General features: G+C 42.6%; 1 protein-coding gene and 1 pseudogene across 5 annotated transcripts; both read left to right on the top strand.

Moving 5' to 3' along the window:
* The first annotated feature begins 142,153 nt into the window (after positions 1 to 142,153).
* NWD2 (NACHT and WD repeat domain containing 2) lies at positions 142,154 to 277,953 on the top strand. 5 transcript variants are annotated; one of them, XM_048848593.2, is made up of 7 exons: positions 142,155 to 143,951; positions 197,358 to 197,446; positions 217,191 to 217,307; positions 267,875 to 268,078; positions 270,307 to 270,451; positions 270,772 to 271,361; positions 272,266 to 277,953. In XM_048848593.2, the coding sequence occupies exons 1-7, from the start codon at positions 143,801 to 143,803 to the stop codon at positions 276,199 to 276,201; spliced, it is 5,232 nt and encodes a 1,743-aa protein (XP_048704550.1). In that variant the 5' UTR covers positions 142,155 to 143,800; the 3' UTR covers positions 276,202 to 277,953. The 5 variants fall into 5 exon arrangements, with proteins under 5 accessions (XP_074984080.1, XP_048704550.1, XP_048704553.1 ...); XM_075127979.1 differs by lacking the exon at positions 217,191 to 217,307 and having other exon boundaries at positions 142,154 to 143,951; XM_048848596.2 differs by lacking the exons at positions 197,358 to 197,446; positions 217,191 to 217,307 and having other exon boundaries at positions 143,898 to 143,951.
* LOC125636071 (nucleolar complex protein 4 homolog pseudogene) lies at positions 198,423 to 200,156 on the top strand (annotated as a pseudogene).
* Positions 277,954 to 288,358: the final 10,405 nt, after the last annotated feature.

Genomic DNA, 288,358 nt, shown 5'->3' with positions numbered 1-288,358 from the left:
TACCAGTGAATTATGCCTACAAAGCACCTTATTTTTAGCTTAAAAGTCCATTTTGCAAGCAGCAATTCTAAAACTATTTTTAGAAGTGCAATTTTTAATTCTTTCACCCATTTTCCATAGATCACTTAAATAGACTGTTCTCTATATATTTCCTAAATAGACAATATTTATGTTGAAAGCCGTGGGCACTATAATACAATTTAAACAAATTGGGACCAATGTCCAAAACATAAAAGCCTCCCAAGGTGAGATTCTTCCATCCCCTAATCAGCCATCTTTCCCAGAAAAGGCCTGGGTGAAAATTAAGCTACGCAATGTGACTTAAGAACCAGCAAATTCAAGTGTATGCAGAACAATGGGTAAGTGAATCCCAGAACATAAGGCTAGCCATACTGGGTCAGACAAATGGTCCACCTAGCACAGTATCCTCTTTTCCAACAGTGGCCTGTGACAGATACTTCATAGGGGATGAATAGAACAGGGCAATTTGTCAAGTGATCCATCCCCTATCATCCAGCCCCAGCTTCTGGCAGTCAGAGGTTTGGCGATATCCAGAGTATGAGGTTACATCCCTGACCATTTTGACTAATCCTCATTGATGGACCTTTCTTCCATGAACTTATCTAATTCTTTTATGAACTCCGTATACTTTTGGCCTTCACAACATCTCTGGCAACAAGTTCCACAGGGAGACTATTCATTGTATGAAGTACTTCCTTATATTAGGTTTAAGCCTACTGCCTATTAAATTGGGTGACCCTTGCTACTTGTGTTACATGAAGGAGTAAACACTTTCTCTACACTGTTCATCATGGGTATCAAAGACCAGGGCAAGTCTCCCCTGACCAAGGCCGTGGCCACACCCATGTTCTGGTGGAAGGCCCTGCTCTCCCTCCCCCTCTACCCTGAAGCTGCCAGAGGTTCAGGTTCCGCTCCAGCTGGCAACCCAAGGCAGTGCTGTGGGAGGGGCGGCGGCGAGAGTTTGGCCGGAGCTCCCACTGTCCATGCCATTCATGATTTTATAGACCTCTATTGTATCCCCCCCTTAATCATCTCTTTTCTAAACTGATGAGACAGTCTTTTTAAAAACTCTCCTCAGAAGAAAAATTGTTCCTTGTATCTAATAATTTTTCTTGCCATTCCCCTAGACCTTTTCCACTTCCAATATCTTTTTAGAGATGGACCAACCAGAATTCTACACAGTGTTCAAGGTGTGGGAGTACGATAGATTTATGTAGTGACCTTATGATATTTTTGGTCTTATTACCTATCCCTTTCCTAATGATTCCCAACAGTGTTAACTTTTCTTGATTACAGCTGCACATTGAGCAGATGTTTTCAGCGAACTATCCACAATGACTCAAAGATCTTTGAATCTTAACAGCTAATTTAGACACCATCTTTTTGTATATTTTCCAGTTAGCATTACTTTGCATTTAACATTGAATTTCATCTGCCATTTTGCAAAAAGAAAAGGAGTACTTGTGGCACCTTAGAAACTAACCAATTTATTTGAGCATAAGCTTTCGTGAGCTACAGCTCACTTCATCGGATGTGTGAGCTGTAGCTCACGAAAGCTTATGCTCAAATAAATTGGTTAGTCTCTAAGGTGCCACAAGTACTCCTTTTCTTTTTGCGAATACAGACTAACACGGCTGCTACTCTGAAATCTGCCATTTTGGTGCCCAGTTGGGAGATCCCTTTGTAACTCTTCACAGTCTGATTTGGACTTAATTATCTTGAGTAACTTTGCCACCTCACTGTTTATTGCTTTCTCTGCGTCTTTTATGACATGTTGTACAGCACTTGTCCCAGTGCACATTGTTGGGGGACCCCATTATTTACCTCTCTCCATAGTGAAAACTGGCCATTTATTCCTACTCTTTGTTCCCTATCTTTTAGCTGGTAACTGATCCATGAGAGGACCATCCCTCTTATCCCATGACTACTTACTTTGGTTAAGAGTCTTCTATGAGGGGCATTGTCAAAGGTGTTCTGAAAGTTGCAGGGGATATAGTATACTTGATCACCCTTGTCTATAGGTTTGTTGACCCCACCCCCAAAAGGATTCTAATAAATTGATGAGGCCTGCTTTCCCTTTACAAAAGCCATGATGACTATTTCCCCAACACATAAAGTTCATCTATTTGTCTGATAATTCTGTTTTTTGCTATAGTTTCAACCAATTTGCTTAGTTCTGAAGTTAGCTTTACCAGCCTGTAATTGCCAGGATCACCTTTAGGGCCTTTAAAATTAATATATAAGCATTATAATAGCTAGCTGCTAGTCAACTAGAACAGAGGTCGATTTAAGCAGTAAGTATTATACCACAATTAATAATTCTGCAATTTTATCTTTGAATTCCTTCAGATCACTTGGGTGAATCCTATCTGGTCCTGGTGACTTATTACTGTGTAATTTATGAATTTGTTCCAAAACCTCCTCTGACACCTCAATCTGGGAGAGTTGCTCAGATTTGTCACCTAAAAAGAATGGCTCAGGTATGAGGATCTCCTCCACAATGAAGACTGATGTAAAGAATTCATTTAGTTTCTCCACAATAGCCCTCTCTTCCTTGAGTACTCCTTTAGGATGTGGATCATCCAGTGGCCTCACTGACTGGTTGGCAGGCTTCCTGCTTCTGATGTATTAAATTTTTAAAAATTGCTGTTTGCATTTGTCTTTTCCTAGTTGCTCTTCAAATTCTTTTTTGGTCTGGCTAATTATGCTTTTACATTTCACTTACCAGAGTTTTGTACCTTTCTAGAAATTTTATCTCTGCATTCCATCTGGAGGTCAAATGTTTCCACTCATTATATGGATAGTAGAAATTCTCCACTGAGTTTTCTGTTTTGGAAGCCGCCCTAAGCATTTCACGATTGCTGTCACTATCCTGATCAAGAGGTTGGTAGCTTATTCCTACTGCTATACTCATTGTTCAAGCATGAGATTCTATGGTATTGTTTGATTCATTTAAGATTACTATATTTTACTCTAAGCTTTTTCCACATATAGTGCCATTCCCCTCTCCCGCCACCCCCCATGCAACCTACTCTGCCACTCCTATATAGTTTGTATCCTGGTATTACCATGTTGCATTGGTCGTCATCATTCTACCAAGTCTGCCTATTATAGCAATATCGTCATTTAATACCAGGCACTTAAGTTTACCCATCTTACTATTTAAACTTCTTGCAAATGTGTACAAGCACTTATAACATGTAGTTGTCGGCCTTCATATGATATAATTGAATGGGACTATTTTGTTTGACTGTTTCTTTTCCACATGTACCTGGACTTTATCAACTTCTATCCTCTTTTTACTAGGTTATACAATATCCCCTTTAATAAATCCTCCAAAGGATGTCTCTGTGCTGTGCTCCTGCACACCTGCCAGCTTTCCCACAGCCCTTAGTTTAAAAATTCCTCTATGACCTTTTTAAATTTTAAAAGCCAGCGGTATGGTTCCATTCTGGTTTAGGTGGAGTCCATCCTTCTTGTACTTCCTCCTTTCCCAAAAGGTTCCCCAACTCCTAATAAAGCTAAATCCCTCTGTTGAAGACCCTCATCTTATCTATGCATTGAGACCCTGCAGGTCTGCCTGTCTAACTGTCCCTGTTTGTGTAACTGGAAACATTTCAGAGAAATGCTACCATGGAGGTCCTGGGCTTTAATCTCTTACCTGGCAGCCTAAATTTGGCGTCTGGGACCTCTCTCCTACCTTTCCCTATGTCACTGGTACTTATATGTACCCCTCTTCTCCCTGAATTAGCCCTACCTTCTTATTAAGGGATCTTAAATGGATTAGGGATGAAAGGATGGCAGGGTAGAGTTTTGTTAGGAAGCTCTCAGTCTTGCCTAGTAGGTCACTATGCTCAGTGCACAACCCCCTGAAACAGCCTACACTATAAACTTAAGTTAAGCATGTATATGGCAAGCAAGCAAACAGGCAACAAACTGACCCCAAGGGTCATGTATTTGCTCCTCCTTCACATGGAGGACTCCCTCATGATCTGCTCCTGTTCACTAGCTGGCATCTCTGCTCAGCACAGCAGAGTGGAAGTGCAGGGGTGGGTGGGCTATTTGGGAGCTGATTATGGCTCTTGGATTCTGTGGGCTGGTGTGAATTAGAGCTGCCTAAAAGCTGCTCTAGTTTATACCTTAGATGAGCATCTGTAGAGGAGTGAATCTCCACCCATCCCCATCTCTGAAGGAAAGATGAAAGTGTCACACTTCCTATGACAAGGCGCTGGAACCAGTAGATGCAGAGCTGACTTTTCACCAGCTGAATACTCCCTCATATTTAGGAAGGGGCATAATTTCCCAATCTATGCAGGCATGCAGAAAACTCATTAATGTGCACCAGACATTTGGTATCTATCATATATGCAAGACTAGAATAGCTGTTACCTCTAATACATAGCACACGCTTTTCTTTAGCTAGGAAAAGAGGTATTACATTGAAAAAGTGAGCCACCTTTGAGGTGAGGGCAGGAAAACATTTAAGTTACAGGAAAGAAGTTTCCTTGTCATTCAACATTTTGGCAAACACCCAAAAGTGAGATGGGTTTCACAAGCTTCACCCATCTCTAGTTTGTAACTGGACTATTCCAAATGACAACTTAACAGCCAAAGGACTGATTGCTCTCTGCCGGCTGAAAAATATGGATTTGAACTGGCTTCATCCAGACATTCAAAGTTGATTAATACAAAAACTGAAGAAAAATGCCAGAAGGATCCTGCTCTTACTATCTCTGTGCTGGTAAATATTGTCTGTCTGAAGCTGAAAAATACTATGGGGCCAAAAGAACCAAAGACATTGATATTTAGTGCCAGGACTGCAGGCCTGCTATCCACCCTCAGCAGCCACAAGGTTGATCTTAAAACACCAAGCAGGAGCAACAGAGGGGCTATTGAAGACAGTAAAGGGGGTCTCCTGTGGGGAATGTTGTGGAAGAGGATTAAACTGAGTGGATTTGGAAGGCCACAAGGAATGAAGGGGCCACCAGAGTTTGGAGATGTATATTTCAATTAGTATTTATTGTTTAACAGTGTAATTAAAACTGCAATTATTTTTTTTCAAATTGTGATTAATTTTGAGTTAATCATGTGAGTTAACTGATTGACAGCCTTAGTCTATAGCATTACTTGGCTGAGCTGTCACTTCATTCCTAGGAATGGCCAGTTATTTCTTGTTTGTCTCCTCCCCCGCCCACACACACACACACCCATACCAGTCAACAAGACTTCCTCACATGGAAACAGCTACAGAATTGAACCCATAGTGGGTGTCTTTGGACACTTTACCACATTTTGGTGCATTAGTTTCCAGATTGTATAATCCCCATTTAGCCCTATTTACATACCCAGGGGACTAATTACCTAGTGTTTGTACAAGATTTTGAAGGCATATGGCCAGATTTTTCAAAAGAGCTCAATGCATGACAGTTTCCATTTAAGCACCTAAGTGGCCAAATTTTGGACTGAGATTGGTGCTGAACATTTCTGAAAATCTGGCCCTTAAAGTGCTATAGGCTTTTAATTTTAGTAATTGTATTTTTTTAAAAAAAATCATTTGAACTACTACAGTGTAAGTCTTTCCTGTACCCACAGTGTTTTATTTTCCAAAAAATCTTTTTAGTGTTCATAGTTTGAATCTTCATTAGATAATTGTACAACAGTCTGTAACAGCTCCAGTGGGGCAATTATGATCTTGCAGCTGAATAATAATTTTTTTTTCTGAAGCAGTTGCAAAAATCCTCCCTAATTCTGTATTTACCTAAGAAGTTAGACCATCTGAAAGAAGCAGTTCTAATCTCTTGGGTAAATTAGAAAGCCTTGCTTTTCTGACTATTGCCTAGTTACCCAAGCGACCAGAATGGAATTTTATAGCATTGTACAAAGGTTTGGGTTATTTTTAAACATGACAAAAACAAAGAAAATTCCATTTAAATTATGTGGGATTTTCATTTCTATCTATATACTTTGGCTCGTCAGCTTGTGTCACTTTCAAACTGGAGGAAAAACAAGGTTATTCATCCTGGGAGATTTATACTTGTTACTTTCCAAACACCCAGGCATTAGGGTGAAATTCTAGCCAATGTGTCTGCACCTGCTTAGCCAAGGTCTCTAAAGTGCTGCTGCAAGACAAATGCTAATACTACCCTATCAATGGGGTGAGGGAAATAGTGTAATAGTCTTTGGGAAGTATGGTCACCTCACTTTTACCTTAAATATCCTGGCTGTTCATCCTAACCAAATGATTTTCATCCAGATGTTTTTGCACTGATTTTGTTGCATTTAAAATGCATTTATTTGAAATGTATTTCAGGGAAGCAGGAGACCAGACAGCTCAGATGACTGATAATGGGATACAGAACGTTTCATATCCAGGTGATTTGTTCACATGTTTGAATTCAGAACTAGTCAAGAGTAACTGAAACAGTTATCTTTTGGCTGTTTAGTGATCTGAGTCCATTTTTTTTTAAGTAAAAAGAAAAGGAGTACTTGTGGCACCTAGTCTCTAAGGTGCCACAAGTACTCTCTTTTTGCAAATACAGACTAACACAGCTGCTACTCTGAAACCTGTCATTTTTTTAAGTGTACATCACAGAAACCACCACCTTAAATTTATGCTAACTGACAGTATGAGCAGAGAGCTGTGGATCTAGTGGGCCATGGAGATTTAATTGTCCTCCTGCCAGGACATCACTGGCAGGGCAGCCTTGGGAAGCCTCAGCAGTGCTGCCACCTGTGCTGTACTGGTTGTGTATGTGTAAATTGTGATTTGCCAAGGTTGTCAATCTGCTTTGTGTCATGGCAGCAGCACAGGGTAGCAGTGGAAAGTGTCATGTGTTTACAGATGTTTAAGCTTCAAATGCCATCATTTACTTGTTACCTGTCACGAGCACTGACTTCACACAAGTTGTGTTGCCAGATTCAATGTACAAAGCGATGAGCACCTTGGTTTTAGCAAACCATATTTAATTATCTAGGAATGTGGGAATGAGGGGAATTATGTACTGTGTATTGTGGACTCTGCGTAGGATAGCTGGAAAGAGAAATTAAATAAGCAAGAGAATGCCACCACCACTAGTTTCTCATAGCCTAACATTGGATAGCATCTGAAGAAAGAGCTTTTGTCCAATGTTCATCTGCTTGAACTTTTATAATAAGAAAACAGAAGTTTCTACAGAAGTTACACAAGGCAAAACTTCATTTATAGCAACATCTCTATCACAGACCACAGCTCTCCCATGGGCCAAGTTATGCTAATTGCTTGGAAGCTGAAATCAAAGCTGTGGAATATCAATTTAGAGTGCTTAATAGCAAAGAGTGCTTTTGCTAAGCTTCAACTTTGTCTTTTTCACAAAACTGGTGTAAATCCAAATTCACTGGTTCTGCTTATGTGAAATTCTCTTCCTGTCCTGGAGCTGTGCAAAGTCTGATACAGCTGAACTATCATTATGTTAGCCACAGCACTACACCCCAAAAAAAGCCAATGTGACAAAAGGTACCTTCTGATGGTCAAGAGCAGCTATTACTGCCTAGAAGAGTAGACATTACAGTCCAAATTGTGATCTCAGTTACACAAATGGAGAGCCAGAGTAATACCAAGTAGGTCAGTGGATTTACTCTGGATTTACACTGTTGTAATGACAGGTTTCAGAGTAGCAGCCGTGTTAGTCTGTATCTGTAAAAAGAAAAGGAGTACTTGTGGCACCTTAGAGACTAACCAATTTATTTGAGCATAAGCTTTCATGAGCTACAGCTCACTTCATCGATGCATGAAGTGGAAAGTACAGTGAGGAGATTTTATATGCACACAGACCATGAAAAAAATATGCATTGTAAGGAGAGTGATCACTTAAGATGAGCTATTACCAGCAGGAGAGTGGGGTGGGGGGAGAGAACCTTTTGAAGTGATAATCAAGGTGGGCCATTTCCAGCACATTTTGTGGCTGAGGCCCTGCTCTACTGTCATTACAGTACATCTGTAATAACAGACAGCAATCACCACTTCAAATAAACCACATTCCAGGGATGAAACTCTTGCCCCTTTGGTCACTGGCATTAGGATTTCACTCCAGGAGCTGACCAAAAATAATAAATAATAATCAGAAATTGATGGAGGTTTGAGCTGGTTTGTAAAAAGAGTGTTTGAGTGACCACATAAGTCTAGAAGACACTGGGACTTTCAGCATCACAGGTAGTGGAAGAGGGATCCACTGTGAATTGTCTCCTTTATGAAGGATCATCCCAACTATTTTAGCACAACTGTTAACATTCTGGGTGGAAAAATGATAAGTTCAATTATTAGTGAAGTATTCCTGTTACTAGCTTTCAGGGCTTCTCTATTCAGCAAATACTGATCAGGATAGTTGGTACACTTTAGAATATATTATTTTCTTCTTTGATAACATGGCAGGTTTTGTTATAATATAAACTTAACTTTAGGTAGTGCAATATTAAGGTTGAAAAAAATCTGAACAGCAACATAAGGAAATGAACACTAGAATATTAAACTACTTAGATGAAGGGTCTACAAAATGTCATGCAAATGACTGAGAGACCATAGGGACAGGCATTGCCTGTTTCATATATAGTATGGATTCGCAGATAGGGTGACCAGACAGCAAATGTGAAAAATCAGGACAGGAGGCAGGGGATAATAGGTCCCTATAGAAGAAAATGCCCCAAAGATCGGGACTCCCTATGGTCACCCTATTCTCAGACAGAACATCTTATAGTGGATACAATTAAATAGATATTTATTACCTGGAGTTGTTAAATTTACAGCTTTAGTTGCACTATTTCCTAATCTAAGATAATGGAAATACTGTGGGAAAGTTAAATACCATGCTACAATAGAGGTTGTGGATATTTTCTAATGGTGCCTAATGCACTTTTTTTCCATGTGAAGTAGACACATAAGATATAAGGGAGATTTCGATAGGAAATACCAGGGGTTCAGTATGAAATACCAGGTATGTCTTCATATAAAAGACAAAATCCAAGATGTGGTATTCTAAAATTCATAAAGTGGTCTGATAATATATGTGAAACTAAGTTTTAAAAGGTCTGACAACCAAGCTACCCAACCTAGCAGGTACACATGTATTTCAAGGCATCATCCAGATCAATGTATTCTATCTACAGCTGAGGTGACACTCTGAAAGAGTATCTAGTGAATTGGAGATTTTCTATTAAGTGTATTATATTTGTTTTAATTATTAACTAAATCCTGCAATAAACTGTAGAAGACAAAAAGCAACACTGACAAAATTTCCTGCCAGCCTTTAAAACGGATGTAATCTACTGCCAAGGAATTACAGGTTCTTATTTCTTGTAAGAGTAAAGAGGTTAAGATTTTGCACTTTTTAGGTGTATCCATAGATAGGATATTTGACAGGAGAGGACTAGAAGAAATAACCAAAGTATAAAGAAGCCATTGTATGATTCCATTCCCTCTGCTGGATTACAACCTGGAACTGTAAATAAGGGCCTTGCCCTAGAACACTGAAAATTCAGAGAAATGCTGGAGGCGATTCAAACTGATGGGCTAGAGCCTCAGCTGTATAAACAAGCATAATTCCATTGAAGTCAATATAGCTATACCAGTTTTCAGTAGTTGAGAATATGGCTGAAGAATTCATCTTAAGAAATGGTACTTTTATCACAGATGCTGAAATTTGGCACACCAGCTTACATCTGTATGAATACCTCATAATGGACAGACCAGATTCTCAGCTAGTGCAAATCAGCATAGCTCCTCAAGCCTCAATGGAGATATAAGTTAACACCAGCTGATCATGTGGCCTTGAGGCTTTTGCTCCTTCCATTAATAAAGTCAGCAAAATTCCAAGCCCACATATAAACAATGGTAAATATAAATTGCATTCAAATTAACATTTGCGCTTCTTTTCATCCAGTTCAGTTTACAATTATCACAAGGTCTTTCCTTCTTGCAGGTCACTATGTAGCAGTATTCAGAGTAGCAGCCATGTTAGTCTGCATCTACAAAAAGAACAGGAGTACTTGTGGCACCTTAAAGAGTAACAAATTTATTTGAGCATAAGCTTCCGTGAGCTACAGCTTACTTCATCCGATAAATTTGTTAGTCTCTAAGGTGCCACAAGTCCTCCTTTTCTTTATGTAGCAGTAGCATCAGTGCCCATCAGATGTCTCCAGCAGGGTCTCATACTAACTGCTTTCCAGTGACTGACATATCAGCTCATTGGATTTATAGATGCATAATTACCGTCTTTCCAAGGGTGGCACGACTACAAATTTGGATTCTTTTTATGTAAACTATGTACTTGGATTTTCTTTCAGGACCCTCATGACCCAACTTATTAGCTTTCTCATCTTTTGAAACCAAAGGAGGGCTCCCCCCACCTGATATTGGCAACCTCTAAATTGGGGAAATACTTTGGCCCTGCAAGTCCTTTTGCAGCACAGCTACTGCATTGCAGCACAGCTATGAATACAAGCAACCCATAAGCACAAATAAGGTTAAGTACACCTCTACCCCAATAGAACATGACTCAGTATAACATGAATTCGGATATAACGTGGTAAAGCAGTGCTCCGGGGGGCGGGGCTGCGGGCTCCAGCGGATCAGTGTGTCAGGCTCAGACACGCTGCTTTGAGTGGCGTGTTAAGGGTGCCGGGTCAGGGACGAGGGTCTCAGGGGGCGGTCAGGGGACAGGGAGGATTGGATGGTTCTGGGGGAGGGGCAGTCAGAGGACGGGAAAAAGGGGCATTGGATAGGATGTGGGAGTCCCGGGGGGCCTGTCAGGGGGTGGGGGTGTGGATAGGGGTCGGGGAGGTTGGGTAGGGGGTGGGGTCCTGGGGGTGATTAAGGACGGGGGTCCTCTGGAGGGGGCGGTCAGGGGACAAGGCATGGGGGGTTGGAAAGTGACTATTAATAAACGGAAATGCTCGAGGCCAAGCAAGTTCCATATAATGCGGTTTCACCTATAAGGCGGTAAGATTTTTTGGCCTCCGCGGATCACGTTATATCGGGATAGAGGTGTATAGCACATAGTCCTCCATAACAAGCAAAATGTAAGTTTAAGATCTTTTGCTCTATAGTGCAGAGTGAAAAAGGAGCAGGATGCATGTCTGAGGTGACACATAAGGATGATCACTGGCCTGCAAATGAGGAGTTTCGTTACTTGCTTCCCTCTTAGGCCTCAGCCTAAAATTTACCCAGAGCAAACTACTAGCCATGTAGCAGCAGTAATTAATTGCAGTTCAGATGTCTGAGCCCCATCTATTGCTTACAAGCAGAAGCTTCTACACCTGACCTATGCAGGATCATGCCTTATAAAGAACAAAAATGAAATATGCAGTACTATGACAGATGGGCAAACTATGGCCCATGGGACCATCCTGCCCCTGAGCTTCTGGCCCTGGAGACTAGCCCCCAGTCCCTCCCCTGCAGCCTCAGCTCACTGTGCCCCAGCGTAATGCTCTGGGCGGCGGGACTGTGAGCTCCTGGAGTAGCGCACCTGCGGAGCCCGGCCTAAACCAGTGCTCTGTGCTGTGCAGCTGCCTGTCCTGGTGCAGCCATGTGGCCAGCTACCAGTGCTCCATGCAGTGTGGTAAGGGGGCAGGGTTGGATAGAGGGCGGGGAACAAGGGAGTTGAATGGGAGCATGGGTCCAGGCCATGCCTGGCTGTTTGGGGAGGCACAGCCTCCCCTAACCGGCCCTCCATACAATTTCAGAAACCTAATGCGGCCCTCAGGCCAAAAAGTTTGCTCACACTGACCTATGATAATAAAAGGGGTTTATCACCTAGTCCTATCTATCCTGTAGTACCAAGGTATTGCTTTCACATCCAGTTTAAAAATTCCCTGAGAACAGATCTCAGACCTCCTCTGTCCCCTTTTGTAATAAAGTGAACAGCACGTTATTACAGCATGGGGAATGTACAACTGCCTCCCCCTTCCCTGGGCCAAGTTTTATGGGCAAGCAGCATATGTAACTACCTGAAACACCAACAATTTGGAGAGCACCATTGCAAAGAATATTGTCTTTTTCCCAGTCTGCAAAGCAGAAGACAGTTAATATATGTTAATAGCAAATAAAACAAGGCTAATAACCTATCGGATAATGTATCTCACTATTATTGTACTCAAAAGTGACACTAGACCCTGCTAGAACAGATGTAAAACCTGCAGACATATCTCCAGTAATCAACATCCCCCAACAACACACCTTTCGAGATCCATAGATCTTACGCAGGCTTATCACAACATGTGGTGTACCTCATCCAGTGCACTAAACTCCCCAACAACAATCACTACACTCTCAAATGAACTCACAGGAAAATGATAAAATACAAAAACTATTACCTGTGGGTGAACACATTTCACAAAGCGATTACTCTATATCTTGACCTGTCAGTCCTCATCCTCAAAGAAAACACTGAACACCACTAATTGGGTCAGCACCCCACCTCATGAGTGCCCCGTTTCTCTCACCAATATGCCTGCAATCACAGTCTTGGGGCAGCCCCCTTTGGTTGGTTGGTTGGTTGTGAACCTGCTTTTGGTTTTAGTTCTTATCTAGGGGTGGCACCCACCTCTTGCAAGCACCCCCCAGTTGATGGTTCTTTCAGCAGGTCTCCAGCAACTCAGCCCTCCAGCCAAGCCACATACACTGTCCCCCCCTCCTTCCAGGGTATACAGTCCCAAGTTCTTATCCCAGCCCTAGTATGGGGCCATAGTTCTTAGGCTTCTTCAGTCACCAAGTTGGGACCTATCTTGGTACCCTCAGCTAGTATCCTTTTCAGCAGCCCTCCCCATGGGCTCAGTCTACCACCAGACCAGCAAGGCCCATCTCAGTACCCTCGCCTAGTCTAGCCAGGTTCTGATCTCACTCCCACAGGCAGCCTGCCCCCACTAACCTTCTCATGGTCCTGCTGCTATTCTACCCAGCCTTCCCTAGGCTCAGTTCTGTCTGGTGAGCTCTCTGCAGTAAGCTGTCCACAGCCCCACTGCTCATCTAGCCAGCCAGGCATCCAATCCTCTCTTGCTGAGCTCCACACAGCAACTAGAGGTTCTACTCTGCTGCTTGCCTTTTATCTAGCCCTTCTGGCCCCTTATTGGTCATTCCCACAGCCCCTCTAATTGGCTGCTCCTCTACAGCCACTCTAGGCTGCCTGGAGGACTTCTCCCTGCTCTATTCTGGGGCAGGGTGATGCAGGGCCATGAGGCCTCCAGCAGGGACCCTCCGGACCTAATCCACCCTGACACAAACACTTTCAAAAGATAAATCTGGGTGCTCAGATTGCTAGACACTAAAAATCATGGTCTTAATAAAAACCCTGGGTTTATGGCTTATTACAACAACCTGTAACCCACCAACTCCCCTTTTTGTCCTATGACTACAGCGATGTTAACAGGCCACTCCACCTTGAATGGCCCCTTAGAATATGTGCTAACTACTGCTAAACTATCTGTTTGATCTTGTATTTAGAGGTGACACTCTGAGGACATGTGTACTCAGGACTCTGGGTAGCTCAAAAGCTTTTCTCTCTCGCCAACAGAAGTTGGTCCAATAACAGATATTACCTCACCCAGCTTGTCTCTCTAATATATCTCACTGGCATTTCACAACCCAACATGGAAATCGTTGCTATCTTCAGAAATTAAGTACAGAAAATGGTATCTGTGTAAAACAGGTGTGAAGTAGAAGTAAAAGTAAAAGTACCAAGAAACATGAACATTCAGTAGCTGTTTGCATCTGAAACATTTTAACAAATTAGCTTATTTTGATCACAATATAATAAACTTCAGGAGTTCAACTCCATATATTTCATATTGGTCACCTCAGAAAATAAAACCGGTTCTACTCCCTCTTTCTCCTTTGTCCCATTTTCAGTCTTCACAGAAATGCACATTGTACAATTATGAAGTGTGAATACTGGCTACTCAATTTACAAATGGTCACTGATTTTAAAGCCATTGCAACTTCCTAGTGCCCAGCATTTTTCACTACTCAGTGGTGCTGGAACTAGGGGTACTGGGGGTGCAGCAGCAACCCCTGGTTTGAAGTGTTTCCATCATATACAGGGTTTACACTTTTGTTCAATGGCTTTCAGCACCCCCACCACAAAAACTTTTCCAACACCACTGTTGCGGCTTATCTTTTGAGTGGCCTTTCTGAGACAGTGATCTCACTCGAGTTCCATGCTGACAGGTATCCACATCACAGGCACCTCCATCACAAATGCCAGTAGTAGAACCCTCTTGTTGAGAGTCTCAATAGAGAAGCCAAAGATGGCATTACTTCCTCCCCTATCTTTTCAGACTGTGGTGGGTGCGTATTAGGGGGCTACACTGGAGAGGTTTGCACTGCTGCTGCCCCCCATGTTACACTCTGTTTTATAAAAGAATACAAGACTTCAGGCACAGAGTCATCATAGCAGCAATGCAGAGATTGAAGAAGTCAGGGCCACAGGGGCTGGTTTGGCCATGGCTCAACCTAAAGCAGAAAGAAAAGGAGTACTTGTGGCACCTTAGAGACTAACCAATTTATTTGAGCATGAGCTTTCGAAAGCTTATGCTCAAATAAATTGGTTAGTCTCTAAGGTGCCACAAGTACTCCTTTTCTTTTTGCGAATACAGACTAACACGGCTGTTCCTCTGAAACCTAAAGCAGAGGGGCTCAAACTGTGGGGCATGTACCCCTAGAGGGGTACAGAGGAATGTTCAGGGGATTGTGGCTAGGGCCTGGGCCAGCCCCCATGGGAGGCAGGGAGCTCCACTCCTGGCCCCAGCCCCAGCTACTGGCCCAGCTTTTGGGGCTACACTGGCCCCACGCCTGGGGTCCCAGCCCCATGCCCAGGGCCCCAACTGCTGGGCCTGCGCCCAGGGTCCCGACTCCAGGCCCCACCCCTAGCCCCCTTACCCCTGTCTGCATCCCCCTCCTGGAGTCGCAACCCCACTCCCTGCCCCAGCTTTGGGGGGGGTGCATGAATAGGGGTAAGGGGGCCACAAGATAAAAAGTTTGAGGACCATTAATCTAAAGCATCTCTATCAGCCTTTAGAGCAGCAGACAATTAGCAATGTGCAGGTCCACCCAGCCATTCCTCCTCCTGCCCATGACAAGCCCGCTCTGCCCACAGCCTGACCGAGAATACCTCTGTCCCCTGTTCTTTTGCACTGGGAGTGCGGGAATGTCAGAGCCATCTCCTACTGTGCAAGAGTATATTCTGTGCCATGGTGAATTCCCTCCACACTCAGTTTCCAGGGTTGTCAATCTGCACATTTTCAGAAGCTCTACATTCATGTTTTTAAAAACTGAGCCCAAAAAAAATATGTATGAAATATTCTTAATAAAAGTTAATGGTTTCCTAACATTGTCTTTATTTTTAAATGTTTCCTAAATAGAATATCAAAGAGTATAATCTTGTAACATAGCCCTCAAAGGCTTACTAAAAGCTTTGGTTATGTGATTGTTGTGTGTCCCACAAGAGAAAGATAAATGCGTTTTCCAAGTTCATTTGACTGGCTCCATTCCCTTTCCAATTAGACCATCTTTAAATTTGCATGAGGTTTATTTTTGTTGAGAACCAGATAAACATACAGCTGTTCACACTGAAATTAAATCCCAGGAACGCTTCCCTTATAAACAGCCCACTGTTTGAACTGTTTTCTTGGTAGTGAAAAGAAAAAGAAAATAAGAGGATCTGAATTGTAAAATATGAATAATTAGCCTATTGTTAACAAAGGCAACAATAACAAAGAACTTGTGGTGTCTGCATCAGTTACAGTCTGTTCAGTCTGAAATGGCCCACTTGATTATCATGCACATTATAAGGAGAGTGGTCAGTTTGGATGAGCTATTGCCAGCAGGAGAGTGAGTTTGTGTGTGTGGTTTTTGGAGGGGGGTAGGGGGGTGAGAAAACCTGGATTTATGCTGGAAATGGCCCACCTTGATTATCATACACATTTTAAAGAGAGTGGTCACTTTCGATGGGTTATTACCAGCAGGAGAGTGAGTTGGGGGGGGGGGGCGCGCGGAGGGTGAGAAAACCTGGATTTGTGCTGGAAATGGCCCAACTTGATGATCACTTTAGATAAGCTATTACCAGCAGGAGAGTGGGGTGGGAGGAGGTATTGTTTCATGGTCTCTGTGTATATAATGTCTTCTGCAGTTTCCACAGTATGCATCCGACGAAGTGAGCTGTAGCTCACGAAAGCTCATGCTCAAATAAATTGGTTAGTCTCTAAGGTGCCACAAGTACTCCTTTTCTTTTTGCAAATACAGACTAACATGGCTGTTACTCTGAAACCAGTCTGTTCAGAGTCTCCCACCCTCAACTACAGCATGTATTCTTTCTTCAGGGAAAACTTTCACTTCTGATATTATTGCAGCTAGAGCATCTGTCCAAGTCAGATTCAGAGCTGCCTCAGGCAGCTACCACACAACCACATATCATAAAGGGCTTTGTGTTTAACTGTTTCTCTTGACATATGCACTACATGGAGTTCTAGCTGTACTGGGAGCAGGTTGAAATTTGCTATCCAGAGGCCAGATCTTCTGGCCAGTATTACCTATTCAGTGGGAACCCTCTGAATGGACTTTCTCCCTTCATAGGCAGAGGGGAGTAATATCTTTTATTGGACCAACTTCTGTTGGTGAGAGAGACAAATTTTCAAGCCACACAATATTCCTTAAAAGCTTGTCTCTCTCACCAACAGAAGTTGATCCAATAAAAGATATTACCTCACCACCTGGTCTCGCTAATTCCGAGGACAAACACAGCTACAACTACACTGCATAAAGATAAGAGATCATTCTGGTACATCTAGGAGTGTAAGGAAACACACTGAATCCTTCACCTAGGAGGCAAGCTAACAGTGTGGCTGTCTCATGAAAAGAGGGTCACAGCCAAACCTGCTGGAAAGAGCTTCAAGGATTTTGGGTGAGCAATATTTGGTTAGACAAGAGAGCATTTTGTTAATTAACTCTTGACTCTAAAACGTGAGTTATGATTTTATTTTATATGTAACCATTTGTTTCCAATACTTCTACCTGGTACTATTTGAATCTCTATTTTTTGATAAACTCATACTTGATTTCACTATAAACCTATGCATTGTGTTAAGTGGAACAGTGCTCTGAGGTGAAACAGGTAGAGCTGGGGTGTACTGTTTCTTCAGGTGTAGCAAATCTGTGAAGACTGAGAGTGTCCAATGAACTAGGGGCTGGACACTTCAGGAAGATGCTCAGAGGGCTCAAAGGCTGGAGTGTGCCAGTAGCCAACCTGTAAAGTAACAGTGGGGCCTGCAAGGCCTGTGGGGATGACTTGTGATGTCCATGGTCGGAGGAGTTGAGGAGCTGACCCATGGGAGACACAGACAAGGCTTCCTCAAGCTGAGGACAGGTGGTAGCAAGGTGCCTGACAACCCTGAGTATTCCTGGATGCATCACACCCTCACAGCACAGTTCCAGCGGAGCTGTGCTGTCAGGGTGTCAGAGCTGAGGCCAGGGCCCCTGTGCAGAGCATATGAGGGAAAACCCTCCTGATAGAAACAGCCTAGGAAAACCCTGCAGAGTTTTCTGCCCCAAGGTTCACTCCTGCAGTGATCTGGGCTCTGAATTTTTCAGCTTTGGGAGTGTTTGAAGTCCCCACGGGTTTCATGGTATGAAAGCGTGCACCTTACGGGTCTTCTTTATCATAGGAACATAGTTGGGAATGACTGAAATTAAACTGTGTACCAAGCAGGATACATGCCACTAACTGTCATGGCATAACATATAAAACTATGACATATCTAGCACAAGAGAGCCCAGACACAAGGGATTTGAGATACCATACAATCTAACCATTCTCTTCCTATTACATCTTAAAGCACATCTAATACAATGCATTTCAGTGCTTCAAGCAGCGTGCTACTTTTTTGTAGATTAGATTGATTCATATCACTCGGCTAGAGTGACTAAGTTGACCTAACTCACCCCAGAATTGTGTGTCCTTAGAGGAAAATGTTATTGTTTGTGATCCTCTCCTTTAACAATAACGTGGAAGGATTAAGAGCCAGACAATATATTTTTAATAGACACATTCTCAGTACAGCAACTGTACTCAGAGAGTGGAATCTCAGTCTTCGAGATCTAGTAAAACAGACATTTCTTCTCACACATTATTTTTGGCATTTGACTCCGTTCTTGAATGCAGGTGCTGCACTGATAATGCAACACCCACTGATAATGTAACTTGGGTGAACATAATCCAAAAGATGTGCATTCAGTGGGATGGTAAATTCTGGGAACAGGTAATATGAGGTGAAACAAACCAAGAATTGATGCTAGACAGAAAGTGAGACCTGAGTGGTATGGCAGAAAAAACGCTAGCACAAGTTGGGGATGTATACACTCACGAAGCAGTGCAGTAATGATGTCTTAGATGTCTTTTTAAAATATTAATGAAAGACACCAGAAAAAGGGCAGAAATGAGGGTGTTGGAGGTCAGGGTGACCTGAAGAGAATTATTAAAGAGGTGATGCAGGTCAGAAATGCTGGTGGGTACTGAAATACCCACTCATACAGTTTCAGCTATTACTTCTATGCTGAGCACGCACTGATCAACCTCTCCTGTTCTCCTTACTTGGTGTTTTCCCCCGCACACATCTCCCTAGGTTTGGAATGCCCTCTGGACTAGTTGAACTAGTCACCTCCTCTCCCCAGCCTGCCTTTCCTGTGTGCATCCTTTAGCATGTAAGGTATGGGGCCATCTTCATTTTGTGACTTGCAAAGCACTGAACATGTTGTGAGCAGGTAAATTATTAATGACCAATAATAATCCAGTATGTCAGGCTCTCTCCAACATATTGTCTTGAATGGATGACTGCCAGCCCAAATTCAACATGGCCATACAGAGTTTTTTTATTTTCCCTTCCACATCTTCTCCACTTCTGTCAGTGGACATTGCTGCTTACAACTGTTCCTTAGCCCTGCAGCCTGAGAATCAGCTTTGACTTCTCCCCATTAATCTAAATGGTTAACAAAATATTAAAAATCTGATCCTTACTTTTGTCCAATGGCTCATAAAACTCAACAGCACCATAGTCAACTCTTGCCAGACTTCCTCCTTTCTGGCATCCCTGAAATCCACATTGCTTCCCTCCAGTCTCTTCAAGATGTAAGCGTTAAAATAATCTGTTGCCATTTTGATCAGACTACATCAATCCCTTCTTCAAATCCCTCCACTGGCTTCTTCTGAAATATTTGTCAGGCTTAAACTTCTTGTCTTAAAGGCTCTCCACCTCAAACTATACCTTGGACCATGCTTCTTATCATATCTACCCTCAAGCCCTTCTTAGCCAATGATGGCACTCTAAATGCCTATTCGTTTGCTTCCCTCGCTACTTTCTCCAGTCCTTTCTCCATCCAGCCCACTTTGCATGGAAAAAACCTTCTCATTTCAGGCATCAGCCCCCCACTCTCTCCTCATGCAAATTCTTCCTGAGACCTACTTTTTGGTGGTTCCAAATATGATAGACTCCTTTTTCTACCCCAATATTTAAGATGAGAGGATCAAGGAAAGAGACATAACTCTGCCCCTTTATAGTTTTCCTTCTGTGTCAGCTACACATTGTCCCCCATCCCCTCCATTCTGCCAAAATTTCTTGTCATATCTGACTGTTTTTCAGCTTCTCATAAAATCACTTCCGTACCTTCTTGCCTTCTGTGCACAGTAGGACGTTCCTTAGCTCATCTGAAAAGTCAATACCCCATCAACATGTAAGTCCCTCTTACAGAGCTTCTTCTGCCATGCTGCTTATGCTGATTCAAGTTAAATATGTATCTGGGGAGACACAGTTAAGTATTTTGCTGACTTTGGCTCAAGAGTGCTCCAATAGGATTCAGAAGAGCAGATATACTTTGTCTGCAAAAACAGGTGGAGAGACCTTGTGGCACCTTAGAGACTAACAAATTTATTTGGGCATAAGCTTTCGTGGGTTAGAACCCACTTGATCAGATGCATGGAGTGAAACTACAGGAGCAGATATAAATACATGAAAGGATGGGGGTTGCTTTACCAAGTGTGCGGTCAGTCTAACGAGATAAATCAAGATGATCGTGGAAACTGACCAGCTAGTTAAACTTCAGTAGGGCACCAAGTAAAAAGTTACAACAAATGATGGGATGGTCTGTAATAACTATCTGAAGATAGATTATTAGATCACAACAGTTAGGGAATGACTATTAGACCATGCAGTCTTTCATTCTTCCCATGTGAGAACCATACCTATCGGTGTCAAGTATCAGGGGGTAGCCGTGTCAGTCTGTATCCACAAAAACAATAAGGAGTCTGGTGGCACCTTAAAGACTAACAGATTTATTTGGGCATAAGCTTTCATGGGCCATGCATCTGAAGAAGTGGTGTTTTACCCACAAAAGCTTATGCCCAAATAAATCTATACCTATCGGTGGATATCACTCCATACAAACTTATATCTTTGCTACTTGTTTGACTTGTAAACGCACAGCCCACTTCCACAGCCAATGCTGGAGCAAGCCTGGTATCTGCAATTCTGAACACATTCCTTTGCTGCAGTGAACTGAGAGTTTGTTGGCATTGCACCATTTAAGAGGAGCAAATCTAATTTGCTACTGAACTGACAGTTTCTGACCCCTCTTTTAAAATAAGGAGTGCTATTGTATTTCATAGCTACTGGACTTCAATTTTAATAACAATACAATCTTTCCTGGCAGACTTCATTGTCCACTCTCTGAGAATTGCATAATTAATACTAATTAGAAATTTCTATCCCAGCCAGAATAATTACAGTGTCAATTAACTCTGTCCTCCTACTGGCTTCCTGGAACTATATACAAGTGACTGCCCCAGAAGCACACTTGTACTCTTCCTTGGATAGACTGCACATTTATGAAGTCTAGTCCAGCAAGTGTGTTCAAAGGAAAGGTTTTTATGAAATTTTTATCATAGGCTGACTTCAGAAGATTTGCTTTGGCTAAATTCTTAGTTTAATCCTGACTGAATGTAAATGCTAATAGCTCAGCACCTCTAGCTTTTAGTACAAACTAGCAGCTGAGACCCATTTAATGTCTCAGCAGGAGATGTTCTCATGCATCACATAAAACTTGAGGGCTAAAAGAAAGAGTAATAAAACTGGATTGCAATTCAATAGCACTACATATCACCTTTCCTCACAGAAATAGCTTCTGGATATTTTAAAATCAGGGGAAAATCATTTGAACAGTGTGTCAGAATAAATACAAACAAGTTTTCCATCAGAAATCAGTATCATGTAGTAGATACTAATTTGGTATTATCTATATGCATGGGAGATTTTAGATGTGAAGAAATGCACTTCTGTTTCTCAGCCAATGATGCCACTCTAAATGCCTATTTGACACAACAAAAACACTAATCCAGGAACCTATCCTTGCAACAAAACTCGATGCCAACTCTGTGCACATATTTATTCAAGTGACACCATCATAGGACCTAATCACATTAGCCACACCATCAGGGGCTTGTTCACCTGCACATCTACCAATGTGATATATGCCATCATGTGCCAGCAATGCCCCTCTGCCATGTACATTGGCCAAACCGGGCCGTCTCTATGCAAAAGAATAAATGGACACAAATCTGACGTCAAGAATCATAACATTCAAAAACCGGTAGGAGAACACTTCAACCTCTCTGGCCACTCAGTAAAAGGTTTAAGAGTGGCAATTTTGCAACAGAAAAGCTTCAAAAACAGACTCCAGTGAGAAACTGCTGAGCTTGAATTAATGTGCAAACTAGATACCATTAACTTGGGTTTGACTAGAGACTGAGAGTGACAGGTCATTACACATATTGAATCTATTTCAATAAGTTAAGTATCCTCACACCTTCTTGTCAACTGTCTAAATGGGCCATCTTGATTATCACTACAAAAGTTTTTTTCTCCTCCAGCTGATAAAAGCTCATTTTAACTAATTAGCCTCTCACAGTTTGTATGGCAACTTCCACCTTCTCTATATGTGTATATATATATTCTTACTATAGGTTCAATTCTATGCATCCAATGAAGTGGGCTGAAGCCCATGAAAGCTTATGCTCTAATAAATTTGTTAGTCTCTAAGGTGGCACAAGTACTCCTGTTCTTTTTGCGGATACAGACTAACACGGCAGCTATTCTGAAACCTGTCTTTATGAGAAGCTGTTTCTTTTGGGCCATTTTAAAATTATTTTACATTTTTTTGGGGGGTGGCAATTATGGATTAAATCTGATCAATGTGATCTAATTTTCAGTGGTATAACTCAGAAATGACTCCACTTAAATCAACAGAGTTACACCTGTGTAAAGTTGATACAAGATCAGAATCAGGCTTTGTTTTCCATTCACATTCAGGTGCAGTATATTTAATTCTTTTTTATCTACTGTCCAGATACTGATTAGTCTCTTTGCATTACTGTCAGTGTAGTGTTTGGGATGGAGGTGTGCTGATGGGCCCTTCAGAGAAAGAAAGAAGAAAAAAAGTTAAAACTGGGATTTTCAAAGAAGCCAATGAGAGAGAAATGCTGAGATCCCATTGTACAATGAGGTCTCAAAGCTACAGGGGCCTCTAGGTTCTACTGTAATACAAACAATAATTTTAAAGAATTCCAACGACTTTTTGTGCCCACATATCTATTCAGGGGACACCATCACAGGGCCTAATAACATCAGCCACACTATCAGAAGCTCGTATACCTGCACATCCACCAATGTGATATATGCCATCATGTGCCAGCAATGCCCCTCTGCCACGTACATTGGTCAAACTGGACAGTCTCTACGTAAAAGAATAAATGGACACAAATCAGATGTCAAGAATTATAACATTCATAAACCAGTCGGAGAACACTTCAATCTCTCTGGTCACGCAATCACAGACATGAAGGTCGCTATCTTAAAACAAAAAAACTTCAAATCCAGACTCCAGCGAGAAACTGCTGAATTGGAATTCATTTGCAAATTGGATACTATTAATTTAGGCTTAAATAGAGACTGGGAGTGGCTAAGTCATTATGCAAGGTAGCCTATTTCCTCTTGTTTTTTCCTACCCCCTCCCCCCCCAGATGTTCTGGTTTAACTTGGATTTAAACTTGGAGAGTGGTCAGTTTGGATGAGCTATTACCAGCAGGAGAGTGAGTTTGTGTGTGTATGGGGGTGGGGGGGATGTGAGAAAACCTGGATTTGTGCTGGAAATGGCCCACCTTAATTATGCACATTGTAGGGAGAATGGTCACTTTGGATGAGCTATTACCAGCAGGATAGTGAGTTTGTGTGTGTGGTTTTTGGGAGGGGGGTGAGGGAACCTGGATTTGTGCAGGAAATGGCCCAACTTTATTATCATGCACATTGTGTAAAGAGTTGTCACTTTGGATGGGCTATCACCAGCAGGAGAGTGAATTTGTGTGGGGGGGTGGAGGGTGAGAAAACCTGGATTTGTGCTGGAAATGGCCCACCTGATGATCACTTTAGATAAGCTATTACCAGCAGGACAGTGGGGTGGGAGGAGGTATTTTTTCATATTCTCTGTGTATAAATAAAATCTGCTGCAGTTTCCACGGCATGCATCCGATGAAGTGAGCTGTAGCTCACGAAAGCTCATGCTCAAATAAATTGGTTAGTCTCTAAGGTGCCACAAGTACTCCTTTTCTTTTTTCATTAGGTTGTAAAGATAAACACTGATCACATGTCATCATTTAAGGATGATGAGTGTTGACAGGTGTTATCAGGCCACTTCATCATGCATGGTCCCTTAAAACTTGCTAACCACTTATGCTAAACTATCTGTTCCATCCTGTATTTAGCCATGAGACTCTGAGTACCTTTCCCAGACTTGCAGAGGAGCTCTGCGTAGCTTGATAGCTGCTCTCCCTCTCTCATCAACAGAAGTTGGTCCAATAAGAGATATTTCCATTCCCACTTTATCTCTCATCATTTAAAGAATCAGTCAATTACCGACATCAGTAAGATAGTATGAATTTATTCAGCTTGTAAAGAGCTTTGACTAAGGGGTCCACCTTTGCTATTTTTGAGCAGAACTAATTAAAAAAAACTTTAAATTTTTAGTCAGAATTTTCAAAGAAGTCTAAAGAAGTTAGCTGTCAAAACTTGCAGGAGGAAAAAATTGTTATCAAGTCTACTGTTACCAGAGACTTGAAAGTTTGCACTAAATAAATATTTCAGCAGCCTGTTGTACTGTGAAAACACAATGTTCAAATATTAATCAATTCCATTTTGCATGTGGTTTTGCAGTACATTACGTGTACAACAACATGGTTTACATAATTATCAGTGTCTTATGGTTTCTCTCTGAGTGCCTAGAGCAGAATTGAAGGCATGGTCAGAGTTCTTAAAAATACTTCCTACTGAACAAAACCACCATGTGGTCTAAAAAAAGAACTGAGTTACATGCAGAACCAATTAGATGAATTTTCTGCAATTTGTCTATGGTTATGTTGACGTATTCCATTCCTCCATTGTCTGATAGGATCTCAGTGATTTGGCTCTAACAATGCCCAGAAGCCACTGCTCATCAGGATTTTGCATGCATGCTCTCTTTCCTTCATATAGAGTCAGGTTTTTGTGTTCTTGCTGTAATATTTGAACCAGCAAACTTGTTCTTCAATTTTTGCATGCCTGTCAGCAAATCTCTGTCCCTGCACTCGCATGTGTTCCAATGGATGGTCTTTTCTGATCTCAAGCATTGTGGAATCACATTCCTTTTACCTTCATAAATCAGATCACCCATAACTTATTAGCTCCTTATTAAACATCCAGTCCTCTGTGACTTGTGGTAGATACCTTTTTCTTTATACAGCCAACAATGATTGTTTCCAAGCAATGTGGATAACTGAGGACCTTACTAAATTGCGATTCTTATTTCTGTCGGTATTTTGTTTGATGAAGTAAATTGGGCATAACTAAATGAACTTGTTCTTCAAATGACACCTGCATATTGTTGTTCCCTGCTGAAAATGATCTACATAAGGTACTTTTTTCTAATACGTGCTTAGCCACAATGTTATGTGCTTACGTTATTATTTATATTACAGTAGCACCTAGAGGCACCAACCAAGAGTGGTGTCCATTGTGCTAGGTGCTGTACAAACACATACTAAGAGATAAAGATAGCTTTTTGGGCAGGGTCTTACAATCACAATAGACAACTGAGGTAGTATTTCCATTTTACAGATTGGGAACTGAGGTTGTGTCTACACTAGCACTTTGGGCAGCAAAACTTTTGTCACTCAGGGGTGTGAAAAAAAAAACACACCTCTGACCAACATTAGTTTCACCAACAAAAGTGCTGGCGTGGACAGCATATAGTTGTTTAATTATGCCAGCTGGAGAGCTCTCTCCCACTGGCACAGAGCGACTACACAGGAGACCTTACAGGGGAGCAACTGCAGTGGTAGAGCTGCGTCATTCTAAGGTCCGTAGTGTAGACATAGCTGGAGGCACCGAAACATTAAAGATCTTGGCCAAACTCATACAGGCAATCTGTGCCAGCACTCACAAATAAACTCAGATTTCCTGAATCCTTGTTCATTGCCTTGACTGCAACCTTCCAACTGTAATTTTGCTGTCCTGCCACAAAGACTGTGATTGCAAAGTCATCATTGCCTTCAAAAGCTGTGGTGATTGACCAGCTTAACTTTTCCTCCTGTACACATGTTGAAGGGAGAACTCACAGCCAAAGTGTTGCAAACATCTCTTGGTCAATCTGTGCATAGTTTATTTCTGTGAGTTTCAGAAATTTAAATAACTTGGATATATTCCCCTCTGGAAGTAACACAGCCCCACCTTGACCTGAATTGCCACCTCTGTATTTATATCATATTATGCCAATGTGCCTCCAATGGCAATTAGTTGCTTCTTCTAGTGAGGGCAGAATCATGCTGGAAATCCCACTAAAAGAGTCTTTTTTCTGGAGATCTCTTCAGTGCCAACACTACTTTGAGGTGTCATACATTTAGGAGGGTGAATCATTGCACCGATATCCTCTCTGGCGCAGCACATTGCTCTGCTGACCTCATCTCTGTGCTACTTTTTGCAAAGTTGACTTTGTATATGAAAACTTTACTTTCTTTTTAGTTGAACTTTGGCTGCAAACCAGGATTTCAGATGAAGTGGTACATCTATCTGGATTCCATATGCCCTGCGATGATACGAATAGAAGTGCCAATGGGCTATATTTTCAAGGTGTTAATTCTTCAATCATTTTGACCATGAAAACTAGAAGCCCTCCAGATTTTAGGATTAACTCTTCCTCTGGAATTTCCATTGACCATAACTAAATTTACAGGGCCAGAATCTCAGCTGGTATAAATCAATGTGCGAGCATTGAGTTCAATGGAACTACATTAATTTATACCAGTTGAGAATCTGGACCATACACAATAGCTTTACCTAGAGCCCCTTTATAAAAGAATCAGCATATAACAGAGTATGCTGACAACTGGGGGGAAGCTAGAAAGACGATCCAAGTTCATAATGAAATCATGTATGTGATTATTGAAAGGTGTAAGATTTTCCCTAGGCGGTTTCTTCCATTTTCTCAGAAAAATTGCCTCATCCATGCAAATGGAGGAGTTTCCAGGCACGATAGTCATAAATGTGTTCTTAATTCAGTTCTGTAAGTATATTGTATTCATATTACTCTCTCTCTTAAGCCAAATCCTGCTTCACTTGACATCCGTGGGAAAATTCTTTCTTGGATTTAACACTATTGTCTTCAACATTCATACCATTGAATACTTTCACACACAGACACTTGAGCAAGAGCAGGGTCCACATCTTTACGGTAACAGTGCACTAAAGGACTATTGGTAAAATTACTGAGTGCTTAAGAGACTTAAGAACCTATTTAAGTCTCATTTTCAAAAGGGGGTAGGAGTCAAGTTTCATTGAAATTCAGTGGGACTTAGAAGACTAAGTCAGTTTTGAAAATGGGACTTAAGCACTTTGAGATTTTACCCAATCTGCTTGGTTGGTGATTTTTGTGAAGGTATAATACAGAGACTATTGAAGTGTGAAGAGAAAAATGCACTGAGTATCAATATTTGAGATATTTGTATATGATCAAGTTTAAAGGTACAAGAACAAGTTCAAGTATGGCCATTGAAAATACTATGTTATTGTTTTTCTAGTTCAAGAGAATTTCAACTGCTGTACAGGGATATGAAATAACGAGCTTGGTAGAATTAATTTTTTTAATATAATTTTATCAGAATATCAATGTTTATTTTTAAGATTTTTATATGTTTAAATTTTCCACAGTTGCTGGAAATTATTGGATGGGCCAGATAATTAAAGACATTAGACATTGAGATTCAAGAAGCTAAAACTTTATAACTTAAAACAAAAGTTATCAACATCACACATCAAAATATACTGTTAATATCCTTAAATCAAACTCTAACATGTTCTCAAGCAGCATTTTTCTTACTTTGCCTATCTATAAATTTTGAGTATAGATGGAATTTTTCATCATTTTTGTGTGTACAATGAAATTGACATTTACCAACACTTACCGATTAAAAAAACTAAGTCTAGAAATAACCGTCAACTAGATCATTGCCTCTTTATGCGCTGACAGCAATGCTCACCAGAATTAAATATGCATTAGTACTACAGAAGGGGGAAATCTCATAGGTGTGACCAGTGACAGAAAAATCAAGAAGAAAAGTGAAACACTTCAGGGGCAAGAAATAAGTATTACTAAATCTTTTAGAAGATTTTGCAGAACAAGAAAAGGAGATTTTACAGAAGAAAACTGGAAGCAGTCTTGAATGCAGATCTCACAGTTGTCACTACCTGCATAGATTAATGTAGCTGAGCTACCTTTAAAGGAGCCTCTGCTAGTACACAAGCAAGACACTGTAGGCCTATAGCAAATATGCCAATCTTCACACTGTCTCCCTGTTTGCTTCTATATACACAATTCCTAGGATTGGTAAAAAGGCACTGCAAGCTCCTGGGCTGTGCACCAGGATGCCACGCCAGAGTCTGACTCAGGCCACTACCTCCACACATAATTTATTGGTTAAACAGAAAGAGAGCATAATACCACATTATAGTAGTTCCTGTGTCCAACTTTGGCTACAGCTCCAAGAGGCTTTTTCCTCAGCCCTTCTTAGTCTTTGTTTCAACCCCAGGACTCCTGCAAGAGCCTACCTGCTCCCCAGGAGCCTACCTGCACATTTCCTAATCACTGGGTTCTTTCCCCTGCTCCAGAGACTACCACAGGAACCTACCTGTTTCTTGCAGCTCTCTAGCCCTTCTGAGAACTTGCTGGTCCATCATAAGGAGCAGGTGTGCTTCACCTGACTCCTAACCCCACAGCCTCAGGAGGCAGATGATTAGTCACAGGTGGGGCTGGGCCCATCTGTCTTTATAGAGGTCAGTCACCCTGTGACTGATACTATACAATCTTTGAAATAAATAAGAATTTCTGTGACTGGAGGGTTTTATTTAAAAAAAAACAACACTCCAATAAAGAGTATTCTCCTTAACAAGATCCAGTTCTAGGTATGTGACACCTTGTTCCACCAAGCACAGAAGTCGCCTTTCACATCAATCATTCCCTCTGTTTGGAAGCTGCCAGAAAGCTGCCTAACTTACCACCTGGCTTCCTCCTGCACTCCCTTGGCATGACCTATGGCATTTTCTCTCACTTTGGGAGAGGGGGACTGTGGTCTCCTTCACCATTCCTGCTGCACCTGGACGGCTTCCTTCTCAGGTCATTGAATGGTGCCAACAAATATTTTCAGGGAATGAGCCACCAGGCAGGAAACCTGTCCCTTACTGTCCTGACACTCCCATAGTTGAGTTGGAGAAGGAAACTGTCTCTCTCCAACTATAGTAAGCTCTGCAGTAACCTCTCTGATAGGTGGCAGCCCCTTAACCATGAGGGGTTGCAATGCATGAGCGTACTAGGCAGTGGAGCCTCTGATTCCAATTGCGCTATTCCTGGGGTTATGAGTGCTATAGTCACTCTAGGTCTCATGAAGTGTCATCTGCCCCTGGGATGAGTGCAGAACCTACAGCTGAAGGAGAGGACGAGTGACCCAAGGGGCAATGGTGCCAACTAGCAGAGAGCACAGGGGGTGCATAGGTTTTTCAGGGAGTCCTCAAGTCAGATATATGCATAATAGTTCACAAAGGTGTCATGTGAGGTTTCTACTGAGAGCCAGTAGCCCCTTGGTCACCATAATCATTGTGCAATGTATGTACAGATCATGTTTAAGAAGTTACGTATCTATAATAAAAACTATGCTCTCAAGGTCTTGGAATTAAGGCAGGTCACCTGGAGGTGACATACTTCAGAAATGTTCCTTTTAGGCAGGAGATAACAGGCACCTATCTCCCTGTATGGTTTTTTGTGTGTTGTATGTCTGTTTACATACTGAGCCACAGGCAAAAGACGAAATTGTGAAATCTACAGAAGAGGAAATCTACAGAAATAAGCAAACAGCATGGGGGTGTCCTGTTTATAAATAATCACAAAAGATTGTTCTGGGATATCTTGGAGTGCAAAGCAACACACTGAATCCTTCACCTGGGAGGCAGACTGACCGCATAGTAGCCTCATGAAAGGAGGATCACAGGCAACCTAACTGTAAAGCGCTGCAAGGATTTTAGGTGAGTAATATTCTACAAGGCATGAGTATTTTGTTAATTAAGTCTAGGGTGTAGAATGCATGTTATGATTTTATTTTGCATTCAACCGTTTGTTTCCAATACGTTCTTGAATCTCTATGCTCTGTTAAATAAACACATACTTGATTTCATTATAAAAATTTGTAAGTGCTCGGTGTTAAGCGGAGCGTTGATCTCAGGTGGACCTGGCAAGCTGGAGTGTACTGTTTCTTTGGAGTACTGTTATAACGACACAATAATAAATAAATAATAATAATGCCTGCATCTGTAATTTTCACTCCATGCATCTGAAGAAGTGGGTTTTTTACCCACGAAAGCTTATGTCCAAATAAATCTGTTGGTCTTTGAGGTGCCACCGGACTCCTTGTTGTTTTTGTGGATACAGACAAACATGGCTACCCCCTGATATTTGGAAGTACTGAATCGGTCAGTGTAGCAGGAGCTGGACATTCCAGGGAGATACTCAAGGGCTGGGGTCTGCTAATCGCTAGTCTGTAGAGTAACAGCAGAGCCTGCAAGGCCTAGAGGAGAGGGCTTGGGCTGCCCAGGGTGGGTGGAGTTGGGAAGCTGATCCACAGCAGGCACAGGCTAGACTTCCTTATCTTGGAGGCAAGTGGTAGCGAAGTGCCTCACAACCCTGGGAACCACCAGGAAGCTTCACAAAGGGTTTCATCCTCTCATTCCCTTAAAGAAGGAGACTTCTTGATCATACTAGAAGATCTTTGGGCTGGGGGATCTCTGGCTCTGCTAAGTAGCACCTGTCCCAAAGTTGCAGATGATCAGCAGCGCTTCCTGAAGACTATGGGAAAGGAGGGACACATATGGCCCCAGGAAGTAGAAACCCACATTCCCCCTCCCCCAGCCACCTGAAAAGAAGAATGATATGTTGGGTAGTCTCATGGCTTTGTGTGAAAGGAAGATAATGGTTGTTGGTAGGGAAGGAGGGTAGTCAGTTATCTGGGAATTGGAATTTTACAGATTTCCTTCCCTGAGCTTTACACAATGCAGTTGACCTCAAACGAAAGTCATTATGAACAGGTTGAATGTTTGCTGTGAACACTGAGCGCAGCTTTAGTAATTACTAACTGAGAATCAATTCCTCTGTGCCTTTCCTCACATCCGAACAACAAATCATTGGTGCATCTACCGTTCCTCCTTCGAGGCCACTAAAGTACACGGGGTCAGCCATCCATATTCTACTCTGTGGGGGCGGGTTCCCACCATGCTTGTTTGCTCTGCTTTCCCAAAAGTGCAGGGGAACCACGTGACATGAACGTGAGGCTTCCCTTTTTGTCAAACTAAGTTGTCATTCAGGCAGGTTGTTGCACTTTTCCAGTTTTCAGACAAACGGGTTGTTCAAGGTAAAATTGCATTTTGATGTTTTCAGATCTTGTTGGGATTTTCATAGCCAAAACGTTTGGGGCAGTATTTGTAACTGAAAAGCTTTCAGTGGTTGGCATGTTTCAAATTCTTTCATTTTGAGTTTATAGCACATGCTTTTTCAGCGTTGTGCATTTGTGTGATGTGGTTGTCAAAGAAAGAATTGCCTCATTCACTGAAGGCTATGGTTGTCAATTTTTCCACACTGTCATACTGTGCTTTGATACTTAATATTACTACAAGGCAACTGGAAACCATTACACATCATTATGTTGATAATGCAAGGGTCAATTATTAATGGGTTTTAATTGGCTAGTACTCCAGCAATTCAAACTGTGAAATTGTGTTCGCTGTCTGTGTAATTGTTATTGGATATGATGAGACAAGATTTGTGAATATGTTGTAAGACTATCTAAGCAATTGAAATGAACCTTAGAAGTTGGAAATAGAAAAAAGCTACTGGGTCATCATCCAGTTCATCTCCCTGCCAATACAAGATTATTCTTGCATTACAAATGGTGCTGAGATGCAAATAAGCAACACTATTGACCCAATGCCTTCAAAGGAAAAGCATTCATACTGGTATCCATTCAAAATGTCATGAGTATTAAAAACAGTTTATTTTGCTTTTCCATAGAAGCAGCAAAATGAGAACAAAGTGATGAGCCTGGATGGTTCTAGGTATAGGTCTTTCCCTATATAGGGCCACTTATTCAAAAAGAACCTATTTTTCTTTCATTCAAGTTATTGTGAGGGAAATATTCTACATTACCCTGTCAAATCCTGTATATTCAATAATAGCATTATTTTTTCTAGCAGATCATTAGTCATTATTGTGATCTTCAATGAATTCCTTTTTAAGCCAGTTAGGTCTCTCCTATCTGCATTATCACAACTGCAGCAAGGTGATTAGTGCAAAAATATTTTCTGTAGCTATTCAGTCAGGTTTTTTAAATGTAGACTGTGCTTATACCTGAGATAAGTATACTCAGGATACTGCCCAGATGCAGAGCTGATTCAAAACAGTTAGTGTGAACTCCAATGTATCAAAGGTGCCTGAGTGTCTCTTTGAGGCAGAGGAAACTATAGACAAGGAAAGAGCGGTCCTGCTGGGAGAAGCCCTGGAGACAGTAAGGATCAGGAAGCTTTGGTTTAGATTTGTGTCTTGTTATTTGATTTAACAATAAAGGAAACCCTGAGAATAGGGGGCAGTAAGGGGCGGGGAGTCCCGGACGGGAGCGGTCAGGGGACAAGGAGCAGCGGGGGTTGATGGGTCGGGGATTCTGAGGGGGGCAGTCGGGGCGGGAAGTGGGAGGGGGTGGATGGGGGCAGCGGCCAGGCTGTTTGGGGAGGCACAGGCTTCCCTACCCGGCCCTCCATACAGTTTCACAACCCCAATGTGGCCCTCGGGCCAAAAAGTGTGCCCACCCCTGTTCTAGCACATGTTTACTAACAACACTGTTCACAAAACCAGTGAATTTAAAGTGTGTATTAAAGAGCTACCATGAACAAATATCTCAGCACCTTCTTCCATGCCTCACCTGATTCTTGGAACCCTTTCCAAGACCTTGTCCAAAATCCATCCTCCAAACCACCACCCTCTTTCATACCAGTCCTATAGACCATTTTTCCAGCACTGCCTTCAAAAAAAATGTGTGGATCTTACGCAGACATACACATTTAAACTACCAAGGAATATGCATGTCTAAAATGAGTACGCTTCTCAGAGTAGAAACTTGTAGTATTTTGTATTTTCTGTGAGCCCATGTACTGGTGCTATAAAATTAAAGAATAATAAAATGTCTGTTTGCCTACAATCACAAATGTTTATACACACACATACACACAAAACCCTAATTCTAAGAGTTACAACCATCCATGTGGGGGGAAAAACATACCCATGCACACCATAGTATGTGTCCAGCCAAAACAGCCAGCATTTCAAGCCTCTAACATCAAATATTTACCAGGATGTACTTGTAAAAGACCAACAGATTAAAAATTATTCCAAAATTATTTGGCTACTAAAGTAAAATGAGTACATTCAATAAAATCATGATCTGCTCATGGACAAGTCACAAGGAGAAGAGAGGTGAAACTGAAGGTTGTGATTCAGCAAGGTAGTTAAGCACATGCCTAACTTTAAGTGTATAATTAGTCCCACAGATATCAAAGCTCAAATAAGTTTAATTATTCACCCAATTTTAATCAATAATGTCTTTTTTATCTTTTGCATCCTGTTGGGATTTCTTCTTTTACAAGGACTCCGCCCAAATAAGGAATCATAGACACTCAACTTGGAAAATGAATTACAACAACATATTGTGCATCAGTTTTCTTTACCCTTCAATATCCACCATTACTTAACACATAGTAATTATGGCCCATGTCATCTCTTTCTCCCCTTATATGGGTGTGTAGGAGAATAATATAGTGTAAACCCCATACTTGTACTCATAAAAGTAAGAAGCAGAGCGCAAATGACATGATCCTTTACCCCCATGCTTATGGATTTGTTAAACAGATGAAAATGTAGATCTTTTTGTACCTAGTGCATTGGTGCCACAATCCCTGATGGGGGCCTCTAAATATTGCCATCATGCAAATAAATAATAAACAGCAACAACAGGGGACATAATCTCAACTAAGCAGAATAATGGTTATTATATTGCCCTTTATAACTTAGTAACTATGTACCTAGCTGCAGTGATAGGTGCTCTAAATAAAATAAATCAATTAAATTTAATAAATGTTTTGTCATGGTCTAGCATACAATTGCACAGAAAGAAGAGACACAGTAGAGGTTAATTGCAGACATATTGCATGGTAGCACTCCGTAACAGCTTAAAACTATGAGAAGTGTCATGCTAACATTGTTGATGTTGCAGATTGCACAGTTAATACAAAGACAGACGTTGTGTAACAGTGCTCCTGGCAATAGAAGCAGTGAAATCTATATCACATCCCCACAGTCTACTGCCAGCATGAGAGAAAAATCAGCAGAAAATAAGAAATTGTCAGACAACTCCTGCCACAGTTCCCATCACACAAACATAAATGTTACTTGATGTCATGCTGAATCACTTGTGTAAGAAGGAGGAAGATTAGCACTACAATGTAAGATGAAACTGCTTTGATCAATACGTTACTCTTATCAGGCCTGATCCAAAGCTCACTGAAGTCTGTGACAGTCTTTCCTTTGACTTCAGTGAGCTTTGGATCAGGCCCATAATGTTTAAATATGGCTTATGGCCACTAGACATTAGAAACTGACACAAGAATTTCCATGTTTTCTGCTTGAAAAAGATTTCCTGCAAAGCATTAAGGATAATGTTTCAGTTACATCAAGCTTATGTTAGTTAAATGGGGACATGCAGAGCCAGATCCCCAGCTGGTGTAAGTCCAGGTAGCCCTGTTGTCTTCAGCGTGTGAGAGAAATTAGAAAAACAAAATCCACACAAGTTGAACTTTTGATTGACTTTACTGGGAAAAGAAGTAGGCCCTTTGTCTGTTATTATGTATTCGTGACTGGAATGTAACAATCTTCTGAGACAACAAGTCTCTTACAAATATTCTTTCTAATAAAACCATCATCAATGAATATTTGTTCTCCTCAGGCTTTATATTCACTGCTTGGTCTGTCTTTCTTTCCATGACATTCTCCGAGTTCAGTAATAACATCACATTCCTAAGGCCTTAACTCTTTTCTCATCTGTTTGTTTTCAGATCCAACATTCTCACATCTATTGACAGAATCTGGCAAAATCAATACAGAGTATATGCCAGAGTATATGTCCCCTCCAATTATTATTTGTTCATAGGCATGATAATTAGGCCATGGCAGTGAATTTTATTTCTCGTTGTCCCACTCATGTTGTCTTTCAACTTCTCCCTCACCTCATGGTAATTCAAACACCTCAAAAGTTTGTTTTCCTTGCAGGGTTTTTTTTTTCCTTTTCTCTTTTCCCCCCATAGCCTTGCCTATGAGGCGTACGTGTCTTGGTTCTCATGTTTTCTCATCAAAAATAGAAAGATTCTGGTTTGCATTTGGGAATTATACCCTTTCAAAACTATTAATATCTCTACGTTTTTAGGAATCTTTCCTACTCCATTCCACTCCCATAGTACTCATTAATGTCAATGTGAAGTTGCACATATGTCAGAAGAAGAGTATGGATCTTTAGTACTACATAATATTGCTCCACATAACGTGCAGTAAACTAACAGTGATGTGTGTTCTAAATTTAACATCACTAATGCTAATGGCAAGCTAGACTGAAATTACTTTGTTTAGAAAAGTTGACTAAAATGAGCTCATGTCTTGAAGAAAGGTATTTACTCGTTTTATATTTTATAAAGGAAAACAATGACAGAGTCAACATGATATCCAATGGGACCTCCTGTTTTCAAATAAGTTTTTTAATATTGTAGCATCTGTTATGCTGGTAGACCAAATGCCAGCTCTTGCCAAGGCTGTAGGGGTCAGCTGAGTACTGACAAATTCATAGCTAGAAAGCAGATCAGCTCACTTCTATGTTTGTTTCAGAGTAGCAGCCGTGTTAGTCTGCATCCGCAAAAAGAAAAGGAGTACTTATGGCACCTTAGAGACTAACAAATTTATTTGAGCATAAGCTTTCATGAGCTACAGCTCACTTCATCGGATGCATTCAGTGGAAAATACAGTGGGGAGATTTATATACACAGAGACCATGAAACAATGGGTGTTACCATACACACTGTAACGAGAGTGATCAGGTAAGGTGAGCTATTACCGGGGCAGGGGGGACTTTTTGTAGTGATAATCAAGGTGGGCCATTTCCAGCAGTTGACAAGAACGCCTGAGGAACAGCGTCGGGGGAGGGGAGGAATAAACATGAGGAAATAGTTTACTTTATGTAATGACCCATCCACTCCCAGTCTTTATTCAAGCCTAAGTTAATTGTATCCAGTTTGCAAATTAATTCCAATTCAGCAGTATCTCTTTGGAGTCTGTTTTTGAAGTTTTTTTGTTGAAGAATTGCCACTTTTAGGTCTGTAATCGAGTGTATTGTTCAAGATTGGTGTTAGACTTGTACTGATGTGTTTAGACTATAGAATGCTTATAAGTTGCTGCATGCATTAATCTCACTTGTAATGTCTGTATCCCATGCTGTAAGGAAATATGTAAGTTTTGCTTTGTAAGTGTAAAAATCTCTGCTCTGAATTTGTGCACCCAAGCAGGAGGAGTGGTTGTCTCGCCCATCAAGAAGAACTATGAAGACCAAATGGGCCATTTTGAAACATCACGATACAAAGACTGGGTTAATGGCCTTCTAATGCCCCTGAAGGTGCTATGTGAAAGAAAGCTTGTCCCCTCAGCTTGAATTCTGGATGAAGGATAACTAAAGATAGCTGAAATGAAAATTTTTAATCTTTTGGCTGTTTGGACTCTCACAGGGCAGGAGCTAGGAAACAAAAACAGAGATATCCAGGGTCAACCTGCATTAGCCCTAAAAGACATTCAGTGCTGACAGATTATGGTTCCAAAAGGTGTTAGATGTAGTAGACTAACTCATTTGTATGTTGCCTGCTTTAAACAGTAAATAACTCTTTCATTTCTTTTTCCTAGTTAATAAATCCTTAGTTAGTTTACCATAGGATTGGCAACAAGCATTCTCTTTGGGGTGAGATCTGAGGTAAGTGACTGGTCTCTTGGGACTGGGAGCAACCTGAATATTTTGTGATTTTTGGTGTAAGTTACCATTTATCACTAAGTCTGCCTTGCCTGGGTGGCAAGATAGACTGGAGTGCCCAAGGGGACTGTCTGTGACTCCTTGGTAAGTGTTAGGAGAATGCGAAATAAATAGGGTAGAGACTAAACAACAATAATCTTGCTTCTGGCCTTGCTTTTAGTTTAAACAGGCTTAATAAGCAAGCAAGAGAATGTAAGTGAAAGCACAGGGCTGCCCCCCTTCTCTTCCTTTCCCCCTGCAGCTGGTAGCCTGGAAGATAAGGGCTAATCAAGCAAGGGGTTGCTATGGTAACCAAGCAGCTGGAGGATAGGGGAGGGTGTAAGAAGAAGACAAGGTCTGCAAAAGGGTGACCATGCCCAAAAAGTGACCACACTCTTTACCCCTCCCATTAGGTAGAAAAGAGGTGGTCTTATTGACCCCAGACTCAAGACCCCCAGAACAGAACAGGGGCACTACAAGTATAATTAAGTTTACCAAGAAGAGGGGGTGTGGGGGGCGGAAGAGGGAGCTCCGGCGGTGTGCTAAGCGAGGGGTCAGGAGAACAAGGGGGTTCTATCGGCATATAGAGTAGTAGAAGAGGGAGGGGAAGAGGAAAATTCTATCGGCATATAGAAATAGCCCAACTGGTGTGAAGGGCTTCGGAATATGCTTGCTTGTTTAGCCCTAATAAACCCATCGAATTTCCAGCAGACTGGACTCTGGACTGTTATTTTCCGGCGAACTGTGTCTGGGAACTGAGAGGGAGGAGGGAGCTGGACCGCTGCCAACAGTAAGACTCTTACAGTGATTCAAGAGTTCACATTTGTTATTGGGTGGGTGAAATATTATTACAGAACATACCACGAGGTTGAGGTGTCTGCCCTGAAGTTGACATTCATGTTCATCAGCCACTCTAGACAGTTAGATAACATCAAACAACAACAATATAGATATCTCCTTGCCTAAAACCACATGAAAAAAATCTCTTTGCCACCTTCTTTCGTATGGGAATTTGAAACGCAACATTAAAGGTCAATGTCCAAGTTTGTTATGCATTCTGTGTCTTCCAGTGATGTGGACTGAATCAAGGCTGACCCTCCAAAGAAGGTACTTAGGAGGGCAGCAGTTCACTAGAAGTACAATGGTTTTGATGTCTTCTCCATATTCGCATGTCAGGGTGTCCTTCATTTTCCATTTATGTAACAGATAATTGCAACATCCACATGAGCTTCTGATGCAGTTTTCTGTGACCCATATAGTGGCAAATTATCCAATGGGCCCACAGGGCCCAGGCCCAGGGGCCCCAGCCAATTGGCGGACCCCAGAAAAATGGGAACCCCAGCAGAAATTCGCTGCAGGGTGGCAGAAGCCCAGAGCCCTGGCAGAAGTCACAGGTAGGGCAGGTGAAGCCCCAGTGCCTGGACCCCAGTCCCCAGCAGAAGCCACAGAGCAGGCAGGGGAAGTTCCAGCGACCAGACCCCAGCAGAAGCCACGGGTCAGGCAGGGGAAGCCTCTGTGCCCCAATCCCAGTCCCCGGAAGAAGCGCAGGGCAGGCAGGATGGATGGAGCAGGGGAATCTCCAGCGCCACGACCCCGGTCCCTGGCAGAAGCGCCAGACAGGCCAGGGGATGGGTGGGGGGAAACCCCAGCACCCCAACCCCGGCAGAAGCACTGGGGGGGAGGAAGAAGCCCCAGTGCCCAGACCCTGACTGTGGCCCCAGAACTGGAGAAGCCCTTGCTCCGTGCTGCAACCTCAGAGCTGGAGGATCTCTCGCTCCCTGCTATGACCCTGGGGCCGTGTCGGGCGACAGAGGTTCTCCAGTCTTGGGGCTGCAGTGGGGGGGTCATTAAGGAGTGAATGGGGAGTGGGGCTGCAGTGTGAGGGCAGAATAGGGCAGGTCCATGGGCAAAACAGGGGCAGGCTGCAAAGGAAATGGGAAGAACAGGGGCAGGCCAAGGGGAAGGGGCAGAATGGGGTGGGGCCCTGGGCAGAGACGCAGGCAGAAGGGATGGAACAGGGGTGGGACTACAGGTGGAAGGTGTGGGGCAGGATCACGATTCCAGTGCTGGGGCCCCCCGCACTTGTTCTGTTCCAGGGCCCCCGGTGACCTTAATTCGCCTCTGGACCATAACTTAAATGGCATGATGAAACCAGGTGGGCTGTAGGAGCCATGATCAGGTATTGATTCTTGCCTCCACTGCTTTCCCACAGCCTCTGCCACTTGTCTTTTGATGACACTCCAGAGTTTTGAGAACTATGGAGCGGTTAAAAGTCAGCAACTCGTCAGCAACTCAGTGGGAGTGGGGAGGAAGGTCTTCATAGGTAGGTAAGTCTGGGTTCATTATCACACAGTCGTAGTCTTATATTATCCCTGCTTCTCTTTGGCAGAATACTCATAAGATATGCACAAGGACAAGGGGGCAGATTGTTGGGGTTGACGTCAGCACTCCTGTGACAATTCTTGCAGCCTGGTTCAAATGCAAATTGATGAGTTCTGTATGTACGCTATCTGCCCATACTGGCATACAATATTCAGCTGCTGAGAAGATGAGGGCCAGCCTTCATGCACTCCTCCCTGTTAAGTGCTTCAACACAACCAATGCCATCAATGTGGTGACCAAATGCCGGCCAATGGCTTCGCAGCTTAAACAGCAACTCAAGCTATCCACTCTTTGCCTAAACTCACATTCAAAAGCCTACACAAAGCAAAATTTACTCTTGGAAGTTATGTCATCTCTTAAACTCTCCAATCTCAGTATGTATTGCATCGGGCAGAATGATTCTCATTAAGGCACTACTTCATAAGTCAGCTAGAGAGTCATCAAAGAATCAGATCAATTGTAAAATATTTTGTATTACAAAGAACATGTTGCATTGTACTGTATATGATGTTAAGGTATAAAATCAGGCCAAGGAGTGGAGAGGAGACTAAGTGAAAGGAATAAGCACACAAACACACACACAAAGAAGAATTTAGTTTGAGAGAAAGCAACAGCAAAATTATTCAAAGTTTATAATGGAAGCATGCTGCATGTTAGAACACTGAATCTGATTAATTTAAACTTCCTAGTATGAAGTGAGTGTGTGGGGAGTGATCTTGACGTGATACTCAAATTTAAGTAGAGAGAGAAACAAAAGAGGATTAGGGTTGATGAAGGCAAAAAAAGTCCCGAGGGCAGTAAGTTATGATAATATCAGACCTGACATAAAACATCTGCTCTTAGAATGAGATTATTCAAAGGGCAAAGCAGAACAGTAATGGAAAAGAGTTCATAACATTGAAACTCTGTGCATAAGCATTATATTTATGGTCTCAAAGTTCCTTCAAAACCCTAGTTCTTCTTCCCCCTGTGCTTCTTGTACACATAGCCACAGAAACAAAGGAACAAACAAAAAACTTAACCAAACCTAAGGCCATGTCTACATTTCACAATTAAGTTGACATCTTACATTGACCTAACTGTGGAGGTGTACACACTCCAATGCTCTTCCCACCAATTTAAAACTCCTACTAGGCCGACATAATACAGCCACCTCAATGAGAGGCATAGCGCTTAGGGAGATATAGAGTGACAAAGTGTGAGTGTAGACACTGCATTACTTATGTCACCATAAGTGGTCTCCAGGAGATGTCCCACGATGTCCATTGTGACCGCTCTGATCACCAGTTTCAACTCTGCTGCAGCCAGGCTTCTCCCCCTTTAAAGCTCCAGGAATTTTTGAAATTCTTCTTCCTGTTTGCTCAGCATGGAGAGCTCACATAGCATCTGCCCAGCTGATCGTGCCGGTTCCCTGCAGCAAACACACTCCTGCCTGGAATACACTGGAGTTGTTGGATCTGCTGGGTCTGTGGGGAGACTTTGCTGTGCTTATCAGCAATTTCTTCTGCAGGCAACAAAGCAACACATAGGTGAGCAGCATATGGATCCAGTCTGCAGCCGCACACAAGCAAGAGCTGTATCCTCAGTTACTCTCAGGAGCAAGATATCAGTTGCTATCACCCCCACCTCTGGAAAATGGATCCAGTATTCAAAATAGTGGCCCTAAGTGCTTGTACTGATACCCCCCTGAAACCCCTCTGCACCCATAGTCCCATATTTCCCCTTCCCCCAACTCCACCCCACCCCACCCTAGGCCAAACTTACCATGACTGGGACTCCCGCTGTGCTGGGTGCCTGCCAAGGGAAAGTGAGAAAGTGGTGTTTCTAACTTGTTTGAACCAAAGGCTGTGAGTTCACTCACAATAGTGCCTCTATCTATTGTTTCTTTAGTTTCTTCAGATGTGCCCTTGACCGTCTCCTCCTGCACACTGGCTGAGCAGCTCCATTTGATAAGGAGACAAAACAGGCAAAAGGAAGACATGTTCCAGGAGGTGCTGCAATCTTCTGATGCATCGGATTGTGAGCAAAGAGCTTGGAGAGAGGCTATCAGTGAGGAACTGTGTGTGGATAGTCAGGAGAGGAAAAGGGCAGGAGCATCAGTACAGCTGCTGCAGGACCAAACAGACGTGCTGAGGTCCCTGATTGAACTGCAGACAGAACACATCCGTGCTCACCTCCCCCTGCAGCCCATACAGAACTGCCTTCCATGCCCTCCTTACATTCCCCTCCCCCCACACACATTCCTTGCATGTTCCCGGGCCGTCTCAGTTCCCCATGCACTCCATTCTGAGGGACATGTATCACAATGACAGCTGGACATATATCCAACTGTTAGAGCCTCGTTTGAAAATGTGCTCTTCATTTTCATGTCCCTTGCAGAACACAGAAATGTTTGTATTGCTGTTGAATAAAAATGTACTTATAGAAAGATAAGGAATCTTTATTTGTCTCCTACAGATGGTAGTTGCTGCTGAAATTCATACACAGTGGCAATCAGTGCATTTACATTGTAAAACTAACGCGCACACAGCAACCATTACAAGATTCATACTATGGTGCAAGAAAACAATGGCTAAATGCACGACAGAGACACATTACTGGGGCTTATTTTCAAAATGCTCCTTCAAAGCCTCTGTGATTCAAATAGTCCTCCAGTTGAGCCCCTCCAGCAGCCCTGGTATCTGGCTGCTCATAAGCAATAGCCAGTCGATCCACTTCAGTGCTCCACCCCTGTGGAAACTTCTCCCCCTTAGCTTCACAAATATTATGCAGCACACAGCAGGCTACTGTGACCCCAGGAATATTTTCCTCATTGAGGTCAAACCTGCCAAAAAGGCAGCTCTGGCAACCCTTTAATAGGCCAAAGGCATAAGCAACAGTCATTCTGCACCTGCTAAGCCTGTTCTTAAAGCGCTCCTTGCCACGGGAGAAGGGATAGGATAGGTTTCCAAGGATCACTATTTGCATTTCCACATCCCAGACTGGAATCTTCTGATCTGGAATGAAAGTCCCTGCTTGCACCTTTCTGTACTGGCCAGAGTTCCTGAAGAAGCATGCATCATACACCTTCCCTTGACCACCCTACGTTAATGTCAGTGAAATGACCCCAGTGATCCAACAGAGCTTGCAGTACCATAGAAACGTAGCCATTTCTGTTGATGTACTCCATCGCAAGGTATTCCGGGGCCAAAATGGGGATGTGTGTACCATCTATTGCCCCTGTGTAAGCCATGTGTCTAATAGAGAGATATCTCTTTAAGAGACCCATTGGGGAAAGGTATGAGTCAGTTGTGTCTGGGTCATTGTTGCTAGGCAGATTAAGCACTCCACATCCAGAAGCTTCTGGAATTGGGTGTGGTACTTTTGGGTATGCTCCAATAGGCTACCTGTTGCTGGGGTCAGACTCCATGAGGGCAAGCAGTCAGGACAGCTGCTTTGCAGGGGGCCATGTGCCCTGTGTGAATTGGGAGAAGCTGAGCCCAGGAGCAGAAAGCAGGCTGTTGTCCCTAACCCTGAAGCATTTTGCAGCAGGTTAGTGATATTGTTAACCCTCTAAAAGAGAAGCATGGACAATGTTAATTATAGCCAGGGGAAATTGGGGGGGGGGAAATAACTTCTACTTTAATTGTATGCTTTGAATGTTGTTTTGATTTTAGCCAAACTGTTCTCGTTAAATTGTCTCAACTAGTCTGATTCACCAACTTTTCTTTAAACATAGTAATGGGGAAAGAGTCATTTATATTTTGCTATTCTCAGGTTTGTATTTTCTTGTAACAGGGTTTTCTTTAAATCTATACACTTGTGACTTAACTGAGTGATTGGTTAATCAGTTAGCTGACTGGCTAGTAGTGATTTCAGCAGAGGAAAAGTCTGCATGGATTCCAGCTGAAGATTCCTACAAGCAAGTGGACGGAAGATATTGTTTTAGACTCAGCAGACTGTATAGATTTGGTGATCGAAAATTCTAACTGAGACTTAAGTGTACTAAACCTAAGCTTTTGGGAACTTTCCGTTTCTTCTCATTGTATTTCTGTGGGGACTGAACTGTTCAAATTTTAATTTGTTTTCTTTATTTCTGGTTATGTATAACTGTGAAGATAATGTCTGTGGATTATACAATAACCATATTATGCTATAAAATTAGATTTCTTTCTTTATCATAAGATTTTATAAAGTTATTAAATTAAATTCATTTCTTTAGTTCCTTTTGGGACTTGAATGTGGGGAAGTTGACCCTGTGCAATCCTTGCTGAAAATCCTTAGAGACTGAACTCTGGGTCTCCAGCTACTTTTCTATGGGAGTTGGGGTTTTTTAGGCACTGGAGAAGGGCAATGAAGTGAACTCTAGCCCATGCAAAAGTTACACCACCATGGTTTGGGAATACCATTGGTGCTAAGCCATCCACTGTTTCCCACACATTCCCCAGAGTCACAGTCCTTTGTAGCTGGCCCTGCCCACTTGCATCACTACAACCTCAACTCCAAACTGATTCACAACTGACCAGTAGCAATCTGGAGGTCCCAGTTACCTCACAGTGATCACCATCCGCTTCTCCACCATTAGGGCAGCTCTCATTTTGGTGTCCTTGCACTGGAGGACAGGGGTAGTACTGCGTACAGTTCCAGGAAGGTGGCTTTGTGCATCCAAAAGTTCTGCAGCCACTGCTCATCATCCTGTACCTGCATAACAATGTTATCCCACCACTCAGTGTTTATTTCCCATGCCCAGTATTGGCGGTCCACTGTGTGCAGCTGCTCAGTGAATGCCAAAAGCAATCTTGAATTGTTTCTTTCCATGTCACACAGCAGGGCAGACACCGTGGAATCATTATCAGATGCACAGCTCATGAAATACTGCAGGATCAGCCATGTTGTGTTCATAACACTCATCAATATACTGGAGAGCAGTTTTGATCCATGTTTTGAGACAGAGATGGCAGGTGTGCAAATTATATGGGCTGTCGAAAAGTGGCATGAAATGTAGTTGGAAGCCCATGGAATGATGGGACAGATGAGCCCACCCCAGGAGGCACTGCAAACCCTTCCCAGAAAACCCAGCGACAAATGGTGGCGAGTTGAACAGTGGGATAGCTACCCACGGTGCACTTCTCTCTCTGTCGATGCAAGAGCACCAACTGTGGATGTGCTCCACCATCACAAGGAGCATTGTGTGGATGTGCAAAAGTGGTTTAGTTACAATGGTGGATGATCATCAACATAACTTAAGTTGACGTAACTTGGTAGTGTAGACATAGCCTAAGGAGCAATAGCTAGGATTTTCAAATGAACCTGAGGCAGTTAAGAGACAAAATGTCATGGAAACTGGGTGCCTCACTCTCTTAAGCTACTTCGAAAAATTCCAGCCAAAAATTTCCAAGGAGCAAGCAAACAGAACTGAACAGCCTAAATTCCTCCTTGGATTTCTGCTACAGTCCATGGCCCCTGCAGACCTTCAATGCAAGGCTGTGCCTAGAAGGCACAATCTAACCATTTGTTGGTGTGCTTACCTTTTTGTGTGTGAGTCTCCGTTCTGATTCCTGCTTTGGATTCACTTTACTGTTTGTTTTTTGCTGATGTTTCCTGGGTGGTGTAGGTGCTCAGTTCATTATGACAGGAACTTGTCCACAATTACAATGTCACAAAGACCATATTTTTAAAACATTGGGATATTTAGTCCTCATTTTCTGTTCTTACAAGTTGAAAAGTGTGTTGGGGTGGTGCCCCACCCTCAGGCAAGATTGAGCTGAACCAGGCCTGAGAGGCTGCACAGACCTGCAGCCAATCAGAGAAGGTCTGAGGAGAGCCAATCAGGGCCAGGATAGGCCCTATATAAAGGCTGCCCAGGAGCAAAGCAGTGAGTCTCTTCCAGAGGGAAAGGTCTGTCTCCTGAGTGAAGAAGACCAGCACCTTTGACAGCACAGGCTCAGGGGAGCAGAGGAGAGTGCCAGCCTGATACCTGTCAGACTGCGGGCCCTGACCAGAAGGGCCTAGAGGGTGCAAGGGGTCAGAGGGGAAGTGACCCAGGGAGGATGGATAGATGTGGAGACGCTGCCACTAGAGGGTCCCTGGGTTGGGACCCAGAGTAGCGGGTGGGCCTGGGTCCCCCCCTTGTACAGCACCTGGCTGTGGAAGAATGGCCATGATAGACTGCAGCTGGCCCTTGAGCAGAGCGGCTAGACCTTTGGGGGTTGTAGTTGGCCACTGAGGCAGGAGTGAACTGGGAAGACTGCTGTTAACCCCCCCTGACCCCACCAAGCAGGGGGTGAGGATGGACTAAAGGGGCACTGTTGGAGGACAGTGACCAGAAGCGGATGTTGCCAAGCAGGGAGCAACACGGGTCCGGATACCAAGCAGGGAGCAGATGATGAACGGGACACCACTGACAGAGGGTGCCCTGCAGAGGACCGAGCTAATTCCCAGATGTGCCAGTGGGAGGCACTGCGGTGGGGAGTCCCAACCCTGTCACAAAAAGATAAAGCTACTCTTCCTTGTTTTTCATTTAAATCCAATTTTTGTTTACATTTTGAATTAAAATTCAATTAATCGGAGCACAGCACAAAAGAAACTGTATTGGTTGCTATTAGTAACATTGCCCCTCAAAAGCTTTGTTTGATTAAATGTAACCTCCTCGGATCTTGAATGGAGAAATTGCTCTGTAAACATACAAGAATAGCTTTTCTCACAGTATTTCTACTTTTGTCTCAGCCTTGGACTGTATCAAGAAGAATTAACAAGCAAACAAAGAAAATGAAAACAAGAAAGTTAAAAGAACATTTTCTAACTACTAGGGAGGCTTTTTGTTTTAGTTATGGGCTCAGTTTTTGAGACAGGAAACTGGGAAGTGCAAAGGCTGGTACTGAGTTGTTCCCTGTCACAGTTACTGGACTAACTCCAAATCTGACCCCTCTTAGTCTCTTTGAATGCACCCCGCCTCACATCTCAGGCCTCAAGCCATCACCTCTTTCCTGGTCTAGAATTACATTATTCTCTTACTCTCCAACTGAGCCCTGGACTACAATCCCCTACAATTAACCATGATTATCTGACTTGCACGTCTGTCCATTCTAGGAACAATGACAATGGTATCCAGTAACCAAACAGCCTTCTTAAAATAATAATTATTTAGAATAAAGGTATTGTAGAGAAAGCAGATCTTAAAACAATAAACCCAGCTATTCATATGCTCACCTCTTTCTAAAACTTACCATTCCCTGGATCTAGGAAGGCCCAACTTTTTCAGACTCCTGACAGGGGGTGGGTGGGTGTGGGTGTGCCCGTCCCCCTAGACAGTCCCCAGTATGGATCCTCTCACCCATTCATCTCCTGAGAGGAATCTTTAACTTTACCTAGGAAGTAGTAACTCTGAAAAGGACTTGGAGAGCCTAGTGTATAACCAGCTGAACATGAGCTCCCAGTATGGCCAAAAGGACCTAGGATGTATAAATAAGGGGATCTTGAGAAGGAGCAGAGAGGTTATATTACCTCTGTATTTGGCACTGGTGTGACTACTACTGAAATACTGTATCCAGTTTTAGTACCCATACTTCAAGAAGGATGTTGATAAAGTAGAGACCGTTCTAAGAAGAGCCACAAGAGTGATTAAAGGATTGGAAAATCTGCCTTCTAGACAGATTGAAGGAGCTTGATCTGTTTAGCTTAACAAAGAGAAGGTGAAGGAGTGACGTGATCAGTCTAAGTACCTACATGGTGAACATACATTTGATAACAGAGGGCTCTTTAATCTAGCACACAAATAGCTACCAGGATCCAATGGCTGGAAGTTGAAGCTAAACAAATTGAGAGTAGAAATAAGGCAGAAGGTTTTAACAGTGAGGGTAATTAACTATTCAAACAATTTACCAAAGGGTTTTGGTGGATTCTCTATCACTGGAGATCTTTATAGCAAAATTGGAATATTTGTCTCCCAGCTATGTTCTACTTCAAACAGGATTTTTTTTAACTCAGCATTAATCTGATACAGAGGCTTATTTAAGCAATAGGTTAGATACCACTATTCTGCAATTTCATCTGCGTTCCTTCAGAGCTCTTGGTTGAACACCATCTGGTCCTGGTGCCTTATTACTGTTTAATTTATCAGTTAGTTCCAAAACCTCATCTATTGACTTCCCACTTCAATCTGGGATAGTTCCTCAGTTTTGTCACCTAAAAAGAGTGACTCAGATGTGTGAATCTCCCTCATGTTTTCAGATAAAGACTCAGGTTTTTTTAATCTCTCCTTAGGTGGAAGTTGTTCCATTTTTTTCAATAATTTTTAGTGCCCTTCTCTGAAGACCAATGCAAAGAATTCTATTAGCTTCTCCACAACAGCCTTGTCATCTTTGATCATCTTGGATCATCCAGTGGCCCCACTGACTCTTAGACAGGCTTCCTGCTTCTGTTGTAAATTACTGTTAGTGTTTGTCTTTTGCGAGATGCTCTTCAATTTTTTATTTTTTGGCCTGTCTAAATATACTTTTACATTTGACTTGCCACAATTTATGCTCCTTTCTCTGTTCCTTAGGAAGATCTGACTGCCAATATTTAAAGGATGTCTTTTTACCTCTAACCACCTGTTTTACTCTGTTTAGTCACAGTGGCATACTTTTGTTTCTCACTTTTTTTTTTTTTAAATTTGGGCTATGTGTAGGATTTGAGTCTCTATTTTGGTGTTCTTAAAAAGTTTTCCTGCTGCCTGCAGACATTTCACTCTTGTGACCGCTCCTTTTCATTTCTGTTTAACTAGCTTCCTCATTTTTGTGTAGTTCCTCTTTTTGAAGTTTAATGCTATTGTGATTTTCTTTGGTATTTTCCTCCCTACAAGGATGTTAAATTTAATTATATTATGGTTGCTATTACTGAGTGGTTCAGCTATATTCACCTCTTGGACCAGATCCTGCGTGTCACTTAGAACTAAAGAAAAAATTGCCTTTCCCTTTGTGGGTTGTAGGATTAGCTGCTCCAAGAAGCACTCATTTATGATGTCTAGAAATTTTATCTCTGCATTCCATCTGGAGGTCAAACATTTCCACTCATGGGGATAGTTGAAATTCTCCACTATTACTGGGTTTCTGTTTTGGAAGCTGTGACGCATGGCTATAAAGGGTTAAACAGCTTGCAGGCTGAATGACCCAAAGCCCACCTTTAAAGTCCTGTTAGAAAGGTATGTGAATGATAATTGGCGCCATTCATGCTAAATAGACTAGAACTTTGAAATGCAAACCTATATTGTTAGAAGTAATACTAATTGTGTGTATCTTAGATGTTACCCATAAACAGATAGTTCCTGTCTGTCACTATAACTATTGATTCAGAGATCAAAAGGGAATATTAACATTTAGCTGAATCTTGGGTAAAATGTCATTGTCTAGGTTTCTTTGAAGTTTGTAATAGGGCAATTTATCCATTAGACAATGTTAATTTGGGTAACTAATTACTGGCGCTGTTTAGAAAGCAAAAGGTTACAACAAAAGCCTATTGTTTAACCAGGACTGTGGTCAAGTGGATGCTAGAACACTGTATAAAAAGGCCCTTGGGTCCTGATCCTGTTCATTTCAGATCTGTTTAGGCTTCATTGGGGGAAGTTTGAGTCACAAGACTGAGGTCCCAGTTATTCTGGTATGTCCTGAATAGGAGATTTGGACATTGGACTGTAACTTATGAACTATTTCTAAAAGAACTCTTTGCAACTACAAAGCTTACCATCTCTGCTATGAATCTGCACTTAAACGAATTGAACTCATGTCTGTATGTGTATTGATCATTTAACCATACTCTCTCTTATTTTTTAATAAAGTTTAGTTTAGTTAATAAAAATTTGGCTGTAGCATGTATTTGGGTAAGATCTGGAGTATTCAATAACCTGGAGGTAATGTGTCTGATCCTTTGAGATTAGTAGAACCTTTTCTTTTATGTGACGAAATAAGATTTAGAGAAATTTTCATAATGTTTGACATGAGTACCTGGATGGAGGCCTGAAGCTGGATCACTTTAAGGGAACTGTGTTTGGACTTGTTGCAAGGTAATAAAGAAACTGTTTTATGCTGTTTTGGTAAATCTAAGTATTGGAATATCCACCAGTTTTATGGGGATTGTCTGCCCCGATCTTTGCAGTTCACCCTAATTGAGTGACCACAGCTGGCTCACATTGGAACACCAGTCACAGAAGCCTCCCTGAGCATTTCACAATCACTGTCACCCTTAGGGTTGCCAACCCTCCAGAATTGTCCAGGAGTCGCCAGGAATTAAAAATTAATTTTTAATTAGAAATTATGCCATGTGATGAAACCTCCAGGAGTATGTCCACCCAAAATTGGCAACCCTAGTCACCATACTGGTCAAGTGGTTGGTAGCATATTCCTACTGCTATTCTCTTATTGTTCAAGCATGGAAATTCTATTCAAAGAGATTCTACGATACTGTTTGATTCATTTCAGATTTTTACTATGTTTTACTCTATGCTTTGTTTCACATATAGTGCCATCCCAACAACAGAGCAATCTCTGTTTTTCTATATATTTTTGTACCTTGGTATTACATTGATTATCATAAGTCAACCAAATGTCTCTGATGCCTATTATATCAATAGTCTCACTTAATACCGGGCACTCACGTTCACCCAGCTTAGTGTTTAGACTTCTTGTGTTTGTATACAAGCACTTATAAAATTTGTCAGTATTTAGTTATCTGCATTCTTGTTATGTAACTGAACTGGACTCTTTTTTCAATTTGACTGTTTTTCTTTAGTTCTGACCTGTACTTTATCAACATCTATCCTCTCCTCTTTACGAGGTTATAGGGGAGGATTTATTAAAGGGGATACTCTAAAGCAGTGGTACTCAAAGCCGGTCCGCAGCTTGTTCAGGGAAAGACCCTGGCACGCCAGGCTGGTTTGTTTACCGGCCGTGGTTCGTTGCTCCAGGCTGCGGAAAGTGGCGTGGGCCAAGGGACATGCTGGCCACCCTTCCCGCAGCCCCCATTGGCCTGGAGCAGCGAACCATGGCCAGTGGGAGCCACAATCAGCCAAACCTGCGGACGCGGCAGGTAACCAAACCAGTCCGGTGCACCAGGGGCTTTCCCTGAACAAGTGGCAGACTGGCTTTGAGCACCACTGCTCTAAAGGATGTCTCTGACAAAACCATGTGCTTCTCTGCACCCGTCAGCTTTCCCCTAGCGGCTCCCAGAGCAAGCCCCAGGGCAGAGGTGCAGGGCCCCAATGGCAGCCCCCACTGTGGGGCTATGTGAGGAGCATAGCCCCGATTCCAGCCCCAGCCATGGCTTCAGCTGCTGACAGTTGAAGCTGAAGAAGTCACGGAAGTCCAGTAAAGGCACAGAATTGGTGACTGCCGTGACCTCATTGACTAAATCAGAGCCTTAACCACTATGAAACAGACAGATAATATCATAATGCCACTATATAAATCCATGGTACGCTCACACCATGAATGCTGTCCTGGTTGCCCAAGTTCAAAAATATATATTAAAAATGGAAAAGTCATAGAGAAGGGCAACCAAAATTATTAAAGATATGCAACAGCTTCCACCTGAGGAGAGTAAAAAGACTACCTCTGTTGAGCTGAGAAAAGATATGGGGTGATATGACAGGTCTATAAAATCATGAATGGTGTAAAGAAAGTGTTTACTCCTTCATGTAACACGAGAAGCAGGGGCTACCCAATGAAATTAATAAGCAGCAGGTTTAAAAACAAACATAAGGAAATACTACTTCACACAATACACAGCCAATCTGTGGAATTTGGTGCCAAGGCTGTTGTGAAGGCCAAAAGTATTACTGGGTTTAAAAAAAAAGAATTGGATAAGTTCATGGAGGATAGGTGGTCCATCAGTGGGTATTAGCCAAGATAGTCAGGGAAACAACCTGTGCTCTGGGTGTCCCTAAACCTCTGACTGCGAGAACCTGGGACTGGATTACAGGGAATGGATCATTTGATAAGTTTCCTTGTTTTGTTCATTCCCTCTGAAGCATCTGGCACCAGTCACTGTCAGAAGAGAGGATACTGGGCTATATGGACCATTGGTCTTACCCAGTATCGGCATTCTTATGTTTTTAGAATTAGGCTATTGGAAATAAAGCTCTGGATCCAACATTCAGAAATAGACACAGTTTTCATTAGTCACAAAAATGGTTACAGCAATGGCAATATTAATCTGACACTACAGAGAAATGGACACTTCTTGTTATTCATTAAAACATTTTTGACTGACAGTTTATCATAGTAATAACTGGATGCATATTTTCCCTGCATTTCCCTTTATTGTTATGGTGAACAGAAAACTGCATTCCTCAGACATGGGAGCATCAATCTTCTAATTTCTGGAGCATTAGCAAAGAGATTACATGGATTAAGTTTCAAATATTTAATGACTTTACTGTAGCTGACTCATCCACTTCAGAAGACTTAGGTAAAGCACTAATTCATTTCCAATTTTGAAGTGAAAACTTTTGCTTATGAACTAATCGCTCTGTAAGAAGAAATATAGTCTCAAACTGCAAAACTGATTGCATTTGTATTTGGAATATCACAGCATTTGGGGGTGTTCAGATGAAGAGCTTTTGTTTAGTCCATTATTCAACTGGAGGCTACCAACTAAATTCGTTTGTGGATCTGCGTTTAGATTTTGAAACGCAGTGGTGTGGTGCTCTTCCTCCAAACCAAAAACACTTTCAAGGCTGCTTGCATTTGATGGGGCTTGTCTCTACTTATGGTGGTTTTTTGTGGCTACATCATTTTAGCCAGCAATACAGACAACGTATTTTAAGTGCATTATTTCACAATAGCAAATACTATAGACAAGCACCAAGGGTTCATGCTATGTACTATTAACATAATAGACCAGATCCAAAGCTGGTCTAAATTAGTGTAGCAGCTCCACTGAAGTAAATGTAACTATGGCAGTTTGCAAAAGCTGAGGTCTGGCACAATGAATCCAGTCCCGCCTGATGCAACTTCCATTTATGATTCCAGTAGAAATCATACACATATATATATATATATATATATATGGAAGTAGACTTGAGAGTTGAACCTTTAATATAAATAAAACACACAACTCTCTCTCATATGTTTTCTGTGTGTCTGAGAGTGTATGCCTGTATATATAGATCTTCAGTGAAGTTGGAAGCTTGAGCACAGTGGTCTAATATAAGAACTACCATTAAAAATACCCTGTCCATTCTGCATACTTTGTTATAATACACAAACCCTCAATGGAATTTTGAGAAGCAATAATCTGATGGTGTCCAGCCATTAACTTATCTGGAAGGAGAAATCATTTACACCTGGGCTGTGAGAACCAAAAGCAATTAATTGATCTAATTAAAAATAATGACAAATTTTACACGGGTTTCTAGAGAAACTTCAGGATCTTGGAGAATATAGAAAAGGGTTTCTATTTTGCCTCTCTTGTTTAGTGCTCTTTGGAATACCAGATTACAGCTCTGTCCCTAACAATGGAAGTCCCTGGAACTGGGATGATGAGGGAGTGCCTTTTTCTTTCCATTTCCAATAATGTTTTAGTGCCACGTTCACTACCACTTGAGGTATCCAATGAGTATTTAATACAAAAATGGAAGAAACCAGCTGCTGGTGTGGATGGAGGTTGTGAGGCAGTTAATGTTTTCCCCCTTCTTTTTCTGTATCTGGCTCTAAAATCTTCCTCTCTCTCCCCCCACCTTTTGTGAATTTTTCATTTCTCCAGGACTTTCTTCCACCTGCCAGCTGCATGCACAACTTGAAGAATCACGATCACTGATGCACACCAGAGGGTACATCAGTGGTGCTGGTGCTGTATGAATCTAACTTGAAAGTGCTTCAGGTGACAAGTATAAAATATTATATTCTACTTAGGCTTGGTAAACTAGTCTATTGACCAGTCAAATAACGTCAGTTTTCATGACAGCTAAGTGCAAGTTCTGTCAACCTGAATATATGACACATGTAGGCAGAATGGAGGAACACTTGTTGAATTCCTGTGATTTGTCCAGCTACTGTTAAAGAGAGATTATTGCAGTCAAACAGCAAGAAAGGGGAAAAACTGGTCTGCATCAAAATTTGCTTTCTTCTGTTTATTCCCTTCTACTTTGTCTTTGGCAACAGCATTGTGAAGCCTGCAGCCTTTTGATGAAGATAGTGACATGAGTGACAATGAAAGTGAAGCTAATTCTATTTCTTCATCTTCTAATAAATATTTTGCTACTTCATTTGCTTCAGCAGTGAAAACTCCTGCTCTGGGAAAGTCTTCAGATGTTCATCAAATTGGTATTAAGATGTTTTTGGATGAGGTGTTCCATGACCAGAAAAATTACTGATGAGGAGATGATACAGTATTCATCAGATGGAGAGGAAGAAGGTGATACTAATGATTCTGAGACACCACACAGCCCAATATATTGCTGATCATTTAAAAAATATAAATCAATGAATTGGGTCCACGGAAACTTATTTCAGTTGTGATCAACAACATGTCTAATATGAAAGCTTAGGGATTCTCAAACTGGGAGTCGGGACCCCTCAGGGGTCACAAGGTTATTATATGGGGTGGTCGTGAGCTGTCAGTCTCCACCCCAAACCTTGCTTTGCATCCCAGTATTTATAATGGTGTTAAATATATTAAAAAGTGGGTTTTTTTAATTTATATGGGGGTGGGGTCGCACTCAGAGGCTTGCTATGTGAAAGGGGTCACCAATACATAGTCTGAGAACTGCTAGCTTAGTTGATAGATGAGTATCCAATCTTCTGTGTCATGGATATACTGCCAGTATGAGCAGTTTTTCACTGGTGATGTTGAAAATCTGACAACTTTCTCATCACATGTGAAGAGCATCTCATCAAAAGTGAAGAGCATTGTCACGTTTTTCAAAAACACCAAGTACCACCAGTCATTTAGTGCAGCAGTCAGCTTCATTCACACTGAGTAAGCCTTGTCATATCTCAAAGATTTTCAAATATGCAAGAAGATTCATCAACCAGCTGCTGTTGAAATGGCGGTGGCCAGGTGTTGCCCCAGCATATTCCTCACTGACATTCTCATCCAAAAGTCATTGTCATCAAGAAACTCAAAATTCATTTTACTGCTTGAACCTATAGGTAGCCCATTCAGAATATGGAAAATGATTGTTCTACACAGTCTGACGCCACGAATGAATTTCTGAGTGTTAAACATTTGTGAGAATACTGAACACAATCCATTTATAAAAGCTGAAGAGAAAAACATAATGGACAAAATAATTTCACAGAAAAATCAAGTGATAATGCTGCCTACCTTTTTTGATCCACACTTTCAGGACCAAAAGCTTTCTGATGATGATGTCAATTCAGCCTGTGACTTCATAATGACTGTTACAAAGTTTAAAGGATATACAGACAAACAAACAATTTCTGATGGATTTAGCAAATTATAAAGGAAGAAGCAGTCCATTCAGTCATAAAATAATATGGAGTGCAATCCCAGCAGTTGAATCAAAACAGATTATTCCTTCATTAAGGTGGAGGAGTGTTGTGTCCTCCGTACACTATAGCTACAATGGTAGATTCTTTACACTTGTGTGTGCTACTGCATGTGTGGTGGTACAAAATTGGTTGGTTTGGGGCATCATTCACTCAAGAACCAGAAACAGTGTCAAGACCTCCACTGCTGGGAAGCTGGTGACCACCTATCACACTTTATGATAAGAGAAGAAAGTGACAGATAAACAGTTGACTCAGTATTCATCAGGCAGAGAGGAAGAAGGTGATACCAATGAATCCAATGATGACAAAAATGTAGATGAAGCAACTGAAGCTGATAAAGAAAATGATGATGAAAAACAAGATGCTTTCTGAAGAGTTGGCCTGCTGCCTTCTTAGCACAACATCACACCTGGGATGTGAGCAATCTGACCTAGCGGTCAAAGCAGTAGTCAGGATGGGTCAGACATCAGAAGGTCAGAATTCCAAACTGGCTAGAAGGCAAGCCAGAAGTCAAGTGTGAGGCAGCATCAGGTTACCAGGAGACAAACTTGAGGGCAGAGTCATGTCAGGGGAACAGAAAACAGAAGGCACACAATCTGGAGCAAGGTGGATCCCAGTTGCATGGACAACTTCCTGGTGTTGTGTTGGACTTATATAGAAGCTGTGAACCAGTCAGGACCCCCACCATCTTACCAATCAGATTCCTGGACTGAAGTCCTCTATCAGAGTTCAGCTTGTATCCTAGTTACTGTTAGTAGGGCACTAGATGGCAGGTTGGAAACTACTAGCTTACAAGAGCCCTGTGGATCAGGGTTTAACACTTGCAGTCCCTGACACATAAATGCATTTAAAGATAACTTTTCTTTGATAGTTGCTAATGTTTTGTTTTTATTTGTTTCATTTTTCTTCTTTTGTAACTGTTCAGTCTTGAATAAAGCTCGCATTCAAATGGTAATCTATCATTTCTAAAAATATTATTTTCTTTTTTGTAGAACATAATTTCATAGTGTTGTATTTTTCTACATTTGAATAACTCAGTTAGTTATCCAAGACTAAGCCTATTGGAGATCATAAAATCTTAGGCTATGTCCACACTGGAGACCTTACAGCAGGACAGCCACGTAAGATCTCCATGTAGTACTCTATGCCAACGGGAGAAAGCTCTCCTGTTGACATAATTAAAGCACCCCCAACAAGCGGCAGTAGCTATGTCGGTGGGAGAAGCTCTGACATAGCACTGGGCACACTACCAGTTATGCCAGCAAAAGGTATGTTGCTCAGTGGAGTGTTTTTTCATACCCATGAGTGACATAAATTTTGCCAACGTAAGTGGTAGTGGAGACATAGCCTCACTTTTTTTTTGTTACGGTTGTTACTATCCTAATAAATTAGTGCTTTTAAATATTTGACTATTTCCTAGTCAAATGCCTACTCCTAATTCTACTTAACTGAGATTTGAACATTTGTGATGGCTGCTGTATTGGGACAAAGTTTCCTAGGAAACTGGTTTAGTCTAATGATAGTAGATGTTAATGACTCCTGCTTAACTGTCACAATATTAGAATAAATTTCACTTTGTTGCAGTGAATTTAGCTAGTACTAAATTAGTGGCTTAACTAGGTGTTAAATAGATGTTACATTCTAAAACTTAGTATTTTTAAGAGAATTGCCAAACAAAGATTATGGGACATATTCTCCTGAGTACTCAACAGCAATGGTGTCTGGGTTTAGGAAGCCTTCATCAATCCACAACCCATCAACAGAGAATATTACCATATAAAACCAAACATACGTGCACAGCTGTAGCTTGTTGTGTAGTGAAGATTCACAGAAAGATATGCTTTCTTCCAACACTGAACAAGGAACTTTTTTTGAAATAAGGAAAATAGTATCAATCCTAAAGCTACTCAACCTCTTTTTCAACTTCATTGTACAGCTTCTGGATTGAAGCTTCCCCAGCACCCCTCTTGCCTGGTTTCCTTCTTCAGTTTTAAAGTACACATATCCTCATAGCTGGGCTAAAAACACAGACCTCTCTATTAATGAGGTAAAAGGAGAACTCCTTTAGCTAAAAGTATATCAGGTCCCTTCTCTAAGGGCCAGATATTAGAGGACAAAATCACTTTCACTTGTGTTAGGATATAGATATTCAGGCCCGCCTGTAAAGGCCTAAACTTTAAGAATGTAGGTATATGTTTATCATTTAGCTAGTAATAGAGGTATACAAGAAAGAATCTGTGTAAGGGCCTTCTCTCACTGTGACAGTCTGGGGCCCTGTTCTTAGGCCAATGCCTTCAGCTAAGCAGCAGAGGCAGCCATAAGCTGGGAAGCGTACGGTCACATCCTCACATTCCAAACTAGTCAATATGGGGCTGTTAGGAAGGTGATCCGATCTATCACCTCCAGAGAAAGGGAAGAGCCTAGAAGATGTAAAAGGAAATTTAGGTTGATAGTTTTCTGTCTGGTAAGAACTCACTTATCAATAAACACAGCTGGGAAACCCTTATGTCTTTATAGATGTAGTTGTGAAATCCTCACTTCTGTATTGTTTTGTCATTATAGTTCCCTCTTTGCTATTGTTTATTTGCATGGTCTCCGTCTGGTTCTGTGATTGTTTCTGTCTGCTGTATAATTAATTTTGCTGGGTGTAAACTAATTAAGGTGGTGGGATATAATTGGTTAGCTAATCATGTTACAATACGTTAGGATTGGTTAGTTAAATTTCAGTAGAATGATTGGTTAAAGTATAGCTAAGAATATTACTATATAAATTAGGGACAAACAGGAAGTAAGTTGGGATTCGAAAATAAGGAAAAAGGAACTTGGATTTAAGCTTGCTGGAAGTTCACCCCAATAAACATTGAATAGTTTGCACCTTCGGACTTTGGGTATTGTTGCTCTCTGTTCATGCGAGAAGGACCAGGGAAGTGGGAGAGTGAAGGAATAAGCTCTCTAACAACTTGTACACACAAAGCCAATACATTACATTACCACTAGCCCATGTCTGACAAAAACTTGTACCAATGTCCTGAGGCAATTGGGGTTCAAATACAACAGTCAGCACCAGTCTGTGATGCTTTGTATGCAGATAAAGATCAGCAAAACTGAAGTGAGTGAGGTTCCTTGGCCTAATTCAATACATCGGTGGCAGGCAACACACACACCAGTCATCACAGGCCAATTATCTTGGCACCCCATACTCTAGCTCAATCTGGGAATCACTTCTGTTGGGCTGAGAGTTCTTGGCAAAGGCTTTTACTATTGTACGCTTCAACATCAGAAGACATTTCACCTTGGAAACAGATCATTTGCCTATTCTGGGTCTCTGTCATAAGACCATTGACATTCTGCATGTCAGGCTGCAGAAGAGGATTATTCAGTTGCAGCAGTATGACTTTGATCGGATTCATGTCAAAGAAAGATATAATTTACTTGCTGTTACTCTTTCAATAAATTTGGCTGGGTTGGCTCTGTTATTTAAGAAACCGCATACACCATGTTTTTTTAATACTGAAAGAGATGCCAATCAACTTTGGCATTAGCAGTCTGCCCTCTCATAATATAAGAGCATACGAATGGCTATACTGGGTCAGAACAATGGTCCACCTAGCCCAGTATCCTGTCTTCCCACAGAGGCTGTTAATAGATGCTTCAGCGGGAGTGAACAGAACAGGGCAATTTATAGAGTGATCCCTCTGCTGTCATCCCAGTCCCAGCTTCTGGCAATCAGAGGTTTAGGGACACCAAGACCATGGGGGAGCATCCCTGACCATCTTGGATAATAGCCATTGATGGACTTATCCTATATGAATATAGCTTATTCTTTTTTTAACCCAGTTATACTTTTGGGCTTCATAGAAATCCCTGGCAATGAGTTCAACAGATTGTGAAGAAGTATTTCCTTATGTTTATTTTAAGCCTGCTGCCTATTAATTTCATTGGGGTTGTGTGAAGGGGTAAACAACACTTCCTTATTCGCTTTCTCCACAGCATTCTTGATTTTTCTAGACCTGTGTCATATACCCCCTTAGTTGTCTATTTTCTAAACTGAACAGTTCGATTTGTTTTTTAAATCTCTCCTCAGATAGAAACTGTTCCACCCCGCCACCCAACCATTTTTGTTGCCCTTCTCTGTACTTTTTCCAATTCTAACATACCTTTTTTGAGCTGAAGCGACCAGGACTGCGCACAGTGTTCAAGGTACCATGGATTTGTATAGTGACATTATGACATTTTCTGTCTTCCTATCTATCATTTTCCAAATGATTCCTAATATTATGTTAGCTTTCTTGACTGCAGCTGTACACTGAGCAGATGTTTTCAGAGAACTATTCACAGTGACTCCAAGATCTTTCCTCTGTGAGCTAATTTAGACCCCATCATTTTGTATGTATAGTTGGGATTATGTTTTCCAATTAGCATTACTTTGCATTTATCAACATTGAATTTCATCTGCCATTTTGTTCCCCAGTTTTGTGAGATCCTTTTGTAACTCTTCACAGTCTGCTTTGGACTATCTTTGGTAATTTTGTATTGTGTGAAAACTTTGCCACCTCACTGTTTACCCATTTTTCCAGGTAATTTATTAATATGTTGAACAACACTGGTCCCCGTACAGATCCTTGTGGGACCCAGTTATTTACCTTTTTTCACTGTGAAAACTGATAATTTATTCCTACCTTTGGTTTCCTATCTTTTAGCCAATTACTCAACCATGAGAGGACCGTCCCTCTTATTCTATGACTCCTTACTTTGCTTAAGAGCCTTTGGTGAGGGACCCTGTCACAGGCTTTCTGAAAATCCACACACTATATCAACTGGATCATCCTTTTCCACGTTTTGTTGATCCCTCAAAGAATTCTAGTAGATTGGTGAGGCATGATTTCCCTTTACAAAAGCGATGCCGACACTTCCTCAACATATTCTGTTCATCTGCGTGTCTGATAATTGTGTTCTTTGACTAATGTTTCAACCAGTTTGCCAGGTACGGAAAGTAGGCTTACCAGACTATAATTGTCAGGATCACCTCTGGAACCTTTTTTTTTATTTTTTTTTAAATCAGTGTCACATTAGTTATCTGTCAGTTCATCTGGTACAAAAGCTGATTTAAGCAACTGGTTACTTATCAAAATTAGTAGTTCTGCAATTTCATCAGAGTTCCTTCAGAGCTCTTGGGTGAATACCATCTGATCATGGTGAGTTATTACTGTTAAATGTATCCATTTGTTTCTAAACCTCCTCTAGTCACACCTCAATATGAGACAGTTCCTTAGATCTGTCACCTAAAAAGAACGGCTCAGGTACGGGAATCTCCCTCACATCCTCTGCAGTGAAGACTGATGCAAATAATTCGTTTAGCTTCTCCTCAACAGCCGTGTCTTCACTGAGTGCTCCTTTAGCACCATGATCTTCTGGTAGTCACACACACTGTTTGCCAGAGTTCCTGCTTTAAAAAATTATGCTGTTAGTTTGTGGGTCTTTTGCTAGTTGCTCTTCAAATTCTTTTTTGGCCTGCCTAATTATACCTTTACACTTGACTAGCCAAAGTTTATTATCCTTTCTATTATCCTGATGAGGTTTTGACTTCCAATTTTTAAAGGATGCCTTTGTCTCTAACCACCTCATTTACTCTGCTGTTTAGCCATAGTGGCATTTTGTTGTTGCTGGTTCTCTTGCTGTTTTGTTTGTTTGTTTTTAAGTTAGGTGTATACATATATTTTGAGCCTCTATCATGGGCGGCAGGTAAACCCCCGTTCTGGCCAGGGCCGGATTAAGACCTTTAGAGGCCCTAAGCAGTGAAAAGATTATAGTGTCCCCCCATATGTAATTCAAAATAAAAACAATACTATCCTGTAAAATTTTTATTTTTTGAAATGACAAACTTACACGTACGCTGAAGTTAAAATAGCTTCTTTCTAGATTTTCTGATTGCAAAATTCTGGATAAGTTCATTGAAGCTGACTCGATGAAGCATGTCCGCTTCCATACACAATAGGGAAAGTGAATCAAGTCTGTCCTGACACATTGTTGTTCTCTGAGGGTTTTTTATTCTTTTCAGCTGAGAAAAAGAGCATTCTGCAAAGCAGTTAGTAATCATCAATGTTAGAAAAATACATAGTGTGATCTCTACATTTGGAAATACTCATTGTATTCCATCTTTCAGTCTTGTGTCATGAAGATCAATGTGACTGAATTTCATTTTTCCTGTTTCATTAAACTTTGCGCGCATATAACCGTGGAACTGCCGCACTTCTCCACAGAGATTTGTGTTCAAGTCAACAGGATATGAGTCAACTAGCTTTTGGGAACCTTGTGAATATTGTTCGTCAGATAATTCCATATAGTTTTAGAAAAGAATCTACTTGATACTACTTTGTATACTTCACTTCTCCTCTTCATATGAGCTTCAAGTGTATCAATTATAGCATAGTAAGTAGGTATGTGAAATTACACAACATACACACACACACAAAAATAGTTGTCATATATATAATGAAAGAAAACGAATCAAGTACATATAACTCAAAAGAATATATCAATAATAAAACAAATTTATTGCAGTACATGACAGGATCGGATTTCCTTGCATTATTTCGATCTATGTTAGTAGGATGCCCCCTGGTTTAGGTGGGGATAAGTAATAAAGAGAGAACAGAAAACGGGGGAAGAGTGGGTAGTGGAGTGTAAGGAAGTCTGCAAGTTCTGATTTTTTCCCCATGATGACTATTTCAATGCTTTTTTTTTTAAATATCAAATTTTAAAAAAAAAAAAGGGTTTTTTTGTGCCCCCCGTTTTGCTGATGCCCTAAGTACGTGCTTAGTCTGCCTATTGGGTAATCCAGCCCTGGGGGAGGCTAACCTGCTGGCCCTGCCCATTCCTCCAGAGGCCCCTCTCCCACATGCTAGAGACCCAAAACCACCACTCCTTACAGGAGGAGCAATAAGGGGCCCCCCTACAACCGGAGGAGCCCTGGCCCACCCACCTACCCCAGCCACATAGGGCTGCCAGACCGGCCCCAACGCTAAGCCGAGCCCCCTCCCCCTGAGCGCAGGCTGAGCCTCCCGCCCCCTATAACTCCCTACCCCAACCAAGCCACCGCCCCCCTCCCCAAGCACTGGGCTGATCCACGAGCCACCAGTCCCCATACCCCTGAAAGCCCTCCCCAGCCGAGCCAGGCCAGCTCCAGCCCTGGGCAGCCAGCTCCCCAAACACTAGGCTGGCCCCAACACTGGATCAAGGCCCCCCTCCCCAAGCATGGGCCAAGCCACTGCCCCCCCCCCGCCTCGGCCCCTAAAGGCCCCCCCAACTGAGCTGCCGCCACACCCTGGCCACCAGTCCCCCAAATGACCTGGGACAGCCCCAGTGCCTGGCTGAGCTGCTTCACTCCCTTACCAGACACCCCTGCCTGCCCACCAGCCGCTCACTGGCTTGCTGCGTCCCTCCTCACTCCCCGTCCCAAGAAAAGGAGGAGGGACACAGCGAGCTAGCAGCAGGGACTTTGGGGTGGGGGGAGGGCAGGGCCACTGCAGCCCTTCAAGTGTCCGGTGGCAAGTCAGGTGCAGCTGTGCCAGGGAAGGCTTAGCCTTACCTGGTCTAATATACCCATCGCCCAGGGCCTCTATTATGGTGTTTTTTAAAAGATTCAATTCTGCTTTCAGGCATTTCACTTTTTTGACTGTTCCCATTAATTTCTGTTTAACTAGCTTCCTCATTTTTGTGTCACTCCCCATTTTAAAGTTAAATGTAGTGGGTTTCTTTCTTTCTACAGGTATTTTTCCCCTGTAAGGATATTAAATTTAATTACATTATGGTCACTATTACCAAGCAGTTCAGCTACAGTCACCTCTTGGACCAGATCCTGTGTGCCACTTAGGACTAAATCAAAAATTGCTTCTCCCCTTATGAGTTCCAGGACTGGCGGCTCCAAGAAACAGTCATTAATCAAATATTAATTTTCAAGATGCTGAACTGCAAAAGGTGACATGTACTCTATAAGCGGGTTGGATGGACCCAGTCCTTAAGAGAACTGTGTCTACATGCTACAAAATTTGTTCTGAGCTCACAGTGAAGACATGTGCTACTCGACCTCTCTTATGCAGATGAGCCCACCCAGATGATCATTCCAACAGTGTTGTGATAAGCAGTCCTGGATGTTTTCTCATGAAAGACAATTGGGAGTTATGAAGATGAAGAAACTTCTGCACAGTTGTGTTTGGGGACCAGGGCTGCACTGAGACACTGAGCATCAAGTAAAGGTATGTCCAGTCCGCACACTACATACAACCACTGTTCCTCCAGCCCCTTTGTAACTGGTAGTCATAGACAGACCATGGCAGAGAATTGCAGTGGATGTCACTGGCTCCTTGATTACAGTGCATGGTTACACACTGCTGTCTCTTACAGACTATTATTTATTTTACCCCTTTACATTAATAATTTCACAAGGCACCTCAAAGGAGCTAATTTCTTGTCTAACCACTTCATTTACTCTGTTTGGCCTATCAGAGAGCCTTGTTTCAGACAATGGGGCACCTTTTGTATCAAGAGGGTTTGAAGGCTTTCTGACAAGTATTGGTACAGTACAAGGAAATGGGATAGTGGAGTCACTGCATGGGAATCTGAAGAAAGATAAGTTTGCAAACTGGATAAACACTGAGATACACCCTTCCCTATTGCATTAAGTCTTGCTTTATAGTCTATTCAAAGTATGCCTCATGAAAGTGTTGGAAAATAACCCATTCTTTCAGTTCGTCAGCTGACCTATGCACAAGTTTTATATGCTGATGGAAAAGGCTCAGCCCACCCCTTTGCTGTCCTCAAAGCCGACTGATCTGATTATGGAATATGAGATTTTCAACAAGCATATCCACGCAGGACTCCAGGTGTTTATCCTGGACAAGCAGTGTATGCTAGGCAAGGATGTGGAAACATTTTTGATAGCATGACACTGCAGGCTGCTGGGTATGGAGTGTGACTAGGGTGACCAGACAGCAAATGTGAAAAATCAGGATGGGGGTGGTGGGTAATAGGAGCCTATATAAGAAAAAGACCCCAAAATCGGAACTGTCCCTATAAAATCAGGACATCTGGTCACCCTAAGTGTGACAAGTGTTTACCACAAGGAGAATGCATTGTTAAACCAGTGAGATATACTGCCTACTGAAAGGGAAACAAATAGGGAAGAGGATGCTCTTCCTGTATATGATTAGGCAGTTGAGCCACAGTAACCACATCCACCTCTTGAGCTGAATCAGAGGTATAATCTAAGGCCCTTAGATCACCTGGTGCCTCCAGCCAGGTATAGAATCATAGAAGACCAGGGTCAGAAGAGACCTCAGGAGGCCATCCAGTCCAACCCCCTGCTCAAAGCAGCACCAACACCAACTAGATCATCCCAGCCAGGGCTTTGTCAAGCCAGGTCTTAAAAACCTCTAAGGATGGAGATTCCACCACTAGATAACCCATTCCAGTGCTTCACCACCCTCCTAGTGAAATACTTTTTCCTAATATCCAACCTAGACCTCCCCCACTGCAACTTGAGACCATTGCTTCTTGTTCAGTTATCTGCCACCACTGAGAACAACCTAGCACCATCCTCTTTGGAAACCCCCTTCAGGTAGTTGAAGGCTGCTATCAAATCTCCCCTCGCTCTTTTCTTCTGCAGACTAAATAAGCCCAGTTCCCTCAGCCTCGCCTCGTAAGTCATGTGCCCCAGTCCCCTAATCATTTTCGTTGCCCTCCACTGGACTCACATCCAGCTTCTCGTCCACTGTAATCCCCAGGTCCTTTTCTGCAGAACTGCCACTTAGTCAGTTGTTCCCCAGCCTGTAGCAATGCATGGGATTCTCCCGTCCTAAGTACAGGACTCTGCACTTGTCCTTGTTGAACCTCAGATTTCTTTTGGCCCAATCTTCCAATTTCTCTAGGTCACTCTGGACCCTATCTTTACTCTCTAGCATACCTACCTCTCTCCCCATCTTAGTATCATCTGCAAACTTTCTGAGGGTGCAACCCATCCCATCACCCAGATCATTAATGAAGATATTGAACAAAACTGGCCCCAGGACCAACCCCTGGGGCACTCCACTTGATATTGGCTGCCAACTAGATATTGAGCTGTTGAGCCCAACGACCTAGCCAGCTTTCTATCCACCTTATAGTCCATACATCTAATCCATACTTTTTTAACTTGCTGGCAAGAACACGGTGGGAGACAGTATCAAAAGCTTTGCTAAAGTCAAGATATATCATGTCCACCACCTTCCCCCATATCCACAGAGCCAGTTATCTCATCATAGAAGGCAATCAGGTTGGTCAGGCAGGACTTGCCCTTGGTGAATCCATGTTGACTGTTCCTGATCACCTTCCTCTCCACCAAGTGCTTCAAAATGGATTCCTTGAGGACATGCTCCATGATTTTTCCAGGGACTGAAGTGAGGTACTGATGAACTCTTGGAGGAGAAGGGAAGGAAATTGTGATGACTGGTGTGCGTGTGTGCGCACGTGCGTGAATAGTGTTGGCTGTGTGCAGCTACTCAGGACCCTCTGCTACACATGTGCTGTTCAAACTTAGGTCAGCAACAGCTTGAAGAAAACATAACTGGTTCATGATTTTATATGTTTTGATTGAGAACCTAGCTGCATGTCTTGCTTCACTTTTTTGTGTTTTTGGATTGCTATCCTGGGCTGCATCAGGCAAACAGGATACTTGACTAAGGCTTGGCCTACACTATAAACTTGTCAGTATAACTGTGTTGCCAAAGGCTGTTCAAAATCCACACCCTTGAGCAATGTTGTTATACCGACCTAACCCCCAATGTAGACAATGCGGTCAACGTGAGGGCTTCTCCCCTCGACATAGCTACCGCCTTTTTGGGAGGTGGAGTGTCTATGCCGATGGAAGAATCTCTTCTGTCAGTGTAGGTAGCTTCTTCACTGAAATGCTACAGCAGCTCAGCTACACCAGCTGCAGTGTTCTGAGTGTAGACCTGCCCTAAATGTATTTCCCAAAGTAGTCAAACAATCCAAAAGGTTTAAGAGAAAAAATAAGCCACAAACACTCCGAAAAGAGTTAATAAAGCAGCCCTTGGAGAGACGACCCTCACAGACTCCTAGTGTCTTTGCTCTCTGGCTAATTCTAAGTCTGAATAAACCAAAAGTATCCTAACCATATCTACTACACTCAGGTGAGGGAAGAGGTTTAAATACAATCTCGTCAAAGTGTCTCTGCTCTACCTCGTTTATTTCACCGGGTGGTTGAGTTTGATTTGATATGAAAAAAATCACTTCAGCTTTAAGTAACTGAAACAACATTGAACCCAAATTTCTTCAAATTTGACTTATTTTGTTGATCTGATTGAGATTTGGAAATCAAGTTAAGTTTGAAGAAGGCATGTACTTTTTTTGAGTGGTGATTTTAGAGTTTTGCATGGAATAACAGAACATTTCTATTAATACAGGTTGGTCATGTTACATTTATAAAGTCAGATCAGCAGTGTTCTATTTATAGCTATAAGTTTACCAAAAAATACAACTTCATCAAGAAGAAAGTCCTCTAAAAGGGAAGAGATTGTAATTATCTCAAAGCTTCCACATTTTAAATTTTAATTCTCACATTGTTGTAGACACTATTTCTAGATCACGCTTAATGAAAATAAGTAGAGATAGCTGTCATATATTAGGTGAGCTAAATTTACCTGGTGCAGAAGACCTTGTCAAATTTCCAGTTAGCAACAAAATATTTTAATATACTACAGTTGTATAGAAAAAGTCAGTCTTGCTATACTTTACTTAAAGGTTGAACTGTATGAAAAATGTTTCACCTCTAATATATTTGGTTGAGATTAATGGTTCAACCAGATTAGCATAAAGTGAAAATTTGGCCTTTTCATTCATATTTTTTCTATGGAAAACAACAAGGCTAAGTGAATATTTGCCAACAGTGAAAGTAGGAAGATTTTTTTGACACACAGAACACCCCCTTGGTTACAGAACAGTGAAACTAGCTAGGATCCAGCCTTTCATGTCTTTGTAGGCCCAAGCTTGGAGAAAGTACAAAACACTTTTGCAGATTTTATATTTGCAAAATAACACTTATAAATGGGAGGTTTTCTACAAACAGAGGGCTAGATTGTGTTTGGATACAGGAATTGCCATACGGGATCACACCCAAAGTCCATCTAGTTGAGTATTCTGTCTGACAGGGGCTAGCACCAAATGCTTTAGGAGAAAGTGCAAGAAACCCCACAATAGGCAGATATGGGATATACTGACTCTCTCACCTTAGGTTTCATCCTGATCTCTAATAGTTAGAGCTCAGCTTAAACCCTGAAGCATGAGGTTTAACATCCATTCCAAATTTTTTGTCAGCATCAACTATTTATCACTCTAGATATTGTTGTTATCCATATAAGTGTTGTATTCTTTTGATTTTTGCCCTTGACTTCCCCTGGCAATGAATACCGCAGTCTAATTTCTCATTGGAACTGGTTGCAAAGCTATAACAAGAGATGTTGCTTTGTCTGTGTGTAAGGTCTTCTTAAGCATTGTCTACATGAGAAAGCTGCACAGATTTAAAAACATTTGTTAAATTGGTGCAAGTCCCCGCATGGATATTCTGATTTCACTTTAAAAGTGGATTATTTTGGTTTAGCTTAAACCTGTTCCTAAAAAACTTAAACACTGGTTTAACAAAATCAGTTTAAAAATCACACCTTATTTATTATTTAATATTGGCAGTGGTAGTATAGGTATAGTATTGCAGGAGACCACGGGGACCCAAATCATAGATCTGGACCCATTTATGTCGGATACTGTACAAACAGAACGTAAGCTCCTCAGGGTAGGGACTCTTAAGTATAAGACAAGAGACACCATACAGGGGAAAGTACAAGGATACAATGAAATAATATCAATCAGCATGAAAAGCCATGGTCACAGCACATCAGCTGCTAGCCAGTGTTGAGTTTTAGGTGTTATAGCAAAAGAGGGCTTTGAAGGAGGACAATGAGGTTGTTTCCTGGATGTTTACTGAGACCTCCTCCCATGCATGAGCGTCAGCAAGGGAGAAAGCATGAAGATGCTTGTTTGAAAATGTAACAAGTGGGCGATGAAGGCTGGCATCACTGTCAGAGTGGAGGCAGGGACCAACATCTCAACACCGTACAAGAAATGACAGATAGGATGGAGACAGGCCATGAAGGGTCTCAAAAATAAAGTCATTGTGTTTTATGTGATGGAGAAGTGGAGGGATACAAAAACAAGGTGTGAGATGGTCAAAGCAAGGAACTCAGAAAATAATCTTTGCAGCAAATGGACCTAAGTGAGGTAAGATTGCATTTGTCAAGGGCAGAGGGGAGGATGTTGCAGTAGACAAGATGATGAGGGACTGGACAAGAAACTTAGCTGCATAGATAATACGGAAAGGCCAGAACTTAGAGATGTTATTCAGGAAGCACTGGCAAGATTTAGACACAGCCTGAATGTGAGGATCTGAAGAGTGGGTCAAGTCAAAGATAACACCCAGGTTACAGCCCTTTATGTGAGGAAGCATGTCCATACTAAACTGTTAGTTAAACCAGTACAGCTTTCTTTTGTAGACCAGGCCTTAGGCTGGGACCTTTTGCTTTTTATATGTTGGCAAAGTGCCTAGTGTGCTTTTGGATGCTATATTAACAATAATAACTAACATTATTAACTATTACATAATTAGGTGTGGGGGAAGGGAATTGAAAGATCTAAAAGTCGGTTGATTGATAGATGAATTCCTGATAACTAAAATAGTGGCTGAATTCCCTTAGCCCCAAGATACATTATGCTGTATCCTTCAAATGAAGAGTTGTGAAGTATGTTAAAATAAATTTTAGTATTCTAAAAGTAGATTCAGATCTGGCCTGTTTATGATACTGTCAACCAAGGGTGCATTTAAGATGTCACTGAGACTGACAGCTATGTTACAATGCATATTCTTATAACTTCTTTTGGTCAGGCATATATGACAGCTTACCTAGCAATTCTGTTGCTCTTTATAAGTTAGATATAACACATTCAGCTGTGTGTGATAGCCAGCCAACCATCCAAAAATCCAGTATTTTAACAAAGCTGACAGTTCTGAGCATCTTGGGGTAGGAGGAGAGTTCACATTTTGTACATTTTCATTTAAATGCAGGTGATGACAATCTTCTTGTGGGCTGTCTTGTTATCTGCTAAGGCAACAAATGTTATCAAATTGGATTTGCTCAGTGATTTTGGGATGCCCTGGATTGAACAGGTATGGAAAGAGTTGCCCTGCAAGAAAAATTATTCCTTCCAGAGCTTCTTTGACAGAACCACAGGTTTATATGATAACACACAACCTATCAGGGCTGCTGAATCTCACAGATCTGGGGTCTAATCTGAGCAGAACCTCACACAATGTTACCAAATGAACAAGTGGATTTCCAACCAGGCCAGAGCTGCACCAACCATTATTACAAGAAATGTGTAAATATCATTCAGAAAATGACAGGAATGACCTGGTGAGCTGATGCAAAAACTCTGGACATCTTCATTGGCTCTTGTCTACTCTACTGCAGAGTACTACTCATCTATCTGGACACACAGCTCCCACACATAGCTTGTCAACTCTCAACTTAACACTGGCACAGTAAAATCAATGCCACAACCCTGGCTTCCCACATTGGCACACATCTACCTCACCCCAAATTCATCGCAACCTGATAATCCTTCAGAATTCATTGTATCAGAAAGACAAGGCTGTTCCAATATATGAAGACCTAAACAACATATTGAGATTTCCACCAAAATCCAGAAACCTTTCTGGCTTGCAGTGCAAGAGCTCAAAGACTTGGGGTTGTCCCCCAAAGATCAATGTCAAGCAAGATGGTAGGATGCCAACATCCCAATCAAACATCTCATAAACGACCCAATCAAAGAATCCAGTGGTTTCATTCTCAGGGAAAATATGGTCCACTTTGAACTGCATCCACACATCATATGGAAGAGTTACCTACTTCCTCCCTAAATGGGGACTGAGACCCAATTTGTTACTGCAGAAACAGACTTCAAACTATGGAATGACTAATCAACTAATGTCCCAAACAAGTATAGCCGGAGCCTGAATCCCAACATAGTGCACCAGCGGAGAGCGGTTCACAGTCAACAGAAACAGCTCCATCCCCTATATCGCTTCCAGAGGGACCAAGCCTAGGTCCCCAATCCAATGAGGAACTGATGTCTCCAGCATCAAGGGAACAGTTCCAGACCGAACAGGAAGCAGATGAAAGCCTCCAGAGAGCTTGGACGGCGGCACGGAGCAACCCACCACCTCTCAGCTCTTCTAATTGATCTAGGTTTGTTGTAGAAAGAGGACTTTTATACAAGGAAACTCTTTCTGGTGGACACCAGGAAGACTGGCATCCTCAGAGACAGTTGGTAGTTCCAACTAAATACCGGGCCAAGCTCTTGAGCTTAGCCCATGATCACCCTAGTGGCCATGCTGGGGTGAACAGGACCAAAGACAGTTTGAGGGGGTCATTCCACTGGGAGGGAATGGGCAAGGATGTTTCTACCTATGTCCAGTCTTGTGAGGTGTGCCAAAGAGTGGGAAAACCCCAAGACCAGGTCAAAGCCCCTCTCCAGCCACTCCCCATCATTGAAGTTCCATTTCAGCGAGTAGCTGTGGATATTCTGGGTCCTTTTCCGAAAAAGACACCCAGAGGAAAGCAGTACATACTGACTTTCATGGATTTTGCCACCCGATGGCCGGAAGCAGTAGCTCTAAGCAACACCAGGGCTAAAAGTGTGTGCCAGGCACTAGCAGACATTTTTGCCAGGGTAGGTTGACCCTCCGACATCCTCACAGATGCAGGGACTAATTTCCTGGCAGGAACTATGGAAAACCTTTGGGAAGCTCATGGGGTAAATCACTTGGTTGCCACTCCTTACCACCACCAAACAAATGGCATGGTGGAGAAGTTTAATGGAACTTTGGGGGCCATGATACGTAAATTCGTAAATGAGCACTCCAATGATTGGGACCTAGTGTTGCAGCAGTTGCTCTTTGCCTACAGAGCTGTACCACACCCCAGTTTAGGGTTTTCCCCATTTGAACTTGTATATGGCCGTGAGGTTAAGGGGCCATTGCAGTTGGTGAAGCAGCAATGGGAGGGATTTACACCTTCTCCAGGAACTAACATTCTGGACTTTGTAACCAACCTACAAAACACCCTCCGAACCTCTTTAGCCCTTGCTAAAGAAAACTTACAGGATGCTCAAAAAGAGCAAAAAGCCTGGTATGATAAACATGCCAGAGAGCGTTCCTTCAAAAGTAGGGGACCAGGTCATGGTCTTAAAGGCGCTCCAGGCCCATAAAATGGAAGCATCGTGGGAAGGGCCATTCACGGTCCAGGAGCGCCTGGGAGCTGTTAATTATCTCATAGCATTCCCCACCTCCAACCGAAAGCCTAAGAGGTACCATATTAATTCTCTAAAGCCCTTTTATTCCAGAGAATTAAAGGTTTGTCATTTTACAGCCCAGGGAGGAGACAACACTGAGTGGCCTGAAGGTGTCTACTATGAAGGGAAATGTGCTGCTGGTGTGGAAGAGGTGAACCTCTCCATGACCCTTGGGCATATGCAGCGACAGCAGATCCAGGAGCTGTGCACTAGCTATGCGCCAACGTTCTCAGCCACCCCAGGACTGACTGAACGGGCATACCACTCCATTGACACAGGTAATGCTCACCCAATTAGGGTCCAACCTTATCGGGTGTCTCCTCAAGCTAAAACTGCTATAGAACGAGAGATCCAGGATATGTTACAGATGGGTGTAATCCGCCCCTCTGAAAGTGCATGGGCATCTCCAGTGGTTCTAGTTCCCAAACCAGATGGGGAAATACGTTTTTGCGTGGACTACCGTAAGCTAAATGCTGTAACTCGCCCAGACAACTATCCAATGCCACGCACAGATGAACTATTAGAGAAACTGGGACGGGCCCAGTTCATCTCTACCTTGGACTTAACCAAGGGGTACTGGCAGGTACCGCTAGATAAATCTGCCAAGGAAAGGTCAGCCTTCACCACACATCTCGGGCTGTATGAATTTAATGTACTCCCTTTCGGGCTGCGAAATGCACCCGCCACTTTCCAAAGACTTGTAGATGGTCTCCTAGTGGGATAAGGAGAATATGCAGTCGCCTACCTTGACGATGTGGCCATATTTTTGGATTCCTGGGCAGACCACCTGGAACATCTACAAAAAGTCCTTGAGCGCATAAGGGAGGCAGGACTAACTGTTTCCACGGTATGCATCTGATGAAGTGAGCTGTAGCTCACGAAAGCTCATGCTCAAATAAATTGGTTAGTCTCTAAGGTGCCACAAGTACTCCTTTTCTTTTTGCAAATACAGACTAACACGGCTGTTCCTCTGAAACCTGTTAAGGCTAAGAAGTGTCAAATAGGCCTAAACAGAGTGACTTACCTTGGACACCAGGTGGGTCAAGGAACTATCAGCCCCCTACAGGCCAAAGTGGATGCCATCCAAAAGTGGCCTGTCCCAAAGTCAAAGAAACAGGTTCAATCCTTCTTAGGCTTGGCCGGTTATTACAGACGATTTGTACCGCACTACAGCCAAATCGCCGCTCCACTGACAGACCTAACCAAAAAGAAACAGCCAAATGCTGTTCAGTGGACCGAAAAGTGTCAGAAGGTCTTTAACAAGCTTAAAGCGACACTCATGTCTGACCCTATACTAAGGGCCCCAGACTTTGACAAACCGTTCCTACTAACCACAGATGCGTCCGAGCGTGGTGTGGGAGCAGTTTTAATGCAGAAAGGACCTGATCAAGAATTCCACCCTGTAGTGTTTCTCAGCAAAAAACTGTCAGAGGGAAAGCAACTGGTCAGTCACTGAAAAAGAATGTTATGCCATTGTCTACGCTCTGGAAAAGCTACGCCCATATGTTTGGGGATGGCGTTTCCACCTGCCAACCGACCATGCTGCACTGAAGTGGCTTCACACCATCAAAGAAACTAACAAAAAACTTCTTCGGTGGAGTTTAGCTCTCCAAGATTTTGATTTCAACATCCGACACATCTCAGGAGCTTCTAACAAAGTGGCTGATGCACTCTCCCGTGAAAGTTTCCCAGAATTAACTGGTTAAAATCGTCCTTGAGATGTAGAAAATATTGTTAGTCTTTATGTACTTGGTATTATATTTAGAGATGCATGTGTCTTATTAACTCTGTTTTTCCTAGAGCTCCAGGAAGAAATCCCAGCCAGTGTTTCACCCTAGCTGAGATTTGGGGGGCGTGTCATAAAGGGAAGGGTAAACCCCTTTGAAATCCCTCCTGGCCAGGGGAAAGCTCCTCTCACCTGTAAAGGGTTAAGAAGCTAAAGGTAACCTCGCTGGCACCTGACCAAAATGACCAATGAGGAGACAAGATACTTTCAAAAGCTGGGAGGAGCGAGAGAAACAAAGGGTCTGTGTGTCTGTCTTATGCTGGTTTCTGCCGGGGATAGACAAGGAATGGAGTCTTAGAACTTTTAGTAAGTAATCTAGCTAGGTACGTGTTAGATTATGATTTCTTTAAATGGCTGAGAAAAGAACTGTGCTGAATAGAATAACTATTTCTGTCTGTGTATCTTTTTTGTAACTTAAGGTTTTGCCTAGAGGGGTTCTCTATGTTTTGAATCTAATTACCCTGTAACGTATCTACCATCCTGATTTTACAGGGGGGATTTCTTTATTTCTATTTACTTCTATTTTTATTAAAAAAGTCTTCTTGTAAGAAAACTGAATGCTTTTTCATTGTTCTCAGATCCAAGGGTTTGGGTCTGTAGTCACCTAGGCAAATTGGTGAGGCTTTTTACCAAACCTTGTCCAGGAAGTGGGGTGCAAGGTTTTGTGAAGTATTTTGGGGGGAAAGACGTTTCCAAACAGCTCTTCCCCAGTAACCAGTATTAGTTTGGTGGTGGTAGCAGCCAATCCAAGGACAAAGGGTGGAATATTTTGTACCTTGGGGAAGTTTTGACCTAAGCTGGTAAAGAGAAGCTTAGGAGGTTTTTCATGCAGGTCCCCACATCTGTACCCTAGAGTTCAGAGTGGGGGAGGAACCTTGACAAAGTGTTTGAAAGTGCACCACGAATAATGAATTTCTGTTATGGAAGTCAGACAAGAGGTTTGCCTGGAAGGAATCTCTATAGCTCCATGGTGAGGGCCTTCTCTCAAATGCCACTTTTAGGTAAGAGGGCTGAAAGTAGCTTTCCAACCTTTTAAGCACTCAACTTTGGACAGCCTTAACATATATAATTAGTAAGGCATACTATGGAACAGCATTTTAAATCCACAAATATAGTTTGAAAATTTAACGACACTACAAAAAAGTCAGGTTTCATCAACAGAACAGTGGAGGTGTACACACAACAATGCTCCTCCCACGGATTTAACTCTCCTGCTACGCCGACAAAATAAAACCACCTCAACGAGTGTCACAGAGCTTTTTGCATCAAAGTTGGAGTGATGCAGTGTCAGTGTAGACACTGTGCTTGCTTATGTCACCCTAAGTGGCCTCCAGGAGGTGTCCTACAATGCCCATCATGACCACTCTGGTAAGCAGTTTCTGTTCCGCTGCCATGCAGCCAGCTACACAGGCATGCACTCCTACCTTTTAAAGCCGTGGAAATTTTTGAAATTCCACATCTTGTTTGCTCAGCATGGACAGCTCACATTGCATCTTCCCAACTGACCATGCCAGATTTCCAAAGCAAACAGGCTCCCACATGGAGTACACAGGAGTTGCTGGATCTGTTGGGTCTTTGGGGAGAGGAGGGTGTCCAGTCACGCCTCCATTCCAACCATAGGAACTTTGACACCTACAAACAGATTGCTCATGGCATGGATGAGAAAGGGCATGAAAGGGACGTGCAGCAGTGCTGTGCTGTGCTAGGATCAAGGAGCTGAGGCAGGTGTACCAAAGGCAAGGGAGGCAAACATCACTCTGCACACCATCCTCAGCAGTGACCCCATCTCCACTGCCAAGAGCCCTATCAATACTTTGGCAGGACTGGAGGCAGCGTCCAGCAGAGTCAACCCTGAGGATGAAGTGGTGGATGAGGAGGTAGAGTTGGGGGAGGATGTGGGACAGGCATCAAGGACATCTGGTGGCATGGCAAGCCAGGACCTCTTTTTGACTCCAGAGGGATCTAGCCAGTCCCAGCACTCCAGTTCCGGTGTGCCTGAAGCAGGAGAGCGGAACTCCATTAAGTACTCATGTTTTCTTTGATAGTGCATGGTTACATGAAGTAGAGAGATCCTTTATTTTGTTACATGGTTCATGTGGGAGAAGGGATTGAAATTAACAACACTAGGTACTGTTTGCATCTGCTTCATGTTCCCCTCATGCAGCTACACAGTATGGGCCCTCCAGAAAAGTTTGGTAATACACACTGAAATCCTTCATAGAGATCTCCAGGAATCTTTCCTGCAGATACTCTGCAACTCTCTGCTGAAGGTTCCTTGGAAGAGCTGCTTTGGTTCTTCTCCCTTTGTAGGAAACTTTGCTGCACCAATTGGCAATTGCTTCTGCAGGAACCAAAGCAGCACAGGCAACCACCATACGGACTTGATCTGAAGCTGCACTCATACAGGAGATGTACCCTTGCATCTTCAGTTACCCTCAGTAGTGTGATTTCAGCTTTGATCCCCCCGCCTGTGGAAAACGGCGCCAGTATTCAGAATACTGTCCCTAGGCGCTTGTACTGATCCCGTTCTGAAACCATCCAGATGCTTTGTCCCATCTTGCTCCACCTCCCACATCCCCGTGGTACATGCCTGCCATGATTTTTTTATGATTCAAGACTGAGTGCACACACAATATACTGGCTCTGTGTATTGTTTCTTTTGCTTCTACGGATGTGCCCTTGAGGGCCAGCTCCTACACAGTAGCAGTGCACCTCTGTCAGATAAGGAGGCAAATGAGGAGGAGGAGTAAGGAGGACATGTTTCATGAAGTGCTGCTATCATCAGGCCGATAGCGAGCACAGAGCATGAAGGGAGACAGTAAATGAGAAACTAGAAGTGGATAACCAGGAGAGGAGACAGGGCCAGACATGGATAATACAGGGTCAGGAGTGAGTAATAAAGCTCATGGAGAACTAAACAGAGATGTTGAGGTCCCTGATTGTGCTGCAGGTGGAACACGTGCTTGACTTCCCCAGCAGCCCATACACAGCTGCCTTCCTTGCCCTCCTCAAACACCCCACACACATTCCTCTCAAATTCCTGGCCCATTGCAGAACCCCTTGCTCTCCACCACAGGAACATTTTCCATAATGACAATTGGATTTACACACAGCTGAGAGATCTTCACTTCAGAAAGTGCTGCTCACTGTCAAGTCCCTTGTAAGACATGTTAATCTCTGTTTTGCTGTTTAATAAAAAGTGAGGCTTCCAAAGACAGTGATTCTTTATTTGTGACCTACACAGGTGTGGTTGCAATAGAAATTCATACACAGTGGCAATTGCCATGTTTTCAGACTACAATTAAAGCTCAGGCAGGAATTATTACAAGGGTCATTCAATGTGGCAAGTAAACAAAATGCCTGGCTAAATTCATTACAGAAAGACACATTACTGGGGCTCATGGTCAAAATGCTGTTTCAAGGCCTCCCTAATTCAGATAGCCTTCTTCCCAGTCGCCCATTGATCCCCCCTAGTAGCACTAGTGTCTGGCTGCTCAAAATTAGCAGCCAGTCAATCCACCTTAGTGCTCCCCTGGGGGAACTTCCCCGCCTTGGCTTCACAAATGTTATGCAGGGCACAGCAGGCTGCTATGACCATGGGAATATTTTCCTCATTGCAGTCTAACCTGCCAAAAAAGGCAGCACCAGCGATCCTTTAATCTGTGAAACACACATTCTACGTCATTCTGTAGCTGCTGAGCATGTTGAAGTGCTCCTTGCTGCTGGCAAGGCTTCCGGTGTATGGCTTCATGATCCACGGGAGTAAGAGGTAGGCTGGGTCTCCCAGAATCACTATGGGCATTTCCACATCCCCTATTGGAATCTTCTGGTCTGGAAAGAAAGTCCCTGTATTCAGCTTTCTATACAGGCCAGTGATCCCAAAGATGCATGCATCATGAATGTTCCCTGACCACCCCACGTTAATGGCAGTGAAACAACTCCGGTGATCCACCAGCGCCTTCAATACCATAAAGAAGTAACCCTTTCTGTTGATGTACTCTGTCACAAGATGGTCTGGGACCAAAATAGAGATGTGCGTGCCATCTATCACCCCACCACAGTTAGGAAATCCCATTGCCGCAAAGCCAACCACTATTTCCTGCACACTTCTCAGAGTCACAGTCCTTCGTAGCAGGGGGTGATTAATGGCCCTGTATGCTTGCATCACCACAACCCCCACTGTCAACTTCCCAACTCCAAACTGATTCACGACTCACCGGTTGCCAGCATCCACACAGCAATTGCCACTCACTTTTCTCATTTTGTTGTCCTTGTGCTGCAGGGTAAGGGCAAGCTCTGCACACAGTTCAAGGAAGGTAACTTTGTGCATACAAAAGTTACGTAGCCACTGCTCATCATCCCAGACCTGCATCGCAATCCGATCCCACCACTAGGTGCTTGTTTCACAAGTCCAATAGCAACAGTCCACCCATGTGTGGCTGTTCCATGAATGCCAAGATCAATCTTGAATTGTTTCTTTCCATGGCACACAGCAGGGCGGGCAGCATGGATTCCTGTTAAGTTTCGCAGCTCATGAAATACTGCAGGATTAGCCGTGTTGTGTTCATAACACTTATCATGAGACTGTCAGGATCCATGCTTTCAGGCTGAGATGCCGGGTGCAAAGTTTACAGGGGCAGTTGAAAAATGGTACAAAATGCAGTCAGAAGCCCTTGGAATTATGGGACAGAGAAAACTGAATCATGGGGCAGTGATACCATACCCACGATGCACAGTTATCCATTCCCAGAACTCCTAGCAGGAGAAGGTAGCAATTTGCACAGTGGTGCAAGATGCACTGCTCTCTGTGTCAGAACTAGAGCACCAGCTGTGGATGCACTCTGCTGACACAAGGAGCACTGTGTGGACATGCAAAAGTAATTTAATTACAGCAGTTTATGATCATCGACGTAACTTAAGTCAGCTTAACTCTGTAGTGTACACATGGCTTGAACGTGCTGAAATCTTCAACCTGACATGAAAGATCCAATGAAGCAACCTGACGAAAAAGATCCAATGAACCAACAGCTGGTCTCCTGAATCACACTGGACTGCCTATGACTTCCCTTTACTTGGCCTGTAGTTGAGACCTGATCAAAAACCCACTGAAATCAACAGGAGTCTTTTTGTTAACTTCAGTGGTCTGTGGATTAGGCCTGTAGTTGATAAAGAGGTGTAAAGTGGCTAGCCGGGGCTCGACCCTCTCCAAGGTGGCGGGGAGCCACACAGGCTCACAACACACAGATAATGCTTGGGGAAGTTAATTAGTCCGGCCACGGGAGTCTCCCTCGGTGGCCTTTGTGGCAACTGAAACAAGCACCGTAAGGCCGGGCCCTAGGTCAGGGCGGGGCAACAACAAGTCAGGTGCTCAGGCCTTCTGGCAGGGGCTGAGTAGTAGCAAACAGTATATAGAAATAGGCCCAGGCCCTGGGTCAGGGCGGGGCAACCAAGGCAGTTGATGTCAGGCAGGGGCTGAGCAAACAAACAGGCCCAGGCCTCTAAAGGACCTGGGAGAGGGGGAGACTGCCACCCACGAGTTCAGTGGCAGTGGGGACGCAGGCCCTCCCACTCCACTGTGTCCCAGCCTGGGGCTTTAGCAGTGGCAGAAGATCCATGGCTGTGTCAGTGGGGCTCCTGGCCACAACACACTGTCATAGGCTCTGGCAGTGCCTCAGCCAGACTACAGTCGGCTGCCCCTGGGCTACTTCCTGATTCCCTCTCTTGGGGTACCTGGGTCCAGGCAGTGTCCTCTGGGGCATCCAGCACCATGGGTTCCTCAGGGTAGCGGCCGCAGGGCAGGTCCGGAACTCCTTACGGGTAGCAGCTGCAGGACAGGTCTGGCAAATCCTCCGGGTAGTGGCTGCAGGGCAGGTCCGGCAAATCCTGGTGTGCACTGCACCTTGGGCCATTGGGGCTTCCCAGTCGCAGGCCAGGCTGGAAGTGTCTGGCCTCCCCAGCGGCTGGGCCCCCAGTGAGCTCTGAGGGTGAGCTTTTACACTTCCAGGTTGCCACCCGACCCTCTGAGGGGTGGGCTCAGAGCTCCCTAGCTCTGCCCATTCCAGCACCCGGATGGACTCGTCCCTCTCTGGGGTGGCGGGGAGCCAACCGCCTCACTAGAAGAGGTCACACACAAAACAGAAGTCTGTTAAATTATCCTGAAAGAAATTACTTATAGGAGTATACCCAAACTTTGGTTTTTCCCCCTTGACTTGCATTGCTATGAAATAGCTGTGATATGGAAATCCATTCTGACTATTGTCACGTTCATGAGCACATTGTGTCTCAGTTTGCTTCTCAAATTCTCAGAGAGTTCTAGACAGAACAAACTCTAGAATTCATAAAGGGAAAGAGTGCCCTTTTAATTTGTTTGGCAATTTTAAAGCCTGGTGCTGAAAATGCTTATTTACACCAGAATTCTCTTGGAAGCCAATGGGGCTATCAGCATGAGTCAGTGTTTGCAGAGCCTAACATTTCATTGCTAGAATGTATGAATGGAGGTGGAGGGGAAAGAGTGAGACATAACGACAGACCTATGCAAATAGACCTGTTGTTGACTTTAGTGGGACTACTCTTATGAGTAAAACGTGGTAGGTTTGAGATCATTAACTAAGATAAGCCAATCACTGCCAGTAAGAGAGCTCCGAAATTCATTTATAAAATGTTTTAAAACATGACTTTCAGCTTTTAACAGTTTTAATGCCTCAAACGGTTGTGGTTCCACTACACAACCCTGACAAAGATTATGAATATTCTCTGATTGCCAACAGTTCTGTTATTTGGACTGAGATGGGAGTAAATTCCAAAATTCAGGGCTATTCAAAGGACATCGTGACTACAGCCCTGTCTCTTAAACTGAAGAACTCCTCTTCTGATGGCAACTGCACAAGTATCTAACAGGGGGACAAGCACCAGGCCAGGTACATACTTCTAGCTTAAAGCCAACAGCTAAAAATCCACCTAGCAATCGATAGGTAGACAGTGCAAGTCACAGAGCACTGGTATCACGTTCTCTCAGAGATAAACTCTGCTTAGAAAAAGACGCTGCTGCCTCCAAATGTGGTTTAAGGTGTGGCCTGAAGATCACATGGCAGCAGTATAACCTCATGGTAACAAAGGCGTGGACTACAGCTTGCATCCAACAGAAATGGTAGTTTCTTTCTGGCCAAATGTAGATGAAGGAGGGCTCTCCCAGTCAGTGCTGCTAACTGATCAAACAACTAACTGGGAATCCAACAGTATCCCAAACTCTGAACTCATGTAATGGATGGTGGGCACTTGCCCAGAATTAGGATGTGTGATATATTTGTATAACAATCCTTATTTTATTGTTGTTGTATCCAAATACTCAGAAATTTCTCTAGCCAGTGGTTACTAGTCAGACTGCTAAAGAATAAGTTAGGATAACGAATACAGGACACTTGCACACTGTTTTAAAATTACAGAGATGGGCAGGAAAGCAGCAAATGTCACCAGTAACCCTGGAGTGCTTTCATGCAACACTTTTTTTTTCCTTTCAGTAAATACTGGGTTGACTCTCCACACTATGTTAATACAGCATCATCAATTCTGCTGAGGATAAATGTGCCCTTGGACTGCTGTGGAGAAACTGTCAATTTTCATTCTTTATTTATTTGCTTTCAAAATAAAATTAATTTTGTCGAGACAGCCTAGCAGATGGCAGGGGAGGCAGATTTCATGAATGGCAGCTAACAAAGGAGATGTGCTGTGAAAGGCTGCTCTTGAAATCTATGTACATTGGGTTTTCTTTTGGAACACACTGAGTGGTTAATACTCTGATGTAAGAGAATAAATGAACCCAAAAAAGGATGTTGGTTTAAATGAAGAAGATGAAGCAGTGGGTTAGCGGATTTCTAGGGTTTAAATCTCAGTTCATTCAGACAGTACAGTGAGAGGCTGGCATTTCCACAAAGGCAAATATCAGAGTGTCTTGGTGTAAAATTGACTCACATCATCCACAAAAGTTACTCCATAGTGTCTGAGCATCTCTTTTATGCAAGATCATTAAAACTTTTCCCACAGCAATAAGTAGCCTTTCAAATAAATCCTTGCAACCTAGTTTACTTTCCAATGCTTTTTTTCCCAGCTGTCCTTAGTGAGCCTACAATATCTGTTTGTAATACTGGCCTGCTATAGTTATTCCTGCTTTTGTCCCCTCATATTTGGTCCACTACTATGCACTTGATAGGGGGTCACACTTCAAGATGCTTCAGAATAATTCATTGGATAAAATCCTGGCCTCATTGAAATTAATGGCAAAACTCCCATTGACTACAAGGAGGCCACATTTCACCTTTAGTATAGAAAGCATTGCATTGCAGAGGACTTTACATTGAGGCCCCATAGTCTGCTTGGTATCCAGTAAGTTTCTGGGTGGCATTCAGGATATTGGAATTCATTCATAAAGCCCTAAACAATTGAGTCCTGCCTTCCAGAAAGACCTTTCCCCTCGTGTGATACCACAGCAGCTTTAATCAGTAGAGGAATTAATCATGGTCCTTTAAAAGTAAGGGCACATATTCCATTAAGAGTCTTCATCTCTGGAACTCATTTCCACAACTGAGCCAACAGAGCCCAGAATGAAGACAGGAAGTATAAAATTTTCTCTTTCTTGATTCTCACCTTTACAATAATACCCTTTCACTTGACTAGGGGTTGAATCATATCAGCAATTCACATTCCTGACTCAGGCAAGACAGTGACATGTTTCCGACAGGAAAACAAAAGGCTAATGGGATGCAGCATCCCTCCTCCTTCTGGTAATTCAATTTTTATTCCCTCTAAGAATCTGCTAATCCATTTGCCTCTGACTTGACTTTCACACTGCTCAGGTTTGTCCCTTAGGGCAGGTCTACACTGTAATAAAATACCCACAGCTAGATAGTGTCATCTGACTCCAGCTACAGGGCTCAGGCTCTGGGCTATAGAAGTCCAACGTAGACATCTGGGCTCAGGCTGGATCCCAAACCTCTACACTGCAGTTTTACAGCCCTGCAGCCCAAGCCCAAGTCAGCTGACATGGGCCAGTTGCAGATATTTTACTGCAGTGTAGACATACTCTTAGTTTCCATCTGTGCTGAACACCGTGCGGTGACCTTGCTATGATGTTTATATGCAGATAATTAGGTTAAGGAACAGCCCCTGAAGCTGGGACATTGCCTTTAAAGTCCCAAGCAAATATCTAAATTCTGAAAGAGAGAAATCCTATTTTATTAACTTTGTGCCTATGAGAAATTCTCCTCATGGCATCACACTTTTATATTGACTTTTTTTTCCTGTGTATGACCTTCACCACATGACTCTTCCTATACCCAATTGCAGCACTGGGTCTGAAGACCTTCCAGAACTGATACTGATGCGTGCACTCTTTAAACTGACCACGGGGGTCACCCCTTCCAAAGCCTCAGAAACATTGGGAATAGGAAGACAACTGTCCTAATGTTTGCTCTCGCTCTTGTTTTCATTTATTTATTTTTGCTTTGTTGCTAATTCCCTTTTCACTCCCATTGTTTCTTTTGCCCAGTAAATGTATCGCCCTTGTCCTTTGTTCTAAGAATTCCACCCATACACACTTCAGCTGATTCACTGAATGCTCAATCCGCTTTTTAAGCTAAAGGGTGGTATTTCTGCAAGCAACCATTGGACTGAGTCTATTCCCAATGAAGTCAATGGGTATTTTAGCATTGATTGTACTAACTTCAGCGTGAGCAAAGTTAAGGAAAGACTAAGCACCTTTGAAAATTCCACCCATATCTTGTATTGGAATTGTACTCAGAGGCAGAACATTATTCAGTGTCTGAGGCTGTCTGCACTGCACAGTTCTTGTGGAACCGTGTAGGGTGCAATGTGTAGGTACACATGTCAGTGAACGGCTCTGGAAAGGTGAGGAAATGGGGAACTCCCAAAGCCTTTCCCTGCTGCCTCCTCACTGCCACGGTCATGCCCAGCTCCTGGGGTCTTTCCTTGTGGCAGGGAAAGATTCTGGCAGGTCCCTGCAGCGGGGAAAGGTTATAGCAGTGCGGAGCTGCAGGAGTTTTCCCCACTGTCTCTCTGTTGCCAGAGCCTCTCTCTGCTGCCAGAGTCTTTCCCTGATGTGAGGAAAGACTCCAGCAGCAGGGAGGCAACTGTGGGACAATACATTGCTAAAAATATCAGTGTAGACGGGGATGCACAGTTGGGCGAGTAATGAGCCATATAAGGTAAATAGCCAGGTACCTACCCACACAATTCATGTCTTTAATCCACTTGCTTAACTAGTTCCTCATGGTTTACACTGCTATTTATACTTGTGCTAGGAGAACATGTAGCATATGTATTCTACATACCACCAAAAGGGAAGTGCAGTGTAGTCATACCTTAAATGTATTCAGGAGAGGGGGAGGCACTGGGAATCTAGTAGGAATGGATTTTGTCCATTGATGAGAGAGATATTTAGATGGACTAGTCATATGTATAAAGGAGAATAGCATCTGCAGATCCACAAGTTAAGATTAAATTACAAGGGCTAACTATCCTCATACTTCAGGGCATAAATTCATCACAGCTTATGTCAGGAAGAAATTTTCCTCATGGTACAATACCACTGGTGCATTATAAGCAGGAGGAGTTAGTGCCTTACTCTAGGGGTTCTCAACCTTTTTTGAATCATGCCCCTCAACTTTTATTTAGCTTGGAGCCTTTCCCTTACAAAATAGGACTTTCCTATGTAAATTCAATGGAACCGGGGGCTATTAATACATTGATTCCAATAGAGGGAATTCTATTTTAAATAAATCAGCCCTTTGATCCTGCTGTCTAACTTTAGGATAGGAAACTTTTTAAAGCATATACTTTAATATCCATATTTTCAGGGCACTACTTCTCAATTTCAACATCAAAGAGTACTAGCACCCCCATACACCAGGTCGCAATGGCAGGTCAGGCGCAATGATGGAGAGGCAGCAGGACCAAATTTGTGTGAGCACTGTTGCAGCTCTGCAAGTGGGAAGGCCTAAAACATTCTAAAACACAGGTCAGGCCCAATGGTGAATTTGTTTCCCCTTTCATCTTCACCTACTCAAAACTAAAACAAGCCAATACTTAGTTCTCTTTTTAAAGCCTCTGGGACCTTTTGATTTATCAAAAAAAAAAAAAAGTAAAGAGATTTATACCAAGATTTTTCAACAGGGCTAAAGTGCTTATTTTAATCTTCTTAATTGTAATAAATGAGTTGTTACACTCCAGAGGTAAATGTAAATCAGCATGTCTTCACACACAGAATAAGGAAAAATAACCTTCTAAATGGAAAGGTGTAGCAATAAATTTAAAACAAGGGATGAAATGTATTGTACAAATTATTGTACAGAAATCCTGAAACACTAAGACTGAGATTTTCAGAAGAGTCTAATGGAGCTAAATGCCCAAATCCCCTTGGAATTCAGTGAGATTTAGGTACCTAATTACTTAAGCTCCTTTGAAAATCTCCACCTGAGGTCTCCCTCCAAATGAGGTAGAAGCTCACTATTACTTAGTAGCAGGGCTGTCCAAAGCACTTCCATCAAAAACTGACAGACAATGTTGGGTTTGCAGCTAAACTATTGCGGGGAGGGGGGGGAGGGAGTGTTTTTTTTTTCCTGTTTTGCTTTGTTTCTTTTGCAGAAAGTGGCTGCCTTCTGTGGAAATTTTCTATTTTTCACTGAAAATTCCCTGTGACTGGGTGCCTGGATAGGCGACACTGAGAATGACACATTCACGGCAGGCTGCAAAAAACAGAGCAGATAATTCCCCAAAACTGGTGGTTTACTCTAAAATTAGATTCACCAAACCAGTATCAAAAGAATCATAGAAGATTAGGGTTGGAAGGGACCTTAGGTGGTTATCTAGTCCAACCTCCTGCTCAAAGCAGCACCAACGCCAACTAAATCATCCCAGCCAGGGCTTTGTCAAGCCTGATCTTAAAAACCTCTAAGGATGGAGATTCCACCACCTCCCTAGGTAACCCATTCCAGTACTTTGCCACCCTCCTAGTGAAATAGTGTTTCCTAATATCCAACCTAGACCTCCCCCACTGCAACTTGGGACCATTATCATCTGCCACCACTGAGAACAGCTGAGCTCCATCCTCTTTGGAACCCCGCCCCCTCCCCTTGAAGGCTGCTATCAAAACCCCCTCACTCTTCTTTTCTGCAGACTAAATAAGCCCAGTTCCCTCAGCCTCTCTTCATAAATCATGTGTCCCAGCCCCCTAATAATTTTTATTGCCCTCAGCTGGACTCTCTCCAATTTGTCCACATCCTTTCTGTAGTGGGGGGACCCAACACTGGACGCAATACTCCAGATGTGGCCTCACCACCACCGAATAGAGGGGAATAATCACTTCCCGCGATCTGCTGGCAACGCTCCTACTTATGCAGCCCAATATGCCATTGGCCTTCTTGTCAACAAGGGCACAATGTTGACTCGTATCCAGCTTCTCATCCACTGTAATCCCCAAGTCCTTTTCTGGGAAACTGCCACTTAGTCAGTTGTTCCCCAGCCTGTAGCAGTGCATGGGATTCTCCCGTCCTAAGTACAGGACTCTGCACTTGTCCTTGTTGAACCTCAGATTTCTTTTGGCCCAATCTTCCAATTTCTCTAGGTCACTCTGGACCCTATCTTTACTCTCCAGCATACCTACCTCTCTCCCCATCTTAGTATTATCCGCAAACTTTCTGAGGGTGCAACCCATCCCATCACCCAGATCATTAATGAAGATATTGAACAAAACTGGCCCCAGGACAGACCCCTGGGGCACTCCGCTTGATATTGGCTGCCAACTAGACATTGAGCCGTTGATCACTAATCGTTGAGCCCAACGACCTAGCCAGCTTTCTATCCACCTTATAGTCTATACATCCAATCCATACTTTTTTAACTTGCTGGCAAGAATACTGTAGGAGACCATATCAAAAGCTTTGCTAAAGTCAAGATATATCACGTCCACCACTTTCCCCATATCCACATAGCCAGTTATCTCATCATAGAAGGCAATCAGATTGGTCCTGAACTCGACCATCTCATGGTCACTGCTGCCCAGGTTGCCACCCACTTCTAGTTCCCCTATCAATTGTTCTAGACTAGACACAATAAATCCACCCCTACTGGATCGATTGCTGTCCGTCGATCCAGCGGGTAATGTAGACAAGCCCTAAGACATGAAAGAGAATTAGCATCTACAGGATAATTTGGTTACATTGTTAACCTTCAAACAGGACACAGGTACACAAACACATTTAGTATCTACCCTTGCTTCTTGTGAATACAAAATGAAAGAAGCAGTTTGGAATCTCCAATTAGACATCTGTACTCTCTCCAGCATTTTATTATTGATAGTCTAAATTAAGGTCTGTTTCCTTTTCCACACTAGTCAGACTTATTTAGAGCCTGATTCAACGCCCATTAAAGTGAATTGGAATCTTTCCAGTTTTTGGAAATTCTTTGCTGTTGTAAGTAATCCTTTTTCTGATACATAATTGATACTCTAGATCATACTCATTTTGAACATCAATTTCTTATATCACACTAATACACAGAAGAAACATTCAACATTGTGATAGAAATTATGAGCTAGAACCACAAAGGGGACTTAACTGTTAGGTGCTGCAATGCTGAGTTTAGGCACCCGGCTGTCTAGTGGAATCTACAACCATGAGCTAGCTCCCCAGGCTCCCCATACAATGCATGGGGAAAAATACCCTCCTCTTAGATTTCAATGCCTAAGCCAGGCCACTTTGAAGAGTCCAGCGGTTTGCGCACTCAGCTGGGATGTGGAAGACCAGCATTCAAATTCCACCTCTGAATCAGAGGAGGGACTGGAACCTGGGTCTCCTACCTGCTATCTAAGTACCCTAAATCTAAAGGGTATTCTGGGGTATCTTTCTATCAATCTCTGCTGTTGAAGCTGTTCTATTTTGTATAAAATACTTGAATATTTATTGGAGCGGGGCCTGGTCTTCCAGGTAGGTACCCTAAGCTACAGTCACTCTTATATAGTGGTCCCTTATGGACTTGGAATCTATGAATCTATTAAACTCTTTCTCTGACACCCCCCACCACTTCCTTCTCAGCAGCTGTTTTGTGCAGAACCCAATTTGGGAAGTTCTCTCAGACCACACTAACCGGATGGTGCCCCACAGGTGAGAGGGCCATGGGAACGCTAGTTTGAGGATTCTGCTGGGGCTTAGGTGTGAGCTAGACACCAAGCAACTCAGTGGCATCAGGACTTCAGCGGCTGTGCGCATGTCCACCAGCAGTAATGTGGAGTTTCAGGAGCTTTACCAGTGGAAACTCAGATGCCTACAGGTTTAAGCAGCAGCTGAACAGGGATTGTGAAGATCTAAATTTTGGATTTTAGGCACCTAAAGTGGCAGTCAGTTTCTAGAAATTCACTTTCTAGATCCAGCCCTCACTAAACTAAAGACAAGCTGTAAAGGTTCAGTGTGGAAAGTGAAGGCTATTTATAATAGGATAAAACTTATTGAGGCAAAAATACTTTCCTGCAGCATGCAATGACAAAAGGAAATTTAAGAAGCACACAAGTTAGAATTGCTTTTGCCGCTTACCAAATTTGTCCAAATGTGAAATTCTAATGGATTTCAACCTAGGTTTTAATTCCCCCTGAAGCTACAGTGGCTTGTACTATTTATACTAGTGCTATAAATACTCACTCCTTCAAAGGATATCTTCAGGTCCGTGGATGTGAAGGATTTTCTTCCAAAGCATGATATTCTTGGCACTGTTATACCATGTGCACTGCAGTACAATAAAGTGATTGTGTGATACTGAATATGTTGGTGACTAACCATTTTGCCACTCACGCCAACAGACACTTAAAAAGGAGCTCTCAAGCTTTTTTGCCTTGTAAATCATGGCAGAGTGCTGGAGAGACCAGTAAAAGCATCACACTTAGCAGTACAGTAGTTCTACTCCCAAGGGCGCACAACAGTTGTGGTCTTTAACTCAAAATACAATACAATGAGTCTGAGCCTCCACTGCTCTGCACCTTGTGTGGTCATTTACACTTGTGCTAATTGAGCGTAAAGAGGGTGTGAAGTGTCACCATATCATGGTTTACATCTATTCTGCACATGGGTAAATGACTACACAAGGTGCAGAGCAATGGAGAATCAGCCCCATGTTCTCTATCTGTGCATACCTTTGGTTGTGCTATAATATTGCTGTATTTCCTTCCATGTGTATTAACAGCATGTTCATGAAAGCTGAACAGGGTTCAGATTTCAACCTAACCCTCCTTCATTCATCTGTTACCTTTCAGGATCGTCACATCAGAGGAAAATCTGATCCGTGTAAAATATCTTCTTACATTATAAACTGTCAATGACTCCTGCAGGGAATGACTCCTCTGCTCCAGTTTCTTAGACGAGTCCCAGTGGCATGCACTGTGCAGAAATACTGCCCACCATTGCACTTCACAGGCTGATAAGTGCTGTCTGGTTTTAAACAAAATGCTTCAGAACAGGCGAGTCTGTCACAGTTTCATAGTGTATGGTATGTCTGTGCAGTTTAGAAATAGCATTCAATACCTTGTTCAAAGAAAGAAAAATGCAAAGCTATGGACTCATTAAGATTCCATGTACTTTAAAGAAGCTAGGAATGAGTGTGTTTGGTATACTCTGTTGCAGTGAGACACAGACAGCAATGCAACCTGCTACTCCCTGTGGCCAGAGAGATAAATGGGCTGGATGCCCTCCAATAACTTAAATAAGACTTAAGCATGATCGTTGTCATGATCAGGCTAAGCTGACTAAGTTGGCTAGCTCCTGTCACTGAAGGGAATTCCTGCTATGTGAAGGTGACTGTCCCTGGCCCGTATTTTTTTTTTTTTTAAAACATAACTCAGTTAATTCTAACAAGATCTCTTTAAGGACATCTTTTATGGATCAAATTGATATTTCTTCCATGCTGTTCAGTAGTGTTTAAATGGTCCAGTTTTAAAATACTAGCCTAGGAGGTAGGAAACTTGGGTTCAAATCCCTGTTTTCCCATAGATTTCCGAGTGACCTTGGGCAAGTCACCTAGCCTCTGAGCCCCTCACTTCCTCATTTGTAAAATGTGGGGAAATAAGGCTGTCATAAGGATAACTACATTAAAGATTGTGAAGTGATTTGAGATCTACTAGTGAAAAGTGCTATATAAGAGCTAGAATTATAAATATATAAAGGAGAGTTTACATCTCACTAAGTATTACTACAGAAACTGGCATATACATTTTCTTAGGTCCGATCCAATGCCCATTGAAATGAGTGAAAAGACTCCCTTGGACTTCACTGGGCTTTGGATCAGACCTTTATTTCCCCAGAATCATAATGTTATGTTTTCTATGCTATTTCCTATACCTTTGCAGCTAATGAAGAAAGCTTGAAGAAAAGATTAAGTTAACTGGAAGATGTTTTAAATACAGTAATTCAAAACCTGCATGGTTCTAGTTGAAAATTAAATTTACATGCTACTCAGACATTGCTAGCTTGAGCCCTTGACATAATAAAACACTTAAATATTTGATGGAACAACATATCAATATTTTTTCTTAAGGTATACTCGCAGAACTTATTTTTATGGTAAGACAAAAAAAGTAATGTGGAAATTTCACTGTGGTTTTGGGTATAGGTTGGTAGTGGCAAGGGAATAGACTCCAGCTAATTCTTCCTCTGATCCCAAGCACAGCACTGCAATTAATCACTGCTGCTGTTAATTCGTTTCCAAATGATTTTATGGTTAAAACCAAAACTATATCTTCTCTTTTCATTGAGTCCATTGGGACTAGCTGTTCATTTTAAAAGATAATGTTTTACATTGTTATGGCTCTATACGATGGACCAGGTGTAGGAAGGCCATCATTGTTAAACAGCACACTTTGTGGCCCACACTAGTGGAAAAAGGGAATTAAGAATGTTGGGGGGCATGCAGGGGAATTTACAATTTGCAAAGCTAGAAGGTCCTGGACTTTGGGCACCACATAAAATTAATAATTTGACTGTGCTAATTATGATTGCTACTCCTAGATGGACAGGGAATCCTAAAGTATTGAGGGAGAGAGAGAGAGTGAAGGAGGTGGTATGGCTCAGGAACACAGTATGCACTCTGGGGTACCACAACTTTTTGGTGGGGACAACCAAATGCCAGGGGAGCCTGCCAGGGGAGCCTGAACCTCACCTCTCTGACTCAGATTGGGACCCATATCCTATGGCGAAGTGTACAGATGAAGGAGAATGTGACAAATGTCATGGCAGACAGCACTGAATGGGAGTCTCTGGTGACCAATCTCTTTGCACCCATACCTCCCGGGTCCATTAACACCACTGATTTGATATAAAGGAAAATAGCGCAATCGGTACCCATTGCCCAACTAATAGCTGAGCACAGGAAAGTGGAGACAATAGTGTATAGATAGTGGAGACACCCTGGCGGGCTGTACCAGAGGAGGGGAGTGTGCACCTTTTCGCTTGTACTTTAAAATTAAGCTTAATGGTGGTTCAACTAATTACATCTACTGTAGTCCTGGGAACGAATTGATGGGCAATAATCTTGGGGAAAAAAGCACAGAAAAACAAAAATATGATGCAAATTAAACAAATGCTAATATAAAAAAGAAAAACAAAGATAGTAGATTATTGGTAGGCCTGGCTTGCCATGAGTAATTAAACACATAAGGGGGAGGCCTCATTCTTTGGACAATCATCATGCAGAAAACAGAATGTTTGTGCTAATTAAGGCTATGTCTACACTACAGACCTTACAGAGGCACAGCTGTACTGCTGCTCTAAGGTCTCCTGTGTAGCTGCTCTATGCTGACGTGAGAGACCTCTCCCCTTGCCATAATTAAACCGCCCCCAATGAGCGGCGGTAGCTATGTTGACAGGAGAGCATCTCTCACCAGCACTTTTGTTGCTGAAACTTACGTCGTGTCGCTCCAGCAAGCGGCAACAGCAGCTGCATAGGGAGGGAAGCAGGGATCTGGCGAGCAGCAATGCCAGCCACACGGCGGGAGGGAGGCAGGGATCAGGTGAATGGTGATGCCAGTCCTGCATGCGGGGCAGAGTGGGGGCAGCAGGGCTTGGGTATGGAGTGACACCAGCCCCAAGCAGGGAGCAGGCTGGGCTCGGACAAAAGCCCTACATGTGGGGAGGGCAGGGCAGGGCAGGGCATGGGTCAGCCCCATGTACGGGTGGGAGGGCAGGGCACAGGCGAGTGGCTTGGGTCAGCCCTGCGAGGTGTCCCATTTTCCCTTTCGGAAATATGGTCACCCTATGTACCCTGCATCCATCCTCATTGCATTTGAGTCTGATCAACGCAGCGTTGCATTGGTGTATGCCAAATAAAAATACCCAAGTGATGAACTCTGGAGTCCTAACTGAGTTCTTAGGAAGCTGAGTGGAAAGAGGTCTCGGAGGTAATTCAAACACCGGGCAAAAACCGTCAATGCTATTTTGAACATCTATACTCACTCAAACAAATAATTTCTATTTACATTTAAACTTAAATTTCTATCTGCTGCAAATGCCATTTTAATTACCATTTTAATTACCAAAAATACATAGAGAAATGTTACTGGTTTACATTAAGATAAATTGAAACTGTTTTGTAACTGGCTGTTTGGCAATAATGCTAACCAAAATGTTTAAGGAGAAAATCCTTAACAAAGAGTTAACATGTCTCTGTTCATGTGTGCAGCTACATGCATACATGGAATACAGGATTGTCTGTGTCATAGTTTGCTGCTTTTAGTTCTCAGAAAGTGAATGTAGTGTTGTTCATCAAAAGCTCAGTGCTCATGTGAGCAGCCAGAAGAAACTTAAGAAATACTTGATTCCCACCAGTCTCCGGAGTTTTTGCATTTCTGGATGTAGTGTACTTTCCTATATATGCATTGATTTAAGAGTTATCCGATAATCAAATAGGTCAGGCACTTTAATTCTCAAGTCTGTAAATGCTATGTCTGTAAAGCTCTTTGCAGTCCAACCTTTGTCCTTCTCTTCTCCCTCTACCCAGAGAGAAGGTGTAATCTCATCTGCAAACACAAATTTAATCATTTATAAACTGATAACTCACAGATCAACCTCTTTACTCCAGACCTGTCTCCTATCCTGAGTAAAGTCTTGGCCTGTATCTGACATCTCCTCATGCAAAATAAGGCTGCCAGCTTGAGATCAACAGGGCCAAAACAGAACTCCTAATCCTTCCCCCAAAGCCTTCCCTTCTCAGTTACTGTGGACAACTCCACCATCTTTCCCGTCTCTCAAGCCCATAACCTGGGTGTCTTTCCTGAACTCAGACTTCTCTAGATCCTCACATTCAGACTGTGCCTAAATCTTGTCAATACTTTCTGCATATAATTTCTAAAACATGACCTTTCCTAACCATTCCCACAGCTAAATTCTCATCCAGGCTTGCAACTTGATTACCACAAGATCCTCTTCTCTGGCCTTGACAAATCTGATTTTGCCCTGCTCATATCCATTCAAAAGCCTGCTGCAAAGATAATCATTTTTACCATATCACCCTTCTCTTTGCATCCCTTCACAGACTCTCCCTTCCTTCGTTGCATCAAGTGTCTTCATTTTCAAGGTGCTTCACAGCCTGTTCTCGTCCTCTCTCTCATATGCTATCCAAATGTCAGCTCCACTCTGCCAATAATGCCAGCCTCCATCGCCCACTTGTTAGTTTTCAAACTGCACCTTTTTGCCTTCTCCCAAGCTGCCCCTCTCGCATGGGAGGAGCGACCTGTGAACAACCACAAAGCCACCTCATTGTCTTCCTTCAAATCTTTCTTAAGAATCTCCTTTGCCATGAAGCTTACAAAAAATTGGACATTGGTTAGGCAGCAGGTGTGCTGAGACTATTGCTTATCATGCTTAGTAGTATGATCTCGTTGTTTCTTTGTATTTCTCTGCCTGTATCTACCTGTTGCCTCTTATTTTATACTTAGATTGTAAACTCTTTGGGGCAGGATTGTCGTCTTGTCCTGTGTTTGTACAGAACAGTGGGGTTCTGATCCATAGCTGGGGCTTCTAGGCACTACTGCAATAGAATGGAATGAATAAATAATCACCCAGAAATCTAATCCCATGTCCCCCTGGCTTGACTAACACTTATAAGAAGCCTTTCTTTAATCCAGTACATCCAATTTCCCCTGCCTTCTGGTTTTGGTATGACTTTGATAGGATTATGTCCTTCAACTGTTTTGACATACTAAACTAAATCCAGGGTCATTTTGTAGTTATTGCTCAGTCAAAACTCCCACTGAAGTCTGCCCAACCTGGAAAAAGTTTGAGGTTATGTAAATAAGCCCATGCTTTAGCAATCCTTGCAAATATCTTATTATTTAAAAAAAATGTAAAGAGAAAAAACTTGTCTAGAAAGAAAGGTAAATTATTATAATACATTGGGGTGGAAAATACTTTACAATTCCCAACACACAGTGGGAGCACTTAAAGTTTCTTCCAGTTCTAGAACTATTATTGGTTCTAGTGTAGAGATTATTTCTGAAACTTTTAGTCTCCCTAAAACTGAACTTTAAATGCATCCACTGTATGAAGAAACATGCCATGATCACTGTCACACTGTGTGCATTAGCTCGTGAGAGGGCCAATCTCAGGTCAGACTGTCAGAAAACAGGGCAGACACCCCAAACTGGTGGTATATTCAATGTTTAGATTTCACCAAGCCAGTAACAACTGTGCGCTCCTGGATTACTGTATTTATTTTACCATGGAGTCACAAACAGTCCCCCTTAGGCTCGCTAGTGTATCTTGCCATCCAGACAAGCTGGACTTTGTGGCAAAAGCTTATTAACATAAAAAATCACCACACATTAGGTCACTCCCGATCCCAAAGAGCCAGTCACTGACTCCAGGTCAGTGGTGCTCTTGATCTCACACCAAAGACAACGCTGTAGCCAATTTCTCTAGTAAACGAACTAAAGATTTATTAGCTAAGAAAAAGAAATTAGTTATTGAGAGGTTAAAGCAGGTAAAATATAGTACAGGTGAGTCTAAGTTTGTATTCCAAATGATAGCAGAGATGTAGTGTCCATACTTGCTAGTTTTCCATAAGTCTCTCAGGCCTACCCAAAATGGCTTTGGGGACCCAATTGCTCAGGATTCCCCCTGTCAGAATCCATCAGCCCAGAGACACAGGATCATTCCTATAAACCAGTATATATAGGTCCTGCTCATAGAAGACAAGTTGACAGGTGTCTTAACCCATGTGGGTCCTTTCTTTGATGAATATGCAATGCAAGCAGTCTGTGGATTCCCATTGTTGAACTCAATGACCCTTGCTTTCAAGTCAGTCTTCTACATCTTTTGCATTCAAAGTAATTTAGTTACAGTGGTGTATATATAATGCAATTGACTGACATTATGGAAGGGATAGATACATGAAAACAATACAGGTATCATTCATTTAGTGTTCATGAAATTCTAACACCTGAATATACACGCACTTTGATCTAGGGTTATTTAATTATAGGGACATACATAACATAATGTGATAGCAACCCACAGGTTTACAGATAAGCAAGCACAACACCACCACACTTCCTTTGAATTATATCAACACACAAATGAATTGGTACACTTAACACTTTTGACATTTGCACACCAGAGAATTGTCCTGAGACACTGACCTGATCTGGCTATCAGTGTCACAACCACAACAGTGTTCTGGTTTTACTCACTAAAAATTCTCATGCTGGAAGAGCTGCAGCCTATAAATTGCAAGATTGGAGTTATGCCTTTTGTGTGTGTCACAGAATGTATTGGAATTATTATTGTTTGAGGAAGCCAATGTCTCCTTAATGGAGAGTACAGTGTTTCCCTCAAACATGTCATGAAATAGCTTATGGCAATCTACTGGAGCCACTGAACTGGAATTCTACTCCTTATCTGATTTTCAGTCCTGCCCTTGGCAGATTTCAGAGAATGTCTTCTCTGGGTGTTCTAACTCTGAGTGAGGCTCTATGCCTGGTGTTGTGCAGAAGGTCAGACTAGATCATCATAATAGTCTCTTCTGGACTTAAAGATCTGTGAGATGGTTGGTAGGTTTCTATTCAATAAAATATCTAAAATTTTGACATTAGGAGGGAAAATGTTCGGTTGTGGACATTGGCACTATTTGGAGTCTTTTTTTGTTCCTTTTTCTATTTCTTTTATGAAATATTTGCTGTGCATAATTTTCAATAATCTTCTTCTCTTGGCAGTGAAAGGTGATTTTTTTTTAGATCCAATAGTAGCCTTCAGTACTGTTGACCAGGAGATTTTGTTTACTTGCCTATAAACACTGATAGAAATCAATGGATTGGCAATGTTCCATGTGTTCCTTCCCAAGAAATCCCTAAAAGTGGGACTGGGCAATTCCTCATCTTCCCCAAATGCTCTCTTGTGTGGGCATGACCTGGTTCCATTGTATCACTCTATGATGGGATGCTCTACTCATGCCAGGATAGCACCTCCTCCTAGATATTCTGGGAATTAGCTCTGAAGAACTGGAACGCCTTCCTACGGTTGCACTCAGTCTCTCTCTCACTCCAGGAACCTTACTGTCCTCTTTGTGACTCACCTCTCCAGCCAGGTCAATGTGTGGTTTCCCCTTCTGGGGATGTGTATCAAAGTCCCTCCTCACCTGCATCTAAGGCAGCCTCCCCATTGGCGTCAGAGACAGGACTCTGTGAATCCCCTGAGGGACTTTTGAGGAAACAGAGGAGGCTCTCTCAGTGGCTGGTAGGGGAACCCAGGCATGCCCTCTACTCATGGGTCTGGCTCAGGGACTCTCTAAACAGTAGCCAAGGTGTAGTTCCCTCCTACACCTAGCCACCTTTCCCTGAGCCTCTTCCTTGCCTCCTGGTCTTCCTCCATCTGGGTTTGCCAACCTCTCAAATCCCAGGGAACAACAGTGGGCTACTTGTCTCTGTAGCCCTCCAAACATCTGCCTACCTCCCCCTCCCTACAGCCTCCTTGCTTCCAATTTTCTGTCTTTATATAACCCCCACCTCTTCCCACACAGGTGAGCTCCCCTAATTAGGGCTTTCCTCCCAGGCTTAATTCTCCCAGATTGCAGCCTAATGGACTGATTGGACCCACTTGGCCCAATTCAGCTCTTGCAGGGCCAGTGTGAGTAGTGCATCCCATCACACACCCCTACTGTTCAACATGCATGGAAGGCCCCCGAGTCTGATAATGAGATGATTTGGACTAAGGACAGCCAGCATAGTAATGTCTCATGTCTCTTTTCATCAGACCTGAATGGTGCTTCCCTGGTTGGCGAAGAGGGTCCTGAATGAGAGAAAATTTACTGAAGCTCAGGTGAGATGGAGGTGATATTAGGAGCTAGGTGGAAGCCTCTGGAAGATATTGGGGTGTTTTCTATTTCTCTGCCTGGGGGTGTGTGCTCACCATTTGGCTGTGAATTTGTAATCTGAAGGGATCTTCAACCCCAATTTCTCAAATAGCAGAGAATTCCAAAAACACCTTTCCATGCTCCATTTCATCAGACCTTTAAGAGCTCTCTGACCTCCAGGTTGGATTAGTGAAATGAACTTTACATGGCACTACCTTTGAAAATTGGAAGCTTCAGCTAGTACAGGATGTGACTGCTCACTTACTTAGAAGTGTTGGTGGCATAGCACGTATTGCACCTGTTCTCAACCCTGAATCAGCTTGCAGTTCATTTCTCAATCAAAGGTGTCAGTTTGTATATATAAAGCCTTACCTCTTTGATGCCTAGCTATTTCATATCCCCATCCTGCAAAAGTATCCAACTGTGGCAATCCTTATGCTCACACAGATCACTGAAGCCAACGGGACTCACCCATCCATACTGATACTTTTGCCAGATCAGTGTCTTAAATACTATTTTCCTTCTTATGTACCTGTCAGGCAGTTGATAGCAGCTGGTATACTCATGCTAAAAGTCTCCAGATTTTGAGCTCTGGAGACCTAAGCACCAAAAATCCTTGGTGAAGGGCTCTCACACCTGGAATTTTCTCCCCTTACCTTTCTGGAACTTCAGGCATGGTCTGAGGTTCTCTGTTTTGCTTCAGCAGGATGGCTGTGGGATGAATTAAGGAGTTTTGCACAGGAGCTGATAAGAGTTGATATTTTTAAAATTTCTTCTTGTACGTGGTACTAGATGTTTAATGATGAGCAGATTTTTTTTATTCCTGACAAATTCAAATGTAATAAATAGTCATTCGGTAGGAAAAATTCTCCCCTTTGTAAAAAGGGAATGAGGTGGTGCAGAAGCAATTTTATCACAATGCACTTTGAGATGCTTTACAGTGGATCTATTTAAGCATATTCTCTTTGTTCTACCAGTAACAGATATGATGTCCCTTGTATTACAAGGGCTGGCCAGCAATGGGATGCCCTGCAGTTAGGCATGGCAAAGAGAAATATGTTTAAAATTTAAACATATTAGGAAAACGCAAAGTTAAACCATGGAGCTTTCATGGAAGCAAAACCAGAAGCCCAGGGTTAGAAAGGACCTAGAGTATATGTTAGTAGGTCATCTAAATGAATACCCTGCTTTTCTTACAAGCCTCTTTAAGACCATTTACTTTAAAAGACCATGTAAAGAAGAGTCCAGAGGAGAAAACTATAAGCTGGTTTAACCCATTGTATGGGACATTATGATATTTGTTTATGTTTCACCAACCTACATGCGTCATATTTTTGAACATTTTATTTAACTTAAGGAGTAAAAACTCCTTTCCCCTAAAGTCTGATCTGTTGGGCCAAATTCTGATATCATTAAACCAGTTTAAATCCATTTAAATCAGAGAGTTACTCCAATTTTACATCATAAAAGAATCTGACCTTTTATGACTGCATATTCTCCACAAGCAGCCACTTTCCCCCTGGCTGCTCCCCATTTCTTTTGCTACACCTTGAGTTCCAAGAAAAGCCTTATGGAATAATAAATTGCTCTATTATAGCTTTTGCCGGTAGGGAAAGCTATAGTTAAGGCGCCTATTCTTCTCTTGAAGCTATTTTTAAATCCACTTACCCAAACGTGAACATTACTCAGTTTATAGAATCCCCACAAGGAGTTATGCTAAAATGAGATTTTGTTCTGTATTACGTGATTGTGTCTTGTGTGAAATGCACTCCAGCCAACAAAAATGTGTTTGTGATTTGTAAGTAACTGAATATTATTTGTAACACCGGAAGCATTTGTTTGGCATGAATATGTATATCTATGGATGTGCGTTTGTGTAAAGCAAAGCAGACTACAATGACAAGAGGTCAAATTTCACGTGCTGGAAAAAATGCCTTGCAGCTCCTCAGAATGAGTTTGAGTTTTCTTCAAAGGTTAAGGTCATCATGACCTATTTCAGTTTTCTTTCTAAGAGGCCTCAAGCTTCTTTGAAATATCACTGCTTTAGGCATTGTGGGGAACTCTTACGATTGGTACAAATTTGCCATTGTGTCTCCAGCCTGGTACAACTAAAAGTCATAAATACATCTTACAGCATATTATTTTAGCTGCACTGTCAGGAATTATTGTTTTTTCTGTAATGTACTGAGCATTTTTGCACAGCAAATTACAGACCCTTTTTTCCTTTGTAAATTAATATTTTCCCAAAAGTATTTTTCAACCAGCTGTAGCCAATGGCTGAAGTGCTCCTGAGTAAGCCCGGGGGGATTGGCTCCAGTGACAGTTATCATAGAATCCATAAAAGTTCCTGCATACATTAGCGTGTCTATGCTGATAGAAGAGATACCACCTGCCCCTTCCATGTGGCTGTAATCCCTCTCCCTGGCACAGAATGACATATTGAAAACCCCACACTAAATTACACTGAATTTTTCATATTCATGTGTCCCTTACATGGGATGCTCAAAGCATGCTGAGGTCCTTAGAAAGAGTTAAAGGCAATTTCACTGGAATTCTAAGCCCTCCTTAACACTCATAAAGTGTTGTTTTCTATTTGCAGATTGGTTTGTTCCCCTAGTAGGGGACATGTAAACAGAAAAATCCTGCTCCATCTCTGCAAAGAAAACAACTTCCAGAAGAGCTAGGCTAAAGATAATGTCTTCACTGAACAGCAGACCTGGGCTTTTACCCAGGTTTTATCCCAAACCTCCCTACCACCCACACAGAAAAATCTGACCCCAGTTTGGAGGTGTCTTGAGCCCATGCTAGGTTACCCAGCTGGGGGTGTAAGTTAGAACCTGGGCTCTGCTTTCACTCAGGCAGGAACCCACACACACTTTGCAGTGAGATTGCAGGCAAAATCATTTCAGTGCTGGTAGTCCTTCAATGCCCTTCTGATAGTTCCAATAGTCCCATAGTCCTTTCAATGCCCTTCCCACTGAAGTTCTCCCACTATTGACAGAGAAAGAATGCTAGAGCATCTCAGCTCAAATGACCATGGAATATGTCCCCAGACACAGAAGAGCAAGTGCAGAAAGAATGAGCCTACAGTAACACTGGTAGGGCTGGTGGGAGCACTCACACCTGGGTTAGGCTAACCCAGGTGCCAACCACCTGGGTTAACTGGGCAGTGAAAACATATCCTCAGTGTGTAGATGTGATTATTAATTTCCCATCTACCTTGTATGATTATTATTCTACTGCGTCAGATGGAGCCACTGAGGTCCAAATTAACTGAGCTGTGCTTGCTAATTGTCTGTTGAAAGTCAATGAGACTTGTGGTGTTAGTGGTGAATGTTTAGAATAGCCACTAGGGGGCATAGATCAAGTAATAGTTTGCATAAACTATTTGCATAAACAGGAAATAAAGATGGTCTTGCATTCCCCCCCGTGCATGCAGGATTTGATATGTCCAAACCTTCCAAAAGATGGCCATCCAGCCTCTTTTTGAGAGCCTCCAATGAAGGAGATTCAACAACTTTCCTAGGCAGTATGTTCCATTGTCCTACTGTTCTTACAGTTAGGAGGTTTTTCCTGAGATTTAATCTAAAACTGCTATGCTGTAGTTTGAACTCCTTGCCTCTTGTCCTGCCCTCTGTGCCAAGAGAACAATTTTATCCATCTTCTTTATGGCAGCCTTTCAAGTATTTGAAGACCACTGTCATATCCCCCCTGTAATCTCCTCTTTTCCACATTAAAAATACTCAATTCCTTCAGCCTTTGCTCATGTGGCTTTCATTCCATCCCTTTGATCATCTTTGTTACTTGCCTCTGGATCCTTTCTAGTTTCTCTAAATCTTTCTATACATTGGAGACCAAAATTGGACACAGTCCTCCAGCTGAGACCTAACCAGTACAAATAGAGCGGTACTGAACTACCTCTCCTCTCTTGACAAAGGGTCCTTTTTAATCATGCCAGAGTCTGTTTATTCCTCCCTGTTCATGAGCCTTCTCTTGCCCTGATCCAAACCGATTGTGTAGGTTGACCAGAGACAGAGCAAAGACATAAAAGCTAATAGTTCTGGCATTGTCCCTAAATCTTAAGTATTTGCTGAGAGGCAGCTATTAGAACTGGCTAAGAATGACAATTCTGTTTTGTGATAACCTGCAAGGTTTTGAAATTCATTTTCATTCCATGTTGGAATGAAAATAAAACCTTTCCAACATTTTCATGAAACAGTTGTGTCACAACATTCATTTTTGGATCAAAAAAGGTCAAATTTCTGTTTCAGGGTCTCTCTGGAGGTGACTGGAGAGTCCATCTAGACCTCAGGAACCTTCCCTTCAAATACTTCAAAATCAAAATCACAAAACATTTTGGCTTTGATGAAACATTTTGATGACAACACATTTAGTCAAAAAAATGTTCCAACCAGCTGTAGTGGCTATCTTCAGCCATTCTTTTCCTTCCTGCCTGTATTTCTAGGCAGGTTCCAGTTGAGTTAAACTAATATAATCATACAAACAACATTCCAGTACCTCAGCCAACATACAACATTCATACATTACCACAGAGCAGCTCCAAATCTGTCACGGGACACAGGATAGAAAAGCAGCAACTCCCCAGCATACTCTGTATTCCTGCTCCACCAGGAAGCAATCCATGTATGCACTTCATCTACTGGACTCCTTGGCTGGGCTGAAGGTTGTGTGAGGGTGACAGCATCCTGGAGCTATGATGCTATGGGGGTGTACTGAAATATTGTGTGCATGAGAATGCTGAATTCCTTGTACATTCTGCAGACAATAACTCATTCCCCCAATAGAATGAGCTGAAGTAAACTCCTATTCCCTAAATGGCTTTTTCTCAAAGAAAGTCAGAATTTAGTCCATGGAGTTGACAGCATTGATAACTAAATGGGATGAGAGCTTGTGGGAGCTGGCTAAGCCAAAATACAAGATTGCCTTTAGAAACCACCACATTTTTCCCCTCTGCAGTTTGTTATTCATGTATTAAATGAATAACAGAAAATAAGATTGAGCTACATGCAGTTGTCCAAGTTTTCAGTCTTAAGCGACCTGAAAGGAAACAGGGGAAACAACTTTCTAACGCCTAATGTGTCCTGGCTGGCTGCTGTGCATTGTGTTCATAACTGTGCAGTGGAAGTTTTCCTGACTTTTCCTCCAGACTTCCATGTCACAGTGGAACCTTTTTTAGCAAAAGGGTTGCCCTGGCAACATATCAACTACAAAAGAAATCTTGGAAGAGATTATTGTATAACTTTTTAGTACCAATATGGACTCATGTGGTGATCAGAAAGCCCATGATCTAGTTTGAATATATTATGAATTAAAACAGTCTGAATAGAATAAATATCACATGGCTGGCTAGCTTATCACATCACATTCACTGATTTCTAGAGCACCAAATTTGTTCATCTCTTATTGCAGAAATGTCATTTGCACTATTTATTTATATTGCAATATTATTTTAAAAGTCCTTAAGTGCTATGAACATAAGTGGGTTTTCCCCCCCAGATTAAGGGCTTTTTTTCTATTTTAGAGAAAATAGAAAAATGTTGTACAAAGAATGGAGATGTATAGTAATGTTTCTATTACTGGTGTATAATTTATGAAAATACATCTTAGGGCAAGGCAAAATTTTGGTGTAACTCATCTTTTAGCATAATGTAATGATAAATGGCATTGAGTGACCACCTCTTTCTGGATAAAAATTCCATGCTTGAATAATAAGAGCATAGCAGCAGGAATACTGACTGACCATCTGACCGAGACAGTGACAGTGATTGTGAAATTCTCAGGAAAATTAGAGAGGCTAGAAAAACAGAAAACCCAATAATAATGGGGGATTTCAACAATCCCCATATTGACTTGGTAAATGTAATCTCAGGACAGGATGCAGAGATAAAATTTCGAGACACTATTAATGACTGCTTCTTGGAGCTGCTAGTCCTGGAACCCACAAAGGGAAAAGTAATTTTTTATTTAGTCCGAAGTGGTGCACAGAATCTGGTCCAAGAGGTGAATATAGCTGAACTGCTCAGTAATAAATCAACTGTAATGTAATTAAATTTAATGTCATTGTAAGGAGGAAAATATCAAAGAAACTCACCACAATAGCATTTAGCTTAAAAAAAAGGGGAACTATACAAAAATGAGGAAACTAAAAGGAACAGTCACAAGAGCGAAATGCCTGTAAGCTGCATGGAAACTATTTAAAAGCACAATAACAGAGTCTCAGACTAAAATGTATACCGTGCCCCCTACCCTCCCAAAAAAAATGCCACCATGGCTAACATTACAATCATCTGCAGTTCCCTCTTTCGAAAGCCCTAAACACAACACCTCCTTCCTTCACATCATCCCCAGAGTGCCCTGCTTCATCAGCAGCCTATGCCAAATGAAGGCAAGTGATTAGAGCAAAGGTAACACAAGTCCTTCTCAGACTTCAGTGATCTGTAGCACAAGGAGATTGTGCAAGCCTGTTCTGTAACTACCAGATAGACTAAGAGGTCCATTTTCTTCTCTGCCATACAGTGGTATAACAAAGCCCTAGAGGATCCTGGTGCAAGAATAGGTTAGGGGCCCCCTTCCTGATTCTGAAAACTAAAATTTTGCTTAAGCCCATCATCACAGTCACCAGCATTCCCCACTCCCCCCACCATCCCCTCCAAAGCCCCCCCCCCCCAACACTCTCCACTTGCCCCATAACCCACCAGCAACTTGCCCCATAGCCCCACTCATCACCCCCAGGACATTCCTGGCCACTCACCAGCGCCTCCTCCCAGCTCAGCACTCTGCTCCTATCCTGGCCTAGGGTGGCTCCTCCAGATCCTGGCAACCCAGTGATTCTATTCATTCCCATCACTCACACAACGAGGGCCAGATTTGAATGATGATGTTGTGGCCCCATGCTCCACGTTGTTCCACCACTCACTCAAATTTGCACACACACACACACACACACAGACACACACCCGTGTCATGATGGAGGGGCAGATGGGCCAAACCTGAGTGGTGCTGCGACTGCCGCACACCTGGTCACAATGCCACTCAGATTTGGCCTGGCCGCCCCTCTGTCCGACAGAGGGGGTGCAAATTTGAGTGAGTACTTTTGCAACTTGGCCCTGGTGCAGCGGCACCACTTGCACTATTGTAGCTAAGCCAGTGCTGCCACAGCCTCTACAAGATCTTTCAGACAGTGCGTCATGGAATGAACTTCAAACCCAGACCCATATGACTTCTCATGCAGCGAGCGCTCGTCCTATGTTGCTGAAAAGATTAACCGTATCTGAGATGATCTTGCTCAACCTGAGAAAAGAGAAGCAGATAAGAAAGTGGTGCGCACCACATTCCCTGACAGAGTTCAGCCCCCTCATGAGAGGTCAATGAATCATTAGAGGAGAACATTAAATGCTACCAGAAAGTGTGTCTCCAGGGGATTTCAGTGGAAGTCGCTCACATACAATATTTACTGTATCCAGGCCCCTGGCTCTCTTTTTTAATCCAGAAGTTTCTCATTACAGAGATGTTGACAGAATTCTTCTTTTTTGGTAAACAATACCAGCTATAGGGACAGCTTCCACACATCGGAGATATATCACTAGGGCCATCGCTAGAGTGCTAGAGACATTGTGGTGCCCTATGCAGCCCCAGACCTCCACGGGGGAGGGAGGGAGGGGCTGCAGCCAAGGTCTGTGGGGGGCAGGAGCAGGCTTGGGGGCAACCACCCCCCAGCACAAGCAGGTGGAGCGAAGCAGGTTGGGACTGGGTCGCTTCACTTCCTGCCACCCGGTGATTGCAGGGCGGGCCCGACCCCGCACTCACGGGGCAGCAGGAAGTGGAGTGACCCGGCCCCAGCCCAGTCCACTCTGCTCCCCTGGCTCCCAGCCTTGGGACTTGGGGGACGGGGGGGAACCGTCCCCCAGCACTCACCAGTGGCAGGGCTGGGTGCCGGCGGAGTGGAGCAGGCAGGGGCCAGGTCACTACTTCCAGCCGCCCGGTGAGTACAGGGCATGCCCGCTGCCTGCTGCAGTCCCCCAGGACATCTCAGGGGAAGGGGTGGAGTGGGGCAGGGGCTTTGGGGAAGAGGTGGGGCAGGGGCAGCTTTCCTGGCCAGCTCAGCCAGCCGGGGGATCGGGCTGGCTGCTGGAGCAGCACACAGCTGCGTAGTTTGTGTATGGGTAAGGACGGCCCTGTATATCACTCCTTAGTGAGACCCAAACAAATGTAGGCTGTATTCAACCAAGTCAAACTGATCCAGATTTCTTAAAGAAATGTTTAGAAACACCAACATGAAAATGACAGAAGGAGCTTGCTATACTTTTTTCAAATTCCCCTTTTAGCGTGATCTGATAATGCCTTATACATATCTAAAAACACCTTGCTTGTGAAATAATTCACCAGTTCCCGTCCAAAATTTGTCTATCTTTTATAGCTTCTGTACTGACACTCTGCCAAGTAGCATCAGAGAAACAGCAATTCATGCCCCATTCTAAGATCACTTGCAGAAAGAAAATCATCCACAGCAGATTCCTTTGTTTTCTGCTTCTAAATACTTGTGTAAATTGTGGTTTCCATGCATTCCCAAATAGAATGTCTTTATTTCCCCACAAAAACTTACATCAGTACAGAAGATACAGTTCAAGCAGCCTGTAACATTTCTGAATCAGAGACATTGCTGACTAGTCTTCTTTTACTGACTGGATCCAGCTCCCATCCTGGAATTTTAAAGATTTATTAGAGAGATTATGAATCTTGAGCTAACCAGAAAAGAATTCATATAGTAAGCCTTAATAGGAAAACTTGATGTGGAAGCACAGTGGTACATTGACTCCGGGCAAGACTAATCTTCCAGTACAGAAGGACTGAGCCAGGTGATTTAACTCTTAACCCCAGCACATTTTGTATTAGCTGAAGAGCAAGACTGCCAACTAATAATTGAGCTGAAACCACAGTGTTAAAAGGACACATTTCAATTTGCTCCCCCTGAAAAAACACATTAGAATGACAGGCTGACATTTGAAACAATGCTTATGTTGTGGTTATTTTTTAAAGTGCTCTTCAACTAGCAAACATACAGTATTTAAAAATTCAACAAGCTGAGGTGTGGGATCTCTTCATAGCTGATGACATGGATTCATTGATAGTAAGTGTAGCTACTGCATTTTCTTGAAATGCTGTAATGCCTAATCATATGTGCACAAATGTTATCTGACTGCCAGCAAGTGGAAAAATATGCCAGTATTTTGATATCAAATACAAAAGGGATCTGCAGGAGAAGTCTGTCATAATTCAATATACTGTGCAGTGCAACACAAACATGAACATTCATTGCCTTGAAGTTTAGCGCAGGGAACAATGTATCAGAGCTGTCTGTCAATCCCGTCAATGGATGAGTTTCTCCTGCAGCACTATCCCCCCTCATGCTCTCTGTTCAGTTAATTCCATCCGCAAAACAGGCCGATTCCAGAAATGGAGTCCACTGAAGGACATAAATAATCACAAGATTTTTCTAACCAGCTGCCAGAGATTTCTGAGCACAGGGGCACAATTTTAAAGCGGGAATTTGGGATGCAAGCACTTGCTCTTGAAAGGGGAGAAACGCTAAGAAAAATTAGACCCCCTATTGATCTCAAATGATGCATACACAGAGTCTTCTCATCTTTGGTTCTGCTTGTGTTGAAGCTGTTTGGTGATGGGTTAAGAACTGAACGCATCCTCTGTTTAGATTCACCTTACTAAGAATCCCAACAGTAAGCTGAAAGCTTGTAACCTGCTATAAACAATGTCCGCAGAGGTCATAGGAACAGGGGATGAGCGTTGTGATCTAATGAGACATTTGCAACATTCTCATGCTGCTGCATTATTCCTACAGCCACTGCTCCTGCTTCAGGGTCATCCATGCTGCCTCCTTTACCCTTCTACTGATTCATCTGGGATTTCTCTGATATGGCTGCCAAAAGAACAATTCAGATGTCAAGAATTGCTTATGATCAAGATAGAAACTGCTCACCAAGAGGTACTGCCACCCTTTTAAAAACACAACTGATTGGGGACATTATTGATCTGGCTTGACTCGTGCTTCGGAAGGCTGCTGGAAGAATCAAATCACAAACACAGCAGCATTACATCCCAATTCCATTTGGATCACAGTGTTATCACTAGTATGTATGAGGTTGTGAAAATCAAAGTTGGGGCATATTTGGAAGAGGAGGCGAATTCATTTAATTGCTAACACACTTCGTAGTGCGACCAGTGTCTGAACCATATGGGTGAGCCACACAAAGGAGTTTGTCAGAACCCACTTTCCAAAAATCATGTTCCGAAAAAGCACTTATAGGCTAACTTGCAAGTTGTATAAGGTCTCACAGTCCATCCCAAGACCAACTCACAAAGTGAAAAGACATTTTAAAATTGATTTTATAAATTTCCAAAACATAGGGGATCCCCTCCAAAGCACTTGCAATCCAAGATTGTGACCAGTAGCCACTGGCTCCCATTATACTACTACTAAAAAGTATGACAGCTTTCTCCCAAAACATAATTCCTTTTCAGCCAGTGTGACTGTATAATACCTGAAGTTAAAAGCTTTGATTATTTTTACTTACAATGTGGCTAATTTTTTTCCACCCAACGGCAGCATTTTAGGCCCTGCTCCTTTGACAATCAATGGCAAAACGTCCACTAAATACAGTAGAAGCAGAATCCAGCCTTGAGGGGGAAACAGCCAATATTTTTATTACCTTTTTTTCATCCAGTGTCCATGGGCTAGAAGAATGAACACAGGGTTGGGAACCCAGAACTCCAGAAAGCTAGTCCTGTCTCTGTTACTGATTGGCCTCAATAATACTTTACAAATATCATTAGGAAGTTTTACAAAATCCCTGTGAAGTAGTTTAATATCATTATACACACTTTACAGATTAAAACTGAGGTGCAGAGAGGTGTTACGCATAGTAACAAAAACTGGGATTGTACCCATTTTTCCTTCTTTGTGCTATATAAACAAGGTCTGCAAGTTTCTCAAAAAGAGAAATATCTATTTGTTTTGTATATTAGAAACTCAAGATATTTCTGCCCTGGAAGGCTGTCAAGGTTCCTCCCCCACTCTGAACTCTAGGGTACAGATGTGGGGACCTGCATGAAAACCCTCCTAAGCTTATCTTTACCAGCTTAGGTCAAAACTTCCCCAAGGTACAAAATATTCCACCCGTTGTCCTTGGACTGGCCGCTACCACCACCAAACTAATACTGGTTACTGGGGAAGAGCTGTTTGGACGCGTCCTTCCCCCCAAAAATACTTCCCAAAACCTTGCACCCCACTTCCTGGACAAGGTTTGGTAAAAAGCCTCACCAATTTGCCTAGGTGACTACAGACCCAGACCCTTGGATCTTAAGAACAATGAACAATCCTCCCAACACTTGCACCCCCCCTTTCCTGGGAAATGTTGGATAAAAAGCCTCACCAATTTGCATAGGTGACCACAGACCCAAACCCTTGGATCTGAGAACAATGAAAAAGCATTCAGTTTCTTACAAGAAGACTTTTAATAAAAATAGAAGTTAATCGAAATGAAGAAATCCCCCCTGTAAAATCAGGATGGTAGATATCTTACAGGGTAATTAGATTCAAAAACATAGAGAACCCCTCTAGGCAAAACCTTAAGTTACAAAAAAGATACCCAGACAGAAATAGTTATTCTATTCAGCACAATTCTTTTCTCAGCCATTTAAAGAAATCATAATCTAACACATACCTAGCTAGATTACTTACTAAAAGTTCTAAGACTCCATTCCTGGTCTATCCCCGACAAAGACCAGCATATAGACAGACACACAGACCCTTTGTTTCTCTCCCTCCTCCCAGCTTTTGAAAGTATCTTGTCTCCTCATTGGTCATTTTGGTCAGGTGCCAGCGAGGTTACCTTTAGCTTCTTAACCCTTTACAGGTGAGAGGAGCTTTCCCCTGGCCAGGAAGGATTTCAAAGGGGTTTACCCTTCCCTTTATATTTATGACAAAGGCTCTATGCCGATTTTAGCTAGTGAAAATACAACATCACAAGAGTCAGAGAGTGAAAATAGATCCGTTGAAAAGGGAAACGATTTTCAGAGAGACCGAGAAACTGTTTTTATAAACACATATTTAACGCCAGGGTCTACTGTGTATTTAGAATTTTAAAAGTCCTTGTTAAAAATCCAAAACAATAATCCCCTTCTTCAATTAAAGTATGACAGCTCACAATAAATATCTGAGACCAGAAGAAGTCCTTAGCAGAACCAAGGAAGGCCAGGCTTTACATTCTTGTTATTTGTAAGGGAAAAAAGAAGCAGGAAAAGATACTTAAATATCAAACTCTTATTGCCAATGGATCAGACTATCATGGTGGTAAAGGTACACCATTCCACAGGAGCTTAGAACGACCACGCAAACCTTTTAGAGGCAGTGCTAGCCCATTGGGGGCCCTAAGCAAGAATATCCTCCCCCACCCAACACATACTAAAAAAGTGAGTTGTGGGGGGCTTGAGCTGCTTGGGACCCTAAGCAATTGCTTAGTCTGCTGATGCCTAGCATTGGCTCTGCTTTCACTTTGAGATTCCCATAATAACTCACCTAAGAGGGGAAATGACTTTAAAAAAAAAAAGCGTCTTTACCACATATACATTCTCAGCATGTCATGAAACAAAGAGGAGAGCAATATTCAGGTGATAAGTATGTATGTTTTCATAATTATGATACACTCAGATCCCATGCTGACTTGAGTGCATTATAAATACAGAGATAGATGGAACATGGACAAGTAAAACTATACTGTAACAACTGTACCAACATGTCCAAAACCCTATGATAAAAATCACAAGATTTGTTTGCAGTTACTTCTAATTTTATTAAACAAAAGCAGAGTGAGTATGTAATAGCACAAGAGCACCCAAAAATTTTAGGAGTAAGTTTGGTGTCTTGTACTTCTTATTGTCGAGAGTGTCCAAGTTTGTCTGAGTCAAAAGTCCCATTTCCCTGCAAAATTAAGGAAGCACAAAACAAATATGGGGCCTGATGCTGACTTCAGTGGGGGCCACAGAATCACAGCACCATTGAGGAGTTGCTCAGCATTTTGCAGAATTGGATCCCCTCTTTGCCCAAATCATTTTGCTTACATAAATTAATTAATTATTATTATTATTATTAATAAATCACAACTGAATTTCCATAAGATTTACAAAGCATTTTGTTACCACATCAGCTACTTACACAACACTAACACTTCTGGTGCAGCTTGCAAAAAATTCTATAAATATTCTCCAACGGACAATATTGTTCATGCACCACAGTGCACGACAAATGACTGTTCACATTGCATAGTGCAGACATGTCTGTAGGGAATTGAGTGAACGCTGCCACCTGTTGGTGAATTAAATACAACTGACATTGGGTCCAATGCTGGAATGTAAATACGCTATATGCATTTGGTTAACATATTAATGAAAATTTTTTCATTTTCTAACAGATACTTTGTGTCATGCCAGTGTGTCCTGTTGTTCAAACTGAAATATTTAGTGGCAGAAATAAGTCCAAAAATACTTGTAGTTTGACACTGTCACCAGCTGCTAAAATGCTTTAAGGATTCTACAGAATCTTCTGAAGTATCGAGCATTATAGAATTTTCAAGGAGAAAGTTCTGTGCTCACAAAGGTTAAGCAGCAATGTCAACCTCTGTTCAGAAATATCTCCAGCACTGTCAAAAGTGAACACTAGTTGGGATGACACAGTGGTCATTCGAAGACTATGGTACATCCTGGAATGACATCAAAAAGAGTGGCCCTGGCAGCTGTGTGTCTGCAGGTAGGTCAAATATCTCAGGGAATGGATATTTCAGTCTTGGCCCATCACTGTGAAGTCCTTTGTAAACTCTCTCTTAAATATAAAACATATTTGATTCCTGATAATGCTAAAGCCATGAAGAGATGTTACAGTGGAATCATGTCGGTAACATTTAGCACACACTGTCCCAGACATCCTAGGTGTATTTTATTTATAGTACCCATTTTTCTTCTTTTTCCAGGTGAAATACTGGATCATCTCACCAAAAGTTGTCTGCCTCAATTTGATTTGTTTGCCTTCGGTGCCTCTAGTTTGAATGTTTTCAGATTTCCTTGTTCCTTATTAAAGGTCCTGTAGGGTGTTTGTGACTGGCAAAATCCCGGAAGCAGCAGTTGCAGCCCTGCAAGGATACTGCAGGTTTCCCTACCAGAGAATTTTACAGTGCAAACTCCATTGATCTAGTGATGTGTGCACAATGTTTAACACAAGGTATCGTTATCAGTAATCATTTGAAATAATATATTTCTTATATTATATATAATATATTTGTTTTATTTCTTTCATAAGTAATCTTAGCCCAGATGGTCCTTAGAGCTCACTAACACAAAAGCTAACTGAAAGCAATAAGATGACATTTCATTATTCCTTTGGGCAAAACCAGCACACAGTTATTATACAAATGGAATGATCAATGAAAATGCCAAAGATTTTTGTTTCTGTTGTGTTCCTGCATAGCTGGAAACTAGTAGGATTTATCCAGCCTATCAGCACGGGAAGACAAAAACTAAACTGATAAGAGGAATCTCATTGAAACTTCTGTTTTTCTGTCAGCAGGGGCACAACAGGATTATTAGCTCCTTAACACACATCCCACCATACTATTTCTACTTAGGCTATGTCTACACTGGCAATCAAATGACAAAACTTTTGTCTTTCAGAGGTCTTAAACCCCATGTGGCGGGGTGGGACTCACCCGTGCAGTGCCTCTGGTGGTCATGCAGGAAATTAGCGTTTCCAGCCTCTGGAGCACCCTCTGCAGGCCAGTGTCCCGCTTGCCGCTGGGCCCCCAGTCCCTCCCAAACCCCAATGCCCTTTTCACACCAGGGTGCTGCTCCCTGGCAGTACCCCCCACAGATCTGGATCTCCCTACCCCTGGGGGACACCCCCCCATCCCCACCTTACCTCAGTCTTTGACTACTGCCAGTCACCATCTAGCCCCCGCTCCCTGGGGCAGACAGCAGTATAATTGCCACTCATCATCGGCAAGGAGAGTCTGGACGTGCTGCTTCTGCGTACCCTGGGGCTGCCCTCTGCAACCCCAGTACCCTTTTCCTAGGCCTCCATCAAGGCCTGCTGCCTGGGGGTTTCTCAGGTCAGAGCTCCCCAGCTCCTCTGGGCTTTCCCCAGCCCTGCTCCACTTATCGGCCTTCTACAAGGCCTGCAGCCTGGGGGTTTCCCAAGCTGGAGCGCCCCAGCTCCCCTGGCCTTTCCCCAGCCCTGCTCCACTTTAGGTACCCTGCTCAGCTCCCAGCAATCAGGCCCCTCCCTCTCAACAGAGAGAGAGAGAGAGAGAGAGACTCTGTCCTCCTGGCCCATTGCCCTCTTATAAAGGCCAGCTGGGCCCTGATTGGGGCGTGGCCACAGCTGTGGCTGTTTCCCCAATCAGCTGAAGCTTGCTGCTTTCCCCAGCAGCAGCCCTCTTGCAGTCTCAGCCCTCTCCCAGGGTTGATTTCAAGCCCTTCAGGGCAGGAGTGGGTGACCCCTCCACTACACCCCACCTCCACACCCCCAAAAGACAAAGTTTTGCTGCGACAAGTGCCAGTGTGAACAGCGTGTTGTCGACAGGAATGCTTTCCTACTGACAACACAAACACTGTTCATTTGGGGTGGAAGTTTTTTGTCAGCAGGAGAGCCAACAAACAGTAGCTACACTGCCCGACTTTTAGTGTCATGGCTGTAGCAACACAGATGTGTCGCTAAAAGCTGTGTACTGTAGACAAGCCTTAACGCTTTGCATTGATGTAGCACATTTTATCAGAGGATGCCATGGGATGTAGGTTTATGTACCTTGTTAGGTTAAGCCCATCAGAATAAATAAGCAAGAGGCAACAGCGGCTAGGGACACCATCCCTGCTCATCCTGGCTAATAGCCATTGAGGGACCTATCCTCCATGAATTTACCTAGTTCTTTTTTTAATTGTGTTATAGTCTTGGCCTTCACAACATCCTCTGGCAAAGAATTCCACAGGTTGACTGGGCGTTGTATGAAGAAATACTTCCTTTTGTTTGTTTTAAACCTGCTGCCTATTAATTTCATTTGGTGACCCCTAATTCTTGCGTAACGAAAAGGAATAAATAACAGTTCCTTATTTACTTTCTCCACACCAGTCATGATTTTATAAACCTCTATCATGTCCCCCCTTAGTCGTCTCTTTTTCAAGCTGAAAACTCCCAGTCTTATTAATCTCTCCTCATACGGAAGCTGTTCCATACTCCTGATCATTTTTGTTGCCCTTTTCTGAACCTTTTCCAGTTTACCTTTTTTGAGATGAGGCGACCACATCTGCACTCAGTATTCAAGATGTGGGCAAACCATGAATTTATATAGAGGCAATATGATATTTTCTGTCTTATTATCTATCCCTTTCTTAATGATTTCCAACATTCTGTTTGCTTTTTTGACTGCAGCTGCACATTGAGTGTTTTGAGAGAACTATCCACAATGACTCCAAGATCTCTTTCTTGAGTGGTAACAGCTAATTTAGAGCCCATCATTTTATATGTATAGTTGGGATTATGTTTTCCAATGTGCATTACTTTGCATTTATCAACATTGAATTTCATCTGCCATTTTGTTGCCCAGTCACCCAGTTGTATGGGGTCCCTTCGTAACTCTTCGCAGTCTGCCTGGGATTTTACTATCTTGAGTAGTTTTGTATCATCTGCAAATTTTGCCACCTCACTGCTTACCCCTTTTTCCAGATCATTTATGAATATGTTAAATAGGAATAGTCCCAGTACAGACCCCTAGGGGACACCACTATTTATTTACCTCTCTCCATTCTGAAAACTGACCATTTATTCCTACCCTTTGTTTCCTATCTTTTAACCAGTTACCAGTCCATGAGAGGACCTTCCCTCTTATCCCATGACAGCTTACTTTGCTTAAGAGTCTTTGGTGAGGGACCTTGTCAAAGGCTTTCTGAAAATCTAAGTTCACTAAGTAACCCTTGTACACCTGTTTGTTGACCCCCTCAAAGACTTCTAGCACATTGGTGAGGCATGATTTCCCTTTACAAAAACCATGTTGACTCTTCCCCAACAAATTACGTTCATCTACGTGTCTGACAATTTTGTTCTTTACTATAGTTTAAACCAGTTTGCCCGGTACTGAAGTCAGGCCTCTAATTGCCAGGATCACCTCTGGAGCCCTTTTTAAAAATTGGCGTCACATTAGCTATTCTCCAGTCATTTGGTACAGAAGCTGATTTAAATGATAGATTACAGACTATAGTTAGTAGTTCTCCAATTTCACATTTGAGTTCCTTCAGAACTCTTGGGTGAATACCATCAGGTCCTAGTGATTTATTACTGTTTAGTTTATCCATTTGTTTCAAAACCTCCTCTAATGACACCTCAATCTGAGACAGTTCCTCGGATATGTCACCTAAAAAGAATGGCTCAGGTTTGGGAATCTCCCTCACATCCTCAGCCGGGAAGACCAATGCAAAGAATTCATTTAGTTTCTCCACAATGGTCTAATCGTCCTTGAGTGGTCCTTTAGCATCTCGATTTTCAGTGGCCCCACTGGTTGTTTAGAACGCCTCCTTCTTCTGATGTGCTTAAAAAAAATTTACTATCACTTTTTGAGTCTTTGGCTAGCTGTTCTTCAAATTCTTTTTTGGCCTTCCTAATTATATTTTTACACTTCATTTGCCAGCGTTTATGCTCCTTTCTATTTTCCTCACTTGGATTTAACTTCCACTTTTTAAAGGATGCCTTTTTGCTTCTCATGGCTTCTTTTGCTTTATTGTTTAGCCCAGTGGCACTTTTTTGGTTCTATTACTATGTTTTTTAATTTGGGGTAATACATTTAAGTTGAGCTTCTATTATGGTGTCTTTTAAAAGTTTCCATGCAGCTTGCAGGGACTTCACTTTTGGCATTGTACCTTTTAATTTCTGTTTCACTAACCTCCTCATTTTTGTGTGGTTCCCCTTTCTGAAATTAAATGCTACAGTGTTAGGCTGCTGTTGTGTTTTCCCCGCCACAGGGATGTTAAATTAAATTATATGATAGTCACTATTACTAAGGGGTCCAGCTATAGTCACCTCTTGGACCAGATCCTGTGCTCCACTTAGGAATAAATCAAGAACTGCCTCTCCTCTTGTGGGTTCCAGGACTAGCTGATCCAAGAAGCAGTCATTTAAGATGTCAAAAAACTTTATCTCTGCATCCCATCCTGAGGTGACATGTACCCAGTCAATATGGGGTTAATTGAAATTCCCCATTATTATTGAGTTTTTTATTTTAATAGCCTCTCTAATCTCCCTGAGCATGTCACAGGTTCAATTTAAACCTAAAGGGCCAGACCCAGGTAAATCATGGATGTCAGTGAAGCTCCACTGACCAGATACTTTGGGCCAAAGAGACATGCTGGGTAAATACTCAGACAGCTTTTTGTAGTATATAGGCATTAAGTGTTTTAGTGGGAGCTAGTATTACTGGAAGTTTCTGCACCAGAATAAGAAGTTTTTACTTATCATTTATGTTAAATTCTGGGGTAGAAAGGAAAGAAGTCTGGACCTGCAAAGCCACAGTGGAGGAAATTCTGAATAGGCCTATAGAAAGTATGGTCTGTCCCTGGTCAAAATAATTGCTTTGATAAAGTTATGAGGCTTTGAAGGTGCCAAATTGAATCTGTATTGATCACTTGCTGAGTCACATTAGGAAATGTGCCCCCAATTCTCTGCAACTTCTAACTGGAAAAGTGACACCTAGTCATTATGGAGTAAAGAAAAGCTGTTCATCATTTTATTGAAACGCATAGCATGGTTAGTCTAATATGCTAGTATAAGTAAGACTCCAATGGAATAGGTTACTAGCCATACTTTGGATTAAGTAAAAAAGACTTAGAAAAGCACTGCTGGTACAGAAACATTGAAGAACAATTTCCACTACAGATAGGCCTTGCCAAATAAGAAATGAACTAATCTACTCAGAGTAGAAATAATTGTGCTTTTACTACAGGCAGCATTTAAACTGTACTGTGGGATCTGGAACTAATATTTCAGAGAAGTTCTCTCTTGTGCAGTACGATTTAGCATAATAATAGCCAACTGGTCCACAATTAATTTTGTTTTCTGCACACAACTCCCATCAAAATTTGCAACTAGGTTATAGAATCACAGTGGAGAAACAATGTCCACTCTCAGGGTTTAGTTTTGCAACAGTAATGCTTTTCCTAGGAGCATCACATGTTCAAGTATCCTCTTGGAATTCTGCTTTCTGGACTACTAAGTATGAATTACTTCTACCGGCTGAATAGCTCCCTCAGCACACATTTTTGCAATTTTTATAGCTGACTTGGTTTGGCCTGCTAGATTTGGAGCTTACTCCAATGTAAGTTCAAGTAACAGACTTTCATGAGTTTATGCAATCATAAGCCTTTTCCAATAACTGGCCTCTGAGCGTTAAGTATATCATACCTCTAAATTCACATGCACTACCACAGCATATAGAGCCACCATGTACCACAAGGCATTGGAACACTCCCTGAAAAATGCAACCGTGTCACAGGGCCAGCCACCTCCCATGGGACACTGCATGGCCAGGGGTAACTCTGCAGCACCCAGACTCTGTTTTCCCTCTTCAGGACTTCTTAAGAACTCCACATAGTCTTTTTAATGGCTAATGCCATGACCCCTGCCTGGGGCTGGTGTAATAACAGTAACAATTCAAAGTAATCCTTAAGCCCCCAAAATAAAGTTCATCACCACAACAGAAGGTTCATACTCAGCCCTGGCATCTTCTACCACACCCAGAGCTCTTCTTCAGTCCCAGTTTGCTCTTCAGAAAGCCACCACTCCCAGCCTTTCCTAGCTGGAGCTCAGCCTTCTGGCTCTGGCTTCCAGGCCCCAACCCTTCTCCCAGGCAGGGTCTCCTGCTCAATGCAGCTCTCCTCCGCCAGAGCTTCCTCTTCCTGTTTCCTTTGTCTTTGACTTTTTTTGGCGTAGCAGTCTCATTATACAAGGTTATGTCCACCACTTTTGTCATTCATTTTTAGGCAAAGTGTGTGTGTTGTTGGTTTGTTTTTTATTATCCTTTTACTCGGTTTAGTATCCTTAAGGAAACACATCAAGTTTTGTTTTATTTTGTTTTTGCACTACTGCATTTCCCTTTAGGGAAAAATCTTTGATTCCAAGCTGACTCCATTTTTCATAAAGAAACTTTCTTTCCGTAGAAAATTGTCCACAATGCCATAGAACATGATCAACAGTTTCTGTGGTTTTGCACACATTACACATGTAACCCTTCTGCCAGGTGGAGCCAGCAGCAACAAGGGCCGGGTTCCGTATCTAGGGTTCCTTTTCAACAATACAACACAAAACTGGCTTGAGCCCCCACCCAGTGACCTGGGACGATTACACACCACCCCCTGGGCACCTCTAATAGGTAATACATCCCCTCTCGCAAGCACAGAGTATGAGTGTAGCAAAAACCTTTAATAAAAGGAAGGAATTAACTCAGCATTAATTTGGGAAAACACTGCAACTAGGGTTCATAAACACAAATCATGAGCAAAAGACCCACCCCCAAGTAAGTTGGGCAGTGTCCTTTTCCCCTCAGGGTCTTAAGTCTAGCAACCCAAAAGTCCCTTTAACATGCCCATCCCTTGTCTGTAACCCACTCACAGTTGCTGTCCTTGGCCAGTATAGCCCCAGAGTTCAGAGGTTCATCGGCAGAGTTCACCTCCCACCCTGTGTGGAAGGTGGGGTGGTGGTGGTAAGGAAGCACCTTATATGCTGCACTGCTCAGGCACTTGCTCGTCGCCCCAAAGGCTGATTGCCATGCCTCTGCAGGGCTCTGCTCTGGCCCTCTCCACCAGCTGGCCGCTCACCAAGATATCTCCAGGGCCCCCCACACACACCTGACACAGCTCTCAGTGATTTCAGCTGTTAGTGGGGTATCCTCACTGCTAGTGCACACAAGGCAGTCTCTTGCAATAGACAGGTTTCAGAGGAACAGCCGTGTTAGTCTGTATTCGCAAAAAGAAAAGGAGTACTTGTGGCACCTTAGAGACTAACCAATTTATTTGAGCATGAGCTTTTGTTTCATATTCTCTGTGTATATATAAAGTCTGCTGCAGTTTCCACGGTATGCATCTGATGAAGTGAGCTGTAGCTCACGAAAGCTCATGCTCAAATAAATTGGTTAGTCTCTAAGGTGCCACAAGTACTCCTTTTCTTCTTGCAATAGAGACACCGTCCTAAAGTAGGTCTAATACTCAGACCTAGATATCATTTCAGCTCTATAGCATGTAACAAGACTCTCAATTGAGTCTAAATTAACTCTTTTACTATACCACAGAGAGAGGAAGGATCAAATGGTGTCTAGAACCCTTAAACAGGGCCCACACCACCAAGTACAAATATCTGTCCCCATCCTCTCTCAACTCATTGGGCTTTGGAACCCATGTGCCCTGCCTAGCAACTGCCATTCAGTTGAGGGTGAGTCCCTCCATTCTGGTATGCCAGGTACAGTTCTGCTGCCCTTGGTTCACACAACAAGGATAACAATGCTTGATTACTCCTGCCCCAATAACAAGGAGACTGGGGATCCAAAACCAGCCTCAAGTGATCATTTGGGCAAGCAATCCCATCATGCTGAACACCTAGGCAGGGTGGGTGTATCCATACAAACGAAATCAGATTCTGAAGTCTTTTTCCACAGCTCACTGCTAGATGTCAGGGGAGAGCTCATTCAGACTCTGCTTACACACAGCCCATCTTTATGTCTTTTTAATAAGTTTAACTTATCATTTAAGGCACAATGACCTTTAACACCAAAAAATGACTACTTCACTTGTACTATCATGGACTGTGGTGTATAGTATTACCTTTGATTTTTGAGCACACGTCATAGAAACTTTGTCCTCCTTAGCCCATAGTTCTTGCCATTCCTTCTCAAGCTCCTGCGTGACCAGACTTTTAAAGTCTTGTCTACTTAAAGGTATCTTAATATCCAACTCCTCATTTTTGCAGAGCATGTTTTGTTGCTTTGTCAGCCATCTCATTTCCTGGTATTCTGATATGTACTGGAATCCATGCATTTGTTACACAGATACCTGTTTGCATTATTTCCATAGTTAGGAACATTATTTCACTTATGTATGTCATTTCTACTTTCCGAAGCCCCTGTTCTGGTTGTCATTATGCCTAACAAGGAATAAGATAAAATTATAACTATAGCCAATTGCACATCTCTTATGCAGGTTAGTACCAACATTACCCTCATTAGATTGGCTCAGTGTGTCTTGTTCATATGTGGGATCTTATCACTTCTGGAACCAGCTGAAGTGAAGTTTGGGAGGTCTGGATTGCCTTTAGCAGGTCAACATGTTCCTGGCTGGAAATGGGGGCCATTTGGGATTTGGTACACAGTAACTACTTTTATCTTTGGAACAAAAATGAGTTTTCAGTGTAGTGACAGCAAAAGCAAATGTATCTTTCATATCTGGTTAGGTATTAAAATGTTATCCTTCTGTGACCAAGCCAGGTAGCAAAAGTAGCTCAGTTATATCAGGCCATGCTTGCCCAGTACAATCAGAATCACAGACGATAATTCTGAAATACTGTTATCTATATTTTAAAGTAAACTAGAAAGAAGCAGAGCAGTAGCTACAGACATTGTCATCAACAATTTGTGGAGTCCAAATGGGTTAGCAAAGCAAAGCCAGATGGCAATGGAAACTTCAATATAGAACTGCAATATATTTCTTTAGAATAACTACAGCTGCCTATAAAAAATTATTATAAAATTGATTTTCAGGGCTGCAAGGAAGCATTTGTTGGAATTATTGGGTGCCTTGTTTCTAATTAATCCAAACTATAATGATCCTTGTTCATGAACTATGCTCCAAATAGTGGAACACTATCAAGTTTTACTATTGGAAAATTTAAAGATACTTTTATCATAAAAGTTGCATTTAATTTTAACTAGATTAAGGCAACTGAATGAGTCCATTGCCCATAGAAGCTTTCAGATATATAACAACTTGTGAGGATAACAGTCTATCCCCTCAAGTAGGTAAGTTAATTATATGACCCCTCTATTATCAGTCTCCATGAGTTTTATCCACTGTTCAGTATTCTTGGATTTATTTAATATTCTCTTTTCTTGTGCTTTAGCCTGCCATGAACTCCCCATACTGCAGCAGAAGGGGAGGATGTTAGGTCAAGATGCAATGTCTTGGATACAGTACTCCAGATGAGGCCTCACCAATGTCGAATAGAGGGGAACAATCACGTCCCTCGATCTGCTGGCAATGCCCCTACTTATACATCCCAAAATGCCATTGGCCTTCTTGGCAACAAGGGCACGCTGCTGACTCATATCCAGCTTCTCGTCCACTGTAACCCATAGGTCCTTTTCTGCAGAACTGCTGCCTAACCATTCGGTCCCTAGTCTGTAGCAGTGCGTGGGGTTCTTCCGTCCTAAGTGCAGGACTCTGCACTTGTCCTTGTTGAACCTCATCAGATTTCTTTTGGCCCAATCCTCTAATTTGTCTAGGGCCCTCTGTATCCTATCCCTAGCCTCCAGAGTATCTACCTCTCCTCCCAGTTTAGTGTCATCTGAAAACTTGCTGAGAGTGCAATCCATCCCATCCTCCAGATCATTAATGAAGATATTGAACAAAACCGGCCCGAGGACCGACCCTTGGGGCACTCCACTTGATACCGGCTGCCAACTAGACATGGAGCCATTGATCACTACCCGTTGAGCCCGACAATCTAGCCAGCTTTCTATCCACCTTATAGTCCATTCATCCAGCCCATACTTCTTTAACTTGCTGGCAAGAATACTGTGGGAAATCGTTTCAAAAGCTTTGCTAACGTCAAGGAACAACACGTCCACTGCTTTCCCCTCATCCACAGAGCCAGTTATCTCGTCATAGAAGGCAAGTAGATTAGTCAGGCATGACTTGCCCTTGGTGAATCCATGCTGCCTGTTCCTGATCACTTTCCTTTCCTCTAAGTGCTTCAGAATTGATTCCTTGAGGACCTGCTCCATGATTTTTCCAGGGACTGAAATGAGGCTGACTGGCCTGTAGTTCCCCGGATCCTCCTCCTTCCCTTTTTTAAAGATGGGCACTACATTAGGTAACCTTGTTATCCCTAGCCTGATTCTTGCTTGCATATTTATACCTGCCTCTGGAAATTTCTACTACATGCATCCGACAAAAGCTTATGCTCCAATATATCTGTTAGTCTATAAGGTGGCATAGGATTCTTTGCCGTTCCTACCTGAAGTCTTCCACAAGCGTCTGCCTGCCTTGTGCTCTCTGCTGGCTCCTCATAGCCCTGTGCTCTCTTTTCCTATCCAGCCAGCTCTCAGTGATAGGGCTTCCTTCCTCTGAAGTGCAACACCCAGCACAGATGTAGCAGGGATGACTGGCCCAAGACCTCCTGGCAACCACATCTGCTCCAACCCCTTAAAGGTACAAGTCGTCGCTGCTACGAAGTCCTTTTAAAAATTCTTCCTAATCAAGTTGGCTTAAATTCAGAGCATGATTCTACCCAAATATTTTATATCCATGACGCTATTCCAGATCTAAATCATTGTGAGAACAAAATTTGGCCCTATATGTTTCTTCATATTCTCTTTCACTGAATTTAATCCAATTCTGTCAGCCCAGCAACAAGGCTAATTTGTCTTGCTTGTCTCCTATAGCTTTCACTATCATGCAGTTTTACATTCCCACTCAAATCAACTTATTTGTAAAATATCATATGATTTCTATTCATGTGGATAAAACTCTCATTAACCCCCATGGAATGCCATTCAACACTTTATTTCTCATATGAACACATATGAAACTAGTATACAATTTCTTCAAAAAGTGAGAGGAGAATTATGCAGATCCTCTTTCACATCCATTATGAGAATATGAAATGTCCAATTATCAATAAGACAGAAAGCGATAGCAAAACATATAGGACATGTAGATTATGGCCAACATATTGAAAAGCATTCCTTTATTTTGGATGCCTCAGTTTTTGGGTGCCCAACTTGAGACACATGGGCCTGATTTTCAAGAGCTGCTGCGCATCCGTCACGCCCATAGATATCCAGGGGCTCTCCGTCTCTTTGAATACCAGCACCAAAAGTGTCTCAAGTTTGACATCCAAAAATCACTGACCACTTCTGAAAATGTGTGGGGCCCCTTGTGGCCATCACAGTGCTCATGACTTTATTTTACAACAGGGCCTCGTTGCCTTTTGCAGGCAGACCTCATGAAGACTGTTGTGCACTTTTCCTCAGCTAATGAACTATGATTTGTGCTGGTTTAGGATATGCAGGCTGGGTTTTGAAACCACACCCCCATTGTTCTGAGAAAGTGGTTATCTTGCAGGTGTAACAATGTGCTGTGGAACAAGTTAAGATGCAGATTTTTCACATAGATTTCTGCAGATATTGATACACGTTTTTAACATGAGAAGTGCATCATAAAATCCATGACTTGCACTCCACAAATGGTAAAACAACCCTTTCATCTGGGCAGTCTGCTCAGCAGAGAAGCCTCTCTTATCTGCTATAACTAATGGCTGCCTCTGTCACCTCTTTCCTTCAATTATTTAGGCTTCCCCCACACTGACTGGCTTCCTGCTGACAGTATTGTGGACTGTGTCTATTAATCATTAACTGTCACCATGCTTTAAAAAAAGTTGCTCAGGTCCAGAAATAGAACATTCTTTTTTTCCTGCTGAAAAAATGAGAACTATGTGCTACAGGGCTTTACACTGTTATTCAAAAATGCCCTGGTAGACATGCACATACAGTACGTATGAATTGAACATATATGAACATAAAAAGAAAAGGAGTACTGTAGCTCTTGAAAGCTTATGCTCAAATAAATTGGTTAGTCTCTAAGGTGCCACTAGTCCTCCTTTTCTTTTTGCAAATACAGACTAACATGGCTGCTACTCTGAAACCTGTCATATATGAACATGCAGACATTATTGCAGAGGTGTCACCAGTAGCAAATATGGTTAAAGTTGCAAAATAGTTTCCATTATAACTCCCTCTTTTCACTCACAACTTTCTCCAAAGTTCACCTTTGAAAATAAAATTTTCATGCCTACCTTTTTTTTTTTTTTCTTTTTTAAACTCTTAGGAAAAATCCCTCCTGAGATTTGAGACAATGAAACGAGAATGTGTGTTTTTCTGATTGTGAAAATCTTATGACTCACTGGGAAGGAATGGAATACTTTCTCAGTATTTATGCCTCCATTTCCCTGAAAACAATGATTATCAATGAACCGGCAGGGTGATCTGGCACTTCTGAACCTCCACACAACGCAAAAAGTTTTCCCTTTCCAGGGAAAAAGAAAGATTCCAAACAAACAAAACTTCCACAGACAAGTTCTTCAGCCCCTAAATGCAGGTGCTCCCAGTTTTCCCCCTTTTATCAGGCATTGACCAGGGTCTCTGTTGTCAAGGTCTGAAGTTCTTTCCCTCTTTAGGCTTAACAATCTATCTCCCCTCAGGTCAGGAATTTCTGTACCATCTCCCTAAGAGGCTTCATGGAGAGTGTGGGGCGGAGGGAAGGGTATGATCTCCGATTACTAAAAGCATCAGCCCTGGAGTCCTAAACCATCAGGAAGCAATCTGCCCTAAACCCAAATCTGGCCTGCTCTACTATCTTCAAGGGTCATTTCCTACATTGCCTGTTCTGGGTCAGGCCTTTCCCCTGGCCCTTTCCCAGGCAATCCTGTTCCAAACCTCACTCAGGCTCCTTCCCGGGGTCCCTCGATACAGAGTACCCAGCACAGGTCCTACCCTATCACATTCTCTCTCAGAAGCCCAACAGTCGGCTCCAAATCTGCCCTTATACCGAGCACTTAGAGCTCTTCTATCTCATTTGCCCAGCAGGCCTTGCTTCCTCTCAGTCATGTGCTCCATCTCTGGGGGCAGGGCCGGCTCTACCGTTTTTGCCGCCTCAAGCAGTGAAAAAAACTGTCGCCGCCGAATTGCCACCGCGGACGGCAGGGGAGAGAGAAGCTGCCGCTGAATTGCCGCCACCGGCAGAACAAAGAAGCTGCTGCCAAATTGTTGCCGCCGCGGAAACTCTGCCGTCCCTTTCTGAGTGCTGCCCCAAGCACCTGCTCGGAACGCTGGTGCCTGGAGCCGGCCCTGTCTGGGGGCTACAAATGTTCTGAATGCTTGCTCTTAGTAAAGCAAGCACTGGCCAGGCTCTGCCCTTAAAGGACCCATATATCCAGTTATGCCAACTCAAAAATAACAGAATAAATGCGCTTCCAAATCAACATATAAATTAGCCCTTCATGATACTATTGCTTTGCCCCTTAAAAACTTAGAATTCACAATAAGCAAGTCATATTAAATTGCTTATGTCCACTGCACACTCGCCTGGCTATTATAATCAAGTCTTGCCACCAAACTTGATCCTACTGCATCCATGAATAACCCCTGGCAGCTCTCACCCTGATCTTTCCCCAAATGCTCCAAAAAAAAACCAACCCAAAAAATGACCTCTACCAAGCTATGAATATCTGCGCATTCATAGTAGAAAATGCCATTACATCCGATGAAGTGAGCTGTAGCTCACGAAAGCTCATGCTCAATAAATTTGTTAGTCTCTAAGGTGCCACAAGTCCGCCTGTTCTTTATTCTCAACTGTGTAATTTCTGATAGACACAAAGGCCAGCGCTCCAACTGGTGTCAGTACAGCTCAAATGACTTTAATGGAGCTACACCAATTTACCCTCGGGCCCTCATCCAAAGCCGACTGAAGTCAATAGAAAGTCTCTCATTGACAAGATTTGCTCATTAAAAGCCAATTTTATGAGGTGCAACAATAAAAAGGGGGTTGTAAAATTATTCAGAGATAATGCATCTGCAATTCAAAAAGGTTAAGCAGTGGAACAAACCAAAACACAAACAGAGGCTGTAGAAAGAGGCATAGAGCTTGTGACTGTAAATACATTAGCAAAGGAAGCAAAGGGGGAAAATGCCAAATTTATGAGCAACTGAAAAAGTGACTTAGAATGGATGCTGAAACTCAACTTTGACTATACCATCTGCCACCAGCAACTCTTTGTGTGTGTGTGCACACGCACATACAGTACCTCTGCGTGTGTAAATCTGTCTATCTATATGTAAGTGTGTATATGTATTAGGGCTGTTAAGCGATTAAAAAAATTAATCGTGATTAATCGCACTGTTAAACAATAATAGAATACCATTTATTTAAATATTTTGGATGTTTTCTACATTTTCAAATATATTGATTTCAATTATAACAGAATACGAAGTGTACAGTGCTCACTTTATATTTATTTTTTATTACAAATATTTGCACTGTAAAAAAGAAAAGAAATAGCATTTTTCAATTCACCTAATACAAGTACTGTAGTCTAAGTTCCCTGTAAGGTGTGCAGCCATATACCAGTCTATTTAGCGCCATGCAAAGGTGTTCAGAAAACCTGCCCTAGAGGTAGCTGCATTTCCATTGTGTTCGTATTAGTTTGGTTGTAAAAGTGACCTGAGACCCCACAGTGAAACATATCCCTAGCCCTTTTCAATACTCATTTGTTTGTTAAGTGTAAAGTGATTGTTTATTTGCTGGAAAAAAATAACTCAAACACAGTCATGTAAATACCTATTAAGAAACTAATTAAATCATACCATAGGTATGCTAACTAATTAACTCCTACCTATGGAGAGGATGGTTAATTAAGTCAGACTTTGTCTGGAATACACATGAAATTAAATTTCTCAGACCGAGAAAAAGCCTCTCTATCACTCAGCCTAAATTTTACTGAAAACACAAGAAGATTCTGGAATGTAACAGCTGCATCATCCCACCTATTTCTATATTACTGCAAAATATTACAGAAAGCTCTCAGCTGTGCAATACAGCAGCAAATAGTTATGCGCATTTAACTCTGATAAATAATCAGTCATGAATCATATTTGGATGTTATAATTCCCAGTAATTTTCAACCATTGCAGTATTGTTTTCTCTTACAGCCATGTTTTCATTGCCTGGCAGTCTTAGGTGAGCAGACATAACAAGCTCTTTGCTCAATGGATCGCTTGGCAGTGAGCACTGTCTGAGCAGTTCGGCTGGCCTCCTTCCCTGGAGATCAAGCAAACAGCCTCTGTGACGTCACTAGTCTGAAGAGTGAGACTTTAATTCATTCCTTAATTCAAGCCACCTGCCTATCAGGGCACAGAGCACCTCCACTCTACTGACTTGCCAAATTTGCATCACATTACTCAAACAAAAAGTCCCACTGAAGTTTCATAGGACAACTCTTAAGTAAGCTGATCACAAATGGTCCCATAACGTTTGAGGTTTGTGTATTATACAAAAAAAGGGTGATAAGAAATGTTAAGTCTTTTCGTGTCTGATTTTAAACTTGTCCATACACAATGTGGAAAAGCAAAAATAAAAATGGGTAAGTAAACAAACATAATGCCCCAAGCAGTGACCTTGTAAGAAATCACTAGCTAAGCCGAGTTATGGCCGTTTAGTGTATGGACAGGAAAACCCAGAGTAGTATAAGTGGTGATCTTTGTGACTCATTAAGTCCCAGGCTTCTCTCAGTCAGTACTGAACTGATACCGCAGGATAAGTTAGCATTACTGTTCTGTTGGAGGTGCCGTCTTCCACATGAAACACTAAATTAAGCCATAACCACTTGTGATCATTAAAATCAGAGCAATTTCTGGAAGTGCAGGGGCATTAGCTTTAGTGCCTTGGACATATTTTAACTTGGTAAATTAGATTTTTCCAATTTGCTTAATTAAATTCTACTTTCTTAAGCGTCAGATCAGTCTGAGATATGCCACAGACTCAGATGGAAACAGGGTTCTAGCTATGGAGAGGGTACTTATATGAACCCTCCCAAATCACTATAGTAACTGAGCACCTCACAATCAATGTTTCCTGCACTGTAAGGAGCTGTTGCCTCCACTGCTTACAGATGGGAAACTGAGGCAGAAAGAGACTAAATCAAGGGTTTACTCGTGTTATTAAACTAAGCATGTGCTTTATCACTGATCCTGAATATGGGTGACATTAAGCACATGCTTAAGTGCTTTCCTGAATTAGGGCACTGCTTGGGAGTGATAAACTGTTCTCAGTTCAGATTACATTACAGAAGGAGAGGAAGACTGTTCTTGGAGGTAAGGTACTGAAACGGGTCTCAGGAGATCTGGGTTTTGTTTATGGCTGTACAAAGATTTGCTTGGACAAATCACTTAGCCCCTCTGTGCCTCAGGTCTCCATCTGTAGATTGAATGCAACAGAAATGCCCATGCATAAGAGCACTCCCTAATGCTGGGAAAACAGCTGGGTTCAGGAAGGAGAGGTAATTTAGTTTTCATTTTTCATACAGGCAGATGTTCTCTCTGAAAGTGTAACTTTTACTGATAAAGGCACCTGTATAAAAGGTCCACCCTGTAAAAGTTGGCATCCAGTTTAGAGGTAAGTGGTTTCTGTTTGAAGCTGAGCTGTCGGTTGGGGAGTGAAACTTCAAAGAAGTGGTCTCACCCAATGGACGATACAGCCAATAAAGTATGATATTAATAAACCCAAGTACTATAGATCAGAAAGGCGCACCTGTGCAAGCAAGATGGGTTTTTTAAAGGACAGACAGATAGATTCACTCAGATTCTGCTACCCTTACTCACATTGAGTAGCACCTCACTCTGTGAGTAGTCCTACTGAATTCAATGGTTCTACATACTCAACATGAATAAGGATGCTAGGATCCAGCCTGAACTACTCCTGTTTACAGAGACAAAACTATTAGTGTTATGAAAGCAACAACCCAAGTGATTTTATTGGGGGATAAGGATTATTTCAAAATAAAACATTTGCACTCCTAGTCATGGCAGTTGCTTTCAGGATCGTTGAATGAATGTTATAATAGTCGGGCTGTCTCAGGGCATTCGTAACACTTCAGAGCACAGTGCTGGGCGACTGTGGTACAGCAATGGTTGCAAAACATGTCCATGATGGCAATTGGTAATAGGATACTACATGCTCCATCAATTTACAGAAATCACTATTAGATACAGTAGACTAGAGACAGAAATCCACTGACATCATTTCTGCTGTAGAGCAACTAGATTCATACAGTGAAATTCCCTTTTGCTCTTAGTGCTTGTCTCCAAGATTTAGTACATTGTTCTGGGTTTGGAACAGGTGGAGAGCTTTATTTTCCCCAAGCACAGCTGCAGTATCAATTTGTGAGCTGGATAAAAAATGATGACACGCACTAAATGAGACTAAAAAATTGACAGCTGTTTCTTTAGAACCCCTGCAGGTAAAACAAAGCTTAGCAAGTCCTTTTTTTCCCCTAGCATAGAAATAGACAAATCAGAGTTACTATTATAATCTCATTCCTCTGGGACTTCTTAACTCCAAAACGAACTTGCAGTGATAAATCCTGTAAAACCACATTAAGAGTGGAGTGTAAATGCTGTCCATCTCCTATGATCAACACAGACAAATCGGAGATCAGTGATTTTATTTTTCAGTTAATGTGCATAAATAATATTTTTAAATGAGATTGGTGGGTTGTACCGATCGGCAATCTTGCAGCACAGGGATATTGACTTTTCTATTTCTGATTTAATTAATCTATGTACAGCAGGTGTAGCTCACTTACTGGAGGAAAGTACTGCTAGTATTCTGCACAACAGATGGCTCCCTCTTAACTTTACTGCAGGCATGCATAGACTTACTAGAGTCAACATTTCCCTAATTGCCGTTTCAAATCCTATTCCAAGATTACTTGCCATACAATTTATGCAGTAGCAATGACACAGAAACACTGAGTAGACGTATATGGAAATATCTCAACCTTTTCTTTCTTTCATTCCCCCTGCTTTTACTGGACCTTCATTTCCCCAGAGACAGCATAATGTGTATGTTCTTCTTTTCTGCACCTAGCATTTTTGCACACGCAATAGCAATGAGATAGATCCCAAAATTTATGCTACTGGGATTTTTCAGAATCTGTCACCACTCACAGCATTGCTCCAACTATAGTTCAAGTCAGTTATCTTCAGAGATTGAAGCCTATTCTTGCTCTCCTATGAGGATTGTCTGCAATTTCCTTATTTCATTATAGCAGCTAATATGGGACCTTTTATTTAACATTGGAACATTTAGAGAGTATCTCCAAGATTTCAAGAGTGACTGGCCTCAACAGTTGGGTGCCCAACATGAGACACCATAAGGTAAGCCTAGTTTCTGGAATGCAGGTGTTCAAGTAGTTTCTGAAAAATCAAGCCCTTTTTATTCCCAGGGCCAGAAAAAAAGCAAGAGATTGACTCTACAGCCTGGTAGCTAGGGCACTCAAGAAATGATACACCCAGGTTCAAATCCCTGCTCCACTGAATTATTATTTATACAAAATGGAACAGCTTGTACAGGAGAGAGTCCCACCTCATCATAGCCAGCTAATAAGGACACTCAGCTGAGATGAAGGAAACCCAGATTCAAGCCTCTGGTATGCAGGGGTAAAACAGGAACTCGAACTTGTGTCTCCTACAGCCCAGATGACTGTCCTGATCACATGGCTCTCTTTCTCTGGTTTTTCACAGAAACCTTCAAAAGGTCTCAGTTTCATCCTGATGCAGAACAGAAACATTTCTGAAATCACAAAAAGTTTTGTGGAATGGGAAAACTGTTTCCCACCCACCTCTTGTAAGGAGCACAGACTTTGCACAGGAATTTCTAAAACCACAGTAATTTTTATTCTTAAAGCATACAAAAGAGGGACAGATCTTTAGGGAAAAGAACAGCAACCAATACACTCTGTCCCCTAAGTCTATGCTCACCCCTTCTGTAAGTCCTTAAATCCAGCTTCTGTGTCAGATGGGTAGTCCCCTTCTGCCCTCTACTTCCTGCAGTCCTTTTGCAGATCCTGACTGTAAGGTTTCTGTTCCCTCTGTCGTGTGACTCACTGAATGGATACAGCATCTCAGTCAGGTGGCTAAAGTCCAAGCCCTCTCCTGGAGGCAAATTGACAGAACCAGTTTCCTCTAACTTGACCACTCCCTTTAGAAAACCTATTGTTCTGACAATCACCATTGATCACTCTTGTATTAGCACTGGAGTTGTCCGGCCTAACAATAAGCTGCTCTGGTTTGTCCTCGTCACAGCTACGCACTCCACATACAAGTTATACTCTTCAAAATGGCAGTCACAATGTCAAGGGAAGAACATACTTTGATACAGGCTAGTACAGGCATACTGATCCACCACATGAGGCACCCAAAATCGCTAGCCACTTTTGAAAAATCTTGACCTAGATACTGGGAGAAGGTTTAAAACAACGCCCAAAAGCCTGAACTTTTAGTTTGCAGACATAGCCTGCTTTTCGTGTGTCTAGTACCCACAGCTCCCACTGACTTCCATCATCTAAGTTAGATTGAAAACTCTGCAGCAAGAGCCACTTACATTTTCTGTAATGTGCCATGCACCCGTGTAATACTACATACATAGTAATGTGTAAGTACCAACTATTATTCTGTCTTAGAGTCACCACTGGTAGCGCCACCTATTGCCAAGGTCAACTTAAACTTCCCATTATAAGCCCCTGTTTTCAATTATTTATCACTTTGCTAAACTTTAACTGGCTGAAATTTTCCATGCCAGAATACCTGCTCATTAAGTTAACACTGTTCAGTGAACTGAATAACACCTGGTTCCTGTGGAATAAATAGTATGTGATCACGTAATTAAAGATTGTATTATAATGCATACACACAATGGGGCTGAATTAAGATGGCACAGACAGCCTTAATTCTGGTATTTCCTAACTTTGGAGTTCTTAACTTTGCAACCTTAATAATGTTCTTTTAACATAATTATCAATAAACCTGCTGAGGGAAGGGTGTGTGTGTGAGAGAGAGAGGGAGAGAGAGAGAAACAGACTTGTGCAAGGAAGCAGATTTTATGTTCAAGCTTCCAATGATTTATTATAAAAAGCGGAGACAAAAACTATTCAAGCACCTTGATTGTACTCTTAAAATTGGAGGGAACCTTTCAAGGAAGCAAGGAATAAGGAATGAAAATAATGATGTGTTGAAGCCAACTACTATTCCATGTTAAGAGAAAATCACAAGCTTTTGCTTATCTATCTGCAAAGGGGAATTGAAAATTTCTACCGAGTCTCCTCAGAATACTCCATTTCAAATCTTATCAGCACTGCTGCAGTTACAGAAGATAAGACAGGTGTTTTGGTTGGGTTTTTTTAAACCTGAAGATGAAATAACATTTCTTGCACTGATGCCAGCTGGCAAAGTAGACAGGAGCTTGGAGGTGACTGTGTAATATCCCTGTGCTTGCAATACATACAATAGCAGACAAGATTGCAGGTACTACCATTTCTTTGTCTGAGTTGATAAGCTTCCTGAAATATTAAATAACCTGTATATTTGTAATTGTACTGCTTAATGGCTCCTTAAAAAATTGTTATTAGGTCTCTACATTGAGAATGCCATTGAAGGGAGAGTCTTTTTCTGAAAAGCCTCCTCAGATCCCATGAAAGCCAGGGAATTTGAAGGCTGCACTCTGGATGTCACTAAGATAGCATGGTACTGGACACCACATAAGGACAGATATAGAGTTTGACCTTAAAAACAGCCCAAAAGCAGGGGTGCTGGCACGGGGGGATCAGGGGGCCATTGCCACCCCCTACTTTTTACCAATCGTAAGGGTAAGAGATGGGGGGATGGGGCAGAAAGGAGCAGGGGGGGTCTTGGGGGTAAGAGGCAGTGTGGGAGCGGGACCTCAGGAGAAGAGACGGTGTGGGGGCGGGGTCTTGGGGGAAGAGCCTGTGTGAAGGCGGGAGCTCAGGGAGAAGTGACGGTGCAAGCGGGCATGGCCACAGTTTGAGTGGCTGCAGACCTCCCCACACACACTTTTAGGGTGCTTCTGTTGCTCCTGCCCAAGAGCAGAGGGCAAGGGGCACCCAGATATCTGCTAATGGCTTAATCTGTTCAACTGTACTCCAATTCTTTCGCATCATGAAGCGTATCTGATAAGTGTCATGCAAGGTATCAATGAAAAGCTCATGACTCACTAGTTATTAATATCATCACATAATGTAGGTGCAAGCAACTGATGCAAAGTTATGGACAGAAACTGAAATGATAATTCTTAAACTGTGTTTGTCAGCCAAACAGGAATTACCTCACCCAGGGAAAACAATATGATTTCCCTACCTGGGGAGTTATTTCCAAAGTGCTTTGAAAGACAATGGGAATGTAGTTACATATTGTGTAAACAGGCCTATCAAGCTAACAAGGGGTGGAGGCAAACTTTACACTGTCACAGCAGGGGAGAAGATTGACAATCACATGTCTAATGTTCATTCACTTGCACTGGAGGAAGGAAGAACTAAAAAATGTGCATTTTAGCAGACAACTCCAGCAGGGAAGAAACAGCAGGAAACTTCCTTCTAGACAAGCTCCATGTTGCATACCTCACAACTACAAATAGACTTTTATCTGGAGGTATCGTTCAGAAGAATCCATTTCAGAGATTCATTTGACTATAAAACAGAGGGGCCACGAAACCCCAAATTATCTGTCTTTCACCTGGGAAGACAGTTTCCAGAGGAACGGTCCCAGCCCTTTCACTTTGGGGGAGTAGATCCTGACCCAGGAGTTTGGTCAACCATCTTGATGGAAACAAGTGGGGAGGATTTAATCTTGAACCAAGTCTAGCTTGTTATGTTTTAGCTACTAGAAAGTGTTTTATCTTTATGTCTCTTGTAACCATTTCTGACTTTAATCCTTAGTTTGTACTCTTAAAATCTCTCTTTGTAATTAAATAAACTTTGTTTTATTTTTAATCTAAACCAATCCAGTGCTGTGTTTAAACTGAACTATTTGGTAACTCCAGGTAAAAAAACAAATTTGAATATTGACTCTTTAAAGGAGCAACGGATCTTAGCTTTCCTCTGGTTGTTCCAGGACAGGGCTGGACATTTCAGAACACACATTTCTTGGGAAATTTGGGGCTGGGACAAGTGTGGGGTCACCTTCCCAGTTGCTAAGCAAGGTTGGTGGAAACCTGTGGAAGTCTGTGGTATTGCAGGCATGCTCCAGAATCCAAAGCGTTTGACCAGGGCTACCCAACACCTAGCCACAGTAGCAAGGCATTGGCGTTATAAGGTAAGAGTAACACAGCTCTTCACTGGTCTGGATTGCAACCCAGAACATCACATAAATCTATTGAAGGGATAACACTGCCACCCCAGGAAATATGGTGGAAACTCCGCCATAGCAAGTAGTCCACATAGGAGATGATATGACCCTTAAAATCTTCTGTGCAGCAGGAAATATAATATCTCATGATGCCAGCAAAAGAAGATCCAGAATATTCCACAGCTCAGTGCCCAGAAAGTCTAATTACAGATGCCTTCCTCATCCATTTGCAGAATTTTGCCTCTGGGCTTCTCTTCGTCCCCATTTAACATTTACATTCATGTTGAAAATCTAAATCTACCACAATCTATGGATCTACAATCCACCAGTAACAAAACTGGACAGACTTCACTGAACGTGCTCATGAGATCCACTACTGTAATTCAAAGCAGGGCAAGACTCCAAGTTGGTTGCCATTTAGTCTAAGAGAATCTTAAAGTTGATTAAAGTGTTTGGGGTTGGTGAAATGCCTTAAAGGTGACCTGAAATGCCTTAAAAACAAGAAACAAATAAGCAAATAATTTAAGAACCCAAAACATTTAACATATTGTATTGTTACCTTTTTTAATTCTTTTCAAAAACATAGAACTATAGTGACATAAATATTATTTACAAATACATAGATCCCCATGTTCAGAATAATCAGGGGGGAAATGACGTAGAAATACATTTGAAAATCCCCTATGTGAAATAGCTGGGTTTTTTTTAATTTACATGCCCATTCTGCAAGCAATTTTAAGAGTACCAGAAAGACAGACAATAGATCCAGTGTTGCTCTCTCTGAAGCAATAACAAAATTCTTCTCAGCTTCAGTGGAGGCAGAAGGCATATTATCATTTCATATCACTCCTTGGCATCTTAAAAAGTATACAAAAATTGTATTCCATTCACATTCTTAAAGGCCCTTCTTCTTAGTTATGATATCAGCACTGACTCATTCTCTCAACATGATTGTTCTTAAATTCCTTCTTATAATACTCATATGGAGCTTAAACCTGCTCCCAGCTAAGTCTATGGAAAAACTCCCATTGACTTAAATGGTGCAGGATCAAACCTACAGAGCATTCTTACAAAAATGTCACATTATTGTTTCTTTTCCACTTAATTCCTTGTAAAATTCAATCATCTTTAACAGCTGAATTGGTTTAAAATAAAATATGGCCAAAACTTAGAGTAAATTCAAAATTTGTAAGAGGTTTCTCATAATTAGTATAGCTTATTTTGTTACTGATACTCTTGTGATTGACATGAATTAACTCATTCAGACTCAAATTATTTATCATTATTTTTCATCATTGCAAGAGCCTCAGCTCTTCCTGGTTCTGACTTAAGGTGACCATGGAAAAAAAACATGAGAAAGGCTGTTGTCTTAGTATTCACTGCAAGACTGAAAATACAAAGTACCAAAAATCTCATGAGAAAGTCTATTCTCATCAGTCATCCAGTCCAAAGCCTACTGGTACAAACTTACACAGCTCTCAGAAAATGAACTGTGTTCTCTGTACTCTAGAGAAAGTTCTATTCTATATCAGGTTACAATCAAGGTGGGAAGAAAATGCCCACCCTGGAGCCTAAAGTTATTGAGACTATCTACATTCACTCATTGAAGTCAATTAGAAAAATTCCCATTGATTACAACAGGGCTAGGATTTCACCTTCGGTTTGTGGTTCAGCTAAAGATTGTTGTATTTGTTACCAGAAAATTATGTATAACATTTTACTTAAGTACTAAAGGATGGATCATTCATCCTTTATTCACAAACACCACTAGTTTGACGTTCTAGGGCCCAATCCTGAAAAACTTCAGGCACATGGACAATTTACATGAATACCAAAGTAATGCATGTGCCTAAGGCAGGGGTGGGCAAACTAAGGCCCGCGGGCTGTGTCCAGCCCATCAGACGTTTTAATCCAGCCCGCAAGCTCCATCCGGGAGCAGGGTCGGGGACTTGCCACACTCCACGCATGCTGTGGCTCTGTGAGGCTCCCGGAAGCTGTGGCATGTCCCCCCTCTGGCTCCCACACAGAACCACAGCCAATGAGAGCTGCAGGGCATGCCGCTGCTTCTAGGAGCTGCTTGAGGTAAGTGCCGCCCGGAGTCTGCATCCCTGACCTCCTCCCGCGCCCTACGGGCTGAGCCCCCTCCTGCCCTCTGAACTCCTTGGTCCGAGCCCAGAGCACTCTACTGCACCCCAAACCCCTTAATCCCCAGCCCCACCCCAGAACCCGCACCCCCAGGTGGAGCCCTCACCCCCCCATACACACCAACCCCCTGAACCCCTCATTTCTGGCCCCACCCCAGAGCCCGCACCACCAGCTGGAGCCTTCACCCCCTCCTGCACTCCAGCCCCCAATTTCATGAGCATTCATGGCCCGCCATACAATTTCCATACCCAGATGTGGTCCTCGGGCCAAAAGGTTTGCCCACCCCAGCCTAAGGCTTAGCAGGACTGGGCCCCATAAAAAGCAAAGTGATTTGTTTTCCCCCCTCAGACCTGTTTAATTTTGTAAGATTACTTTTCTTTTAAGCAGGAATTAATTTATAATATGTAACATTTATATTGCAGATTCAAAAATAAATATTCCAGTACAATTTTTTTTTAACTTTTTAAATTGTGGGGAAAACATGAAGGGGTTAGAGGGATTTCATCAGGGATTTACCAGCAGAAAACTTTCCTTAGTCAGCAAGGAAAAATAGGAACATTAGAACTGCCATTCTGTAACAGACCCAAAGTTCATCTAGTTCAGTATCCTACCCTCAACAGAGGCCAGCACCAAATGCTTCAGAGGAAGGTGTAGGAATCTTACAATAGCCAGATGTGGGATAATCTGTCTCGCACATGGGTCTCGTCCTGATCTCTCATAGTAAGAGACTGACTTAAATCCTGATGCATGAGGTTTAATTGTTATCATTAATAACAACTGTGGATAGTCTTGTTATCTGTACCCATTTCAAGTCCTGATATAAATCTTGTTAAGTTCTTGCCCTCAATGACTTCCTGTGTCAGTTAGGGACCCAAGCCGTCAATATTTGCAAAATGTGTGCTTAAGAGAAACATTCTAATTATTAACCTAATGTGAACCAAATGTGATCTCTCTCTGATTCTGCTGCTACTCATAGCTTTTCCAAGCAGAAGAATGAAATTAACAACTCTATACAGTTTCACTGTTCCTATGCCCTGAGATTGACAAAAATGAGGTCAATTCTCCCTCTTTCCCCCACAATCTCGCATTATTCACCAAGAGGGAGGACCAAACAATGGCAACTGGAGAAGAAGAGTAAAGTAGTGGAATTGATTGCAGTTGCATGGAAGCTGTGGAAGGGGTAGTGTAGAGGATCACCCCAGGAATCCAGAGGTGTGGGATTGGGAGCAGAGAGAGAGGAAGGAAGGAGGAAAAAAGCTCCTTTTCAGAAGATTAAGGTAGATGGAGAGTGAGAGCTTTAAATTTATCAGACACTTGATCAGAAATTTCTCAGAAACTCATGTAAAAGAAGGGTTTCAGAGTAACAGCCGTGTTAGTCTGTATTCGCAAAAAGAAAAGGAGTACTTGTGGCACCTTAGAGACTAACCAATTTATTTGAGCATAAGCTTTCACGAAAGCTTATGCTCAAATAAATTGGTTAGTCTCTAAAGTGCCACAAGTACTCCTTTTCTTTTTATGTAAAAGACGGAGTCCCTGATTGGAGGCCAGGGACAGCACCGTGGTAAGACTACAGATGCATATGCTATTCCTGGAAATCACAGTTTCAAGGCAAACTGTAAACCCGAGGAGCCCAGCAACGCTTCAGTAAATATATGTGGACAATGAAAGATAAGCATTTAATTTGACGAAAGGATGACCCAGGGCATAAGAAACGAGATATAGAGCCTTTAACCTCAACTGCACTGGTTCAAGTCTCATCCATATCTATACTGAACACTTGTTACTATTTGACATCTTATTGATTGCCTAAAGACCTGTTCCTGACCTGACTCAGCCCTTACGTGAAATAAGGTGGTACAGTTAGTACAATTCTTCATTACAAAGGACACTCTCGTGATTGCAACTAACTGATAACAGAGACAGAAGAGAAGGCAAAGACTGAATGAGCTGGACTACCCTAAGGGCTATAAACCAAATGTGCAACTGTAAGAATCGCATAGCTTTAGAGTTGCTCCTGCAAGTGGACAAATGGTGTCATTACTCAGTGAAGTGATTCTGCTCCACACAGGATTACACTGGGATCTCTTCTTTCCCTGTGGAACAGGAGGTGTGAGGGGCTCTGCTACCTCTGCAATACTGTCCACACATCCCCAGAGCTGCAAAGAGTACTTCCTGCATCTCAGTGGGAAGTCATTGGGATTTTTGGATGCCCAGCACCTTTCAGAATCATGTCCTTAAACTACTGTGAAATATTGATGTGGATTATTAAATAGACACATTCTACTGTATGAATGGCTGTATTTTAGTGGAGGGTAACATACTTTTGGAGGAGAGATGCCACATAAACTCAGGTGTTATTATTTAAAATGCAAAACCTCAGACATGAGGTTTGCTCTAAGTAACATGAGCCCATTACGTACACAGGGTGGGATTTCCAAAACTCTTCAGCATTTGTCTAACTCTGCTTCAGCTAAGTCAATGACAAGTGAGTTAAACCAATGTGGCACTGTTTTGAAAATCCCAGCCATATACTAACTATGGCATTAAAGTTAATCCATTAAACATCCACAATAACACAAGTTTAGCTTAGAGTGGGAACCATAATTTTAAATCTCCAGACTTTTGTGCAGTTAAATATGAGCTGCAGCATTACATTTAATTTATCACACAGGTTACTTTCCAAGCTTTAAATTCAATTAAGAGTTAATCCTTTTTCTTCTTTTCTTCAGTAAATAAGATTTAAAGTGATGTGTAACTCTCAACATATTATTTTTCAATGATAGGACCATGTTGCACGCACTGGCCTTGATTCAAATCCTATAGCAACCAATAGGAGTCTTTCTATTGATGTCAGTGGGCTTTGGATCAGGCCCATTGAGTTGTAGTTTACATCTTGAAAAGTCTTACTGATTTCAATAGGACCACTCTATGAGTAAGATGCTACTCAGTGTGAGCAAGGGTCTGAGAACCAGGCTCTCGGGTAATAACTTGAATCTAGTCAATGTTTTAACAAGATATACATTCTATAATATTATACCTAATTTACAGATTAGTGTTCTATGCAGTGTTGTCGTACCTGTGTCAGTCCCAAGATACTAGAGAGACAAGATGGGTGAGGAAATAACTTTTTTTGGATCAACTTCTGTTTGTCCAATAAAAGATATTAGCTCACCCACCTTGTCGCTTTATATTAGTGCTCTGTCGGTTGTAACCATTCTTTGAAATAGACATTACCTCATCTACCTTGTCTCTTTGAAAAAAAAATGCATTTAACTGAATGATAAACAAGGGAGGTACAGGAAGAGGGGAAAGGGGAGAAAGAAATATGGAATTAATTAAACTCTAGCATTATGTTTAGAGTAAACTTGGGTAGGTTTATCAAACTAGTGAAGGAATATTCCTAAAAAGTCTTTTACAACTAAATGTGAAAACAAAAAATATTGTTCAGCTGGAAGCATTTAGGGCCAGATTGTCTTGCAGTGTCTGATACTTTGGCCTCAATAGAAGTAACAACTATTCCCCAGTGTGGGTGAAGGGATGGGTTCCCAATCTGACTCTTAACCAGTGATGGACCAGGCTGAGGTTGGTGGTGGGATGGCTGATTATGGCTGTTTATGGCTGATTTAGAACAACGCTTCCTCAGCTCTCGTCCCCTAAAGCCCCTACTCTACTTGCGCTATATTGATGACATCTTCATCATCTGGACCCATGGAAAAGAAGCCCTTGAGGAATTCCACCATGATTTCAACAATTTCCATCCCACCACCCACCACCAACCTCAGCCTGGTCCAGTCCACACAAGAGATCCACTTCCTGGACACTACAGTGCTAATAAACGATGGCCACATAAACACCACCCTATACCGGAAACCTACTGACCGCTATTCCTACCTGCATGCCTCCAGCTTTCACCCTGACCACACCACACGATCCATCGTCTACAGCCAAGCTCTGCGATACAACCGCATTTGCTCCAACCCCTCAGACAGAGACAAACACCTACAAGATCTCTGTCAAGCTTTCTTACAACTACAATACCCACCTGCAGAAGTAAAGAAACAGATTGATAGAGCCAGAAGAGTTCCCAGAAGTTACCTGCTACAGGACAGGCCTAACAAAGAAAATAACAGAACGCCACTAGCGGTCACCTTCAGCCCCCAACTAAAACCCCTCCAACGCATTATTAAGGATCTACAACCTATCATAAAGGATGACCCAACACTCTCACAAGTCTTGGGAGACAGGCCAGTCCTTGCCTACAGACAGCCCCGCAACCTGAAGCAAATACTCACCAACAACCACATACCACACAACAGAACCACTAACCCAGGAACTTATCCTTGCAACAAAGCCCATTGCCAATTGTGCCCACATATCTATTCAGGGGACACCATCACAGGGCCTAATAACATCAGCCACACTATCAGAGGCTCGTTCACCTGCACATCCACCAATGTGATATATGCCATCATGTGCCAGCAATGCCCCTCTGCCATGTACATTGGTCAAACGGGACAGTCTCTACATAAAAGAATAAATGGACACAAATCAGATGTCAAGAATTATAACATTCATAAACCAGTCGGAGAACACTTCAATCTCTCTGGTCACGCAATCACAGACATGAAGGTCGCTATCTTAAAACAAAAAAACTTCAAATCCAGACTCCAGCGAGAAACTGCTGAATTGGAATTCATTTGCAAATTGGATACTATTAATTTAGGCTTAAATAGAGACTGGGAGTGGCTAAGTCATTATGCAAGGTAGCCTGTTTCCTCTTGTTTTTTCCTACCCCCCCCCCCAGATGTTCTGGTTTAACTTGGATTTAAACTTGGAGAGTGGTCCGTTTAGATGAGCTATTACCAGCAGGAGAGTGAGTTTGTGTGTGTATGGGAGTGGGGGGGATGTGAGAAAACCTGGATCTATGCAGGAAATAGCCCGACTTGATTATGTAAAGAGTTGTCACTTTGGATGGGCTATCACCAGCAGGAGAGTGAATTTGTGTGGGGGGGTGGAGGGTGAGAAAACCTGGATTTGTGCTGGAAATGGCCCACCTGTTGATCACTTTAGATAAGCTATTACCAGCAGGACAGTGGGGTGGGAGGAGGTATTGTTTCATATTCTCTGTGTGTATATAAAGTCTGCTGCAGTTTCCACGGTATACATCTGATGAAGTGAGCTGTAGCTCACGAAAGCTCATGCTCAAATAAATTGGTTAGTCTCTAAGGTGCCACAAGTACTCCTTTTCTTTTTAGATAAGCTATTACCAGCAGGACAGTGGGGTGGGAGGAGGTATTGTTTCATATTCTCTGTGTGTATATAAAGTCTGCTGCAGTTTCCACGGTATACATCTGATGAAGTGAGCTGTAGCTCACGAAAGCTCATGCTCAAATAAATTGGTTAGTCTCTAAGGTGCCACAAGTACTCCTTTTCTTTTTGTGAATACAGACTAACACGGCTGTTCCTCTGAAACCTTTTATTCACATGAACAGTCCCAGTATTCAGAGATTACTCACGTGAATAAAGTAACTTGCTACTTATGTTTTTCCAGGATCAGGCTCTTAGTCATAATGTTTTATATCAAGTGACAGGTGGAATGAGAGAGCCTGCTTCTATTCCCATTGAATTCACTGGCAAATCTCCCATTAACCTTAAGGATGTAGGAAGAACTGGACATTAAAGGTCTGATCCAAAACCCACTGAAGCCAATGGGAGTCTTCCCATTGAATTTAATAGGTTTTGGATCAGGCCTTTAGGTCCAGTCCTACAATGGGCTGCATGGGTGGACTCTTGTGCCTATATGGAATGCTGCCACATGAGGGCAGGGTCTCCATGTGTGGCAGGAATGAAGCCTAAAGATGTAGCTTTGTTCTAAAACCTAAAAGCAAATTATAGCTTGCGCCATATCAAAATTTGCCAAATTTGTTCGTCTATTGGGATTTTCAATTAATGTTTTATGACTGACATAATAATATCCTATTAAAACTTCATATTTCAATTTACATGACATCCCTTGGTATCCTGTTCCTTTTATTGTTAGCTTAACATATTAAAACTTAAATTATTTAAAGAAAGAGTAACTAAATACCTTCTACAGTAACTCAAACTTGTTTTAATATGGATACATCTCACATAAATCAAACAACTCCTTTTTGCCGAACCGCTCACTCCCCCACAACATACACACATTTCCTCTTTTTCATACCAACATCTGTTATTTCACTTCATTCCCAGTGCTGCACATGAGCAATTCACAGGAGCAGAATCTAAGACAGTTAGGATGTGATCTTATTCCTACTAAGTCAAAACTCCCAGTGAATTAAAATGAGACAGGCTGGGGATCTTAATTAGGTTAAAGTGACTGCAAAAATCCATCATAAAATGCAGCACATCATAGCTGAGGTAGCCAAAAGCCATAGCCATGAGGTGAATCTCCTTAAGAAACGCTCTTAGGAAACTGTTTATGATGGGCTCCAGACCACCTGTATCATAAAAAGTCCCAGTATAAAATAAGGGCCCCCATGCTCCCCTCAGAAGCTGCTTCTACTGTTGCAGGAATAATCATGACTTGCCCTTGGCTCCATGCTGCCTATCTTGTTAAAGCTGGAAAAAAAGCAGAGGATCTTGTCCAGCTAAGCATTAACCCCAGTAAAATTCGTGAGATGTAGCTCAGGCTGTTCCACAAATCACTTATATCTCATTCAGTGAGCTGTCAGCAGCCTTCAGGGGCTGCTTCTAGGCCTGATGTACATTAGACAAATTACCTGTTGCTGACAACTAGATCTAGCAATGGGTGCAGCTGAACCACTGGTGAACACAGGTGCACAAAAGGAGGCAGGGTGCAGACAAAGAAACCCCAGCTTTGGCAGCACTTCAGTAAACGACCAGCTTTTTACTTCAATTTCTGAAACAGTGCTGCGTAAGGTTTGCCATTGACTGCGCTTGCAGCTAAACCATAATCCAACCCCACTTCAACTTCACTTGTTGCTGACACCCATTATTAGCAACAGGCCATTTTTCCAGCATAGACCACATGAGAGAGAGCCAGAGACTAGTATCTGAGGCAGGGAGAAAGCTTCCCTACACTGCTAAACACCAGGCAACCTGCATATTGCCAGTGCACTGATTTTGGTCCCAGGGAGAAAAGCTCCATGTATGTAGGGCCCCCATAATAGATCGATATCAACACCAAGTCACCATTTATAAAATGCTAAGGCTATATTTACTTAAATGTATCATATTCACTTGTGTAACATTGGGTAAATAAATTGGTTAGTCTCTAAGGTGCCACTCGTACTCCTTTTCTTTTTGCGAACACAGACTAACACGGCTGCTACTCTGAAACCGATATGTATTATGTATCACTTATTTACCATACAGCCTGTATGTATATATCACATGTATTATACACGTACCAAGAACGAAAGATCTATAAAGAGAGAGACTTTGGAATATACTGAGATCCCAATATACCAGCTGGGGGAAGAATCTGCAGCTTGTTTCCAAGAAGGGATCCACGAGCCCGGGAGCACCATATTAGGGCCCAGCCCCCGCCCATCCGATGCCAGGTCCCTGTTTCTCTCTCTGGGAGGCTTCTAAACTCTGCAGACTGTGAAAGGTCCGCCGCCTGCTGCTGCAGCACAGCCACTGTCTCCCGCTGGGACCAATCCTCCTCTGCCTGGCTCGCGGGCTGGGGCCGGGCAGTCCAGCCCCCCCCCTCCAGCGCGCGCGCGCGCGCGCGCGGCTTCCTCTCTGCGCTGCTCGGCCCTGAGCGTGTCTGGTGAAAGGTTTCCGCCGGATCAGCAGGCGGCGGCCGCCCAGCCAGACGTCCCAACCTTTCTGAATATTTCATTGGCGCTGCCCGCCGGGGATGGACAGGCACTGACTGCTGCAAAGAAAAGCGAGCTCCCGCAGAGCCGCTTCCTGCCCCTTGCAGCCTCTCAAAGCGGGCTTTGAGTCCTTCCTACAAACGAGTGATTGATTTTGGAAATGAAACCCCTCTGCTGGAGCTGACCCGCTGGGGAGCCTGCCTAGATGCAATTAAAACAACAACAAAAACCAAACAAGCCTCACATCTCTCTGAACTCTTTAGTGGCCAGAGGATGAGCCAGGAGCAGCTTTCCTATAAAAATCCCCGCCGGGGGCTGTGAAACAGTTTGAGGAGGGAAGGGCTGGATATGTTGCTGGAGAAGAGTTGCAGAAGGGAAGGTCCCTTTTTGGACGCCGCAGCCCTTAATGCATGAGAAAAATCAACCAACCAAGAGACTTATTATTACAGTGTTTCAGCTGTGACCAGGCTCGCCTGCACCCGCCAGGAGCCTGCTGAGACTGGCCCCCGAGAGTCATAGCTGCGGGTCGACCCCCTCATCCAGAATCTCTCTGCAAAGAGCCCCGCGCTCTCTCTTCCCCTGGAAGCCCTGCAGGGGCAACTGATGATGCGTCGTGCTCCCCTGGGCAGGTGTGGACTGAGAGGGGGGCCACAGCCCAAGGCGCTAGGGGTGGGCTCGTGGACGGCGCTGTGAAATCGCCCACGCTTGTGCCAGGCTAGCGGGGGAGAGGCGCGCACTGGCGTGGTGGATGCCCGCGGAGGTGCCCCCCCATCCCCGGGCTGGCCGCAGTAGCCGAGCTCTGCTGTGCTGCACCGTCGCTGGCGCTCGCTGGGTGATGGGGCCGGGATTGTGGAGTCATCGCTGAACGCCCAGCAGCGAGCCGCGAAGAACTCAGCGCATAAAGTTTGTTTCCACCCGCCACCTGCTTCTGCAGCCCCTCCTGCTCCCTCGGCCCTGGGGTGCCCTCCTGCTTGCCCGTTCCCAGGGCCGGGGAAAGCTCAAGCCCAGCTGCCTCTCCCGCCGGTGACCTCCCGCTGCCGCCCCGTGCTGCTCTGAGGACACAGGAGGCGGCGGCGGCAGAAGAGGAGCCGGGGAGCCCGTATGGCCGCTCCCAGCGAGCAGGTGGCGAGCGCGGCTGCTCCTGTCGCCACTGCGAGCCGGGGGGTGCTGTGAGCCCGGGGTGGGAGGGCGGACTGCGGCTGCCTCGGAGCTTCTCCTGCGGAGCACTGCGGGGCCGAGGAGGCGGCGGCGGGAGATGTGGCCGGCGGGAGCGGCCGGCCGGCTGCCCTGTCCGCGGGACTCGGCGCTCCGGCGGGCGGCTTTCTCCGGGAACCTCTCGGCTCTGCCGTCTCACCTAGCGCCCAGCGGCAGGAGCGTCCGGGTCTTCATCAGCGCCAACCCCGAAGGTAACTCGCCTGCGCGCGTTGGCCCGGGCGCCGGCCGCCTTCCAGCCCGCGGGGGACCCGGGGTGCCCCTGGCTCTGCAGCCCCGCGTCCTCCCTTCCGGCGGCTCCAGAGGTCTCTCCTCATGCACCCCCCCCCCCACACACACACACACACCCCGATGCCGGGCATTGCCAGCCTGGACCCTTAGATCACAGCTGAGAACAAGCCAGTGGGGCCTTGGCAAGCTCCTAGCTGTTCTGCACGGGGTGGTGTTGGCAGAAGTTGGTGCTTGTCTGCCCACATCTTACCCCCCCTCCAGACATGCTCTGGAGAGGGCACCAAGGCGGGCACAGCCAGCCAGCAGCTCTTCCTTTCTCTTGGCTGTTCTAGTGATCGCGCCTCCTGGGCAGAAGCACAGCAGGGGCGAGCCCTCTCCAGCTGGCCTGCGGCTGTGGGGGAGCAGTGCAGGGGTCCCGGGAAATGGTGGCGCTCAAGCCGTCCCTCCGGGTAAAGGGAGAAGGCGGTTCCGCGGCTGCAGCCGTGTCAGCTGCCCGGGGAGTCTCCAGGCACTTGCGGTTCACGGGGGAGCAGGGTTCTCCTCTTGTAGTTAGTGCAGCAGCCCCTAGTCCTGAGCTGAGCTGCTCAGGGCGCCTTCAGACCATCACAGCCACAGTCACGAGTCTCCAGCTTCCCAGCCCGGAGGACGGCTGGCATCGGATGACTCTGTTTCTCCCCTCTTCAGCCCACTAGCCCGATCAGCCTGCTCTTAGGCGGGGAGCCCTCGGGTCTCTGCCTTCCCCCGTGGTTGTGAAAACAAACTGAAGAGGAACAACTCTGGTAGCTGGCTCTTGCTCCAGGATTGTGCTGGGATCTGTTATTTTCAAGGTTGAAAGCTGAACGAGAGGCTGCTACGAGAACTAAATGTCTAAGAGCCGCCTTGCACCGAAGTTGCTAGATCGTGTATTTCACTGCCCTACGTTACCTGAAGTTTAGCTCTGATTTTAGGAAACGGACCATTTCACATATATATAGGCTGTGATATACTCAGAGTTTGCTACAACCCCCTTCCTGAAGAGTAACACACACAAACTAAAAGCACAGTATCGCCGGCTATGTATATTTATAATAAGGTAAATATAGTTTGAGCGAAACACAGTGAAGTGACCACTCAAGGCAACAACAAAAAATAGGTAATCTTCTAATGAATGTGCAGAAGAAAGTGCATTTTACTTGAAGATACTGTATAGGGATCTCTTTGTAAGAATGCCTGTTAAGGGAGGTCTTATGTACTGATTTCACAATATATTGCAATTAAGTGTAGGTCATACACAGTGATTAGTCTGAAATAGAATTTAAGGAGAACTTTTTTCTCTGTAGGTATTTTGGAGAGCAGAGGACTAAAGTTTACACAATAATCTGATCTTAATCCTGGTCTATTTACAAGGAAGAATTTCCATGGAAGTCTACAGCCTGGGTTTAAAAACACTGCAGCATCAGGCACTTTATTAGAAGTCCTTGAAACAATTAAGCAGCCTGTACTTAGAAGTACAAAATATTCTGCCTTCAGAGCTGAAGAATTTAGCATACATTCAGGAGAAGGAGTTATTCCCACTCATAAATTTAGTTATTTTAGAATTAAAGTTGCTCAAGTCTATTTCTTTACAAAAATCCAAACACTAAAAGTAAGGAAATCCTAGATTAAGGCAACATTCCTACCCCTTGCCAAGAAACTGTGCACTAATTTTACCATACTCATTCACATCAACCCGGTAATGCCTTCCCTGATAACGCTAATTTAATTCAACAATACTGTCACCTTCAATATACATAACAGAAAACAAAAAGTCACACTTAAAATGACAAATTAATTTGATTTTAAAAATGACAAATATCACAGCACAAATAGACATGTGGTTATGACTAATAGAGTACAGAAAACAAATTGTCACAGTAGTAACTTTTTCCAAGCTTTTTTGAATGCATGAGTCAATTTTCAACTCTCAAATTTGAGAGATTTTGTTGCTAAAAGGATTCTTGAAGGTAGATTCACCAAAATCAATTAGTGGTCATTAAAAATGTTTATAATGCTTAAACTATTTAAAAGATTAATGTAAAACTACAAGATATTAATTCTGTACAGAAAGAGTAAGTGCTGTAAATTTGGGGAAGATACATAATTGTATTCATGCATAAGTGACCAATTTAAACCTTGCTTGAAGTGTAAATATATTCTTAACTATGGAGTCACTCTGATTGTGATGTCTTCATAATATTTGTCATCAAAGTTGTTTGTCATCACATCCATTTGTCATATTAGCTAGATATTTCTGTTAAAATGCGCAGCAATCAATTAGTTTAAAAAGTTAATATTTAGGCCCATATCTCATAGTTAGCAGGATTGATTCCTTAAATTGTTACTTTGAGATATCAGTTTACTAACCATATTGAGATGAATGTAGCAGGTTTGCCTCTCAGAGTGATTTCTTTCAGGCTGTTTGCAGATTCAGGAAGACAACATTGCATTGATTTACCCTTGGTTCACATTTCCAATTTTTTCTTCACAGCAGTAAAGGCTAGATACATTCTGTTTTTTAAATGAAAGCCTGAGACAGGTTTTCCATAGTGACCAGTGATTCTGAGTGCCGAACTTGAGATACCTAAAAGAAGTCCGATTTGGAGAAGGGTAAGGTGTGTGACATGAAAATCCTTTAAAGCTGAGGCACCCAAAATCACTAGTCCCTTTGGAAAATCTTGGCCTTAGATCTAGAGAATCCTCTTGATGACAAATATCCATCCATGAAAATATTTCATAGAATCATAGAATCATAGAATATAAGGGTTGGAAGGGACCCCAGAAGGTCATCTAGTCCAACCCCCTGCTCGAAGCAGGACCAATTCCCAGTTAAATCATCCCAGCCAGGGCTTTGTCAAGCCTGACCTTAAAAACCTCTAAGGAAGGAGATTCTACCACCTCCCTAGGTAACGCATTCCAGTGTTTCACCACCCTCTTAGTGAAAAAGTTTTTCCTAATATCCAATCTAAACCTCCCCCACTGCAGCTTGAGACGATTACTCCTCGTTCTGTCATCTGATACCATTGAGAACAGTCTAGAGCCATCCTCTTTGGAACCCCCTTTCAGGTAGTTGAAAGCAGCTATCAAATCCCCCCTCATTCTTCTCTTCTGCAGGCTAAACAATCCCAGCTCCCTCAGCCTCTCCTCATAACTCATGTGTTCCAGACCCCTAATCATTTTTGTTGCCCTTCGCTGGACTCTCTCCAATTTATCCACATCCTTCTTGAAGTGTGGGGCCCAAAACTGGACACAGTACTCCAGATGAGGCCTCACTAATGTCGAATAGAGGGGAACGATCACGTCCCTCGATCTGCTCGCTATGCCCCTACTTATACATCCCAAAATGCCATTGGCCTTCTTGGCAACAAGGGCACGCTGCTGACTCATATCCAGCTTCTCGTCCACTGTCACCCCTAGGTCCTTTTCCGCAGAACTGCTGCCTAGCCATTCGGTCCCTAGTCTGTAGCTGTGCATTGGGTTCTTCCGTCCTAAGTGCAGGACCCTGCACTTATCCTTATTGAACCTCATCAGATTTCTTTTGGCCCAATCCTCCAATTTGTCTAGGTCCTTCTGTATTCTATCCCTCCCCTCCAGCGTATCTACCACTCCTCCCAGTTTAGTATCATCCGCAAATTTGCTGAGAGTGCAATCCACACCATCCTCCAGATCATTTATGAAGATATTGAACAAAACCGGCCCCAGGACCGACCCTTGGGGCACTCCACTTGATACCAGCTGCCAACTAGACATGGAGCCATTGATAACTACCCGTTGAGCCCGACAATCTAGCCAGCTTTCTACCCACCTTGTAGTGCATTCATCCAGCCCATACTTCCTTAACTTGCTGACAAGAATACTGTGGGAGACCGTGTCAAAAGCTTTGCTAAAGTCAAGAAACAATACATCCACTGCTTTCCCTTCATCCACAGAACCAGTAATCTCATCATAGAAGGCGATTAGATTAGTCAGGCATGACCTTCCCTTGGTGAATCCATGCTGGCTGTTCCTGATCACTTTCCTCTCATGCAAGTGCTTCAGGATTGATTCTTTGAGGACCTGCTCCATGATTTTTCCAGGGACTGAAGTGAGGCTGACTGGCCTGTAGTTCCCAGGATCCTCCTTCTTCCCTTTTTTAAAGATTGGCACTACATTAGCCTTTTTCCAGTCATCCGGGACTTCCCCGGTTCGCCACGAGTTTTCAAAGATAATGGCCAATGGCTCTGCAATCACAGCCGCCAGTTCCTTCAGCACTCTCGGATGCAACTCGTCCGGCCCCATGGACTTGTGCACGTCCAGCTTTTCTAAATAGTCCCTAACCACCTCTATCTCCACAGAGGGCTGTCCATCTCTTCCCCATTTTGTGATGCCCAGCGTAGCAGTCTGGGAGCTGACCTTGTTAGTGAAAACAGAGGCAAAAAAAGCATTGAGTACATTAGCTTTTTCCACATCCTCTGTCACTAGTTTGCCTCCCTCATTCAGTAAGGGGCCCACACATTCCTTGGCTTTCTTCTTGTTGCCAACATACCTGAAGAAACCCTTCTTGTTACTCTTGACATCTCTGGCTAGCTGCAGCTCCAGGTGCGATTTGGCCCTCCTGATAACATTCCTACATGCCCGAGCAATATTTTTATACTCTTCCCTGGTCATATGTCCAACCTTCCACTTCTTGTAAGCTTCTTTTTTATGTTTAAGATCCGCTAAGATTTCACCATTAAGCCAAGCTGGTCGCCTGCCATGTTTACTATTCTTTCGACTCATCGGGATGGTTTGTCCCTGTAACCTCAACAGGGATTCCTTGAAATTTGTTGACGGTCCTTGTGACATAGACAGAAATAACTATTACTAACAGTGTGTATAAATAAAAAAAATTAATAAACTGGAAAAAGATGCCAGTGCCTTGGATTTAACTATAATCTAGAAGTTAGTTATTTTCATATCTTAATAAAGTCAGGAATTTATTTTCTAAAGAGTGCCCCCAAAAAGTGAATACAAACATAATTTTGAAAAAGAACCCATTTGAAAATGCTTCAGATTCACTAACTAACAGATTTAGGACCTGATCTTATGTGTGTTTGTAGGTTCAGAGCCTTACTTGTTAATTCTCACAACATCCATTTGTGCACTCTGGGCTTGATCTTTCTAGTTTCTGAACCAGAAGTGGATTTACCATGAAACAAACCATGTGGTTGAATGGGGGCCCCAACAACAGGAGGGGACCCCAAAATGTAGGCCAAATCTCATCTGACAACTTGCCTCCAAGTCCCGGCTGGCGGTGCAGCAGGGCTCAGGCCGGCAGACTACCTTCATGCTGTGGCCGCTGGCCCCATGATGCTCCTAGAAGTGGCCGACTGCTGGCATGTCTCTGCATACCCCTGGTGTGGGGGAGGCAGCTCCACATGCTGCCCCTGCCCTGGGCAGCACACGGAGACCCGCTGCCCCCCACCCCAAAGGAGGATCTGGAACTGGGACCAGGAACTGTGGCCAATGGGAGCTGCGGGGGCGGCGCCTGCAGGCGGGGGTGGCGCCAGCAGGCAGGGGCACACGGCAACCCCCTAGCCCCCCAGCCTAGAAGTCAGAGGGGTGTGCGTGCTGGTCGCTTTGGGAGCCATGCTGCCCAAGGTAAGCACCCACCACTGTCCCCCTCCTGCACCCAAACCCCTGCCCCAGCCCAGAGCCCTCACCCAGCATCCAAACTCCCTCCCAGAGCCTGACCCCCACACCCCTTCCCACACCCCAGCCCCCTGCCCCAATCAAGGTGCCACTCTTTATTTTCATTTACTTCCCATTACTTATAATATAGGAGGAGGATAAAGAAAAAAAGAATGAAAAACAGGAAGGGGAGATAAGAGAGAAAGTTCTTTTTCTTGGCTGGTTCCCAAGGGCGGGCCCCTGAAAGTGAAGCTGTGCGCAGGACCCCACTAACTCTAAATCTGCCACTGTACTGAACATTCCTGAAATGTGCTGAGTGGCCTCAACTCCCACTGATTTCAGTAGGAGTTGAAAGTGTACAGCGGTGGTGGGCAACCTGTGGTCCACGGGCCAGCCTGTCGATAATCCACTGGCGGGCTGCGAGACAGTGTTTACATTGACCGTCCGCAGCTCCCAGTGGCCGCAGTTTGCCGTTCCCGGCCATGAGCGCTGCGGGAAGTGGCGCGGGCAGCAAGGATGAGCTGGCCGCCGCTTCCCGCAGCTCCCATTGGCCGGGAACGGCGAACCGCTGCCACTGGGAGCTGTGGGTGGCCATGCCTGTGGACAGTCAATGTAAACACTGTCTCGCGGCCTGACGGGCTGCAGGTTGCCCACCACTGGTGTACAGCATCTCACAGGACCTTGCAGGCCAAGCCATCAAATAGTAAGTGCTGCGAGTTTAGGGACACTGGCCCAGGTCCTCGGAGTTTTGGGGGCATCTAACACGCATTAGACCTTTGAGGATATGGGCCACTCTTTATTCTGGTTCCAATCCAGCAAAGTCCATAAGCAATATACTTAATTTAAAGCACATAAGTAGTTCCCTTAAATTACCAGTGTCTATTAAAGTTGGACACATACTTAATTACTTTGCTGAATCAGGGGTTCATTCCCTATTTTCAGTGCAAATTTCAATATATCCTTAACCCTGGAACTCTTATGGCATCTCCACAATACAGTTAACATAATATGCTGTATGGTTTCTAATTTCCAGCTAGAAAAGATGATACCTTTCAAATTTATTGAACACTGTTACACTGAATAATTGAACAGTAAACAACAATCATGGGTATGGCTAATTAGAAACAATAATGATCTATAGAAACTTTTTTTCTAGCTTAGATAAGTGAAAATATTTTTTCTCTAGTAGTTGATATCTATAGTGACCCTTGTTTCTGAAGTAGCTGATATTAATTAATTGAACGTTTTAATGTAGTTGAAAATTATTGGTCTTCTAAAGCAAATTAAAGCTGCTTTATTATTTGAAAAAGAAAGCTGTTTCCTATAGCAATCAGGAATTTTAAATAATTTTAAAATGCTGAGTCAAAGAAAATTACATCCCTTCACATTATCTAATTAGAAATATGTTTATCTATGGGGAAAAGTTAGAAAATTGTGTTTTATATTAACCTCAATCTTATCAAGAATTTTTGGTTGTTTTAAAGTGATAAGGAAGTAAATTCAGTTCTCTCAATATTTGTAATAAATTATTTTACAATTTTATGTAGAGGAAATCTGCACAAAATTACGCCTTTTTTAATATAGAGTCAGCTTCTGTAAATTTTTACTTCTATCAACAGTATTAACTCCTGTGTCTCTTCCTTCTGTTAACACACAGCTCACATTAACTATGACAATAGTTAGGTCTGAACTCTCACGTAGTTCTGGTATACTTGGCTGTGATAGCATCATATGTCGTAGATTAAGCACATTCAGGTGTCTTTTAGGTCTACAGACCAAGTATTGACAAAGTGGAAAACCTAGCTGCTTTGGGATGTGGTGCTGGTGATATAATAGGTGTCATAATGCGTCCCAGTTGAGCAGTACCACAGCATGGAGTTAGGAACTTAGTTTCTGAAGGTGACGTATTTTGAATGAGAACATAAAATCAAAATTCTGATAACCTGCCTTAATTAAAAATTCCATGGCACTTTGGAAAGCAGGGTAGCTGGGAATTAACCCTGGTGTCTTTGTCAAATTCCAGTTTCAGTAATTTTATCCACTACCTTAAGCTTGATCTGTTGTTCCCACTGGTTAAATTATTCTTGATTTGTTACTGTAAACAGCTGTGTAGTTTTTAGTGTGTTGCTACATTTGGTGTCTGGGGAAGGCTGTATGTCAGTAGTGAACAGAGTGAAATCATTAACAAAAAATACATATGGAGCCAAATCTTGCCCTCCTATACATGTGAACAGTCCTAATGAAGACAGAGAGGTAACGATGACTCGCATTTATACGTCATCCCTATGCATCTTCCTGCCATGGGTAGGGTAAGCAAGTCCTATCTGAGGGCTCAAGTGGAACTTAAGTAGTGTCTAGGACTTGACTGGGCCTTCTGCCCAGGAATGAATTTCACCCTTAGTGTTTGCTTTTGGGTCCATTACCCTAAACCCAAGCCAACCTCATTTCGACCCCTCCCTCCCTCTGGGGGAACACTGAAGATCCTCCAAAGTCTGTAGGATTTTTATCAGATTATGATGGTTAACACTTTATATAGTAGTTTTTGACATTTTAAATTTTATAAACTGGTTTCTGTGGCATAAAGAGAAACAGATAAGATGAATGAGGTTTGCTTTTTAAAAACTTGTATAAACAAAACTGCTGGCCTGTGCATGAGATATTTTTTCACTCAGTAGCTACTTAAAGTTTCAAGCATTAAAGCCATGTATAAGTAAGCTTGGCAGAATTCAATTTTTAATTTTTTTATAATTTTGACAGATATCAATGTTTATTTTTAAGGATTTGTTTTGATTTTCATTAATTTAAATGTTCACAGTTGTGGGATATTATAGGCAGGTCACACATTATGGGGGAAGACTATAATTATTGAATGAGAGTAGATGCTGAGATTCAAAAAGTTAAATGTTTATAACTGTTAAAACATAAATTGTCAATATCACATGTCAAAACATACAAAGTAATGTCCTTAGATCAAACTCTAATAAGTTCTCAAGCAGTATTTTGCTTACTTTGTCTATCTGTACATTTTAATTATTATTGATGGAAATATTTTTTCATTGGTTTGTGTGTGTATGGTGAAATCAATGTTTACCTACATTTACTGATTAAAAATCTAATCCTTCCAAGCCTTGTTTTATAAATTACAAGGATCGTAAAATAGATCAGATTAACTCCTTTGAACTCTTAAACTAGGCCTTGATCCAGCAAAGCACATAAGTCAATAGGAACTATACACTTATTTAAAGTTAAGCACCTGCTTATGTGCTTTGCTGGATCAGAGCCCTACTGACCTTAGTTGCTTTCACTAGAAAATGAAATTTGTACTGTACTAGGGAAGTAAGGTAATTTGTGTTATTTTGTAATGACAAATATTTATTTTCACCTCTAACGAGGATACTGAAATCCCACTTATTTGAAAAAAATCAGTGTAACCTTAACTATGGAGCTATAATATATGCATATAAGAATAGGTTTCAGAGTAGCAGCCGTGTTAGTCTGTATCCACAAAAAGAAAAGGAGGACTTGTGTCACCTTAGAGACTAACAAATTTATTTGAGCATAAGCTTTCGTGAGCTACAGCTCACTTAATTTGTTAGTCTCTAAGGTGCCACAAGTACTCCTTTTCTTTTTGCATATAAGAATGTTAGATAAGACGTCATTTAATATAAAGATTCAGGAGGCTTTGCTAACATCAAACTAAACACCTGGAACTTTAACAGTCTCTTGCAAGATGACCAAAATGGGATTTCATTACATTGTATTTCATTGTTATACTCTTATTTTTATAATATAATGCTAGAATTATTCTATTTAAAATGTTTTCCATTTACACTGAATATTCCAAAAACATGTGCAACTTTGCTCATGATATTATAGTATTTATTCAGGTGATTAGTCCCATTGAGTAGAATAGGGATACTTCTGTGACAGAAAGTTGCAGAAATGGGTCTTTATCTGCATTACTATGTTTGGACTTCTTTGTCTGCTGTTTTTGAGAAATTTTCTCTCCTTCTGTGTGTGAAAGACAGAGAAAATGAAATGGAACATGCATTTCTGTGGACATGCCATAGAACATTTACTGCTACCAATAAGCATAAAGCTGGCAACTCACAACCGATGAAGAATTATGATTGCTCTAATTATGGTGTTCTTGCCATATGTAGGGAGATAAAGATACAACATTTCCCTTCTGTAGCATATTCCCACTATACTACTTTATTTTTACTTGAAATGTTGATTTCCTTTTTTAAAAAAGCATTAAATCAATGAATAATCAAACACACAGAAGTCAAGAAAATACTTGTTAAAGCAGTTAGCTCTGGTCCATTATGCTTCTTCCCCAAAATACTGCATGGTCTCTTCTTATATGAATTGCATCATAGGAATATCTTATTTATAAAGATAATTTTATGTAATCTGGAAGGAATGTATTTCTTGTGTAAAGGAAAACACAGATGTTCAAGTGCATGAGATAGCAAGGGAGGTGTTGAAGAGATGTGGAAACAACTCCAGACTTTTTTACGTTAAGTGTCAGTTCCTGTTACCTGAAGTTGTATCTGTTATGGTTTTATGTAGCACTTATTATTGAGGTGTCTAATAGCTACAAAACAAACTACATTTGAAGAACAGTTGAGTATTTTTAAAGTTATGAACTCTTAAAGTTCAGTGACCCAGAGTCTGAGATGGTGGCAAATTTCAAATAATCTCATTTTTTAAATAGTTTCTAATTTGAAACAAATGCCCATTTCAGGAGGCTCAGAGATTAATAAGATCCAGCATTCCAGCCGTACAAGGCAGGACTCAGTCTAAAAAAATGGAATGGAAAAGTTTCAGCTTGGTGTTTTTTGTCTCTGTGGAGCCCTCTCCTCTGCGGCTTCAGAACTGATGAGGTTCTGCTGCATCAGTTGGTGAGGGGAAGGTTTTTGGGGGGTGTATACCTCCTGTAGAATGCAGAACCTTGCTCTGTGTAAGCAAGTAAGTTTCCTGAATAGGATGGTGGGAAGGACTGTTCCAGAAGTGGCACAAAAGGATCCACTGCAGTGCAGATCCGTTGGTGCTTGTTTCCATTGTGGGAAGTGCTCATTGAGCCATGGAAGAGGGTGCATTGGACTTAAGTAGTTTCCGTGGGGGCAGCTGTGGAAATTGCTCATGACCTCCTGTGCATCTGCTGAGTGCTCAGGCCACCGAACTTGGTGATCCGGCTAAGGATTTGGGTATATGTTAAAAAATTTATAATTGGAACAATGAGAAGTTTTTTGTTTGTTTAATAGATGCCAGAAATGGCTGAACAGATTTTGCTGATATGTTTTAAATGCACACAGTGCAGAGGATCAACTGAAAAAGCAAAAAGATGTTTTGGGACTTTTATAGAATTGCAAAATATTCAGTTCTTCAGCTTTGTTTGTTCTCCTACATCTTTAGGAAGGAACAAAATTACCTAAAAACAAGCCATTTCCCTGCCCTGCACAATCCAAAAATAAAAGGAATGTGTTTGAGAAAGGTAAGAAACTAAAAAAAAGGAGGTGGGGTGGCTATCATAGGATTGGAAGGGACCTTGAGAGGTATTCTAGTCCAGTCCCCTGCACACATGGCAGGACTAAGTATTATCTAGACCATCCCTGAGAGGTTTGTTTAATCTGCTCTTAAAAAATTCCAATGATGAAGATTCCACAACCTCCCTGGGAAATTTATTCTAGTGCTCAACTACTCTGACAGTTAGGAAGTTTTTCCTAATATCCAACCTAAACCTCCCTTGCTGCAATTTAAGCCTTTTGCTTCTTGTCCTATCCTCAGTGGTTAAGAAGAACAGTTTTTCTCCCTCCTCCTTTTAACAACCTTTTATGTACTTGAAAACTGTTATCATGTCCCCTCTTCGTCTTCTCTTTTCCAGACCAAACAAACCCAATTTTTTTCACTCTTCCCTCATAGGTCATGTTTTCTAGACCTTTAATCATTTTTGTTGCTCTTCTTTGGACTTTCTCCAGTTTGTTCACATCTTTCCTGAAATGTGGCACTCAGAACTGGACACAATACTCCTGTTGAGGCCTAATCAGCGCAGAGTAGAGCAGATAATTACTTCTCGTGTCTTGCTTACAACAGTGCTGCTAATACATCCCAGAATGAGGTTTGCTTTTTTTGCAACAGTGTGACACTGCTGACTCATATTTAGCTTGTGGACCACTATGACCCCCAGATTCCTTTCTGCAGTACTGCTTCCTAGGCAGTCATTTCCCATTTTATATGTGTGCAACTGATGGTTTCTTCCTAAGTGGAGTACTTTGCATTTGTCCTTATTGAAATTCATCCTATTTACTTCAGACCATTTCTCCAGTTTGTTCAGATCATTTTGAATTATAATCCTATCCTCCAAAGCACTCGCAACCCCTCCCAGCTTGGTATCATCGGCAGACTTTATAAGTGTACTCTCTATACTATTATCTAGATCAGTGATGAAGATATTGAACAGAACTGGACCCAGAACTGATCCCTGCGGGACCCCACTCATTATGCCTTTCCTGCATGACTGTGAACCACTGATGATTAGTCTCTGGGAACAGTTTTCCAACAAGTTATGCACCCACCTTATAGTAGCTCCATCTAGGTTATATTTCCCTAGTTTGTTTACGAGAAAGTCATGTGAGACAGTATCAAAAGCTTTACTAAAGTCAAGATATACACATGGCTACCACTTCCCCCTATCCACAAGGCATGTTACCCTGTCAAGGAAAGCTGTCAAAGCAGGTTGGTTTGACATCATTTGTTCTTGACAAATCCATTCTGACTGTTACTTATCACCTTAGATCTTCTAAACGTTTGCAAATTGATTGCTTAATTATTTGCTCTATTATCTTTTTGGGTACAGAAGTTAAGCTGACTGGTCTGTAATTCCCCAGGTTGTCCTTATTTCCCTTTTTATAGATCGGCACTATATTTGCCCTTCTGGAATCTCTCCCATCTTCCATGACTTTTCAAAGATAATCGCTAATGGCTCAGATATCTCCTCAGTCAGCTCCTTGAGTATTCTAGGATGCATTTCATCAGGCTAGACTTGAAGACTGGTGGACATGAAGACATCTAACTTGTCTAAATAATTTTTAACTTGTTCTTTCCCTATTTTAGTCTCTGATCCTACCTTATTTTCACTGGCATTCACTATGTTAGATGTCCAGTCACCACCAACCTTCTTGGTGAAAACCGAAACAAAGAAGTCTGTAAACACCTCTACCATTTCCACATTTTCTGTTATTGTTTCCCCCCCCCCGTCACCCCCATTGAATAACGGGCCTGCCCTGTCTTTGGTCTTCCTCTTGCTTCTAATGTATTTGTAGAATGTTTTCTTGTTATTCTTTATGTCTGCAGCTAGTTTGATCTCGTTGTGTGCCTTGGAATCTAATTGTGTCCCTACATCCTTGTGTTATTTGTTCTCCCCAAACACCTTCCCCTCAAAATATCAATCAAGTAACAAACAAGCAAACCAACTACAAAAAAAACCCCAAAAAACCTCAAACCAACACCAAACCAAAAACCCAAGCAGGGATTTTACTCTGAAGACAGAAAGCCAGAGACTGCGTGAAGTCCACTAGGACTGCACTATTGCTATTGATTATGGAAGATGCTCAGAAGCTGAGTGATAAGCAGCATTACAAAACTCTAGATACTTAGATAATTTTGACAGCTTTCTCATTTGAGAGAAGGTAAACCTATTTCTAAGACTTCAAAATAGTTAATAATGTTGTTATTGAGGTCACAAAATAGTGCTTGAAAAATTTAAGGTTTCCAGATTCACCTAACACAGCAGTCTATTAGCACCCTAAAGACCACATTGTCCAAGGGAACTTTCAAAACTAACAGTACTTCTTGTGCAAACTGAATATTTATGCTCAAAGAGTATCAGAGTTGCACATCCAAACACTCTTCATGCTGAAGATGGGCCTTAGCCACCAAGCTGAGACCCAGACCCAGACTTCTGCAAAATTCAAGGATATACAGAGTCTGGGTTTGTTTCAGCCTATTCAGGGGTCCTGCAGAGGAGTTTGCTCTGTATCCAGAAGTACACATTCCCTAAAGTTCAGATTGTTTGGATCTGCGGTTTTGGTGCAGGTCCATCTTGTTGCCATCAAAGAGGGGTGAAAAATCACAACACGGCAGAGCACATCATTTCCTTTCTTACCACAATAAATGTCTGAGGGTTGCTTTATATCTTTACAAGTATTCGCATACCAATCTTGGCTCCTAGTAGTCTGGTCTTTAGACATATGAGCATATCTCTCATTGTTTGTTTGGTTTAGAACAGAGGTCTCAAACCATGGGCCGCATGCAGCCCGCGGAGTTATTTCCTGCAGCCCGCCATAGGCGCCGACTCCACTGGCAGCCAAGCTCCCCTCACCCCCGCCTCCCCTATTTCCTCGCCCCAAGGGCGCCGCGTCCCCGCTCCTCCGCCTACCTCCCAGTGCTTCCCGCTGCCAAACTTAGGACTTTCCAGGAGGGAGGGGGGAGGAGCGGAGATGCAACACACTCAGGAGAGGAGGCAGAGAAGAGGCAGGACTGGGGCGGGGACTTTGGGGAAGGGGTTGGAAGGGGGACGGGGAAGGGGTGGGAAGAGGCAGGCAGGGGTGGGGACTCATGGACTAGACAAGCAGTCTGAGGTATGAAGTTCAGCATGTGTGATTCTTTGCTGTGAGTAGTTGGAGGTGTTTGTTAAAAGTGGCAACATATTTTGTATGAATAGTTACTTTAAAAACTTCCTGCCATTACAGCTATGTTGATCGACTGTTAGTGTAGATCATCAGTGTTACTGACCACATAAGGAATAGTTACAGGTGTTTATATTTTATTAAAACCCCTCTTCACATGACAGTTTTAAAAAAAGTTAATGCATTGACTTTTAATAGCATACTATATTACTCTTCATTTTTTTTCATTTTTGACTATACTTTTGTTTCGTTTTATGAAAAGGTTTCAGTGATGCGGCTCTCAGGCCAGTGTACGAGTCCTCATGTGGCCCTCGTGGTGATTTGAGTTTGAGATCCCTGGTTTAGAAGTTCAGTGCCACTGAGATGGGTGTATTACGCCAGAGTCTGTCCTTTTCTTCTTCCACTTTTTGGCTTGTAGGAAGGGATTTGAGCTTCATACATTGGATTATAGTTTCCAAGCATGGTTAGGGAAGATGGAATTTCCAAGTGCAGATTCTACATTATATTAAACTTTGGGCTGATACACAGTTACAGTTTTGATTCCGGTCCCTATTATCTCACTTTCAGTTTCAAAGTAAACAACAACGAAGTCTTTGCTCTCCAGCTAGATGGGTGACCAGCACTACAACACATTTAGCAATAAAGAACAGGAACATCACCACTCTGCACCGATCTGAGCTGGGAGAGCTCATACCCCCAAGTTTGTTTTACATAAGAAGATGAAATGGTGTCCTGAAAGTCAGTCCTCTGTGGCGCCCGCACCTCAATAATCCCTTCAGCCTCAGCATGGTGTGGGGACCCAGTTTGTGATGGGAAGGTGTAATGCACAGGGAGATAAACTCTCCTCCCTGAACAACTACGGAGTTGCTTCTTTCTCTCTCTGGTCTAGTGTAGTGGGTTGACCTTTCTGTTTAACGATTGTCTCACTGTGAAATCAGATAATTAGGGCTTGAGGCGTCTTATCTGGCAGGGCTTCAGTCTTTAAACACTGAAACAGTCTCAGTCCCATGTAACAACAGAAAGAGGGGATTAAATAAACCATGTGTACTGCTTGGGAGACTTTTGCCTTGCCATGGTACTCCCCTCATCTTTTATTCATTGTAATGGAGAATTCACACCCTTTTGTGACGTTACTGCAGCAAAGCAACTCTTTATAACAGCCTTAGTAATATACATAAAAGACAAAATATCTACATTAAAATGCAGTAAAAGTTGCTACAAATAGTACCCTATATTTAATTCTAGCCCAGGATCAACATGGAATATTTGTAGGACCTGTAACTTTAGTTTAGTGTAGTTGTTTTGTAGTTTCATCTGGGATGGAAAAAATATACTAACTTTGACTACGTTTATGGTCTTATTGTAGATGTCAGCACGAATAAATATGTTGCAGATAATGAGGAAATAATTTTAAAATTAAATATGAAAATTTTCATTGTATTTTTGTGACATGAGTCAGTTCTTCACACAAATTTCATTGTACTTAATGCTACACATTGTTTCCTGTAAGATTCTTTCCTCCTATTCCTCTACATCAGGGGTGGCCAACCTGACCCTGAGAAGGAGCGAGAATTTACTAATGTACATTGCCAAAGAGCCACAGTAATAGGTCAGCAGCCCCCCATTAGCTCCCCCACCCCACTCCCAGTGCCTCCCACCCACCGGAAGCACCATCGATCAACACGTCCCCCTCCCTCCCCGCACCTCCCAATCAGCTGTTTCCTGGCATGCAGGAGGCTCTGGGGGAGGGGGGGAGCAAGACACTGCAGGCTGAGGGGAGGAGGCAGGAAGGGGTGGAGTGGGGGTAGGGCCTGTGGCAGAGCCAGGGATTGAGCGAGTACCCCCCAGCACATTAGAAAGTTGGCATCTGTAGCTCCAGCCCTGGAGTCGGTGCCTATACAAGGAGCCGCATATTAACTTCTGAAGAGCCGCATATGGCCACCCCTGCTCTGCATTACCATTGTCATCATGATCCAGTTCAGTCCCAAAAAGCACCCAGATTCCATATCTCATAAATTCTTGGAAAACTGACTTTTGACATTTCTGCAGTGTAAGAATAGGATGGTGTTTTGCCAAACTGGAGCTACCAAGAAGCTTGTTCATTCTGTGCCACTTTGAGATACTTGTGTTAATGTTCTTGTTTAAGCAACAGTGCAAACATGTCATTGTCTTCATGACAAACTGTACAAATTCACACAAACACCAAGCCTGGTAAGAAGTTTGGTAGTCAGTTTCTTTTTTCTAACTACTCCATCTCACATGACTGATTTTTAAGAACTCTCATTGACTTCAGTAAGAATTCTACTTCATAACTGATAGCATGGTATGAGCCTTTATCATTCATTATACCTCATGCATGAGAAATATTGGCATGTAGAAAAGATACCCTGAAGGTAGCAGTTAATATCTAAGTATTGCATGGGGAATTTTTAAAATATTTGACTTTGAAAGAAATCTTCAGAACAAGAGATGGCCATCGTATAATTATATATATGAGGACATTACTTGAATGACAAGTTTTCAAGTTAAGAAATGTATCAGATTTTCTTGATTTTTCTTATGCTGAAAAATATCAGTAATAAGTCTTGAGACATGGCATGCTTTCAGCTATAACAAATGCATTTGCAATGTACAGTTCCCAATAAGATTTAAATAGACTGAAGGTGGTAGAAATAATTGCATTTGTTGCTGTTATATTAATTAATTCCAAATAGTCATATGCAGGGAGTATAGCGAGGTCTGACAATTTTTCCTTAATGTAGGCACTGTTGTTCAAGATAGCTACTTCAGCCCTTGTCTGGGATTTTAATTAAGGAAAGATCATAAAGGACAGAGTTAGAGGACCATATTTAATCATACATAATATGTTATACCAATAGAAATCTAGAATAACTCCACTGGGCATGATACTGCTCTCACTTGACAGCTTTTACGCCAGTGTAACTCCATTAATGTCAGAAGCTTTACTGTAGTCTGAGGGACAGCAGAATATGGACCATCACCTAGAGAATACAGTCACCTTTAGGTACCAGATTATGCCACAGTGTTCCCCCTAATTTTTTACGTCCATGTGCGGAATGAATTTTGTTATGTGCACCAATACGGAGGTGATGTGTGACACATCACCTTCGTATTGGTGCACATAACAAAATTCATGTGGTGGGGGTGGTGCCGAGGGGCTTGGAGTGTGGGATGGGGCTCAGGGCTGGGGCAGAAGGTTGAGGTGGGGGAGGATGAGGGCTCTGGCTGAGGGTGTGGGCTCTGGGGTGGGGCTGGGGATGAGGGGTTCAGGATGCAGGAGAGGGCTGGGGCAGATGGTTAGGGTGCGGGCTCTGGGGTGGGGCTGGGGATGAGGGTTGGGGTGCAGGCTCTGGGGTGGGGCTTGGGATGAGGGGTTTGTGGGTGCAGCCTGCCCCGGGGCTGTGGTGGAGAAAGAGGACTCCCCCCAGCCCTCTCTCACCGCAACAGCTTGGGGCAGGGGGAGAGGCACCTCTCCCCAGCTGCAGCAGCTCAGCGGGCCTAGGCCGGACCGAGGGAGAGGCTCCTCTCCTGCGGCAGGTCTGTGCTGGGGCCAGCGGAGAGGGGCGTCTCCCCCCGCTGCAGCAGGTCCATGCTGGGGGAGAGGCATCTCTCCCTGCAATAGCCCTGAGCCCCTGCACAGGGCTTAATAGGCAGCTGAGCGGCTGTGCAGCTTAGAGGGAACTTAGTTTGGCTGTTCCAAGTGCTCCTGTGGGCTGGAAGACCAGGAAGTACATGAACGGTTACTTGTTGTTACCTGATCCCTACCTTGCCCTAAGTACCAGCCACTGGAGTTGGCCAAGTATGTAAGGGAAGCTTGTTTCAACCCTAATGGGTACTCTTCTCTTGCATGCCCCTCTGCCTTTGTGAGGTGGAATTCCTCCCAGTTTCCCCTGTTTGGTGTGACTCTGTATCATCCCCGGCGTGGTGCTGTGCCTTTATCACATGAGCGGGGAGCCTTATAACCTATTTGTAGATGTATCTATTAGGAAAGGGGGAAATGGCTGTTTTTATTATAACTATTATATATTCTAATTCTCCATCTCTTGGCCTCTAACTCTATGCTCTACCATCCTTGCTTAATTTAATACCCAGGTGTGGAGATACTGTAGTGTGTGCATGGTTTCAGTACAGCTATTTGGAAACACTATGTGTGAAGTCATTCATTGGGGTCCCTAAATAGCAACATTTCATGGTAAGTTAATATGAAGTGTGAGTTAGTGACAGAGTTTATTTGATTATTATATAGTGCCCAGGGTAATTGACCAAATGAAAGCTTTGAAATACAATTCAAATCCCTTTTGAGTGACATTGTTATTTTTTATTATTTATTATTATTGTTGTTAGTAATAAATAATAATAATAATTGTACTGTGCTGGAGCCCACAGGATCCAGTCAGGATTGGAGCCTGACTGTGTTAGGTGTTGTACAACCATATGAAAAGACATGGTCTCTGCCTCAAAACGCTTGCATTCTAAGGCCTTGATCCTGTCAATACATGCACCAGTAACATTATGCATGAATGATCTCATTGATTAGATCTCATTGGACAGTTTGATACTTTTAAATGATTCAGAGCCATCAGGTCACTAGCCTCCATAAGCATGTGAATGTATTATTAAAGTTTATGCATGTGGGACTACTCACAGATGCAAAGTTATGCACCTGTGAAAGCATTTTCAGGAAGGGGCCTAAATTAAGATGGGACCCAGCGAATGGGATAAACAGGAGGCAAGGAGAGAAGGAGGATGAAGGTAACAATAGTAAGTTCACGTGATTACACAGCCTAGTTGCTTGATGGCTCTGAATCATTTTTAAGTATTTATCCAGATCCTCAGATGGCATAAATCTGTAATATACACCATTTGAGGATTGGGCCCATTGTGTTTTGGTATGGTCCCCCCACTCCTTCCCCCAGATCTGCCCACCTTTAGGTGGCTGATTATGAGTCTAGTTCTGCAAATGCTTATGCTTGTAAGTAACTTTTTTCATGTCAGCAATCTCACTGAATTCAAGGGGAGGGACTATTCATGTTAGAAAGTTATACGCACATATAAGTAGGGCCCTACCAAATTCACGGTCCATTTTGGTAAATTTCACGGTCATAGGGTTTTTTAAATCTCAAATTTCACGGTTTCAGATATTTAAATCTCAAATTTCACAGACTTGTAACTGTTGGGGTCCCAACCCAAAAGGGAACTGTGTGTGCGGGGCTAAGCAAGGCTATTGTAGGGGGTTTGCAGTATTGCCACCTTCTGCACTGCTGGTGGTGTTGGCGCTGCCTTCAGAGCTGGAAGAGGTTCACTGAGGTGGATCTGACCTGGCCCCGGGAGCAGCCCATGCTGGAAAAGAGGAAGTCCCATCCCCCCCCCCCCCCAGCCTGGTCAGGATTAGCAGCTATACCTGTTGCACAGTAGGAACCCCCGGCCAGGGCACACCCAGCCCTCCCCTTCCCAGTTCATGGTCCCCCCATGACCACAGCGCTTCGGGCAGTCGCCCACCCATAAGGCCAGCCCTGCCCCCCCCCCCCAAAGATCTGCAGTGAAAGTGTTCTTAAAACGAACATGTGCTGGGTCATCATCCGAGACTGCTATAACATGAAATACATGGCAGAATGTGGGTAAAACAGAGCATGGGACATACAGTTCTCCCCCAGGGAGTTCAATGACAAATTTAATTAATGCATTATCTTTTTAACGAGCATCATCAGCATGGATGCATAGCCTCTGGAATGGTGGCCAAAGCATGAAGGGGCATACGAATGTTTAGCATATCTGGCACGTAAATACCTAGCAATGCCAGCTACAACTGTACCATGCGAATGCCTGTTCTCACTTTCTGGTGACATTGTAAATAAGAAGAGGGCAGCATTAGCTCCCGTAAATGTAAACAAACTTGTTTGTCTTAGCGATTGGCTGGCTGAACAAGAAGTAGGATTGAGTGTACTTGTAGGTTCTGAAGTTTTATATTGTTTTGTTTTTGAGTGCAGTTATGTAACAAAAAAATTCTACATTTGTAAATTGCACTTTAATGACAGAGATTACACTACAGTACTTGTATGAGGTGAACTGAAAAACACTTTCTTTTGTTTATCATTTTTACAGTGCAAATATTTGTAATCAAAAATAATATACACTTTGATTTCAGTTACAACACAGAATATATCTATAAAAATGTAGAAAAACATCCAAAATATTTAATACATTTCAATAGGTAGACTATTGTGAGATTAATCACTATTAATTTTCTTAATTGCGATTAATTTTTTTTAGTTTATTGCCTGAGTTAACTGTGATTAATCGACAGCCCTAATTCTTATGGATATGTAGGCCTAGGGTGCACTAACTACATTTTGAGTAGTCTGAGTGGAAGCACACCTGTTTACACCAGGTCTAATTTGGCTCATAAAAAAACTGGTCAAAATTTGTTGTGACTTACATTGTAGTATAAGTTAGTTGTTGATACAAAAAGATCAGAAAATGGGTATAGGAAGAATTCAGCATTTCCTGGTGTTCAAAATGAGTGTACGTGATTTAAATGCAGTGGGGCTTAAAGAGGGTATATCTGGCCAAAACAGGAGTTCAGAGGATGTTCTAATAAGCCTATATTGTTGTTGTGCAAATGGCCCCAAAGCACCTAATAACAGAATGTGTAATACAGCAGCCCTCACAACATACCTTTAAAAACTACCTGCCCCACAACTGACATCCACAGCACTACCAGCAACACTCAGAGACCCGCACAAGAATTAGTGTAATAGGCTAAAATTGGGGATACTGTTAAAAAACACTTTAAAAGCAAATGAATAAAAATCACCCATTTAATCTTCCTCACTCAGAATGGGTTTGCAGCAGCTTCCAGTAGCTAGTCTTTTGCTCCAAACCACTCTATTTCTGGCTCTTTGTCCAATGCTTGCACATTCTGGGGCAGAAAATCCATTCCAAGAAACACACCTGCGTAGACCGGCCAAATAATGGCATGAATAATGTAAAGCAGGATGTAAAAAATGCCTAACTAAACATAACTCAGAGTCTGCCTGCAATCAAATTAATTTTTAATTTTCACATTTTCCATAATTAAGCCATCTATAATTATTTCTGCACAGCAAAAAATACCACATTATATGATTTTCCAATGCAATATCAATATCACCTTCTCAGTTTCACATATGCTATAATACACCTTGTGACAGAGATGTCAATTTCCTGCATTATTCTGGACAAACTTTACAGAATTAAGTTCAAGTATTTTAGGAGTTCATTACATTAAGAAGGCAAATGTTTATGTATTATTTTGGAATAGTATGTAACTTCTTTGAGGAGGAGACATGGCTAATATAACCCTGGGAAGTGTTATGGAGCTTCAAAATACTCTTTGTAACAGTTTTCTTCACAAACAAAATTTAATGGTATTCCTAGGACATACTTGGGAAGTGGGGAATACAAATTACCCACCTCTGTATCCATCCTTCTGAAACTGTCCTTTGAGGAGAAACCCATTGTCTGGCTGATTACTTCTTCATGGTCTCGTCAAAGACCCAAAGTGGATAAGAGTGACTTTCAGATTCATGGGTGTGCTGGTTCTGAGCCAAAGCAGTTACGAACTGGTAACCACAGAAAAACCCCTTGGGGTGGTTTGGAGGACTGTTCACCAGTCAGAGTCCTTGCTGGCATTGGGTTGATCTCTGGTAATCTTACTGGCATGCCTGAAGGTTCTTTTCTTGTTTTAATATGTTTTCTCTGTAATGCTTTTAACATAAGAATAAAGGTGCTTGCTTATAAAGGGCTGTGTGGTAACTGTACTGTGGCAATTACACTGTTTATTGTCTGTGAGGAGAAAAGTAAGGTAGCCTGCAAAGCAGTCCGGACTTGCTGGGGAATAACATAGTGCAGGCAGGAAGCTATCCAGCCTGAAAATACCCCAGACAGGGGGGAGAGAGAGAGAGACGTGTCTCCGCCCAAGAAGGGTGATGGCTGGGGAGCTGGAAGCCTAAGCGTATGTCTACACTACGAAATTAGGTCGAATTTATAGAAGTTGGTTTTGTAGAAAGCGGTTTTATACAGTTGATTGTGTGTGTCCCCACACAAGTGCTCTAAGTGCATGTAGTCGGCGGAGCGTGTCCACAGTACTGAGGCAACCGTCAACTTCCGGAGCGTTGCACTGTGGGTGGCTATCCCACAGTTCCCGCAGACTCCGCCGCCCATCTGAATTCTGGGTAGAAATCCCAGTGCCTGATGGGGCTAAAACATTGTCGTGGGTGGATCTGGATACATATCGTCAGGCCCCCATTCCCTCCTTCCCTCCCTCCTTGAAAGCAAGGGTAGACAATCGTTTTGCGCCTTTTTTCTTGAGTTACCTGTGTAGACGCCATACCACGGCAAGCATGGAGCCCGCTCAGCAAACCGTCACCATATGTCTCCTGGGTGCTGGCAGATGTGGTTCTGCATTGCTACACAGCAGCAGTTTATTGCCTTTTGGCAACAGACAGTGCAGTATGACTGGTAACCGTCATCGATGTAGTCCTGGGTGCTCTTTTATTCGGGTGCCTGGGCAAACATGGGAGTGACTCAGCCAGGTCATTTCCCTTTTAAGTTTCGTCTCGTGGCGATTCAGTCCTACCGGCAGTGCACTGTCTTTTAACCTCCAGCCAGCAGAAGATGATGGCTAGTCGTCATACTGCACCGTCTTCTGCCGAGCACCCAGGAGATGATGACGGCTAGCGGTCGTACTGCACAGTCTGCTGCCAGCAAGATGTATAAAGATAGATGAAGTGGCTCAAAACAAGAAATAGAGAAGATTTGTTTTGTATTCATTTTCTCCTCCATCCCTCCTTCCCTCTGTGAAATCAACGGCCTGCCAAACCCAGTTTTGAGTTCTATCCTTGAGGGGGCCATTCAGTTTCTCACAAAGCCACCCCCTTTGTTGATTTTAATTCCCTGTAAGCCAACCCTGTAAGCCATGTCGTCAGTCGCCCCTCCCTCCGTCAGGGCAACGACAGACGATTATTCCGCACCTTTTTTCTGTGCAGACGCCATACCACGGCAAGCATGGAGCCCGCTCACATCGCTTTGGCAATTAGGAGCACATTAAACAGTACACGCATTATCCAGCAGTATATGCGGCACCGGAACCTGGCAAAGCGATACCGGGCGAGTAGGCGATGTCAGCGCGGTGAAGTGAGTGATGAGGACATGGACACAGACTTCTCTCAAAGCACGGGCCCTGGCAATGTGGGCATCATGGTGCTAATGGGCCAGGTTCATGCGGTGGAACGCCGATTCTGGGCCCGGGAAACAAGCACAGACTGGTGGGACCACATAGTGTTGCAGGTCTGGGACGATTCCCAGTGGTTGCGAAACTTTCGCAAGCGTAAGGGCACTTTCACGGAACCTTGTGACTTGCTTTCCCCTGCTCTGAGGTGCAAGAATACCAAGATGAGAGCAGCCCTCGCAGTTGAGAAGCGAGTGGCAATAGCCCTGTGGAAGCTTGCAACACCAGACAGCAACCGGTCAGTCGGGAATCAATTTGGAATGGGCAAATCTACTGTGGGGGCTGCTGTGATGCAAGTAGCCAACGCAATCAAAGATCTGCTGCTATCAAGGGTAGTGACCCTGGGAAATGTGCAGGTCATAGTGGATGGCTTTGCTGCAATGAGATTCCCTAACTGTGGTGGGGCCATATACGGAACCCATATCTTTATCTTGGCACCGGAGCACCAAGCCAGCGAGTACATAAACCGCAAGGGGTACTTTTCAATAGTGCTGCAAGCACTGGTGGATCACAAGGGACATTTCACCAACATCAACGTGGGATGGCCGGGAAAGGTACATGACGCTCGCATCTTCAGGAACTCTGGTCTGTTTCAAAAGCTGCAAGAAGGGACTTTATTCCCAGACCAGAAAACCACTGTTGGGGACGTTGAAATGCCTATATGTATCCTTGGGGACCCAGCCTACCCCTTAATGCCCTGGCTCATGAAGCCATACACAGGCAGCCTGGACAGTAGTCAGGAGCTGTTCAACTACAGGCTGAGCAAGTGCAGAATGGTGGTAGAATGTGCATTTGGATGTTTAAAAGCGCGCTGGCGCAGTTTACTGACTCGGTTAGACCTCAGCGAAACCAATATTCCCATTGTTATTACTGCTTGCTGCGCGCTCCATAATATCTGTGAAAGTAAGGGGGAGACGTTTATGGCGGGGTGGGAGGTTGAGGCAAATCGCCTGGCTGCTGGTTTCACACAGCCAGACATCAGGGTGGTTAGAAGAGCACAGGAGAGCGCGGTGCGCATCAGAGAAGCTTTGAAAACCAGTTTCATGACTGGCCAGGCTACGGTGTGAAAGTTCTGTTTGTTTCTCCATGATGAAACCCACCACCCCTTGGTTCACTCTACTTCCCTGTAAGCTAACCACCCTCCCCTGCTCTCTTCGATCACCACTGTCAGAGGCAATAAAGTCATTGTTGCTTCACATTCATGCATTCTTTATTCATTCACCACACAGATAGGGGGATAACTACCAAGGTAGCCCAGGAGGGGTGGTGGAGGAGAGAAGCACCATGAGGTGTGGTGGAGGAGGGAAGGACAAGGCCACACAGCACTTTAAAAGTTTAAAACTTTAAAACTTATTGAATGCCAGCCTTCTGTTGCTTGGGCAATCCTCTGGGGTGGAGTGGCCGGAGGCCCCCCCACCACGTTCTTGGGCATCTGGGTGAGAAGGCTATGGAACTTGGGGAGGAGGGTGGTTGGTTACACAGGGGCTGTAGCAGCGCTCTGTGCTCCTGCTGCCTTTCCTGCAGCTCAACCATACGCTGGAGCAAATTGGTTTGATCCTCCAGCAGCCTCAGCATTGAATCCTGCCTCCTCTCATCACGCTGCCGCCACATTTGAGCTTCAGCCCTCTCTTCAGCCCACCACTTACTCTCTTCAGCCCACCGCCTCTCCTCCTGGTCATAGTGTGCAGGAAAGCACAATAACATTGTCTGCCTCCACGCAGTCGTCTGTGCTGTGTCAGTGTGGGAGGACACCATGAGCTCAGAGAACATTTCATCACAAGTGCATTTTTTTCACCTTCTAATCTTCACTAGCCTCTGGGAAGGAGAAGATCCTGTGATCATTGAAACACATGCAGCTGGTGGAGGAAAAAAAAAGAGGCAGTGGTATTTAAAAGGACACATTTTCTAGAACAATGGCTACACTCTTTCACGGTAAACCTTGCTGTTAACATTACATACACAGCACATGTGCTTTCGTTCCAAGGTCGCATTTTGCCTCCCCCCACCATGTGACTAGCCCCTTATCCCTCCCCGTGGCTAACAGCGGGGAACATTTCTGTTCAGCCACAGGCAAACAGCCCAGCAGGAACGGGCAGCTCTGAATGTCCCCTTAAGAAAAGCACCCTATTTCAACCAGGTGACCATGAATGATATCACTCTCCTGAGGATAACACAGAGATAAAGAATGGATGTTGTTGAATGCCAGCAAACATACACTGCAATGCTTTGTTCTACAATGATTCCCGAGTACGTGCTACTGGCCTGGTGTGGTAAAGTGTCCTACCATGGTGGGTGGAAACCTTTTGCAAAGGCTTTAGGAGTACATCCAGGAGAGCCACAAATGCCAGGGCAAATTAATCATTAAACATGCTTGCTTTTAAACCATGTATAGTATTTTAAAAGGTACACTCACCAGAGGTCCCTTCTCCGCCTGGCGGGTCCAGGAGGCAGCCTTGGGTGGGTCCGGGGGGGACTGCCTCCAGGTCCAGGGTGTGAAACAGTTCCTGGCTGTCAGGAAAACCGGTTTCTCAGCTTGCTTGCTGTGAGCTATCTACAACTTCATCATCATCTTCCTCATCCCCAAAACCTGCCTCTGTGTTGTCTCCATCTCCATTGAAGGAGTCAAACAACACGGCTGGGGTAGTGGTGGCTGAACCCCCTAAAATGGCATGCAGCTCATCATAGAAGCGGCATGTTTGGGGCTCTGACCTGGAGCAGCCGTTTGCCCCTCTGGTTTTCTGGTAGGCTTGCCTCAGCTCCTTAAGTTTCACGCGGCATTGCTTCGGGTCCCTGTTATGGCCTCTGTCCTTCATGCCCTGGGAGATTTTGACAAATGTTTTGGCATTTCAAAAACTGGAACGGAGTTCTGATAGCACGGATTCCTCTCCCCATACAGCGATCAGATCCCTGTACCTCCCGTTCGGTCCATGCTGGAGCTCTTTTGCGATTCTGGGACTTTATCATGGTCACCTCTGCTGATGAGCTCTGGCCAGTGTGGCAAGCTGCAGGTGACCATGTAAACAGGAAATTGAAATTCAAAAGTTCGCGGGCCTTTTCCTGTCTACCTGGCCAGTGCATCTGAGTTGAGAGTGCTGTCCAGAGCGGTCACAATGGAGCATTCTGGGATAGCTCCCGGAGGCCAATACCATCTAATTGCATCCACAGTACCCCAAATTCGACCCGGCAAGGCCGATTTAAGCGCTAATCCACTTGTCAGAGGTGGATTAAGAAAATTGTTTTTAAGAGCCCTTTAAGTTGAAAAAAAGGGCTTCGTCGTGTGGACGGGTGCAGGTTTACATCGATTTAAGGCTGCTAAATTTGACCTAAATTCCTAGTGTAGACCAGGGCTAAGATTAGGTGCCCTTGCTGGGCCATAGGGAGGGACTATAGATACAGTTGCCCTGAACTGTGACACATCTTAACTACAGTTGTAACACAAATCAGAAAATATTTATAACGAAATGAACAGGAGAATAACAAAAAATTGAATTCCTCTATTATGGGCTAGATTAAGGCCAGATACCAGAAGCTTCACATATACTTTCACAATCCCAGGGCAAGGAACAAACACAACTACTGTCCTTGGTAAGGACTGACTGTATCTACTACTGGTGGTGGTACTAAAAATGCAAAAGGAGAGTTGGGGCTTGACACTGGGTGGCTGTCATCGCCTTGTAAATTGCCTAACAGTGCATGGACGGCATGAAGGGAACACATGCCACATTCTTTCATGGGCTATTAAAGCTTCCTCTCTAGAATGTGCTCCCCATGCAGAAGCATTCTGGTTAAGCCACTATGCTCCTGGAGACTCCTGCTGTTGTGGCCTCCTGCAAAGCTACTGAACTCAATGGGAGTCTTACCATTGACTTTAGTGGGCTTTGGATTAGGATCCTGCTGTATTGTTTTTCTACACACCCTGTGTGATGTGGAGTGTGATTTAACTATTTATCAGATTATCTCTGTGTGGAAAATGTAATATTCAAGTTCAAATATGACAAAGAAGAGTTTAATGGAAAACTTGATCTAAAATAGGCAACTACATAACTGGTTTACTTGAAATTTGATACACACTATGTACCGTATGCTATATTCTGATTATTTTATGTTTTACTGTATGTATGTCCAAAATATAATCATATTTATATATAACCAAAGTATATTGGGAAGCCAAAACCTGTAAAACCATGGAGGAGGTTTTCAAAGGCAGGCATTAGGTATCCAATTCCCATTGCCTTTCAGTGGGACTTGGGTACTTAAACTGAGCTATGTCCCATTATAAATCTGCCCCCTATATTTATAGTAAACAAATGTACAAAAATTGTAAAGAAAAATCCAGAGCACATGTACTATTAAGTGCCACTTGGAAAAAGTAATAGTTAACGTTTTTATTATCATTATGAAAAAGGGTTGGGGAAGGAAGCTACCATGACTCATTGTTACAGACAGCTGCAGTACAGAGAGTCTTTAAAAATATTAGACTATTTGGAAAAGATACTGTATTTAAGTCACTGAATTCAACTGGGCATTCCAGGGCTTGGAAACTCTTTAAGTACCATCTTCTCTATAGCATTTGTCTCTGGCATTTATTAGTTGTGAGAAACAGTACTGAAGAGTTTCATTTGCATCTGCTTCTCAAAAGTGGTTAATAAATTGTATCAATTCTGGACTAACAGCAGAGCCAGATTAAGGTTGTGAGGGGCCTAAGTATGAATTACATATTGCAAAAAAAATTACGAAGTCAAACATTTATCTACATACATATTATTTATGTAAAATTAACAAGTTTATTCTACTCTCACTATACTCAATTCTTCAAACGGATACTGCTGAGTAAGAGGTAGCATGAGGGATGCTACAGTGTCCTTCTTAGGCCTCCTTCCTACTAGGTAATGGAGTGTTCATCTGTCTGAGGATGAAAACTGCAACATTCCCCATCCTGCTCACCTCTTTCAGCCTCAGCTCTCCACATGGCACAGTGCAAAGCCAAGCCCTGCAGGTTTTTCCCCCAAGCTATAGACTCTACACCACATATCCTATCTCACTCTGACTGCAGTCTGGGAGGCAGCCAGCTTTTATTATGTAAAAGAAAACCACTCAGGTGTAAAATCCACTGGAGCAGAGGAAGTAGTAGTGGGAAAATTACATTGGATGGCATTGTATTTTAGGGTGTCTTGCTCTGAAAGCTGCCTCCCAGGGTTGCACTGGCTGAGGACAATGAACTACTGTTTTCACATTGAACCCAAATATTATTTGTGGGATGATACCCAGTTTGTGTACTTAATCTCCAGTGATTCACCACATCAGGCCATTCTGTCACCAAGCTCTTCCACAATCATATTCTAGAATGTGTGATCAGCAGCTCTGACATGAGGTTTTTTTAAGCATGAGTTCTGTGTGCACCAGCCTCCTATGGTTTGCATTGGTTTGTTTTAAGCTTTCTGTAAGAAAAAGATAACAACTAGAAGTGATACAGCTCTTTAGATGGTTGCCCAGTCATAATATTTAGCAATTCTGTACTATGTTAGTTCTTTAAAATCACTGTACAAACATTAAACAAACTTAATCTAATACTTTCAGCTTTTGAATGACTAGGAGTTGACAAAACAGAGCTATTCCCTGTTGTGTTCTCTGCCTCCCTGAACAAAAAGACTTCATTGAAAATCAGCTTCTTAAAAGAATCATTAAGGATCTTTCAAAAGAACAGTCCAACCAAGGCTGCTGTAGTGACACCCTTGTTACATCAGGTCTCATGTTTGGTCAGAACTCCTGTAAAGGGTTAATAAGCAATCTAGTTAGATTCTGTTTTGTTTAAATGGCTGATAAAATAAGCTGTGCTGAATGGAATGTATATTCCTGTTTTTGTGTCTTTTTGTAACTTAAGGTTTTGCTTAGAGGGATTCTCTATGTTTCGAATCTGATTACCCTGTAAGGTATTTACCATCCTGATTTTACAGAGGTGATTCTTTTACTTTTCCTTTAATTAAAATTCTTCTTTTAAGAACCTGATTGCTTTTTCCTTGTTCTTAAGATCCAAAGGTTTGGGTCTGTGTTCACCTATGCAAATTGGTGAGGATTTTTGTCAAGCCTTCCCCAGGAAAGGGGGTGTAGGGCTTGGGGGGATTTTGGGGTGAAAGACGTTTCCAAGTGGGCTCTTTCCCAGTTATATTTGTTAGACGCTTGGTGGTGGCAGCAATAAAGTCCAGGGACAAAAGGTAAAATAGTTTGTACCTTGGGGAAGTTTTAACCTAAGCTGGTAAAAATAAGCTTAGGGGGCGTTTCATGCAGGTCCCCACATCTGTACCCTAGAGTTCAGAGTGGGGAAGGAACCTTGACACCTGTGCATCCCAGTACAGAAAAATACATCAAAGAAAAACATTGGATTTCTTTGATTATTAGTACAGTTCAAGCTTGCTTCCATGCCCCCTGCCAGACCACTAGGGCCTAAAAATAGGAGGGCTTGAAAACCCACCTAAGCTTATTTTTACCGGGGCCTGACAACCAGCTATCCAAAGATTGTTGAACCAACAAACATACTAGTTCTCTTTATTGTCAGCTGGAACAGGTTAGCAATCAGAAGAAATTGGGCCGGGGTAAAATAAGGAACAGACAAAAAAACTAGTTAAAATGAAAGTACCAGCACCAGAAATACAAACCAACAAGAAAACAACCCAAGGTATATATTAAGTGCCTAAAACCAAATACATTGGAAAACATTCAAACCGTAGCCTTGTGTATAGATCATACAATGTTCATAAAAAAATTCACACAAATAACAAAAATTGGAAAAGGTTAGGGAGAAAAGAGGAAAGAAACTACTTCTTTGTATGTTTGTCATTGTTTTCCTTTCAGACATGACATAATCTGTTAAAACAAGCCATTTTTGTCATTGATTTGGTCTTGCTTAATAATTTTTAGCTGAGGCACCATCTGGAATCCTCTCTTCTGTATTTTACTGAGATACAGTATTGCATTACCTACGTGTAGATGGTTATAGATAAGGCTAAGATTTTTGTCATGGATATTTTAAGTAAAAGTCATGGACAGGTCATGGGCAAAAAAGAAAAATTAATGGAAGCGGTGACCTGTCCGTGACTTTTTTACTAAAAATATCCGAGATAAAATGGGGATCTGTGGGTCCCCACATCATTTCATTGGGATTGTTTAGTCTGCAGAAGAGAAGAATGAGGTGGGATTTGGTAGCTGCTTTCAACTACCTGAAAGGGGGTTCCAAAGAGGATGGATCTAGACTGTTCTCAGTGGTAGCAGATGACAGAACAAGGAGTAATGGTCTCAAGTTGCAGTGGGAGAGGTTTAGGTTGGATATTAGGAAAAACTTTTTTACTAGGAGGGTGGTGAAGCACTGGAATGGGTTGCCTAGGGAGGTGGTGGAATCTCCTTCCTTTGAGGTTTTTAAGGTCAGGCTTGATAAAGCCCTGGCTGGGATGATTTAGTTGGGGATTGGTCCTGCTTTGAGCAGGGGGTTGGACTAGATGACCTCCTGAGGTCCCTTCCAACTCTGATATTCTATGATTCTATGATTCTATGATTTCAAGCAGGGCAGCTGCACAGGGGCTAGGAGCCACCTGCAGCAGCTGGGGGGTAGCCCTGCTGCCTGCAACTCTGGGGGTCCTCCCGCTGCCTGTGGGAGCTGGGAGGAGCCCCTGCTTCCCATGTCAGCCAGGAGCTGTGGGGTGCCCTCGCTGCCTGGAGCTCCAAGTACCCATGGCAGCTTGGGAGCTCGGGGTTCCCCTGCTACTGGCTGCTCCAGGGGTTCCCGTGGTGGCTGGGAGCTGCAGAGTACCCTCACTGCCTCTGGTAGCTTCCAGAGCTCCCAGCCCCTACGAGCTGCAGGGGACCCTTTAGCTCCCGACCACTGCAGGCTGAAGTCACGGAGGTCGCTGGAAGTCACAGATTCTTTGATAGGAACATTTTTGAGGTATGTCACCTCCTGGTGATCGGCCTCAAGTTCAAGACCTTAAGAACATATATTTTTAATTAGAGATACATAACTCCTTGAATAGTCCTACATAATTTTTCAATGATTATAACTGCCAATGGGCTACTGGAGGTTGGTTTGAGAACTCATATCGTAGAATCATAGAAGATTAGGGTTGGAAGAGACCTCAGGAGGTCATCCAGTCCAACCCCCTGCTCAAAGAGGACCAACACCAACTAAATTATCAAAGCCAGGGCTTTGTCAAGCTGGGCCTTAAAAACCTCTAAAGATGGAGATTCCACCACCTCCCTAGGTAACCAATTCCAGTGCTTCACCACCCTCCTAGTGAAATAGTGTTTCCTAATATCCAACCTAGACCTCCCCCACTGCAACTTGAGACCATTGATCTTTGTTCTGTCATCTGCCACTACGGAGAACAGTCTAGCTCCATCCTCTTTGGAACTCCCCCTTCAGATAGTTGAAGGCTGCTATCAAATCTCCCCTCACTCTTCTTTTCTACAGACTAAATAAGCCCAGTTCCCTCAGCCTCTCCTCATAAGTCATGTGTTCCAGCCTCCTAATCATTTTTATTGCCCTCTGCTGGACTCTCCACAACCTTTTTGTAGTGGGGGACACAGTACTCCAGATGTGGCCTCACCAGTTTCAAATAGATGGGAATAATCATTTCCCTCCTTCTGCTGGCAATGCTGCTACTAATGCAGCCCAATATGCAGTTGGCCTTCTTGGCAACAAGGGCACACTGTTGACTCATATCCAGCTTCTCGTCCACTGTAGTCCCCTGGTCCTTTTCTACAGAACAAGAGCTTAGCCAGTCGGTCCCCAGCCTGTAGCAGTGCATGGGATTCGTCCGTCCTAAGTGCAGGACTCTGCACTTGTCCTTTTTGAACCTCATCAGATTTCTTTTGGCCCAGTCCTCCAATTTGTCTAGGTCACTCTGGACCCTACCCCTACCCTCCAGTGTATCTACCTCTCCCCGCAGCTTAGTGTCATCCACGAACTTGCTGAGGGTGCAATCCATCCCATCTTCCAGATCATTAATGAAGATGTTGAACAAAACCAGCCCCGGGACAGACCCCTGGGGCACTCCGCTTGATACGGGCTGCCAACTAGACATTGAGCCATTGATCACTACCCATTGAGCCCGATGATCTAACCAGCTTTCTATCCACGTTATAGTCCATTCATCCAGTCCATACTTCTTTAACTTGCTGGATTTCCCCATTTCCACAGAGCTAGTTATCTCATCATAGAAGGCAATCAGGTTGGTCACGCATGACTTGCCCTTGGTGAATCCATGTGGACTGTTCCTGATCACCTTCCTCTCCTCCAAGTGCTTCAAAATGGATTCCTTGAGGACCTGCTCCGAGGACCTGATTTTTCTGGGGACTGAGGAGAGGCTGATTGGTCTGTAGTTCCCCGGATTCTCCTTCTTCCCTTTTTAAAAGATGGGCATTATATTTGCCTCTTTCCAATCATCTAGGACCTCCCCCGATCATCATGAGTTTTTGAAGATAATGGTTAATGGCTCTGCAATCACATCCGCCAACTCCCTCAGCACCCTCAGATGCATTGCATTCAGTTATGGACTTGTGCATGTCCATGTCCAGCTTTTCTAAATAGTCCTTAACCTGTTCTTTCATCACTGAGGGCTGCTCACCTCCTGCCCATACTGTGTTGCCCAGTGTAACAATCTGGGAGCTAACCTTGTCTGTGAAGACCAATGCAAAAAAAAGCATTGAGTGCTTTTTCCACATCATTGTCACTAGGTTGCCTCCCCCATTCAGTTAGGGTCCCACACTTTCCCTGATCATCTTCTTGTTGCTAACATACCTGTAGAAACCCTTCTTGTTACCCTTCACATCCTTTGCTAGTTGAAACTCCAATTGTGCTTTGGCCTTCCTGATTACACCCCTGCATGCTCGAGCAATATTTTTATACTTCTCCCTAGTCATCTGTCCAAGTTTCCATTTCTTGTAAGCTTCCTTTGTGTTTGAGCTCACCAAAGATTTCTCTGTTAAGCCAAGCTGGTCGCCTGCCATATTTGCTATTCTTTCTGCACATTGGGATTGTTTGTTCCTATGCCCTTAATAAGGCTTCTTTAAAATACAGCTAGCTCTCCTGGACTCCTTTCCCCCTCATATTAGCTTCCCAGGGGATCCTGCCTATCAGTTCCTGAGAGAGTCAAAGTCTGCTTTTCTGAAGTCCAAGGTCCATATTCTGCTGCTGTCCTTTCTTCCTTTTATAAGGCTCCTGAGCTCGACCATCTCATGACCACTGCTGCCCAGGTTGCTACCCACTTCTACTTCCCCTATCAATTCTTCCCTGTTTGTGATCACGGCCCCTAGTTGGTTCCATCAACACTTGCACCAGTAAGTTGTCCCCAACACTCTCCAAAAACTTCCTGGATTGTCTGTGCGCCGCTGTATTGCTTTCCCTGCAGATGTCAGGGTGATTGAAGTTCCCCATGAGAACCAGGGCCTGTGATTTGGAAACTTCTGTTAGTTGTCTGAAGAAAACCTCGTCTACCTCATCCACCTGGTCTGGTGGTCTGTAGCAGTTGCCCACCAAGACATTACCCTTGTTGTTCTCGCCTCTGAACTTAACCCAAAGACTCTCAACAGGATTTTCTCCAGTTTCATACTGGAGTTCTGAACAATCATACTGCTCTCTTACGTACAGTGCAACTCCTCCACCTTTTCTCTCCCGCCTGTCCTTCCTAAACATTTTATACCCATCCATGACAGTGCTCCAGTCATGTGAGTCCCCGTCCGTCCCTCCCCCCCCCCCGCAAGTCTGTTATTCCAATCACATCATAGTTCCTTGACTGTGCCAGGACTTCCAATTCTTCCTGCTTGTTTTCCAGGCTTCTTGCATTCGTGTACAGGCACCTAAGATAACTAGCTGATTGCCCTGCTTTCTCAGTATGAATCAGGAAGCCTCCCCTGTTTCACCCTCTTCCTTGTGTTTCCGCCCGGTATCCCACTTCCCCACTTACCTCAGGGCTTAGGTCTCCATCCCCGGCAAACCTAGTTTAAAGCCCTCCTCACTAGGTTAGGTAGCCTGCCTGTGAAGATGCTCTTCCCTCTCTTCGTTAGGTGGATCTCATCTCTTCCTAGCAATCCTTCTTCCTGGAACAACATCCCATGGTCAAAGAATCCAAAGTCCTCTCTCCAACACCACCTGGGTAACCACGCATTCACCTCCACAATTCGACCGTCCCTACCAGGGCCTTTTCCTTCAACTGGGAGGATGAACCAGAACATGACTTGCACCTCAAACTCCTTTATCCTTCTTCCCAGAGCCACACAGTCTGCAGTGACTCGCTCAAGGTCATTCTTGGCAGAATCATTGGTGCCCACATGGAGTAGTAGGAAGGGGTAGCGGTCCGATGGCTTTATCAGTCTCGGCAGACAGTCCATCACATCCTGAATTCCAACTCCAAGCAAGCAGCACGCATCTCAAGTTTCCTGGTCTGGACGACGGATGACTCCATCCCCCTTAAGAGGGAGTCCCTGACCATCACAATCTGTATCCTCCCTTAGGGAGTTGTGGCCAGGGAACCCCTATCCCTAGGACGATGCATCCCATGCCTTCTGGTCAATGGGGTCTCTTGATCGCTTCCCTCAGATGACTCTTCCAAACCATTCTCTGCCATAGTACCAGTGCAGAGAGCCTGAAAACGGTTTCTTACCTCTATCTGCATTGGGGATACGTGGGTTCTCCTTTCTCTTCTTCTGGAGGTCACATGCTAGAGGTGGGTCTGACCCACCCCAGGAGCAGCCCCTCCAGGGGAAGACACATCCCCTGCTGGGACTAGCAGCTGGAGTCCTGTGCAGGGTAGGAGCCCCCGACTGGGCACCAGATTTCACGGGGGAGATCAGATTTCATCAGCCGTGATGTGTTTTTCACAGCTGTGAATTTGGAAGGGCTCTGTATATAATCTTGGAAAAAATTATCCAGATTGCTTAAGATATGAAACTAGGAGTTCACAAGAACCTAACCCTACCTCACAGGAGCGCTAGAAAAGGCAGTTAGTTAATGTTTGTACTGCTCTTAACATCTTCTGAGAATGGTGCTGTATAAATGGTAAGGATCATTATATTAGTTGTTTGGATTTCTTGAATATGATGTGGATCATAATGGAGTTTCCCTCAGCAGCAAACAATTTCCTTTCAGCATCTTTTCATGCAATTCACTCATTTCAGCAACAAATGCCTTGTTACAACTGTCTGTTTTTCTTTGGTAGTTGTTACAATATTGTGTACATGATAGATGTGTGATTTTTTTTTTAATGCACTCTTACGTTCATTTTCACTTATTTTTATGTGGTCCTCCTGTGCTTTGTGTCTGCTCAAAGTATCAGCTAAAGTATCCTATTTCTTTTGCTTCCACTACTTTGATATGCAGCTGAGTTGGGAGACAAAATGTCTGAGATAGCCTGTGGTTTTATTGATTGCCACAGATTCAGTGCCCCTAGTGGTTCAGTAACGTGTCCTGGTTGTTTTTCTTTGTTCTAATAGTGCCAGAAAAACTACTAGAATTGCCAGAATATACGACATAATTGTTAAACTGAAATAGAAAAATAGGAAATATTTTAAGTATAATGCCTTAACTTTTTTGAAGTATGAATTAATATATTCAGATTCACTAATTTTCACTGAATTCTTTGTGTACATCTGCTTGATAGCCTAATATTAGTCCTGATCATAATTTTTATGTTATAATTTATTTTGCACAGATCACCCAGGAAACCTACTCTAGGTTAAATAATGGGTTGTTTCGTATTAATTTTGATTACAGTAACAATTCTTGTCATTGCAGGCTTTGCTATTTGCTCGTGTTTAGCTGTAATGAGCTTTCGTCTTCTGTAGAAGTAATTTTCAGACTTAATTTTGGTGTCTGTAATGTGCTTTGTCTACAGCTTCTTCCTTCACATCATTTAATTGTATGACAATAATTGTTTGTAAATTGTCTTGTTTTCAGGAGCTTTTGCTAGTCTGCTTTATCAAATGAAAGAGAATTGTCTTTGTATTGAATTAATCTCTTTCTGTAGTTTACAGAAGGTGAAATTCATGCCACTGCAGAGATTCTGCTCAAGACCTTCCATCCTGCAGAACACCCACACGGCTTGTGCACATTCCTTGCCCCCAAATCCATGCATAGGGAATGTGAGGGGCAGTGACTGAGGCAATAAAGTTGCCATCTAGAGGCTTTCACACACAGCCCATTCAGGAAGGAATTGCCACAGGTCAGACTGGCAGAGATCCAGGGGGTTTTCGCCTTCCTAAGCGGCATGGGGCATGGGTCACTTGCAGGTTTAATCTGGTGTAAATGGTGGATTCTCTGTAACTTGGAGTCTTTAAACCATGATTTGCAGACTTCACTAACTCAGACAGATGTTAAGGGTCTATTACACGTGTGGGTGGGTGAGGTTCTGTGGCCTGCAGTGTGCTGGACGTCAGACTAGATGACTATGATGGTCCCTTCTGACCTTAAAAGTCTATGAGTGAATTTAACCACGAAAGATTGATGCATTAAAAATTATCTGGTGTTAGCTTATAAGCACAATACAGGGGATAAAATTCTGCCTTGGGATACTCACATGCCACATTCATTGGCTTTAATAGGAATTGTTTGCATATGTCTGAGGGCAGAATTGGACTGGAAGGACTTGATCCAAAGCCCATTGAGGTAAATGGGAAAAAATATGTTGGTTTCAATGGGTAGTGGGCTTATATGATACAAATTTGGGGCCTAGTCTAAACCCCACTAAAGTCATCTGGAGTCTTTCCATTGGCTTCAAAAGGCTTTGGATCAGGCCTTAAACTTGTACCATATAAAAATATTACCCTTCGAATAAAAATTGTGAACTTTCAGAAAACAGTCTATTTTAAATTGGGAACACAGAAAGCTTGCATATACATGGATCAAGTAATTATTTATGTTGAAATTCTGCCGAGTGTGGGCACATGAGGACTGGTTCTCCAGTCTGTCACACTAGTTTTATGTTGGTGTATCTCCTAAAATGCACAGTTCTGTATTTTAACACCTCACCTCACCATATATGGTACCATCCTGTTTTCCTGTGTGTGGGTGTGTATGTGGTGTCTAATGAGAAATAAAACCTACTACATTTAAATCTTTTTATTTGCACAATTTGTAGTAGGGAGTTTAAATTAACATTTAAAAAAAAACAAGGTCCACATTTTAAAGTTTGTTCATAGTTTTAAGTAGTGTTATTCTTTGGTTTTGGAGACAAGATGTAAAGTTGATTGGTACAAATAGAATTGTTGGGCTTACAACTAAGATCTGACTTTCGAATGCTATGTTATGTTGTCAATGTGGGTTTTGTTTAATGTTTTGAAGTAACTTATACATTTACAGCCATATCCTGTCATTGAATTGTCTTGTGAACATCTCCCAAAGCACTTTGGGAGAAACTTTGCAGAGCTGTATATTATTGTAGGCATATGAACCTCTTTACCTTTTAATGACAATCATGTGGTTAAAATAGGAGTTAACACTTGAAATTTCAGGGATTAAATCTTACAAGCATACTACTAAACAAAACAGCATCTTAACTGTTTTTTTCCATACACATAGGTGCCCTAGTAAAATATAATCACATAAAGAAAAGAAACCTTTATATATAGAATGTTTTCATCTTGGTTCCTTCAAAATGCATTGTTCTGAAACTGGTCACAGAATGAGGCAGGCAGCTAAGAACAAGGGGGAGGCTTTCACCTGGGAAAGGGAACACTAAGTACAGAAGGGCCTGAGCAGGGAAGCCTTAGCCCTAGAGACTTAAGAATTCCTGTTTGAAAACGCCATTATTCTCAGAGTGTGTTTGTCCCAGGGATGCCCTGGAGCCCAAGGGGATTTGGACTGCCCTTACACAAAAGCTCTCACTGTTAGTGACTGACTGTTGTTGGATGTATTCATTGTGTTTATGTCTAAGTATGATTTAATTCTATTAATTTTAACTCTTATTTGATTAATTTACACTGTCCTTGTTGGACTGCGAATAGAGGCCCTTGTTGATTTTGTGATCACTGCATGCATGCGATTCCTGGATGAGCCCACTGAGCGTTGGATGCCTGTGTGGCTGTAACAGTTGGAGATCCTGCAGCACGTGCAAATTGGAGGGGAATATTTTGCCCTAAATCTTTAAATTCCACAGACTTGCAGGTTATTTTTATGATGCATCTGTCTAAAGCCAGGGACATAAGTGTGTTCCACCTCTATGGCGAGGCTGTTCATTCAGAAACAATATCCTTGCCATACGAGCTCACTAATTCGGAAGGAAGTGAACCAAACTGAGAGTGGCCTTTGGAACATTCTTCATTACCATTAGGTGTCCCACTGAAGTTTCTTACAGGAGTTTTTATGTTGATCCTGCTTCTCTGGTCAGGTGCAGTGGTTTTATTACATTCTGCCTGACAGATTTCTCCTACAATTTCACTGCAGCATGCCTTAACTCCTGTGCAAAGGCATCTGTGTAAAACATGGTGTAATGGGTTGCTGACTCACCACCGCGGCACCTCCTGCTGGTTGCTCTGGGAATTAGCTCAGTCCAGCTCCGGAGCGCCCTCTGCAGGTGTTGTCTTGCCCATTGTCTGCTCTACTCCACTGTTTCAGACCTGCGTTGCTCCCCTGCTCGGCAGTGTCCACTACTTCTTTTTCACCCCCCTTCCAGGGGTCATGGCAGTCCTTTGGCTTGCACCCACCGCAGGGGCCAACCACAACCCAAAGACTAGCCTCTCACTTCAGGGGCAAGTTGCAATGTGTATTGGCCATGCTCCTCCGCAGCCAGGTGCAGTGCAAGGGGGGGACCCAGGCCCGCCTGTTACTCTGGGTCCCAACCCAGGGACCCTCTAGCAGCAGCCTCTCTGCCCTCCTTCTCTCCCCTTGTCTGTCTGTCATCCCTGGGCCACTTCCCCTTGGTCCTTGCACCTTCTTAGACCTTTCTGGCAGGGGCCTGCAGCCTAGCAGGTAACAGGCCAGAGCCCGCCCTCCGCTCCCCTGAGCCTGCCCAGCACTGCTCTCTCAGGTGCTATGCCTAGGAGCCAGTCCTCCTCCCTTGCTTGTCAGGGAGAGACTCCCCTCTGCTCCGCTGGGCAGCTTCTTATAATGGGCTTCCCCAGCAGCTGCCTCCTGTCTGGCTCCTAACAAGCCTTGCCCTAATTAGCTGCAGGTTTCCACAGCCTCCCTGGGTGCTTCTGCCCCGTCTCCTGCTGGAGTGTGCCACCTGCATCACTACACATGGGTTTATGGAAAATAGATCCTGTCAAAGTAAATTGATATCTTTTTTTGATGAGATTACAAGTTTGGTTGATAAAGGTAATAGTGTTGATTTAATAGACTTAGACATCTGTAAGGCATTTGACTTGTTACCTGATGACATTTTGATTAAAAAACTAGAATGATACAAAATTAACATGGCACATAATAAAACTGATTTAAAAACTGGCTGGACTGATACGTCTCAAAATGTAATTATAAACAGGGAATTGTCATTAAGCGGGTGTGTTTCCTGTGGGGTCATGCAGGGATCAGTTTTTGGCCCTATGCTATTTAAAATTTTTATCAATGATCTGTTCTGCACCCCAATACCATTCCTTTTTATTCTCTTAAGAGTTTTCTCAAAGCCGCTGCTTTGGTAGATAGATTAGGTATGAATTTCCAAGATAATTAACCATTCCCAGGAACTGTTGGGGACGTGGCACCATTTCAGTGGCTGAAATCTTCCTCTTACCAGGTTTTACACCTTCATGGGAAATAACATCCCAACAAAAGTCTGTTCTGTAACCCCAAAACACATTTCGCCCTATTTAGTTTGAGGTTTGCAGATCTCCTTGCATCCAGGACTTCCCAAAGTCTACAATCATGCTTCTCTTTCACTGAGCCCCAGATGATGATGTCATCCACTGAGGTGTGAACACTGTTAATATGTTCATAGATCATATGTATGGTTTTGTGGTACACTTCTGGTGCTGAAGCTATGCCAAAGGTTAAGTGTAATTGTGATGTGTCATTCCATATTCTTTATGAACATATTCATATGATATGAATATGACATAATTAAGATATACTTTATGCAAGATGGCTCGTGAGATATCATTGGAAAGGTTATGATTTACTGAATATGATTATCCTATTTGTATGCATGTATCATTTCTGAATCGGAAATTAGGAATATTGACTATATATATGTATTTCAACTATGCCACTTTGGGTGATGCCGACTGCTAACACTTCAGGTATAACAATGGAAAGGCAGACAGGGCCAATGGCCCGTCAGCAAAGATAATGGACTGTGAAAAGCTTGGCCTTCCTGTGGACGCTCCATACTGCCCCTGATTCATGGATGCTGTGATCCTACAGTCAGGTGGCCTTGTCACCTGATGCTAAAACATTACCTGGGACTTCTTGTAACTTTCCACTGTAAGGGAGCGGGGGTCAAACTAGGAAACAAAGGACTCCCGCCTTATGGAAATCCTATTTCAGGGTGGGGAGTGAGGTAATCCAGAATGTCAGTTCTCCCCTGCTACCCCATCCAATATGACTGCTGGGAACAATTAAGACTGAACTGGGGGAAGGAACTGGACCCAGGCTGGAAGGGCATCTGGCCTGTGAAGAAGATTATTAGAACCACATTTAGGGCGAGAACTTACATGTAACCAGTTTCTTTAGTGTATTAAGCTTAGTTTGTGTGGTCTGTTTTATTTTCTTAGTAATCTGCCTTGTTCTGTCTGCTACATCCTTAACCACTTAAAATACACCTGTTATAGTTGTTAAATTTATTTCTGTTTTACAATATAACCCAGTTTATGTGATTTCTAACAGGGGCGGGGGTGAGAATTTGCACATACCTTCCTCCACATTGAGGGAAGAAGTGAATTTCATATAATTTTGGGTTTTTACTCCAAGGGGGTGGGGGTGAACATCTGGGTGCTGTGGCAAGTCCCTGAAGCTGAGTCTTCCCAGAGCTGATCTGCAGCTGGGTGTGGCTCTGCCTGTGTGTGTTAGAGGAGGTTTTAAGAGCCTGGCTCAGCAAGACAGGTTAAAGGGGGCCCATGCTGGCAGAACAGGTAGACTCAGTAGTATCTCAGCACATCCAGTGACTTCCCAAGGGGTCCAACCCATCACAGTAATAATCTGTATCATCTAAATGGGATATTAAATGTGCGTAGTGTTGAGCTTTCTTCAGTTAATTTTAGCTGCCAAAATTCTGAGGATGCATCAAATTTACTGAAATATTGAGCATTTGCAAATTGAGTCATAATTTCTTCCCTCGTTGGTAGCTTGAAATGTTCTCGTTTTATAGCCTTGTTGAGGTCTCTTGGAACTAACCATATGTGTAGGTGGCTGTTACTTCTCTCCACAATGACTAGGGAGCACACCCATTCTGTTGGTTCTTCAGTTTTTTGTTTACTTGCATTGCTTCCATCCTTGCAAGCTCAGTCTTGAGATTATCATAGAGTACAAATAGCACCTTTCTACATTGATGGAAAACTGGGGGGACCTGCTTGTTTATCTGGATTGTATGTTCACCCTACAAGCAAACCAATCCTTAAAACAGGTCATGATATTCCCAAATGAGTGCCTCTTAGCCAGGTTCGGTATGATCTTGTAGTAAAAGCACCAGTTTTACCAGTCTGAGTTTTTCACACGCAGCAAGGCCTAAAGTTGGTGGACCTTTGACGCTACAACGAATGGGAGCCTGTACATAGCTTTTTTATGGTTGATGCTAGTAATGCACCTCCCTTTCACTGGTATATTTGTTCTGGAATAATCAGGTACTTTTATTTTTGTTGGGCTCAGTTTTGGTCTTATTTTCAGTCTCTCATAATCTTGTTCAGACAGAATATTAACCTGAGCTCCCGTGTCCAGTTTCAGTGGAATAATTGTTTCATTCACTTTCATTGGCAGTATCCAGTCCCTCTCATCCGGCTTGCTTGATTTAGGTATGTTTATGAAAAACTCCTCAACCATGTTGTCTTCAACTGAATGCGCTTGAGTTTTCTGAATTTGAGATCTGCAGCATTTTGCAAAATGATTATTTTCCCCACATTTTTGACAGAAATTTCCAGAGGGCAACACACTGTTCGGGGCATGCTGTGATCCATACCTTCCACCTGACTGTCTGTACCCAGACTTCCCCCCTAGGAGTGGTTTTCATAGCAAGGGGTTCTGTAACCCACACACCTCCTGGGTGTGGTGTTCAGTCCCATCTACCTCTTAGAGAGAGATTAAGGAGTCTGCTCTACAGCCTTAGCTAAGGGCTATATGGCTTTTAGCTCATGCGGTAGAGACTCATGTACTAAGTTCCAGAGGTCCCAAGTTCCATCCTGCCTGCTGACAACGGGGGTCTGTTGGCAGTACAGTTCTACTTTTTTACTTGACCTATTTTGGCTGTATTCTTTTGTACTTAGTACATGGATGAACCCTTCTGTTGAACTGAGCTCTTTGGTTCGTGCTTCCACAGTTTATGCTGCCCCTATGGCTACTAAATACAATTTAAATCTCTGTGTGAATTTTTCCCAGTTCTCTGCAACATTCCGGACAATTGCAGACTGGATGGAGGTTGCAACCCATCCATTTTTGGCTATTTCCCCTTTCTTAAGCTAATCAAGCTACTATTGTCCTTATAAAAATACATATAAAAGCCTTTGTTCTTCTGTTTGCTGCTCCAGTGCTCCCCTTGTCTCTGCTTTCAGTTGCAAACACAGGAGTTAACTTCAAAATGACTGCAGTTTTCGTCTCATTCAGCACTTCTGACACCATGTAATGATCTCGGGGTTCATTAAACACCAAACTAGTGAATGAGAAAGGAATACAACTTTTAATAAAACAAACTAGAGAGCTTCTGTGGTGAACTGCTGTACACAGCTACATGGTGTTCTCAACCCCAGCTTCCAAGGCTCATCTCTAAATTCCTGTATTCATAATACTATCCCTTATGAAGGAGCATCTCTAAATTATAATCTTCCATACCCCTATCTTTACAGCAAGGAGGCTGGGGAGTGAGCTGGTTCACCGTATCCCCTTAACAACTTACCCTAAGTGGGCTTTTATGAAGCTTCAGTTGCTAATTCCAATTGCTCCCTGCTCACATGGAAACCCAAGGGAGGGAGATGGCAGTAACGCAACCTGCCCTCTTTCAGTGTGAATTTCTCCAGGAGCTCTGGGGTCCAGGGTAGCTCAGGGACATGTAATTTTCATCTCTATGTGCCAGTTTCTATGAATCTAACCTGATGTTTGTAAAGTGCTCTGAGATTCTCAGATGAAAGGCACAATAGAAATGCAAATTACTGTTATTATTATGGTATTATATGCAGAGACAAGGTTTCCAAAATATTTAAGGTTTGAGAACATTATTTTCCTTTTGATATTCAAAAGCTTTTAGTAACATGAGTAATACAAAGTGATATTGTGCTAAATGGGGTAAAAAAAAAAAACCTGCTGCTTAGTAGGAGTTGCTGAAAAGTCTTTGGTGATGTGAGCATCTTATTGTTAGTAGGTATGGAAGTAGTGCCCTTATTCAGTATTGCTACTAAGTAATGTTCAGTATTATTTTCACCACTTACTCTTCTATTTCTAGCAGTCTCATGGCAATGAAAAGAAAACTTATTCAGCTGGCCAAATAAAATGTAGAGCATAAAAAATGTTTTCTGTGCCAAACATCTATGCTACCCATGGGCAGCGGGCATAATAGGGTAGGGGAAGCTAAGCCTCCGTAAGCCAAGCTCTGGCCCTGCCCATGCTCTGCCCTCTCCCCCAAACTGGCAGGAGCTCAGCTCCGCTGCTGGCCAGAAGTCAGCAGGATGATGGTGAGGCCAGGCGGCGGCCCAGGATGGTTTGGCCAGGGCTCCTCTGGCTGCGGGGGGAGATGACTTAAGGCTCCAGTGGATGCGGGGAGGGCACTCAGGGCACCCACGAATGGGGTGGAGGGTGCTTGGGGCTCCCATAGATGGGGGTAGGGGTGGTGCCTTGGGTAGAAGAGGTAGGGCTGCGTGACTAGCCTCCCCGAAGGGGGGGCTCATGCGCTGTCCATGATGCTACCTCCCCCAACAAAGCTAAGTATTGTATTTATACCATGTTCTTCAGTGAGGTTTCTGAATGGCTATGCATTTAGGGTTAGATCAGGAGAGATGCTCTTCACTCATGCACAGGCAGAGGTGCCAGCAAAAGTTTCCCCTGGCCCCCCCTTCTATGACTGTAAAAGAGCATTTAATGATAACAATGCCTGTACCTCCTGTGTTCAAAAGAGCACAAGGGGGGGAGTAAGCTAGAAAAAAGGGGCTATAGAAGAGGCAAGGCCAAAGCCCCACCACCTCTCTACGGGGGCCCAGGGAGCAGGGCTGGCACACTGCGAATAGGAAGGGAGACGTCTGCTGCATCCATTAGGATAGAGCATGTCGCTCACCCCTTGTGCACAAGGAGCAGCTCTGGAAGAAATTATCAGTGTTAATATTGTTGATGGCTCTGGACTTTGTGTGGATAGCAGGGGTAGTCAATAGGCAGACCGTGGGCCAAATCTGGACCGCCAGACACTTTTGAACGGACCCCAAAATATTTTTATTTACTTATTATTGTTTGTTTTTCCTCTGGAGTTTGGACCCTGACTATACCATGACCAGGGAATTTGGGCTTTGACAAAATTACTATGCCTGCTGCCGAGCATTAATCGGTGTGGTGGTCTCAGCAGTGGCAAAGGCTGCTTTTCTCTCTCTCTCGGTTCCAGGTTTAGCTGCCTGCCCGTCACAAATGTTGTCTGCTGCCTGGATCCCAATAAGACAAATGTTGTCTGCTGTGTCAGTCAACAGCTTTCCTCCGGTCCTCTGCGAGCCGGGTAGCACAACACTCCTGTCTAGTCAATCCCATTGTTATGGCCCATACAACTGCCGTAGCTACGACTTTCACTCGTTTCAGGGCCTGAATAATTATTACATATGTGTGTCAGTTACATGAATAGGCTGTAAACTTAAATGTGCTGTGTCTTTGAAGACCAGTTTGGATTTGTAAACAAGTTGTGAGATTAACCTCTACAAATTTTCTCGTCTCCATTGCCAAATTTGGGCCAATGTAGCTGCTGGTGTGTCACAGGGAACAGGAAATAGTTGTGTGGGCAGGATTGTTATGGTAGAAGTGTTAATGATTGCAAAGAGCTGATTGCCTACAATTTTCCTTTTTAACTCCCTATTTTCATTTGCTTATACCTTTCTGAAACTTTCATCGATTGGACAGAACTTTTCCGTGTCTGGTATTAGTCAAAAGGTGAATGGTTTTGGCAAGTTTGAACCAATATGATTCACTCATTTTCAAATCCAAGAATGTAAAATATACACTCTTCCCATTATATACTTTTTAAAAGTACTAACGAAAGAGCTTGCATTCAAAAGTTAAAATTTGGCATGGGAAATGGACCACTCAGAGAAACAGTACACTTGATTATTCTGATGAAATCTGGCTGTGATTTGACTTAGCTATGAGCCTTCAAAAAATCATACATCACATAAACAGTGATCACCTATCATTTGGCAGGAAGATGGCCCACGTGTAAATGGCTAATTTAGTTGCATCATCAAAAATTTACTCCCATTAAATGAGGCAGGGCTCTGCATGCATCGTACATCATTCAATGTGCATTTTCTAATGTGAGCATCAGGAGCTGTGCTTCATACATTGCAAAGTAAAGTGCATGCTATCTTGATCCACAGCCCATTGAAGTCGATGGGAGTCTTTCCACTGATTACAGTGGGCTTTGGTTCAGGCCCTGAATGAGGCAGGGCATTTGGTAATGATGCAAGGTGTGCACTCAGGGAAGTAGTGATCCGTAGGAGTTGCTGCTCATGGGTAATTATTCTTTCAGTGAGGCTGTGTCTGACAAAAAGGACACCGTGTTCTGTTGGTTTGATATCAGAATCTGCCCAGAATTTTTAAAAAGTCTTAACTTATCCTCCACTTTTGCAAATACAATTTTGTGACTACAGTTTATCATAGACTCTTAGGCTATCATTTGGATTTCAGAATACCTGATTAACATTAGGATAAAATTATCTTGTGCTGTTGCAAATACTTTATTCTGGCAGCCAGAAGAATGTCGTTTAAGTAATCTCTTCGTCTGCAGCAGCCTGTAAGTTAAAATTTGCCTGTCGGTGAGATTCCCAATTTTTAGGGACTCACAGATTTTCTGTCAGTATGAATCAAGTCAGATTTTATTTAATTAAACCAGTTTATCTGTCCTCCATCCTAATTACTCTGCTCCATCTTAAATTATGTGCCATTATATTTTCAGAAAGACAAGCTTCATAAAGTAATAAAAAACAGGAATTCTTAATTGTTCATTAATATAAGTACCAAAACTTCTGAATTAGTGAGGCCCTACGGAAATGATACTGTTTCTGAATGAGTAGCATCACCATAAAGGTGGAACAAGCTTATGTCCTTACTTTCAGACAGATGCATCATAAAAATAACCTGCAAGTCTGTGAAACTTAAAGATTCAAGGCAAAAATTTCCCCTACAATCTGCAAGCACTGCAGGATCTCCAACTGTTACAGCCACATGGGCCTCCAACACTTGGTGGGCTCATCCAGGAATGACATGCATGTAGGGATCACAAAATCAACAAAGGCCTATTCCCAGTCTGACAAGGACAGTGTAATTTAATCAAATAAGAGTTTAAATGAACAGAATTCCAATTAAACAAATGTTTTATCTTTTTCCATTAAGAGTTGTAGACAGGCGTTAAAAATGTAGGGTACCTTGTTGCAATACCAGACAGAATTCCAGTTAGACCAGGAGTGGCTCCTGAGAAGAAGCCAGAATTTACCAATGTACATTGCCAAAGAGCCACAGTAATATGTCAGCAGCCCCCCAGTAGCTCCCACCACCCGCTCCCAGCGTCTCCCATCCACCAGCTGCCCAGCCAATTAGCACCTCCCCACTCGCTCCCCACACCTCCCAATCAGCTGTTTTGTGGCATGCAGGAGGCTCTGGGAGGGAGTGGGGAGGAGTGAGGGCGCGGCAGGCTCAAGGGATGGGGTGGAGTGGGGGCAGGGCCTGTGGCAGAGCCAGGGGTTGAGCAGTGAACACCCCCCAGCACACTGGAAAGTTGGCACCTGTAGCTCCAGCCCCAGAGTCGGTGCCTGTACAAGGAGCCGCATATTAACTTCTGAAGAGCCGCATGTGGCTCCGAAGCCACAGGTTGGCCACCGCTGAGTTAGACAATGCTTTAGCTCTATTTGATTTTTGGAGAGTTAAAAAATTCAGGACTGTTCTGTGTGATGAGCTGGATTTATTTCTCTTTCTGAACGAGATTCTACTACCCTCATCACATTGAGGGGTGCTTCATTCCAGAAGTAGCGCCACTGAAATCATACAACCTGAGTGAGGGTGGCAAAATTGTACTCTCAATATTTTGTTCCCCAGACCAAAAATGATCATGGTTCGCTCCATATTTTTTCCCCTCAGTGGATCTCTATTTTTGTTCCTCATTCTAGCTTTTCAATATAGAGAATATTTTGTCTGCTATGATATTTGGCATGGGAAATGGACCACTCAGAGAAACAGTACACTTGATTATTCTGATGAAATCTGGCTGTGATTTGACTTAGCTATGAGCCTTCAAAAATCATACATATTTAGTAACTGGATAGCATTAGCCAATTAAAACTGTTTTTTTCCAAAAGCTCATGTCCCAACAGCCAGTTGCTTGCTTGTAAGAGACAATGTCATTTTTACAATAAGTATCATATTTTGGAAAATAGGAAAATATCATTTAAATCTGGTTGAGGATTCTCCACTGAGCAATGTGTAGGGCTTCTGATTTTCCAGCAAAATATATTCTCTACAGTCACTAAGACACTTGATGCTACTACAGGTATGTATTTTTGTAGTCAGATAACAGTTGATGGCCAGCCATCATTTAAATGTTTTTCTTAAGGAAACACTGCATTTCTTAAGAATATGAGACTTCCTATTTTTGGTAGACTGTTTCACACCAAAATTATCCTAGCTCAAGGCAAAGGACATAGAATATTTCATCCTGGATCAGTGACAAATTTGAAGTCCAATACTTCAATGGCTATAAGTGTAGAAACTGATATTGTCAAATATTTTTGATGGAATAAACAAATTTCTGATATACTCATAGATTAAGGTCAGAAGGTACCATTGTGATCATCTAGTCTAACCTCCTGCATGTTGCAGGCCACAGAACCTCACCCACTCACTCCCGTAATAGACCCCTAGCCTCTGGCCGAGTTACTGAAGTCCTCAAATAATGATTTAAAGACTTCGTGACAGAGAATTCATAATTTATATTAGTTAAAACCTGCAAGTGACCTGTGCCCCATGCTGCAGAGGAAGGTGAAAACCCCCAAGGGTCTCTGCCAGTCTGACCCAGGGGAAAATTCCTTCCTGACCCCAAATATGGCAATCAATTAGACCCTGAGCATGTAGGCAAGACCCACCAGGCAGATATCTAGGAAAGAATTCTCTGTAGTAACTCAGAGCCCTCCCTATCTAGTGTCCCATCTCTGGCCATTGGGGATTTTTGCTACTGGCAGTCGCCAATGAGTCATATGCCATTGTAGGAAGTATTTCATTCCTTAGTAGACTTTCTATTTTATGTTCTGTTTCTATAGTATCTGAGCACCTCATAATCTTTAATGTATTTTTCCTCCTAACATCCCTGTGAGGTAGGAAAGTACTATAATCTTCATTTTACACATGGGGAACTGATGTACAGAGAGACTAAGTGACTCGCCTGGGGTCACACAGGAAGTCTCTGGTAGCACAGGTAATTGAGCCTGTGTCTCACAAGTCCCCTACCACCCTAACCACCCTAACCCTAACCACTGCCTCTCTTTAATACGTTAAACATAATTTAAGATATCAGACCATACATTCATTATGTATAGAAAAGATATTTAAAGTAAAGTATTTTAGTTATTTTTCTCTCCACCAGAGATTTATGCAGAGAAAACCTATGGTACTAAAGACAGCCTGACTTTAATATGTACATATATTTTCAAACCTTTACAGCACACTTTTTTTCAGTTTGATGCAGATTTCATAGGCTTGAAAGAAAACTGTGGGGAATGGGAGCATCAGAGCAGCTTGGATCTTTTGATGGTGAAGAGATAGTGAAGGAGGAAACAGAAGGGAGGGAAACTGGAGAAATCCAATAAGACATCTTCCCTCGAAAATATTGTTTCTTTCACAATGTATGGGAGCAGAAAAATCAATTAATTGGTAATAGATAATAAAATAAAATTAGATTTTAGTTTAAATTAGGTAAATATAATAATAAATAAAACCAATAAATTCATTGGTTTACAATAATAAATTGTGATAATACCTCACACTTACATAGAACTTCAGAGATGTGTGTGAATATTAGCTACTAAATCTAACTAATTAAATTATGCACCCAAACTCACTCTCTCAAACTCCAGATTGCGAAAATGGACCTCAGCATCAGCATGCATAGGTCAGTTATGGCTGGTAAACACAGCATATTGTTTGATTTGTGTGGACATCTGTAACTTACAACGTAAGAGGATTGTTAAGTCAATTTTTAAATGGCTCCTTAATGTCAAAGCAGTTATACAAATATTGCTCTAACTGCCACAGCTCTACTTTATCTTTCATAAATGAATGCTCTGTTATTTTTCATTTTACGGCACACAGACCCAGTAGTTCACAAGCATAATTTTATTTCCAATAATAACCTTGCACTGACAAAATCACTTTGTGCCTTTCCCCAACCCGTACTGACTCACAGAGTAGGTGTCGTTCCACAACAAAATCCGATCCACAAACCTACACCTTTTTAGGATTAGATCGAGAGGCTACGAAACATGTTTAACATGTTTGCAGTATACATGTAGCCGTGTCCCAGTTTCTCAGGCTATGAAACAGATTACTTGAGATAGCTCTTGATGAACCATCTAATTTAGCTCTAACATGTCAGTACATTTCTTCAACAATTAATTATAAATAAATGTGTCCAAAGCTATTTTGTATAGATCGTATTTTAATAAGAAATTTGGTGTCTTAGTGTGATGACTTGGGGTTCTGTCTGCACAACCTATAAATTCTGATTGATATTGTGAAGTTGTACTATGAAAAGTTGCTCTTTCCTGAGTGCCTATATGTATGCGGATATACTATTACTGACAGAGCCTGAAAGCGTTACTCCTGGGGGAATTCTGTGCCACTGCGCAGTACAGAATTTTGCAGAAATTAATGTGCATGCAGAATTTCCTTTCCCCACAAACATAGGCTGCAGTGCTGCTAGCTGCCACTAAGAGCTGCTGGAGCCGGCAGAGCTTAGCTCACACATAGAAGACACTGCTCAGGGGAGGGAGCTAGAGGGTTCCTGGCAGCCGCAGTTCCCAGCATGCCCTGAGGGAAGGAGAGGGCAGTGCACAGGAAACTCTGTTCAAGCCTGGGACCGAACATCAGATTGTTTCTCCCTCTGGATCCCTGGGCTCTGGGGGAGGGGAGGGGATGGGTGTCTGGGCTCTGGGAGAGGGAGGGGAGGGGATGGGTGTCTGGGCAAGGGGGGCACCACAGCTGGGAAGTGGGGGGAGAAGTTGTGGGTGTCTGACCCCCAGGCTGGGCTCTGGGGGGTGGGAAGGGGTCAGAGAAACAGGAACTGGGTTGTCATAGGGGTTTCTTTAACACTCTACTCCTGGGGGAAATTTTGTGTGTGTCTGTATTGTTACAGACATATTTGCTGACAGGTATTTTGAAATAAATTACCAAAATAATTGAAACTGGCAAGATTATGTAGTGTTGTTTTGACAAATAAAATTTGTAGAATTTTAAAATATGCGCAGAATTTTTAATTTTTTGGTGTATAATGCCCCCAGGAATAAAGTGTATTTACCCCAGATAGAAAGGTTAAAGTTAATGACGGTACTTAGATCTCACAACAGTTACGCAAAGAAGCTGAATCCTTAGAAAAACCAGTTAAGCTGTTTCCTCTGGAAGGAAGGCAGGAGCAGTGGAACAGTACCAGGAGGAGAACAAAAGAGTCCAGGTGGCCAGAAAGGGTTTAAATGGGGTAAGGGTGTCCTATGTACTTTCCTGACCAGTTGGCCCCCAAGGACTCTGCAAAATCCCAGGAACTCGAACCCCAGCTCAGAGAATGCCCTGAAGTGATGAAGAAAGCGAGGCAGGGACATGCATTTAGTGTTTGTTGTTTTGTATGATCGGTGTGCTCCTCTATACTTTACCTGATTAAGTATAAAAGAGGGTAAAGGCGTTTAAGACTGTGCAAAGTGTTTGTTGACTGCTTCAGAACTGCTGCATGTCCCTGAGAGAGGTATACTGTAAACAAGAAGCTTTGCACCTCTGGGGCAGAGTTTGAATAATCAGGGTATCTCAGGGGTCAGCACTGGTCTTCGAGGGCTACAGCAGGTGGGCTGAGAACCCACATTTCCTAGAAGAGGAGCAGACAGAGTCAGTGCTCAGGAAATGTGCCAGAGAAGCCATGGGAGGAACCAGTGCTACAGCCTGCTGCAGCTCTAAAAGCTTGACACACACTGGCAGGGTCGGCTCTACAGTTTTTGCCACCCCAAGCAGTAAAAAAAAACTGCCGCCTCGGACGGCAAAAGGGAGAAGCTGCCGCTGATTTGCCGCTGCGGCCGGCGGAACAGAGAAGCTGCTGCCGAATTGCTGCCGTGGCGGAAACACTGCCGCCCCAAAGCACCTCCTTGGAACGCTGGTGCCTGGAGCCGGCCCTGCACGCTGGGAACGCTGACCAGCAGAGGCTTGGATTCCCCTCATAGCAGTCCCAGTGGGTGGCTGACAGAGAGCATTCACTAGGATCTTTGATTCTAAGGCTACCTCTATACTAGGGGTGGTATTCCCAGCTCATGTAGGCATACTCTTGCTAGCTCTCATCTGAGCTCGGATGCTAAGAATAGTAGTGTAGCCATGGTAGCATGGGCAGTGGCGGCCTGTACTAGCTGTCCTGAGTACAAACCTGGCTGAACCCCCTGGGTGCTGCTGCTGTCTGTGCGACTGTGGCCACAATACTATTTTTAGCGCCCTAGCACAGATGAGAACTACCACAAGTATGTCTATGCGAGATGAGAATCAAATCCCCAGGTCCAAGAACAGATGTAGCCTTAGTAATTTACTAATTTTTTTTTTTTAATTATGAAAACAGGCCTCTGGAGATCTGCATACCCAGACTTATAGGCCACATGTGGGTGTGAGGATTGGTGCATTTTGTACACTAATTTCAATGCTTCTCTTTTAAGAGACTACAGAATTAGAGGGGGTGAAGATATGATGGTAGAATTTGGCTCTCACTGCAATGAAACCTTGATTTATCTATGCATATTCTGCTATACCTCCCTAATCTTTGGTTTGTCTCTTTGTTCTGGAGGTTTTGCTAATCAGTAAAATTCAGCTCCCTGAAAATTAAATAAAAGTCAAGTTGACATATGACTGCTGACTTTACAGGGTCAGTTCAGTCCTGTTTTACAGAAGCCTATTCATAAAATATGTATTAAGCTGGTTGTATTAAATATCATAAACACATTTACATTAAACATAACATCCAGGGACATAAAGTTTGGGTATTGAAATCCCCTTATTAGATTTTCACTCATTTTTTCAAGACTTATCTATTTTCCTCCAAAAATCTCTCTCTCTCTCTATATATATATATATATATAGAGATCATAAAAATAGAGAGTTAATATCAATGTTAACAACATTCTTTTTTCTATCACAGATACAGTAGCAGAAAGAAGTACACTCAGAGAACATGTTTGTCCCAAGCTGAGAGAATTCTGCAGGGAAAACTATGGGCTGGAATTACAGGTAGATTTTATTACATTAAATATTCAATTATGATATATAATTAACCTTTCTATTTTTGAAAATATTTTTGATTTATATGTAAAAATAGTGTAATTATTGATAAATCTGACACAAAATAGAAGCCTATACAAAACCAAAAAAAGTACATGTAATATGATAATTTTGTCAAATTGAAGTGCTCAAAGCATCACAAGTAAAGAGTGCTGGTATTAATAAAAAGACAGCTAAGAAAAATCCACACTGCTCTATAGAAGAGTGTTTACTGGTAAATAAGAACAATACAGTAACAAATTAATAACATTTCCTCTTGAAAGTAATGCATAATGAAACTGTAAAAACACAAAACACCTAAGAGGAAATAATGTCACATCCAAATTATGGTACTGTCTTTCTAGAAGTTAAACTATTCATATTCAGAAAATATAAAGTCACATATAGTTTCAACATTTGGGTTAATGTTAATCGCATCATTCCTGCTTTTCTTTTGATCATCATTTAAGTCACAGCATCTTCATACTCCATATAATAATTACTGCTGCAACTACAGTTTTGTCATCAGTAGCATGGAAATGAATTTGATAGGCCAATTATTGAAGCCTTGATGACCAATGAAAAACTCTGAACATTTTTTTTTAAACTATCCCATGTGTTTGCAGAGTCATGGCCAGGTTTGGAAAGATATGGGGTAAAATCCTGGCTCCATTAAAGAAAATGGCAAAATTCCCACGCACTTCAGTGGGACTAGGATTTCACTCATAAACCTTTTTCACCTTGTATTTTACAATAACTTGGTCCTTCCACACCTCTTGGGGAACAATATCAGTAATGAATATAAAAGTCACTCATCTTCTTACAGTTAGCTAGGCATGTATTTAAGCACCTTCCTGAAGACTCTGGCAATAGAAAGACTCCCATTGGGCCCAGCTGGCAGCAGTGGAGCAAGTAGCACCTGGTGATGGTGCTGCCAGGACAGAGCATGGCTGCTATGCTGGCCACCAGCCTGGAGTTGATGTTGCAGAGCCAGGGCAATGGCAGCTACTTCAAGATCCTGGAGCTGCTGCAGGCAGCCGAAGATGCTGCTATCCTTTGTGCCATCAGACCCTGCAGCCAGTTTGTGGCACTGCTGGAGTGCGGGAGCTATTTGGAGGCCAGCTGCTTGACCAAGAGTCCTCTTTCACAGAGAACTGCAGTGCAGAAACTAAATACAAAATAGGGAGGGGGCATTGTTATAACAGTTGTGTCAACTGCTTGGTGGAGCTGATGGGCCATGAGTCTTTTCAGGTCAAGGAATTATCACAACCTTTGTGGAATTGGAAGGGAAATACCCTTCAGTCAAGGTAGAATGGGAGTTTCAGTTTCCCTCACGAGCTTTTAAAATTAGTTGTGGAGAACTGTCATAGGGTCTGCTCACCGCTAGTGAGCCTTCCCCTTGTCACTCTGGGGATTAGCTGATTCCAGGTCCAACACATCCTTTCCACCTCTCGCTGCATGCCGTACCTTCTCTTCCTGGCCCTCAGCGAGGCAAGATGCTCCGTGTTCATGGCTTAGCCCTCTGGCCAAGTCACATGTCCTCCCCTTCTGGGGTATCGAAGTCTTCTTATAAACGGGCTCAGGCAGCTGTTCTCTGTTCAGCTGGTGCCACTTCTCCAGTGGCTGGTAGGTGAAGCTGGGCCTGCTCTCTACTCTGGGTTCCAGCTCATGGACCATCTAATCAGCAGCCACCATCTGTTCCATTCTTTATCTTACTACCTTTTCCCTACGCATTTCATAACTTCAAACCCAGGTTTGCCAGCCCCAAAACTCCCTCCTCCCAGAGGGTAACTGTAGGATTCTTTGGCTGTGTAGACCCTAAATATATCTCCCTTCTCCTAGGGAGTGACAGCAGCCTATTTCCCTGCAGCCTTCCTCTGCTAACTTCCTGTCTTTATAAACCCAGCCCAGCTCGTTCTTCCTCAGCTGGGTTTCCTCATTATTCAGTCAGCGGATTACTTAAACTACCTGATCCCCCTCAGCTGTGGCCTGTCTGGTTAATTAGACCCCTTCTTAGCCTACATTAAGCTCTTCAGGGCAAGTGTGGGGTCAATACCCCATCACAAGAACTTAATGTCTTAAGAAGAGGACTCTTCACTCCTGACCTTGCTTTTCCAAGAATACCTGGATTATGAACACATTTGGTACTTTGTGATGAAGGTGGTTGCTGAAAACATCAGACAAGTCATGCAGAAGACAAAAGAGTATATCTCTTCACCAGCAGAATGTATTTTTCCTCGTTTAATCTATTAGCATGCCAAACAAAGGGAATGAGGTGGTCAGTTTCATAGTGAAGCAAGCTAAGCAGGAGGCATGAAATGTATTGAAGCTAAAATAGCATAAACAGGCATTTGAAAGGATGTGGTTTGGCCTTCTTAAACACAAGCTACTCAGCGGCCTTTACAAAAAGATTCTTGTAATTTTGAATGAATCAATCCTGCCTCACCTGAGTGAACCCACCCTCCGAATAGACTTCCTGACAGTCACATGTGATATGCTGTAGGTGGAGCACTCAGTCTTCTAGCCTTACATGGATTATTTATTCCGATTTGCCAGCATAATCTGGAATACCCTGACTTTTTACAAAAAGATGTAGAGCATCTTACACCCCTGAATATATCACATGAAGTACCAAGCCTGGTTTTTCCAGCTATCTGGTTTATTTTTGTCTTTATCATAGTTCCCAGCATACCTGGTGGCAGCATTCATACAACGCCTCACTAAGTTGACTCTCCCCAGTCCTCCCTAGTTTTTTCTGATGGTTATTCCTTCCATCTGAAATCTCTTCTGGAGGCACTCAGCTTGCAAGGTTCTCGTAGACACACCCACAAGGCTTGAAGATCTGTCAGAAGATCCATACATTATGGATGAGGAAGAGCTACAGACTCTTCAGAGCCATTATCACCCTGATATGGCCTGAGCAGTTGTCATTGTGAGCCAGTCTCTGTCTGAATTAGTGGACTACATATCGAAGCTCCTGGAGTTATTGGCCTATGTGCTTTTTGATAAGAGAATAAAAGAACAAAGCCACCAGTGTCTCTCTAGAGTTTGAGAGGAGTGAGAGGATTATTTGGCAAGAGAATGATCTCTTTGCAGAGCATTTTGCATCAGAATGATGCTGCACTTTGGTAATAAACATTTTTTTATGACTGACGTTGACTGTGGAAGCCAAACAGAACTGTTTTATGAGTAGTTCCATTGAGTTTTGGCTGTAAAATCTAAATTGATGGGTTGGACTATTTGAGGTGCTTCTGTGACCTTCTTGCACCTTCCTATGAAGCATCTGGTGTTGATCATTATCATTGATAGGTTACTGGGCTAGATGGACCTGATCAACTCTGGCAGCATACTCACCATGGTTGAATCTGGGCATGTGGAGTTGGGGTGAGTGGGGACCTTCTCAGAACATTAGGCCTGGGTTCTGCACAGGTTTCGTTCCAGAGGTTGTTACCTGCACAAAACTCTGTCACTTGCACACTCCAGGGGCTTGTCTACACCTATATTTTATAGCGCTCTAACTTACTGGCTCAGGGGTGTGAAAAATCACCCCCCCTGAGCGCAGCAAGTCTGAGTACTTTAAAGCGCTAGTGTGGAGAGGCTCCAAGTCCTGGAAGCCGCGCTCCCAGCGCTCTGAGCTAACCCTCTTGTGGAGGTAGATTACCAGGAGCACTGAGAGAGCTCTCTCCCAGCGCTCGCATGCAACCACACTCGCACTTCAAAGTGTTGCTCCCGCGACAGCACTTCGAAGTTTCCAGTGTAGCCATGCCCTAGGGCTTCCACCTCTATCTAGTTCCTAGGGCTCAAGGCGTAACCCTCTTAATTTAGGCACCCACCTTTACCCCATTCATTGGGCTCAGGTGTAACCTTACATTTTAGGGCACCCACCCTTATGCTGTTCCTAGGGTTCAGGCATAATCCTCTTAATTTAGGCACTCTAACTTTACCTCTCTGTGGACTCCAGGCAAACACCCATTCCTTCTGGTCTCCGGGCAAACACCCATTCCCTCCGGGCTTAATCTTTTGTGGGTTTACGGGGTCTTTTACCAGTGAAAGAGCCTTACCCAGTAATATCCTACTTAACCTCTATTTATTAACAATCACCAAAACAGAATGCACACAGTACACATACAGTAACTCCTCACTTAAAATCATCCCAGTTAACATTGTTTCATTGTTACATTGCTGATCAATTAGGGAACATGCTTGTTTAAAGTTGTGCAATGCTCCCTTATAATGTTGTTTGGCAGCCACCTGCTTTTTCCACTGCTTGCAGGAAGAGCTGCCCATTGGAGCTAGCTGGTGGGGGCTTGGAACCAGGGTGGACCGGCAGCCCCCCTATCAGCTCCCCGCTCCCCTAAGTTCCCTGTGCAGCAGCCACCCAGCAGGCTATCAATTGCCAGCAGTTCAGCTGTCCCTCCCTCCACTGCCATGTGCTGCTCCTGCCCTCTGCCTTGGAGCTGCTCCACGGAGCCTCCTGCTTGGTGTGTGGGGAAGAAGGGGGCTAATGTCCCCCCTGCTCCTGCACCCTGCTTATCCCATCTTCCATAGAGCAGGGGGGACACACGACAGGGCTCAGGACAGAGGGAGCTTCCTGGCAGCAGCTGCCATCTCAGCTTGCTGATTAACTTAAAAAGGCAGTGTACTTAGAGTGGGGTCAGCGTACTTAAAGGAGCAATGCGCATCTCTCTCTCATAGGGTGTGTATCTCTGTCTGCCATGGTGTCTCCCCTCCCTCCATTTGTGCTGCCTTGTAGAGTGTGAGGCTACATTAACAACAATGAGTTAACCCTTGAGGGCTCAGCCAGTTGCTAGTTCATCATTTAGCAGTAAGGCATCCCCTGGGAAATATCCCACACTCTGACTTCACCACCTCAACCAAGCTTCGCAATCATCATCACTGTGTACCAATATTAAATTGTTTGTTTAAAACTTATACTGTCTGTGTGTGTGTGTGTGTGTGTATGTATGTATATATATATGTCTTTTTTGTCTGGTGAAAAAAATTTCCCTGGAACCTAACCCCCCCATTTACATTAATTCTTATGGGGAAATTGGATTCGCTCAACACAATTTTGCTTAAAGTCGCATTTTTCAGGAACATAACTACAACATTAAGCGAGGAGTTACTGTACAATGCACACCACTCCGAATAAGACAGATGAACTTTTCCCTGCTGGCCAGTCAGGATCAGGTCCACCTGGGGGGCTCCAGTTTCTGCATAGTGTCATTGGCAAAGTGTTGAGGTCTGGCAGCTCTGTTCTTGGGCCTGTGAACTTCCTTTTGGACCCCAGTTTATATAGTGAAACTTGAGTCCTGCTTAGCTATACCTTAACCAATCCTAACATATTGTAACAAAATTCTCTAACCAGTCATACCCCACCACCTTAATTAATTTACACCTAGCAAAATTAATTATGAAACAGACATAAAGTCAAAGAACCGGACAGAAATCATACAAACAATAGGGAAGTGGGGACCATAAAGATAAAAAAAAAAAAAGAAATGAGGATTTCACAACCACAACTATTGATAAGTGATTTCTTACCAGACAGAATGCTATCAAACTAAGTTTTCTTTAACCAGTTTAAGATTTGTTGCAAGGATAGGTTCCTGGGTTAGTGTTTTTGTTGTGTGGTGTGTGGTTGCTGGTGAGTATTTGCCTCAGGTTGGGTGGCTGTCTGTAAGCGAGGATTGCCCTGTCTCCCAAGGTCTTTGAGAGTGAGGGCTCATCCTTCAGGATAGGTTTTAGATCCTTTATGATGCGCTGGAGAGGTTTTAGTTGGGGGCTGAAGGTGACGGCTAGTGGTGTTCAGTTACTTTCCTTGTTGGGCCTGTCCTGTAGTAGGTGACTTCTGGGTACTCTTCTGGCTCTGTCAATTTGTTTCTTCACTTCAACAGGTGGGTATTGTAGTTTTAAGAACGCTTGATAGAGATCCTGTAGGGTTTGTCTCTGTCTGAGGAATTGATGCAAATGCGTTTGTATCTTAGAGCTTGGGGCTGTAGACAATGGATCATGTGATGTGGTCTGGATGAAAACTGGAGGCATGTAGGTAAGTATAGCGGTCAGTTGGTTTCTGGCATAGGGTGGTGTTTATGTGACCATCGCTTATTAGCACCGTAGTGCTCAGGAAGTGGATCTCTTGTGTGGATTGATCCAGGCTGAGGTTGATGGTGGGATGGAAATTGTTGAAATCATGGTGGAATTCCTCCAGGGCTTCTTTTCCATGGGTCCAGATGATGAAGATGTCATCAATGTAGCACAAGTAGAGTAGGGGCATTAGGGGATGAGAGCTGTGGAAGCGTTGTTCTAAGTCAGCCATAAAAATGTTGGCATACTGTGAGAGTAGGTTAGCCCTATTTCTACTTACAACTTGGAGGAGGAACAGGAACAGAGCAAGTGCAAGCCTGAGTGCCAATCAGGATTTAAATAGTGTCTCTTCACTCTTTGATGTAGCCAGTTGAATGGTTTGATAAAGTCCCAGACTTGTATTTCCAGAAGCAATGAAGAAATTTCCTTTCCTGTTGACTTTGGTCTTGGATCTTGCAAGATGCTGAGTGTGCAGCCCTAGATCCAGTTAAACACATACTTGACTTTAAGCATGAGAGAAAAGTCCCTGTGAAATCAATGGGAGCCAATCACCTTTAACAAGTTGCTCTTGTCAAGTTAATTTTTAGCTCTGTCTGGTAACAATTTGAAAATGAAATGTTTCTCCATCTCCTACAAGAAACAGGTAAGGATGGCAGAAAACAAGAGCTAATTTTGTCAAGGGGTGAGAGGACAGAAGTAGAAATCCCATTACCCTGCATAAATTGGTGCAGAATACATCCTTGGATAGTGTCTTCTAAAGCTGTCCACCTTTACATCTTCTTCTCCATCTATTAAGGTTGAAATAAACATAAGTAAATTGCCAAGGGTCATATACAAGGACTTAAATAGGCAGCTTCTTTTGGTGGCGATGGGCGAGGTGAACCTAGTTCCTAGAGTGCCATGCTGAACCTGTGTCTTGGGATTGTTTGTTTGCCCTCCAGCACCTCAGCTGTTTTCATTTCACATAAACTTCCAAAGTTTTGGCTGGGATATTCAATGGATCTTTGAGGAACTGGTGCTCAATTCCAGATGAAATTCAGTAGGAGTTGAGTACCTAACTTCCACAGGTTCCTTTGAAAGCCCCATCCTTCCTTGTTCGCCTCTCACTTGCAAGAGCAGTACTGTGTTCTCATGAGCCAGTCTACTGTGCCTCCGCTCCCTGTCTTGTGGTATTAGTGGAAAGATGATGCAGTGCTTATGACACTAGCCGGTGACTTGGGAGTCATGGGTTCAAGCTGCTCCTGTTCAACATCTGTAAAATGGGGGGGGATAGTACTTTCCTATCTCATGGGGAAGGATAAATACAGATCTATGAGGTACTCAGATACATCAGTAATGGGGGCCATGTAAATACCTAAGATGTTCTTGAATAAACTTGTATTGCTTTTAAAAAAAAAAAAAGAGTCCCATTGACTTCACTGGGCTTTGGGTTAGGCTCTCAGAGAGGAGGAATAAATTCACTATACAAAACTGTAAAAATGTAATTTATCAGAAAAATCTAATGCCAAATCTTCAGGCATTCCTCCCAACACACTATTACATGCCTTTACATTGCTTCCCCATAACTCAACATTATGAAATAAAGAAGCATTATCTTTAGTGATAACAGTTAATGTCTTTAAGCTATCATTCTGCATCTAAAGTCCTGCATCACTCTTGATATACATTCATCAGCAGGTTCTGATTGTTGTTGGGGCTTTTTCTTATGAAAATCAATATTATTTGAATTAAGAGACTCAATCTTAGATCCCCTCGAATCAAAATGGAGTTTGACACCCTGTATGGCAGTAGAAATAGCATCCAATGTGATTTTAGATTGTGTTTATGAAAAATCTTGATGTGAGGATGCCAACTGATCAGCTGTTTGGACAGTCTCTATAGCAATGCTGCAGGGGGAGAATGCAAAGGGGAGTATAAAATAATAAAACCAGTTTCTCTTATTCTCCTGTACTATTCATGGAAAAATCTGATATATTTTATTTATCCAGTTCCTTTATTTTCCTTATTCTTCAGTCATCTCTGAGGAGACATCTCAAAGAAAGGAAAGAAAGAAACAGTGTGATGTCTCCTTTAGGCATAACAGCATGCATTTAATCCATAATCAGAAAGAAAACACATTCTGAGATGGGCTGTAGTATAAAAATCGAGAAAGACCTCAATTCCTGCTTTGATGATAATATATGAATATCTTAACTGAGGAAGGTTTCCCTTGTAGGTATTCACAAAAATAAAACTATTTTATTAAATAGATTCAACTATTATCTGAAGACAGAGTGACATAGGCCTCAAAACATCAGGAAATTCTTCATGTAGGTGAAGGTGTAATGGGAAGCCCCACAAGTGCAGAGGCAGACGTTAACTATTTTACATACATGTCCTGAAACAATTGCGGATCCATAAAAGGCAGTGACTAGTCAAATCTAGTTTTGACTAGAGCTGTCAAGCAATTAAAAATATTAATTGCGCAATTAATTGCACTGTGCAACAACAATCAAATACCATTTATTTAAATATGTTTGTTTTCTACATTTTCAAATATACTGCTTTCAATTACAACACAGATTATCAAGTGTATAGTGCTCACTTTACATTTATTTTTGATTACAAGTATTTACACTGTAAAAAACAAAAGAAATCGTATTTTTCAGTTCACCTAATACAAATAATGTAATACAATCTCTTTATTATGAAAGTTGAACTTACAAATGTAGAATTATGTATAAAAAATAACTGCATTCAAAAATAAAATGTAAAACTTTAGAGCCTACAAGCCACTCAGTCCTACTTGTTCAGCCAATTGCTCAGACAAACAAGTTTGTTTACATTTGCAGGAGATCATGCTGCCCGCTTCTTGTTTACAATGTCACCTGAAAGTGAAAACAGGCATTCTTATGGCACTACTGTAGCTGGAATTGCAACATTTTTTACGTGCCAGATGCGCTAAAGATTCATATGTCCCTTTATACTTTAACCACCATACCAGGGGATATGCATCCATGCTGATGACAGGTTCTGTTTGATAACAATCCAAAGCAGTGCAGACCAACACATGTTCATTTTCATTATCTGAGTCAGATGCCACCAGCAGAAGTTTGATTTTCTTTTTTGGTAGTTTGGGTTCTGTAGATTCTGCATTGGAGTGTTGCTCTTTTAAGACTTCTGAAAGCATGCTCCACACCTCGTCCTTCTCAGTTTGGAAGGCACTTCAGATTCTTAAACCTTGGGTCGAGTGCTGTAGCTATCTTTAGAAATCTCACATTGGTACCTTCTTTGCATTTTGTCAAATCTACAGTGAAAATGTTCTTAAAATGAACATCATCCGAGACTGCTAAACATGAAATATATGGCAGAATGTGGGTAAAACAGAGCAGGGGACGTACAATTCTGCCCCAAAGAGTTCAGTCACAAATTTAATTAACGCATTATTTTTTTTAACGAGTGTCATCAGCCTGGAATCATGTCCTCTGGAATGGTGGCCGAAGCATGAAGGGACATACGAATGTTTAGCATAACTGGCACATAAATAACTTTTGCAATGCCAGCTTCAAAAGTGCCCTGCAAATGCCTGTTCTCACTTTCTGGTGACATTGTAAACAAGAAGCGGGCAGCATTATCTCCTGCAAATGTAAACAAACTTGTTTGTCTGAGCAATTAGCTGAACAAGAAGTAGGACTGAGTGAACTTGTAGGCTCTGAAGTTTTATATTGTTTTGTTTTTGAGTGCAGTTATGTAACAAAAAAATTTACATTTGTAAATTGCAATTTCAAGACCGAGATTGCACCACAGTACTTTTATGAGGTGAACTGAAAAATACTATTTCTTTTATCATTTTTACAGTGCAAATATTTGTAATAAAAATAATATACACTTTGATTTCAGTTACAACCCAATACAATATATATGAAAATGTAGAAAAACATCCAAAATATTTAATAAATTTCAATTGGTATTCTACTGTTTAACAGTGCAATTAAAATTGCGATCAATCGTGATTCATTTTTTAAAATTAATCATGTGAGTTAAATGCAATTACTCGACAGCCCTAGTTTTGACATTAGTATACAAATGATTTTAGCAGATTTTTTTGGCTCAAGTGGGAAAGGTTATATAAAAATTACAAAGGGGAAGTGAGAGAGCATTCTGCAGCAGCTCTGAGATAGATTTTTCTCTCATAAAAATATCTTTTTCTTGGCAGTCCGACCTCCCACTATTTTATGGTTATTATGGGAAGCATTATCTTTTAATACACACAATCATTATTATTAATTATTAGTTTGCAGTGATGCCCATGAAGTGCTAGGCACTTTTCAAACATACAAGAAGGGACATAGCTTCTTCCTGTAATAGATACAGTATTTGGGTGGATGAAAGGGGAGTACTTTACTTTTTATTCTTTATATGTGGTCCTCTACTTATAAGCTCTGATCAGTATCTGGCTACCATGAAAGCCACATACTTCAGAGCAAGGGTCTCAAACTCAATTTACTTTCGGGGCAATGACAGTCCTCAAATCCTCCCAGCGGGTCAATAATGTCACTTATGCCACCTAGAATCCGCCCCCCAAAACTCCGCTCCCCCAAAATGCTGCCCCACACTTGCCTAAGGCTCTGGGAGGGAGTTTGGGTGGGGAAGGAGGTCTGGGGTGCAGGCTCTGGGAGGGAGTTTGGGGGCTGGGGTGTGTGGGGAGGGGGTGCAGACTCTGAGAGGGAGTTTGGGGATGGGAGGGGGTATGCGTGCGGGCTCTGGGAGGGATTTTGGGGGTGGGAGGGGGTGCAGGCTCTGGGAGGGCGGAAGGGGGTGCCGCACTTACCTGGGGCTCCAAGGTGGGGAGGGCCTGGGGGCTTTGGTGCGCTGCTGCCGCCAGGCACCACCCCCCACAGCTTCCCATTTGTCACAGGGGCACTCGGAGTGTGGCAGCGTGCGGAGGCAAAGCCCCACTCGGCGGCCGTAGGGAGGGGCCGGCAGACACGTGGAGCGAGCAAGCAAACACCACTCAGCTCCACTGCACTGTTGGGGCCCCGGGCCATTTTAAATCACCCGGGGGAGGGGAGTGCCCAGGGGCGACAGGTGGGGCCAAGGGAGAGACCTGGCCCCAAAACTGCTACAGCCCCGCGGGCCACACCGGGGAGGTTTGCGGGCCGTGACTTTGAGACCCCTGCTGTAGAGTATCCTCAAGTCATCATCTACTTGATAAACTGTGACCTAACTTAAATTCTTTCTAATATATTCAGTGGTCCGGTTTTCTCTGAGTCATCCAGCTCCACCAATAACAGGGTCTCAATTGTTGCAAAACCTTAGATCTGTCAGGCTTCCTGTGTTGACCACTCCTGTGGAACACAATTACCATATGTGGGGAAATGTGACTAATACATTAATTCCATCTCTGAATTGGTTTAGGGTACTCTATTTGTTCCATTTCATAGAATCATAGAATATCATGGTTGGAAGGGACCTCAGGAGGTCATCTAGTCCAACCCCCTGCTCAAAGCAGGATCAATCCCCAATTTTTGCACCAGATCCCTAAATGGCCCTCTCAAGGATTGAACTAACAACCCTATTTGTTTTCCTTTGAATCACGAAAATGTTTCTGAAAAATTATGTATTTTGATTTGGACTGTTGTTAAAATAGAGATAAAAAGTACGCTAGAAAGGATACCTCCAGAACACATATTTTGAATCTTTAAACAGCTTGACATATATCTGTTTCTCTAGGTTTCTTTTAAACTGAGAAACTAGTTCGTAATGGAAACATTTTCTCAGGATAATTAGCAACTGTTAAGTGGGGGCATCTTGTGGTGTATAGTGGGGGAGGTGAAGATATATGATAAATGGAATGTGACAAAGCTCTGTCCTTGCCTCCGTGGGTCCTGCATTTCCTGGTGGATTTCGCTAGCCTCGGAGGCTCACTGTGACCCTCCACATAACCCTTCTCTCTCTAGAGACAAGGGTCACAGTCTACTGAGCCATTTTCATCATAAGCCAGCGAGGGAGGTGAGGAGAAGTTATCCTTCCTTGCACAGTCTCTGTTGTCTCCCAGTCGCAGTGATTAATCAGGGGGTAAAGGTTGGGGGGGGGGAGCCCGGGCCCACCCTCTACTCCGGACTCCAGCCCAGGGACCCTAATAGTATCAGCTATGGTAGCTGACCTTTTAGAAACATAACATGTACAATTCCCTGGGCTACTTCCCCCACAGCAGCCCTCACTTCCTCAAGCTCCACTTCACCCTTACCTCAGGGCCTCCTTCCTTGTCCCTGATATGGTGTGTACTACTCAGCCTCTCCAACAGCGCAACTTCCTCCCACAGCTCCCGACATGCACCCGCACCTGACTAACTGGGAGGCTTTTAACTAGTTTCAGCCAGCCCCTGATTGGCTTCAGGTGTCCCAATCAACCTAGCCTTCTCCCTGCCTTCTGGAAAGTTCTTAATTGGCTCCAGGTGTCTTAATTGACCTGGAGCAGCTGCCATTTCACTTATCCTGGTACCAGGGATTTGTTTAGCCTGGAGCTAATATATCTATCTCTCACTACTTTTCTATAGCCATCTGGCCTTGCCCCGTCACAGGAAGAAAGAAAATCCAGTGTGCATAAGCAAATGAAGGCAGCCAGCTTCACGCAAAAAAGTTCACATATATTGTTAACAATTTACAGTGTTTTCTGCTTAAAGGGTTCAACAGGATAATGCACCCTACAGAAAGATATGCAAAATAAAATGCTAACTTCTTTCAATTAGTAAGAAAAAAAGAATGACCTATAAAGATGATAGGAGTTGTTATGACAGAAGCTGAAGAAAGCAAACAGAAAACACTGACTCATGAGGAAAAACTTAAAAAAGAAAGAAAGAAAGAAAGAAATCAGATGTGCAAGTTGACTAGCCCCAAAGTCAGTCTAGGTTGGGCAGTCAGCACTTACACAGAGCGTCAGGTTGGCAACCCACCTAGGCAATAACACTGAGTAATATTTTATTAGGGTGGACATTTGGTGAGCAGTGTCTCCAATTATAAGTAATAAATACATTTTGACATCATTCACAAGCATCTTCTTGTTCCATTGTATCCCATATACCCCTTCTTTCTAAATTCTCAGTATCCTTCATGCACATATAGGTTTGACACCTATATCAGCTCGCTGGGCAGGGCAAACTTCTCATGTCATTCCATTGTGACAGTTGATTTTTGATAGCCTGACACTGAATCACCACATTGCAATGCAACATCATGACATCAAGATGCAGAGTCATCATGTTGTAACACAATGCTGTGAGGTCATGATGCAAGATTAGGTCATGATGGTGTAATGCCAGTCCTGAAAGATATTTTTTGAGACATTACAGCAGGGGTAGGCAAACTTTTTGGCCCGAGGGCCACATCTGGGTGGGGAAATTGCATGCAGGGCCATGAATGTAGGGCTGGGGTAGGAGGTTGGGGTGCAGTGTGCAGGAAGGGGCTCAGGGTGAGGGGTTAGGTCAGAGGAGGGGTGTGGGATGTACGAGGGGGTTCGGGGGGGTTGGGATTCAGGAGGTGGTGTGGAGTGCGAGGGGGGATCAGGGCAGGGGTGCAGGGAGGAGGCTCGGGGCAGGGGACTCAGGACAGGGAGTGGGGTGCGGGAGGGTTTTGGGGTGCAGGCTCCAGCCCGGCGCCACTTACATGAAGCAGCTCCAGGGTGGCAGCGGCATGCACCGGGGCCAGGGCAGGCTGCCTGCCCTGGCCCCGCGCCGCTCCCGGAAGCTGCCGGCACCACATCCCTGCGGCCCCTGGGGGAAGTGAGGGCAGAGGGCTCCGCGTGCTGTCCTCACCTGTGGGTACCTCCCCCAAAACTCCCATTGGCCGGGGTTCCCCGTTCCCATCCAGTGGCAGCTGGGGGGGGTGCTGCCTGCAGGGAAGGGCAGCGCACGGAGCCCTCTGCCCGCCCCCTCACCAAAGGGACTGCAGGGACATGGTGCTGGCTGCTTCTGGGAGTGGCGCAGGGCCCGCAGCGCCACAGGGCTGGCAATCCCGCGGGCTGGATCCAAGGCCCTAATGGGCCGTATCCAGCCCACAGGCCGTAGTTTGCCTACCCCTGCATTACAGCCAAATTTTCAAAAGTGCCTCTTATTTTTGTGCACACAAAGTTGTGCAAGCACACCTGTTTGGATATGCAGTTACTAGGCACAAAATTACAAACCACTATTGAAAATTTGGTCCATTGTTATGTAGGATACAGGAGAGCTCAGGCAAAATTGGGATGGAAGCATGCTTATGAGCAATAAAACGTAGGAATTTATCCTAGAATTATTTATTTTCTGTGTCTCTTTATCGGTTTTGGATACCCCTAAGCATAGGCGCCAACTTCCTCTCAACCCTCTCTCCACTCCCAGGCCTGCCCCCACTCCACCCCTTCCTCCAAGCCCCCACCCCTGCCCTGCCTTTTCCCTCCCTTGCTCCGCCCACACCTTCCCTCAAGGCCCCTCCCCCCGCCCTGCTTCTTCCCTCCCCTGCCCCACCTCTTTCCACCAAGCATGTCCCATCCCTGCTCCTCCCCCTCCCTCCCAGCGCCACCTGATGCCATAGCACAGCTGTTCCAGAGCATGCAGGAGGCACTGGGAGGGAGGGGAGGAGTTGATCAGCAGGGCCACCAGCGAGTGGGAGGTGCTGGGAAGAGGGAGGGAACTTGGCTGCCAGTGGGTGCTAAGCACCCACTAATTTTTTTTCCGTGGGTGCTCCAGCCCTGAAGCACCCATGGAGTCAGCACCTATGTCTCTAAGATTTGCTTGCCAAAGCATGTTTACTAGTGCTAAGTGAACTGTAGCTGAGAAAGATTCATCATTTGTGTTGCAATAAATTGCCTAGAGAGATTGTGGAATCTCCATCACTGAGATTTTTAAGAGCAGGTTAGAAAAACACCCGTCAGGAATGGTCTAGAGAATACTTAGTCCTGCCATGAGTGCAGGGGACTGGACTAGATGACCTCTCAAGGTCTCTTACGATTCTACGATTTAATAATGTTGCCATTAGTAGGAAAAATTGATGATAGTCAGTTAGTTCTTCGATGCAATTCTGTAAATTGTAAATCCTGTAAATTGTAAATTTGATGCAATCCTGTAAATCCTTCGATGTAAAAAAATCCTTATTTACAAAGACTATATACAAAGTCTTTTCCCCTGAACACAGAAGCAGGAAGCAATTTCTTTGTTCAGAAATCTGTGCTCACTTTCCCGTCAGTCCTGTGTCTCAAGGAGTTCTGTTTCTGTTCACTCTCTAGGCTATGCTATCATCTGCTTCTCTGGCTGCTTTCTGCTTCCGACCAAGAGAGACACACACCTCCACCAATCAATTCTTCAGCCTCTGCATTTTCAATCAGTCCCAGAGAAACCCTTCTTATTTTCCCTGAGTTAGTTCTTGTTCAGCCCTTCCCATGCTGGTCTGTGCCTTCAGCAATGGTGTCTATTGTTTCAGCTGTCCCTGAACCAATGGGGATTTAGTTGCTCCTTCATTTAGCATGAATGAAAGGTGGCTAGTGCATCCACCAGTTTCAGCAAGATAATGTGATTGCCTAAAAACATGCTCCAACAACATCCTCTTGTCTAGCACAACAGTAATAATGTATTTCCCACGTGTTAGTAGCGGGAGATTCTAAACTTCACTTTTGAGCAGAAAGGAAAGATTATTCACCAGTCACTGTAGTTCTTTTACAGTGCTGCCTCTGCATTAATACATGCTCCACCCCCATTCATGCCTTCAGCATTTTACCATCATCGGGCGCTGAGGTTTTCTTGCAAGGGACTGAGGGAAGTGGGCCCCAACTACCCTTTTACAACCATTGCTCCAAGCATTCATTTCCAGCATCCCAATGAACCCTGCTTTTGAGAAAGTACCTGAAGCTACAATAAAAAGAAAGCTCATCTATGCAGGAGACAGAACTTACTCAGGGGCCAGCCCAAGACTGTGGAATAAGCTCCCCAGCAGCTAAAAACCATCACAAACCTCAGCCCCTTCTGGTGTAAGTGCAAGGTGCGTTTCTTTGACCTTGCCTTTTCTAACATAAACATATAACGTGTGAGTATATAATATATTTTATTGGACCAACTTCTGTGGGTGAAAGAGACAAGCTTTCAAGCTTACACAGAGCTCTTCTTCAGATCTGGAAAAGGTACTCAGGTCTGGTCTAAACTACAGACCTCTATCGGTATAACAACATCACTCAGGTGTGGATTTTTCACACCCTTGAGTGACATACCTACCTACCCCCCCGTGTACACAGTGTTATGTCAGCAGGAGAGCTTCTCCTGCCATCCTAGCTGCCACCTCTCAGGGAGGTGGATTAACTACACTGACAGGAGAGCACTCTCCCATTGGCTTGGAGCATCTTCATGAAAGCACTTCAGTGGCGCAGCTGCATCGGTGCAACTACACCCACGCAGTGTTTTAAGGGTAGACTTGCCCACAGAGTGTCACAGCTAAAAACAAGGTGGAACAGATTGTTTAGCATAAGAAGTTAACACATACTAAGAAACCTTTCAAGGTGAAGTGCCCAGTTAACATCTCTGGAGTCCTAGAACAAAGAAGTGGGGGCAGGGGGAGTTAGTGGGTTACAGATTGTTGTAATAAGCTATAAATCCACTGGCTTTATTAAGTCCATGATTATTAGTATCTAACAAAGTTATGAATTTAAGCTCCCAGGCTCGTCTTTTGAAGATGTTACGCAGGTTTCCTTTGAGGATGAGGACTGAGAGGTCAGATATAGAGTGATCACTTTGAGAAGGGTTCACCCACTGGGGATGTGGTGTTTTTGTCTTTTATCACTTTCTTGCGTGTGTTCATTCAAGAGCCTAGTGATTGTCTCATTTCACCCACACAGTTGTTGTTGGGGCATTTAGTGCATTGGATGAGGGACGTCACGTGCTGTGATAACTGTGTTCAGGGGCGTAAGTTTTGCATCAGTTGTTACGGCAGAGTCTGTGCTGCTTTGAGTTGGTGTGTCCTGGCCTGTGGGGAGCTTGCTTCTGATGATGAGCTTGGCAAGGTTGGCGGTTGTTTGAAGGCAGAAGGGGGGCAGGGTTGGGAAAGATTTCTTTCAGGATGTGGTCCCCATCAAATATTGATTATAATTGTTTAATGATACCCTGTATGGGTTCCAGTGTGGGGTGTTAGGTGACAACTAGATATGTGCAATTGGATCAGATTTTTTTTCCATATTGAAGCAGATTCTCTCAGGGTATTTTGGTAGCCTGTTCCATGATGCCATCTAGTTCTGAGACCAACATGGCTACAACAACACTGTGAACAATAACACACACACTACAAAACAAAACACTGCCTACTACACACACTTTTTCACCTGGGGAGAGGATGAGAGAACAAATGTGACAGACGTTAGTCCCATTGCTCAGTGCATTAATGGAAGGTGCTCAAATACTACAGTGATGAGCATAGAATAAGAACCTGAAAAGAACAGAAAGTCAGTGGCACCAGGTATTCACCCCACAAGAAAAAAACTGTGAAAATATAGAATTCCTGGTCAGTCGTCTTTCTTTTTTGTCAGTAAAGAAAGAAGTTATGACTTAGAAAACACCCAAGGAGAAGCCTTTTGAGAAAGCTGACATTTTTACTTAGTCCCATTTCTGGCGATAATCACATTTTAATAAATCAGAATGCATTTATCATGCATTCAAGGCACAAAGTTTGTTTGATTCATAAAGTAAGAAGACAATAACAATAAAATAATTTAAACATAAGATACTAGGTTTTTCTCTATCCTACTGAAATTTTGCTGGGAGATTTTGTTATGAGAAAGATACCTTCTCACCTTTCATAACACATAGAGGAAAGGCACACAGCATGCTGGAAAGTTAGCCCTTGACACACTGTTCTCTCTTCTGTCCTAGCTCAAGTTCTCTGACTTCTGACTGGTCAGTTAGAGTAAAAATTTCCTTTGATGCCTGAGAAAAATTCTTGAGTGACATCTTGAGTTCATCCAGCTGCAAATTCAAATACGGTATCTTTGGAGCTGAGAATGACTGAATTAGTTAATTTATGTCTTATGCAATTCTAATATTCAGGCATCTGATGAAAACAACACAGAGTTCCATAATAAATCCACAGAGATAAATAATGGGAAAGAGAAAGAAATAGGGAGAAAAGAAATATTTTCACTTGTAAAGAGAAAAAGATCAATGAAGCAGAGAGATGCAGGAAAGCTGAGATGGCAAGAGCTGCAAAGAAGTTTCTTGCTCAGACCGGTGTTTGGGACAGAGTTTATGTAAAGTATAAATGTATAAAATTATTCTTTCTAACATTATGCTCTTTTATTCCACTTTATAATGCACTTCACGCGTTAGGCTGTTTCACCACATGTGGTCACTTACCTCCAGCGTGTAGTGCCTGAGGCCCCAATCCAGCAAACAGTTACACATGTGCTTAACTTTACTATGATGAGTACTCATGGCAGTAAAGCATGTGCATAACTGTTTGCAGGATTGGGTCTTATAACCCATCAGCCATTGTTACCAGAACCTTCCTAAGAAGATTTGCCTGTTTCCAAGAGGGTTAACTTGACTAATCCATCAACCATATACATTTTTAGATGGTAAGGTCTTCAGTGCAGGGACTCTCTCTTACTACTGTGTTCAAACTGGATCAAGCACAATATGATTCCATCTTGACTGAGGCCTCTAGGTGCTATTATAATACAAATAAATATGTAAATTAATTAATTTTTTTAAATTGTGCAGTAATGACTTCTTTATAATAGTATCACATGGTTGTATTGAAAGCTGATAGTAGCATAAATAAGCAAATCGCAGTTTATTTTTTAAAAAACCTGAGACCTTTGGACAGATAAAGGACTCTGTTCCTTTAAATTAAGGTCCTGTAATAACAAAACTTCTATCCGTTAGTTAAAATATGTAGTGAAACCACGCTTCATCACTAAATCTCCTTAAATAAATGTAGCAACCTCAACCAGCTTCTTCCAGGCATTTGCTTGCATCTTATTAGCATTATAAAACTGAATCTATAGCAACAGATGAAAGTCATAACAGCAAGCCATCTGCTATTATAAATTCATGCATTTTTTGCTTCCAGAGCAACAAAACATTAAGGAACAAAGGAAGAGTGATATTACAATATCTAATCCAGTCCTGTCTTTTTTGTTCATTTTAACACAGGATAGTTTGATCTCTGGTGGGTCAAAAAGTCATTGGGTGAAATCTGAGCTGTGTTTAAGTTAATGGCAAGACTCTGACTTCATAGGGGCCAGGATTTTGCCCAGAGAGTCTTATAATTATTATTATTCATTTATTATTTGCATTACAATAGCAACTAGAATCGCCATCTGAGATCAGGGTACCAATGTGCTAGGTGCTGTACAAACATATAGTAAGAGGCAGTCCCTTCCCCAAAGAGTTTACAGTCTAAATAGAGAAGACAGAAGGGAAACAGAGAGATAAGTTGACTTGCTTACATCACAGAGCAGGTCCATGTCAGGACTGGGAATAGCACCCAGTTCTGTCCACTGCTCTACCCCCTGGCCCACATTAACTCTTTAAAGATAAAAAAACAAATCTCTTAATTGAGATCTTGTTCATCTTGTTATGTAGGAGAAGCTTAAAGTAATGGATAAAACTAACAGTGTGTTATACATTGATTTCCAGGTCATAGACTTATACTGGGGAGTAGAAACAGAAGAGTGGGACAGTCCTGAGCTCCAGAAGACTCGTATGAAGCTGTTAGAAGATTGCTTGAAAACTTCTGCAGGTCCATGTTTTGTTGTGGGTATACAAATAATGCTTTACATTAAAACAAAAATACATTGATAGCTATCCTAGCATCTGTAGTGCAGTTAAAGGTTTTTTCCTAGACAAATGTGTTTTCTCTTTTACTTCTGAAATATTTCTTGTATACTTCTTACTGTGCATTTGAAATATCAGACCTGAGATTTCCCAGACAGTGCTGTAAATTGACAATGGATATTTGACATCAGTAAAGGAGGTCTGGCCCTTCACAACCAGCCCATTTTGGGTGGTTTGGTGCCCCCACATGGAGGGCATTGTGACTGCTGGCCAATGGCAGCACTCCTTGGTTAGGGTATTAACTCCCAGTACTTCTCCCAAGTTCTGGTATTAGCAGGCCAACAAGGGCTTGCCTATAAAAGAACAGCAGCAGACAGAGGTTATCTTCTTCGATCCATTCTCTGCTGGTGTGCCTGGCAGGCCCAGGAAATCATAGGATGCTATTTCGATCGGAACATCAAAATGGGAAATGGCCAGTGACAGCCTGGGAAGGCTGTGGCTACATCTTTCTCTCTCAGACACACACACGCATGCAAAACACCGATTGTTTACTGCTGCCAGGACAGGTTGCTTTTAGAAGGTACTTTAAGGTTCAATAACATTGTAGACACCTGGCAAAAAATGATAATTCCTGTGTTCATCCTCACTAGCCCTCCCATCAACTTTTGTAAAAGTGGTGTACATACTCCTGTATAATAGGAGTAGGTATTTGTTAAGGTTGTAGCTTGTATCTTACCTCAAGCTCAAGAAAAGATCTCCTGCCATAGAATCATAGAAATGTAGGGCTGGAAGGGACTTTGAGAATCATCAAGTCCAGCCCCCTGCACTTACACCATCCCTGACAAGTGTTTGTCTAACCTGTACTTAAAAATCTCCAATGATGAGAATTCCACAACCTCCCTTGGAAGCCTATTCCAGAACTTATGGTTAGAAAGTTTTTCCTAATATCTAACCTAAATCTTTTAAGCCCATTACTTGTTGCCCTACTTTCAGTGGACATGGAGAATCACTGTCTTCTTTATAACAGCCCTTAATATATTTAAAGACTATCAAGGTATCTTCTTTTCTCAAAACTAAACATGCCAAATTTATTTTAACCTTTCCTATTAGGTCAGGTTTTCTAAACCTTTTATCTTTTTATATTGCTCTCCTCTGGACTCTCTCAATATATCCACATCTTTTCTAAAGTGTGGTGCCCAGAATTGAACACAGTACTCCAGCTGAGGAGGCCTCACCAGTACTGAGTACAGCAGGGCAATTACCTCCTGTGTCTTATGTATGATATTCCTATTAATACACCCCAAAATGATATTAGCCTTTTTCACAACTACATCACACTCTTGACTCATATTCAAATTGTGATTCACTATAACCTGCAGATCCTTTTCAGCAGCACTACTTTCTATCCAGTTATTTCCCATTTTGTAGTTGTGCATTTGATTTTTTTTTCCTTCCTAAGTGTAATACTTTGTACCTGGCATTACTGAATTTAATCTTGTATTAATTTCAGATGAGTTCTCTAATTTGTCAAGGTCATTTTGAATTCTAATCCTGTCCTCCAAAGTGCTTGCAACCTGCCCAGCCTGGTGTCATCTGCAAATTTTATAAGCATACTCTCCACAGCATTATCTAAGTCGTTAACAAAAATATTGACTAGTACCAGACTCAGGACTGACCTCAGCAGATACGCCCTTCAAGTTTGACAGTGAACCATTGATAACTGCTCTTTGAGTACGGTCTTTCAGCCAATTGTGCACCCATTTTATAGTAGTTTAATCTAGATGACATTTCCCTAGTTTGCTTATGAAACTGTTATGTGGAACTGTTTTTAAAGCCTTACTAAAATCAAGATATATCACGTCTGCTGCTTCACGCACATCCACCAGGCCAGTAACACTGTCAAAAGAAGGAAATTGGGTTGGTTTGGCATGATTTGTTCTTGACTAATCCATGATGGCTATTCGTTATAATCCTATTATCCTCTAGGTAGTTACAAATTTATTGTTTAATAATTTGTTCAAGTATTTTTCCAGGTATTAAAGTTAGGCTGCCTTGTCTATAATTCTCCAGGGTCATCTTTGTTCCCCTTGTTAGAGATAGGTACGATGTTTGCCCATCACAATATCTTCAATTCTGAATTTATGGCGCCAAGTCAAATGTTAATTTGAGCTCAGTAACTGAAAGACACTGGGAGTGGACTGCATCAGTTAAATTCTGCAAAATAGGAATCCTCTCTTTTCAGGGAAGCATATGCACTAAATGTTGCTGGCAGTGGTGTTATATTCGTTACATGGTGCAGAATAGACTTGTAAGTGTAAAGTTTTACTTCTCTTTCCCTTAGAAAAATGTGTGCCTTGCTTTAATGAGCACATAGGTAAAAAATACGGAAAAATATTTTTGGCACATCAGTGTGTGGCATATAAACTGTTTTAATCTTACGTATTGATTCTGGACAAAAATTTATCATTCTTCTGCCAACTTTTTAAATAAGGTGTTCCTTTTAACGCTTTCTGGGTAGATTAAGATAATTAATGAGGTTGGATATACAATGGCAGAGCCAGAAATCAGTATTTGAGCAATTTAGACTAAAGCATCATAAGTCAGCATTGATATCTGAAACAAGATGCATGAAGCAATTTGGGAGGCAAGTGGATTTGTATTGTTCATGTGTGGAGTATGTATGGGCTGGGATTCTTTGTGAGTAAGGTGAGCAAGACTATTTTACTGGAGATGTATACTGCCTGGAAGGAATTTTTAGTCAGACTGTTATTTGTTGGGGTTTCTTTGTTTTGTTATTTTTTGTTAACACCTATCTAACTTCAGTGAATAATAAACACCTGGGAACATAGTCTTTATTAAGGATTCTGCACCCTGTTCTTTGGTTAGGGAATGAGAAAACACCCAGTCAACACCTGAGACACCGAGTAATCCCTCTACTCATGATATTCCACCTATTTCAAAGTAAAGTTAAATTAAAAAAATTGTTTCTTTGGAAAACACCTTCCAGCCCTTCATTTTGCAATAAAAAGACACATTAAGTGTCACAGACCCCATAAAAAGAAATCTTAAGCAGGTCATCCGTAAAGGGCATGTGAGTTTGTTGTCAGTGTAATGAGAGAACAATAATATCAGTTGCAGCAGCCAGCATATCCAACTTCTACAGTTAATAAGCCATGTCTTCAGCTGTATCAGAGCAGTGTTCAGGACATGTCAGCGGACGAGGACAGACACAAGGACAGATTTTAAGTGTCAGGCTGCAACTTTGTTAAACTTAACCAAAGGAGGGGCGCTACCTGTCCTGTCAACCAGACTCTTGCATACGAGGCATTTTAAGTGGTTCCAGTGCAGGGTTACAAGGCTCCTACTGTATAGCCCATAACTCAGGGTAGACTCTCCTCAGCTTACCCCTTAGATTCAGCTCACTCATCTGAATCCTTTCACTCGCAGCCACACAACCTGCGAGGGGGACAGAAGGTACTGAAATGTGGCGGGGGGAGGAACTTGGCCCGTGCATGCCACAAGGTCTCCCCCTATCCCAGAGGCGGGCAAACTATGGCCCACGGGACCGTCCTGCCCAGCCCCTGAGGTCCCGACCGGGGAGGCTACCCCCGTCCCGTCCCCTGCTGTTCCCTCTCCCTCGCAGCCTCAGTGCGCTGAGCTGCCGGCGCTCTGGCCCGCTGCTCCTGCCAGGCAGCGTGGCTGTGAGCTTCTGCCACTCTGAGCGGCGTGGTAACGGGGCGGGGAGGGGTTGGATAAGGGGCAGGGGGTCCCATCAGGGGACACGGAGTGGTTGGATGGGGTGGAGATTCTGGGGACGGGCAGTCAGGGGAGCAGGGGGGTTGCATAGGGGGTGGGGTCCCAGGGGACAGTCATGGGGTGGGGGTGTGGATAGGGGTCGGGGCAGTCAGAGGACTGGGAGCAGGGGGGTTGGATAGGGTCTGGGGTCCCGGGGGGTGGTTAGGGGCAGGAGTCCCAGGAGGGGGCAGTCAGGGGACAAGAAGCGGGGGTTGGATGGGTCAGGGGTTCTGAGGGGGGCAGTCAGGAGGCGGGAAGTGGGAGGGGGTGGATAGGGGGCGGCGTCCAGGCTGTTTGGGGAGGCACAGCCTTCCTTACCCGGCCCTCCATAAAGTTTTGCAACCCCGATATGGCCCTCAAGCCAAAAAGTTTGCCCACCCCTGCCCTATTCTCTGGGTATAAAAAACCTACCATCAAAATCCCAGGTCTTTTACTCTGAGAACAATCCCTGCCTTTTAACCACACTGGAAATTGGCTGCAAGTTGCGACAAACCAACATCCTTACCAAGTACTACCACTGATTACTAAATCTTATTCCTGTTTAACCTAACTGTGCCTCCCGACTGCTGCAAGGAAGGCAAAAAATCCACAATTTAGCCCCAACAAGGGACCAGTCAGCTCCCCTCCTACTCCAGCTAGCCAATGGGCAGAGTAGTAGGGGCCACCCTTGCATTCCCCCAGTGTGTGCTCTCCTCCCCACTTCTATAGGGGCTGTCCCAGTCACTGCATATCCCATAAAGTTTGCCACATGTTGAGGCAGGTGGATGGCAGTAGCAGAGGAGGAGCGTGCAAAATTGGTTTCTAAACCTCCTTTAAGGTGTCCTCGTCTTGGAGCTGTTCTATGTTTTCTCAGACTCAGCAAAAGGTATATAAGACCAGGATTGCTCTGTCCACTGACTGCTTGCAATTGTAAGGGGTCATTCTGGCCACAAAGGATCAACATGGCAAAGAGGCACTTTGAACATGCTTCATTTTTTTGTAACATGCCTCCTACATTGGGTTCAGGAGAGAGATGATGTAGAAGCTGCAACCCAAATATTCCCCCTACCTCTCCAATGCCAGCAAAATCTTCAGAGACTCATTTAAGATGGCTTTAAGTCTGATTAGTCCTGCAGGAGCCGTGCAAAATCAATTAAATGGAGCCGAGGATCCAGCCCAATATCCTTGCTCTTAAATCTACAAAACTGGTTTTAAAAAAATCCACAAATGTGCCTCTTTCACTTTCCTTGTTAGAGAAATATCTGGAGATGTGATGATATTGTGGAATTACTACAGCAAGTTGTTAACAATAAGCAGGAATTGCTTATCGAGCAGAACCCAGGTCACTGAGAGAACACATGCAGGCCCAGAGCCTCAAAGATATTAAGAAGCTGGTTCCCACTGAAATCAATGGAAGTTCGGTGCCCAATTACCTTTGAAGATCTGTGCCTCAGTATTTTGCTCTCATTACCGGGATTTGCCAATTGCTGTGAAATTCTGTTTAGTAGAAGTCAGAAAACCTCTGAAGATTTAAAGGAAGAAAAAAAAGTTCTTAGTATAAAAAACCAAATATCTTTCAAGATAAGTGTTTGCTAGTTTAAAAAAGGGACTATTTTTTGTGTTTTTTCTCAGAATAGCAAACTGCTGTAGCTAGACAGAGCCAGTTACATGTGGGATAACAGCCCAGTCTCATATACACAACCTCCCTCAGTCAATGTAACTTTTTAAACAAGTATTTTGTTTCAGACACTGTATTAAGGCTTCTCCTCCCTCCTGGCCCTGTCAGTTGGTTGCTATATTCTCTCCATCTGCACACACCATTTGTGTAGCAGTTTCACTTCAAGGCCCCACCTTAGCAAAATCAGTAAAGTCTCCTACATCATGCTGATGTTTAATACAAAAGTCTCCCCTATGGGGTTTCATTTATTGTTATTAAACAAAATTTATTCAGCTGTTCACCCTGTATCCAGGCTCACCAACCAGAGTTGGCTGAAGTTCTTTGTAGTCAGAAAATGGCCTTCTTTCAAAAACAAAATGTGTTCAGTTTTTATAGGGGGGAGTTGTACATCTTTTCAATATTTTTCCATTGTCATCAAAAACATTATTAAAATGCTTATCAAACTTTTCAATTACCAAACACTAGGTTTTTAGTAAATACAATTTCTATCACCATTCTGATGTTTTCAATAAAAATTCCTGCAACATTGTTTTTTTAAAAGGGTTAATTTCAGACACTCTAAACAAGAACTATTTTGCAAAAACTAGGATTTTGTTTTTTAACCTGTTCTATCCCCATGTCGTTTTGCCCCTCTAGCATGGCTTCAGAGTCCTTTCAGCCCTTCCCGAGAGTTTCATAGTGCTTTCCCCCTCACTGCAGGGGTGTTGCTTTCTCTTGTGTCGGGGCCAAAACACAGTCCCTGCTTCATGGCTCTATTGTCCTTTCAGTCCCTGGTCTTCAGGAATTCTCCACAGCCCTCCTCTTAAGGTCTGTGAATAGTTCCAGTCTTTCTCTAGCTCCTCTCAGTGGCTTCTGATCACAGCTCCTTTCAGGTTCTTTCCCCAGGCCTTTACCAGGAAAGACCAAACAGCACCCAGGGTAAAATCTTGACATTCTTAAAATCAGTGTTAAAATTCTATTAACTTCAATAAGGCCAGGATTTCTGTCTTCGGGTCTCCCAATGGAGAAACTCCCTGGTCCCACTCAAGTTAGCAACAGGACCTGTTTTTTATTTCCTGCCTCTTCTACCCGCAGCCAAAGCTGTCAGCCAAATCACATAATCAGTCACTTGCTCCTTAGTCAACTGATTTCCCCCCCCTCCCTTGATTTGAAAGCATCTTTTGTCCCCATTGGTTCCTTTGGTCAGGTGCCAACCAGGTTATTTGAGCTTCTTAACCCCTTACAGATAAGGAGGAATTTTAGGCTACCCTTATGGTTATGACAAGGGGCATCACTGGGGGTGGCATGCGCATATCAGGGGTGAGGCTGCAGCACATAGCGCTGAGGAGATTCAGAGCAACTCAGGGAGGCTGCTGTTAGACCCTCGGGGCTTCTCTAGATTACACAGGGAACACTCCAGCCCTCAGAGCAGCCAAGAACTCTGAAGGTAAAAAGGTGGCTTTAAACCCCTCTAGCCTCCCCTCACCACCCCCACTGCCACTGAGCTGTGAATTCTGAGGTACAGTACAAAGTCTCACCGAGTGTTGCCTATGTTACAGTCAGACAATCTGAAAAGGTGGTCTGTATAAAAATTACAACTTAGAATAAGTGACTTTTGAGCCAGTAGGAAATCTTGGCACACGCACACTACGTTCCTTTAGCTCCAGCAGTTAGTTTAAAGTATCTAATCTAGCAACAGAGCTTGATAAGTATTGAGCAATAAGATGTTTGGGACAACAGTGTGGAGTAGGGTACCTCTCTGTATCAGGATATTTAGACTTGGTGGTTTGCGAGATGAAAATACAGGTAAATTGTACATTCTGTGTTACTACTGAGAACAGTTTTGTAGAACTACAATAATGCTACTAGTGGAATTGCTCAGCAGAATGGTTCAGAATCCATCAATTCTTTTTAATCAATAAACACTATAAAAGCTCTTTATTTAGATTTACAGATATAACTCTTATGGCTTTAACACAAAATGTTTGTGGAAGATGGACAGAAGATCTGTCTACACTGTAGAAATTTGCACCGATATCATTACACCAAAGCAGATTTCTCTCTGACTCCCTGTCCTTCAGCCCAGATATTTTCAACTGGACAAGATTCATGCCTGTAAACCCAATTCCATAATTCTTGCACTTTCAATAGTTAAAGTTTTACTGGATGATTTAAGAGCTGAAAATGAAAACACATTGTTGTACTTTATTACTGATGAACCTTTCCCCACCCTGTTATTTTCTTACTGCAAATATCAAGTTAATGGAGGTGCTTGTTACAACACAACACAGGACACCAACATCTCTCTTCTGAGATCTTCATTTACATATTGACAGGTTTCAGAGGAACAGCCGTGTTAGTCTGTATTCGCAAAAAGAAAAGGAGTACTTGTGGCACCTTAGAGACTAACCAATTTATTTGAGCATGAGCTTTCGTGAGCTACAGCTCACTTCATCAGTTGTGTACCGTGGAAACTGCAGCAGACTTTAAAGTCTGCTGCAGTTTCCACGGTACACATCTGATGAAGTGAGCTGTAGCTCACGAAAGCTCATGCTCAAATAAATTGGTTAGTCTCTAAGGTGCCACAAGTACTCCTTTTCCATTTACATATTATAATTTATTGTAGAAGATTCCTATAAGGTCCAATCACTTGCAGAATATGCCCCCATCCACAAGTCCTGAAAGGCCATAATAAACATCCAGATACCCAATTTTGCCTGCAATCACAAAAGTGGAACTGAAAGCCTAAGGACTGAAGAAGTGTTTAGAATAGCTCTACAAGGAACAAACCATTAGGTAAAATCTATTGTTAAAGTGAAAAAGCTATGCTGGAGTCACTGCAAGTTACTAGAATGTAGAGAGTCCTGAGATGGGTAAGCTGAAGACACAAGGAGTAGGAAATGCAAACAGTGAGAAAGTTTTGGGGGACTAACGTTAAATTAAACAAAAAAAATCGATGCTGTTTTGTTAGAATGCAGATAAAGAGCTGAAGTCTGAGTCTTATACCTGTCATACCGAAATGGCAGATGCTACTTTAAATGGAGAAGAGAAGAGTTTTGAGGAAAGTCCTAATCTTAGATTGTTATTAAGGAACAAAAGATGAAAAGGCTAAAACTACTAACACAGTTTTCTATATGAACTTGAATGGTACAAAACAGCCTGTGACATGGAACCACTGATCTTCTGGAACCTATAGTTGCTGTGGTGCCTACAGTTCCCTGTGTGTGGCATTTGTTAGGCAAGTAGTGAGCTATGACTTGTACTTTTCTGAAAAAACATTTTAGTGTTATCTCACTCTTAGAGCCCACCCTCACTCATTTGTCAATTTCATCCACCTCTTGCAGACTGTCTGTCTTGTAGATTGTGAGTTCTCTGGGGCAAAGACTGGTTTTGTTACTTGCCTGTACAGAGCCTACTCCTAGCAAAATGGAGCCCTAGTCCTTGATTAGGGTTAATTGTTACTGTAACACTTAAATGTCATCTCAAATCCCTAGAGAGCGGCTTCCATCTATTTCTTCTTTTGCTAAGAAACCTGGACTTAGTCCAGTTATATATTTTTATGACTTTTCACTTTCTCTTTGACAAAGAAACCAGGCTTGCAGGATAGAGATTTTACATTTTCTTGTAGCCATGGACTTGAAACATGTCCTATCATCCCCAGATGTCTCTGTGGAACGTAAAATGAAAGACACCTACTTTTGCTAACATTCCTGAATATTTTATGAACTAAACAATTTTGAAACTGTTTATAACTGGCATTGCTCCTGAAGAAAGAATGGAAATCAATGGACCTGAAGAGTTAACTGGACTTGGTAGTCCTGTCAATACCTATCCCTAGAGAGATGCCCAAATCCACCATACCCACAGCACAGGATCTCAAATTCTCGCCTGCTCTTTACCAAGACCAATCCTATCAATAGCTCTTCCAATGGCATTCTAGTGTGACTATAGCTCCCACAAATCTTCCGGCTCCCATTCACTGACCCAAGGACAGCACACCAAATACATCTTTGGTACCCTCCCCTGAAATGTTCATATTCATCCCTGCTCCCTCTTATTTCTTGTACCTTCCTTGACAGTTCTTGAGTAAATGCTGGTGACGTAGTTATCAGATTGGAAACAAGCAGGTATTCATACCATGCTGTATCGCAGTACCTGACTGATTTAAATCCAGTCATTTCAACTGATGCAGGAGTTTACCAGGTTGATCATCAAGCTCCAAAAGCTAGGGTTTTTAAGTGAATGTAATGTTGATCAGTGGAAATCTGCTGGACTGACAGTACTAGAAGTGGAAGTTCTCTTACACTCACGCTACTCAGAAGAGATACAAGCTTAGGAAACATTAGTTTAAGGTTCTCCAGGACCAATGTACCTTAACCCTTTGGGGAGCTGGCCTCTTAAATGTAGTGATAACCAAGTCAAGAAAAGTATGAGAATGTTTTTGAGTAAAAGAAATGTCTGGGGCAGATCCTATTCACTTTTTTCTATTCCACACAGAACAGGCTTAGCAGACTCACCTGATTCTACCTTATAACCACAGCTTTTTAGGAGCAGTAGTATACATGAGTAACTTGGTTAGTAAAGGGTAAAGTCCAGAAAAAGAATATCAGAGAGGAATGTGCACAATTTGGTAGTAACAGAAATGGAATTTCTCAGTCTGAGATATAACATAAACACGAATGTCAGATTCACTGATAAACAAATCTTTGATTGCAGGAATATGAAGAAATTTCCTGTGTGGGTATGGTATTGAATAACTGCCTATCATGGGGGATTGTACTTTTCTTGTAGGATCTGATACTTGCTACTGGCAGAGGTAGGACCTTGAACTAGATAGGCCATTGGTTGATCACATATAGCAATACCTTTATTCATATGGTATATTTTCATTAGCAATTTGGCAAGTGGAAAAGAACTATACATGACCTAATTCCCTTCAACTTTATACCATGAGACACAGAAAGATCGTTTCAAGGCACTTGCTGAGTTGTTCTAACACACCTTACCTCTATGAGAGTTCTAATGGTATAAAAATACATATTTAAAAAATAAAACTAATTCCCTCTTCCCCCCCGCACCACTGACAACTGAACAATACTTCTTAAAGTGGTGTCAAAAAATTCAGCCACTCAAACAATGAGACTGCTGAGCATTCTTGGACTCTTACAACATTCCACACTATGCTCCTTCTGTCGGCCGTGCACATCCTCACCAGGAGCATAGTTTAACTGTGTGTATGGAGCATGGTAGGGCACTGACCAATTGAGTCCCACAACATGGGGCTGACAGGACAGCGATCCTCGGTCTGTCAGCTGCCAGGGACTGACATAAGTAATGCAGTATCTACACTGACACTGCGTCGACCTAACTACATAGAACTAAGTGCTACGCCTCTTGCGGAGGTGGAGTTATTAAGTCAGGGTAATAGGCAACTTACATCAGCAGGAGCAACATTGTAGTGTAGATGTTTACAGAGTTAGGGTTACACCAACCTAACTCTGTAGTTTAGACCAGACCTAACATATACCTCTTAAGGTGTACAATATGTTTTAAGTGGCATATTCTTTCAATATGCATTCAGTTTATGCATGAAATTTACAAGGCGGTCTCGGGAAAATGACAAAATCCCTCTCCATCTACAGTTCATTACTATTTTAGGGTTTTGGACCAGATTGGCAAAGTTACAGAAGTCTTTTCATGTGTCCTTGTCTTTTTGCCTAATTAGAATTTAATGGGCCAAATTCTGCTTTCTTTTACACCAGAAGCAAGCAGAGTTGTTCTGGATTTACAGTAACATTAACTAAAAGCTGGTTGGCCCTCCAGTTGTGGATAACTTCCATTTCTTAAGAAAATGGTGCAAGCTGTGTTTTTTGGGGGGTTGTTTGTTTGTTTAGTTTAACTGCAATGTGTACATACAATAGCTTTAAGTCATCCTTCCTTTCTGTAAGTTTTACTTCCAGTGAGTTGGTCTCTTGCAAGAATGCCTGTAACCTCCATTAGGGAGGGGTTTTCTTTATAGTTTTCAATCACATCTTTTTTCTTCCTCTCCCCTCCAAACATTCTGAATTTGGATTAAATCTTGTAAAACTGAATAAACTACTGGGTTTAGATTGATTTTATAAATTGCTGTTTTGTGGCATTGTGTGCCAATACTGTGCTATCAGTGTGAGAAAAATGAAATGTCAGTTCTTAAATCAGCACAGGGCAGTAACTTAAGAGACCTAAACTTTTGTTCAAGCACAAATATTAAGGTTTTACCTGGAGACAAAAAAGAAAAGTAAATCCTGAAAAAGATGTGAAAGAAGTCCTCAGTCTGTGGCACCCTCTTTGTGAAAGTACAGTTTCCCACTTTCCTCCTATCAGAGTAGGATTATGTACCAGTTCCTTGGGAAATATCCTTGGACGAGTAGAACGTATACCTGTAGTTTGTGATCTTTTTAAAAACCGTAGCTTTTACTGTGAAACTGTAATGGTACACACGCTAAATCAGAGTAATACGGTATGTGCTTACAAGTTTTATTTATTAAAAATAAGTTTCTCCTTTTGAGAGGGATATTTTCCCTTTGAGCTTTGCATGGAATTCTTATGGTCGTCAGTAGAAGTTCCACATGAGGAACAAGGGTAGAGTATCCTCCTTAATTTATAAGTTACTTAAATGCTACACTATATACCCCATACCTGTGGCAAAACATACTTTTGGTGCTGCTCTATGTGCCTGTTACTGTACAGTCACACAGCGGCTGTAACAGAGAACAGCAATGAAAGGTTTATGTTTTTGTCAAAGAGGTACTTGGCACTCACTTTGACAACACAATGTGCAAGGCACTGTATTTTCAATTCCCCCCACTTTTTGAAATAATGAAGTAATTTCCCCATATCTTAAAACACTGTGGTATTGCCACACTAAAGGTTAAAAAAAAAATCATGAGTCTTGCCCTCAAAACTCATGAGATTGATTTACGTTATAAGATTTTTAAAAATCGTAAGATTTAGGTTCTTTGTTTGCCTGCAGCTTTTTGAGCCTTTAAAGTTCATCTTGTCAAGTTTTTGTCCATATCCATATGGGCTAGAAACTTACATTTAAAAAAAATAAATTGAGATCACATAGCTCCAGGCGCTGGGCCAATATTGCAAAACTAATGATAGAATTGTGAGAGTTGGCAACATTGACACTATGTAAGACTGGCAGATTGTATTAATATCACATGGGAATGTTATTGACTGTGTCTGTTTTAAGAGCTGTGGTAATGCTATGTTGGTTCTGAGTGGAAGGGGTTCACTGACCTTTGATGTTTCACACCTACCATTCTACTTTTAGCCCATGATTGAACATTCCCTAGTGCAACATGAAAGTGCCCATGAGCAAATATGTAATCTTAAAACGTACCCTGCAAGTTACAATGTGCAGGCGGACTCCTGTGTCTATTTAGAGCCACACTGATATCAGTGGGGATCTGTTTGGACTCAGAGGTCTTCCTGAACTGTTCCTCTCACGGGATCGGGTCCTTAAGCAGCAGCTTGCATCATGGAAATGACTGTAATGTTTGTAATTACTCCATAAATAGATCTGTGGAAATTTTGGGGCTACATATCTGATTAAACAGGTCAAATCCTATCTTGCACTAATGACCTCAGATGACCTCCCTTTCTCCAAACTAGAGCCTCACACCCAACATGACCACTCGTAGTAGGTGTTAATATAATTTTTATGAACATAATAACCATGTAAGGGCACTTGCATTGTTGAAATCCAACAAAAGTGACCAATAACCTTTTAGTGATTTTTACTAGAAAGATCAGATTTCAGACACTGGCTTTTTGGTTAGATTTCTTTAATCAACAGCCCAGAATTAGTGATTTCACCAAATATCAAGATTCTAGCTGAAAGAGGGCATGGAAATCAGTTGTTCATTTGTCACCTATTACTATTTTCTGTACTATATATGTTTAGATTTGAACCTATTTAACAGCTAGTTACGCGCAACACTTTCACTTTGCAAAGCTTCCCTGGAGCAGTCTCCTGCAGCAGGCTTTTTTTTTTTTTTTTTGCTAGCCATTGCATAGTTAAGTAAAGTGAAACTAAAAAGTTTGCTGCCTGAGCTCTTAAACTTCACATGGGTTGTCACACTGTTTAATTGAAGGTATACTCTGACAGTTAGACCCCAGCCCAGGACTCTGGGCTAGGACTTAGGCACTCCTCTTCTGTCCCAGCGACACCCAGAACTCCCCTCAGATGAAGCAGGCAGGTCTTTTTATCTTGCCTGATGGTTCCTGATTGGCTACTGCTGCCTAATCCTGGCCCTTCTAGCCACCAGAGCACCAAGTCTTGTTGGTACCTGAGCCTGAGTGGCTTTTGTAGGTCAGAGGTGTCCAGGTGGCAATGCCTCCAGTGGAGGGCACAGAAGGCCTGGTACACTCCGTGACACACCAAAAGTTGTGTTACAGCTCATTGCTAACAACTTTCCACTCACATATCACGCTCTAAAAGATTTCAATTTCAAAACTCAGTGAAAAATGGGATATGCAGTCACAGCATTGAAAGAATACGAATAATGCTGTTCATTCACTTTTTAATCTCTAAAATTTAAAAACAGCATTTATAGCTTGTGAAATCATTTGGTTTCAGTTCATATTCCTCCTTGTCTGATCTATTCAATGGAGTCTCAGAAAAGGTTATAGGCAACAAGCTTCAATTATAAAAAGCATGTGGAAAGAAGTCCTGCAGGTGTTCTTTTCCATTGTCCAAAGAGACATACTTAATGGATCTATGTTCTTTGCTTATGATTTAGTTTTTCCAGTTCTAATGATTGCAGGGCCCCCTTCCAAGATGCGGCAAAAATGCTTGGAAACCAGTTGAAATTATTACTTTATTCCTAGCAGCAAATGGTGCAAAGGAATTCAATAGATCAGTATCTTAACTGAATGCATGGCTTTCAGTCATTATGGTCACCATAATGGAAAGACTGATATGTGGACATAAAGAATCACGTTTTCAGCCAGCCTCAACCTGTACTCTAAAATTTACCTAGGTATATTTTGTGCATGTAATCCCCACATTGCAGTTCCATACACGTATTTGGGCTTGCAAATTGGTATGTCAGCTGTCTACTTAACTGATATGTGGACACAAATACTCATTCGTATGGTGGGTTTGAGACAAGGCAGTATGCTGAGTCCACTTGTTTTCATGGTAGTTATGGGGTTAATTAGTAGGAGAACTGAGCCAGTGGAGACAGAGAAAACTACCCTATGCTGCTGATCTGACCCTTTTGGCTGAGAGCAAAGGTAAACTGAAGTAATGCAAGTAGGGAAGATGGAAGAAGAGTTGTTGATTGAAGTTTCAGGAGAGAATCTGAATCAAAAGAAAGAATGGTTTCAGAGGAACAGCCGTGTTAGTCTGTATTCGCAAAAAGAAAAGGAGTACTTGTGGCACCTTAGAGACTAACCAATTTATTTGAGCATGAGCTTTCGTGAGCTACAGCTCACTTCATCAGATGCATACCGTGGAAACTGCGGTATGCATCTGATGAAGTGAGCTGTAGCTCACGAAAGCTCATGCTCAAATAAATTGGTTAGTCTCTAAGGTGCCAAAAGAAAGAATGTTCACTTGAGAAGTACACGTAATGCAATTAGAGAAAGATCTGGAGAACAGAAAAGAACAACGCAGTGTGCATGGGTAGAAGTAAAAAAGGTGGCAGGAGTACTGTGGACCATCAGTTAGTAACAAATTGAAAGGCAAAGTGTATGCTGCATGTGTTTGCCCCTGCTTTCTCTATGGTTTGGAAATGGGGGGTCTGATGGAAATAGAAGGAAAGACTACACAAGTAGAAAATAATAGAGTGCACATGGAGGAAAGAAGATGAACTTGGCAGTCAGTGATTAATAGGCTGGAGAGCCCATGTTTGTTGTGAGCTGGACATACGATAAGAATTGAAGAACAACAGTCAGCAAAGAGAGCATGCGAGGAAGAGGATAGCAAGAAAGGATGTGGAAGAATGAGGAGATGATGTAAAGAATCAGTAAGAGAAGTTTGAAGAAAAAAGGGCTGGAACTCCAAGGCCTTGCCATGGACCGGAAGAAGTGGTGAAGAATTGTGGGCACCTCAAACCTCAGGTAAGCAGGAAAAGGAGTCAAGAATTGAAGTGAAGTGGACAGTCAGGATTAATTTATGAGGCAAAATTAATTGACCACTGAAAGGGGAACATGATAAACAAATACACAAATTTGAGGGGTATTAATACCAAAGATGAGAAGAATGACTAAGCCTAGGAGTAACTCAAAAGTGTTTACATTATCAGCAGAGAAAAATTTCAAATAGTAAAATCTAAGGTGAATAATCGGCGAAGGTCAAAGGTGCATCACATGAGACAGTTAAGATTATATTGGCTTGGAAGTAAATTGTGAGGATTAGCTTCCTCTGGTGTTGGGAGCAAATTTAAGAGGCTTCCAGCATCCACTTCTGATTTCTGTTTTTCAAATCCGTTGCCCCCAATAGTAATGGAAACATGTTCTCTATGGCCCTGTTCAACAGACCTGGTAATTTATCATTATCAGTGTGAAATTATTGACTGTGTTAATTTGAGCACTATTGACAGCAATCAGACAAGACCTGATATTAGGAATTTAGGAGTCTGGTGGGGTTAAGAAGAGTATTTTAATGATCTAAAAATCTTAGACACATTTTTAAGTCAGCCTGCAATCATCTATGGTGTATAGTAAAATATAGGAGTGAATTGGCTTTTACATCTGCTGAAATTTTTATTCCTATCGTATAATGCATGCTTTAATCATGTCACAATTAGTAGTATTTTCTTGAGATTGCTTCAGATTACAATTTGGTGATTAATTCTGGACACATTTTGGCTCAGAGAAAGTTCCCAAATCATATTACTCCAATTTTGTCGAATGTCCTTTTACTCCCAGTTCAGTTTTGAAGTGATTTTAAGATTTATTATCAATGTGCAAAATTGAGTAAAGTCACTGGAGTATCTGAGTTAATCTTTGCTTTTGCTTTCTTTATAGCATTTCAAGCTTGGTACCTAAAGTCATGCAGCTAAATCTATGTTTAATTCCCATTTTTCAGGGGGTGCCAAGCATGTAGAATTGCCACTGAAGTCAGCATGAGTTGTGAGGTTCAGCACATCTCAATATTTAGCTCTGTAGGATGGACTAGATTTAGAACTAGATTTTCAAAATAATTTGAACTGATAAAGGAGAACAAAAGACGGGAAACTTTGGGGGGAGAGGGGGGAGAAGTCCACCAAAAGTTCAAAATGTAAGTCTTCAGTAAAATAAAATATATTCCAGGAATATAACCCAATTACTAAATCTCCTCAACATATCGAGCTTGATTCTTTTCTCACTTAGGGTCTGATCTGAAACCCATTCAAGGAAAGGGAAGATTCCCATCAATGTCAGTGGACTGTGGATCAATCCCCTTATCTCACCGACCTCAGTGGTGTTCAATGATGTAAAACTAGTGCAAATGTGAAGAGAATCAAGCTGGGCTGGAATGATTGAATGGTGGGCTGTGCAGAAGAGGGTTCTCCAAGAATGTCAATGAGAAACAAACAACAATGGATTCTTCAAAATAGTTACAAGGAAATGAGGTCTGTGACTGGAGTGTGGGAGGGATTTTAAATTCCCTCCTCTGATGCCATTTCCTGTGGCACTGGAATCAGGGTCAGATGGCAGCAGCTCTCTCTTACCCTCTCTGCTGAAGGCTAAGTAAGTCTTGAGGTGTACCAAGGAATTAACAAGGGAATTTACCAGTGACAATTATTTTTTGTAATATCATGGGAAGATACTGGAAAAGACCAAGTGTAATAATACCAGTCTTCAAAAATCTTTTTCTAGAGGTCCTGGCAGTTACCATCTAAAATCAGTTCCCTGTAAAATAATGGAACGAATATGAAGAGAAAAAAAATCACTGAACCTCAAGGGTCAGATTATCTACATTAGATACATGTAGATATTTATGTGCACCTAATTTATACATGCAGAGACTAGTAGTGCACACAGATGATATGCTTAAAGGACCTCATGGAGAGTTGGAAGCCTAGGCCCACATCCACAGAGATCCTTCCACCTGTAAGTATCTAAATCCCAATTTTAGGCATTTCTACAATCCCCAAAACCCCCAACTGACTGTCACCTAACCCTGTAGACATTTAAACTCAGTGTCTAAATTTCCACTGGAAAAGTTCTCTATGCCCCTGTGTTTCTGTTGGGTGCACACATGCTGCTGCCTCTCTCTACTGTCTGAACACCTATCCACTGCCTAAGTCCCAGTGCAGTCCACAAGCCAGGGGAAGATAAGTGCGCCTCTGCTTATCTCACCTGTGGGACCTGATCCGGTAGGCATACTCAGAGGCCGCCTCCCAGATTGAGTCCCACTCAGAATCTGTGAGGAGGCGGCGCCCACTTTATAACTTTCAGGTCACTGGTTACAACACCCACTGAGGAGGATGTGGGTGCAATACCAGGTGCAATACCCCCTCTGCCTGAGGAGCGGGAAAGGATTTGAAAAGGGGTCTCCCACCTTTCAGGAGAGGTACTCTAACCAGTGAGCTAAGAGATATTCTGAAGTGGGGCTCCCTTACTGTATCCTTTTGAAGCTGTTCCACTTTGGCTAACCATTGGAGCAGGGGGACTGGGTCCTGAGTCTCTTACCTCCCAGCTGGGTGCTCTCATCACCAGGCTACACCAGAATCATCACTCTCACTCTGACCGGCCCAGTGACTCTCTATTTATCTACAGTGAAATGGCTTCAACAGGAGAGAGTGAGGGAGCCTCCCACATCAGAATTCTTTTCTCCCCCTCAGGTAGAGGCGGGATTGAGCCTGGAGCACCTGCATCCCAGGTGAGTGCTTTCACCACTGGGCTAGAAGTTAAGGCACCACCTCCTCCTTCTCAGGTTTTGTGTGGAGCGAGGCAAGCACCTAACTCATTTGCACAAGAAACAACTTAGGCGCCTACGCCTCCTGGTTCCAAGAGAGGGGTTCTCACTTGTGGATTGTTAGCAGCGATAGGTGCCTACATCCAGGCAACAGGTAGATACCCATCTCTGGGAGAGGGGTGGGGCTTCGAACCATAGGCGCTGACTCCATGGGTGCTCTGGGGCTGGAGCACCCACAGGGAAAAATTGGTGGGTGCTCTGCACCCACCGGCAGCTTCCCACCCCGCCCTCCCCAGCTCACCTCCGCCTCCTCCCCTGAGCGTGCCTTCCCCGCTTCTCCCCCTAGCTCCCAGCGCTTACCGCTGCGAAACAGCTGTTTCACAGCAGTAAGCACTGGGAGGAAGGGGGGAGGCGGGGGAATGCGGTGCGCTCGGGGAAGAGGCAGGGATTTGGGGAAGGAGTCCAATAGGGGCAGGGACTTTGGGGAAGAGGTTGGAATGGGGGCGGGGCAGGAGGACGCGGTGCAGGGGTGGAGTCGGGGCACGGCCGGGGGTCGAGCACCCACCAACGCCAGGAAAAGTTGGTGCCTATGCTTCAAACACACTCCTCTCAGCAGCATCTCCAGTGGCTAATTGAGGCAGCTCCCAGTCTAGCATGTTGGGCTTTTGTGGATCGCATTCTAAGGCACTTCTCTCTCCTCACATATTGCATAGGGAATCTAGGCACTTAAAGCAGGCTGTGTGTGATTCCCAGGTGCCTAAAAGCTAAGAGTTGCAGTGCTGAGCATCACAACTGCTAAACCATTTTGTGGATCTAGGCCCTAGCTGCTAATCTGTACATGGAAATAACAGATAAATGTGCTCATCCAAATCAGTTATTTGCATGCATAAGTTAGACTTATGGAAATGTTTGCTTGTATGTAACTTTGAAAATCTGGCTTCGATAAGATAACAAAGCTATGAGCGATAAGCAGCAGAGGCTTTCAAAGGACAGAACTTGCCAGCAAACTCGCTTTTTTTTTTATAGAAATTTCATAGCGAAATAAACTGAAGGGGAAAAATGGTAGATGTAATATATTTCAGATTTTAGCAAAAATCTATCATCCTTACCTTTACACAGGGCATGGCTCCTGTGCGTTTGAATTTGTAATTTTTATTATAGAAATTGAAAGTGGTTTATTATTGAAGTGTGTACATATATACTTTGTTCTTCAAAAAGGCTCAAAATTGCAATTTACGTAAATATTCCCTGTGCAGGATATTGCTTTCTGAACCTTGTTCTAATCCTAACCCACTAAAGCATTCGAGCAACTGCAAGGAATGACTAGGGCTTTTTCCGCCCTAATTTAAACTCAAAATTAAATGAATCACAAAACCCTGAAAGACAAAAATATAAATAAAATCTGAGAGTGGATGGTTCAAGGGGCTGCTGAAAGGACACGAAGCATTTTACCTCTAGGTTACAGTATGAATGCAGTAGAGAATGATACTTACTATCTTGTCATGCTGTTTAGTCACTTATGGGAAATGGGTTGTTTGTTTGCATTTTCAAGTGGACAGCAGCCCACATCACCAATGGCACCTACGTGGAGAATCCCCACAGAGTCCATGGACTGAATGAGTCTAGATTGCACTAGTCACTCACAGAGGTGATCCCTCCAGTTCAGACTAGATACGTTGGGTGCGCAGTGTGAGGGGGAGGGCATATATGGCAGCTGCCAATTCAGTAGCTGTTCTGGAGTCCTATCCTGGTGTGAAGGATTTCTGTCTCCCCAGCTGTCAATCCAATATTTTTCACTGTACTAAAATTAACTTTAAACACTTCACTATGGCATTCGTATGCTCATGACTTGCAGAACATTGTTATTCTGCAATGGGCCGACTAGCCTCAATGTACATGTAAAGGTAGTAAATAGCAGTTTAGATGTACAGATTATGTAAAGTGACAGGTTTCAGAGTAGCAGCCGTGTTAGTCTGTATTCGCAAAAAGAAAAGGAGTACTTGTGGCACCTTAGAGACTAACCAATTTATTTGAGCATGAGCTTTCGTGAGCTACAGCTCACACTGAATGCAACCGATGAAGTGAGCTGTAGCTCACGAAAGCTTATGCTCAAATAAATTTGTCAATCTCTAAGGTGCCTCAAGTACTCCTTTTCTTTCTGAGATTATGTAAAGTCAAAGTCTTTTTCTATAGAAATTGTGTCATCTCACTTTTGAGACCTATAATTAGAGCTGAGCAGGAAAAGGTTTCCTGTCGTGTGAGAATGAGATTTTTGAGACTTGTCCCAATTCTGCATCATAACAGACTTAAAATCTAAAAAAAAAAATTGTTTCAGGTCAATTTTAATGTTTCATTTTATTTTCAATCTTTTAAAATATATAGTATAAATTAACTTACATTTCTAAACAGAGTCATTTCAACCCCAAAAATGGATTTTTTTTTTCATTTTTGAAAGGTTAACGCAGGATTTTTCAACAAGTTCAAAACTTCTTTCTTTCAACATTTTTTGGAACAGGAAATTCATTGAAACTGACCCTTTCCCACCAACAGTTTCAGTTTCAACATGGCATTTTCTGATAAAAATAAATAGAACCAGAGAATATCAGGGTTGGAAGGGACTCAGGAGGTCATCTAGTCCAACACCCTTCTCAAAGCAGGACCAATCCCCAATTTTTGCCCCAGCTCCCTAAATGGCCCCCTCGAGGACTGAACTCACAATCCTGGGTACAGCAGGCCAATGCTCAAACCACTGATACATTTAATCAAAAAATTCTGATCAGCTCTGCTTCTAATTTATATTCTTTATTGGGGTAAGTCCAGAGCCTGGCTAGGTAGCTGAATGGGATGCAAGCCACATACTTGGATAATGGGAGCTCCCCCACAGAAGCAAAAGCAACCCAATGGCTGAAGTAGTCTCTGTGAGTCTATAACTAGGCTCCTGCCTTGTGGGAGTTTGGGAGGATCCCAACCCAGTGGTGGAGCTGTCCCTGTCCCCTGTGTGGCTGCCATATCAGGAGCTCATACAGAGCAGGGCTCATCCCCATCAGCCCAGCCTGAACCCCTTGCATTCAGCACTGTCCCAGACTCCCAATTCCTTTCCCTGGGCAGCTGCAAAAGGGACATCTGGATCTGCCCCACTGTAATGGCCTGAAGTATAACCAGGAAATCGGTATTAAATCTTACTTGACATTACTAATAATAATACTTTTTAACACACACACACACCTCGTCATAAGTCTCAATTTGTTGAACCTATTGTAACTTCACTTTATTGCTGCCTTCCCCACTTCACCCCAAAATCAACAGACAAATAAAGTCCTAAAATTGTTGCCAATCGTATTAACGCCTTACAATCACTATGGGCCAGATTCTGACACCTTTACTCACATGGAATAGTGCCATCCTCCACAACTGAGTTAACTGAAATAAATAGAAGCACCCATTGTTTCGGCCACTTATTCTCATCAGGTAGTAGCTTACTCTGCAAGTAGTCACATTAATTTAAATGGGACAATTCATAGTGTAAGTTACCATTCAACATGAGTAAGGATAGCAGAATCTGGCTCTTTCTCTGTAATATTGCTTCCTGCCATAGACAGTGCTTGGCTTCTCCTGACGGAACACTCATCATTCATTCCTCCTTGATACAGACAGACATGCAATGAGTAATCCCTTGTTTTGATAAAAAGTCATTTCCAAAAATGAGCACAGAACCGGATTTTGCAATCAAAGACATAGAACAGTCGGATTCTTCTTGGCATGCTTGGGGCAGCCTTCTCTTTGGCAGTCTCCAGACTATCAATCAGTGGAGTGTATTTTCCCTTGCAGCAGTATGTGTCTCTTGGCAAGGTAATACAGGCAGTTGAACTGAGAAGCATGCAATGATGCCTCTGGCTCTACCATGTGATTAAACTGCTGTGGGTTCTTTGGTCTTCCTTAATCCCTGGAAGGTATTTCCCTTTGAATGACCTTTGAGTCTGAAATAGTTATAAAGGTTTATGCTTTTGTGAATATGTTCCTTTGAAAATGCCCATGAGGTTCCTTGGCAAACTTTTGTATGGTATTTCAGAACTGTATGTTTTCCATGTAATATTTAAATTTAGTCTTTAAATTGCCCCGATCCCTGTAACTCATTTACCAATATAGATTAAAATAACCACTTTTTTGTGTTAGTGACAGTTTGGGGGCTTACTTTTGATAAGGGCTCAACAATGTGTATAAAATATATGATTGCTGAGGGTGTCACTGCATAAAATTGGCAACTGCATAGAGAGGGATTGTATTGTAGTGTGTGATTTGAGAAGGAAATGTGCTGCCTAAGGTGTCTGAGCACAGTTTTCTCTATCTTATTCTCTCTTGAGCCTCAGAAGGCTATATGTGTACCTTTCATTCTAATCTGCCCTTCCTGATGTGACAAAACCCACCTCTTAGCTACAGCTGGTGGAGTACAACACTAACAGTTTGTTCTCTGTATATGGGTGGAACTCCCGATGAGATTAGAAAGTCTACATCAAGAACTGCTGTGTAGAAATGAGAAAAGAATATTAGCCTTAATCTTTACACCTCCTCTTTTGTGTTCCCCAACATCACTTTCCTGTATGAAGCAGGCAATTAATATTTTTCAGAGGGAAATCATAGAATCATAGAATATCAGGGTTGGAAGGGACCTCAGGAGGTCATCTAGTCCAACCCCCTGCTCGAAGCAGGACCGATCCCCAATTACATCATCCCAGCCAGGGCTTTGTCAAGCCTGACCTTAAAAACTTCTAAGGAAGGAGATTCCACCACCTCCCTAGGTAACGCATTCCAGTTTCACCACCCTCCTAGTGAAAACGTTTTTCCTAATATCCAACCTAAATCTCCCCACTGCAACTTGACACCATTACTCCTTGTTCTGTCATCTGCTACCACTGAGAACAGTCTAGAGCCATCCTCTTTGGAACCCCCTTTCAGGTAGTTGAAAGCAGCTATCAAATCCCCCCTCATTCTTCTCTTCCGTAGACTAAACATCCCCAGTTCCCTCAGCCTCTCCTCATAACTCATGTGTTCCAGTCCCCTAATCATTTTTGTCGCCCTCCGCTGGACTCTTTCCAATTTTTCCACATCCTTCTTGTAGCGTGGGGCCCAAAACTGGACACAGTACTCCAGATGAGGCCTCACCAGTGTCGAATAGAGGGGATCAATCACGTCTCTCGATCTGCTGGCAATGCCCCTACCTATACATCCCGAAATGCCATTGGCCTTCTTGGCAACAAGGGCACACTGTTGACTCATATCCAGCTTCTCGTCCACTGTAACCCCTAGGTCCTTTTCTGCAGAACTGCTCCTGAGCCATTCGGTCCCTAGTCTGTAGCGGTGCATTGGATTCTTCCATCCTAAGTGCAGGACTCTGCACTTGTCCTTGTTGTCATCAGATTTCTTTTGGCCCAATCCTCCAATTTGTCTAGGTCCCTCTGTATCCTATCCCTACCCTCCAGCATATCTACCTCTCCTCCCAGTTTAGTGTCATCTGCAAACTTGCTGAGGGTGCAATCCACACCATCCTCCAGATCATTTATGAAGATATTGAACAAAACCAGCCCCAGGACCGACCCTTGGGGCACTCCACTTGATACCGGCTGCCAACTAGACATGGAGCCATTGATCACTACCCGTTGAGCCCGACAATCTAGCCAGCTTTCTATCCACCTTATAGTCCAATCATCCAGCCCATACTTCTTTAACTTCCTGGCAAGAACACTGTGGGAGACTGTGTCAAAAGCTTTGCTAAAGTCAAGGAACAATGCATCCACTGCTTTCCCTTCATCCACAGAGCCAGTTATCTTGTCATAGAAGGCAATTAGATTAGTCAGGCATGACTTGCCCTTGGTGAATCCATGCTAACTGTTCCTGATCACTTTCCTCTCCTCTAAGTGCTTCAGAATTGATTCCTTGAGGACCTGCTCCATGATTTTTCAAGGGACTGAGGTGAGGCTGACTGGCCTGTAGTTCCCAGGATCCTCCTTCTTCTCCTTTTTTTAAAGATGGGCACTACATTAGCCTTTTCCAGTCGTCCGGGACCTCCCCCAATCGCCATGAGTTTTCAAAGATAATGGCCAATGGCTCTGCAATCACATTCGCCAACTCCTTTAGCACTCTCGGATGCAACGCATCTGGCCTCATGGACTTGTGCATGTCCAGCTTTTCTAAATAGTCCCGAACCACTTCTTTCTCCACAGAGGGCTGGTCACCTCCTCCCCATACTGTGCTGCCCAGTGCAGTAGTCTGGGAGCTGACCTTGTTCGTGAAGACAGAGGCAAAGAAAGCACTGAGTACATTAGCTTTTTCCACATCCTTTGTCACTAGGTTGTCTCCCTCATTCAGTAAGGGGCCCACACTATCCTTGACTTTCTTCTTGTTGCTAACATACCTGAAGAAACCCTTCTTGTTACTCTTAGCATCTCTTGCTAGCTGCAACTCCAGGTGTGATTTGGCCTTCCTGATTTCACTCCTGCATCCCCGAGCAATATTTTTATACTCTTCCCTGGTCATTTGTCCAATCTTCCACTTCTTGTAAGCTTCTTTTTTGTATTTAAGATCAGCAAGGATTTCACTGTTAAGCCAAGCTCGTCACCTGCCATATTTACTATTCTTTCTACACATCGGGATGGTTTGTCCCTGTAACCTCAATAAGGATTCTTTAAAATACAGCCAGCTCTCCTTAATCTTAGTGCTAGTACTTACACTATAAATCCTTCCTTTCCCAAAATACAAAGCATCACATTGGGGAATGCTTTGTTTATGATGGTCCCAGGAGTAGAACTCCACTACAAGAACCAAAATTCCGCAGTCAGCTCAGGTATCAGGCTGAATTATGTTCAATCCGCTTGATAATCATTGGACTTTTTTTCAAGAAAATAATCAGAGTGAATCATTTTATAGGATTCTTACAGTCATTAGGAAATCACTCTTTTTTTTATGGTAACCCAAATTCTTGCTATTACTCTTGTATTAAACAGGGTCACTTTTGCTCAAATAATTTCTTTAAACTTCAGTCAGAATATTTCTTTTGTGAGGGATTAAGCTTTGTCTGTGGAATATTCTAAAATCTGTAAATACACCTAAACTGTCTGCTTTTATTACAAGTAATTACAAAAGTACTACCATATTACTCAATGAGAATACATAAAGTTTTTAAAGACTCAATTTTCTGAAAAGGAAACTTTTTTCCTTCAACAAGGACCCTAGAGCTTCCAAAAGTAAAATAGGAAAATACATTGCTGTTTACAGAAGAAAACTTATGGCTCTATAACAGGGGTGGGCAAACTACAGCCTGTGGGCCGGATCCGGCCCCTCAGGGCTTTGATCTGGCCCACAGAATTGCCCCCTCTGGTGCCGCAGGCCCCGCGCCGCTCTCAGAAGTGGCCGGCACCATGTCCCTGGGGCCCTGGGGAGGGGGGTGGGGGCAGAGGGCTTCATACATTGCCCCTGCCTCCAGGCACCACCCCCCCCAGCTCCCATTAGCCAGGAACGGGAAACCGCGGCCAATGGGAGCTTTGGGGGAGGTACCTGGAGGCGTGGCAAGGGCAGTGCATGGAGCCCTGTGGGCCCCGCCCCGGGTATGCGCAGGGATGTGGTTCTGGCCGCTTCCTGGAGCTGCGCAGCATGGGGCCAGGGCAGGCAGGCAGGCAGGCAGGGAGCCTGCCCTGGTCCTGGTACGCACCGTTGCCGCCCTGGAGTCACTTTATCTAAGCGGTGCCGGGCCAGAGCCCAAACCCCTCCTGTACGCCACCCTTCCCCCCAACTCCTTGCCTGTACCTTGCACCCCTCCATGCACTCCACCTCCCTGCCCTGAGCCTTGTCACACCCTGCACCCAACCCCGTGCCCTGAGGTCCCTCCCGCAGTCTGCACCCCTCCTGCACCCCTGCCCTGAGCCCCCTCCTGCACACCCCACCCCTCCTGCAACCCAACCCCTTTCCCTCAGCACCCTCATACACCCCGCACCCCTCCTCTGCCCCAATCCTTTGCCCTGAGCCTGTTCCTGCACACCGCACTCCCTCCCCCACCCCACACTCCCTCCTTCACCCCAACCCTCTGCCCCGGCCCTGCATACAATTTCCCCACCCAGATGTGGCCCTCAGCCCAAAAAGTTTACCTACCCCTGATCTATAATAACTTCACCACCTGGTTCTGTAATGTAAAAAATACTTACTTTCAGTGTGAGTTTTTTCAAATTCACTGTTCTGTTAGAGTGCCATCAAGTGGCTAAGTATGCCTGTGTCATTCATTCCTAGAGAAATTAACATGCCACTTAACTCATAAAAACACAGCAGTGAACATTTTGTTTAAAACTCTAAAGAGAATACTGTTATTGTAAGTAGCTGCTATTTTTTCTCTTTTTCTGAGTATTTTGCAGAGCACAGCAGATAATATCAATTGGCAATACTTCTGGCTGCATGAAACTTATGCTAGCTTCTCAAGCATGGCATTGCATGGGACATAGTGTTTTAATTAGTATTAATTTCTCAACCTGTTCTTTTCCATTCCTCCATACGCTTCCCTGGGAAGATGCTACAGAAATTTGCATCAGCTGGCTGGTAGTCTGACCTATTAGTTAATGAATGCATAATATTTAAATATTTCCTACATGGCAGAGGGGCATTCAAAAACAGACTCCAACGAGAGACTGCTGAATTGGAATTAATTTGCAAACTGGACACCATTAAATTAGGCTTGAATAAAGACTGGGCATGGATGTGTCATTACACAAAGTAAAACTATTTCCCCATGTTTATTTTTCCCCCCTACTGTTCCTCACACGTACTTATCAACTGCTGGAAATGGCCCATCCTGATTATCACTACAAAAGGCTGTTTATTTGTTTTTCTCTCCTGCTGGTAATAGCTCACCTTAACTGATCACTCTCATTATAGTGTGTATGATAACACCCGTTGTTTCATGTTCTCTGTGTGTGTATATATATATCTTCCTACTGTATTTTCCACTGCATGCATCTGATGAAGTGGGTTTTAGCCCACAAAAGCTTATGCTCAAATAAAATTTGTTAGTCTCTAAGGTGCCACAAGTACTCCTGTTTTTTTTTTTTAGATAATTCAGTGTGGTCATCACAGCAGGTCTGTTTTATGGATTAGGTAGATTTCAAAAGTTTTTTGCAAGGGTAGGGGGACCGGCTGTTCCAGGCATAGGGTGCAGCCTAAGAAGAATGGAAAGGAGATGAAAGAAGATAATTACTTAGTGGTTTGTGGTCTTTTCAGTTTATCCAAGTCATTCTGAAACCATGTTATAATCTTGCAGTTGGTGGTTTTGCTATATCAGTGGATCTAACTTTGAACTTTGTTTTTGCTTATCTGTACATTGATTTATCAATCTTTACATCATCTGACCCGGTCACAGTACATTGCAAAATTCTTTCTGGAGGCTGTTTGCAACTCGTCAAGCTGGATGAGCTAGTCTTATCACCCAAAGCTCCTAATTAACTTCTTTGACAGTTGCCAAATGACAGCTTCCCTAGTTAGTGCACTGCAGAGGTTGCAAAAGTTTCACTTATAATAATCCCGTTTTCGTTCGTCAAACTTTCCAAACAACAAAATCTCCTTTATGGCTAAAATTTTCCATGCTTGGTCTCTGACCAAAGGCAGACTTTTGGGGGAAGCTTGAGAAAAATCCTTTTGGTTGTTTTTGTTGTATATAAAAAAAAAAAAGTATACTATTCCCACGCTATAAACAAAAGTCAGATCGTTAGACGAGCAGAAGGCTCGAACAGGGAACCTCGTTGATCTCTTTCAGGAAGGCTTCTATAAACAGAGTCTGAAAAGAGTTAGTTTATAATTAGGAAAGTTATGAATATTTGAAAGTTGTAACTTGTGCATATATGTAGAAAATGAATTAAGTCTGTGGATTTACACTTCTGCAGAGATGAACTCGGTGTATGTGCAGTTTTTGAGAAGTTCATCCTTTTCACGTTACTAATGACTGACTTGAGCTTCTGAACACTAACTCTGTTCTGAAACCATTAACAAACTGTCTGGATGGTGGGAATGACTAACTTTTCAGGCTCCAAAGCTTGAGCCAATGCATTTATTCAAGAGACATGTTATAAGGAGCTCTGCAGTAATTTTCCATTAAGCAACAACAGAAAGTGTGCAGACCAATCAGTTGGCTCCTCCAACCACACACCGACTGTGTCTTGTGCCCTGTTTCTGCCTCTGTTCAGCTTATCTTTTCCTCTTCCCACTCCAGTAGTTGTCTCCAGTCCAGACTGTTTTGTACTTGCCAGCAGCCTCCAAATCTGTAAAAAGTATAACTATGGTGCACGGGGCTGAATCCACAATGCTGTGAAAATTGGGGATTGCATGTGCATCGCGTTTGCAAACATATGGTTTAGAGATGCAAGCAAAAGTGCACATGCTTATGAAAAAAAAATCTAGCTCATTCTGTTAAAAAGTGCCTGATACCTTTCAGGAAATTCTGCTTTTATTGAGCCTACTATGATCCTCACTGGCAGCATTGATTTTGCCACCCTCTTATATCAATAACTCTGCCACCAACAATTAGGTCTTGTGCAACTACCAAATCTTATCCTTTCCTTTAGCAAACCATAGGTCAAGAAGTTTGCCTTTCTAAAGTCAGTGTTTCCAGTTTTAAAGGTATTCTTGTTGATCTCATGCTGAATTGTTTTGTTAGGATGTTCTGAATAAATGTTGTGTACATTGCTATAGGCAGTAATGCTTGATAACTTTATAATCACTGTTTTTTTCTATTCCCCTTCTGCCCATATTTCATCCATTTCATGGATGATCAAAGTGCATCCTAATCTGGCAACATGCTATAAACAAAGTCGTACAGTAATTCCTCATCTCTATTACGCATGTGTGGCCTCTGCTTGGATCAAGATGGATGAGTGGTTGCAGATTGCTCCATTTGAGTCCCATAGGCTCCCAGCAAATCTCCACTACAGCCCCCAATTTCACTTATGTTCCTTTATTGGATAGATACCTTCTCACTGAAGAGACCTGTGACTTCTACAGAATTCTTTGGTATCAGAATCCTGTCTTAATCCCAAACCTCTCCCTCATAAGCACATTTCTGTCAAGTCCCCTGAATTATGCAATGGCTAGCATACAGCACATTAAAGTAAATCATTCATCCCTTGCTTCTTCCTTTTAGTTCCTCTCTCAAATCCATATATCCTTTTATGTTTAAACTTTGGTTCCAGCTCCTTAAACCCTAGGGTTGGCAGGTCTTTTTTTCCCACATGGTCTTGTCCCCCCTGAAACAGGATCCAGCTTTTCATTGGGGCCTTCAGTTTTACTACAAAAGAAAACAGTTTGCCTTTCCCTGACCTGGATTCTAAGAGTCTCACTTCTTGCCCATGCTTTTCTTCACGACTTACTGTCTTCATGAAGATGAAATCTCCCTTTGGCCACACCAAAAGGTTGCAAGGCCCATTTTTATTTACCTTGCCGCTGGATGTTTCTGAAATGCTTGATCCAGGTTACCGTTTTAAGAGTCACATACGCCACTCAGACTAAAGTTGTTCACCTACGAGCATGCAGCGCTTTAATTAGAGCGCTGGCTCTGCGTCTCATCTCACTTTAAAACAGTCAGTAAGCTTCCACTTCAGACCCAAGTGGAACGCTGCTTTCTCCACACCACATCTTCATCAGCAGGCTCCACACCGCTCAGATTTTGGAAGGCACTTCAGATTCTTAAACCTTGGGTCTAATGGTGTAGCTATCTTTAGAGATCTCACATTGGTACCTTCTTTGCATTTTCTCAAATTTCTGCAGTGAAAGTGTTCTTAAAATGAACAACATGTGCTGGGTCATCATCTGAGACTGCTGTAACATGAAATATATGGCACAATGCAGGTAAAACAGAGCAGGGGACATCTTAGGGGAGAATTATGAGTTCACTCACAAATTTAATTAATGCATTTTTTTTTAACAAGCCGTTATCAGCATGGAAGCATGTCCTCTGGAATGATGGTTGAAGCATGAAGGGACATATGAACCTTTAGCGCCTTTAGTCTTCCCAGCTAATAAGGTCAGAATTATTGTTATTCTTTGTTTTATGGTAGTAGCAGCTAGGAACCCCAGTCAAGAATCAAAGCCCCATAGTGCTAGGTGCTGCCCAGACAAACAACAAAGATGACAGTCCCTGCTCCACAGAGTTTATAGTCAAGATGTCAGCAATAATTTGTAGACATTGTGGCAGAGGTAGGTTTGAAGGAGGATAAGGTGGTGATTGATGGATTGTTTTCCTCTATGCATAGGGAACAGCATGAAAGAAAGCACTGGAGCTCTCTCTTCTCTTTTAAGTAAGGTGACTCCAGGAGATGCCATGAGAGGAAACACTTACTTATGATGCATATATTAGAGGAAAGTAATGATAGCATTTATTAATACTATTCACCAAGCTGAAATCATACAACAGAGGAGAAACAGGAAATGAAAACAGACTATATAGAAACAACTTTATTAAAATTTCCTAACAACCTATTATTCATTCTTTTGGAAAGCTCTGCAATAACAACACATATATCACTTTTGAATGTTCAAAGTACTGTAGAAACATTTAGAAAGATAAGCCAAATAAAAATTGTTAATGTCCATTCTTAGACTCCCTAGCCTGACTTCCATCTTGGGACCTAACATACCTGTTTATCAGAGGTGACAGAACTGGGAGGAACTAATGGACCTCTTTGTTCTCAGCTATTTATCTCCTTAGGTTTGATCCCTTTCTCCATCATTTACTGGAGGAGGGAGATGAAGATCAGGTCTCAGCAGACCATCCCACAGATTCATTTAAACGTACCATCCTTTTTGCATAATCTGACAACCAGTTAGTATGGTGGGGGAGAAGAGGACAGGACAGTAAATACTGGGGAACTAGCATAATAGTCTGCCCTTTGCTGATGTCCCAAATTATAAAGGACCCCGATTGGGCCTTCGTCTATCCCAAGTCTCTTTAAAGGGAGTTTTAGCCTTGTTGTTGCACCCTACATAATACTCACCTCCTCCAAGTCACGCAAGGCTCATTAGACTCATAGACTTTAAGGTCAGGAGGGACCATCGTGATCTAGTGTGACCTCCTGCACATTGCAGGCCAAAGAACATCTCCCACCCACTCCTGTAATAGACCCTTAACCTCTGGCTGAGTTACTGACATCCTCAAATCATGAATTAAAGACTTCAAGTTACAGAGAATCTACCATTTATACTAGTATAAACCTGCAAGTGATCCATGCCACACACTGCAGAGGAAGGCAAAAAAACCCCAGGGTCTCTGCCAATCTGACCGGGGGGGAAATTCCTTCCTGACTCCAAATATGGTGATCAGTTACACCATAAGCATGTGGGTAAGGCCCACCAGCCAGACACCTGGGAAAGAATTCTCTGTAGGAACTCGGAGCCCTCCCCATCTAGTGTCCCATCACTGGCCATTGGACATATCTGCTGCTAGCAGTCACAGATCGGCTACATGCTATTGTAGGCAGTCCCATCATACCATCCCCTCCATAAACTTATCAAGCTGAGTCTTGAAGCCAGCTAGTTTTTTGTTTTTTTTTTTGCTCCCACTGCTCCCCTTGGAAGGCCGTTCCAGAACTTCATTCCTGATCTTCATCTAATTTCAAGCCCAAACTTGTTGATGGTCGGTTTATGTCCATGGGTCCACTTTGGCACTTAACTTAAATAACTCCCCTCCCTCCCTGGTATTTATCCCTCTGATGTATTCATAGAGAGCAATCATATCTTCCTTCAGTCTTCTTTTGGTTAGGCCAAACAAGCCAAGCTCTTTGAGTCTCCTCTCATAAAGTAGGTTTTCCGATTCCTTGGGTTATCCTAGTAGCCCTTCTCTGCACCTGTTCCAGTTTGAATTAATCTTTCTTAAACATGGGAGACCAGAACTGCACACAGTACTCCAGATGAGGTCTCCCCAGTGCCTTGTATAATGGCACTAACACTTTCCTGTTTCTACTGGAAATATCTCACCTTATGCATCCTAGTACTGCATTAGCCTTTTTCATAGCCGCATCACATTGGTGGCTCAGTCATCCTGTGAACAACCAATACATCCAGGTCTTTCTCCTCCTCTGTTACTTCCAACTAATACGCCCCCAGGTTATAGCAAAAATTCTTGTTGTTAGTCCCTAAATGCAAGACTTTGTATTATTAAATTTTAGTTTTCAAGGTCATCCAGATCTAGTATGATATTCCAGTCCTCCTCCATATTGGCAATACCTCCCAACTTCATGTTATCTGCAAACTTTATTAGCACACTCCTACTTTTTGTGCCAACGTCAGCAATACAAATGTTAAATAAGATTGGTCACAAGACCGATTCCTAAGGAACTCCACTAGTAATCTCGTTCCAACCTGACAGTTCACCTTTCAGTGTGAGCCATTGTACTTAAACCACTTCCTTATCCATTTTTCAATTCTCATATTAATCCCCATCATCTCCAATTTAACTAATAAATTCATATGTGGAACTGTATCAAATACCTTACTGAAATCCTGGTTGATTAAATCTACAGCATTTCCTTTGTCTAAAAAAATCAGTTATCTTTTTCAAAGAAAGAGATCAGGTTGGTCTGACACAATCTATCTTTTGGTATTATTTGTATTATTTCCACTCAGGTGGTGAGATCATTTTCCTAGCATTTAATTTTAAAGAAAAGGTATCATTCACAGACTCAATGAATTGCAAATCTATTTAGCTATTTAGCTCTAATAGGAAGAAAAAAAAAGCAAAGAGAAATTAGCCAAGAAGTATCAGAGGTTAGATTTTCCAAAGTCAAGGGGTTTGTTGGGGTCTTGCATGCAGACAGTGATTTCATAAATGTGTATCTGTCTATGATAATGCCTGTTAATTAACACTTTCTGAACAGCAGCACAATGGCTATGCATTACTGAGAAAAACAGACTTATTATACTACTGAACAGTATAGAGTTTTTCTTCCCCCAAAACCACCAGCCTCCAATAACTGAACTGTTATAAGACCTGTTAGAGAGAGATAACACGAATTTATGGGCTTGCAGTAGAAATTACATTCAAGGCATTGAGTTGTACATAAATTTTTCCTATCAGATGCCAATCAGACAACCTCCCACTCACTTGCAGAAAAGGATAGACAATGTGAAAATGACTCATTTGGTGGGATGAAGATGGAAATGAGTTAGTGATTCAGTTGTGGAGTCTGATAGGCAATTAGGGCTAGTTCCACCAAGGGATTTAAGTACATAACTGCCACTTTAGGTAACTAAATTTCGTAGGGATCTAAGTGTCTGCCAGTTAGCATGTTAAAAGCCACCAAAGACCTGACACCTAACTCATGCCTAAGCCCCCATGGGATTCTCAAACTAGACATTCCCACCAATCTTGCCTCTGAGGCCCGATCCAGTAGGCATACTCAGACACCACCTTAGAGCACCCTACTGGATTGGCCCCTGAATAAGTCATCACATAATATTATCTCCTCGCAACCTCCCAGATGCCAGTCATTGTTAGCACACTTTGCATTTTACAATTTGCCCTTTGAACACTGTTCCTTTCTAGTGACTGGTTGTTTGCTGCACCCTCCCTCTCTCTCATTTCCTCCACGTTATTCTCACTGCCCTCCGTGTTCCTCTGCAACTATCCCTGCTGCCTCTTCTCTTCCTTCCCCTATCCTCAGTGTCCCTCTTTCCTCTCCTTTTCCCTACGTCCTTGCTCCTCTCAGCTCATCCTCTTTGCCAGTTCCCTGTCCTTCATCCTTGCTCCCGTAAGACTTATGAAGGCTCCATCAATAGCAATTTTTAAGTCAAGATGGAATATTTTTCTAAAAGATGTGCTCTAAAGTTCTATAGCTGGTGTTATAAAGGAACTTGGATTAGATTGGGGTGGGCAAACTTTTGGCCCGAGGGCCACAACTGGTTACAGAAATTGTATGGTGGGCCATGAATATTCATGAAATTGGGGGTTGGGGTACTGGAGGGGGTGAGGGCTCCGGCTGGCAGTGCAGGCTGTGGGGTGGGGTGAGAAATGAGGAGTTCAGGGTGCGGGAAGGTGCTCCGTCTGGGGGTGCAGGTTCTGGGGTGGGGCTGGGGATGAGGAGTTTGGGGGGCAGGAGAGTGCTCTGGGTTGGGACTGAGGGGTTCAGAGGACAGGAGGGGAATCAGCCCCTGAGGCACAGGAGGAGGTCGGGGTGCGGGCTCCGGCTGGCACTTACCTCAAGCAGGTCCCTGAAGCAGCGGCATGTCCCCCTCTTATGTGGAGGCACGGCCAAGTGGCTCTGTACGCTGCCATGTCTGCAGGCACTGCCCCCACTGCTCCCAGAAGCAGCGGCATGTCCCCCCTCCGGCTCCTACACGGCGGTGCAGTGCCGGCCAAACAGCTCTGTGCACTGACCCGTCTGCAGGTGCCACCCCTGCAGCTCCCATTGGCCGTGGTTCTGTGTAGGAGCCAAAGGGGAGACATACCACTGCTTCCGGGAGCCATGGCACGCGTGGAGCGGGGCAAGCCCCCGACCCTGCTCCTGCTGGAGCTCGAGGGCCGGATAAAAATATCTGATGGGACAGACATGGCCCACAGGCCATAGTTTGCCCATCCCTGGACTAGATGATCACAAAAGGTCCCTTCTGGCCTTGGAATCTATAAAAAAAAATTGAAGTTTATGTTGTATTCCTTTCCCCCTTTTCTCATGTCTTTTGGACTATAAGCTATTTAGAGCACAGATTGTCTCTTCCTATGTGTCTGCACAGCACCTTGCACATTTTGGACACTATTGTAATCAAAATAACAACAATCATCCCAAGTGACCCCGCTGGAGAGAAACCAAATGCAAATCCGAACATCTGTACACCAGATAACGCACTCTGCAAAACTGCTGGAGGGCCCTCTCTGATCTACATGAAGTATGACAATTGCTTTACTTAGCGTGTGCTAGGACATACACACACCTCCCAAAGCGGTCTTTGTGTGGAAGAGTTGACTTACCATTGGAGCAAGGCACCCACTGCTGACAGCCAGTCCAGCCGTGGAGTTATCTGTCTCTTTTCATGACTCTACGCAAGCCACTTACAAGTCTCATACCTTCCAGGGTATCAATATCCCAAAAGGACTGTATGCTACCTGACAGTGGTTATCAGTCAAAGGGTTTCCACCCTTCCAGGGCTCCTCTTCCATCAGAACAAGGAGTACTTGTGGCACTTTAGAGACTAACAAATTTATTTGAGCATAAACTTTCGTGGGCTAAAGCCCACTTCATCAGATGCATGCAGTGGAAAAATACAGTAGGAAGATATATATATCTATATATATACATACATACAGAGAACATGAAAAATGGGGGTTGCTATACCAACTCTAATGAGAGTAATCGATTAAGGTGGGCTATTATCAACAGGAGAAAAAAAACTTTAGTAGTGATAATCAGGATGGCCCATTTCAAACAGTTGACAAGAAGGTGTGAGTAACAGTAGGGGGAAAATTAGCATGGGGAAATAGTTTTTAGTTTGTGTAATGACTCATCCACTCCCAGTCTATATTCAAGCCTAATTTAATGGTGTCCAGTTTGCAAATTAATTCCAGTTCTGCAGTTTCTCATTGGAGTCTGTTTTTGAATTTTTTTTGTTGAATAATTGCCACTTTTAGATCTGTAATTGAGTGTCCAGGGAGGTTGAAGTGTTCTCCGACTGGTTTTTGAATGTTATATAATTCTTGATGTCTGATTTGTGTCCATTTATTCTTTTGCGTAGAGACTGTCCAGGTTGACCAATGTACATGGCAGAGGGGCACTGATGGCACATGATGGCATATATCACATTGGTAGATGTGCAGGTGAACGAGCCTCTGATATTGTGGCTGATGTGATTAGGTTTTATGATGGTATCCCTTGAATAGATATGTGGACAGAGTTGGCAACGGGCTTTGTTGCAAGGATAGGTTCTTGGGTTAGTGTTTTTGTTGTCTGGTGTGTGGTTGCTGGTGAGTATTTGCTTCAGGTTGGGAGACTGTCTGTAAGCGAGGACTGGTGCATCTGATGAAGTGGGCTTTAGCTTTAGTGGGCTTTATGTTCAAATAAATTTGTTAGTATCTAAGGTACCACAAGTACTCCTCGTTCTTTTTGCTGATACAGACTAACATGGCTACCACTCTGAAACCTGTCTTCCATCAGAGTGGCCCAAAAACTTCTTCCTTGAGTCTTTTAACCAAGCTCAAAAGTAAAACACAAGCCACAACGAAAGCAACTTCTGCCCACTCTCACACGCTTCTCCCAGTGTTTTCGGTCATTCTTAACCCTTTACAATTGAGGCCTCATTCCCAGCAGCAGGTAGGGAAACTCAGGCCCACCCTCCACCCTGCCTTCCAGTCCAGTGACCCTGTAAACTGCAGCCAAGATCTGCTTCATCAGACACCTTGCCACATGCTGTCCTCTTGTCAGGGCTCACCACCACTGCGTGCTCCACCCGCTGGCTGCTCTGCATCTCTCAGAGACCCACACTCTGTTACTCAGAGAGGAGCTGCACAGTTCTTTCCCTTTCTCCTCGTGACTCAGCTTCCTCGCTTTATAGAAACTACCCACCATCTTCCCCAGCTGGGCTTCATCATGAAGCCTCCATTTCCCTCCCTCTCACATGCAAGGTGCAGCTACAAGGTGCAGCCAGGTAGCGTAATTGAGCTATCCAGCTCCACTTAACCCTTTCATCACCTCTACAGAATAGACACCCCATCACAGTTCCTCATTAGCATTAAAATGTCAGTGGCATTTTCTACAGGAGAACGTTAGTGATTTAGCTAAATCAGATTTGAAGCTTATTGAGTTAAATCATTGCAACCTCTTTGTGGGGACATTATTATATCCATTTGAGGCAGTGGTCCCCAAACAGGAGGGTTTGGAGGAATCTTCAGGGCCCAGGCTAGCCCCCACAGGGGGGTGAAGAGGAAGCACCACCCAGCCCCCTTTGCTTCCACCTCCAACCCCGCCCCCAGCCTCGGCCCCTGGCCACAACTCCACTCCCAGCAACTGTTTCACTCCTGGCACCAGACCGACCCCCAGCTGGGGCCCCCTTATCCCTGGTCCACCACCAACCCCAAGCCACAGCCCCGCTCCTGGCCCAAGTTCCTTGTGGGGAGTGGGATAGGATTGGGGAGCATGATGTGAAAAGTTTGGGGACCACTGGTTTAAGGGGGGGCCTTATGTTGTTGCTTTGTAAATCAGAGATACAGCATGGATTTCCTGTGAAATAAGCAAAATAGATTTCTATGGTGTTTGATGTACTTTTAGATAGTTATCTCCTCCCTTTCTCTGTGCTGAGGAATCATCTTTCATAATCTCTAATCTAGCTCCACTGTAGGGAGACAAAAGCTTTGAGAAATGGAAATATTAAAATGCAGGTAAAGATTAGAGATGAGTGAAGTGGTTCACTCAAAGAAGAATCGCTCCTTACCTTTATCATTATCCTGAACCAATCCCAGATCAAAATTTCTGAAAGTTTGGTATAAAAGTTCAGAACCATCCTACTACTACTCTATCCCCTTTCCTAGTGGGGCAGGAATGGTACTCATCTGGGATAGGGTTGGAGGGCTCATTTCTCCTTTCAATCTAGGGTCTTCCCAGGAACCCCGCTGCCCTCTCCAGTCCAATCTCATTTCCTAGGATGTAGTTCAGCAGCCAGCTTTCATCTTTGGTGCAACGGAACCCAAGCTGTCTTATGAGTCCAATGATCTGATGTTCTTGAAACACAAAGGCATATGACGTCCACACCAGGTACTCCCTGTAGTAGGGATAAGGAAAGGAAGAATCGTACATGTTTCTGGATTAAATACTATGCAGTGAGCTGTACAAAATAATTTGTGTTTAATCACGAGTGCCTTTAAATGTTAACACCATCAGGTCAATAGGCTCAATTTTAATAATACTTAGCTCTTATCATCAGTAGATATCAAAGTACTTTCTGAAGGATCATTATCTCCATTTTGTAGATGGGGACAGACAGGCACAATGACTTGCCCAATATCACACATCAGACTAGCGGCAGAGCTCGGAAGAGAACCCAGGTCTCCTGTAGCTGAGTCCAAGCCCACTGTCCAGTAGGCTGCACTGCCTCCTCAGTGGAGCAGCAGAAAAGTTACCACTCTATTGCACTGCTCTGGAGACACGATGATACATAAATCCTAGAAATCCAGGGATATAACTTTTCTACCTATTTTTTTAAGCCACCTGATGGTAGCATTTTTGGTGGGTTTTATTCAAGGGCAGCAAACTGCCTTCTCTCCAATTACCTTTGATTGCTTAACAGCCTGAAAAGCAGCTAAAAGGGTCTGTTCAGAGAGCACACTACTGCTTCCTTGATCAGGAGGCCAAGGTGCAGCCCAGCAGTTCATATAGCTCGTCACATCACCACTTCTGTCTACACAGTCAAAACAAAGTAAACCATGTTCATAACATGTATTACTTTCATCTTCCCAATATTTGGCTTGGATGAAGTGGCTTGGTACAACTCTCTGCAACATGGCTTCAGCTAATGTCAGTTTAGTAGTTTGTGATGGACCTTTACAAACTGATGACAAATGCGTACTTTACTGAGCTCCTCAAGTAATTCAAATATTTATTTTGCTTTTACTGTGATCATTAGTGCATTAAAAACAAATTTAAATAAACATTTTATTCAAAGCATTCGCTATTGTCTAAGGTATTAGCATTTCTGTTTTGAGGTCATAAAGGAGCAGCTATTGTTCCCTTGAGGAATAAAACAATGAAATGTTCTTTTCTGTTTCTCATAATAATTAAACTCAACAATGATTGTGTCATTTATTTTGGAGAAACAAATAAGTCTGTCAGACTCTATTTTATTTTTTCAAATGATTTTTCCAACATCTGAAGGACAGCATAAAGCATAAGGAATTTCTACAGGATGCATTTAAAGTTATAACATATCAGAAAACCAAAGAAATCGGCTGGCTTAGTGCGGTGGGGTTTCATTTGAATGGGAGGTTAAACAGAATGCCTTTATTATAAAATTCCCTGTAAAACTGAGATCCTGACCATTTGTGGTCCAGACTTTAAGAAAAGCTCCCTGATTTGTCAATGTACCTGTTAACATGTGTAAAATATGTATTTGTGCACACAAATGGAGTAAGTGCATGGATAAGAGTCAGACTGTAGTTGCCGTAACTGACTTGAACATGCAACCTATAGACAGTTCTGCATATACAAATGTGGGTTTTGCACACTCAAACATGAAGTAAAAAGTGGTGTTTCAAGTCATGCACCAGTTAATTTTATCCCCCCAAATAACTAAAATTTATAGTTTAGAGAAACATAATTGTTTTGTTTAGTGCCAGTTCAGGGATCTGACACCCACTATCTTAGTCACATGCCTTAGGACAAAGTAATTGCAATGATTAACTATGACTATATTATTATTAAAAGAAAGAAAATTCAAAACAACAAACACAAGCAAACACTGATGCCTTTCTATGGAAAGCTGTTAACAGATATTGCAGTTTAAGAGTAAATCTACCCAGATGGGAACGCTCTTCTCTAGGTAAGAGAAGAGCAGAGTTTATATTTTCAAAATCACAGAGAGTCCTATTTTAGTGTATTATAGATAACCAAAACTGTTTATAGATGGGCAAGGCATTTTGTTTAAGGATAGGTGAATCCTGTTTGGTATATCAGGGATAACCAACAATTTATAAATGGGCAAAGGCAAGTGATCCCAACTAAAGTATTTACATTCAGTTACTTAAAAAGCCACTCAAGGAGCTGTCTTAAAACAAGCAATTAATCAATGTAAGTCTCAAATTCCAAATTAAATTCCACTATTTCTTTCTGTTTACCAAGGGGTTAGCTTAGGTCTCCTCTCCAGGAATACATGGTCTAAAAACCACCTGGTGTTTTACAAGAGAAGCTGGTAATATCTTTAATTACAATATCATTGTAATATCCCCATAGAATATTTTTTTTTACTTGAGGGGCAGGGAACAGAGGGAAAAGGGATGATAAGAGGCTCCTGACCTAGCTTTCGTGTCCTTGATAAACCAGGTGCTACACATCCTTTTCTCTGAAATCCTAGAAAATTTCCATTAACTAAGGGAAGGGCGTCTCTTCAAGAAGACAGTCCTGTTAGGTGTTTGCTTTTAACCAGATAGTTCCCAATGTTAGTCTACAGTAGCTTCACTCACAATTAAAAACTCCTACCAAACCCTCTATACAAAAACAAAAATCACAATAACTAATATTCAGATAGCTCTAACATCACATAAAATAAACTACATAGAATATTACAACAAAATAGTCATTGAAAAACTTTTTTGCATTCCAAAATCTGCAATTGGACATGAAAGTGATAAGTATTAGCTGTATCGCCAGGGAGGAGGTCTTCTCCTTGAAGCTTTTCATGCCCCTCACTAATTGGGAGAAAGCAGAGATTTCCTAGGAGTGTCTTTAATTGGCTTAACTATTACTTTCAGTAAAATAAATAGCTAAAAACATAAGCATAAGAATGGTTATTTTCCAAAGCCATATATGTGCACATGTATGAATTTGTAATTACAAAAATCTTCTAAACTTCAGTAAAGGCAAAGTTAGGTTTACAATTACCAAGAATTATCACAATAAATTATAATTGTATTAACCATTTTTGCACCACTGTTGAAGTTTACCCGTCTCCCCCCGCCACACACCCCTGGTGATGCCAAGAAATATGTTTTGATTGCACTGATGTTTGGGAGGCTGTCTGGTGATAAATAGATGAGCATCATGATAAGCATCAGTGCAATCAAAACATATTTCTCAGAGCAAAATGGCTACTTGACACAAGATTGTTGTTAAAAGTATTATTTGCCTTTAGATAATAGGAAAATTATAAAAATGAACCAATTATATTTGATTCTTCCAAGTATGATTTCTTAGAATAGTATCCCATTAAAAAGTTAATAGAAAAGAGCCGGCAACCATGCGATTTCTGTGAAAAGAGAGACAGTCAACCAGTGGAAAAAACTAATTGTGTCCATTTTCAGTGCCAAATTCAGAGCATCATAAAGACTGAGAGTGAGCCCTGCTACTTACCTATAAGGTCCAGCAAAAGATCATCAATTTTAGCTCCTGTTCCAATCCATCCAACATTAACAAAACTGGATATTCGCTGAATCTGCCACTTTCTCTTTTAGTAGTGAAGCAAGGAATTACAGTGACTACAATAAATAGTATCTGAGATTACTACACAGATCATGAGGAAACCTAGCTTGTTAAACTGGCTTGGTTTGCAGGTCTTACTGCGTCATTTCCTCAAAAATTAGATGAACGAAGCTAATTAGTAACTCGTACAACTTCCTGTGACATAACAGTTCTTATTAAACTTTATCATGGAGGATCTCAGAGAACTGCAAGTTAACCTAAAAGTCACACTGGTTCTGCATTCATAAAAGCTGCTAGTATAAATGTCTGTGACCATTTTGGTGATGAAGTGTCTGAAATAATTACACCACATGCACTGTGAATCTGTCATGACTGAAGAGCAAACCCAAATCATTTCAGTTTTGTTCCTTCTGTTGTGACTAGGAGTACATCTGTAATATGAGTATATTCATACACCACGGGAAAGGGGAAGAAAAACATTTCCCATCTGGATCTAAATAATAATTGTTTAATCTTCCTTTAATGGTCGCTTTGGCCCCAGGCTTAACAAAGCTAACAGAGATACTGCTGAGGTTGTTCTTGGCATTATATTACAGCTTATGTTAATTATGCAAACCCCAGCTAGATATAATTGGTTGCTGAGGCAGCAGTGGTCGCCCTGGCAGCATTAAATATTTCAACCTCCTCCAATTTAATGATTCTGTAATTTGTTGTTTTGCTATTAAAAGTTAATGCGTTATCGTGTGGGAGATTTAATTCATGAATCTGCATATCAAGCTGTCTCCTGGTATATAATGTAGGACAAATATTCTTAGTAACATTTCCCTTTAAAAAAATACTCATTTTCTATAGTTGACAATCACACAAAACACTGTCATATCAATATTGTAAAATGTATTGTTTGGATCATGACTGTAAGATACTGTCATTTTTCACAGGGGTTGTCAATGACAATATTCCCCCTTTTATTTTTGGTGGGTTTAATATGAGGATGCATCAAACATGAAAAATCTTTTTTGAACTGTATTGATTTATTTTTGTATTTGTACATATGGTGTTGCATTAGATTGTATTTATATAGCCAGATCCTCAGGTGGTGTAGAGCTATGTATGTTTATACCAGCGTAGGATCTGATTTATTATATGATATTACATCCTAGTAGGGCAGAAGAAGTTGTTGGATTTTTTAGAGAGTATTTTTTCGTCTCTCTCTCATTTTGGTGCTTAAGGAAATTGAAAGACATCATTGGCTAAAGTTAGGCAAGGTGCAGGCAAGCAAAGTGCAAGCTTCCAGTCTACTGAATACTGGTTACAGTCCTCGGACTTTTTTTTTTTTTTTTAGCAGACACTGCTATTTTTGCTAACTACTACAGTGGATCATGAGCAAGGAGAAATGTCCTATGAGGCCACCAAACTAATTTTTGTGTGTGACTTAATGCAGCATTTGAACACTATTCTCTTTACAAAGCTATGCATTGTACTATCTGGTCCTCATATTGGGATCTGACATTTGTTTCTTTAAGAAAAATGTCAGTTATTTAAGTCATCCTTCAGAAAATGGGAGAAATGTTATGTTCAATGACTCACACTGTCACCATGAAATTATTGTCTGGAAACTGGATTGTAGACTCAGACTAGTTTGGAATGATTAGAAAACATGCTCTTTACCAAACAATGCTCTTTATCTAGACTTTTTTTTCAGGTGGACACTTGGAGCCAGGTATTGATACCACATTGTAGCTAGCCTCCTACTGACATCTTGGCAAGAATTCAGCTATTGCATAAGATCTCAGGGCCTTACATTGCCCGATCCTGAAATGATATACCTAGAAACTGAATACCAGTTTTATGAACCTCTAATTCTCCCTGTATTTGGCCAGTTCACTCTTTGCACCCTTCCAGTCTCTCCCCACCCCCTTCTTAGTTTGATTTAAAAAACAAAAAAACCCAGTGAGCACAGAAGGAAGCCAGAGAAATACAACACCATTAGTATATTGTTATTTATTTATATAACAAAAAGTGTACTTATTTTCTAATACAGAGAAAGTGAAGAGAAGACTAACAGCAATATATATGAAGAAATAATTACTTATCTGGGACTGCTGTACTATCTTTCCACCACTAATTGGCAATGTTGCTAAATCTACTTCAGCCGCACTCCCATTCCCACACTTTAAAATGGTGCCATCTCTAATAATAATCCAGTTCTGCCAGTTTTTTTTCAGTGTGCCTGGACCACAAAGGAACCCAGAATTCCACAGAGGATTCCCTTTTTAGAAAACAATCTGCCCTCCCTTTTCAAAACATTCTGTACTATAGTGAGGAGAAGAATAGAGGAGCCTAGCTCTGCAATGTGCACTGCAGCTGGCTCCTATTCCTCCATTTCCTTGAGAAGACCTTGGGAAAACTTTCTAATGGAAATGGGGTACCTATATGGATTTACCCTTAAGTAGCTTCCCTTCCACCCTCAGCCACCTCCTTCTAAGTGATGGAATGTTCATTCGCACATAGTCTCCTCACACAGTGTGTTGTTCACTTTTGTTGTTGCCCTGTAGCTGTTGGCTCCAGGTTATCCTAAATACAGAGTATCAACAAAGCCAGCCCTGTTGTCCTGGGCTGCAGATTTTCACCATGCTGTAAGTTCACTCAGATTTCTCTTTCCTTCTCAGCCCCACCCCGACTGCTGCTACTTTCGTGGTACATTGCATTTCTCTCTGGACAGAATGCATATTCTCTTTTCAGACGAATTTTTAAAGCGTCTCCATTATTCAGCTAATGCAAGGGGTAGGGAAATGTTTCTACAAAGAAAGCTTGACTTCACGCAGAGTGGCACAAGCTTTCTGTTCTTGTATATGCTCATTTTACTGACTGGTCTCTATCACCATAACAGATGGGGGATGTTCTTTTGTATGTACATTTTGATGGGCAAATACTATTCCTTCTCTCCTGTGGCTGTTTTTTCAAGTGACATCAGTCACGTAAGTAGGTACTGACAATGCCATCCACAGAGTAACGACAGGCAGCAATACATGTGTCCCCTCTACTGTATTAGTGTTCAGTTAAAAATAATTAAAAAGCTTTTAAATAAAATCTGTGTATGCCTCAACTTTATTAAAAAGCCATTGCTAAGAGTCTTCCATAGCCTATCCACACCCAGATCAGTGTTCTATTTGTGCTTTGCTCCACTACTCAGAATGATGATCTAGTGATGCATGACTGTTTGGGTAATGTCCATTGCAATGATAGCTTTAGATAAGATATAGAATAAAGAACCTGCCTCCTCGTCTTAAAAGACTGCTTAATTTTTTTTATTACTTCCAGTACTGTGGAGACATAACAATACAGACTGTACCAGAGAAAAGCGAAGTGTACAGATTCCATTAGGAAAGACTCCTTAAGAATAACTTGAATTAATTAAGTCAGCTGCAGTAATCTGCATATAAGGCTGTATGAAAGTTATGGTTTTTGGTTCAGAAGTTGCAGCCACAGTTTGCTATAGTTGTGATTTTGCTGCGGTCAGTTGAAGTACTATAAAAAAACTGTTTAAAAAACCAAAATAAAAACCATGATAAACACAAATTTGAGTGACACTGCAACCCAGTGCCCCAGGTCACAATGCTACTCCCTCAAATTTGCGGCAACTATGAAAAGAGGCAATGTGTGTTAAAGGTTGCAGTTTCTGCAACAAAATCATGGCCTGTGATTTTCTTACAGCCTTAAATATAACATAAAAATGCAGCAGATACTTAGATATTTTAGTATTGCTAATGAAAGGCCAGTTCTACCGTCTTTGCTCAGGCAAAACTCCTCATTGAATTTACGGGGCCCAAATACAGAAAAAGTACAGCGTTGGTAATTTCATTTAATAATCGACATAAAAAGTAACTGCAAAATCCATACAGTGGAGTTCTGCAGAGGGTGAAATTCACAAGGCCTATGTATGACCTACACTGGACTGGAATAGTGCATAAGCTTTGTATTGGCCATCTGCACAAGGCTCAATTTCAGTCTGACAGAGAAAAAGTTATTTTTTCCTGAAGCAGCAGCAGCAGAAGAGGAAGGGTTATTATTTCCTGCTTAATCTGTGTGTGATGCTCTGTACCTCGGGGGCACATCCTTGTAAAATGATTGAGTGATATCCAATTCAAAGTTTGTCATGTCAGATGTCTTCGGAAGGCTCATGATGCACTGAGCATTGTTGTTATAGAGATGTTATAGTAATTGTTGTTACAGTAATGTTATAGTAATAGTGTGTTTGGTTTGAAGTGTGTCAGAGACTCCCTTTGGGATAACAAGCCTGGTACATATCAACTTCTTTGTTACATTGATGAACTCATATAAGCTTGCAGCATCCAGCAGACATAACTGGATACTGCAGGATGGAGGTTTCTAGGGTTGTGTCTGGGACTGGAGATATTGGCTAATGTCATTTGGTTGCACAATCCAAGGAGCAGCTTACATGCCAGAGCCCAGGAGTGGGGGTTCTCAAAGCAGAGCAGGGTAAGGCTGGCTCCCAGAGTCGAGAATTGGAGTGACCTAGCAGATCACCCGTCCAGATAACACCAGAGGGGAACATCACACTGTGCAGCTGCAGAACTACAGAAAACCTAGGATTCTAAAAAGAAGATTAGGAGAATGAACGTCTAAACTTTGCAACGTGTTTACCCCATTGTGGGAAGAGATGTGGATCTTTTTAGGGAAAACTGCAAATTAGAAATGATCACAAACTAGAGAAATTTATATAATCAAAACATTCTCATTTCATCAGAAGAATGATTATTTGACTCTTCTGACTGAGCAAGACTGATTTCTCCAACCAGCTTTCTACAAAACCAAAGCTGATGATTTTAAGGTACCTGCCCTTAGTGGAAGAAAGTCTTCTCTGGGCCTGCCGTGGGTCTGCTCCCCAACTCCTCCGGCCACAGGCAGCACGAGCGCTCCCCTCTAGGCCTCACTGTTACTCTACAGGCTAGCTATTGGCACACCCCAACCCTCGAGCCCTCCAAGTGTCCCCCTGGAATGCCCAGCCCCTGGTCCGCTGGATACTCAGAAGTCACAGATTCACTACTTCTAAAGAAGCAAGTGCAGCCCAGCTTATCAGTTCCACCTCAGATCACCGCTCAACTTAACACACAGCACCTACATATGTTTATAGTGGAATCAAGTATAAGTTTATTTAACAAAGCATAGAGATTCAAATAGTAGCAAGTATAAGTATTGGAAAAAAATGGTAACAAAAAATAAAATCATAACATGCTTTCTGGACCCTAGGCTGAATTAACAAGATACTCTCACAGAGTATTGGTCACCCAAAATCCTCACAGCACTTTACAGTCAGGTCGGCTATGACCCTCCTTTCATGAGACAAGCAGGCTTGTCAGCTTGCCTTTTCAGTGAAGGACTCATTGTGTCACTTGGCACTCCAAGATATACCAAAAAAATCCTTTGTCTTTATTCATAAACAGGACACCTCCACCGTCCACTGTTTGAAAAATCTGCAAGTGAGAAAATCCACAGAATAATCAATCTCTTCTTTTGCCTGTGATTCAGTATGCAAATAGGCATACAGTGACTGGAGGCATACAATACACAAATGGCTGAACAGGGAGATAGGTGTCTGTCATCACCTGCCTGAAAGGAACATTGTCACCTCCTGGTGATCTACCTTAACTCCAAGACCTTAAGAACATAATTTTCCATACAGATATATCATTCCTTAAATATCATCCATACAGGTAGACACCTCACATGCCACCTTTGGTGAAATATTATGCAGATATCCAACCCAGGGATCCCTGGAGAACCTGTGTGCTCCCCTGTGCCCTCTGCTAGTTGGCACTGGGGGGTCATAACTGTATACATGTGCATTTCTAAGGAAGTATCTACATAAGGATTCCTTAAATGAGAGCCATATCAAATTCTGTCTGTTTCCCTCCCATTAATTTATTCCCTCTCTTTAACCTCTTTGTATTTACCTCAAAATCTTTATCTACATAAACTAACCACTAAAATAAGATAAATGAAACTTAGTATACAGGGTAAAATCCTGGCCTCACTGAAGTCAATGGCAAAACTCCCACTGACTTCAGTGGGCCTGGATTTCACCCTGTTGTGTTTGGATTTACTAAGATATGGTGTCAAATAATTAACTCCATTGAAGGCTTGTTTAAGTATGACAGTCAATCAATCAGTCCTTAATACAGCATTATACAGAAAACAGAAAGAAAACAAACATACCAACCCTCTGTAACTGGAGAGGCGATGGCAGCTTTACTTCAGTTCACTTCTGACTAACTACCTCAGACTGACCCATTAGATACTGTTCAGAACAAAGAAAAATCCTCTCTCATGCTTGATCTTATTTTGAATCAAAAAGCCAATGATATTTCTAACTAACTTATCACTACTGGGACCACTTGTAACTACAATTAGCTCTTAATGCTCAGCCATTAATCCATGCATTAAATGTTTTGCTGATACATTGATTAAAGAATACATCTGCTATACCACATGTTCCTTGTCCATTTTGTCAATTACTAATTTTATTAGTTACAGAGTATTTATAAGCATCCCTTATCAGTTACAGTCATTTTGTCCACTACAATATGCATCTATAACTACAGTCATCTCTTTATATACTACATGAGTGTACAGAAAAGAGACAAACAAAATTACCTATTGGCCAGGGACTTTTTTTCATGGTATCTGGTTCACACAATTGATAGGCTAAAACAGCTGTTCAACATCCATTATTTTATTAATTGAAAAAGATATCTGTAACTAAGTCATTATGAACGAAATAATCTGCTAGACTAAATCCTGATAAACTAAAAACATCTTTTGACAGATTATTATTTTAATAATCACAGGAAACACCTGCCCCGTACCAGTTCCAAGCAGTTCCTTTATAGGACATGTGGACACATTTCCCTACGAGTCCAGAGTTGAAGGACACACAATCCATTATCTAACAATATGCTACAGTCCAGTTAAAGCTTACTGACAACACACAAGAGTCAGCTGAAGTTCAGAGTACAGAGTGTATAACTCAGTACAGGCCTGCTAGGACAAAGACATTCATTTGTCCAAAACAAAAACTCCCTCACGTAAGAATTTAACCATCACTTTTGGCTAACAAAGAAAAGATTTTAGGATATTTGGCCAAGAAATCATGAGGTTAATACCGAAAGAATAATAAAATATTAATATTTACTAGCAACCCATAGTGTCCAAAATTAATCTCAGCTAGCTGCAGATTTGAAAATCTCTATCTGGAGCTGTATCTCCTATATGATTATCCGACCAATGCTCATTCTGTAGAATACTGGTGAGGTGCTACCTCCAGGAATATATTAGCTAAAAGAGTTATAACCCCATCATAACCCCTGGAACAGAATTTAACTCCTAAGGTACCACAGTCTCAGCTCTGAGATTCTGAACAATTCTTCTCTTAATACAGAAAATGGGTGCACCTGAGTATTTAAGTTAGTTTTGACCAGTTTTTCCTCTTTCTTTTCTTTTTTTTTCATTCGTTCATTCACCAGGTAGCTATTTGGATAAATATCTTCAGCATTTTCTGCTAATGAGAGTTCTCAAGGCAGTGAAGCAGCTTGTGTTTCTTAAATTGTAATCTGGGTATTCGTTGCTGTTACCAATATTATAAAAATATGGCTTTATGGTTATCAGGCGTAATATGCCATGTGACTTTTCATCAAAATGAAAACATACATTCAACTGCAGAAAATAAGAGGAAGGCACAGAAGTCAAGGAAGCCATGATCCAGATCTGCACGCTTTATGAACAACATTAAGGATGACCATGCTCATAAAAATGGGAAGAAAGTTACCTTAAAAATACATGTCTATAATGACTGACTCAGCCAAAGTGTTTGAAAACTTTAGATTTTTATGTTTTTAGATAACAACATATCATCGTTTCTAAGAGAGGTTAGGAGCCAGATTCTCCAGTGCAGTGCAGCTCAGCTGCTTTCTCCCACACTGCCATTGGCGGATTCTGGCCATAAAGCTGGCATATCCAGCCCTGGCATGATCGCTGTAGTGGCACAGAGCTGGCTGTAAAAGGAAAAGATTAGTACAGCTTAGAGTTCAGCTCTTCACCACTTTGAACACCTGGAGTACTCAAAGAGCAACGTGGCTAGTAACCGCTTATGCTGAAAAACCTGGTGCTTCTTTTCTACCTAGTACAAACAGAGGAGTTTTCATTCTCACTGCCACACAGGATTTTCATGGCAACCTGTGTTCTGTGCCATCATATGAATATATAGTTGGTTCCCTAATAAAATATATTTTGAGTATTTGTTTTCATTTGCAGAATTTCAGTGTCCCTGATCCTTAGAAAGAAGAAAAGGAGTACTTGTGGCACCTTAGAGACTAACCAATTTATTTGAGCATAAGCTTTCGTGAGCTACAGCTCACTTCATCGGTTTTTCTGTTAGCATTAATTATTAAGAAAGATACTAAATATCTAAGCCCTTTTAACCAAACTGCAGTTCAATACAATAGTCCTAGTAAGAATTCATCTTCTGCTATATTTAGGCTCAGAAGGATTTGATTTTTATCAGTAAATGTCTGTAGCCATTGATTTCACTGTACACACTCAAACTGATGAAAAAATATTTCCATAGATAATAGTAATTTACAGAGAGGCAAAGAAAGAAAAATGCTACTGAAGAACTCAGATACTTACTTTGTATGTGTTGACGTGAGACTGATAGATTGTGTTTTAATGGTTATAAAGCTTTAACTTTTGAATCTTAATGTCTATTTCATTAAATAATTATTGCCTGACACCCCTATAATTCCCCAGAACTATGAAAATTTAAATAGGTAAAAATTGGAAAAAATACTTTAAAATAAACATTGATATTAGCCATCGAAAGTATAAAAAAAATAAAAATCCAATTCTACAAAGCCTAACTATATTTATTTACTTTCCTCGTAACTTCAAAGTGATAGAACTGTTGTTAATGCCATGTTGATTCTTATGAAAGTATTTAGCCATATTCTGACTAGGGTCTTAGCATCACTGGAAAGGGACACTAAACCCATACTTTGTTGTAAATACACAGGGCCTGTTGGGAGAAAAATATGGGACCATCCGAATACCTGGAGAAGTTGAATCATCGGAATTTGAAATGATCCTAGATGCTGCTGTGGAGGCAAAGCTAGAGACAAGGATTTTGGAAGAGTGGTACTGTAGAGATGAAAATGCGGTGCCACCAGCATATTACCTCAGACCAAAATCTGAAATGCTGAAGAACAATCATAATACGGTAAATTACCTTCATGTCCTTAATAAAAAAACCTACATAGATTGGTCACAGTGGATGGAATTCACCAGCATCATTTGAAAACAATTTAGGGGTCATAATGGAATGAACCTCCATAGTCTATGAACTCTTTGCACACTGCAGAAGTTGGCTCTGTGATGGTCCAGAAGGAGGAAGTGTGGGACACCATGGGGAGTGATGGGCCAAGGCTGCTGGGTCTAAGAATGGTCCACTGCTCACAGCTGTCGCCTTTATAGGGCAATGATAGTGGGCTGCAAGCACTGTTACAGCTCATGAGCCTTCTGCAGCAATTGAGGAATGACTGCATAGGTGCCTCTATCCATCCTGCTTGTTGGAGTGGGGAAGACTCTCTCTCAGCCCTCGCATGGGGCTCTCATTAAAAGTCCATGAATAGGACTTACACGGCAAATGGGAATTTCTCCCCAGGGCCCCAAGTCAGCAAAACACTTAAGCACGTGCTTTAAGCTAAGCAAATGATTAAAATTAAGCACACACTCAAGGACTACCTTGAATTGGAGTTCATATTAAAAAAAGTTTCTTAGTAAAATATTTTTGAACAGTCCCATTTAGTCTCACCTCCTATATGTGCACATAACTTTGTTTGACCGTAGCTATGCACGATACAGGGCCCAATTTTACCCTCATATAGCAAGAGCCGATTTATATCCAAGGACAGAATTTGGCCCTCCCAGAAGAGAATAAACCCTTTAGGGTAGAGCTATATCCCAAAGCAATATCAAAATGTCACTTTATTTTAGTGCATACTGACTGTAATTACACTACAAAAGGAAATTAAACCACTATATAGCATGCATTTACCATGTTACAAAATGCAATAACCTCCTCTGTTGCGTAAAAAATGTTTGAGCAGTAAGGACTTAAAAGAGTTCAAGAAAACGTAGTGCAGCAGAGTCTGAAATATTTATCACTGGGGGGGGGGACAACAATTTACATAACGTCCCCCCCAAAGCCCAAAACAGCCCTTTAAATAGATCTTGAAGGGTTTTTTGTATTTTTGTTTATTAATATTTTATAGATTTCCCCAAGCTACTGTCCCACAAGGGTTAAGCAGAAAAGGTTCATCTATCAACACTAGTGCAGTTTTACACCCAGTAAACAAAACAGAAGTAACAGACGGAATATAAAATGATCTGCAACTCTGAATTTTCTGCAGGAAGGGCTTTGTGAGAGATTGTGATTCCCTGAGGCAGCACAACGAGGTGCTGTCCCCATACTCTGGACTAGACTGCAAATTGACAATCTAGCACGAAATCAGAAATAATAATAATAAAATTACTTTGTACTTAAATAGGGCTAGCCTGTAATCTTAAAATCTGACATGAGTAAAGGGGCTGTGCTTAGCTGTACTGCCCCAGGAGCAGAGCAGGGACAAAACTGTGACTCAGAGAGCCACAATTTGGTCCCTGCTTCCTGCTTGCTCCATAGGGGGAAGTAAAATGTGCCAGCTCTTTCCTGGTACAGCTTACTCCCCTCTCTGCACCAGCTCAGCTGCGCTAGCTGGAATGCAGGGCTTAGAAGGAAAGCCAAGGCTCCACCCACTTCCTGCCTAACTGCCAATGGGCTGCTCTCTCTCCTGGTTACAATCTGGCCCACAGGAACTTTCCTCCAGATATCTCAATGCACTTTACAAAGATGAATGAATTTAGCCTAACATCACCCCTTTGAGGCAAGTCAGATTATGATAACCATTCTGCAAAGGAAGAACTGAAGTACCATCAAATAAAATCCAATATTTTCAAAAGTGACACCTAATTTGGGGTGCTTAATTTGAAATTCCTTGTGCCTAATTTTCAGCTTTGAGATCCAAGGATGAAAGTTAATCGAAAAATATTATTATTCCCTAATAATAGTACTCCAGGCCTGACCCAAAAACCCACTTTCTCTTCATATTTTACTGGTTATTCTTATTTACCCCCTGAATAATGTTGTTCACATTTTAGTTCTGTGCACTATTTCAGGAAGTCTTATGTTTTATATTCAGGACAACTTATAATGTAAAATTATGATCTGTCCAATATAAAAGGTTAAGAGTGAATATACTGGAGGTTTTTTTTAAAATGTATGCATTATATTATTAACCGTATTCTCCTTTCTTGTGTATATCATTACCTTAAATATTAATCCTTTGCTTTCTGAAGTTGTAGAAACTGATGTTACAGCTACTGTTTAACTATGAATATTTTTAAAAGATGGAATCATCTTCAAATTCTACAAATGAGAACAAATGGAAGGACATATCAGAAGAGATTAAGAAGATTTTTAAGACTGCTGTGAAGTTGCTGCACGAAAAAGGAAAAATGAAACACAGCCAAGCAAAGAGATATCTTTCCTCTGGTAAAGTTCAGAATACGTACACAAAATATTCTGTATCTATGCACCCATTCATAATCTAGCCAGCAATATTTCCACAATTATCAAAGTATATTTTTGATTGTCGTTTCTCACACATAATTTAAAAGAGGAGAAAAGTAAATTTATACATGCTTGAGGCTGAGTCCTGTATTATAGCTAGTACTAAATAAAACTGCACCTGATACATTTTGCATATAGTATTTTTTGTTTGCTTGTTCATCTAGAGGGAACAGAGATTTTTTTCCTCTGTTTGTTTTGAAGGAAGCTAACAGTTTTCCTATTTTCTGTTTTATTCCCTCCAGCTGTTGAAGATGAGCTTGATTTTGCCTTGGGAAAACAAACACCAGCTTTCCTGAAGAAGTGTGTCTGTTACATTCGGAAAATTGCCAACATTGAACGTTTTGTTAAAATTCCAGAGATGGGAAAATACATGGATGTAATTCATATAGGTGGGAAAGTTCTTCGGGATCCAGAAGCCCATGATAAATTGATCAAACTCCGGGATGAATTTATTCCTACGAGTGTTGCAGCATCTAATCTGAGAGTGTACACTTCTGTTACTCATTGTGACATGAAACTTGGTTATTCACAAGAAGTAGAGAACCACTACATTGAAGGACTTGGTAAACAGTTCTACGAAGACATGATTGATATAATTCAAGCAACAGTACAACAGAATTTTGACACTGAGACAGACTTGCTTTATGATGAAGTCCTTCAACACTCTTCATTATGTAAAACGTACTCCTCTTTCTATGAGTACAGGTGTGAGGCGCTAAACATAGTTCATAAATACACTCTGCACAGCAAAACAGGACATATTAACCCTCTTATCATATATGGAGGACCATGCACTGGAAAAACCCTTTTATTAGCTGAAGTGGCAAAGAAGGTAAAAAATAAAAACCAATATATTTTATAATATGCTAATCTTAATAGAGGCAGTAAATGTAGACCAGATTAATTCCCATTTTCCTTATTGTGGTATCAACAGATCTAAGATTAGTCTTTGATACAGACAATAAATCCAGTCTTCTGCACATTACTGGATATCTATTCAGGAAAGAGGCACTGTACATCCTAGTAGCCACATCTCCATATCATATTTCCAGCCAAAACATAATTGTTAGTAGAGCTTTCTAAGAAAATGCAAATATTTCATCCAATTCCTAGATCACTGGTAAGAATTAATTTATTTGTGAAATAAACAACTTTACAAATACACCATTGTAACATCATTAGTCCCTCCCTTCCTGTTCCCTGGTGTTATAAAGATGTGACACCATTTAATGATTATATGGTATCAGTCTTACAAGTAAAGCACGTTTCCAAGACATGCTAATTTGTTTCAGATCCTCTTGAATTGCTTCAGAAGTTCCATGATTTGTGTTTATTTCAAAATTTCAGAAGTCGTTTAGTTCACATATGCCTGTCCAATCATTAACTAGATCATCATGGTGAAGTGTGAGGAGCACATTTCATATGTCTGTGAACTTGTCTCCACTGAAAACCACAGCTCCACTGCTGTATTACTGAGTGCTCTGGCAGTATTGCTTGAGTTAAAGATGACATATAATCTAATATTTCATTCGTGATGTATAATATTAACACTTTCTATAACCCCACTATTTAGAACATTTCCACTCGGACAGGAACACTTCAAAAATAAACTTATGTTTTCCAACAAATTAATGCTGTTTATAAAACCATAAGTAAAACAATTATGTGCTCTGTTATTGTGCTTCACTTGGCTCTGTTAATTTAGACATTAACTAAATTATGCTTCTACATTATAGGCTTATACTTGGCTGCAGGAAGAGATGGGACCAGAATCTGACCCTGTGGTAGTTATAAGATTTTTGGGATCCACAGAAATGAGTACAGATCTTAAGAATCTGCTTCAAAGTATTTGTGAACAATTAGCAATTAATTACCGTTGCCTAGTACAAAGTTACCCTAAAAAGATTCATGATCTTCGGGACTTGTTTATAAATCTGTTGAATGAGTCTTCATTTCACAGACCACTGGTTATAATATTTGATGCCTTAGAGCAGCTTTCAGATAACGATGATGCTAGGAAACTATGGTGGCTCCCCATTCACCTTCCCCGTTCAGTACGGATAATCATGTCAACACTGCCGAACAAACATGGGATCCTGCAAAAACTGAGGTGCCTTATTCATGAAGAGGACAACTACATTGAGTTGATTTCAAGAGACAGAAAGATGTGCAGCCAAGTACTGAAACATCAGCTGTTGCGTGTTAAAAGAAAAGTAACATCAGGGCAACAAATTTATGTCAATGAAGCTTTTTCAAAGTGCACACTGCCTATGTTTGTAAACTTAACCTTCAGAGAGGTTAGGAACTGGAGATCTCACAAAGATGTTGATGAGTCCTCCCTTTGTGTCACTGTTCATGAAAGCATCGAGCAGTTATTTTGGTCATTAGAAAACAAGTGTGGGCTAAAGCTGTTGTCGAGAGCACTGGGCTACATCACAATGTCCAAATCTGGCCTGAGTGAAATGGAACTGGAAGATATTTTAGCTCTTGACAACAGTGTTATGTATGAGCTAAATGATAGTGTCAGGCAATGTAACCCATTGAGGGTACCGTACATATACATTGCAAGGCTTAAGGAGGGCTTAAAGGGATACTTGATAGAGCGGCAAGTGAAAAATGTAACACTTCTAGTGTGGGCAAATAGGCACCTGCAGCTTATTGCCCAGAAACTGTATCTCCACAGTGAGGAAGATGTACATGAAATGCATACAATCATGGCAGAGTACTTCCTCGGTGTTTGGTCAGGTGGAAGAAGGAAATCTTTTTACAGCCAAGATCAGTATTTGAATGGGTGCCTTGACAATAACAGTAGAAGCATGAATGATGAGGAGAAGCACTGTATGGATCTCACCTCTTTTGACAGGCAAGCACCTGATCAGCCGTGGGTCTTTCAGTGTAATCCATTAGAGCCTGACATCTTTTTTGTCAATCACAGGAAAATGACAGAACTTTTGTATCACTTGACAAGATGTGGAAGATCAGACGATCTGCTGTATGGTGTCATTATGAACTTCAGCTGGCTGTACACAATGATTAAAATAGGACAGTTTGACAAAGCACTTTCTGACATAGAACTGGCTTATAACTATTCACAAGAAAAGGAGCTGAAATTTCTGGCAAGTACCCTTCGCAGTATAAAGTTCAAAGTAACAAAATATCCAGGTTCACTCTCTGCTGAATTGCAACAGAGGCTCCTTCCAGTTGTCAGCTCATTGCCTAAATTGAGACACCTTCTTTTAGAATGTGACAGAGATGGACCCAAATACTGCTCTATCGTTCCTTTGCACTCCTCCATGGATGTGACTTACAGCCCCGAGCGACTACCCTTGTCATCCAGTTGTATGCAGGTCACGGAGATCCTGCCTACTTTTAATCCAAATACAGTCATTGCTGCTCTGGAAAATGGCTCCATCAGTACTTGGGATGCAGAGACTCGCCAGCTATTAAGGCAAATTACAACAGCTCAATCTGTTATCTTAGGGATCAAACTTACGAATGATGAAAAATATCTTGTAGTGGCTACAACAAAGAACACACTTTTGATTTACGATAATCAAAATTCCTGTCTTTTGTCTGAAGTAGAAATTAAGGGATCAAAACATTGTGGAATTGGGGGAAGCTCAAATTTTATAAATGGATTTACACTGTCCATTAATCATGCACTTGCTTGGCTGGAAGCCAGCAAAGATGTTACTATAATAGATCTGCTTTATGGGTGGCCTCTTTATCACTTCCACTGCTGGTATGAAGTGACTTGTGTACAGTGTTCTCCAGATGGAGTCTATGCATTCTGCGGACAGTACCTTAACACCACCACTATATTTCACTTAGGAAGTGGAGAGAAACTGTCCACTGTGACCTCTGAATTTTCAGGTGGATTTGTGAAATTTCTTCTTGTTCTGGACACTGCTCAAGAAATGGTGATGGTGGACAATGAGGGTGGTCTTTCAGTTTGGAACACTGAGGAAATCACAAATCCCCAACTGACAGATGACTTCGATTGCAGGAAAGAAGACAGCGAAGTTGTCAGCATTGAACTTTCTGAAGACCAAAGTGCAATTTTAATTTGTAAGGCACTCAGTATAGAACTTCTCGACACTGGCATGTGGAAAGTGACTGAAAAGTTCAGAGCAAAACACAATGAGCGCTTTATATCTGCTGTGTTATCCAAAAACGGTGACTGTATAATTGCTTCTATGGAAAATACCTCAGCCATTTTTGTTTGGAGGAGAGATACAGGACAGTGTATGGCAAGCTTACAGGAAATCTCAGGAACCATAGTCAGACTAATTAAACCCAGTCACCATAACATGCTGCTATCCTTATCCACCAGTGGTGTCCTTTCTATCTGGGATATAGATATCATAACTGCTATGTCCAATATTGACAAATCTGGCAAACCCATCCAAAGACTGGTGTTGCCAACCAGAGGTGAATTAATTTATACACTGGATGGATCAGAATCTGTACATAAGTGGAACTTCAGCACTGGATTCATTGAAGCTGTGTTCAAGCATGAAGGTATTGTTGAAAACTGTGTGCTGACCTCTTCTGGAGAAATAATGATTACATCAGATGACAAATGTAGCCAATATGTATGGCACACCATTACCGGCGAAAATATCTTCCGCATTAATGGACAAAAGATATCTCAGCTGATGATTACACACAACGATCAGTTTGTCGTCTCGCTCTGTGAACAAAATGCCTCCAGAGTTTGGCGACTGGCCACGGGACACAGAGTTTGCAATATTTTAGTTGCCTTACAGAATGCGTTTATAACCACTGCTAATACATTTGTAGTTGGAATGACAAAGAATAAAGTGTTGGCAGTAAGTCTCTGGACAGGAAGTATAACCAAGAAATTTTGCTGCGATGATGGTGCAACCATTGTTAATATTAAATTGATCCCAGACTGCCCAGATATTGTAGTGTTTATAACATCCACTGAAACAGTGAACATCTGGAGTCTGACAGAGGAAGTAATCTGCAGGCGTGTACAACTGCCTAGCAATTTCTTAAAAGATTTAGAAGACTTTGAAATATCCCCCAATGGGAAGCTAGGAATTCTGTCCCGTGGTGATGAGAACATCAATGTGCTTGATTTACACAGCGGCAAACTCCGTGTGGTTCATGCCCCTGGCATTATCTGGCGACAGAGGCTGTCCCGTGATGGCCGCTATCTTGTGTACATCTGTTTTCGTAATGAAGAGGATGATGACAATGGTGCCATCTCTAGCTTAATTGTAATGAGACTGGCTGATGGTAAAAACATTGGTGCTTGTTCCCTTTACAAAACTCCAACCTTTCTTTCTCTCTCACAGAGGCATTTGAATATTATTGTTGGCTTTGATGATGGAAGTATAGGTACTTATACTGTAGTGGATCGAGTAGATGCAGCACTGAAAATTAAAATTGCTACTTCAAACAGCCGTCAAATTTTCAGTAATGCAACACAAGTGATTAGGCCAAAGTGTCACAATTATAGCTTCAAGGTGAATGCAGACTGCATTTGGAGAGAGTCTACTGAGGTGTTTGCAAGAGATAGCCCCATCACAGTGACAGACCCTGAGACAAGCGAAACAACAACACCCAAAAAACATAACTACTGTTATGACAAAGTGTGCGCAGCCATAGATTGCAGAGGACACAATTTTGCTGCTGATAACTGATTAGAAACATGGACTTAGTTTTCCTGAATACATAATACTTGTGCATAGGCTAGTCTTCTGATTCAAAAGTAAGTACCAGTGCATTTCTTGAAAGACGAAGAACAGCTGAGGGCAGGAATGCTGTTTTTCTCAACAAATATTCTTACATTTATGTGAACAAAAATAAGCAAAAAAAAATCAACCAAATGTGAAAAACATTTATCCAATGGGCGGCAGGGTTTTTAAAATTTTGGAATACAAGGTTTAGTCCAAGGTTAGATCCAGGGCCTTGACTGACAATTTCTAGCAATACTATTACAATTGTTATATCATTACAGGAATTAGAAAATCTTATTTGGGGGTTGCCAGAGTTTTAGCTAGAGACAAAACTCAATTTATTGTTGGATAAGAGGCAAGACACTCTTTTATAATCCAGATAGCCTCGTTGTTGACAAAGCTAGGTCAACTGTTACCCTGAGTTTATACCCACTTGCAAACGTGTTTTTCCGCTGGATGGTGCAATGACAAGATGTCACCTGCCAACCTGGAACACTTGATGCATTCCATCATTTAAAGAAATAGCTACTTTTTTAAAAAAAAATTGGGATTAACATTTGGGTTGAAAGGGGTAGAAGCCAATCAACACCAAACACATCTACATGTGAGGTAATAAATCAGTCTTCATCTAAATGAAAGTACTGAAAGTTACAAACATTGCATGCAAGGATTTTTCTATAGTCTGATAAAAATGATAAAAACTAGTTATTACCTAGGTCATAAAAGAAGAAGTTTAACACTGAAATTGTATTGTTTTTCTGTCTCTTTTACAGTGCATATTAGTACTGGATAAAACAAAATACTTTTTCAAAGAGAAAGGGCATTAACAGATAAACAGTCAAACACCTGTTCACTTCTCTCTGTTGTATAAAAGTTTGGAATATCTCTTAAGTCCCTACAGTGATCTTAATAGAAAGCTTTCAGACATGCCATGTATTATTCTTGATAGCGTTTGCCTTATTACTACCATTCCTATTCTTTCCTGTGTTCAACACAGATCAGATGACCAAATACTCTGGGACTAACAGAATATACCTGTATATGTGTTGAAATATTACATAAAATCTAAAGGCTGTCCAAAGGTTCTTTACTGTTCCAATTGGTAATGGTTTACATACTGTATGTATGCTCCTTTATGTTTCACTTCTTGCTTTACGACTGTTCTGAGCCTTTTATACAGTTTTATCAGTTTCAAGACAGAAATTGTGAAATATTGTCAACTATTTTTTAAAAAACAGTTTCACCTAACTAAAAGAAGTAGCTATCTGTATCTAAAGGGTGAAAAGGTGCCCCCATCCCACTCTTTACTTATCTTAAACATGGCATGTCCTTGGCAAACTTTTAAAAGAATTTAAACAAACCACATTTTTCGTTTGGGGAAGTTAGAACTCCATGCCACTAAATTTCCAAGAAACAAATGCCAACCTAGGGTTTAACGTAGTGTGTGAATGTTCTATGTAAAAGCCAATATAGTATATCAAGTGACTTGAATGACTTTTCCTAACTTGTTTGCAACTTAATAGATCATATTGAATGTTTTTATGTAAAACTTTGTATTGTTGGGAAGAATTACCCAATCAGAGAGTTATATTTTCATAAATGTTAAATTTAGTTAAATTTTGTTACAGAGTTGTTAAATTAGAAATCTATTGCAGTCTTCAAACAATATACAGTCTTGTGTAATCATTGTTTGTATGAATAAACTAAGTAAACAGACTGCTATGTGTGTGGTTTTAATTTGTAAAGAAATTTCTGAAAGGGGACTAAATTTTTAGGGCCAGATCCTCAGCTGGTGTGAATCAACAAAGCTCCAATAGAACCTAAGCATTATTTTAAGGCCACAAGATCGGGGTGGGCAAACTCTTTCGCCCGAGGGCCACATCTGGGAATAGAAATTGTATGGCAAGCCATGAATGCTCACAAATTGGGATTGGGGTTCGGGGAGGGGAAGGTTCTGGTGGGGAGTGCAGGCTCCAGGGTGAGGCCAGAAATGAGTTCAGGGTGCAGGAGGGGGCTCCAGGCTGGGGAGTGAGGGGGGGTGTGAGGCCTCCAGCTGGGGGTGCGGGCTCTGGGGTGGGGCTGGTGATGAGGAGTTTGGCGTGTAAGAGGGTGCCATGGGCAAAGGGGTTCAGAGGGCGGGAGGGGGATCAGGGCTGCGGTGTGGGGGTGACACTCAGGGGTGCAGGCTCTGGGCGGCACTTACCTCAAGCAGCTCCCAGAAGCAGTGGCATGTCCTTTCTCAGGCTCCTACATGGAGGCGCAGCCAGGTGGCTCTGCTCGCTGCCCCATCTGCAGGCACCACCCCTGCAGCTCCCACTGGAGCACTGGAAGGGGCCACTGGACTGCATAGGAGCTGGAGGGGGACCAGCTCTCTGGCTGGAGCACCGAAGCGGGGCCATGCTGTGGCTTCCAGAAGATGTGTGGAGCGGCCCCCGACCCTGTGCCCCAGCTGGAGCACCGGAGTCTGCGGGCCAAGCCGCAGACCCCACTCCCCAATGGGAGCTCGAGGGCCGCCTTAAAATGGCTGGTGGGCCGGATCCGACCCGTGGGTCATAGTTTGCCCACTCCTGCACACGATATAAGTGATGCACAGGTTTTACACTGGCCCTCTGCATGGGGATGAATTTCATTCCGACAAATGGCAAGTACCTGAGAGGTATTGAGTGCTTGCAGCTCCATTGATTTCACAGAGCCCAGTACAGTACTCCTTGCACAAGAGCATTTCCCATTGACTTTTATGGGAGATTCTCCGGCACAAGTAGTACTGAAACTACTGGCCCATACTCAAACTAAATAAAAACTAAATATCTAAATTCAACTGTACAAAATGAAACAAAACAGTTGATTTGCCTATGAACCTGTAACATACCAAACATTGGCTGAGCTCGCTAAACTACTTTTTTCCTCGGATTGGTGAATAACTAGAAGCATTCTCTCAATATCTGTGACCTGCTAATTAGAAAAATACAGTGACACCAGAAAACTGAGTTAATAATAGAACTTAACCCAGCCTGCAGAACATGGATGTTTAAAAAACAACAAAGAGATATCAAGATTTTAAACTGACCCTTTTCTGCTCAGTTCAGGAGCCAACCTTGAGCCTTGGCCCACAGAAGCTTGGTAGAGGCCTACAGCTTCCAGATTTGTTGCTGACTCTTCAGGAGAGAATGCAACAATTCACTTTATCATTGGTAGTACAAATTACATCTCCAGAACAAACTATCTGCTTCTCCCAAACTGAATGGCTTGATAAGTCTGCTCAGGAGGAGTCTCTCATCTAAATTTTAAAAGGGGAATTAAGCTGAAGTGTGAAGGTGGAGTCGTCTTTGGTGGACAAAGCTAGGCCTGAGGTCAGTCACAGAGAGTATGTCTACACTGCAATGTAAGCTCAGAGTTAGCAGAACTTGAGTTAGCAGACACTGGGTTTGTTAACCTAGGGCTTGAGGGTTTAAACCAGGGGTCAGCAACCTTTCAGAAGTGGTTTGCCGAGCATTCATTTATTCACTCTAATTTAAGGTTTCGTGTGCCAGTAATACATTTTAAAGTTTTTAGAAGGTCTCTTTCTATAAGTCTATAATATATAACTAAACTATTGTTGTATGTAAAGTAAATAAGGTTTTTTAAATGCTTAAGAAGCTTCATTTAAAATTAAATTAAAATGCAGAGCCCCCCCAGACCGGTGGCCAGGACACGGGCAATGTGAGTGCCACTGAAAATCAGCTCGCGTGCCGCCTTCGGCATGTGTGCCAGAGGTTGCTTACCCCTGGTTTAAACTCATTTGAAGTCCTAGGTTAGGAATTTTTGAACCTTGAGTCCCAACCTGGGTCTGCAGCATCTACACTGCATTATGTGGGCATGATTCCAAACACCTATACCCCAGACTTCTTAGCACCCTTCCAAAATGTGGCCAGTCTAGCCCTTTGTTCGTGCAGCATGGAAAAACCTGACTGTCCACCAAACTTAATTGTCCAGAGGACAAAGACAGTCAGCCCATGGCATTGTGGGTTACTTTTAGTAGACTTCCAAACCACAGGTCCATGGGGCTGCATCTAACCTACAAAGCAATAGGGCTTGAATCCTAGGTCCCCTTGTGACTCAGGCTTGGCGTTCACCCCTATGGGGTCCTGGGACCTTGTGCTCTGAGCCCTGAGTTAGCACGATATGTGTGTAGATAGAAGGAAATTAGGTTTTGAGTTTGAACCCTGGGCTTACGCTGTAGTGTAGACATATCCAAAGAGAACATTGAATAGCAACCATTTTCCTCTCAGCCATTCTCTGTGAAAGCCTTCAGTAACAAAGGCAACATGAAATCAAAAGGTTGTATAACTGAATCTCCAATGAGAAGAAATACCTTAGTATTCCTCAACACTTTCAGATAACTTTTCCTGACCGTACATTTGTGACACTTCTCAGGGCACCCATGGCAGTGAGTCACCTTGTTACCTGCACATCCACCAATGTGATATATGTCATCATGTGCCAGCAATGCCCCTCTGCCATGTACATTGGTCAAACTGGACAGTCTCTACGTAAAAGAATAAATGGACACAAATCAGATGTCAAGAATTATAACATTCATAAACCAGTCAGAGAACACTTCAATCTCTCTGGTCACGCGATTACAGACATGAAAGTTGCGATATTACAATAAAAAAACTTCAAAACCAGACTCCAGCGAGAGACTGTTGAATTGGAATTAATTTGCAAATTGGATACAATTAACTTAGGCTTGAATAGAGACTGGGAGTGGCTAAGTCATTATGCAAGGTAACCTATTTCCCCTTTTTTTTCCTACCCCCCCCCCAGACGTTCTTGTTAAACCCTGGATTTGTGCTGGAAATGGCCCACCTTGATTATCATACACACTTTAGATAAGCTATTACCAACAGGAGAGTGGGTTTGTGGGGGGGGGGGGGGGGAGGGAGAAAACCTGGATTTGTGCTAGAAATGGCCCAACTTGATTATCATACACATTATAAGGAGAGTGATCACTTTAGATAAGCTATTACCAGCAGGAGAGTGGGGTGGGGGGAGAGAAAACTTTTTGTAGTGGTAAACAACCATTTTTTCATGCTTTGTGTGTATAAAAAGATCTTCTATACTTTCACAGTATGCATCCGATGAAGTGAGCTGTAGCTCACTAAAGCTTATGCTCAAATAAATTGGTTAGTCTCTAAGGTGCCACAAGTACTCCTTTTCCTCTTGCGAATACAGACTAACACGGCTGTTACTCTGAAACTTGTTACCACTGCCTCCAGCACCACCGAGTCATGCCTGTGCCCAGCTGGGTGTCAGCTCCCTAACACAACCAGCCTGTCAGCCCCTCAAGCAGTCTCCTCTGGGCTACACCACCTCTGCCCAGGCCCGCCGACAGCAATTCCGGGCCTCAGGGAAGAACAGTCAATGGCCCCCCTCGAAAGGGAAGGCTGAGGTTTACAACACTACTTTTTATCCTATTGATAGATAGCACATTTGAACCCACTGTGCATAAGTTGTGGCCTTACTTGATCAAGTTAACTTTTTTTTTCCAGTTACAGCACCAGTGTTAAACAAATTGTGAACCTAAATATAAGATGTAGAATTTATTTTGAATTATATATTTAAATTAAATATATTATGGAATATACAAAAAAACATTTAAAGAAGAACAAAGTAAGAACACACCTAAAGTATCAAGTATGCTAATTAGACACCTAATCATGATTCATGTGTAATCGAAAGACAAGGAAAAAACTGATATACAAGATGTAACTGAATATGACCAACAAAGTTCAAACATATAATACAAAGCTTGTGCTGCTCGTGCTGTGGGACATTGACACCCAGAGCAATGAGACGGCAGGTATGGTGCGCCACATCGACCGGGGGAGGTGGCCAGGGGCAAAGGCAGAGGAAAACCAGCGCCTTGTTCCCTGGCTGAGCGGTGGAGGTGGCCCCTCATCCTGCGCTTGCGACAGCATCCCATCAGCCAGTGCTAGCAGCAGTGAAGGGGGAGCTAGCCCCAGCTGCCTCTCAGCAAACTTAGAGAGACTCGATTGGGTGGCTGAACTTGCTGGCTTGTGTCTGGGGCAGAGCTGCGGCCCGGGGGGAGGAAATCTGATAGCGCAGAGGGAGCTTGTTCCTCTTTAAAGTCTCCCTGTCCTCAGACGTACAGCCAGAAGGCCGGCACAGCGGCTCCCGAGCAGCCAGAGGAGGCAGCAAGCTCCGCAGTTCCCAGGCGGCTCTTGCTGACGCTCTGCCGGATTGCCAGACCAGCAGGGTGCAGCAGAGCTATGGCAAACTGTCACTGTCACAACGAGGGACGGCGCTCTGGACACAGCCGCGGCAGCAGGAAACCAGATTTCTTTTTATCTTAATTATTATTTAAAAAATACGTATGCATCTCATCCGCCCAGGCCCTCTTAAATTGCCGGACCTCTGGGCAATTCACCCCTTTGCATCCCCCTTCCCCTGTCGGCGGGCCTGGCTCTGCCTTTGCCCTACAGGTAAAATACATATGTACACCAGCCCCCGAATCCTTTCAAAGTATCCCCTGTGAGAACTAGCCCCGCATGACTGGATACCCACAAAAATCCCAGATCCTTTGTTCCCAAAGGAATGGTGTACTCCCATTTACCAGTTTTACCTTAAATCACCATCCCTGTGTAACACACAGCACTTATAGTAATTATAGTAAAACAAAAGAAAATTTAAGAAAAAAATTGAGCTTTAAATAGAAGTGAGTGAGTGATGAGTGATGGAAACAAATGGTTACATATCAAATAAAATCATAAAATATGAACTACAGCCTAAGTGATGGAAATGTGAACTACGGGGTGAGTGATGGAAACAAATGGTTACATATCAAATAAAATCATAAAATGTGAACTACGGCCTAAACTTATTAAGAGTTACTTTCCCTATCTAATACAGTAGTTTCTCACCCCAAAGTTCTCAGATCATTCCTGTTCACTGCCAAGTGTTTTTCATGTTTGTAGTTTGATGGTTTTCCCATTGACTTTTCTGAGTTGGTGCAAGGGTGCAATTGAGCAATAAATGAAATAATCAGCTAGCAAGAGAGGGGTGAAAACTCCCTCCCATCTGAATGGGCCATTGCCAAGACATGATTCCCTGGTGACCAAATTTCATTCCAAGACCATAATGGCATAATTTTCAGCATAGTCACAATATTCCTTAAATATTACCCATACACACACATTACAATGTTTATGAATATCGACAGGTTACAGGCTTTCAGTGGACCCTCACATGCTACCCTTTATGGATAAATACCATGAAAGCAGTGTATTAGGTGTAGTGAGTCTATCAGGACTGAGACAGGGGTAGCTTGTAATGAACAGTGAATCCTTTGCTAATTGGGACCAATGGCCCTCCCTATCATAGCACTGAAAGACATGGCAAACCAGTTTGCAGAAAATTACTCCAGCGTATGAAAGCACAAGTTTGAAATGCCTTCAGCGTAAGACCTCTGCACCCTCATTCCCCTAGTACAGTCACAATATAGGGCAGTGCTTCCTTTGTAATGAAAGAGGTGCCGGGGATCAAGTAATTTTTTTACATCCATAACTGATGCAGCGAGCCCAGAGGTGCCAGGGCTACGAATTGCCAAACCTAGAGATGCTGGGGCTCAGCCCTGGCAAGCATGGCACAAATTAAGCACCGGCGTAAGGCCCTGTGCTGCCCTCTTTCCCAAGCCCCCGTGCAGAGGACATATTGAGGGGACTTGCTATGGGGACTCTGGGCTGCTCCAAACTGCAGAGCAGCCTACAGGCAGCCCTCAGGAGGCTGTTGTAAATTGGCGCACCCCTGCGCTAATATACACTGTGAACTGCTTCCAAAATAACAAGGGCACAAAGCTGGCTTAAAGCACAGAATCTTAACCGTTATCTTAAATTAGATTTGTAAGATCTTTGGAGTAGGGATCATGACATCTAGTGTTTGTGCAACACACAACACAAAAGGACTGCAATTCTCACTGGGGCCGTTGGGCATTACCATAATGCAAATAATAAATAACTCAAGTTATTAAAATTCTGAATAAAGCCTGTTCAGCAATTATTCAGGTCGCGTGTTAGGAGAGAGAAAGGGCAGCATTCTGAAAGGGCCTTTTGTTGATATTCTTTTCTGGTCCCTGTAGTGAGCAATGCCAGCTTGATTTTTGATACACCATTTTGCAGGTAATCAAACCAAAATGTGTGCAAGGCCCTCTGGATAGTTCTAATGAAGGATTCCTTTATCAACAATCACTGTCAAGTATTTAGACTGCAAATATGACCCACTTTAAAGTTGTTATAATCCACTGAGGAATGTACTCAAGATTATTGGAATGCTACTTTCTAAAGTACTGAGTGGCTAAAGAAAGAGGTAATGGGATACAGAGCTTCTCACCTTTAGATTACCTTTTAAATGTGAAAAGAAAAGGAGTACTTGTGGCACCTTAGAGACTAACCAATTTATTTGAGCATAAGCTTTCGTGAGCTACAGCTCACTTCATCGGATGCGTTCAGTGACTGAACGCATCCGATGAAGTGAGCTGTAGCTCACGAAAGCTTATGCTCAAATAAATTGGTTAGTCTCTAAGGTGCCACAACGCATCCGATGAAGTGAGCTGTAGCTCACGAAAGCTTATGCTCAAATAAATTGGTTAGTCTCTAAGGTGCCACAAGTACTCCTCTTCTTTTTGCGAATATGGATTAACACGGCTGCTACTCTGAAACCTTTTAAATGTGGTCACTGTGGTAGTCACTGAAAGTCATTCATTGCCATTTGACTGCAGGTTAGTGGCCATGTGAAATGAATTGAAGGTCTCAGGCTAGGTGTTTCTAAATCACAATGTCCAACCTCTCAATGTAGAGCACATAGAGACTAACCCTTTGGTTATGAGCCCTCCAGGTAAAGTTTTGAGCCATCTTATTAGGAACAATGGCAGGAAGCTTCCCCTGCTGCTGCCACGCAGTATCTGTGCTGTGATGAAACAGAGACCTTTACTACCCAGGACTGTCAGCTTGGTGCTGATTTCACCTAAAAGCAAAGGCCTCAATCCTGAACTGCATAAAGGAGCTCTGCCCCGATCCCACTGTCATGACCTTCCACATGCTCGTACTGATATTATTTCAACACCGACAAAAAGTAGTAGGTCTCTGCTCAAGTGGCTTACATGCCAAGGCCCTGATCCTACAAACATTTCAGTACATGCTTCACTTTAAAGTCCTACTCACTGTAATGGAACTTCTCACAGGCTTAGAGCGATGTGTATATGTGAAAGTTTCCAGGACTGAGGCCTCAATGAGCATTCTAGGTGCATTATGGCACAGATTAAAATGCAACATCCCAGAAGATGATGATGTGTGGAAGTCCATTTTTGTCTATATATTTTAGGAGGGGCTAATAGTGCCACCTATTATTAAGGTTGCCCGACACTTCCTATTATAAAACAGACTCCAACAAGAGACTGCTGAATTGGAATTAATTTGCAAATTGGATACAATTAACTTAGGCTTGAATAGAGACTGGGAATGGTTGAGTCATTATAAAAAGTAACCTATTTCTCCTTGTTTATTCCTTTCCCCCCTCCCCCCGCACTGTTTCTCAGACGTTCTTGTTAAACCCTGGATTTGTGCTGGAAATGGCCCACCTTGATTATCATACACATTGTAAGGAGAGTGATCACTTTAGATAAGCTATTACCAGCAGGAGAGTAGGGTGGGGGGAGAGAAAACCTTTTGTAGTGATAAACACCCATTTTTTCATGGTTTGTGTGTATAAAAACATCTTCTGTATTTTCCACAGTATGCATCCGATGAAGTGAGCTGTAGCTCACAAAAGCTTATGCTCAAATAAATTGGTTAGTCTCTAAGGTGCCACAAGTACTCCTTTTCTTTTTGCTAATACAGACTAACACGGCTGCTACTCTGAAACCTATTATAAAACTGTTTTCAATTGTTTGTAACTTTGCCACACTAACTGTTTGAGCTGAAATATTCCACATCAGGTGTCCGCCTCAGGCTGATCTTTTTTGGAAAATTTCAGCCAAAATGGTTCAGCTGTTTCTGAGAAAGAGGTTAGGGCAAAATAACTTGTTTTCCCCAATTTAACAAAGCCAGACCTGCTGGGGGGAGGGGAATCAATTGGGACAAGGAGCCTGTGGGGGAGATTGGGACTGGAAGCTAAGCAAGGGAGCAGAGGAAAACTGGCACTGGGAGATGGGATGAGGGAGGAGACTAGGACTGGGAGCCGTGAAGAGAAATGGGAGTGGGGCCATAAAGCTAGTAGCTGGGGGGAGATTGGGATTGGCTAGGCAAAGAGACTGGAACTGAGAACCAGTGGATGGGGTAATGGGGAAGAGTGGGGAGGCAGATCTGATGCAAGACAGGATGCAAAGGAGAGAACTGACACTGGCTGAGCAAAGAGATTGGGACAAGGAGCTGGGAAGAGGTCACACTAAAATTGGATGGGGAACCCAGTGGGGGAAGACTGGGACTGAGAGCCATTGGGGATGGGAAACCTGGGACAACTGGAGGACAGGAAGAAGGAGAGAGACAGATTGGATAAGGAGTCAGGAGGGGGAACCAGTGACTGGCTAGACAAGGAGACTGGGACTGGAAATGGGGGAAGACTGGTATGGGCAGTGCAGAGGGGCAAACCTAGGATTTGCTGGGCAACAAGAATGGGACTGAGATAAGAAGCCTGAGGAGTGGACACTGGGCCTGGCTAGATGAAGAGAATGAGACTGGGATGAGGAGCCAGGGTGGGGCAGAGACAGGACTGGGACAAGTACAAGTTGGAAGGGAGAAGCAAAAGAGGTCAAGGTTGGGGAGAATGGGGCAGAAGAATCTGTGCTCACTAGAGGACACTCCGCTCTAGAGCCTGAAATGGAACCCAAGGTTCCTGAGACTCACCATTCCTCTGCCGTTAGCAAATATCTGTGAATCCCAGCAGCAAAATGTCTCATCACCCTCAAATGCTGGACTACAGGATGTCAATCTATCACTGCTCTCGATTATTCTGTTCGGTTAAGTGGCAGAGGCCTGTGTCATGAAGCTAAAGGTTCCAAACCTGCCGATGAACAGTGGGTGGGAGTGTCCATACGATGCCACATAATGGAATGTGTTTGGGGTTTTTTTCAGTTTGCTTTTGTAAAAACCTAGGAAATTATACACAAAACAATTATGTTAAAAGAACACCATTAAGATTGCAAAGTTAAGCGCTCAAAAGTTAAGAAGTGCCAGAATAAAGTTTGCCTGAGCAACCTTAATTCTGTCCCATTATCCTGTGTATTACGATGCAATGTTTAATTACAGAATCACATACTATGATGTCCTCAGAACCCCAGCCTCATAAAGTGCACAAGATGGAACTGCTGTAAGGATGAATCAGGGCTGTGCAGTGAAGAAGGCTGTTGTCTGTATCATTTATTATAGAAGATGGACAGTGTGTATAATTTGAAGTAATGGAAACGGGAGGGTCTAGGCCCACTCAAAATTAAAGGCCCTCCCCTTCAACTAAAGGGTGAAGCCACTAAGCCCAGGCTCCAGTTGATTACAGGGAACAACAAAGGAGAAAAGAGGATTGAGAGGGAGGTCAAAGGTAGAAAATCCAGGAATCGGAAGGGAACACCTGAGCAGAGAACCCAGTGCTCTTCTAAAGCATCCCAGGAGTCAGTGGACACTGCCCAGAGGAACTCTGCACAGAGATGTAACTAAATAGCTGTCAGGGATGGTCTAGAGAATACATATTCCTGTCTTGAGCACAGGGGACTGGACTAGTTAACCTCTCGATGTTCCTTCCAGTCCTATAATTCTGTGAACAAGGGAACAAAAATAGGCCCCAGTCACAGAGTACCTGCCCGTCCAGCTTCCTACTCTTGGTGTGATGGATGGCCATCTTGGCCAGCACCAGGAGGAGGCTGACAAGGAGGTCCCAGGACTTTAAAAAGTACAGCCAGAACCTCAGTAAGTGGTTCTGGAAAAGCCAGAATATGGGTGACAACCATATGCACCCTACATAGACGTGTGCCAGGGTGTCTCTCTCACTGCAAAAGGGACAGGAGTCAGGGAAGTTGTGAACTGTGCAGGTACATGCTCATGCTCACGGCTCCATGAAGGAGCTGCCAACTGATATC

This window comes from Caretta caretta, chromosome 4 (genome assembly GCF_965140235.1).
Source record: "Caretta caretta isolate rCarCar2 chromosome 4, rCarCar1.hap1, whole genome shotgun sequence".
NCBI lineage: Eukaryota > Metazoa > Chordata > Testudines > Cheloniidae > Caretta > Caretta caretta.
The sequence above is the reverse complement of the archived record's forward strand: the minus strand, read 5'-3'. Positions and strand labels throughout refer to the sequence as shown.

Bases quoted from the DNA above. Each gene is read 5' to 3' on its own strand.
- NWD2 (XM_048848593.2), top strand. From the start codon at position 143,801: ATGTGGCCGGCGGGAGCGGCCGGCCGGCTGCCCTGTCCGCGGGACTCG. The intron at 143,952-197,357 runs GTAACTCGCCTG...TTTCTATCACAG, and splicing joins CATCAGCGCCAACCCCGAAG to ATACAGTAGCAGAAAGAAGT. The intron at 270,452-270,771 runs GTAAAGTTCAGA...TATTCCCTCCAG, and splicing joins AAAGAGATATCTTTCCTCTG to CTGTTGAAGATGAGCTTGAT.